The sequence below is a fragment of the Lynx canadensis genome, chromosome D3 (assembly GCF_007474595.2).
Source record: "Lynx canadensis isolate LIC74 chromosome D3, mLynCan4.pri.v2, whole genome shotgun sequence".
Classification (NCBI taxonomy): domain Eukaryota; kingdom Metazoa; phylum Chordata; class Mammalia; order Carnivora; family Felidae; genus Lynx; species Lynx canadensis.
Window position 1 is genome coordinate 13,751,779 of NC_044314.2, and position 288,358 is coordinate 14,040,136.

The following is a 288,358-nucleotide window of genomic DNA, read 5'->3' on the forward strand; positions in this document are numbered from 1 at the left end:
TATGAAAAGCTTCCTATTTACAATGAAGGTATTCTTTGATAAAACTGAATCATCTGGTATGCTACCTCCTGCAGTCACTTAATGGACCCAACTGTACCCTTTGAATGGGCCAGCTTTATGATTTTCCTAGGAAGTTTTGAGTTGAGGATAGTTTCTTGCTGCTGCTTTCCATGATCCAAGGCTTAGGACGAAATTCATGGAAACAAGCAATTAGAACCTGATCTCTCCAGGATCGAGAGACAGTGATGAATAAAAAGACATCTTGTCACTTTTTAAAGGCTCCCAATTGCTATGCTTTGCAGGATATGGAGGAGAGAGGTACACAGTCGAGGAGGAAAGAATCAGTCTCCAGAAGTATACTGAACATTTCTAAATTGTCAATATCAAGAATTAATTTCTTTTTTTTTTTTTATTTTTTTTTCAACGTTTATTTATTTTGGGACAGAGAGAGAGACAGAGCATGAACGGGGGGGAGGGGCAGAGAGAGAGGGAGACACAGAATCGGAAACAGGCTCCAGGCTCCGAGCCATCAGCCCAGAGCCCGACGCGGGCTCGAACTCCCGGACCGCGAGATCGTGACCTGGCTGAAGTCGGACGCTTAACCGACCTGCGCCACCCAGGCGCCCCAAGGGAGTCGGAGTCTTAACCGACTGAGCCACCCGGGTGCTGCCAGATGTCTCCGTTTACGTCACTTTGGACTTTGTTTCAAGCCTATGTCGTGCGAATTCTTGTCTTGGTCGAGGATAGTCTCCCAAAGTGTCTCTTTTTCTAGTCTGTTGTCATGAATGATCCCTGAATCCATGTGTATCCGCAGCTCAAGGATTCTTGCTTGTAGGGCTGTAGTTGACTTGTGAGTTTCAAAGTCTGATCACACTGTTTAAAAACAGTAGTAGCCTTCAGAGAACCCGGATACCGGCCTCTGAGGTCCATTTTCAGAGCCGTGTGGTGATCGCCAGCACCTGTCCGTGCCTGGCCCAGAGGGGTTATATTGTTCTTCAGCCGGAAGGAGGAGGGGAAGGCGCAGGGGGTCTGGGAATAGTTTGCCACATAGGCAGGTATGAACTTTTCCTGGTTCCCCAGGCATTTCGGATCCATACCGCATTCTCCACAGCCTCTCTGAAGCGGACCGTCACATTTTCTAACGCTGTCTGAAGAATCGTCCCGTGTTGGTTCCGAACCAAAAAGGTCAGTGCCTTCCCCCGGTCCTTTCCTCATCCGAAAAACATCTCAAACTTTCCGGTGCTCACAGGAGAGTATAAGCGGCGTCTAACGGGGCCGCGTCGTGGGCACTTGCACGCTTCTCACGGAGCAGAAGCAAGGCCCGAACAAGAGATTCCTTTCTCTGCTGGAAGTCTACGGTCTGTTGAGTTTCAGACAAAAAGATTCCCAGGTTGGAAGAGCGTCATCATCTCGGTCATTGGCATCATCGAGACGGTCCTCACGATAAACTCGGCAACAGTTCCATCCGTCTCTGTGGCGCGGCTGTCCTCGCCGGCAGTCATCTCTCGTCTTGCCGCTCTTCAAATTCTCTTTCTCTGTCATCGTTGGCATTTTACCGATCATGTGTCGCAGTGTGGACTTCCTTGGGTTCATCTTGTTTGAAACTCTCTGTTTCTTGAACCCACGCGTCTGTTTGCTTCCCTTGGTAAGGGAAGTTTCCATCTGGTATGTCTTCAGATGATGTTTCTGCCCCTTTCCCTCTCTCTCCTCCTTCTGGGTTTCCTATAATGTGAATGTTTGCTCGCTTTACATTGTCCAAGAGATCCCTTAACCTGTCGTCATCTACATTTTTCTTCTTTTTGTTCAGCTTTGCTGTTCTTTTTGCTGTTCCATGGCCCCGTCTTCCAGATCGTTGGTCTGTTCTGCATTGTCTAATCTGTTGATTCTCTCTAATGTATTTTTCATTTCAGTTACTAACTTCTTCAATCCCGACTGGTGTTTCTTATGTTTTCTGTCACTTCGTTGAAGTTCTCACTGAGCGCGTCCACTCTTCTCTCCATCCCGGCGAGCATTTTTGTGAACGTTACTTTGAATTCTTTGGGAGATTGTTTCTATCTGCATTTCATTCATTTCTTTTTTTCTGAGGTTTTGTCTTATTCTTTGGAGCATGTTTTAAGGTCCATTTTGCTTTTCTTTCTGTGTTCGTTTCTATGCGTTAGGTGGAACAGCTACTTTTCCTCAATTTTGAAAAAATTTTTTTAGAGAGAGAGCGCGCGCACAAGCAGGGGAGGGGCAGAGAGAGGGAGAGAGAGAATCCCAAGCGGGCTCCGCGCTCTCAGTGCACGGCCGGACCCGTGGAGCTCGAACTCACGCGTCATGAGAGCGTGACCTGAGCCGAAATCAGGAGTCTGACCCTTCACTGACTGAGCCACCCAGGCGCCCCTGCTTCTCCTAACCTTGGAGGAATGGTCTTGCGTACGGTGGTCCCCTGGGTGGACTGTGCCCGGTGACCTCGGCTGGCTGGCTGGAGCCGTCCCTGTCGTAGGCTGGGGGTCCTGGAGCACTCCGTTCTGGGGCTAACCCGGCGATGCGGCTCGAGCTGAGGCGGGCATCGGCCGGGGCTCCCAGGGGGGGAGGGGGGTGTTCCGCAGACGGGACTCCAGGTGAGTCCTCTGTCGTCCAAGTGGCCCGGGACTGGAGCGTCGCAGTGCGTTCTGCACCCGTGTCACCTTGGTGAGCCGCTCGTAGCGAGTGCTGTGCAGGGCTGTTCGGCGTGTGCCTCGGGTGGCCTCTTGCTGGGACAGCTGGGGCCGGTGAGGGCCAGGAGAAGCCTACGACTCCCTCAGGTGACGGGTCAGCGAGGGCACCCAGCCCCTGCTCCCGTCGGCACTAACACGGGGGACGTGGACCGTCAGTCGCGGCCCTCGACAGCCTCTCTGCCCCGGCCGCCACTGCGCGGGGTTCCAGGCCTGCTTCCTTTATATTTTCATTGCCCTTTTCAACTGTGGCTTTTTTTTTTTCTGTGCTTCACAGCAGACGAATCTGCTCATGGTCCCTCGGTAGTGTCCCCACTGCAGCTCCTGGTGTCGGGCTGGGGTTCCCTTCGCTACCGTGCCCCTCTCTCTCTCTCTCTCTCTCTCTCTCTCTCTTGCTGTTCTCTGTCTTTCGTGAAGCTGCTCAGTCGGCCCTCAGTTTGGCTCCAGGAGGAATTGCTCTATAAATAGCTGTAGATGTGATGCGTCAGGACCGGAGGTGCGTTCAGGTTCTTCCTGCGTCGCTGTGTTGGACTGGAGATCTTAAAGAGCCATTTTTAACCTCCCGAAACGTTCTAGGGAGAGGAATATTCAAGCAGTTCTAAAATGTGTCATAGACGATAAAACAAATAGAAGAGTGAATTTTGCGCGCAGGTTGTATCGCTGGCTTACCGCACGATTTCTAAATGGAAAGCTGCTGTTACTTATGGAGTTTTCTTTTTTCTTTTTTAAAAGATTTTTTTAATGTTTATTTTTGAGAGAGAGTATGAGCAGGGGAGGGACAGAGAGAGAGAGAGAGGGAGACACAGAATCCGAAGTCGGCTCCAGGCTCCAAGCTGTCAGCACAGAGCCCGACACGGGGCTCAAACTCACAAACTGTGAGATCGTGACCTGAGCCGAAGTGAGACGCTCAACCTTCCGAGCCATCCAGGTGCCCCTATGGAGTTTTCTTAAAGACCCAGAAAAGCCAATGACCTATTAAATGAGCTCACAGAGTCAACATCAAGGCACAACGTTTGGGAAAATGATCTTTGTTGACATTTCAACGTTTTTCAATAGAGAAGACTAGTAATTAGGGCAAAGTACAGTCTTTGGAATAAGACCCAAATAATGGTAATGACTAGAACTTCCTTATAATTTCAGGTGAAAGCCAGTTTTAATTCCATCTCTTTCAGAAGAGGAATGACCGGGGCGCCTGGGTGGCGCAGTCGGTTAAGCGTCCGACTTCAGCCAGGTCACGATCTCGCGGTCCGTGAGTTCGAGCCCCGCGTCAGGCTCTGGGCTGATGGCTCGGAGCCTGGAGCCTGTTTCCGATTCTGTGTCTCCCTCTCTCTCTGCCCCTCCCCCGTTCATGCTCTGTCTCTCTCTGTCCCAAAAATAAAAAAAAAACGTTGAAAAAAAAAAATTTAAAAATAAAAAAAAAAAAATAAAAAAAGAAGAGGAATGACCATTACCGTAGTCTGGTTGGTCATAAGCAGATAACAGAAAATTGCCTGCTACTCCCCTTTTGAACAGGATAGAATACGCTTTCTGATTTGGATAATTTTTTCTTTAAGTTTATTTATTTATTCCGAGAAAGAGCACGAGCGGGGGAAGAGCAGAGACAGACAGAATCCCAAGCAGGCTCCACGCGAACAGCATGGAACCCGATGCGGGGCTCGAGCCCACAAACCACAAGATCACGACCCAAGCTGATCGAGGGTCAGACACTTAACTGACTGAGCCACCCAGGCACCCCCATGTTTCTGATTTGGAATAAAATGAAGCGACTCATTAATCAGAGCCCAACAAGCAGGCAAGGGACAGCATGGCTTTCTACTCTAACCCACAGCCTAGAAAATGGAAGGTGGCCTCGGGGACCCCTTTGCCCATTTCCTCCTGTCAAATGTTCAACCTTAGTCTTCTACAAGGGACGGGACAACATGCAGGGTCTTTGGTCCATCTTCCCTCTGGCTCAGACACTCAGGACCCCACGTGGTTGGCCCGGCCATCACCACCCCCAAGCCCCACTGCATCTGAGGTCCTGTGAGCGTGTCCTGCGTCTGGACTGTTGAGTGAATGGGGGGTTGCGGTGACCGGGGACTTGCTTCCTGTTACTGGTCCAGAGCTCTGCCTGCCTCGCGTCGTTCGTGCTTTCACTCACTGATCAGGACAGCAGGTGTGCCCAAGTCAGTTGTTTTGGTTGCAGTTGTGTTTTGGCGTGGGATGGGGACAGCCTTTTACTGTCCTCTTTCACATATGCGGCGGTAAGAACCAGTTCACGAGAGACGGGTGACGAAAGTGACACTGAAAAGCTTGCACAGGTTAGTCTGCAGGAAATTTCTGTGGGAGGAACTAAAAGCAAAATGAGATTTAGTGGCAAGAAATGAGAAAAGCCGATTTTCTTTACTGTTCCCTCATCTCTGCCACCTGCGACCCCTCCAACAGACGTTTCTCTGAGAGCTTTTAATTTCAAAAGGTACTTCTGTGCTCCCAGTTCTTACCGGTGACCGCCATTGGTTCATTCACAACCGCGACAGTACTTCCGCTTGTATAAGGCTTTCCTCTCCACAAATTACTTTAAATACATTATCTGGTTCGATCCCTGGGAGGCGGGTGGGGCAGACGCCCCAACCCCACACTGAACAAAATTCTCTTTGTAGCGGGTGAACTCACGGTGCCGTCTGACCAGTGCTCACGTGGGAGTCCTCACAAACGAGAATGTTCCGTCGTTCCGTGCTGGGCCGTGCCGGCAGGGAGCGGAGTCTCGGATGTGGGCCCTGAAGACCTAACACACATCATGGATTTGTGTTTCTCTCATCCTGGGGAACGGGGAGCTCAGTGGATGTTGGAGCCTGACTTCCTCTCTCCCAGATTCATGCTGGGATTCTGGTTACACCTTTGGATTCGTCTGCGTCTCCTTTTCCCACCTTGCAAGGCCGACCTGCCCTGGTGCCATAGTAAGGTTTAATGCAGCTTCTCTGCCTATTGGGGGCTTGGGATTGCTTTCTGGCCCGCTCCTAAGAAAATGATAAGTAACTTTGTTTCTTCTGGAAGAGTGGAGGAAGGATAAAGAACCGAGTTAAGTAAGCCCATTTCTACCCAGAGTCTGATCTCACCAGCAGGTGGCGCTGTGACAAAAGCAATCAAGAGAAACCAGGTCAGATCAGGTGGGTGTCCGGGCTCCAGAGACAGGCCCCCGGCGGCGTCCCCTCTTCTGTAGCGAATAAGGCGCTCATGTGAAATCCCAGAGCTTTCCAAGTGTGCTCGGATCCCCCTGGGGCGGGGCAAAGCCTGAGGAAGGCAAGGCGTTGGTAGAAGGGTCTGGATTGATAGATCCTGAGCTGGTTTTGCTTCCTGTCTAGAACGGAGAGCTCTGCCTGGGCTTGGGCAGTCTAGTCCCTTGATGCCTGGGTCCCTTATTGGGCTAAGATGGGCGCATCCTTCTACGGCCTTGGTGGTTTTCAAAGAGCATGTGTACGTGCAGCCGGACGCAGGATGAAGCATGGCCATCGCCAAGACCAGGCTGGTCCACTGATCTGGACCCCAGTGAACGAACAGACTGCCCATCACCGAGTCTACAGGTTGAGAAATACTATTTGCCAGGTCCCACACAAGGGCAGACCTGAAAAGGAAGACAGGTGTGCCTGGGAAGCTGGTCCACGTGAGACAGAATGACCACCAGCACCTTCCACACACGGTGCACGAGACGCAGGGTGGGGTGAAGGGAGGCGCTATAGTCTCTAAATGGGGCCAGTAAGTCAGCTGGCAATACTGGGTTTCTTAGTGGATCCCACGGTGCCAACGTTGTTTCTGCTAGCGATGGAGAGTGAGGCAACCACTTCCTGACTTTCCCCGTTCACACGAAGGTCTATTAACCTGTTCCTGTGGGTCAAGGGGCCCCTGGGAGAATTGGAAATGAACTCGGCTTTGGGGGAGGAGTTTTCCGGGGATCTCTGCAGAGCCTCTGTCCACCCCCCTCTCTTAATGTCCACCCTAGGTGATAATAACAGGAAGTAGAAAGGCTTGAAGACCAGCTCTTTATATCATTAACCATAGGGCTGACTCCGGTAGCTCATTCAATGTGGGTTAACCTGCTGGGTGTTTTCCCTTCAAAAACAAACAGCACCAGTCAGAAGTATCTGATAGCCCTGAAGTCACATCCATTCATTCCAAACCCAAGCTGGCCGTGATCTTCTAGACCCACCTGGCTCCTGGGACAAAAGCAGATGGGTCCAATACTTGTAAATTTCATATTTATTATAACAAAAATTATGACATGTTCATTTGTGCATTCTGCTTTAATAGAACTCTCGGTATGTAAATGATCTAGTTGAAGGCTCTACAGTCATGCTGATTGTGGCAGCAGTAAGGGACACACCAAGTGTCTGCGGAGGGCAAGGGGGTGGGGACGGGAGAGGAAGAAAAACGGCTCAGAGGCCCCTGTGTGCAGGTTAGTTTCCAGTGGCCTGAGGTCCACCTGGTTGGAACAGAAGCCCCTTAGCTGCTCTCAGCCTCCACACCGAATGAGCCGGAGGCAGGTTAGGAGGGGGGCGAGGAAGAGAAAAGTCAGTCGTTCAGGCTTGTCCTTTCGCCAAAACTACAAAACGTCTGAAGCGTCACTATACAGCACTGAGCTATTTACAATAGAAATTTCTCAATCAACTGTTCTCTCAGAGAAAATTAGTGAATCCCAGTGACTTAAGTCACCTGACAGAGTAAAGCAACTCCTAGGAGTTAGTCTCCATATTCTACAAATGTCTATCATTTTCAAGACAAAAAAAAAAAAAAAGCCTTTTCCCCCAAAGAAATACAGAATTACAATATTAAATCATTTAGCACTGGCAACGCACCCTGCCCTCCAAACAAAACAAGAAAAAGCCATTTTAAAAAATATTACATTATCATTAACCGTTTCTCTGTAATATATTAAACCTTTTCTTTGTCTTTACACATCTGATACGTTAGGGGAAGAAGTTAAACGTAAAGCATCGCTAGAAGAAAAGTGGTGATTATTTAAAAAAAAATGACCAACAGAGGGAGAGCCCAGGACTAGGTGCCGAGACAGGGTGGGAAAGCGGGAGAGGGCGTGGAGTGAACCCCTGGTTTAACGTGAGCCTGGGAGACTCTTGCAACTCAGTCTTTCTGGGTTAGTTTATTTGTTCAAGAGCGCCTGGGGGGGCCGGGAGGGGGGGGGGTCATAGCGGCGTGTCACAGCAGTCTGGCAGCTGGTCCCCCGGGCCCGGCGGCTGCAGGGGCGGCGGCGGCTGTTGCTGCTGCTGCTTTATCATCTCCTTGACCTCCTCCTCCAGCTCCGGGGGGATGATGAACTGATCCTCGGGGTCCGGCTGGGCCGGCGCCGCGAAGTAGCCCCCGGGCTTGCGGAGAGGCGCGTCGGCGGCCACCTCGATCACGTTGTGGCTCCTCTCCTGGGGCGCCACGGAGCCGTTGGCCCGGCGGCGCCCCACGGTCCCCGCGGCGGCGGCGGCGGAGTCCGCCCTCCTGGGCGGCCCCGGCTCCTCCTCGTTGGCGCTGATGACGATGCCCTCGTCGCTGGCCTCGGCCGGCCCCTGCGGCGGGCGCCGCCTCTCCTTCTCCCGCGCCCGGCCGCAGTGGATGTCCACCTCCACCTCCACGCGGCTGCCGTTGGTGAACACGCCCTCGATGGGCTCCTCGTCGTCGCTGTCCAGGCCGTTGTCGGAGAAGGCGCTGGAGAAGGTGGCGCTGGACAGCTGGCGCTGGAACGCGTGGGCCAGGCCCACCGGGTGCAGCGCGCAGCGCGGCTCGCTGGCGTAGGCGGGGCTGCTCTCGGCCGGGGCGCCGGGCGGCGGCTCGTCCGAGGCCGTGGAGCCCACCTCGCTGCTCATCTCGGAGGTGGACAGCTCGCTGCTCATCTCGGAGGCCATGCCGCTGCTGGACGACGGCACGCCCAGCGCGTCGGCCGGCCGGTCCCGGGTCGCCATGCTCGCGGCCGACGGGAAGATGCCGGGGCTGGGCGGGGGCCCGGCCCCGCCGGCGCCCAGCTCGCAGCAGCAGAAGCCGTCCTCGGCGACGCTCAGCTGCACCACCACGGCGCTGAGGCTGTCGCGGCAGCCGTAGCTCTGCGCCAGGGTGCACAGCTTCTTGGCGGCCGCCAGGGCGTCGGGCACGTTGCGCACGGCCGCCACCGCCTCCTCGGCGGACAGGCTGTCCCACAGGCCCTTACTGCCCAGGATGAAGAACTCGTCCTGGGGGGTCAGGGGCACGGACTGCACGTGCGGGCGCGGCACCACGCTGGGGTGCAGGAAGGTGTACCCCAGGATGCGCGTGGACTCCGTCACTCCGTTCACCTTGCCGTCCTGGAAGGGGGGGGGGGTGCGAATCGACGTTAAGGAGACGGGGAGTGTCCGCCGGCCCTCCTCAAGGCCTCTCTGGGATGCGTCTCTTCCTCCGGAACGGCAAGCTTTCCCCACTGTCTACCGGGTTCTGGGGGTTTCATCAATAACGGGGGCATGGACACGTCCTGTGGGCAGGCTGGCTTCTGCAGCCCCGCACCGTTTTCCACACATGCAGTGTGCGCTCACCGTCCTGGGGTGAGGGGGTGGGGGGGAGCAGGACTCCCAGGGTGGAGACTCACGCCAGGGTGTCCCAAGAGGGGCCCTGTTACCACCGAGGCCGAATCATTCTGCGCTATGGGGCCCCCTGCCGGTACCTACTGCCTGCCAAAGGCATGAAAAGAACTCTCTTGGGACGCGACTAAATGTCCGGGGTGGGGGAGGTGCAGAGGAGCCCCTGGCTAGAAACCACTCAGAGGGAACAGGAGGTGTGAACCGAAATCACAATCAGCTACTTTTATGTTGACACTCACACTGGCCTTGGAAGATGCACAGGTGCATTACTATTCCTCCTTTACTGATGATGAGAGGCTCAGAAGGCCTAGCCCACGAGCAGCAGAGCCGGGGACTGACTTCAGGGGCAGCGCCCTCACGCTCCCCTGCACAGGGGCACTTGCAGGAATCAGCGGAGGGAGGCAAGGGCCCCAAGCACTGGGCACAGCCTCTGTCGCAGGCCATGGAGAACTGCTCTGCCACCCTGTACCTTAGGCCTTCAGACCTACCCCACAAAGGAGTTGCTCTGTGACACCGTGGATTCGGAACGTTGCTGGTTTCTGCCCTGACCCTGGCCCCCTCCTCCCCGACATCCCGAGGAAAACCGTGCCCTCCTCACCTCAGTGATGATGGCCTTGTGCCGCTTAATTCTCTTCAGTTCTTCTTCGCAGCTCATGACGTATGATCTGGACAGAGGCAACGGCTTCCCATTCCGACAGAGAACCGTTTGGCACTTCCCCACATTAGCAGAGGTCAAGGTGAAGGACCCTCCTGGGTCCATAGGGTCGTGCTTGATGTGACAGAGGACAGCAGCACCTCCAAGTTTCTGCCCAGCAGTTCCCAGCTTCCTGGAATGCAGAGAGAGGGAGTCAAACCCACGTACGACGTATCACACAGCAGTTCTGCTCCTTCAGCCGGGGCCGGGGGGAAACCTAGAACCTGGGGGTTCCACTTAGCCTCTGCCCCCAAAGCAAGCACTGCCCCGCTTCTCTCCCAGGAAAAGGGCCGTGGATTCGGACAACCCCTACCCCGGGGTGTCTGCTCACACTGGGGGCGTGGGGAGGGGGTATCACTTTGCCACCAGAGAGAGGAACCCTTGTCCCGCCTGCTGCTCCCTTCCTTACCACACCCTGAGGGACAGCAGGAAAAGGGCCTCTTTGCTCTCCGTCCACCTCTTTACATCCTCTCTGCTCCCAGCAGAGGAAACTGAAGAGACCACTAGACAGGTGTAACCATACGCCGATGCGTGTGCCCCAAAAGTACTTGGACTTCACAAGGACGTCTCCGGGACAAGCCTTTAATCCTGGGCCGTTCACGTTCTTGTCTTACGTGGGCCAGTATTATCTATTCCAGAATATTCACAGGAAGGCCTTTCTAGTAATTAAGCTCCAAAGTGCTCGTGATAAACCCTTTTATTCACGACCCCCCCCCCCCCCCGGCACTCCACAGACTGAGTCCACAAAGCACCTACGAGCTCCAACGAAGAGAGCCAAGAAATCCTACCACAAGCCCCGCAGAGGGCAAGGCCTCCTGGGCTCCTAACTTCTTGCTTCTGCACCAGCAAGAAGGTCTGGACAGACTCCTCTGTTTACGAGGGCAGACCCACCTTCAGCCCACATGGAGCGGCCGTACCAGCGATGGAAACCATACCAGGGCTGCCCACTTGAAGGCGTCAGGATGTCACGCGCAAAAACCCAGTTCCCCGAGGGCGGAAAAGATGACTGTGTGTGCCGTGTCCTATTGACGGGGAAGGGAAGCGGCATACAAACGACCCCGGAGATGGGCTGACAGTTTAGGTCTTTGAACTCCGGCCTGTGGACCCCCGGGACCAGCTGGGCTGCTTTCTCCCTTTCACAGGCACAGTGATCCCTCTTGGCAAAGCCAGAAGCCCGATGGTAGTTGTGAAAGGCACAGCTAGGAACCAGAGGTTAAGGTCCTAAGTTCTTACTTCCTATTCGGCGCTTGCCTGGCTATAAAATTATAAGCAGACGTCTTCCGGGTGGGGGTGCGAAGGGCGCACGTGCACACGTGCGTCTGTGTTTCTGATACACCCGTGCTTTTTTTTTCCTGGGACGCAATGGTAAAAACAGAGAAGGAGATAGATGTGCCTTGCGGTTGGAGCCTTCTGTGGAGTCCTTCTGCCCCTCTAACAGCCCTTACGAGAAGCTGGCTTCACTTCTCTGTACCTCAGTTTCCCATCAGTCAAGTAAGAACAGTCACACTAAGTGTCTCACTGGGTAAAGTGTATGTGATGCGAGGACCGGTACATATTAAGGGCTCGCTAATTGTTAGCCACCACCAGTATTTAGCTGCTAATGCTACATGCCCACTAGAATCTGCAAGTGAGCCTAGGAGCAAAGACCCCTCGCTGGAGCTGCCTCTACCAAGCTCTTTGGGAGGCGCTGTTTATGACTTAGGGTGACTTTAAAGGCTGCTCCACAGGGGCGCCTGGGTGGCTCCGTCGGTTGAGCGTCCGACTTCGGCTCGGGTCATGATCTCGCGGTTCGTGAGTTCGAGCCCCGCGTCGGGCTCTGTGCTGACCGCTCAGAGCCTGGAGCCTGCTTCGGATTCTGTGCCTCTCTCTCTCTCTCCTTCAAAAATAAGTAAACATTAAAAAGAATTTTTTTAAAGGTTGCTCCAAACCAGCGAGAGAAAAAGGAGAGGGAGAGAAAAGCTCATCCTTGTTCTCCTGACCTTCACACACTGGTTCCCGGTCCCGCACGAGTGTTTGCAGGACAGAATTAATAGGCAATTCCTTCACAACCTACAGAGCCATTAAAGTGACCTAAGAAGGCACAGTTCTTTGAAGGAGGGGACGCCTGTAACATTCATCCCTACGAGTTACGAAAAACATTCCAGTTTCTACGGTGACCAAAAGCTCTAAACTACATTCCTGTCATTGACTCGGCCTCCTACAAAGTTGTCTGAACATCAGTATGTCTCAGACGGAACACGGTGTGTCCCCGATGCTTACGCAAAAGCAAATCACCTGAATGCATCTTGAATACCCACATGTGACAACAGTGCTTTGAGACTGTCGGGCAAACGCTCACGAGAAGGGCAAGAAAACACATGGCAGGAACTGTGTTTCACCTTTGCATAACAATGAACGTATTGACCATGTATTCTTCTTCATTTTTGGTTTTCTGCAGCTCTTCGGCCAAAATGTCACTCATCGTACACTGGAGAAGGTAGGGCACCTCCACGTTCCGGTCCCCGTCAAACACCCCGTACAGGGCCTCCCGGTTGTCACAGAAGTTGTTCACCGACAGGGCTGCGACACACAACCTGCAAAGCAAGAGTGATCGGTCCTAAGGCTAAGACGTCTTAAGTCATCTTTCCTTGCCCAGCCCCACGCTGTTAACAGCCTTGTCTCCTCCTCCAGGACCTCAGACAGGTTAAGAATAAGTTAAGGTAAAGTCACCCCAGCTAATTCATTATCAACTAATTTTCTGTAAAGTGAAGAATGATAAACATTGATACTTCACACCTGGCTCCCCCCACCCCCCTATCTTCTGATTTTAGCTTTAAGTTTATTTTGAGAGAGAGACTGGGGGAGGGTCAGAGGGGGAGACAGAAAGAGAAGCCCCGCGCTGTTAGTGCAGGGCCCAACATGGGGTTCGATCTCATGGTTGGTGAGATCATGACCTGGGCTGAAATCAAGGGTCAGATGCTTAGTCGACTGAGCCACCCAGGTGCCCCTGATTTTATTTTTAAATGGCAGTGAAAGACCCGAGAAGAGGAAGTATGGGGGATAATACAAGATTCTGAATCCATGGGTTCGCACTCATTCCTAAAACATTTATTAAAGAGAACTTGCACACTGGGCAAAATGGAGTAGCAACTAAAACAATGGGACCTTTTCTTACGCTTTTAATCTTTTTCCAAACAACTTAAAAAGGCAGGGGGAAAAAAAATCCTCTGAAACAACAGTATTGAGACACTGGATGATAAGAAGTGCAGGTCAGAGAGCGAGCTTGAAGCCTGCCCAGCTGATCGCCTGGAGGAAGATTCTGGAGGGGGGGGGGTGGTTAGGGCCTCGGGCGGAGCCTGCTCTGGAGGCCTGCAGAGTCTCGCACCCAAATCCCATTGTTTCCAGGTAACTTAACCGTGGCCCACAGACTCTTCAAAATGAAACCCAGAGGGAAAAAGACTGGCGGACAAATAAAAATTCAGGGCATTAGTGAGTGCGGGGTAACCTCAAGCACAGGGAACCGAAGTCTTCAACAGAGCAGAGACAGGAAAAACTTTTGAAGAAGTTAATGGTTGAAAAGATTTCAAATCTGATGAAAACTGTAAACCTGTAGATACAAGAAACTCAACAAATAGCAAACAAAAGAAAATGAAAGGAAAGTGTAACAATTGCTGAAAATCAGGAATAAAGGCGGGCAAGTAGGGTGGAGGAACAAAGACCTTGATGACAGCAGACTTACAGAAACAACGCAAAGACAGCAGAACAACATTTTTAAAGTACTGCTTGAAAAAAGCTGTCAACCTGGATTTCTAAACCAGTGAAAATTGCTTTCAAAAGTTAAGGTGCAAGAAAGACCTTTTCAGATGCACAATTTCCCACAAAAAAGACTGGCAGTATAAGAAATACAAAAGGAATACATGAAGCAGAAGGAAATACCAGATGGAAATCTGAATCTACATAAAAGAATGAAGTGTACAAGACATGACAAATAGATGAGTAAATATAAAACTTATTTAAAGGTCGTTTTAGAAGAGTGGTTCTCAATGGGGGCAGTTACCCCCGGGGAGACATCTTTGATGGTCGCAGCTGGGAGCGACGGTGCTGTTGGCACTTAGCGGGTAGAGGCCAGGGGCGCTGCCAAACACCCTGTAAAGTGCACAGAAACACCTCCCTCCCCTGCCCACCAACTATCAAGAATTATCTGGCTCAAAACGTCAACAGTACCGAAGTTGAGAACCACTGCTTTAAAAATGACTATTTACAAATTATAACCATGTATTTTGGGGTTTATAACAGAAGTAAAACATGACAACAGCACAAAGACCAGGAGAAGGGAAATGGAAGCACACACTGAAAGGTTCTTATATGTGAAGTATTACAGTTTACCTTCAAATAAGAAGTTAAAGGTTTTACTACAAACACTAAACAAAATGGAATCATAAATAGTCCAAAAGAATGAAGAGAGATAAAGAAGAACAGAAGAGACAAACAGAAAACAATGAACAAATGATAAAGATCATTTAAAATGATCTGTAAAACTGATACGATTTAACCGTATCAATTTCATTAAATATAAAAGTGGTCTAAACACTATCCCAAAAGAAAGTCAGACTGGATTTAAAAAAAAGCAAGATCTAACTGAATTTTATAAAAAGACAAATAGGTTAAAAAGGTAAAAGACCTACTATGCTAACACCAATCAAAAGAAAGCTGGAGTAGTTACATTAATATCAAAGTATAATTCAGAACAAAGATTACAGAAATAGTCATTTCATAATGAAAAGGATCAGTGCCTTCATCACAAAGCTATGACATTTCAAATGTTTATGCACTTAATACAACTTTGAAATGCATGAAGCAAAACTGATAAAACTAGGAGACACAGACAAGCCCATAATTAGGGTCTCTCAGCCATTGACAGAACAAGTAGATAATCAGTATGGAGATTCAAGACCTCAACAACAGTGTCGACCAACTGGACCTAACGGACACCCTACCCCAACAACAGCAGAATACTCATTTTTTCAAATGCAGAGAATATTTACCAGTGTAGACCATATTCTAGGCCACTAACATGTCCCAATAAATTTAAAGGATTCAAGTCATTCAAAGTGCATTCTCGGGGCACCTGGGTGGCTCAGTAGGTTAAGCATCTGACTTTGGCTCAGGTCATGATCTCACAGTCCGTGAGTTCAAGCCCTGCGTCGGGCTCTGTTCTGATAGCTTGGAGCCTGGAGCCTGCCTCAGATTCTGTGTCTCCCTCTCTCTCTGTGCTCCTCCCCCGCTTATGCTCTGTCTCTCTCACTCTCAAAAATGAATAAATATTAAAACAACAACAACAACAACAACAAAGCAAAGTGCATTCTTCAATCACATTGGAGAATTGCTTAGAAGCAAATTTACAGCTCTAAATGCTTATATTAGATGTTCTAAGCTCAAATCAATGACCTAAGCTTCCATGTTAAGAAATTAGAAAAGTGAGAGCAAAACAAAAAGAAGATAAAAACAAGAAGTCAATGAACTAGAACACAAAAGCAATAGAGACAAATCAATGAAGCCAAAATCTGTTTTTTTTTTGAGAATATCAATAAAATTAATAAATCTTAAACCAAACTGATATATAAAAGGACAAATTACCAATATCAGGAGGAGAGAGCGAGTGCCATTACTACAGATCCTACAGATTTTAAAGGATAATATTAACAAGTTTATGACAATAAATTTGAAACCTAGATGAAAGAGATAAATTCCTCAAGAGACACAAATTACCAAAGTACATTCGTGAAGAAATAGATAATCCCATAGCAAAGAAACAGAATGTGTAGTTAAAAACCAAAGAAAATTCCAAGCACAGATGGCTTTTATTGGTAAATTCTACCAAACATTTAAGGAAGAAATACTAATTCCGTACAAACTGTTCAAGAAAACTAAAGGAGAAGAAACACTCCTCAATTCATTCTATGAGGCCAGCATTACCTGACACCAAAGTCAAAGACATCACAAGAAAACTACATGCTAATTAATATCCATCATGAATATAGACATGAGCAACAAATTACCAGAAAATTGAATCCAGCAGCATATAAAAAGGGTAATATGTCATGACCAAGTAGAATTTATCCTGGGAATGCAACGCTGATTCAACATTCAAAAATCAATGTAACTTACCATATCAACAGATGAAGGAACAAAAATATGATAATCTCAACTGAATGCGGGAAAAGCCCATGACAAAATCTGATACCCATTATAAAAACTCTTAGCAAACTATGATTAGAAGAGAATTTTCTTAACTTGATAAAGGGTGTTTGCAGGAATACATTCAGCTCTATTTAATGTGAAAGAATACATTCTCACCAAAATGGATGGATGATAAACACATGGAAAGATGATTAATATCATTAGTCATCATGAAAGGCAAAATTAAACCACAACGAGATATCACTGTTAGAATGGCCGACACTGCCACCACCACCTGATACCAGGAAGCACCGGTGAGGATGTGCAACTAGAATTCTCACACATTGCAGCTGGGAATACAAAAGGGTACAGCCATTATCAAAAGGAATTGGGCAGTCTTACAAAATTAAATATATAATCCTACTTGTAGGTATTTACACAAGAGAAAACATAACGTTCACACAAAAACCTATATGGAACTCTTTCTAGCATTTATACTTGTATTTGCTAAAAACCTGAGATATCCTAAATCTGTTTCAAATGGTGAATAAACTATGAATAAAAGGAGCATGGGGCATCACAGATGAATGAATATAAAATGCATTATGCTAGGTGAAAGAAACTAGACCGAGGGGGCTGTATTCTCTGTAATTCCATCTATACAACATTCTAGGAAAGACAAAACCAAGGCAACAAAAACAGGTCAAGAGGTGCCAAGGGCTGGGGTGAGCAGAAGGATGACAACACAGGGGCACAGGAGAATTCTGGGTGTGATGGACCGGCCCTGTACCCTGACTGTGGTGGTTACATAACGACGTTCATCAGCACCTGCAGAGCTATGCTCCTACCAGGGTGAAGTTTATTGAATATAGGTAACTTCCTACTCTCCAGATAATAACAAACATTTAAGCACCTGATACGAATGATGGCTAGACAGAGATCTGAACCTGAAAAGATAATCCCAGCTCTCAAGGAGTTAGGAGATGAATAGCAGTAATAACCATTATCCTTAAGCATAGCTCACACTTAAATAGGGTTTACCATATGGCAGACGTTGTTCCAAGTACTTCACACATGTGTGACCCGGGATCCTTACAATAACCCTATGAGTACAGGTAGGATTTAAAAAAATTTTTTTTAAATGTTTGTTTATTTTTGAGAGAGACAGAGACAGAATGCGAGTGGGTTAGGGGCAGAGAGAGAGGGAGACACAGGATCCAAAGCAGGCTCCAGGCTCTGAGCTGTCGGCACAGAGCCTGACGCGGGGCTTGAATTCACAAGCTGTGAGATCATGACCTGAGCTGAAGTCGGACGCTCAACTGACTGAGCCACCCAGGTGCCCTGGACAGGTAGGATTTCTAGTGCCACTTGATAGTTGAGGAAATTTAGCCGAAGAGGGTTGCATAACTGGCCAAGGTCACACAGCAGAAAAGTAGGAAGCCCAGGTTCAAAGCCAGGTAGCCTGGCTCTTAGCACTTTGTAATCCTTGCCTCCATTTGTTAATAAGTCATCCTAAGTAATATGGCTATTTGAAGCAAAGTAAAATTTAATACTCATTAATTCCATCTTCCTTCTGTAAGCTCCCCTTGCTACTCAGAATGGGGGTGCATACAAAAATCTTTCAAAAATAGAGTAGTGATTCTTTTCTACTGAGGTTTCCTGTTTGTTCTTTAGTCTGAGAAAGAATCTAAATTACCCAGTTGTAGCTCCTGCTTGGGTTTCCCCAAAGGATCTGAAATGACCTGATAGGGAGGCAACACTGCACCCCTTGGGGAGGGAGAAAAGAGGACAGACATCTGAGATTGGGAGGCAGGGACAGCTCCTCTCCTTCCTTCAAGATGGCAAGCAGCGAGCTCCTTGTTTACACGACCACTTTATCTTTTTTTTTTTTTTTTTAAGTTTGAGAGACAGTGTGCGCATGTATGCACACACATGTGGAGGAGGGGCAGAGAGGGAGAGTGTTAGAGAGAGAATCCAAGCAGGCTCCCCAGGGCCAGTGCAGAGCCTGACACAGGGCTCAAACACAGGAAACCGTGAAATCATGACCTGAGCTGAAATCAAGAGTCGGACATTTAACCGACTGAGCCACCCTGGTACCCCTACATGACCTCTTTACAATTAGAAAACAAAAACAAAAACAAAAACAAAAGGCTTGAGAGACTTCTGGCAAAACCAAAGGGTAAAAGAGCAAGGGCAAATGAAGGGAGGACCAGGGGTGACAAGGACTTCTGAGGTGCCGGTAACATTGTATTTTTTAATCTAGATGGTGGTCTGCAGATGTATTCACTTGAGGACCATTCCCAGAGTTGTATGCTTATTCACTTTTCTGCACCTATGTTATACTTCAATATAACAACATATTTAAAAGTAACACGGAAGGGGGAATTATGCAGGGAAAAAAACCCTAGTTGGTTCCTTTCTTCATTATAACATATGAGTAGATAGTTTTAATATCCAGAGATGTTTCAAAACCAATCTTTGGTTTCACACAGCGGTCTAGAATTAGAACACCTGATTATAACCAAGACATAAGGTCTTCTAAGTTAAAAAGATCTCCAGAAAGGAACTCTGGGTGCTTTAAAAGAATATACTAATTTCTCCTCCAAATACAACGATAATACAGTGCAAAATACACAGAACGAATACGACAACCAAAGCTCGGGCACAACCTTTATCGGGCAAATGGAACAGAGGCGTCGAGATGGGGACTCTGGACCGCACAAAGCCAGGGCACACCCTTAGGGAAAGATGAAAGGATCAATGTGTCAGATCCAGAACTTGAATTGATTCTACTTTCTATCTCAAAAAAGAAGAAAGCAGTCCGCATGGCAACCACAATTGTACCTTTTATTTTCCATGAAAGGTATTCAGCTAGTCAGTGGTTCCCATTCCTGGATGCACATTAAAATCACCTGGGGGAGATTTTAAAACATTCTGAAATACTGGGCTTGATTGAAGATTATTTTTTTTAAAGTTCCTTACCTGATTCTGATGTGAACCCAGGGTTGAATACTAATTTAGGTAGTACTGAATCGTGTTCCACTTGGTTCTTTCCCTGTTCCCAATATTTTGTGTTCTGATACCTTAGCTAATTATGACTATTCTAATTTATAGGATTGTTTCCTTTTCTGGTACTAATTATTAATACCTCTTCATAAAAAGCAAGCAAGCCTGAAGAGCTTGATTACAATTCTCAGGAAAATCAATATTTGCATGTAGGACAAGGAAGGAAAAGAAACTGAGACGGACAAATCCCGGTGGCCAGACCAGCAGGTGATGTCACAGGGAAGGAACATGAAACTCCTTCCAGGATAATTTAGATCGTAAAAACTAGCTTCTTAGAACCCTGACTAATCAATACCGGAAGTGACTGAGTACGGACAATCAAGGCTACTTCTCCTTTAATACTAGCCCCTGTTTTGCTTGGCAAACAGGCTTCAGAGAAAGATAAAGAGGCTTTTCAAAAGGGCAGGGATGCATTTCAATACTCACGTCTTCTCCAAACACTGGAGTCTCACACAGACATGATGTGTCAGTTACGCCGTATCCTAGCAACATCTCACAAAGAGAAGAGTATGTGATGCCAAGCAAGGCTTAACCTAGTGTTCCAATGTAAGTCATGAGGTGGCCTCGCTTTGGGGAATCCTGTTCAAGTAAACGTTACCCGAGGAAAGTGTGTGCTAGCACCGGGCATCTTCCCCCCTAAAGAAAGGAGGTGGGGGGCGGTGGTTCTCACTCCGGAGTTTCACCCACTTGTTTTTCACTCCTGAAGCTTCGGTGTAGCCGTGGCTCCACACAGCTGGGGCTCCGGATCCATCTCCTGCTGAAGGCTGATCAATCTTGAAACAGCGGATGTTACTAAGGAGAAGAGGAAGAGACGGGAATCGTTAGAATCAAATAATGTGTGAACTGCTCCCTTTGTCTGCTAAGCGCCAGGTACTTATCGCTCCTGTGTTTAACGGGTCTGAAATCTCTTACCGGCCAGATGAACTAGCTACTCAACAAAGCGAAAGCAAAGGAGCGTTATAAAGACAGAGACTGAAAACTCGTTTTCGTCAGCGTCCTAGGGTGGTTGTTAGAGACCTTCACACTTCGCCCTAGATGGCGGCTGTCTCCCAGGAGCGAGAAGGACCCCTCTCAACCTCGGCGTGAGAAAAGAAAACGTTACGTTGGGTGTGTTCTTACAACATGAACACCAGATTTGAAAAGTATGAAATCTAAGCCACAGTTATACTGTTTTTGAATGCTGTGAGCAAATTCTGCAACATTCCTCCTCAAATCCAGTTTCTGCCCATCTCGCCCCTTCAGAGGTTTCACAAATACTGAGGACTTGCCATCCCCGAAGCTTCCGGTTCTTTCCTCCTCGCACGGCCATTCATGCTAAGACTAATAACCATAAAATTATGAAAGGGGTATTTCAACAAATCACACATGAACTATGTGGATTTAAACTGGGAGAGAAGTCATCTCACTTGTCACAACTGGCCCAACAGGACCCAAGACTGAAATACTAAAAGCGTAAACTCTTGAATGGGGTTTTTAAAGTCCACCCTACTAGAAAGCATTCTGTGCCCCCAAACAGGAAATTCTGCAGATGTGAAATAGGTTTTTAAAAAGGCTGGCTACCACATGGTGAACTTAATCCCACTTATAAGTTGCTACTAGTTTTCTCCCTCTACTACTTAAGAGAAAAATCATGTGTGTCGTCTCTTAACACACTTTTGTCATGACCCCAAGAATTTATCTGTTGGCATTCATTAACTCCAAAATACAACCCTTCAACTTTAAGAAGGAAATCTATATCTAATTGCATTCACTTTGATTTTAGAAATAGCTGGTGGCGGTTTCTTTGAAATTTAAAAATATTTCGTGAAAGAAAAGTTTCTACTCTCAATTGGCAGCAAACATTCGCTCTTCCCTTTATCCTCAAAAGCCAAAAAAGCACCAACAGAAAATCCTGAAATGAGATTAATACCTTATTTTACAGCACGGCTATTTATCCTCTTTTCAGAAGTTGTCATTCCTACCAAGAAAAGAGGGGCATTGAATGAGTCTGCCGTTATCTGCTGTTCATGGGACCCTGCGAGCAGATTTCATCCATGCACAACGGTAAGCACATGCAAAGGGTTTCTTTTTTTTTTTTTTAATTTCTTTTTTTCAACGTTTATTTATTTTTGGGACAGAGAGAGACAGAGCATGAACGGGGGAGGGGCAGAGAGAGAGGGAGACACAGAATCGGAAACAGGCTCCAGGCTCCGAGCCATCAGCCCAGAGCCCGACGCGGGGCTCGAACTCCCGGACCGCGAGATCGTGACCTGGCTGAAGTCGGACGCTCAACCGACTGCGCCACCCAGGCGCCCCGCAAAGGGTTTCTTAATAAGGCATAACTAAGGGTTTCACTGCATCTCTGCTGCCTTTCTGAACCCCAGAGAAAAACTGAAGGCTCATTTCTAAAGACAGTTATGCTTTTTATTATAGAACACAGAGCCTTCAAAGAAATAATGCCACTTCCCGGCCTGAGTATGCTATTTTTTTCCCCTAGCCTGAGTATGAACAGAAAAAAAAAACAATCCTTGAACTACCCCCCGCCCCCCAAACGCTTCCCAGGGAAGCAGGGGTTTCTCGTTCTCTGCCCAGCTGATACAGTGTGGCTGAGCAGCTGTCCGAAACAACCTGAACGCTGACTCTTGCACATCTTCCGAGGAGTCTGAGAGAACATGCGAGCCGGAGCTCAGTCACAGTCACGCAGAAGCGTCAGCCTGTGCCCTTACCCTGTCTCACACAGAATAAACAGGCCATCCCTCCAACAGCACAAGAAATACAGTAGATACGGAAGCTCTTCCAAGTTATTAAGAAGCCACAGCCTCCCAGCTGTGAAACAGAAGGCATCATTTTTACATAAAAGTGTTATGTGGGCCCCTGGGTGGCTCAGGCGATTAAGTGTCCCACTCTTGATTTCAGCTCACGTCATGATCTCACAGTTCCTGGGGTGGAGCCCGTGTTAGGCTCTGCGCTGACAGCAGGGAGCCTGCTTGGGGTTTTCTCTCTCTCTGCCCCTCCACCCCCCCCATGAGAACTCTCTCTCGAAATAATTCTTTAAAAGAAAAACTGTGATTTCATTGTTCCTTTTTAAAATTTTTAAAATTTATTTTTTGTAGCTTATTTGAGAGTGAGCGAGCACGAGTGAGGAAGGGGCAGAGGGAGAGAGAGAGAATCCCAAGCAGACTCTGAGCTCTCAGCGCAAGGCCTGATGTGGGGCTTGATCCCACGAACTGCGAGGTCATGACCTAAGAAGCCGAAATGGAGTCTGACAACCGAGTCACCCAGGAGCCCATGTCTTTTTTTTTTTTTAAATCTTAGAACACACATCTGATGCTTTGTAGTAGCTCAGGCCAGTCTAGTAACATGTCCATTGCAGAGACTTTAACAAATAGATTTTTCTTACGGATAATAGTGGGGTAATCATAAATATGTGGTTTTGCATCTTTTTTCTAATTGCGTCATGAACATTTTCCCATGTCACGTTATATTCATCCTAAATATAATTAGATTGATGATCACCTCTGTGCCTAAAATGAATACCACATTTCTGATTATTTTTTAGAACGAATTTTGCCATAGAAAACCTTGATCTAAGTATATGAAGATTTTTAAAGGCTTGATACACAGAGTCCATAGCTTTTAAGAAAAGTTATGTTCAATTTACAGTACTCCAGCAGCACCAATTTGAGGGGGGAAGTATTAATATTTCCTTGATATACTAGTAAGTTTGAACATGACATTTTCATGCAACTATCTGTACTTCTTTCGTGAAATGTTAACCTCCTTCACTTATTTGCTGTTCGAGTACTTTTCTTATAAGAACATTTTCTAACAAGAATATTAATGCTTGTATTTTTCCTGTTTTTTTTTTTTTTTTTTTGCCACTGTTTCTTCTTAGTTTGTCATTTGCCTTTTAGATTTACTCTTGGTTTTTTTTTCTGGAAAGAGATTTCAAACTTTTGTGTATACAAAGTATTTTTAAATACTTAGAAATATCAAAACCATGGGGCGCCTGGGTGGCGCAGTCGGTTAAGCGTCCGACTTCAGCCAGGTCACGATCTCGCGGTCCGTGAGTTCGAGCCCCGCGTCGGGCTCTGGGCTGATGGCTCAGAGCCTGGAGCCTGTTTCCGGTTCTGTGTCTCCCTCTCTCTCTGCCCCTCCCCCATTCATGCTCTGTCTCTCTCTGTCCCAAAAATAAATAAACGTTGAAAAAAAAAAAAAAATTTTTTTAAAAAAAAAAAGAAATATCAAAACCAATTATATATATTGATTTCTACTTTTGCGATCCCACCCTCCCACCCCCACCTCCCACTTTTGGACAGAAAAAGATGTTTTCTGGCTTGTGAATCTATTCATGTGATTTTTTTCTTACTTTTAGAAATTATTTCATTTTATAGAGTTCTTTAATTTAGCTTTAATTTATTTTGGTGTGTAATACAAATTCAACTTAATTTTGATATAATTGTTTTATACAAAATTTCATATATTTATAAAAATACTCAAAAGCTAGCTGCGTTAAGATGAAAATACATTTTGATAATCCAGGTACTCTTAGTTCTAGAAGTCTCTTAGGACTTCCTCCTCATCATATGGAGGAGAAAGCTGAGGTCTGGACAGACTCAAGGATTTGGGCCAAGGCTCCACTAACTGAGAAAAAGTACAGAGCGCCTAGACCCCCTGCAGCTCTCCTAGGACACTCTGCTTAGGCAGTATTCCTCAATTATAGATTGAAATCAATTAAGTACCTGAAACAAACAGGCACTAACTAGGCCAATTCCATCCAGGAATCGCCTCGAGCGATATTCAGATTTTAGCTGGCAGTAAACACCTAGGATAATATTAATGACTGCTCTTTTAAAATTCTCCTCCTTTTCAGTTTTGTTCTAAGACAACGGAAGAGGACTTTTAGCAGGAGACAGCACAACAGGGCTTAAGCATAGAAGGCAAACACAATGACTAACGTGTGTCAGTGTCCAAGACTTAAGCTGGCTGCAAGAAAATTCAGAAAAGTTTAAAGGTAATGATGACCATCCATAATCCTATCATCCAGAGAATAACACTATTTTAACATTTTTATATCCTTGCAGGCATTTTCTAGGTGTACACATGCACACAAATTTATTTTGGAAAAAGTGGGAACATACCATACAAATATTTTGTAAATATTCTTCTCATTGAGCTTCATACGTAGGGATCTTTAACTCTACATCATTTTAAGTGTATTATTTTGAGAGAAGAGAGGGTGCACATGCATGCATGGATGGGGGAGGGGCAGAGAGGGGAGACACAGAATCTGAAGGGAGCTCCAGGCTCTGAGGTGTCAGCAGTCTGACGTGGGGCTCGAACCCATGAAGCGTGAGATCATGACCTGAGCCAAAATCAAGAGTCAGACGCTCAACTGACTGAGCCACCCAGGGACCCCTACAGCATTGTTTTTAATGGCTATATAATATTCAATTATGAAGCACAATTCTCTTGACAGACATTTAGAGTTGTGTGAGAAGAAATTTTTAAAGACGGTTTTTTTCTAATGAGGTTTCCTCCTTTAATGTTTCACCCAGTGAACTTCAACCTGCAATTCTTTATCGACATCAAGAATGACACCGTATCAATAAATTCTTTCCCCAAACACGGTAACTTAGCAGGATCTAACTATCCCACACTCCCAGTTTTGTTTAAACCATCTGGATTTTACCAGATTGTTAGTTTTTCCCACATCATGCATCTCTTTCAATCCTTTCCTAACATTTGCATTAAGCATCACACCATATCCTTAGTAACTGAGATGTAAGTTTATGTCTTAGTTATTCATGGCTCTCCTCCGCGTTTTTCTTTATATCCACACCTCCCCCCCCCCCCCCCCCCCCACTTTGTATTCATTATTCTCATTCTCTTTTTGCCTGGATACTTCCTCAAAGACTTTCTGAAAGGACACTTGAGTACCCAACTATTTGAAATTGTTTTTGGCCCTTCATTCTGATGAACTATGGCCTCACAAATCGCTCCAAATGTGTGTAGATACAGCTAAGAAGCCACCGGGCACTTCATACCGTTTAATGTTTTCACTAAGTTACAAATCGCATCGTCCGTGAACGTGGACAGGGCTGCAGGGCATCACGAAATACTTACTTCAGCAATTCCAGGGTTTTGTGATCAAGGGCAAGTCGGGGGTTTCCAGTCAGGTCTAGTTCTTGTAGTTTTGGAGGCAGGTTTTCTGGTAACGTGACTTCGCTTAGCTCATTACAGCTCAGGTCCACGCACTGAAACAAGAAGGGGAAACAGGAAGTGATGGCCTGGACAGGTGGTTCAGGTGGCTCTATGCTCCTACCCGTTGCCTGAGAATCAGTCTGCCATTCACTAGACTATGCTGGCCAAGTGCAGAAAAATAAGATTGTCTGCTACCCTCCCATAAACATTTAAAACAGATTCTGCTGTCTGCAGTTAAAATGTTCACTTTCTTTGGTTAACACAGAAAACCCGTGTTCTTTATTCTCCCCCTCGTTATCTTTTTAAGTTTACCTCTACATGTAAAACAACAAGCATTAGCTGAAAATCCCAAGGATAGTTTTTCCGATGGCTCACAAAATCTCCACACCTGTTATGGCCATAAGGGGTACAGTCAACATCGAAATGGAACTTCGAAGGGGCTTCCTTAAATCAAAATACCTGCAAGATGAGGAAGGCAGGGACGCCTTCAAAATGAGAAGATAATTCAAAAGAAGCTCAATAAGAAACTGGTAAAAGACTAGCTGTTGGGCCTGCCTGCCGCCTGCAAGGAAAAAGGCAGGAGTCAAATAAGGATCCCACCCTCCAGGCATCCAGCACCTAGATCTTCCACCAGCTCCTGCCTAAAACCACTCGAAAACAACGACAAAAAGGGTCAGCATGTTGATTAGGACAAAACTTGTGTCATCTGCGAATGGGGACAGTACCTCCTTTCTCACAAAACCGGGGTAAGCCCTACAAGAGGTGCTGCGTTTGTGTTCTGAGAGCAGGGAACCGGAGGAGAAGGTGGCTCACCATCTACAAGAGGCAAAAGGAGTAACTGGCAATTTTTCCGGATAAAAGAACATGTAATCCACTATTTGGCAGAAAGGGGTAGGAAGAATTCAATTATCCGGCTTGAGGCTGCACCTTCTTATGATTTCAGAAAATGCCTCAAGAGCCTGTTAAAAATCTTAAGATGGTTTGAAAGGCAAATTGTATCCAAGAATTTCAGAATCTTTAAAGCAGACAAAATCATCTTTTTTGGAAAAAATTTTAACTTAAATCTGTTATGGATTGGGGAGGGACAGAGACCGAATGAACACCTATATTTCTGGAGAAAAATATTCTCAACTGACTTCAAATAATGCAATGTTTCCACACAAATTGTTTTATATCCTTGCTCTCAAGCAGTAGCAATGATATAAAATTATACTGTAATTTTAATTACTTTGTATTATGAGAGTGTTGTAACCACTTTATAAAAAGTTGGACAAGTGGAAAAGCTTAGAAAACTTGCCTTTATATGTAGCGCCCTAACATAACCAGTGTTAGTATCCAATTTTTCTTATTAATATAAACAAAAAATTTTAAAAAACATAAATGTAGATACAATTTCATCACTTATTCCATATCTGGACTCCTAGCACCTTTAATGGCAGAAGACATATATTCATTGAGCCTAAACATCAATAGGGAGGTGGTCATCTTTTTGTTTTGTTTTTCTGTTTATAAATAATGGTTGCATCAATAGTCAACTGGACTGTAATGAAAAACCGCTAATACTGAGAATACTAAAGACGGGCTGTTCCATCAGGGTAGTCCGTGTACATCAGCACAGAGAAGGCAAATGCTGCCAGTGCGATGTGCTGGGCAGTGATGAAACACAAGCTTCAGGACTGGCCGGTGTGCGTAACTTAGAACGGGTGGTTGACAGAAACAAAAACACGGTCAGAGCATGAACTATGGGGAAAGACTGTAGACATCTCAGAACATTATGGAATTTTATGAAATTGATAGGCATCGTTTTCTAATTTCACCTAATGATTTAAACACTCATAGCTCTGCTGGTGTAAAATTGCTCGTTCTTTAAATTACCAAATTATAAAATGAGTTCAGTAGGGTGTTTATTTATGAAGACAATGTTGGCGTTGTCTTTATAAATAATCCTCTTAGAAGTGGTGCTTACCACCATCACGTCCCTCTGTCTCTCCCCCCTGCCCCTCCCCCCAAGGCCCTTAATTCACTGCAGCCAGTTCCTGTGCCCTGTCCCACAGTGTTGTCGCCTCTACAGGGAGGTCTGGGACCGCGGGGGTCCTGACTTTGCTCTTGTCTCATCTCCCTCCGGCCCACTCCCCACAGGGCTGTCAGGGGGACTGTGATGTGCTTAATCCCATCTGATCACACTCGGGCTTGTCTTTCAGTCGCTCCCTACTGCCTTCCAATCTGCCACCAGACTCCTCAGCATGTCAAATAAGGCCCTTCATCTCCACCTTTCAGCACCTGCTTCCCTGCACTCTATATTCAGCGGTGTCACAGTTAATTCCAGTTCCCGCGTGTGTCATGTTCTCACTTGTGCTCTGCACATACTGCTGTGACCGGGACTCTTCAGGCTTTCCTCGCCCCTTACCTGGCACAATCTGCCTCATTCTTGTCAGTCTCAACTCAACGTCAATTCCACTAGGACCCCTCGTTCAAAGTTTCCGCTTATTTATTCCTCCCATTAGACTACGAGCTCCTAGAGAACAGGGCCGGTGGCTTCTCCCCCATGTCCTTAGTGCAGCACAAAGAACAGATGCCCACAAATGCCTGGGAATTAGTAGACAATTATTTGTTGAACAAAGAAATGAACGAGTCTTCCGAGAAGATCCTCCAGTAATTCAATCCGCTAGGATGGAAACGGAGATACGCGTGCTGAGATTAAGTTCAGTCTGGAGTAAATAGCATAATGGCAGATAAGGAGAGAAATACCCTTTCATAGTTCTATACATTGGAGGAGGTTTGATCATGAAAATTACAGGGTGTTGGTTCCCAGCGCTGACCTACTGGCATTAACATAAACAGTCAGTGCTCTACTTACAAGCTCTATTCCTTATTCTTTTAATAGTCTTCAACAAACACTTGTTGACTGAGTGGTTGTAATGGCTACCACTAGGAAAACAGAAAATTTGGGGGTGAGACTGGAGAAAAAAAATAGTACTTGCGTATTCCATGACGTTTAATGTATGTTTCTCTATTGTTTAATGCATTAAAATTTTCTCGAAAATACATTATTAAATAGAATGTTAAATCAGTCTACAAAGTTACCTTTCCCTCTTTCAGGCCTATTTTAGGACATAGCTTACAAAAACTACTTGGCTATAATACAAAATTCTGGTAAGAATACTCAAAACAGAATTATCCAACCCTTGGAAAAAGTGAGATAACTCATAGTTGGAGGAACTCAAGATTTAGAGGGAAAGGGCCGCTAATACGTTTAGCTAAGAGCACAGGAAAATAATCAGTTCATCTTAAAGAGAACTGATCTGACATTTAAGTATAATTATCACCAAAGCTCTGATATCTTTATTATGTTTTCCTCACAAAACCTTACCAAAGACACGGGCGTATCACTTTTCACAGCAGCTTATTACCTATTATCCCCCCAGGAATCGCCTGGACTGCCCGGAAACAGCAGAGTCACCTGCTAACCCTGAGCGATTCTGCAACCGCTTGCTTCAGTCTTCAGACCACAGCCAGGCCACCAGCGCAGCCACGCGGCCCTCCAGTGCGCAAAGGGGCACTCCCAGTCACCTTTGCACTCCCGTGCCCTCACGGCGGGAAAAGCTGCTGATGTAATTATTTCTGTAATTGTTCAGAAATGTATATTGTTTAAACCGCCCCACCTTTTAGGGAGTTGCAGAAGACCTTTCATCTTTTATGAAGCCTTCCCTCTCTGTATTTACATACACTGTGATTTTCCTCCCAACAGGTTCACTAATTTTCATTACGAATTCCTAAGAAGCAAATAAATGCAAGTGTTCATCCAAAAGAGCCTTGATTTAGCACCTACCTGGTGGCAGACAATAAGCCAGACGTCAGAGATCTACAGAGACGGCATCACAGTCCCCACCCTGGGGAATTCCCAGGCCAGAGTGGGAAGTGATTCTCCCTCCGGCTGCGAATCAGTAATAGGTACAAGTGTGCACGGGTGTGACAGGTTAAGGCTTCCGAGAGGGCCTTCCGGGAGGGGATTTTTGTGAAGAATCGAAGATAACGAGGCAGAGAAAACAGGAGGGCATCCAGGGAGAGAGAATAGCACACGGCTTACCAGGACACGACCCACGAGTGACTGGCGTGGCCGGGGATGGCGGAGAGGCAGGCAGGGACCAGATGGTAAGCTAGAGACTGTGTCTCAGGTAGAAGTGGTCTCTACTACCTCCCTCTCTTTCAGTTAGGAGACACAGCCTTTTAGCTTAATAGTAAAATAAATATACACGTGTATTATTTCTCACTGTGTAACTTGTAGCCAGATTCTCTTGCAACACTTAAACTATATTTATTCCTGATGTTGTATAGACTAAGTGGTCATTACTGTAGGACGTTCATATATCTAAGTGAACTTGTTAACTAAATGAGCCAGTCAGAACCTGTCAAAGATACTCAGACTCCAAACCCAAAGCTGGAGTTCTATTTTTCTATATAGGGGCGCCTGGGTGGCTCAGTCGGTTGAGTGTCTGACTTCGGCTCAGGTCATGATCTCGTGGTTTGTGAGTTCAAGCCCCGCGTCGGGCTCTGTGCGGACAGCTCAGAGCCTGGAGCCTGCTTCAGATTCTGTGTCTCCCCCTCTCTCTGCCCCTTCCCTGCTCACGCTCTGTGTCTCTCTCTCTCTCTCTCTCTCTCTCAATAGAGAGACAAATGTGAAACAAATGTGAAAAAAAAAGTAAAATTATTTTTCTATATAAGATTGTATCTGTAATTATTCAGAAATGTATATTGTTTAAACCTCTGCACCTTTTAAGGAGTTGCAAGAGAAGACCTTTAATCTTGTATAAGTCTTCCTTCTCTATATTTACATATACCGTGATTTTTCTCAACTGGATTTTAGATTTAGAACACCTTTATTGGCAATAATTTGATAAAAATGACAATCAGGGTAAAAATTTCTTTTAAAAAATCCTCATTCCACCAAATAGTATTCCATTTCCCCAAACATGAATTCCCTTAAACACTGAAACTAAATTATTTGCAAACTTTGGCTTTAAGAAAATGCATCCTTTAGGGGCACCTGGGTGGCTCAGTCGGTTGAGCGTCTGACTTCGGCTCAGGTCATGATCTTGCGGTGAGTCTGAGCCCCACACTGGGCTCGCTGCTATCAGTGCAGAGCCCGCTTCAGATCCTCTGTCTCCCTTTCTCTGCCCTTCTTCGACTTGCGCTCTCCCCCAAAAATAAATTAAAAAAAAAAAAAGAAAGAAAGAAAATGCATTCTTTATATAAACTGAGCAATTCCTTTCTATCACTACTTCTTAAAATTGGTTGTGTGTGCCTTTGGAAGGATGCAGTGGTAGGTATATCACAAAGTTACAGGGCACCTGGCCCATGCTTCTGTGGGCTTCAGTTTTACTCAAAGATTATGGACAGAAAGGGCCTTTATGTTTACACGAAAACTAACAGAAATGGTAAAAAGTAGAATGCAAAATGAGGGTGTGATTTTAGATTGCAGAGGAGACTTGAGAGAAATTTGCTTGTGATTTCAGGCCACACCCCAGACTTCTGGGCCTATCAGCTCACTTCTCTTCAGCCTTAGGGGCAGAAGACTTTGAAGAACATGACGGTGACCACGTCACTGCCTACTTCCTGAGGACTCAGCCACGCGCGCTCCTTTCGTTCATCTGCATGTATCCATGCCCCACCGCATACGATGCACGCGGCGTTTGGTGGAAAGGACATGGCTCTGAAGTTAAAAGGATCTGCCGAAATAACTGTTTCAACTAGAGTTTAAAAACCATCAAACAAACTAGTCTGACTTAATTCGTTACTCCAATTTTGAAAGAGCATATGCAGTCCTGGCTTCCTGCTGTTCTGTCACGAGTGAGGCAGGGAGAAGAGTGGCACGAACGGCCACCCGTGGTCTATAGACGCTGCGTCATTCCTTTCCTTTGCCCTTGTCAGGAGCCCTGCCCCACACAGAAATGGACACAAGATTCCTGGCACGTCAGAAGATCCCCTACATAATTATTACTGACCCAGATTCTAGAACCCTAGTGACGACTGCTCCCAGTTTCTGGTTTTTAGATACACAGGACAAATGCCTCCATGACCTTTAAAGTCTTCGAGGTCAGCTACTCTACCCGGCTGACACCGAACTGGTCCCTGATCTGTCTTCATTTGCATTATCCTACTTTCCGAAGAATTAATCCCTTTTCTTTCATCCATTTGACCCAACAGTTCCCCATGTTCTTTGTGTCTTTATCACAGAACCGGTTCTCTCTCTCTCTCTCTCTCTCTCTCTCTCTCTCTCTCACCTCACCTTACAAACAACAGCAAACAGAGTTTGATTCCAAGGGATATTCAGCTTCCTGTAATCAGTGTTCTCAAGAGTGTAGCATATTAAAGATACTTCATGCTGCATTTCCCCGTGAAAAGAACACAGATCCTAGAGATGAGTTCACTCAACTTATCCAAGTAGCTTATTACTGCAGAGTACAGCATGGAAATAATCTGCAGAAAATTTCAAACATTTTAAAAGACACTGTTCGCCCAGTAATTAAAATCAAGATGCCACAGGAACATGTCAAATTTAAAAAAGAAATCGTTGACATGGTGTTTACACTACAAATTTCACTCACCATATGTATCACCTGTTTGTTTTATCTACTCAAACCACACTGCAAAAAGGGTTAGAATAAATCAACAACTGGAGGTTACTCAACTAAGAGCTTGGGGAACTGAGTGCTGTATTCATGGTCACTTTTGCTTTTTGGATTCATCAGCCACCAGTAGCCCAAGTGCAGACTTCGGCCTAGGACTAAGCAAGCAGAGGCTGGCTTATGTGGTGACTCTGGGATCATGTTTTCCTGTCTAGCCCACGGAGAGCTGATCTACATCCAGACAAAGCCTGTCTATTTTAGAACCAGAATAGAACACAACCTACTCCAGGAATACAGGACTGGAGGTAGGGAAGACTAATTTGAAAGAGATAAACAAAGGGGAAGACAATAAAACCAAGGAACAAAAGTGCTCTGGCACTGGGTCCACGTGGGCTCACTGGAAAATTCTGAAAGGATACTTTTTCCTACTACCAACTTATATGACCTTCCTGCCCAAGTACAGAAATTGATGCTGGAGGATGAGCAGATGTCACTGAATGTACCAACATGAGAAGAGGCCAGACCTAAATTTTATCCAAGATTAGAGGAGGGTGCATACAGCCTGTTTTAGGGGTACAAGAATAGTGGCTTAGTTCCTCAAGTTGAAAAAAAATATATTTTAGCATATATATTTTAGTAGGGGAACTTATTTACCCTTTTAAGTAGTAATTGGCTTTGAAGCTTCAGTAACAAAGCTGTGAATAAGCACTTTCCTTTAACGTCTTACAAGATGAGACTGTATGGAGAGAACAAGCTAGTTAAATATACCAGGGCCTGTCCCTCTTTAAATCATGTTACCTGCTCAGGTTTTATAACTGCAAGGATCTTAATTTATGATACACTTTATAATTATGGCACTTTACTTTCAAGAAGCAATAGGAATATAATCTAGGGTTATTAACTCAACAATGAAATTTTAGTATAGGCCGAGTGTTTCAACTGAGGATAAAAATTATCTCTTTTACATTAAAAACATGCTAATTTAGAGCGCAGTTCGCGGTGAAGAGGCGCACAGGTGTTTTATCACTTGAGATGCAGCAACTCTTTTTACCAAGAATTTTCTGGGTTTAAATGTGTGTACCTGCTTACACAGGTATTTAAAATATTCTCATGTGAGACAATGACATTTCAGCTCGAGTTCTAAAACAACAGATCTACTACTTTTTCGACACTAGCTGCCCAGGGCTGCAAAACGGATACTTCTATACATAAAGGATGCGAGATGGTGCCCACCGCCACTCCCATCCCAGAGCAAACCCCGACAACAAAACCTCTATCTGCTGGTAATGGAAGCGCTGCGTGGTAAAGACCGGATGTTGTTAACATACGGAGAACGCTAAGATATAGTAGCCGGGATAAAAAGAAAAATCAAAGAACAAAAGAAAGAAAACCATTAAAAAAGCAATACCAGAAGTAAAACCTTTAAAGGAGCGATAAAGTCAAACACAGAGCGAAGGCAACAGGGGAAGGCGTTAAACAGATTTACAAGGCACCGACCGACTTTAGAATCCAGGAAGGCAAGCAAGGGTCTTGGAGAGGATTCGGTTTCACAGAAGAAGAGTCAGATTTTGCAAAATCTAGTTAAAGCCTGAGAAGTTTAAATGTCTATCTGTATCTGTACTTTAAACCAGATACTTGGGGGAAAAAAAAAAGCCTAATCTACAATTTCGAGTAAGAAAACACTACAAGACAGGTGCAGAAAGTAAGACCAGCAAATGGGAGGTTGTTCTTGCGACTCTTCCCTTCTCGAGCTGGTGCCCCACCGGGCACGGTGCACAGAGACCAGTTTAATAGGTCCCTGTCCTAGCACAGCCCCCGTGTCCAGTAATGGGCAGGACAGGAGCCCTGGGAAGCTTAGCTGTCAACCTCGTGCCAGTGCTGGAGGCAAAGAAGTATTTGTTTACGTAACAAATTTCCAGATTTTGATGGTCATCAGCCAGAATAGCTGCTGCATATAATCACAGCTGAACCACATCAGGAGTGTATTAATTATAGCTAACATTACAGAGTTCTTCCTGTGTGCCACTCCTATTCCAAATGTTCACACGGAGTATTTCACTCATCCTCACAGCAATACTGTAAAGGAAGGACTAGTCTTCCCTCGGTTTACATATGAGGAAATGAAGCAGTTAAGGAACTTTTAGCTGGAATAAAATTCCAGGTCTGTTTCCTTTCAGAGCCCTGCCTCTTCACCCTTGTGAAAGGTACTATATGGAAAGCAGAAGTAAACTATGTCTGTGAGCTTACAACCAATGTTCTAAAATGCCAGTGATGTATGAAGTGATAGTGTGCTCTAGGTAAAATACATCACGGCCCAAAGCATGCACATACTTAGAAAATGACTTGTATATACCTCAACCATGTAAATGGATAAAAACCACTGTAGTGAAAGATTACGCATGCTACTTAAAGTGTCTTCAGTGGGGCGCCTGGGTGGCTCGGTCGGTTGAGCGTCTGACTTCAGCTCAGGTCATGGTCTCACGGTTCATGAGTTCGAGCTCCACGTCAGGCTCTGTGCTGAGAGCTCAGAGCCCAGAGCCTGCTTCGGATTCTGTGTCTCCCTCTCTCTCTCCGCCTCTCCCCTGCTTTCTGTCTCTCTCTCTCAAAAATAAACAAAGTGTCTTCAAACGTCTACATAATTTCTTAAATCTGATACATAAAGATCACAACAGCAAGTGCCTGGAGGGTGGCCAAGAAAGATGACTTCGGTTCCTTTTTAGGAGATTAAAATGTGCTCCAAGTCTATAACCACGGAGTTATTTCTTACTAAGCACAAAACTGACGATCAGAAACGCTAAGATACAAATGAAAAAGCACATGATATGTAAATAACTTCTTACTTTTGCACCAAAAATCATGAACAAGAAGTTGTTACGCGGCTTTCATTCTGGCAGGCTGGTTTCATCCTATGATCTACCCTGAGGCAGAAGTCACGAACTGCATACTGTTTCTGCCGCCAATTTACGGTCTTCATGGACACAAATCCCTTTGCTTTTCAGCACCTCACATCAGATGGGAATAACAGCTCTTCTGCGAGTTTCATTAAATTGAAATGAATGTTTGGGGATGGGAACGATGCTGGATCTATCAAGGGAATTAGTACTAACTGGGTGCTGTGCTGGTGGATACGATTTAATCGTGTGAGTCTGGGGGAGGAGCACGCAGTTTGTTAACTTTCTCAAACTGCTGTCAGGCATTTGAGCGACCTACTCTTTGAGCCTCATAACCACCCTGGAAATAAGGAGGACAAGTATCGTTAGATGGGAAAGAGTTAGGTGACTATATGGTTAGCCTCAATTCACACAGCTAGTTATGGACAGAGCCCAGAGTATCACTTTCCCAACTCCTGATCCTGTGTTTTTTATTTATCGCTGTTGGTTTTTCCCTCTGCTGACAAGGCAGCGTAGCCCAGTGGTTGGAAAAGATGGGGCAACGTCAACCGAGAGTCTTCAATCCAACAAAGGTGCAGACATCCTGAACTGATGAATTAGAGAAAGCAATTCTCTCCTGTGACCTGCATCTTGGAGGCTACGGAGTCAGACCACATACCTTGATTTCTGGGAGCTGCATCACTTCAGGAAAGACTTCAATGCAATTAGAATGTGCAATCACGGTGTGCATACGCCTGCAATTCATGACAGTGGTCGGGATGGCTTTCAGTTTATTCCCACTGACATCAATTTCTTCAAGTTCCTCCAGTTTTGCCATTTTACTAAAGAAAGGAAAATCCAAGGGGGAGCAGGTCGTAAAATAATCACAAGGCAATTAAAAAATAATAATACATAACAAGAATAAAAAGGGAATTTACTATGAACCTAAAGATTCTTTAAAGATTCACTGTATAATATAACTGTGTGTTAACTATACTGGAATTAAAAAATAAAAGATTCACTTGTAATCATCATTTTAACAAACAAGACCCGGGCGCCTGGGTGGCTCGGTCAGTTAAATGTCTCCATCTTGATTTTGGCTCAAGTCACGATCTCATGGTTGTGAGATCAGGCCCCGTGTCAGGCTCTGCACTGACAGCACGGAGCCTGCTTGGGATTCTCTCTCCCTGTCTCTCTGCCCCTCCCCTGCTTGTTCTCTCTTTCTCCCTAAAAAAATAAAAAATAAAAAAATCTTAAGACCATTTTCACTACTGGTTTTGAGTATCAAAGTAGTTTAACACCTCCTTTCCTAGTATAAAACAAAAACTATTAGCTTCAACTGTTCAAATTAGCAAAAAAAGAAAAATGGATGTCTCTTTCCTCTTAAAACTCTGTGTGTGAATTAAGTTATCCTGGCAACAATCGCTTTGCTATGTAGCTTAGTCTCAACGCCAATAAAAATCCTACTCAAGTGGGTAAGTTAGCATTAATCCACTGGAAGTGCTTTAAAAAAAGCTCAGTTTGAGGGGCACATGGGTGGCTCAGTGGGTTAAGCATCTGACTTCAGCTCAGGTCATGGTCTCACAGTTCATGAGTTCAAGCCCCACATCGGGCTCTGTGCTGACAGCCCAGAGCCTGGAACTTGCTTCAGATTCTGTGTCTCCCTCTCTCTCTGCACCTTCCCTGCTCACAGTCTGTGTCTCCCTGTCTCTCAACAATAAATGTTAAAAAAAAAAAAAAAAAAAAAAAGCTCAGTTTGAGAGAAAGACTTGTCTTTGTATTGGCTCTGAAAGGTCAGGGGAGGCAGCGTAGCCCAGGGCGTTTGCTCATATGAAGACATGCTTTCCCCAAAACCCCACTCCCCAGATTCCTGTGACATCATTTGTGATGACAAGATGGTGGGAGTACCATCTGGACCATCTCTGGACCTGGCAGGGCCCAAATTCAAACCGTGCCCAAAAGAAATTCCTTTCACCTCCTGTTAAATATCTGCCAAGGAGGACTCTTGCTAACCTTACTTTAATAACACATCCTAATATATTGAACACTTTTGTTTAAGAATGTCTTTTATTGTGGTGGCGTCCAAGTCCTGATTTCAGCTCAGGTCATGATCTTGCAGTTTGTGAGCTCAAGCCCCATGCTGGGCTCTGTGCTAACACAGCAGAGCCCATTGGGATTCTCTCTCTCCTATCTCTCTGCCCTTCCCTCTGTCTCGAAATAAATGAACATTAAAAAAAAAAAACAAAAAAAAAAACACAACGGTTAAAAGAATGTCTTTTATTGTTCAGTCTTAATCTATAGTTGATCTTAGTAATATTAACCAATAATTACAGTAACCAAATAAAGAAAATTTGTTAGGGTTTCTTGCCTTTTCTGCAAATGTGGAGGGAAAAAACCATGCACCTCTATAATCCTGTAACAGCATCTACCACTCCTCTGACCCTTTCTCTACTATTGGTGATGCTGGGCTCCAAAAACTGCAGGATTTCCAGTAAGTATAACTCAAACTTTGAATCATGTAGTTTACAATTGTTGGTATCTCCTCTGTTTGTTATGGTTTCATTTGTCATAATAAGCCTTCAAAAAAAATTTAGCAAGAAATCCTTTTATTTACTTTTCCTTCTGTCATCTCTCAAATATAAAATTTATCTTATTTATCTTGAAAATTAATATATTCCAAAGATACAGTAAGAACTAAGTTTTCATTTTATGACATCAGGTCTTTTAATATCCGGAACAGGAATCAGGATATGCTACAAACAACACTGTGTACACAGACTGTGAAGGGATTGAGCTCCGACTGCCTGAATTTGTGAGACTATTACTTGAATATGCTGTTATCATATTTGGAAAGAAATATGGAGAAATCCATGAGTAATGGGGCATGGAAAATGACCAAAAGTATAGAAATCGGGCCCAAGAAAGAACTTAAACAAGTTTCCATTCCTCCACTTACAAAGAAGGTGACCAATGGACTAGACCATTGGAGCCTGTTCTTTAGTTTGGGAAACCATTTATGGAGTGTCTGCCCCAGACCAGACCGCATATATACACGGGACTGAAGGTGACAAATCACAGTCCTGACTCTTGAGGAACTTGGGGTCTTTAGGGGGCACCTGTGCTATATCACAGTCCATAGGGAGACAGAAATTGTAGCAAAATGCATTTTTATGAGGTACATAAAAAATTCTCTGTATGTAGGGTGATTACAACTGGCATGGGTCACTGGAGGCTGCTATCAAAATCTGAGTTAGTGGTAGTTTCTCCTTCAGGGCTTATTTGCCTCTCAAATAGGATGAGGAGTCCTTTCAGAGATATTATTGTTAGGTGATTGGCATGTTTTCTTCCAAAAATATCATCTCCTCATTCCACAGTAAAATACTATGTACACAGTAAAAGTACATGGAAGTAAAAAAAAAAAAAAAAAAAGTACACAGAAGTAAAGTACATAGAAGAAAAAAGAAGGTTTAATCATTAATATCAAACGAGAGGAAACAATACAGAAATAAATATGTACAAGAACAACAAAAAAACCCCAGAGCAATGCTTTAAGTCCATGCATATTTGGCCTTCATCACTTAGTGAGGTTTCGATAGGCTCGTAGCCTTGAGGGCGGCAGAGGGAAGCCGTGCCACTATTTCTTGCTCTGCCCGGTGCTCAGCTGGAGCTAGCGGAATACCAGAAGGGGCTAGCGGTCGCCTCTGTGCTGGGCGTGTGTGTGTTCCAGGTCCTAACTTGTGAGATGGACAAACGCCAGTGACACGCACGTGGAGTATTTCCTTCGTGGCAGGCTGGGTGTGTAGATTCACCCCAAGTTAGACACCGTGCCACTGCCCCCCCAAATTACAAGTTCAGATTACAACAGAATTAAAAATGGAATATTCTGAGAGCCAGAAGTTATTTGTAATATGACATGGTGTCTCTGGTCGCATAGACAGGCCACCGCGGCTTTTTATACCACAGCACAAATACAAAGACCGGTAGCTAGTTAAGAACCGTCAGGTTCCTGGTTTACGTTCCAATTCCCACACACCGTATGAGGCTAATTAAACAGAATAATAATTTGGTTAAAAAGAACCAAAAGAAAAAACATGCCCACGAAATAACAATACCTTATTTCAAAATCCTAAGAATGCCATAGTGACTGGGTCCGTGGATACATTCACAGGAGAAAAGCGAACACACTTCCCTTTAGGGAAATGTTAATCACAGCTGACATGAAAGACAACTGTGAACTCAGGAGGGACCAGCTTTACTTTATCTGGGAAATAAACACTTTAGCTTTTGCCTTTCCACCTGTGAACCCACTTTCGGAAATGCACTGGAGAACACTTTGTGACCTTCGGTTACCTTGCTGGAAAACTCTGAAGTCGGTTATAGGCCACGTGAAGGACCTTTAGGTGGGGGTGTCCTGTCAACAAGGGCACACATCTATCTGTGAGGCTGTTATTTGTCAAATACAACTCCTGCAGGGTGCTGCTCGTCTCTTCCGACGGAGTGGCTGGTGGAAGGGTTTCCAGTTTGTTGGCAGACGCGTTCAGGAATCTCAGGCTACAAGGACAAAATGCAACAAAATCCCACTGATAAGCCAGAGCTCTGGTCCAGAATCCGCGACACATCTGGAAATCTTCTGACTGATAGCTGGCGTGTTCTAAACTGGGTTTAGAAGCAGGCATTTAAAAACAAACCCTGGCTTCCCTCGCCTGCATATGGATACGTGACCCCACGCTCTGTGACGAACACAGTAACTATCTATACGTGCTAGACACAGAAAGGTAAAAATCAATGTCTACGGAAGCACCAAGGTGAGAGGAGGGCATTCATTCTACAGCTGGTAGGGAGTGGAAGGGAAGGTGGCATGGGAAAGTTAATATTCTGTCTTCAGGAAGAGAAAAACAATTGCCTACTTTTAAATAAAAGAGCCCTTAGGGTAACAGGACAATCAGACATGAGGTCACAATACAACTAAATCACACGGTGAGTGTGATGCCCAAACCGCGTTTTGCAGACGCGTGTTCGCGACTGCGGCGTGTGCTCCATCCACTCTCAAGCTGTAGCCCCCGCAACATGGCGAGTGTTCAGCCCGTCGGACTCTCCCCTGTGGTTACCAAGGTCAAAGCTGCCTTGCCTCCCCACCTGGAAAAGCCTGTTAATGAACCACCTTTCTCTTGTTTCAAAACCACCTAGGTTTGAAACTTTCGGCATCCAATTCAGGACTATTCTGCCATATGTTAAGAAAAAAGAAGAAAATCTTCCTTAAAAAAAAAAGAATATGCAATATGAGGTATAGCAGTTTTTAATCCTGGATAAAAAGAAGGCTTTGTATTCAGGAGTCATCCCCAGGACTGTCATGCCAAGCTGTCAATCCACTAATACTCCCCAATCTTGCAACCCCCCCCCCACATACTTATACACACTGGCCAACTCCACTACTTGTCTAAGGAAAAGCAGTATCCCCAAAATAGAACATTTTCCATTAAAGAAACACGTATTCAGTTGACATTTAAAAAAAAAAAAAAAAGGGAAGCTAGAAAGGGCTGTACAGACCATAAATAGTCATGGGAAATTATAGTCGTGTGTGCCACACGGAAGAAAATAAAGGCCATTCATGCAGTTTCTGAAACTAGTTTTGAACTAGGAAGGAAACCAATTTCAGCACCATAGTTCTTTAAAGTATTTTTACGAGTCTGTTTCGTTAGGTCCCATTTATACCACCTGACTTAAATACCCTGTTAAGAATTTCTTCAGGATAGAAGTAGAAAAAATAAAAATGCATTGCCCTAAAATATCATGGACTGGGGTTGGGGGGGTTAAATTATATGACAATCTCATTAAAATATAACTCTCTAGGGAATATATCAGTTATGGACACAAGGGAAGAGAGAATTCATGAATGTTCACCTGTCTTCAGGCCAGAAAAAAGAGGGAACACTGTTGGGAAAGGAAAAAAGACAGACTAGTGAATGCTCACCTAGAAGGCTGTCAGAGGGGCTTTGAAACCCCTCCCACCATGTGAATGAGGAGGAGACGGTGATTTCCAAAAAGATTCGTCCTCTCATCTTGTTGAAATTTGCTGCAGTGAAGGAGCCAAATACTCTTTTATGGGAAAGTAAGGGGGAAAAAACCCCTTACATCCTACCCCTCCAGGAAATGAAACTAAGTTAAAACGACATGGGCTGGTTCCAAAGGATTTGATTTGAACTGAAAGGGCCTGGTTGAATCACCTTGTTAGCTAACGGCCAGAGAGCAGACAATCGGGCTAAAAAGTTTTTGATTAAATGGTCTTGGGAAAACTCAATTCAATACCCATCCTGTTACAAAAATTCCTAAAGCACTGAGTTTCGCCTCAAGTCAAGATGATGTGATAACCTCAAGCTCCTTCCCTTGTAGCTTTTGTGATCACTGTAGAAAACACGGTCTCGTGTGGCGAGAAAGGTTTCATCCCTATGATCCTCATTACCAGGCAACCCTCTTCTGCTAAAGAGAGAAAAGGCAGTAACATAGGACTGCCTTCCATTCACTTGTAAGGTGCTATGCTGAGGCCACAGCTCTTTCCTATTTTCTATTGCATTTGATGCTCCCATCAGCCCAGAGATGGCTCTCATATTTCACAGAAGACAGAAACTCAAGCTGAGAAAAGTCAAATTACTTGGCAATTGTTAAAAAGTAATTAATGGCAGAGCCAGAAATAAAACCCAGACCTCATTAATCTTCAGAGTCCGCAATTCCCTGACACGTCTCTCCAAATGTTAAAAAACAGTACTAATAACACATTTTCTGAGGACATTTTCATAGGCCCTCCTCGTGAAAAATGCTGGAGGTCGAGCAGGACACCTGCGGGCAGTGTGGCGACCAAATGCACACAGCACTTCAAGATAACTCAGATTCAAAAACCATTCTTAGCAGAAAGTACAGAAGTTGTGGAGAAAAAAGTCATGTACGGCTTCTGCCCTAAAGCATCTGGAAGGCTGCCCACAACAGCAGGGAGAGACAAATCCACTTCCTGCTTCTTGAGCAGTCGCTCTGTTCCTCCCTGACACGTTCTGTCCATCTGCTCTGGCTCATCTAGGTTCTATACTCTGTTTTGTTTTTGTTTGTTTTTCAGCAATTTCCAGCACACCCTTACATTTTACAGCCAAGTTCTGCCACTGAAGCCAAGCACGGGATTTGGTGGTGAAACCGATTCCCCTATTTGTAGGTGCACCAGGCTGCCTGCACTTTAACAATGTTTTTTTGGAGATCCGGCCCGGGACTTGTACTCTATTAAAAATCCAAAAGGTTGAGTCTGAGCCCAGCAACTTTCCTACTTTTAGACAAAGACTTGATTTCTGGCCCCCAAATGTCCCAGGAAGTGCGTAACCCTCTAAATTCCTTATCATCTGTCTGCACAACATAACACTTTTACCAACTTCATCGTCTTCATAAGGTTGGTAGCTCGTACAGGGCTTCCAAACTTTCATGATAGTAACCGAGAGTACAAAGGACATTTTACGTGACCACCCAACACAGATGCAGCACACACACGTGTAATTAAAAGTTTCATGAAACAATCACTACTTAGTCTCACTTTATCCTGCAGTGACATTTTCCATCCTACTTAATTTCTTAAAGTGCTGGGAGGAGCCCACTAAATTAATGCCATACTCCACTCTTCAATTCGAAAAACAAACCACAATTATTGTCTGGCGATACCACCTAACAGTGCTGATTCCAAGTGGAGAAAAAGCGCATGCAGTCTAACAGAACTATTGTTTCAAAAGGTAGGGAAATCTGCCTGGCTTGGGCACTAAAGGCCACGAGGCTACGAGGTAAAGGAACAAAAGGTATACAGATGAAAGAATTGTTGGACAAGAACACGAAAAGAATTAGTTTTAAAAATAAGTACAATTATAATTAACAGTGATGCAATGCTACCCGTTCATCTACAGACCTAAGCCCAACTTCATCCATTATCCCACTGACGTCCTCCACCTGGTCCAGGACCCAATCCGGGATTCCACCTTGCATTTCGTCATCGTGCTTCCTTAGCCTCCTGTAGTCAGTTTTATTTGTCTTCAACAACTTTAACATTTTTGGAAAGTACTAGACAATTATTTTGTAGAAGGTCTCTCAATTTACATTTGTTTGATATTTTATCATTACAACACGGTGGTACGTTTTTGGCAAAAACACAGAGTAGTGATGTTGCACCCTCCTATCAGAAGGTACACGATTCTCGAATTCAATGCCCAGATACACTGATTAAGTCAGTCAGGTTAAGGCTTCAAAAATCCGTGGAATTAAGGATTCTGATGATCAGCCACACTGAGACAACAGAACTGAGGTAAGGGCCAGGAATCTGCATGTTTAATAAGTTACCCAGGGCATTCTGAAGACACACTTTGAGAAACACTTTAATTTTATTCTCAAAACACCAGTACTTCACCAGTTAGCTCCCTTCACTTAAACAAAATAGTGTAGGCAACTTAGCTCTCAAAAATGCCAGAAATATCTGTCTTTGCCAAAAGGCACCAGTTGTCATGGTCAATTGATCACGCTCTCCAAATTCTCTGTTCCCATTTAGTCCCTTTGATATTTACACATGTTCTGAGTCACTAAAACTTATGGTCTGTAATGTGACTAATACTCTCAGGGTATTTAATAATTACCATGTACTTCATCCGCACATACACTCTCCCCACTGCCCCCCTGAAAGTACCTTGTACTGCTCCAACCACGGATAAAAACAGATCCTAATGTCCACCACAGCAGGAATCTACAACTATCCTTTAAAGGGTCAGCTGCGACTTTGCTAACTAGACCAGCCGAATTCAGGAGCAGCTCTCCTGTGATCAAAAGAGTATTCAGGTGTGAGATGGACGGGGAGGTGGCCATCACCAAGATTTCAGGAACAGAAGGGTGGTGGTCCCTCCTCCACTCGTTCCAGTGACCCAGGGGGACTGTCTACCCCACCCTGCCCAGTTGTTGATGAAAAACTGATTATCTGAAACTCTCCTGGGGGCTTCCATCAAGGGGATCTCCAACTCTAAGCAAAAAGAGGTAAGCTGGGAGATATTGGCCAGTGAGATCTGGATTAGAATACTGCCAGTTCACCCCACAGAACAAAATCCCGCCCTCATCATAAGACACAAAATCACAGCTTCTCAGCAACACAAGGTCCATAGCATCTCACATCTGTCTACAGTTTTCGACACAGCTGCCAGTGAAAAGCAAGTCAAAATAAACAAAACTCAAAGAGGCATACGGAGAGTAAACTCATAAGCTAACATTGCCGGTTCAAGCTATAAGAACTTTAATAAAATTGCTCTACAGTTTTCAGAGGAAGAGAGAGATATTACTAAAAGTCACCTAATTTAGGGGCGCCTGGGTGGCTCAGTTGGCTAAGCAGCCAACTTCAAGTCATGATCTCACAGTTCGTGAATTCCAGTCCCACATCAGGCTCTGTGCTGACCGCTCAGTGCCGGGAGCTGGTTTCCGATTCTGTGTCTCCCTCTCTCTCTGCCCCTCCCCAGCTCGCTCTCGCTCTCTCTCTCTCTCTCTCTCTCTCGCTCTCTCTCTCAAAAATAAATAAACATTAAAAAAAAGTCACCTAATTTAAAGCACATTCCCTTCTCTCATTTGGTTACCAGACACCCTCCCGCCACCAGGTGAAGAAGATGAATATACACCACTCTAAAGCTGTAACACTCAACAGACAATATCATGTAATTAAAACCATGACATTGGTTTTAGCAGACAAGATTCAGAGCTAAAGAAAAACTCACAAGAAAGAGAGTCAAAGTTCAGTCTTTGGCTCTGTGTCCAGTGACGCAGGCTTCTCTGACAGTTCTCTTACAGCTTCCAGGCACAGGTTCTACGTAGAGCACTAGCGAAACCACTTATAACTTACAATGACCTGTATCCAGGCCCTCTCCTCAGTTATATAACCAAACACAGAGTTGGCAAGAGTAATTTATTATCACAAAACGAAGAAAGAAACAAGGAGCATCTCATACTTGTAAGATTTGTATCACGGAGCAAACTGAAGAGAAGGATCGGAGCAAAGTCTCATTGCTACCAAACAGCCCTGCATCGCACGGCAGCCACAGGCTGTTTTGTTCTTCCACTCCAGGAGCTTCCATTGAAACCACCCGTATCAGTTCCCTCCCTCTTACCCTCTAAAACCCGCCTTTCATTATGGTTTATCGTGCCAAACCGTGGTTTTAGAGTCTGCACCTGACTGTTAGCCCCTTGAGGGCAACACCGACGTCAGGCACTTTCAATGCCCCGCGGCACCCAGCAGGTACCAGGACCGCAGGATGTTGGCCTGGACCGTGCAAACTAGAACCAAGCACAACTGAAGTCACCTGCAAGAAGCCAGTCACAGAGATTCTTTTCTCAAAAACCCACTTTCCTATTTTGAAGTTCGTGTTTTCTGGGCTGACCTCCTGCAACGGTCAGTTCTGGTTTATTCCTTCCCCCCAAACTCATCAAACCAAATATACAGTATCTCCACATTTTCCTGCATGTAAATTACGCCCCAGTCAATTAAAAAAAAATTAAGACAGACAAAACCTCCATTATTTAGACATTGGAAAGGGGAAGAAGTATTAACTCTTTAAGAAGTGGCAAACAGTTCGGTGAGAATCATTATAAAATGTTGTGTTTCTTGTCTTCCAACAAGTAACACAAGAACACTGTTCAAAACCAGCAGTCAGCAGCTTCACACTGTCCCTTTCATAAGCCAATCTGCCTGTGAGGACCAAAACTCTTAACTTTTCTTTCTGACTCAGAGTCATGACTAATAACACACTATGCTGGAGAGGTGGCTATTATGGTGGTTGGAAAACAAAGGCACTAAAATATGTCTTCTTGAAAAAATTCATTTCAGCCTTTTTTGGTCATTTGCTTTTCTCTCATAAAATAAAGGAGGATGCTTGCTCCTAGTAATTCTCCTGGCCTTTTACTCCAGGATGTTCCTGTGCCAGAAATACATTTCATGTGGCCTGCCCTCCTCCCAGGATGCACAGAGGCTGGTTAATCCCCTGACAGCAGCTCCTATTTTCCAAAATGCAGCTGGCTCTGGATAGACCCATCTATTCCGTCTATGGGAATTTCTGCCTAAATGCCTTTAGCTTACACTGTTAGCTCAGCCTACACTCTCCATGACAGCAATGTCCTCTTCCAGTGGCTCCTAATTTTCCATGTTGCTTTACTAGAAATATTCCAGTTCACACAATCCTTCCTCTTCCAAACTACAGATTCTGTTTGGGAACTGTCCAGAATACGCAATGTGCAGAAACCTAGATTCAGAGCGAGCCGCACAGGATCACAAAGTCACCAGTAAGCAGAATCACTGATGGAAGAATCTACATTACAGATGTCCCACTCAAATCCTTTTCTGAACACAAAAACATAGTCTCCTTGACTACACTTGGGAGCTCCCGCTCAGCGACATGTTTGCAGGTCTGCTCCAGCACCAAGGAGACTGAAGGACTGCTCACTGATTGCTTCTAGGGAATTAAAAATATCCAGAACTGTCCTTTTAAAATCAAATCCTCAAAAATGAATAAAGACTCACTATTATCTGTTGGAGAGTTCCAGCACTGTTTACCTACTCTATTAGCCATGAACTCATCAGACTTGGCCAGATCCAGAAATGATTTTATCTCACTCAAAGACTCCTAAATCTGAATCCATCTATCTGTTTCTGTAGATTCAGTATAGACGCCCAGGAGAACAAGTAGATTCTCATTACAAAACCGCACCCAAGTTTTGTCTCGTTAGCCTTATGAAAGAGGACACAAGGTTGTAACATAACTTAGAATTCTCCACAGGGAAAGAGATCAAATCCCACCGTATTCATGACAACAAAAACCATGTGTCTGCAGTTGCCCAAAGGCTGTGCGTTGCAAAGTTGACCCCTGAACAGCACAGGTTTGAACGGCATGGATCCACTCATACATGGATTTTTAAAAACGTAATACAGTACTATACATGTATTTTCTTTCTTATGATTTTCTTAATACCTCTTTTCTCCAGCTTACTTTATCATAAGAATACAGTATATAATACATACATAACATACAAAATGTTTGCTAACTGATTATTTACATTATCGGTCGGGCTCCTGGTCAACAGGTTTTTAGCAGTTAAGTTTTTAGGGGGTCAAACGTTACACACAGATTAAAAAAACATTTTTTTAATGTTTATTTTTGAAAGAGAGTGCAAGTGGGGGAAGGGCAGAGAGAGAGAGGGAGAAACAGAATCTGAAGCAGACTCTAGGCTCCAAGCTGTTAGCACAGAGCCCGATGAGAGGCTTGAGCCCACGAACCACGAGATCATGACCTGAACCGAAGTCAGATGGTCAACCGGCTGAGCCACCAGGCATCCCCCACACACAGATTTTTGACTGTGCCGGGGTGGGGGGGGGGGTGGCGCCCCCTGTTGTTCAAGGGTTAACTGTACTTTGATATGAACGCAAAAGTAAGAATAATTCTTTAAATGATCTTGAAACATTGCTCTTTTGTCGGGGGAATGATAGAGCACTGGTCAATTACAATTTAACAGTCCCATTTTCTCACAATTCCATTATTTCTCTATAACTATTCCAGTAGGAATTCATTATAACTTATATTAGGTACAAAGAACAAATGTTTTTTAAAATGAGGATAAAAGAACAAAAGGAAAAGGAAAGGAGAACTAGAAATGTTCTCTATCCTGATCTGGGCGATGATTACAGGGGCATATACACATATGAAAATTCACTGAGCAGTATGCTGAAGGGTTGTACTTTTTTTTTTTTTCACTATAAGCTATCTCTTGATTAAGAAGGGTTTTTTTTAGGGGCGCCAGGGTGGCTCAGTTGGTTAAGCATCCGACTTCGGCTCAGGTTATAATCTCATGGTTCATGAGTTTGAGCCCTGCATCGGGCTCTGTGCTGATGGCTCAGAGCCTAGAGCCTGCTTCCGATTCTGTGTCTCCCCTCCCCCAATCACTCTCTCTCTCTCCCTGTTGTTCAAAAAAATAAACATTAAAAAAAAAGTTGTTTTTTTTTTAAAGGACATAGAAGAAAAATGAAAATCCACAGGTGAAGGTAGTATTTAAAATTCCTCAAATTTTCTTTTGTTCATTAAATAAGTATTTGTTCAGCACCCTGTTTTATTCCCGACACACTGCAAGATGCTGAGGCTAACACCGTAATTAAGACACAGTCATTGGACACAGCGTTCGTGATCTAAGAGCGGGGACAGGCAAGTAAACAAGAAATTATAATACGGTGTGTGGTGAGTATTATGACAAGAATAAGCACAGGGAGTTGGTACACATGGTCAGGTATCTAATTCACTTTCGGAGAACCAGAGTTCTTTTTGCCCGTGAAAAATCTCACAGGTTGAAACACATCTCAGGTTTTTATTTTAAGGCTGAAAGACCCATCATTATTTTCTTTTTTAAAAGCACCACAAAATTAACTTTTTTGTTTTTCTCATGAGGTATACTAGAAGTTCAATCCTTTATGTCATCTCTAAGGTCACAGTCACTCACTAAAAATAAACATTAGCAGTGGTCACAGTGATGCAGGCCATCAGGCTAGGAGCTTTTTAGGACGGTGCACAAGGACTCTGAAGCAAACAAGATGTTCCCAAGTAAGTTACCACTCAGTTGACTTAAAGCTTTCTTTAAGGAAAGTGCTGCATGTGGCCACTCTTACTTAATGTTTAACCCCCTCCTCACATCAAAACAATTTCTTTACTTAGTGTAACACAACAAGCTACCTGGAAAAAGTCTGTTCAAAAGGAAATAATTTAAATGCAAGGGGAAAACTGTGGTAAAGGTAAGAACAACTGGTTAGAAAACAACGAGAACTGAGCAAACCCTAGGAAAACGATGGCCATTGCCCAGAGTCACAAGTACGTGAAAGCAAGACCAGAGAGGCCTGAGAGAATGTGGCTAAGACTGCCGCAGCTGCACAAGTCAGAGCAGCGGCAGACTTATCCTCGTGTTACGGCTACACCCCCACGACACGTGCTTGTGAACGACTCCAGGCCCTTCTCTCCGGAAAGCAGTCAAATTAATGAAGAACCTACAGGTTCTGGAGTCCAGGTTCTTGCCCCGACTCCACATGCTACCCAACAGAGACGTGGCTGGCAAAACCGTGCTCTTTGTAAATCTCGGGCAGATGAGCAGAAAACCCACACAAACGGTGTCCTGCCACGTAAGACGGGCCTGCTGGCGAGGGGACGCTCGCTCGGCGACTCAGATCAGCAACCGAAACACACCAGCAGCGTTACCTGTCGGCCTTCATCAGAAGGTTCGGCGGCAGCTCCAGGAGCTGGTTGTGCTGTACATCCAAGACCTCCACCGAGGTCCTTTCCAGCCTCTCAGGGAGCCTCGTCAGCTCGTTGTGTCCCGCCAGTAGCTTCCGGAGAGCGCCGTTACAAAATAAGCTGCGCAAAAGGGGACAAGACAGAAGGAAACTTACTGAGAGCTAATTCGGGACAAAGAATAAAAAATGAACAGGAGTCGAATACTTAAAACAAGCTCTCCGAAGAAACAAATTCATTCAGAGCAACTGCAAATTCACATTACCATAAGTTCAAACTTGGAGCTCTTACATTTCAGTGTTTTCCATACTGCATGAATAAATAAGTAAATAAGAAAACCTATGAGCAGGAATATTTAACAAAGCAGCTCTACTTAGTGAAAGTGAAGAAACAAGTTTCATAGGAGATACCGAAGAGAACAGTCTACCCTTGTTAGACTCACTGGGCGAGCTTTAAAAGGTTGTAGGCTTCCCACGGTAGGCCTTGTTTCTCGTATTGCCCTAGAACACGGGTGTTTTACCCACAACAGATTCTGAATAAATACAGTCGATCAATTTTTAACCATAGGATCCACATTAAATAAGGATTCTTCTATCCAATTAAACTTTTACAAATGCCAACAGATAAAATGTTACATTTTTCCTCATCTGCATTTCACAATCACAATTATTTCTCCGTTTCCTCACTCCCTTCTCTTTGGTTTAATCCTAGGCTGAACAGAGACCCTCTCCTAAAGAGAAGAAAACACACTTAATCCACTATTTTCTCTCGAGACTCAGAGAGCTGTTTGGAACCTTGGCTGTGTTTCTTCCATGGGTTATCAAAAACGGAAACAAATGTTGAATACTTTTTAATCAAGTACAAATCCATTTCATGACCAATTCAGACTTCTCCAACAGTGGTAGAGAACAAAACGGGCCCCAGGGTCAAACACAGAAGTGTGGGGCCTGTGGGAAAGAGAAGTTATCATTTGCATCCAGGATCATCTGGAGTGAGAATTCATTTACACTGCTGTCAAAGAGTGAGGCTGCCTCACCCCACCTCCTGTCTTCTAGCACTCTGACCTCACTCACGGACGGCCAGAGCTGTTACAATCACTCCACATTATGGTATAACTTTATTCACTTAGAATCAAGCTAGATCCTTCGCTCACAAAGATGCAACCAACCTGTCTCAATGCCGTGACAGCACAGGCTGCCACGAAAGGTGTGTGGCCTGCCCGACTTTGAAGATTTAGCTACCAGTGTAACAAGACAGGTTATCCAGGACTGCCATTCAGTCACAGCTACTACAGGGGGCAGTCTCTGTCATTTACCTGACACCAGTAATTCAGGACTTGGTTCACCATTTTTACTGTCTCACTGGGCCTGGGGTACAATTCAGGATTCTTAGAGGGTAGAATGTATAATTTATAACTACACACACACACACACACACACACTTACTTTACCCTTAAACAAATGAATATCTGAAGGACCGGTGAGAAAATCTTTATTTTGATTTTTCCAAATAAAGGAGATTTTATAACTACAGTATGAGTCTTAACTGCTAATTACTGGACTTAGCTAAATTCTTTTGGATACTATCTAAGCATTGTTTTCCTTTTAGTACATTTCCACTTTTTAAATATTAATTTGTCTGGTGAAGTTCTTCACATACATGGCTTAGATAAACAAAGCTTGAATATCAAAGCAACTTCGAATGAATTGCTGTCTTGCCTGAATATTAGATCAATGATAGGGCTGACAGAAAGTGTGCAAGTAAACACCACAAATAGGAAAACAATACGTATTCTTTTTGTCCCACATATTACACACATTACATACACACACACACACACACACACACACACACACACACACACACAGGCTGTTTAATTCCTTGACAATAGGGCATTTAGAATTTATTTTGAATAAACATCCATTTAGATCCCCCAAAAGCATGACTAATGCAGATCCAATCAAGGATGAATTAACTTCGGAGAAAACTGGATAAAATATCAGTTATCTTGTTTGTTTAATTGTTGGGTTTGTGTACAGAATGTTTTTTTGGAGCCTACCGTGAAACAGAGGCCTTAAATGCCAATGTGCTATCTGTTGGATTGGGCGGGTCGAAGTGGGGAAGAGAACAGAGAAAACAGAAGAAAGGTAACATTGCAACATTTTTCCAACAAAATTTCCCCCCATTAGTAATAGCCTATTATGATTTTTGCTGTTTGTCTTCTGAAAGGGTCTGTCTCTCACACGTATGCACACTGCTGTCCACAGGGCACACCATCAAAATCATCTTGATAATGGTGATGGGCTACACAGGGTCACCTACATGCTCAGTCAACACAAAACTCTAAAGCAGAAAGCATTTTCAAATAGAACTGAAATTCCAGGTATAACATATGGCCAAGGAACAAAGTAAAATTAACTGAGCTTTCCAGGGATTGAAATGTAACCCAGATTTCTTTTATGAGATCTATATTCTAACAGCATTAACCAACGGAAATCTAATGCAAGCCACAAATGTCATTTAAAATGTTCTAGTAGCGACAGTAAAAAAAGGTGAAAAGAAACAAATTCAGTCTTACATTTTATTTGTCCCACTATCTCCAAACTATTATTTTAACGTGTAACTAATATACAGTATTGAGATATTTTGCATCTGGTGTATATTTTACACGCAAGGATGAGGAACATTCTAAATCTCAATGGTCACATATGACTAGTGCATACCATACTGGACAGAAGAGATATACACTCATATAAAAGATAAATAGCATTTTCATCATCACAGAAAATTCTATAGGATAACACTGGAATAGCCTTCCTTTTGTTATTAATCCATGGCTAGTCACTAACAGTCAATACTATTTTGTACTAGAATTAGTTCACCTGAAGGTATCTGTATCAATGGCCTTAGACATCATTACATGGCTGTTTTACAAATCTTGCCATTAAAATGAAAATTTACGAAATTTACATTAAGAGAAAAGAGAAGGAAAGTCAAGTCCTTGGACCTTTCTTTCATACCAAGAAAAAGAGAATCTAGTTTGCTCTTTCTAGGTTTAATGATCTAATAATCTTTTTTTCCAAGGTTATGTTTGAGGAAAACCAAAAATTATTTGTGGGGAAGGCAAGCGTGTTAAGTCAACAGACAGAAGTGGAAGATTCTGAAAGAACTGAGATTACAGAAGTGAAGCAATCGTATTGTTGGCTGAGTTTTCAAACACAGCTTATTTAAAAACATCCCTAAGCACGGCCCCGCATGGCTCTGGAAAGCCTGGTTGACGAAGTCTCACTCTATCGTCCACTGCATGAAGAAAGTCTGTAATTCAAAGACATCATAGGAGATAAAAGATATTAAAAATAAAGCTTTAAAACAAATTCTTGTAGGAGTTCACAATAATAAGCTAAATTACTTAAAAACTGCTGATCTAATTTGAGACCCTCTCACTTGATCTGTAATACTCACCGTGCAGGAAGTTCGCATATTTGATTATGACTAATATCCAAAACTTCCAGCTTTCGGCTTTCGCATACCCACTCAGGCACGTTTTCTAAGCAGTTCCTAAATATAAGAATATACAATTTTGTTGTTGTTGTTGATTGGAATTTGGCCTAAAATATGGTTTGAAACTGTAAATAATTATGTAGAGTAAAACTTTAAATGAAATACCAAAGTATAGTGAGTATTAACCAAAAGGATATGTCTATTCACTTTATATTCACAAGATGAAGTGTGACAAGGAATAGGAAAAAAAGAAAAAGTAAAAAAGGACACAGCTACAGCATTTCTAAAGTCTTAAAAAAAAAAAAAAAAAAAAAAGAGGTATGTTTTTCGGAATTGCTATCCTAAAAAGTTTATAAGCCCATGCAAGTTTAGCAAGAAGATGTCTTATATTGGAAAAAACAAATGAACAAGTAAACATACACATTCTTTCAATTAAGTCAAATGGCATAAAATAGTTTTATTTTCCAATTTACTTTTTTTACACTTAACATTTTTTAAATGCTTCTCTACTCTCGTAGGTATCATGGGATCACAGATAAAAGGAAAGAAATGACAGCAGAGAAAAGGCACACTGACTCTTAAGAGTCAGAATTTTTATTTGAAAATATTAACTGAGGCATTACATGGTAATCATAATTACCAGTAACGAGTGAATTAAACTAATGCTGACTTTATTGTTAAATGAACCGATTACTTCTTAGACAAATCTACTACCATGAGTACCTCCCTAGTCATGGATTATTAGTAGCCTTTTCTCTTCTTTTTTAAATATGTGAAGTGACCAGGCACAAAGAATGTAAAGTGCTATGTACATTATGAGCAGGTGAACAATTCCATGAAAAGATGATGCTTGGGATGGGACTGTATTAGAGCAAAAGTGAAAACAGTTGGGATTATTAAAGGTGGTGGCCTTGTGTGTGACTTAAAAATAATGCTCTTTAATTTTTCAAGAATACTACCTTTTCAACTAAAATACAGAAAAGGTGGCATTGTTTTCTGCTCAGTGTTTGTATAGGTACACATGGTTCTGGCTTTGAAGGCCAGAAGACACAATTTGTTTATTTTACTATAGTTAACCCCTACGACATCTTCCCAGGATAGGAGAGTGAAAGTCCCTCTCGCTGTAAAGAACCTCATTATACAGCAATAAGACTCACAGAAGTGACAAACATAACCAGGGACTTTGCTCTGGAGGACCTAGTAAACACCATGAGGGGGGACAGCTCAGTTCCTGTACCTGACATGAATACAGAAGAGGAGGAAGTGAAAGACTCAGAGTTATGTCAGGGGAATCAGGTTCTCCAAGAGCAAGTCCGATAGTTGGGGAGGCGAATGAGGCAGAGCGTGTTATAGCGAAGGTCTGGACATGAGAGTTATAAAGCAAGACGAGCAGCATTTAAGGGGCAGAATTCAGGGAAAAGCAAGACAGGGTTTCCAATTCAGTCTCACTCAGGGGTTTTAATGGGAACCATTTGCTAATTACGTCCTGCAAACAAAGGGTAAATAGATTTACTCCGACTCTCTTACAATACATCTGTTCAAGATATTTATATACACTCATGCATGCAATCCCCACTCTAGTACCATTCTCATTTAAAAGTTAATGCAGCAGTCAAGATTGGTAGGAAAAAATAACAATTTAATCATGCAATAATCTGACTAAAAGTTTTATTAAACAAACCTGACATGAATTTAGTAGAAAAAATGCACATAGCACTACTCATAAAGTAGTTTATAATTACAAATTTATGATAAAATTGTAATTGTAATAAATCTGACACTTTCTTACATAATTCTGATTGAGAACCTTATTAAACTAACTAGGTTTGTGTATTTTCATGACGAAAGGCAAATTCTGCACCTGAGCAATTACATGGCAGCTGTATCGGATTTTATACACTAAAATGAATTAGCACTTGGTGAGCGGGTCATGTACTGTGGCTATTCAGAAAGTTTTCCTTTTTTCCTTTTTTCTTTTTTTTTAATGTTTATTTTTGAGAGAGAGAGACAGAGAGAAGGAGGGAGGGAGGCAAGGAGGATGAGTGGGGGAGGGTCAGAGAGAGGAGAGACAGAATACAAAGCAGGCTCTAGGCTCTGAGCTATCAGCACAGAGCCTGACGTGGGGCTTGAACTCACAGACGAGATCATGACCTGAGCTGAAGTCGAACACTTAACTGACTGGGCCACACAGGCTCCTCTATTCAGAAAATTTTGGATATTTCCTTTGGAATTATGTTAAAAGTAAATTTCAATTTTTGTGTGTTAAGATTATTAAAGTCTAATTTGTATACATACATGTTTTATGCCTTCTGGAAAAAGTCTACTATAATATTTGTGGGAACTGGGGTCAATATGACACATTGCAGTAGTGAATTTGTATAAAAGGTGAGATGGTCTGCCGTTTGCAAATGAGCTAAGTAAGCAGGCTGTATGGAAATCCTACCTTGGGAGGCTTAGTTGCTAAGATGTAGGTACACAGTAACAGAGGGAAGGAAAAAAAATCAAAGAAACACAGCACAATATTTAAAAAAAAAAATGAAATTAACATCATTTCAGCGAAAGACAGAAGATATGGTTAATATAGTTAAAGAACTTCTAGACCTTCCAGCCATAGAGCTTCAACTCACTAATCTTTCAGGCTCAAACGTGGTGGTCAAATTGGGTCCATGGGGACCTAATACCTTGATTCTTCTATTTTTTAGGTATACTTCACAAATATTATTTTAACTGACAGATATTTAGTAAAACTATTGAATTTAATTTGTAATACTTACAGTAAAAAGTTTTTAGGCATAAGCTCAGACAGGATCATCTAAATAGTTTTCAAGCAGCCTCTAGAGTGCTCTAGGACTTGGCTTCTTACCTTGAAACGTCCATGTAGGACAGATAATTTGGAACTGGGTAAACATCCAGTTGTACAAGTTCTAGGAGGCAGGAAAAAAAACCACAAAGACATTACCATTCAAGTCACACAGAGACTCTTTTTGTATACAGAACATCATTACTGCGCTTTATTCTCCATTGTTTACATTAGGAAGTACAATACATCCATTTGTTAAACTTGGAAACTACAGGAAAGTACAGAGAACTTCCAATTTAATCACAAGATCTTATTCAGAGAATGAAATAAACCACTCGTTCTATTTTCCTACCTTTTCCCCAGCCACTTACTGAGGTTGTCCTCTTGTTATGCATGCTGAATGTTTACCTAGAAGATTAACTTTTAACATTTAGATTTCCTTTCTGAAAACCAAATGCATCTGGCTTCTGCCTTCTGCATTCTACTGAAACAGCGCTCTTAAGGGTCACCAATGACTTCCTCTACTCAAATCGGAAAACCCTTCCTCCAAACTGTATGAAATGCGATACCACCATCTACCTAGGGCTTTGTTTCCCAGAGTAGTTTCTAGATGTCCTTCTGCTTCTCCAAACACTTACCGTGTCGTTCACAAGTTCAGCACCTGTCTGACACCAGCTGCGAGGGCTTTGTAAGTCTGCTGTTGGTGCCAGCTCCCTTCTCTTTCCCAGTTACCTTACTTCCACAGTTCCAGGTACCACCTCTAAACAGATGAGTTTCAAATCAACATCTGTAGTCTTGGCTGCAAGTTCCCATTTGCTCCCAGGAAAACCACTCCACTGACGGGGATCGGCAGGGTGGCGAGGACTCCACTCTTCTCCCATAGATACACTCTGTACTCTACTCTCATGGGAACAGTCTTACGGCATCCATCATGTGTCCCTCCTCTTAAGAATCTCCACGGGTTCTTACAGCTTACTGCACAAGCTTCAAAGCCATGCGTCCCATAATTACTTCTTACCATTTTCTAGCAGGCACCTAGGAGTTCAGAATTCCCTGTCTTCTCCCATCTGCCGAACAGACCACATTCAGATTCCTTCCTCTTCCACACCCACTTTGTGCCTTCTGGCTATCCAAATCCTATAACCATTCAGTGATGGAGACCTATCGCTATTTGAGGTCTAGCTGGTTTTTCCAGTGAGATGACAATATTTAACTCATTTAGAAAATAAAATCGCCTATCCTTTAGGACTCCTGCACAGCACGATGCATAGACCAGGTGCTTGATAAACGCTGTTCAACTTGGAGTACTAAATACTAGTTTTCACTCAGTTTTCTGATTGAGGGAATCAAAATCCTCCTGTTAGCAAATATATGTCCATATGATCTTTTCTTTTTTAGAAATGTCATGATTTCTAGATTCTGAAGAAGAGTGCTCATTAAATGAGTAAGACTCTTGACTTGTGGTGTCCCTGTGGGTATATAATTCAGGTCTCTCTTAAGATTAGCTCCTTTGTTAGTGGAACATGAAATCTGAGACCCTGAATAGAGTCCAGAATGGACCTTCCTTTCATTTTTACTCTCCAATATTAAATCACGGTTCCAGATTTACTATCCTAACAAGGTAGTCCAAGAAATAGTTTATTAAGGCCCGTTAAGCAGAGGAGCCAAATCAAAAGTGGAGTAAGTTACCTAAGTACTACAATATGACAAAAACAAATTCGAAACTATAAAATCTCCTGTTTTGATTCCTTTAAATACCATACCAGCATTCTGCTTTTATTATTTTTATCGCAGCAAAATTTGACACTTATTTTAGTAAATGGGCAAAGTAAAATCAAAGCGAGGCATCATCACATCAAAGCAATGATGTTGCTGAGTAAATTCTTGGAACCAAAAGAGAAACTTTGATGTGGTGTTATGTTACATACCGTTAGAAGAGGCATAGAGTGCTTTTAGGAAGTAGCCACAGATGTTTAATGTCACCAGCTGATTCCTTTCACAGTGCAAAACTTCAATGTTGTTGAAAATCATAGCATCGAGGTCACCAAGCTTATTGTCGCGCAGATCAAGCTGAGTGACGTGCTGGAGAAAGTCCACTTCGTCTGCTATTAGCTTCCTAATTATGTTCAGTCTTGAAGAGAAAGGCCACAAACAGAGACTCTAATTAACCGCCATGCTAGAAACAAATGGCCACACCCTGATACGGTGAGCTAAGGAGAAGGGATGCACGCCTCACTATGTTACAGTCTTCCATCATTTCTTACATCTCTGCATCTGGACTTCCTTAACTGGCTAGATTCTTTGGCTATTTTTAGCGACAACTCCAGGAAGGTCTTAATCTTGGCAATATATTCTGAAACACACTTTGGACCACTTAGGCTGGAAGAGAATCACACACATTGATTTTACCTTAATTCATTGCAAGAGGGAAAAAAAAAATCCACTTAATCATTTATTTCCACAGAATTTGATTGAAAGAACACAAGAAACACAACCCAGACCAACCCATTAGGCACATTACAACTAGAGTGAATGTTTAAGGAAGGAGAAAGGATTCGTGAGCACGGAGGTGAGCAGAATTTAAGGGAGAAGGCGGGAGGGGCGGGTGTGTGTGTGTGTGTGTGTGTGTGTGTGTGTGTGTGTAAATGAATGGGAGCCACATATGCACCAGAGATGAAAATGCAAACATCTGGATTTCTGGCTGGCTTAGACCGAGGACTGATTACCAAAACTATCTCCATCATTAAAATATTGCTTGAAAGAGCGAAGCACAGAAAATACTGACATTTGGCATCTAGGATTCGCTGAGAAATTAGAAAACAAAGGACGACAAATCTAGGACAGAGCAAGGCACAGGGGAAAACTGGCAGAACCTCCGCCAGGAGAACCAGCTAGCTCACGGACTGAGGTGGCCACAGATGAGATGCTCCCAAGAAGATACGGAAGTAGTAACGGGGACTAGGAATCAGTAGAATGACGACACACTTAACTTCAAATGGGAGAAAAAGAGACGGAAATCTCAATTCCTAGTCTGCTAGGCTACCCCCAACTCCTTTACCAACCAACAAACAAGAACCCTGCACTTCTCATAACAAAGTGCTGAAATAATGCACGTGGGCTACAACAGCATTAACAGGAGGGCTGGAGCTTAGGAAAAAGCTAAAGGCTCCTGGCTGTGAATTTCTGCCCTTTGAAAAAATAAAATAAAATGATGAAAACGGAATTATTACTAGCAATATCATAAAGTCACTGGAACACAAGGATGGGTGACAGACAGCAAAGAGCTGGGATTTGTCAATCTGTAAGCATAGCATATGGCCACTTTAAATGTCCCCAACAGGATTTGTTTTTTGCTTTTCTTTTTTTATTCCAGGTTGTAAGATTTAAAAACTGGCCTCAACCGAGCAATTTGCCTATTTCCAAATGCTCAGGAGATTACTAGACTATGGACACAGAATTTTTTAAAAGTCTCATTTTGGATACAACAGACTGTAGGAGTTGAAAAAAAAGGTCCCATGTTCTTCCTAATTTACACTGTAAGTAACTTTCTTAATGTGGCATCATCATCTTCATTTGAAAGAGCTCCCTCCTGTAATTTCATGTATTAACACTAAAATAATTAAAGGGTTTATTTAATGAGGAGGCAAAAGAAAATCTATAACGAGAGGGAAATGTTCAGTTAAAATTGCCAAGTCTTACCAGGATTCAAATATCAAAAGTTTCCAGGCTCACACAATAATATAATTATTTAGGATGAACTTTCAAAGAGGCAAAATGTGATTAAAATTTCCTTTCAATAATCCCCTCAGCTAACACAGCCATTTTATTTATTTCATAAACATTCACTGAGATTTACTTTGTGTAGATAGGTAGTGTGAAACAGCATCATATTCTAGTTCCTGTTTGCTGCTCATTACATAGGACCTTGAACAAGTCACTTTATAATTCTGGTTAAGCCTAATTCTAATCTGTAAAATGGGGATTGCACCTTACTTGTCCTATGAGGCAGCTGAGAAAGTCAAATGAATGTATGTGCCCATAGTTTGCAAACAGTGAAAGGTATGGTGGTGATTAGCATGGTGACCTATGGCTTGGGTCACTACGAGATGAATAAAACAAGGTGTCTGTCAAGAGATTTAGTACTTGAGCGAGGAAAATCATATGCTTTAAAATACAAAGACTATGGGGCGCCTGGGTGGCGCAGTCGGTTAAGCGTCCGACTTCAGCCAGGTCACGATCTCGTGGTCCGTGAGTTCGAGCCCCGCGTCAGGCTCTGGGCTGATGGCTCGGAGCCTGGAGCCTGTTTCCGATTCTGTGTCTCCCTCTCTCTCTGCCCCTCCCCTGTTCATGCTCTGTCTCTCTCTGTCCCAAAAATAAATAAAAAAACGTTGAAAAAAAAAAATTTTTAAATACAAAGACTGTAAGTATGTGATGAGTGCCATAACCGACGCATGAAACACACAGAATGGTCAGAAAAGATGCAACCCAGGATGAAGCACCTCATCTGAATGGCAAGGGGAGGCAGAACTTCACAGATGTAAGTGGGCAAAGAAAGCAGTGCATGAGTTAGGGCAGAATGGCCTCTGGACTGAAGAGAAGAGCGAGACAGGGAGAACTCCACACATGAGTGCGGGAGAGCGGGGCATTCAAGAGGCTGCAAGGACGGCTTAGTCAAAGTACCAACCAAGTGCTAACACTGGCTAACAAGGATAAAGCACAGCAGTGCTGCTTGGTTATCTGTGGTGAAGGAGCTCTGTTCTAGACACTTTTTTTCAAGTTCATTTATTTTGAGGGAGAGAATGCGGGCAAGAGTGAGCAGGGGAGGGGCAGAGAGAGGCCTGGAGGAAAGCAGTTACCTACGCACAACCGTTCAACATTTAGAGGGTCCCATGTCTGCTTCTGGTATTTAAACATCCTGTAACCGATCTCATCTAAAAAGATCCAATTAGAACTAGAAATCTAGGTGGCTCAATTTAAAAGGGCTTAAATTCTTTAAGACCGAAAGTTTTCTAAGTCTAAGTGACTCAGAGACAAATAATGTTGACAATTTAGAAAGAAAGTTAACAAGACAAAGTGTTCAGTGTCTCCTCCTGTCAATTCGAGAAAGTTTTCAACTTCAGATCCAGGATTACCATTTGTCCTCCTTCAATGAAGAACCGGTTCGCAAACTGCTAACCAACACTTCCCCAGGTGCAACAGGCTTGATTTCTTTAGTCTGAGGAAAGGGAAAAGGAAGCCATTCTTTGAGGGACTGGAAGAAACGGTTTCCAAGGTCAGACCGTATGAAGGAAGAAAAGGACCAAAGATGATGCTTCTTTACACTGACAAAAATCGACAGGTCTGAGTGAGGGCCTAGGGTTATCAACACAGAGGAAAGTGGGGAGTAAGGTGAGGAAAGAAACACCCTTGACAAATGAGGAGTCGGGAAGACGCCAAGAATGATAGCTGAGTTCCACGAGGAGGAAGGCGTCCTCAATCAGGTAAGATAACAACACATAAGACATTGGGAGTAGAAGGCATTTAACTTAATTCCTTCCCAAACCCTACGATTTAGCTTCTGTTACTAACTATAATTTAGAGATGAGAACACAGCTGCCCAGAGAGATTAAGTATCTTGCCCAAGATCTATCACGATGACTATGTGGTCATCGACCTCTGGACAATGGGGGGATTAGTTTGGCTGAAAAAAGTATCAAATTGGGCAAATTAGTATGAGACCTCTAAGCCGGATATGCTGCTTTACAGGAACTCAGTCCCATGACAGGCTTTTGTTTTTCCTTAAGAAAGAGAAATTTAGAATAGATCCCTCCTTGTATACCGGTTCTTTGTATATTAGACACTGAAACTGATCCTCACGTACTAAAGGACGATTGAATCTTTAATGTGGCAAGGACCATGCTGGTGGGTTTTGGTTGGAGTTGTGCACAATCAGGATTCAAAATGCAGGTTCCTTGCTCTTGCAAGGGGTGAGAGTGGAGGTTCTAGTCAAACTTGGGCCTAACGAGGGATTATGAGTTTTATATTTTTGTAAAGAACAATAAACTAAGGGCAGAGCCACCTGGACAGAAAAATGGGAAATTAAAATAAATAAGTTAAACAAATTAATTTAATGAATACATCATATTACATTAGGGAAGTCAAGGAAGGAAAAAAAAATAAGGAGATGCTCAATGGTATTAGCTGTCTCTCGCCACAGAAAAGGAGGACAAAGAGAAAAAACATCCACTTTGCTCTCCGTGACAGGGTCTTCATTCACCAGAAACTGCAAGCAACCAACCAGCTTGCTGGAGAATGTCACCCCCACGGCTCTGACCCGCTCCCAGATCTAAGCCAACTACTTATAAATAGGATAGATTTCTTAAAATTAGTTACCTCAGATCCACATGTTTAATGTGAGGCATTCTTCTTAAAGCCTGTAGCCGCAGGGTTTCCATACAGTTTCCAGACATACAAAGTTTATCCACAGCAGTCAATTTCTCCAAAACCTCTGGAATGTCAGTGAATTCATTAAAAGAAAGACCAAGATAACTGAGCTGGTGCATGTTCTCCAACTCAGGAGGAAGGGCCTGGAGAAAGTTTCCATCCAACAAAAATGTCTGTAGGCTGTTAAAGAAAATAGAATAAGGAAGAGAACGTGTAAATTTTACATGTTTATTATCAACATACCAGTTCCACAGGTATAGATCATATTATTAGAAAAAGAAAATGAACTAGATCTTTTGCAAAATGCATAAGGGCAGCACCTGAGACAGTAATATACCAGACAGAAAAGATCAGAGATAAGTATCTTAATCTTTTATTGAAAACCAAAATATGACCAATCTCCCTAACCTGGACAGGCACAAATAGGAACAACGTGAGCTACATGCAGTGCGAATCAGCCCAAATACCCATCTTTCGTTGTTATTTTAAATTCTTAGAACTCAACAGAAGTCAGAAAAAGAGAAAGTAAGCCCTTGTCCCACGAGTAGGCACACTCATCTGTGGGGCTCTTCAGTTCTAAACAAGGATATTTTAATATTTTACGACTCTAAAGAGTGTAAGAGCTAAGACATGAACTCTGCCCAACACCCTGCTCTCTGGATTTGGGGTCAAGACTTACACGCCCAACATAACTGGTTGGCTAATCTCACGTGCTGCAGCTCGATGCAGCTTCCCGGGGGTTTCCGAGGGATACAGTGTGGTGGGGCTTAAAGGACGCACTTGTGTAGGGGCGCCTGGGTGGCTCGGTCAGTTGAGCGTCCGACTTCAGCTCAGGTCATGATCTCACTGTTTCGTGGGTTTGAGCCCCATGTCGGGCTCTGTGCTGACAGCTCAGAGCCTGAAACCTGCTTCGGATTCTGTGTCTCCCTCTCTCTCTGCCCCTCCCCTGCTCTTGCTCTGTCTCTCTCTCTCAAAAATAAAGATTAAAAAAGAAAAAAGAAGTACACACTTGTGCATAACTCGGACAGCTGCTGGGACTGCTCGAAGGGCGTTGCAGGACACATTCAACTCAGTCAGGGTTGGAATACTGCAGACAGCTAATGGGAATTCCCCTAAGTGATTATTGGAAAGGTTAAGACTCTTCAACTTGGTGAACCTATCACAACGAAACAAAAGGAAAGAAAAGACAAATGTCACAGATGCATAACGTCACATAATTTTAGCACAGGTCATCTAATCCAATTCAACGGAGGAGGAAACATGCCCTCAGAGGTCAAGTGCACAGCAGAGCTGAGTGTACCTCTTCAGACTCTAAGGCCAGTGTTCCACCTAAAATATATACATTATATTTAAAAACAAATTTGGGGCGCCTGGGTGGCTCAGGTGGTTAAGTGTCTGACTTTGGCTCAGGTCATGATCTCGCGGTTGGTGGGTTCGAGCCCCACGTCGGGCTCTGTGCTGACAGCTAGGAGCCTGCAGCCTGCTTCCGATTCTGTGTCTCCCTCTCTCTCTGCCCCTCCCCTGCTTGTGCTCTGTCTCTCTGAAAAATAAATAAACATTAAAACAAAACCCAAAATAAAAACAAACTCGTCAGTCTAGAATGAGACTGAATGCGTGAAGAGGTGAGTTCTGCTGGAGTAAGTTTTCTAGCTCTTCCTGGGCCAGCTTCATTAACACACCAGTAAGTGATGATGGAGAGAGGGAAGGGACTTGCAGTCTTGCCTTTCTTAAGTTGTGTTATCCCACACAAGCAAAAAACCTTTCCGTTTCACTTCTCCCCAAATACACACCTGCAATAAAAAATTAATTTATCGAAACTACACACTCTCTCGGGAAACCTAGTTCCATAGTTCCCAATTTAAGGACCAATTACCATTCTTCAACCTCAGGCCAACACTGGATACCGCTAACCACACACCCCTTCCTGAAAAGCCCTTCTCATTTCACTTGCAGGACATTTTCCTCACCCGGTCTCTTCCAACACTCTCCAAATCCTTCCTCCTGGGTTGCCTTCTTTCTTCTTCTTCATCTCCTCTTCCCCACCCCAAGGGTAAATAGTGCTCACAGAGCTGTTGTCAGTTTCTTCCCTCTCTCTACCTTGCCCTCCTCAGAAATCATTTCACTGCTCTGGGAGGAGCTCTCTCTAACCCACCACAGCCATCTCCTGTCTCCTGAGCTACCCTGCCACATTTTCAGTGGAAACTCAACTGCCTGTCTGTCTCCCAGACCAGCACTTCTCCTATTCCATTTTTGTGAGTGGCTCTTTCATTTTCTCAATTGTCCAAGCAATTAAAGAACTCATCTTTAAGTTTTAACTTGTCCGTGTTTGAAACCTGTTGGCCCACTGCCAACCTCTCCATTTTTTTATTTGAGATGAGAATCAGATTAGTTATTGCAATTATGCCGATTACTCATAAAACCACCCAAGACTAAATATGGGGCAGCACGTACAATGCCTAGAACAGACACACACATCTTAAAAATAAATCCAGTTCAATCCAATCAGCATTTTAAGGAAATTGTCACGTGACTTATCTGCTGTATTCTATGATAAAAAATACTAAGCTTTGTCTTAGGTAGCAACATAAAGTTTATTCTAAACAGAAAAGTGACACAGGGCCTCTTTGACAGGTTAAAAGTGTTACGTTGATTTTTCTTTTATAATAGCTGTTTCCTTAAACGGCAGAGTATAGACCTAATAGTATGTCAATTAAAAAAAAAACAAACTTATCCTCTGATTAAATTATCCATGATCTATACTCTACAAGCTAGAATCACAGGTTCTATTGTTCTTAGTTCAGAGGTTCTCAATGGCTGGAGGACCCTGGAAGAGGGCCCTGAGACCCTTTCAAGAGATTCCCAAGGTCAGAAGTACCTTATAACAATACTAAGATGCTACTTGTCTTTTGCCATTCTCCTTTTCCAGTGGAGATTTCCAGACGGTACAGGTCTTTGTGATAGCGCACCTGACTGGATGCAGAAACAGGAGAATCCAACGGTCTTCTATTAAGCTAGACATTAAGATATTTACAACAATATAACACGATGACACTTTTCTACCTTTTTTCCCCTAAAATAGTTACTTTTCATAAAAAACACGTATGTTAACAAGAATGGGTTTATTATTTTTCTAAAGAATATATATTATTTCTCAGTTTAAGTCTGTAATGTTGTAAATATCAATAGATTTAATCCACATAAATAAAAACTCTTCAATTTTTGAGAGGGTAAAGGAGTCTTAAAATATGGTTGCCAGATAAAATACAGAACGCCCAGTTAAATAAGAACTTCAGATCAATAAGTGTTTAGTGTCACGTATGCCCCAAATATTTCACAGGGCATACTTATACTAAAAAAAAAAAAAAAAAAAAAAAAAAAAAAAAAAAAATTGTTGTTGTTGTTTTTCTGAAATTGAAGTTTAACTGGGGTGCCTTTTTTTTTCCCTTCTAAATCTGCCAACTCTATCCTGAAATAGATGAAAGTGCTGTTCTAGTCCAAACAAAAACAGTATCCTACTTTCTAGATATGATTCCTCATTTGGTAGAACTGGCCACAGTTTAAAAATACACATGCAATTAAACTGAACCTAAAAAAAAAAAAAAAAAAAAAAAAAAAAGTCCCTCTAGGAAGGAAAAAGACCCACTAGACATTATCCAACACAATGGAGTACAAAGGCTTTTCAGAAAGTAGGGATGAAGTGATTACAGTTCCAGTACTTATGACTTGGAAAAGTATTAGTCAATAACATGGGGGGGAAGGGTGGGGAGGTATATTCATCTTTACAAACAAATTTACTAGAACCACAGCACTTCTGACAACAAAGGAAAGCAGCAGTGAGTTGAATGAGTATAAGGCAGTTGACAAGCTTAAATGGAAAAAGAGAGAAACAAAAATAAAAAACTCCTAACAAGTACCCTCCATAGTCTTAGATATATATATTTGCATTTCAAAATTGGTGCCAGCTCTAACTACAAAGTGCAATTCTTCTTTGCATCAATTCAATGATAAAAACTACCAGACCTCATGATAAAGAGAACCGCCCTCAGTCCTGGGGGCCAAGCGCGCACCCCCCACCCCACCCTGCCCCAGAACAAGGAGTCTCCACATCCAATAAAACAGCAATAGTAATAGGTGACCACTGAGCACCTGAAATGGCTGGTCCCAGTGGAGATGTTCTCCAAGTATAAATACACTGAAAAGAACATAAACTAGTTAATAATTTTTAGAACAGATAGTAATTTTGAAATACTAGATTAGATAACATTATTAAAATTAATTTCAGGGAGCCTAGGTGGCTCAGACAGTTAAACTTCCGACTTCAGCTCAGGTCATGATCTCCTGATTCACGAGTTCGAGCCCCGCGTCAGCCTCTGTGCTGACAGCTCAGAATGTGTGGAATCCCAAGGGGTCTGAGGATTCTAAACTTGAATCTACGCTTGCAAGTCTGTTAAGGTAAGAGGAGAGAGCATATTTTATTTAACAGTTTATTAGCTTGATTATAATAAATATTTACATATATGGGATGGGCCTCCATTTATACTCTCGCCCTAGACCTGTACGTTTTAAGCACCGATTCTGATTTCCAAATATCTTAAATTTCTTTCCTTCCTTCTTATCACATTCCCCACATCCCTCATACTACTCTTGCTGCAGCCCATCCCCCAAATTCTTCCCAGAAAAGAACACAGTGTCCAGCAGACTTGTTTAGCAAACAAAGTGTGTATTGTTTCTGAGAACTCAAGTTCTTGATCCGAACACATTAAAATTCATTTGTTTTGGAAACTCTAACCCTTACTCTCCTTAGAGTTCCACTTTTTCTTTATAGATGTGGAAGGCAGTCAGATTACAGGCATCTGCCAATTCAAGAACCTCTTCAGAGAAAGATAAGAAGGCCCACCTAGAATTTACTTCCCTTAGGTCTTAAAACAGGGAAGAGACACTTAGAGGCAATGTTTAAGTTAAAAGAGAGAGAAATCAAAATGGGGAGTGGATGACCTTTCCTCCCTTCACCTTCATTCAAAGAGAATGTAGAAGAGGGATCAAGGTGACGACATAGTGTTAGGGAAGAAAAGACTAGAAAATCTCTATGTCTCCTACAAAATAAGATTTTTAGCTCTGTTATCAATTATCAAATGTGCACAGACCCAGATTTAAAAAAAAACAGGCTAGTTTTGGAAAGATACATACTTGGCAAAATACTTTAAATAATTTCATTTTAAAACTATTATCATTCTTAAACCTTAAAATTAAATCCTTAAAATGAAATTACATTATATCCATGCAGGTATACAGATATTTTCTCAAAGCTGTTCAATATAGGTATGCAGAGGAGAATCAGAACATCACAAATTTAAGATTAATAAAAATTGGGACGCCTGGGTGGCTCAGTTGGTTGAGCATCCATCTGACTCTTGGTTTCCGCTCAGGTCATGATCTCCTGATTCGTGAGTCTGAGCCCTGCATTGGGCTCTGTGTTGACAGCATGGAGCCTGCTCCGGATTTTCTCTCTCTCTCTCTCTCTCTCTGCCCCTCCTCTGCTTGCACTCTCTCTCACTCTCTCAAAATAAATAAAGATTTTTAAAAGATTAATAAAAATTACTTTAATAATGATTGTAAAAACTATAGTGTGGTTGGTTTAGCAGTTAATGAGGAATGATTTTTCTTGATATTTTAGAAACTAAAGGACAAGAAACTCTGTAGTTTGTTTTTTAAACACATCTGTTATATATATGTAACATACATACACACACACACACACACACACATAGTATATACACATACACAGTGCTGAGGCTACACAAAGTTACTTAGAGTGGATGTATCTTCTTCATGTCTCAGTTATCTAAAGTGAGACTAGAGGGGCCTCTGAGGTCATTTTCCTTCGTTTCCACACTGACAAAGAAAGTAGGCTCAGAGAAATCAGGTAAGTGTCACATACAACCTGAATACACAGCCTTTCAACATCAGCGCTACTACTTTTCATCTCTCTTGTTCTCCTTTTATCACATCTTATTAGAGACTTTAATACAAATAGACATCAATTACTAATAATCCTAAGTCACAAGTCAAAGAGTGGTCTCAGACCAGAGTTTGGAACACACTCCTTTTTCGGCCTCGCATCTCCCACTGAGGGTAGCATTGTCGGTAATGGAGGACATGGTTATTTTGAACACCATGTGCCGTTCCATTTAAACCAGTTCAGACACAGCCCAGGGCTCACAACTACCCAACAACCGCAAAGACGGACTTCACTCTGCAGAGCGAGCAATCTGCTTTACGGAAAGAGCTATAACTCATGTCCATCTGTTCTATAATAGAGCTCAAAGTAGGGGGATAAATCAAGTTAACATTTATCCTGACTCTAGTAAAGAGTAATTTTAGTTAATTCTTAAAGTTAGAGGTACAGGATTATAATATTACATTTAGCTAATGGCAATGGGCATTGTGGGCTTTTAGAACTCAGGTCTTACTTCACCCAGAGTTCCAAGGTACACTTTTGTTTTTTAGTACTGAGTGTCACAGAAAAGTATAATCAACAAAATACACTTGATAATCTACACAGACGGAAAGCTTTAATTCTGCTCGCAGAGCAAAACTGAAGTCCCTTTCAAACACGTATCCTAAAGGCCATGTAACAAAGTGCAAGAGGCACCCGGCTGGCTCAGTTGGAAGAGCGTGGGACTCTTGATCCCAGGGTGTTGCGTTCAAGCCCCATGGTGGGTGTAGAGATTACCAAAAATAAATAAATAAAACAAACTTAAAAAAAGGGTGGGGGCCTTGAAATGATGGAAGGTCACGCGTGGAAAGATGGCAGAATTCAGCTGACACTATCACTGCTCTGCCAAACTGATGATATTTTTTTAAAACAAAATTTCTTTTTGCCATTTATTCATTTTTGAAAGAGAGAGAGAGACAGAGCATGAGCAGGGGAGGAGGGGGCAGAGGGAGAAAGGGAGACACAGGATCCAAAGCAGGCTCCAGGCTCTGAGCCGTCAGCAAAGAGCCCAACGCGGGGCTCGAACTCACGAACTGCAAGATCACGACCCGAGCCTTTGAAGTCAGACGCTGAACCCACTGAGCCGCCCAGGTGCCCCGTGGTGATACTTCTTTCGTTTGCATCTCCTTGTGCGTTTACATTATAAAACCAAAAGTACAGTAACCAATGATCCTGTATCTAGACACAAAACGCGCTTTGCCATCAAGGGGTTTAATATATTAATGTTCCTGATTTTTCCTTGCTGTCTTCCATTTCCCACCGTAACTAACCAACAGCACAACGGGACAGCACCTGTCGTGACACTGCTCCCGAGGGAACGGGGGTGACTGCCCGCCTCGCCTCCATCTTCATCCAGACAGCAGCATGGTGCGTTAGTCTACACTCAGCCTGAAGTGATTCTTTTCCTCAGTCACCAACATTTCCAGATACAGAATCTTCCAAGCTGCTCCCTCAAACAAATGATTTCTCTCCACCAAAGGGAAGGGTGCTTAGTTTCAACTGAAAGGTTAAAAAGTACCACAACCACTTCCCTTCCCTTTGTTAGATAGATACGTAGGCCTTGGAAACAGATTGACCACAGCTCTGTAAGCTTATTTCATTTTGGCTTCTGAAAAGCTACCAGGGAGCAAGCGCTCCTGACAAAATTAAGTGGAGCCACGTTTTCCAAGGGCAGGAAGGAAAAAGCAAGTGTTGCACGATATCTAAGTTGAGAACAATAAACAAATACAAACGCTGCCAATTTTTACATCCCTCCCCCTCCTGAAACAGCATGATGCCTATTTGGAGGCATAATAATTAGCTTTAGATCCATCCAAATCTTAGTGATTTTCTTCTCAGGAACTAAGGATATATTGGGAAATTTTGACCATAAGATAAAATCACAGTACAGAGGAAGTACTCCTGTTTTAAAACATATTCCAACTGTGCTTAACTAGGAGGCACACACCGCACTCATGAAGAGGAAACCATACTTGTTTCGCTCAATGATTCTAACAGAGAAAAATCAATATTATTTTCTGGAGTTATTATTCACTACAAGTGGGTCAATTAGAAAAAAGGTTCCCTGGTGACTGGATTTCCGTTTCATGGTAACAGTCCATGTTTAGCTTGTTTTTTTCCCTGTGGGGGAACATGCTAATACACTTTGGAAATGATTAGGCTCCAATATTAAGTAATGAAGGACGCGCTTGAGAGCTGGAGTCGTGAGCCTCGCCCTGAGCCTCGCCCTGGGCTTGTCTCCTGCTTCCCATTAATTATGAAAAGTAGGCTCCCTAATGGCTCGGAGTATGGGACCTGGGGGTGGGGGTTGGGGGTGTGGGGGTTGCCAGTCCCTCAGCGCTCTGGAATACTCACTAGATGAGCTTGTAAGATGGTTGCTTTTATTTGATTACCAAAATTACACATGATCATTTTAACAAGTCGAACTAGAGAAGCATACAAAAGAACACACTGGCAGTCTCTCCTACTTCCTTCCAAATCCCATGCCCCGGAGATAACCAGGGTCAAGTTTGGTACACACGCTTCCAAAGCTTTTCCTCCTCATAAAACACATACATGAATAGGAAGTAACCTCCCTCCCTATTTTTTGAATGGGATAACACCACACGCATTTTTTCCGTGACTTGTTTTCTCATCTATACAAATCATCTTTTTGAGACAGTCAAGTCTCACTCTTTTGACAGAGTAGGAGTGCTCCAGTTTTTGTTTCTTTGTTTTTGTTTTGCTGTTAGGAAAAATTCAGCATTTCCATTTGTGCTTCAGTGCCTTCATTTTGCAGTATTTATGGGTGCCCAATGACTTATCCAAAATTCTGAAATCCAACAGGCTCTGAAAATTCAAAAATCGTTCTCGGATTCACGTGGTGACAAAAGCCGACCTGCGTGAATATTCGGGCAGGAATGCGTTCTCTTTAGAAACGTCAAGGTGTCTGTTTCTGGAGTCCCAACCCGACTGGAGGTTTCGTATAATAGGTAATATATGTGCCACATTACCTTCAATGATCTGAAACTCCCTGAAATCCGAAACACAAATGGCCTCAAGAGTTTGGGGTAAGGGGTTGTAAACCTGTATTTCTAAAAGTGTAACCGATGGGTCCGGGAGTAGGTAACATCTAGATTGTGATAGGTACTGGAAAATGACCAGACGGCTGAAGAAACGCGTACCCCCAACCCACCGCGTGGGAGAGGGCTTCCCTCCATGCTGCCTCCGCTAGCGTTTAACGTTAGCACCCTCTCCTGTTGCTAACCTGAGGGGCAAACAGGGGTGTCAGGCCCCTCCAACTTGTATTTCTCAGAGGAGTTTATCTTTCTGTGAGGTTCATCCGCTTTGAAATACGCTTTCACATCCTTTGCCCGTTTTTCCGTTGGGTCACTAGTCTTTAACTTGTCAGTTTGCAGGGAGTCCCTGAGTACTAACTGCCACGCGGAGTGTCATGTTTGTCACACGACACTCCCAGCCTCCTGTTTCATTTCCCCCCACTCCGTTGATGATGACGTGAACCATTCACTAATTTTCAGTTTTTATTTGCTCAAACTTGGCCAACTTTTCCTTGATGGAGTCCTTGCCTGAGAAGGTCCTCTTACCCCACCCCAAAGTGGTATAAAAGTTCTCCGATATTTCCCAATTTTATGTTGTACATTTAGATCTTTACCTCACCTTACATTTATTTTTACATGTCATGTTTGGTAGGGGGTCTAACATGTTTTTGTCCAGTAGCTAAGTATGCCAATATCATTTACTAAATAAATCACCCTCTTCAATATTCATTCAACTTAAATAAATTTCAAAGTGAACAAAAAGAGAAAGCCTATTTCTGTTCAAACAAAATAGCCAAAGAGAAAAGCTTAGGTAAAAACAAGTTACATTTACTTTTTGTATCTCCTTCTTTTCTCCCAAGAGAATTTATAAAATCAAATGCCTGCTTTGTTGTTCTTCTTAAGAGCCCACCTTGTAGTCTGGAATGCATAAAATGCTTCAATTAAACAGTTCATTTGACAGAGTAACTTTTCTCTTTTCTCTATAGAAGGACAAATCTTGGAAAGAATATCAAAGTACTTTTAACAAAAATGTGTACTGAATGCACTTTCTCTCAAGAAGCATTAGTTAAGGCAGCGAGTGCGAGAGACGTCAGTCAGCAACTTCTTAATTTATCTTCCACGGACTTTAAATTCCGACTCCTTTAGAGCAGAACTTTACCGTTGATGAACTTCGTCCTACAGCCATGTTTTAATATTTTTGCCCTAATCCAGGTACGACATAGGGCAACCAGTGCTGTCCTATTTATGCAAGAAAGCAAAACAATTTGCAAGACTTCAAAGGCTCCCTTTCCTGGATACAGAAGGAAAGAAAGAATATCTTTTGCCCCATGTTCCTCTCGGATTTGTCTGTGGCTGCAGTAGCATGAGAAACATTCGAGTCACTGGGCCTGCTTCAGAAGTGCTGGGAACACCTCCTCTTCAGAAAGCATGACTCAGCTCGTTTGAGCCCTCACACCCGCAAACTCTTCTGCCCTGGAATTGAACTCTCACTGGTGACTTCTCCGCTTCTTAGTGCAGTGACTTTTCCTGTTGTCCCTATCGAGTCACTGGACTCAGACCCAGGGAGTACCTGCCAGGCTTTCCTGGGAGGTTCAGCACACTTACAAATGTACAAATGCTAAGGTGCACACAACCAGCTTCTTAACACTTGAGCCAAAATAAACAGAAACCATCCCATCTTAATCCTAATCACCATAAATGACTCTCAGTTCAAGCTAAACAGGCTTATCACATTTCATATGATCAGAAAACAAACACATGCATATCCTGGATAAAAATGAAAATTTACAGCCACAAAAGTATTTGGGCAAAATTTTCTTAAGAATTGCCACAGAATAAGTATACTAAAGCTACAACTCACATAGTTTTTCCAAAACAATAATCGAGGAAATAGCACTCTGTGTTGGCAACAATTACATTGAACATATTGCTATCATGGCAAATTAAAGCATTCCCTAAAGAGAGACATTGCTATTTTAATCCTCCTTTAAAATAATTTGGGGTGCCTGAGTGGCTCAGTCAGTTAAGCGTCCTACTTCAGCTCAGGTCATGATCTCATGGTTCACGGGTTCGAGCCCTGTGTTGGGCTCTGCGCTGACAGCTCAGAGCCTGGAGCCCCGCTTCGGATTCTGCGTCTCCCTCTCGATCTCTCTGTCCTTACCCAGCTTCCCCCCCTCCCCCCAAAAATCAACAAACATTAAAATAATTATAAAATAATTCAAACAGGAGGCACTTATTGGTTACTTACTTCGTGCCAGACCTAGGCCAAGTTAACCTACGTAGTCAACAAGACAGAGCTCCTACCCACAGGCAGGGTGGGGGAGACGTGCAAGTGAAGGTTCCCATGAGTCAAGTACATTATCTAGGAAACCACTCCAAATCACAGGACAGTAATCATGCGGAAATAGCAGTCACTAGATCTACAGTAATCTATAGTAACCCTACACTAACTAAATTCTTGAAAACTGAGTCACAAGCAGCATAAGTCTGTCACTTTCTGTTTCTCTCATAAACTGGCGATATAATCACCGAAAACACAAACAAGAGGCAAGTTATTATGTTACAGTTAAACACACCTTTCCTATGAAATAATTTCTTTATTCAATTTATCCATGACAACATTTTGTTCATTTTCTTACTAACAGATCTGCCCACAGCCAATTCAACTGCAACATTATTCAAGAGATGTTTAATATTAAGCACTATCAAGTAGGACAAAGAACAAAAAACGTAAAACTATTTCTGCAAAAAGCAGAAAACATCGCTATTTCCACTTCTCAGAAGAAAGACAAAGAGAAGATCTACACAGTATACTTGGATAAAATCCCAGCTGAGTCATACAAGATACATAAAAATGAAAACCAGATAGCATCTCTATCAAAGATATCAGATTATCAAAGGAGAAAGTAAACATAAGCTAAGGTCATGAGAAGCTTAAGCTCACATCACAAGTAAACCAAGCATATCTGGTAGGTAACAGAAAAAAATCCATCACCCAAAAGTTTACAGGTACAGGAAAAGTCTGAACCATCCATTGACTAAATGTTGTCTGAGTTCTTATTATGCACAAAGGTGTGTGAAGCATACAAATGTGAATCACACATGGTTTTCACCCTCCAGGAACTTATGAATAGTTTGGGAGCAAAGCTGCTATAATACAAAGCACAAGATGAAAACTTACTGGGGCGAAAAATCCCGAGTATCTACAGAAAAGAAAACTCACTTTTATCAAAGGGACACAAGAGTTCAATGGGGAGATGGGGACTGGAAGAGAAGATGTTCAAAGAGAACAGGGTAGCAGGACAGTATCTCAAATGTCGCACGCATTGTTAAAGATGCAGTTCTCCTGCCTCTTATCACCAGAGGTCCTGACCCTGCAGGGATGGCATGAAAACCAGGCATCTCTGTTTCCTGTAAATACCCCATGTGATTCTGATGTAAGCATTTCGTAAATCACATTTTGAGAAACACTGATTTGGAGGGCAAAAACTAAAGGGTAGGCTTGGGAAACATGAAGCCAATGACAGCGTTAAACAGAAAGAACGGCTTGTAGAGGGTGCTCAAAGACTAAGCACAGAGCACCCCTCAAGTTCCAGATGAAGACACTGCTATTTACCTATGAAAAAAATCTGAATAAAGGAGTGAAACAGTCTATGCTAGGATGCATGGATTTGTCTATCATGTAAATCAGATATCCTCTGCTTCCCTTGTGCTTCCCCCGTGCGCGCGCGCGCGAACACACACACACACACACACACACACACACACACCCTGCACACCATCCTACCTCTCTACGTGGGGTGAAAAAAAGGCTGCATTCTGACAGACATCTTACAATCGGAAAAAAGAAAACTATTTGGAAAGTCAGACTTTCCCCGGGGTTCTCTTGTTAATTACACGTCCCAAAGACATCAGCAGAGAGAGATGGGTGTGCCCTCCTTTAGAGAAGCCACTGTGAAATATCCTGCCAGCTCTGGCACCAGCATCCTAACCCACCCGTGGGAAATGACAGCAGGCGTGCGACTCCTCCCATCCACGGCTCTGTTACCATGGAGAGCACGGTGAGTGGCATCAAAATTACAGGCACTCTTAGGAATAACAGCAACTCTCATGGGTCTTTCCTTTTCAAAAGTGACACAAGTGCGTGGTCAGAAGGGGCTCCAGAGTGAGCTGGAGAGAGTCGTGTGTGACCTGAGGCAGAGAAGGGAGGGAGAACGAGGGGCATGATTGGTTTCCTTCGGTGTTCTCACACTGGCAACCGAAGGTTTTTTTGTTTTTTGTTTTTCCAGAAGTCATCAGTAAGGACACTAATCATGTTCCCAAGGCGGGCACTTCATCATTAAAAACCACAAAATAAGCATCGGTTGGCTTCTCCCTGCACACTTATCATCATCCTAAGAGCTCTGCAGAGTGAAAAGTTGGTTTCCACTCGGAATAGCAAATACTACAAATATTGTGTTTAATATTAACAGCTTGCCTTGAGTTACAGCTTGCAGAGCAGAGCAAGGAGCTGACTAGAACAGAAGAATGGAATTGGCCAGAATACAATAGCCTCACTGGAATCAAGCCAAGGCTTCTGAAGATCCCTTCTTTCTTTTTATTTAAGTGGGGGAAAAAAAAAGTTAAACATCTTAAAGGATCCCAAGAAGTCAATAGGGGCAACTGTAATTTAATACAGTCTGGCTGATAAAGAAATCTTTTGTTTCTTTCTGAGCTCCCTCTTCTACGTGCGCCACGCGAGGGAAGAAGAAAATCGGCTATTATTTTCAGAAATGAGGTTGGGAGCCCACACCGAGGGGAACACCAAAGGCTACGCGGTATCAGTGCCCCAACCACCAAGTACAGGCTTCCCTTTGACGGGGAAGGAAAACGGGAGTCGTGTGAGATGGAAAGCTTCCCAAGAGGATCAAAATTCCATCTGTAAAGCAAAGCTGTGTACTCAAGGCACTTCCAGTGCTGGGAAGGGCATTCCACACAGTCTATGACATTCCTCACACCTCTGGCAAACCTCGCCACACCCCTGTAGTGGAAATCCTTCCCGAGGGTCCTCATCCCAGAGCCACATAGGTGCTAAGAGTTCTCTAATACACATCAGCCACCCCCTTTCTCCAGCACTTAGCTCTTGTTTGCTTGTAGTATATTTTGTATGACGGCACATCTTCAAAGAAGCTGCAACCGGGCTAAGGACTGCAGCTCCGGGTCTGGCAAATGGGCTACCAAAGGATTTTAGCACACCACTCCTGGTTCTGCTGTGAGTGAGTGAGTCATCACTACTCCCACAGAAAGTGAGTTTTCAGAAATTACTGATAAAAACAACATATTAAAATCTCTTTCTTTAAACACCTGGAAATGTGAACTTCTGGTGTGGGTAAGTAATTAAAAATGAGTAACTTTGTAGCTCTGGAATGCCAAGATCCCCAAAAGAACAGAGTAGGAAGTAAGGTCATTTGTTTTCCCCTCCGTGGGGATTGAAAATGTAGAAAATTGAGCTTTCCAAGAAGAAAGGTGCTTGATAAATTCCAGGCATAATTATGAGTTTTTCAACGCTCATTTCTTCATAACTTTCATTCTACTCTGCCCACACACTTGTATACCCAACTCAACTTCATTCCTTCTCCCCACGGTTCTCCCAGTTGAAAAGCCGCTGCTCGTTCTTGTCCCTCTTATTACACTTTTCAGCTAAAACACCATTCACATCTAAACAGAGATTAAATCACTTCTTTCCTCCAAGTCTTTAACTCACTCTCTCCTTGACCCAAAGGTAATTATAATCTTTACCTTAAGTTGCATTATACTGATTTTATAACACAGCCTATGGGACACAATTACACGCTTACTCCTAAATTCCTTGAAATTGATCTCTAGGTGCTATATGGTGTAACGTGATAGATCTACAACCATTCTAAATGATTACCCTCCCCTTCAAATAGTCATCCAAGCACTAAATACACCAAAAGGTGCCACTGTTCAAAGCATTTTTTTCAATGCTCTTTTCTGAAAGTTTTAAGATCATATTTCTCTGATTATCTTTGGTGGTTTGGTGGTGAGAGAACCAACAAATTCAACACATATTTATTAAGAGGCTTGTCATATGACATCATATATATATGATTTTATATATTATATCTCTGGCTAAATATGGGGGGACAGCAGAGAGGGAAGACAAAGATAAGGAAACTACCTCCATTCTCAAGGACTTTACATAGATGGCAATTTTTGAAGCTTTCAAATGTTTATTAGAAAAGGTATACTTGGTGAGTGCATTAAGTACAGAGAAAGCTAACAGTTCAGAAGAGGCAAAGGTCACGTGGAAAGGGGAAATAAAAGCTTCAAGAAACAAAAGTCACTACAAATGTGCTTTGAAGGGAAGGAGGATTCACTGGGTTGAGCCTGGGTTTGGCAGCTGAAAAGCAGAGGGAGCGGCACATTCCTTGCAAGGTGAATGTGAAGTATGTTTAGAGAATGGTGAATAGACCCATAGATTTTTTTTTTTTTTTTTTAGGAAGTCCAATATCATACTGTCCAACTAAAATCTTATGTTTCCTGGGGCATCTAGGTGGCTCAGTCAGTTAAGTGTCCAACTTTGGCTCAGGTCATGATCACATGGTTTGTGGGTTCAAGTCCCGCGTTGGGCTCTGCGCTGACAGCTCAGAGCCTGGAGCCTGCTTCGGATTCTGTGTCTCCCTCTCTCTCTGCCCCTCCCCCACTCATGCTCTGTCTCTGTCTCTCAAAAATGAATAAACATTAAAAAAAGTTTTTAAATAAATAAAATCTTATGTTTCCTTTTCCAACTTCAAATCCCTTCTAAAGAATCTCTTTCTCTCTCTCTTCTTTTCTTTCTTTCGAGACAGGAAGTGAGCACAGGAGAAGGGCAGGGGGAGGAGACAGAATCTCAAGCAGGCTCCGTGCCCAGAATGGAGCCCAATGTGGGGCTCGACCTCACAACCTTGAGATCATGACCTGAGCTGAAATCAAGAGTCAGATGTTTAAAATGAGTCATCCAGGCACCCCAAGAATCTCTTTCTTCGTAATCTTTCCTGAATCACCTCGCCAAGCAGGCTGTCCTCTCATCTTACCTTCAACCGAAGAGAAACACTTCGCTTCTACAAGCTGCTACAAATGCTTTTGCAAAGAAGTGGTGTATTCTTTTTTTTTTAAATGTTTATTTGGGGGGGGGAGGAGGGGGAGAGAGAGAGAGAGAGCGAGAGCGAGCACACAAATAGAGGAGGGCAGTGAGAGAGGGAGACACAGAATCCGAAGCAGGCTCCAGGCTCTGAGGGGTCAGCACAGAGCCCAACACAGGGCTCGAACTCACGAACGGTGAGATCATGACCTGAGCTGAAGTCAGATGCTTAACCCTGGAAGTGGTGTATTCTTAACACAGAGTTCAATGAATACAGATAAGTCCCACCACCATTCGCTCACATATTCATTTGTTTACCAAGTATGTATTTAATGGCCTACCTGGCAAAGGTCCTCCCTCTGAGGAAGAACAGATCCCTATTCTCTAGGAATTTGAAGCAAACAAGATAAATACAGAAAGCAGTTAAAAAGGTGACACGCTGAAGTCAGCTCTTACAAAAGTCTCAGTAAAGTCACTCAGGCAAAACTTAAATGCAACAACAAATGTCTAGAAGCCGAAGCAAACTGCTATTCCTACGCATTGCCTCTTCATGAGAGCAGGCTGTCTATTAACTATTGCATAAAATATTGTGAAACTGAGCACAGTAACAAAACAGCAACAAAGTTCACTATCCAAAGAAGAATGTTTGGGGGGGGGGGTCAGTGGTAAATTTGAGAGGTTTTGTTTGTTTGTTTGCCTATTTCAGGATCACATATGGTAAAAAGTATATTAATAAATTTGCAGACATGGGTACCTGGCTGGCTCAGTTGGTAGAGTACACACTGGGTGTGGAGATTTCTTAAAAATAAGATCTTAAAAAAATTTTTTGCAGACATACGTGGTTTACCAAGTATTTTGAAACCCCAACTTCCACTGAAATTAAAGTTAGTAATCCTCCTATAAAAAAACCAACTCCATTCCTAGAACTTGCTGGCCCTCTAGCCGTGTTAACTTTGTTTTTCTATACCAACTCACCTACAAACAGCAAGAGCTGGAAATCAGATTTACTTCCCTTATTTATGAATGGAAGTGACAGATAACCACCAGCTATTAACACAATTGAAACATTAGAATCAATTTGTACTTATATGAGTAATTCTTTTATAATTTGCCTAATTTCCAACATGTAGAATGAAGCAGTTGAAGTGTGTGTTTTAATTACCAACAATACGTCAAATACTTACTAAAACACAGGCTTATCCAAAAAAGTGGTAGGCAGAAGAAATTAGTAAATTAAAATGATCTAAGATGAAGACATTTAAGTCAACTGAAATGGCAAACTTTCCAAATATCATGGACAAAGCTACAGAAACATGCATACACAAGTTATTACTATCAAACTTTGCTTCTGAGTTTGCTCTCTACACGGCTCTTTGTAAACACCGCATTGGATATCAGCATAAAAGAACTCTCTATCATCCTTTACAAACTCTAGACTCTTCAGTGCAATATTACTACCCATTAAACTTTAACAAATGACCATTTTAAAAGAACTAAATTTGGGGCACCTCAGTGGCTCAGTTGGGTAAGCGTCTGACTCTTCAGCCTCAGGTCATGATCTCCTGGTTCGTAAGTTCAAGCTCTGCATCGGGTTCTGTGCTGACAATAGGGAGCCTGCTTGGGATTCTCTGTCTCCTTTCTCTGCCCCTCCCCCACTCGTTTGTGTTTTTTCTCTGTTTCTCTAAATAAATAAATAAATAAATAAATAACCAGCAAAAAAGTTGTCCTCTCCACTGACTTCACAAAGAAACATTGTATTTTAAAAAATTATCCATTGAGAGTAATAATAATGTTGGTAGTAATACCATCTGGGTCATCTAAATGGGGTTCTAGCTGATGTATGTGAAGTACTATCTATTAACAAAGTAGAGGTCAATAATGCATTATAATTAACAGTAACATACATAATCAGGAAATAAACCATTAAACTACCAAAAATTACTCTGATTTTGCCCCTCCTCTGTATTTTGAAAACTAACTTGAAGAGTTCCAATGCCAATAAAGGAAAAACAAACAGTGGTAGTTCCAAGAACAATGTTTTCCCTCTGAAACTGCTGGCCTATGTGTGTACATCAGCAAGCCATCTTTCCAGATTTAGAATACTACTGCAAATACCAACGTAAATGTTCTGTGAAAATAGCTCATTTGTTTCAGGCAAGAATTTCCAATAGGAAGAAAAATTAAGGGGGCACGTGGTTAAGAGAAAAAGTCTCAGAACTCTGACCTGTTATAAATGCATTGTACTTAAAGTAACTCCCTGGATATCTGCCCTAACTAACTCTGAGAATCTAAAAATTCATTCCTTGAGACTTAGACAGAAATGTAATAAGTTCCCCTCTGGTACCTCTCTCACATATCCACTGTGAAATATGAAATATCCACATATCTATAGCACAAATTTCCTAAACACACAAATAAAAATAAGCAACTACATATATGGCATATCTCAAATCTGCCATATTAACTGTATCAACATGGAACAGCTATATTAAAGCTTTCTGGAGAATAGATAGAAGTTTTAAAAATACATGATTTCAATTCCTAGCACAAAGTATGTGTGTGTTGGTGTGTGCCTGTATATACCATACTTACAAATTTATTACTTTGAGAACTCTGCAGTAAAATATTTCTTGGACAATGGGGTTAGGGGACAAACGGTTCAGAGTAGTATGTGATGGGGAAAAAATTGGTTTAAAGCCCATTTGTTTTCCAAAGGGCAACACAACAGCCGCTCACCAACTGCTCAGACCCCCTCTCACTCTATCTCCCCCAGGGCATAAAGCAACGGGAGGAAAAAGGAAACCTTTGTTGCAGTGTAAAACTGAAAAACCTTCCGCTTTAACCAAAGTCAAGGCTTTATACTGCTCCCTATAAAGTACGAGCTGATAATATGTAACTTCATATGTATTATTATTTTTTTAAATGCAAAGGAAAGAAGCTGGACATCACTACACACTACCCATTTGTATCAAGTACAAAAACAGGCAAAATCCATTTAGGCTGTTGAAAGCTTAGGGGCGCCTGGGTGGCTCAGTTGGTTGAATGTCCGACATCAGCCTAGGTCATGATCTCGCCATTCCTGAGCTCAAGCCCCGCGTCAGGTTCTGTGCTGATAGCTCAGAGCCTGGAGCCTGTTTCAGATTCTTTCTCTCCCTGTCTCTGCCCCTCTCCCACTCATGGTCTGTCTGTCTGTCTCTCTCTCTCTCTCTCTCTCTCTCCCCCCCCAAAAAAAAACATTAAAAAAAATTTTTTTTTGGTACAAATACAGACACTCAGATCAATGGAACAGAATAGAGAACCCAGAAATGGACCCACAAACGTATGGCCAACTAATCTTTGACAAAGCAGGAAAGAATATCCAATGGAATCAAGACAGTCTCTTCAGCAAGTGGTGCTGGGAAAACTGGACGGCGACACGCAGAAAAATGAACCTGGACCACTTTCTTACACCATACACAAAAATAAACTCAAAATGGATGAAAGACCTCAATGTAAGACAGGAAGCCATCAAAATCCTTGAGGAGAAAGCAGGCAAAAACCTCTTTGACCTTGGCCGCAGTAACTTCTTACTCAACACGTCTCCAGAGGCAAGGAAAACAAAAGCAAAAATGAACCACTGGGACCTCACCAAAATAAAAAGCTTCTGCACAGCAAAGGAAACAATCAGCAAAACTAAAAGGCAACTGACAGAATGGGAGAAGATATTTGCAAATGACATTTCAGATAAAGGGTTAGTATCCAAAGTCTGTAAAGAACTTATCAAACTCAACACCCAAAAAACAAATAATCCAGTGAAGAAATGGGCAAAAGACATGAATAGACATTTCTCCAAAGAAGACATCCTGGGGGCGCCTGGGTGGCTCAGTCGGTTAAGCGTCTGACTTCGGCTCAGGTCATGATCTCACGGTCCGTGAGTTTGAGCACCGTGTCGGGCTCTGTGCTGACAGCTCAGAGCCTGGAGCCCGTTTCAGATTCTGTGTCTCCCTCTCTCTCTGCCCCTCCCCTGTTCATGCTCTGTCTCTCTCTCTCTCAAAAATAAATAAACGTTAAAAAAAAAAATTAAAAAAAAAAAAAGAAGACATCCTGATGGCCAACAGACACATGAAAAAAATCACTCATCATCAGGGAAATACAAATCAAAATCACAATGAGATACCACCTCACACCAGAATGGCTAATATAAACAACTCAGGCAACAACAGATGTTGGCGAGGATGCAGAGAAAGAGGATCTCTTTCGTATTGCTGGTGGGACTGCAAACTGGTACAGCCAGTCTAGAAAATAGTATGGAGGCTCCTCAAAAAATTAAAAATAGAACTACCCTAGGACCCAGCAATTGCACTACTAGGTATTTATCCAAGGGATACAGGTATGCTGTTTCGAAGGGGCACATGCGCCCCAATGTTTATAGCTGCCATATCAACAACAGCCAAAGTATGGAAAGAGCCCAAATGTCCATCGATGGATGAATGGATAAAGAAGATGTAGTGTGTGTGTATTAATATATGCATTAATATATATACACACACATTAATATATATACACATACACACAATGGAGTATTACTCGGCCATCAAAAAGAATGAAATTTTGCCATTTGCAACTATGTGGATGGAATAGAGGGTATTATGCTAAGTAAAATTAGTCAGAGAAAGACAAATATATGACTTCCCTCATATGAGGACTTTAAGATACAAAACAGATGAACACAAGGGAAGGGAAGCAAAAATAACAGAAAAACAGGGAGGGGGGGCAAAACCTGAGAGACTCTTAAATATGGAGAACAAACACAGGGTTACTGGAGGGATTGTGGGAGGGGGGATGGGCTAAGTAGGCAAAGGGCATTAAGGAATCTAGTCCTGGAATCATTGTTGCACTAGATGCTAAACTTACTTGGATGTAAATTTAAAAAAATAAATGAATACTTCAAAAAAATAAAAATAAAAATTTTTAAAAGTCTAGATAGTGATTATCTTTAGGGTAATTAGAGGAGGGGCACAGGAGGGTTTCCCGGGTGCCAGGAATATTCTATTTCTGAATCTGTGTACTGGTTACATGGATGCGCTCGCTTCGTGAAAACGCACCAAAGCATACACTCATACTTGCGCCTTTTCCGTGTTTTTGTTCTACTTCTGCACAAAGACTTCGTAAGCTTCTATAAGGAGGAGTTAGACCCCACACCCCCTCCCTGTTTCCAGCAGAAGATAATTTATTCCCTGGAAGAAACTGGAGAGTCCCCAGCTCAGAGACCTCGGGCCTAATAGAAAACACTGTTCTGAAAACGGGGATCAATTAAAAATCCATACACTAAACCCTGTGATTCCAGCTCTCTTCCCCACTCTTCTTCGTGAATCTTGGCACACATTATGCACAGAGAAGACCAAAGGATTCCTCAGGAGTAAAACTGACGTGCCCGAGGGAAAACAGCTGCAGGTGCTGTCTTTGGAAGTTCCCCAAACTACAGCCTAACCCCTGAGAGCCATGGCAGGGAAGCTGTATGGCGGTGAAACCCTGCCCATATGTCATGGCACCCGATTCACATTTCGGTGACTCACCATTAAATAGGAACAGAGAGCAAAGGATCACCAGATAGTTACACTTATGGCGCAAAAGTCAGACACCTACACAAACAGGAAAAAAAGAAATCAAGGCAGTGTAAGAAGGAAATAAATACGTAAATAAATAAATTTCATGTCCTCAGAAACCGAAGAAATGCACCCAGGAAAAAAGGGACAGAATGCTATTAAAATGCATACAAATGAAAAAAAGAACAAGAAAGAGCTCTTGAAAAATAAAGACAGCAGAAATTCCAAAGAGTTAAGATGAAGCAGAGAACACCCATCAAGAAATTGGGCTTTAAGACAAAGGGAAAGGAAAATCAGAAGACAAACAAGGAAGTCCTCCCCCACCCCCCCAAACTAACAGGAATTCAGAGAAAGAAAAGAGAAAAACAAGGCAGTAGAGAAAATTAGCAAAACACCATAATGAGAACATTTTCCAGAACTGAAAGACACACCTTTTTTCAGATCAAGCATTTGTCAGAATGGCTGAAATTAATAGAGATATTAGGATAATAATTCCATAAAAGGAATATCCTAAAATCTTTTGGAGGTTGTCTAAAACCAACAAAACAGGCAAACAAAAAGGAAAGACAAAAGATCACGTACCAAGAGAAGAATCAGAATAGTGTAACACTTTTTAATAGCAACGGTAGAAGCTAGAAAATAACGGTGCACTGGCTTCAAAATTCTAGGGACACTTGTTTTCCTACCTACAAGCCAGCCAACTCAAGAGGGAGAAAATAGCATTTTCAGACATGGTCTAATACCATGTCCCCTTTCTCAGGAAGATACTCCATTAAAAAGAGGGAGTAGACCAAATCTTTCTTCAAGTTACTAGATGTCAGAAAACTACAGGTCCAACACAGGGGAGACAAAAAGGGAACTACCAGGAAAATGCCAGAAGGTCATCCCAGGACAACAGCTGTGCATCAGGCCTACAAGGCAAGTCCCCACCCTGACTCCAGGAGAGGTGTCCAAGAAAAAGGTGTCAAGAAGAATGTTAGAGTTCTGTCAGAAAACTTACAAAGGCTAGAGAAAAAGGAAAGCACACGAGCAAGGGGCTACACTCCAGGCAGCACAAGAAAGAAAGCAGAACCGTTGCGTTTGAGTCCTCAGCTGTGGACCACAGCTCCATGCTCACGATGAGGACAACCAAAGCTGACACCTCGTCATGGGTGAAGCAGCAGTTTGTGCACATGGCCTGACAATGAGAAAGGGTGAAATCTTCCCCTTCCATGTAATAAGTCAGCAGATAATGCCCAATAACAAAAAATGCTAAAATGGCAGTATATGCAGAGTATTTCAGAAGATGGAGGAAAACAGCAAAAAGAGCCAAAGACTCAGAAGTGGCCGCCTGAGGAGCAGGACTGGGGCATAAGGACAGGCTGTGGGTCCAAGCACCTATTTCTTATTACATAAGTCTTATCATAAGAACTCTATGTAAGTCTTATTATAAGTTTCTTACTACGATCTTTGAAAAAATCTGCATAGAACGTTACTTTGATGGAAAAAAAGTTTAAATTTTTAAAGTATGAAACAAAACCAAGGAATGTACGAAACAGCAGGCAAGAAAACTGGAGAGCGTGGGCTGCAGCAGGAAAATGACAGGAAGGCCACCGTTCTGCAAAGCCCCCGCCGTGTCCAGGTGAGAGGGAAGTCCTTCCTCTGACAGCCGGTGGAGAGGCTGTGTGCTGAGACACGGGGAGCACAGGAGAAGTAAGGGTAGAAGAGAAATGTATCGATGTAGCATCAACAGATAGAGAGGGCCAATCAGAAAACTCGGAAAGAGCTAATTAACAGGCAGGACAACGGCCCAAATATCTGTTCCCCTGCGTATTTATGTGTTTAGTCCACAAATGCTGGCTCCTTGGGAGTGTCACAGCCCCCCATGGAATTAGAAGCACTTTGATTTTGTGTTTAGGTTTTAATTTTGAAATTATTATGAAACACGCAAATAGAAAAATACAGAAAATAATAATGATCATTCAAGTATCCACTATTCAGCTTTTCCAAATATTAACATTTTTTGTCATAATTGCCCCTAATTTTTATTTTATTATTTTTTTAGATATAATTTATTGTCAAATTGGCTAATGTACAGTGTGCAAAGTGTGCTCTTGGTTTTTGGGGTAGATTCCCATGGTTCTTCGCTTACATACAACACCCAGTGCTCATCCCAACAAGTGCCCTCCTCAATGCCTGTCACCCATTTTCCCCTCTCCCCCACCCCCATCTAATTTTCTTTAAAGAAATAAATACTATGGGGACGCCTGGGTGGCTCAGTCGGTTAAGCATCTGAATTCAGCTCAGGTCATGAGTTTGAGCCCCGCATCGGGCTCTGTGCAGACAGCTCGGAGCCTGGAGCCTGCTTCAGATTCTGTGTCTCCCTCTCTCTCTCTGCTCCTCCCCCACTCTCACTCTGTTTCTTTCTCTCAAAAATAAACAAACATTACAAAAAATTGTTAAAAAAAAAAAAAAAAGAAATACTATGAATATCGTTGAAACTGTCTTCAGACCATTCCCTAACCCTACCCCCTAACTGCCTCACAGGACGTAACCATTAATCGGAATTTGACAGTTAACGTCTCCCTCCACTCATCTCTAAAACGAAACAATGGTTTGAATGAATTCTAACGCCTCTCTGTTGGCGTCTTAGGAGTTCTTGATGTTCTGTAATGAAAGTGCAGAAGCCTGCAGTGCTATGAAATACACAAAAATATTTCAAAATAATTTCAAACCTCAAAAACAGACTGAATCACGACGCAGTCGACGCTTTGGCAAAAATAAAAACCATAGTAACTTTATTATGATAATGTCAGTAAAAACGTTATTATCAATACTTAGGGCATATAAAAACCATAGTAACTTTATTATGATAATGTCAGTAAAAACGTTATTATCAATACTTAGGGCATATAAAAACCATAGTAACTTTATTATGATAATGTCAGTAAAAACGTTATTATCAATACTTAGGGCATATAAAAACCACAGGATTTCACTGTGGTTTCCTCTCATTGTGTCCGTTGGCTCCAGGGAACAATAAGGAGGTAGTTGAGCGAAACATCCTGGTGGGAGTCCTTACTGCCTAAATAACCAGGTCAGTACCGCACCTGCCTGCCACGTGTCACTGTATTCGGCTCTACCAGGCAATCACAGCAAAAATACTCTTTGAAATATTTGTAGACGGCACAGGGAATAGAGTCAATAATCCTGTAATAGTGCGCAGTTCGAAGAGTGACAGAGGGTAACTTGTGGTGACGTATATATTAGCGTATATAGTTTTGTAAGGTATATAGTTGTCGGACCACTACGTGGTACACCTGAAACAAAGAGACGTCAACTGTACTTCAGTTCAAGGCAAAGAATAGTCGGTAATGTTCTTTTTCCTTAAAAATGTCCTTCATGATGTCACAAAAAGTTATCTGCGCTGCATCTCGACCCTTGAGTGCACATCTCCTTTATCTTCTAGGTGGTAAAACAGGAAGCATGTAAAAGGCATCTCTGCTGTGTACCACAGTAGGATGCTTATCTCAAAGAAAACACGTGCATGATTATCTGAGCTGTGAGCCAAACGAGTTAATAACTCCTGGAATACCTTTGTTACATGGAAGGACAACTGACCAGCCCGCTACCCGGACCCGGGTGTTTGGCAGACAGTTTCTCTACAACACTCAAGTGAGAAGGTCATTTCAGGAGAAACAACTGACAGTATTTGTTGCCAAGGATAGCTGTCAAGCTTCCAAAATAAAAATCAAAATTTTGGAAGACTTGCTCCTACCGTGAACTTCATAGCTTCCTAATACTTAAAGATTTTTCTGATAAGATCAGTGGTGATATTAACACCTGGGAGGTCTTGAAATTGCACAATAAAATGTGTTAACGTTTGTAATATCTTCATTATCTAATGATCCAGAATTTTCCAAATGACCAACAATTAATACAGTAAAATGATACGTGGGCAAGGATTCAAAGTGCAAGAAAGACCAAAAGAACCTAATGTAAAAGAATTTTTTAAAGTTCAACGACAGGGTTTTGGATTCCATACCGGAACCAACATTTAAGAGATGACCACTTGTCAAGTTTTGGTATAGGATCAAAGAAGACTATTCACAATAATCTGAAAAGACAATTAGAATGCTCTTCTCTTTTCCAACTACATACCTGCACACACTTTATAATAAATATTTACTAGGTTATTCTTTCTGGATGTTAAAAACCACAAACACGTAATCACAGTGGTAAGTTACCATAGTTTAATCTGGGATCATTAGTAGTCATTTAGAAAAAATGAAAAATTCATTATTTATTTAAAAGTTACATTCTTCTGCAGTTATAGTCTCATTAATCTGCAATAAATATGTAAGTACCAGAGGCTTAATTTACCACAGAATAAAGAATGATCATTGCTCTAAAAAAGAAATGAATATAGTAAATTCTTAAACCTGCTTTAGGTATACTCAGATAAAGTCCCTTCTCCCCAGTTATAAAGGAGCAGACGCTTTTCATTTAGCATTTTACTTTTTTTTAATTAAAATTTTTTAAAACTCATTTTTGAGAGAGAGAGAAAGAGAGAGTGAGCGAGCAGGGGAGAGGCAGAGAGTGATGGAGACACAGAATCCAAAGGAGGCTCCAGGCTCTGAGCCGTCAGCCCAGAGCCCGACGCGGGGCTCGAACTCACGAACCGCGAGATCATGACCTGAGTCGAAGTCAGACGCTTAACTGACTGAGCCACCCAGGCGCCTCTAACATTTGACTCTTGAAAGCCAACACTAATCACCCAGAGGACATGGTGTTAGTGGATTTAAACCTTAATTCTTCAACTGCTAGGGAAATGTCTTTTCACAGGAAAAAAAAAAAAAAAAACAAAAACCTCAACTTTTATAAATTTCAAAAGAAATAATTTAATCTGACTGAACCTCTGCAGTTTGGAAGACACCAAATAACAAACTTGCCACAGACAGGTTAAGAAGCAGAAGTGTTTTTAAGAGAAATATTCTTCTTACACAGATCCATCCAGTTAATGAATATCATAAATCACTTGTTTCAAAGGCAGGGACCTTGAAAAAATTTTCAGAGTAAAACTCATAATGTCCTTGCTTTAATAAAGTCCTATTACCCCGCCCTCTGAAAGAGAAAAGTTATACACTGTGGGCTTTTGGGTCAGAATATTCCAGAAACAACCAGAGGCTGACATCCTCTCCCCTTTCTAATCATCTACCCATTTCGGTATGCTTACCTTTGCAGTTCATTGAGCCCCCTGGCAGTTGGCAGGCAGGGATTTTGCCTTAGGAAGTTTTGTTTTAAGTTGAGGTGCGTGAGGTCCTGGCTGTAGAAGAGGTTGGCAGGCAGGTGCTCCAGGCTACAGCACGAGAGGTCCACTGAGCTAATGCGCTGTGAAGCCACCTGGAGGGGATAAAACCCAGCCCGATTTTAATACCATCCATTTATCCCACAGATGCCCTCTCTGGACAGAAACACGATACCCCCCTGGGAACACAGACCTACGGCGCACGGGGCACGCGTAGCCCAACTATAAACGAGTATTTACTTAATACAGAATTGAGCCGAGTACTGTAAAGGCAGAAAACGGCATCCCTGCCTGGAAGGTACTCGCAGTAACCAAGTATAGGAGACAGGTTGCAAAGAGCACAGATTATCCTATCGGGTTCAGGGGTATCAGTCATCTCCTCCCACTGTAGGGGTTAAGTTCCTGAAAACATTCATGGTAAGAGAATTCAGAGCTAAATAATACAAGACTTTAGAGGAAATACAAGGTTAGGAGATAGACACTAAGATCCAGATGGAACCTATCAAAGCCCTTGTATACACTGAATTATAACAGCACAAATAAAGCGTCGATGGCCTCGTACACGTCTTTAATAACAACGGTAGCATATGATCAGACTCCACTGAGTACTTGCTCTCAACTTCTCTGGCTGAGTCTCCCACAGAGCTTCGTACATTCACTGTGCTTTGCTCCATGTAAGTCTTCCCGGTTAAATGACTCTTACTGTGGCCAGAGTCCCAGGTCTGCAGACCAACTAGCATGCAGGAGACGGAAAAGGTGCTGGATGCCCTGTATTTCTCAAACGCTTTGTCCAAAATTCCAGGTCACGTGGTGCCACTTTATGACTGGGCATGTGGCTTCAGCCCCACTTACACACACCTTGGCTGCTTCTCTCCTCGCAGAGGTCATGGGAGTATTATTCTAAGCTCTGGGTTCATTCTCCCGCCTGCTCTTTATGTTCACCACCGCTTTATGGCAGAAACTGCACTCCTCATCTGTGATCAGTCTGATGTCCTTTTCTGTTACCAAATCCAGCCTTCTGTTTCCCAATTACAGAAGGACGCAGAGCGTGGTCCTCAGGACTGGGACTCCCAGCTCCCCCACTTAGGAGCTGAGAGGACTTGAACAGATCACTGAGCCCTCCAAGCTCCAGTTTTCTCACCTGTGTAACAGACATCAGGACGACACCTTCATCTACGTGCCGGCGCAGAAACAGCATTCAGCCAACGGTGACTGCCAGGACCCTCACTAATATTATCCCTACTACCCGTTCCAAATAGAATGATTCGCAGCTTCTATCTACTGAAATCCAAGTTCTCCCGATGCTCAGAAGGTATTCAGAAGTAAGCCTGCATAAAACCTATTCTGCTGATGGCACATTTGAGGTTAGAAAGAAATTACGGAGCACACAGGAGAGCTGAGGGGAGACAGGGATGGGAAAGGCCTGGCAGGGCCCAACTCAAAGACTTGACAGAGGAGGTATGAGTTCGCATTTTAGCAATTACATCTTTCCTTGAGTTTTCACTATTAAATAAGAAAGAGAAGAAACTGTTTTCCACACATGCAAAAAAAAGAAAATCCCAGTCAGGGCCAAATCACCCATATATACCAAAAGATGTAAAAAGAGCCACGGGGCATGTAATGGTCCTAAAAGGCAGGGGCAAACGCACCACACAACCTGCTCGAAGGAAGTAAGGTACACACACGTAAGGGCCCGCCACGCCTCACATCTCCTGCGGTACGACAGCAAGGCAGACACAGTCTCTGCCCTGCATGAGCACACCTCCAGAGAAGGAGGGGGAAACGAAGGCACCACGTGATAACAGCTACAAGAGCTGTTAAGTGCAAGGGACAGGGCATGATCTAAGAAGTCAGGGAAAGGCTTCCTAGAGGACCTAATGTCCAAGCTCAAACTTGAAACTCTGTGTTTTTGTCTGCCCCAAATCCTTTCCCCACCTGCTCCTATGGCAATCCTTCCAACACGGGAGACTCTGACAGGAGCTGCAAACAAAGCATGCTGACCCCCAGGCCGCAGGGGGAGTAGGCATGAGCAATCAGGGTACCCCATCGACCGAGCCCACGGACTGATCCAACAGGTACTGTACTGACTGGCACGTGAGCCGAGGTAGGCTAACCAGAGGCCCTCTCTGGGATTTACATATTCTGCAGCTGGAAGAGAGAGAACACACACACAGACACCACTCCATATATTATGTACAAATAGTTATAGAGAGGTAACTTTTAACCACATAAACCATGCACTGATCACGTGCCAAATTACCAATAGTGATTGCTTCTATGTGGGTAGGGAGGAAAAAGGACATAACAATGGGAAGATAGGAGATTTGGCATTTATCTGAAATGATTATTTCCTTATAAGAGGGACAACAGACGATATGAAGGAAATATGGAAATATGTTAACAACTGGGGAAGACAAGTACACGGAAATTGTAATATTATCCGGTGTGCTCGGGGCGCGTGGGTGGCTCACTTGGTTAAGTGACCAACTTCGGCTCAGGTCATGATCTCACAGTTCATGGGTTCGAGTCCCACGTCGGGCTCTGTGCTGAATGCTTGCTCAGAGCCTGGAGCCTGCTTCGGATTCTGTGTCTCCTTCTATCTCTGCCCCTCCCCTGCTTGTGCTGTCTCATGCTCTCAAAAATAAGTAAGTGTAACGATATATATATATATCATCCTGTGTGCTCTTCTCTGTGCATGTGTATGTGTGTTTAATGTGAAATGTGAAAACAAAATGTAACTTCAATTAACATTTCAGTAAGAAGAAAACGGGTAAGAGCAGTCTTCTGGTTTTCCCGGCATTCAGTGTTCCACTAGGTGGTATCCCGGGGTCAGCAATTCCTCCTGTAACCAAAGGATCCCCTGAACCCCAAAGGGCTGAATGGTGGCCCCAAGAAGGATTTGGGGCAGAACGAAACACAGATTTCCCCATCCTAATCCCTGAAATCTGTAAATATTATCTCATATGGCAAGAGTGAATATTACCCTGTATGACGAAAGATGTGATCAGAATCTTGACAGGAGGAGCTTCTCCTGGATTATGCAGATGGGTCCTAAGCGTGATTATATGTGTCCTTGTGAGAGAGAGGTGGAGGGAGTTTTCAGAGAGAAGTCCATGTGACTCCGGGGGCAGAGACGGAGTAACAGGGGCCACGAGCTAAAGAATGCTTAGAGCCACCAGAAGCTGGAAGAGGCAAGGAATGGATTCTCCCCTAGCGCCTTCAAAATGAGTACAGTCCTGCCAACATCTTGATTGTGGACTTCTTGCTTCCAGAACTGCATAAATTTCTGTTGCTTTAAAGCCACCAAGGTTTGGTTAATTTGGAAACTAATACACCTTTCATAATTTTTTCCACAATACTTTTCATTTTCATTCATTCACCATGTTTACTGGATATCTACTATGTGCCAATTAACTGACCTAGGTAAGCACATGGCATGCCTTCAGTAAACAAAATGAAGATCCCTGCCTTCTTTAAACTTAGATCCTGTAAATAGGTAAATTATATGTTAAAAACTGGCAAATACTATGGAAAATAGAGCAAGGAAAAGGGGGTCAGGATTGTTGGAAAGGTGGTAGGTTATATTTAAATAGGTTGGTCAGGGGGCGCCTGGGTGGCTCAGTTGGTTAGGCGTCCGACTTCAGCTCAGGTCATGATCTCACGATTCGTGAGTTCGAGCCCCGCATCGGGCTCTGTGCTGACAGCTCAGAGCCTGGAGCCTCTTTCAGATTCTGTGTCTCCCTCTCTCTGACTCTCCCCCATTCATGCTCTGTCTCTCTCTCAAAAGTAAAATAAACGTTAAAAAAAAGAAAAAAACTTAAATAGGTTGGTCAGGGCAGGCCTCACTGGAAAGGTAATATTTAGACATGATGGACATGAAGAAGGTACCTGAAAGGATTTGTCTAGAGGAACACTCCAGGCAGAGGAAGCAGCAAGCGAAAAGGCCCTAGAAACTAGAAAGGGATGTGCCTGGCATGTTCGAGGAACAGCATGGAGACCAGTAAGGTAAGGGGAGAATGGCCTGCAATGAGATCAGAAAGGTAAGGCGGGGGGGCGGGGGGGCGGGGGGGGTGGGTAGTGGGCAGCAAATCCTTCAGGGACTTTCAGGGCACTGTAAACACTCGGGCTTTTAACGTGAGCAAACTGGGAGGTGTGGAAAGGTTCCGAAAAGTCCCTGTCTCTAGACTGGAAGCTCCCCAAGGGCAGGGACTCTTGCCTATTTTGTTCACTGATGCACCGATGCTCAGCACTTGGTGAGACCTCAGAGAAGTATGTGCCAGAAGAATGGCCACTAGACTTTATAGCCCTTCCTTCACCAGCAGCTCACATCTAACCCACCTCGTGGATTCTTGCACACGGAGACAGACTACTTTGAAGAGGACAAATTCCGTTTCGACTGAAGCATCACACTAAATACTCTTTGGGCAACTAAAGGTAACGATTAAATGTCAAGTGGGATTTGATTCCTTTCCTCATTCTGGACCACAAGCTGTTGCTGCTGGAAACAAGGGGGAAGAAACCGCAAGTACAAGGCTGCCACAAACACGAGCAGTCTGTGGGAGCCGTGGCAGGGCTGGGAACAGCTGTATCAAGAACAGAAATGATGCAGCCGGGCAGGGAGCTGCCGGGGTGACCACAAGAGCTATCACGAGTTGCACCTTTGCCTGGTCCCTGCAACAAAGGGGAAACATAAGTGTTTCCACCCAGACAAGCCTGGGCACATAAAGACCATGCCACCAACAGGTTCTGCTTGAACCCCAAATGAAAGAACTACCAGCTGAACTACCCACACACACAGCACCTGTTAAAACTAAGATCCTTCACAAGAAAGACCTAAATAAGTAACAAATCAAAAAGCCACCTGGATACACCTCGGAGCAAGTAGCCTTTTATTACTCTTTTTTTAATGTTTATTTTTGAGAGAGACAGAGAGAGACAGAGACAGAGACAGAGACAGAGACAGAGACCTCAGAGTGAGCAGGGGAGGGGCAGAGAGAGAGGGAGACACAGAATCCGAAGAGGCTCCCGGTTCCCAGCTGTCAGCACAGAGCCTGATGTGGGGCTCAAACTCACAAGCCATGAGATCATGACCTGAGCTGAAGTCGGACACTTAACTGACTGAGCCACCCAGGTGCCCCTACTCTTTTTTTAAAGTAGTGAAAACAATAATAACAGCGATCATTTGGGGGTGCTTCAGCTGTGAGAGGTACTCTTTTAGCTGCTGCAGACATCATATGTAATCTTTACAACAACTCAGTACAGTAATGGTTTATCCTCATTTCAAAGATTAAGGTAAAACTGAGGCACAGAGTGTGCCCGTGGTCACACAGGTAAAGCGGCAGCAGAACACGAGTCTGAATGGGGGCCTGTACTTAGGACGCTCCTGATAAAACAACAGCATAACTCCTTTGACCAAAGAGGATCACATGTCATCCCTAGGATAATCTTAAGCCTCAGGAATGGCAGTGACAGGAGACAGTCCTTTGGAAGAGAAGCAGAGACCATCTGCGGACCACAAGCAGCCTTTAGGGAAGGAAGGGGCGAAGCACACCATTCGTTGACATCACGGGCTCTGCCCACTCCTATCTACACAGCTTGTCCACCTGGGCAGCGGTGAGGCCACCTGGTGAGCACCTAACTGTATTTTAAAAGGCGACAGGAAAAGTTTAAAGGGTTACAGAAATTTGGAAAGAAAGTGAAAGAAACAGGCAGAAGCAGAAATTGCCTCAAAGCTTTGTTATGGAAAGGGTCCTCAAAGGAACTCACAATTAGAGTATAAAATCCTTTTGGCAAAAGCCACTGTACTTCTATTGCACCTCCTGACATCAAGACAGTGGAAGACACAAAGAGGAGACACAAGCAACGTGACACGACACCAGGCACAGTCTTCAAAATACTCAGGGCATAACAATTCTACCACTTCCTAGCCATGTGGCTCTGGGGTAAGTCACTTCACCTGTCTGTCCTTTGGTTCCCTCATCACGGAAGTGGAATAAATACCTGCCCTGACAAATTTAACGAGCTGCCGTAAATAACACCCCTTTTCTCATTTTAAAAAAATCAGGAGAGGCTCTGCAGACCTAGTATCCCCCGACCAACGTCCACAGCTACACGTGGCACAAACCTCGACGACGAAGAAAGGACTACGGCACGGTCAACTCTTCTCGCCGCAGCGAGCGGTTACACAGATGTGGCTCGATTAGACCAAGGCAGAAAATTACAGAAGGTGTGCGGCTCACGGACCGTCCACGAACTACACGTGAAGGGATCCAAGTTGTCAGGTTTTCGAACATTACTTCAATGTAACCGTGGATAGGGAAAACGGTGCTAGTCTGTATTAACGGCAAGACAATTTTCTAAGGATGATAGAGTCAGAGGGGCGCCTGGGAGGCTCAGGTGGTTAAGCAACTGGCTCTTGGTTTCGGCTCAGGTCACAATCTCATGGTCTGTGAGTCTGAGCCGCACACGAGGCTCCACGCTGACAGTGAGAGGTCTGCTTGGGATTCTCTCTCCCTCTCTCTGCCCCTCCCTCGCTTGTGTGCGCGTGCACACGCGTTCTCTCTCTCACTCAAAATAAATAAACTTAAAATAAAATGTTTTTTTTTAAAGATGAATTAAATGGGATTTGCCCCCACGACCCTACACACTCCAGAAGACACATTAAAAGTAAACTTGAAATCAACCACCTTCTCGGGTTGTCTTCTTTTCCACGTTACTTGTAAACATGTGTGGTGAAGAAAAAAAGTTAATTTGGCCCTCAAAACATTTCCCCCAAAGAACACTGCAGGGCAAACATAAAAACGGTAATATGCACAGCAAACTTTTCAGGCTACCTACTGGGCTTCCAGATATTTCTAACATGCTACTCAGCTCAACACCTTCCTCGGCTGTTTCTTGGCAAGTCTTTAGGACACTTCTGTCAAAATTAGTCCCTGCTCTGAGCTGAGTTGTATTTCTAAACTAACATCTCTCTCCTATCCTAACCTATCCTCGCTAAGCTTTTGCAATAATCATCCTCCCTTGCAATAGGACTGTCCTCTGCATTATTCCCATTATTCTTGATGTTCATGGAGTGGGCGAACACCTTTTACTAGCAAGGGAAAGTTCAGAAAAACAGTCATGGGAGTTTTTTCTGTTGTCGTTACCACTATACTTTAGTGGAGTACTATTTATCCTTATTATGTGCCAAACATGCTCAAAGTGAAGCAAAATGACCCTGAAAGGCTTGGTCAAAGCAGCTGAAATAGCAGAAGTAATTCTGCTGCTGTAAAGTAAAAGGCTGCTACAAACTGGCATAATAAGTCACGAATTGCTCTGGCCTGGCCGTCAGTGGCTGCAAAACCACGCCCTGGCTACAGGGATGGTCTCTGGGGAATTTACTACACTTCTATAAAAAATTCTTAACCTCTTAACTGACCTAGTTTTATTTAACCTTCACCCCCTTAAAAATGCTTTGGGAAGGCATGAGGTAGGAGAACATAAACTCAGACAGGCGTTTACCGGTCTTTATTAGCTAAGCATTCTAGCAACTTATTTTCACTTTCATCCTCATCAATAATTTTGTAACACTTTACATCGAACCAAAGTTTCCAATATTAATAAAATTCAAACTATCACTGCTCTACAACATGCGATTGATCATTTCTTTTAAAAACATTTTCTACAAATATATAAGAAATGCCTTAAATTGACCCGACCTTTTCCCAGTGACAGCTCTACTTGATCCTGTACTAACACTACCGTTTTACAAAATGCGTTTAACAGATGGAGAAAACTTTGGTACATTAATAAAATCTAACAGTTAATAATAAATAACGAGCCATTAACACTCACTAATAGGAGCATACCACGGTGCCAATTTTGTTAAAGCACTACTAAAACGCCAGGCTATCACAATATAGAAAAAAGGACACCAAGAAATGTGGAACAAGAGCTCTGCCTCAGCTCCCGCCCGCTCTCTGCCAGGGGAGTGGAGGAGACAGGGGCCGGGGAATCCTTCCCCATATGGTTATCATTTGCCGTTATGAACCAGGCACCACACCCGGTCCTGGAGGGACGCACTCTGTGTCTTCAAAAGCTTGGTCTCTTGAGACGCAGACACCTACACAACTGTCATTAGAGGAGGTATGCACGGTAGTGTGATGAGAGCACACAGAGCCGAAAATGCAAACCTCAGAGCTCCCGCCACAACCCCAACACCCACATTCCCCTCCCCTGACCAAATGGACAGGTCTCCCAGGCGCATGGGCGGAGACTCGCCCATCACCACCAAGAGCGGACAGAACCACGGCATCCGTCCGGGGAGCTCACGGCACGGCCTGCGCTACCTTTCTGGGAGCCAGAAGCAGCAGCCAAAGACTCTGAGGCTCTGAGGAGACGCACGGCCAGCCTCCCAGGACGCCCCCGTGTCACTCAGGCAGTTATCTCCCCTCCGCACACACAAACCCCATTGTGTTTCTGAGTAACAACAGAAAAACAGGGCTTGGCTTGGGTGGGGAGCAAATCTGAACTCAGAGTTCCTTCCTCATTTCCTTATTGGCAAACTAGGTGTAAACAGTCCCTTTAGAAAGAGGCCACCTGAGAAAGTGGCATCTCCCCAACCACGGGGAAAAGACAGCCAACCACAAAAATACTTAAATTCTAACTTTCTGGAAAAAGTAGTAACATAAATGCATACTTAAATGATTCTACTATCAGAAATTAGCTACCTGTTTTGTATTTTAAGTTCCAAGTCTAACATACAAGGCTCGGTATATTTAACATGGAGAGGTCAATGACATTTTTCTAATTACTCCACTATTCCCTACTTTATGAAATTATAAACCAGACCAGTGGGTAGAAGAATTTAACTCTTCAGAGTAGTTATAGGAAATTCAATACAAATATTGGGATATTCCAATCTAGGCAAATATGTAATGGAAACTAAACTCTTGAGTATTTTCTAAATACTCAAGTTCAAATGACTTAACTTCATAACATGACCAGGGGCGCCTGGGTGGCTCAGTCGGTTGGGTGTCCTACTTTAGCTCAGGTCACGATCTCACCGTTCCCGAGTTCAAGCCCCACGCCGGGCTCTGTGCTGACAGCTCCGAGCCTGGAGCCTGCTTCAGATTCTGTGTCTCCCTCTCTGCCCTACCCCTGCTTGCGCTCTGTTTCTGTCTCTTAAAAATAAAAAAAAAAATTAACAAGTGAGGAAAAAAAGGTTAAAAAATAATATAACATGACCAGTGAGAGAGATGTGGTTGATCATATATGGTAAATTCCTAATACAGCAATACTTGACAGGTTTTTTAAGAATCAGACAAGTAGCCTCCTCAATATCATATCAATTTAATCTGCCTTGGGTGATTCAGAAAGCATCTGAATCAAGATTTCTTAAATATCTCTTGATCATCACTTAAGAAGATCAACGATCAGTGCACAGAGCCTATGCTTGTGTCCCTAGCAGCACAAGCCATTCAACACACTGCCTGACAAACCACCTTTTATTCGACCACTGAGCTGTCTGGATTCTGCTGACAACTGTGTACGTGAAGTACTTCCCTTTGATATTTTCAACAAATTTCAGTTGTCATTTGAGTCTTGATTTGTTTTGTCCCCTCAGGCCACTGTAAAACATTGGGAGTACATTTAAAGAAAAAAGAGCAAGGGAGCAGAACTTCCTGCACAAAGCAGTGCTGGATATGTTACAGCTCAGTTCCCTCATCTGCAAAATGGGGATGTGACAGTAGATCAAGAGTTACTAGCTTTCACTGTAAAGCCCAACGACATCCTAGAGATGTAATGAGTAAAAGACCTCATAAGGCCACTCTAAAGCATCTAGAAGAGTACTTAGCACATAGAAACAGTTATCAAAATGTAAGTTGTTACTATTTGCATTATTGTGGTCACCACTAGATCAATTCAGTAGGCTAAATGATTTTTTTTTAATATTTTTTAAAGTTTATTTTCGAGTGAGAGAGAGCAAGCACAAGCATGCGAGCATGAGTGGGGGAGGGGCAGAGAGAGAGGGAGACACAGAATCCGAAGCAGGCTCCAGGCTCAGAGCTGTCAGCACAGAGCCCCATGCGGGCTTAAACCCACGAACTACAAGATCATGATCTGAGCCGAAGTCGGACACTTAACCGACTGAGCCACCCAGGCACCCCTAAATGATCTTATTAACAAAATAAATCAACCAGTTGGGTGGAGGGGAAACAAAAATTCTTTTTATTTTGGTGTTGACTTCATAAATGAATAGCTAATTCACATTGTACATAATGTCTAATGCAAGGAAAATATCACATACTCCGTGCTCATCAGCTGGTATCTGTAAGTATGTATATCAACAGATAACACCCACAAGGAAGCTAAAGAAGGGGCCGGAGAACCAAGTGAGAGAGGGACTTTTCTCATTTACCAGAGAGGTTCGTCCTAAAAACAGACTGCTAAGGGGTAGGGGAGGGCACAGAAATCATGATAACTTTAATATTCAGAGATTATCAAACAGGTGAGAGAGCAGATCTGGTGTTGTACCCAACAGCAAAACTGGATTACTGTGTTGGCAGCCACAGGAATAAAGACTTCAGCTCACTTTTAAGGAAGAACTGTCTGGTCAGACACTACAGGTCTCTGAAACACTATAGACGGTTTTTAGGAGGGAAGGAAGTCTGGGAATCCATAAGGTCCTTTTCTAATCTTAAATTCTAAGTCTCTGAACTAAGAGCACTTCACGATGACTACAATTTAAGGTAAAACTAAAGAACGCTTTCAAAGAAAATACCAAATAATGGTTAAGGTAATTATTCCAGAAAATGACAAGTAATATTGCCTTTTTTGGTGACTACCTTGCAAGTGCCCTTCCCAATCTTAAAATAATACGTTGTAACTTAAAAACACACCTGTTAGCTCCTCACTTGAAACCTGGAGTGTCTTTTATTGAAGGTAAGAACAATATACAGATAAAATCCACATGAGGAACATACCTCTTCTGTTTGCAGAGGTCCTGACCTAGAAGTAGAGCCTAGAAAAAAAGTGGGTGCCCAGCATAAAGAAAGGGTGGCATTCTCTTGTCCCTCCCTCCCAGTATCTCCCAGAGCAGGTGACAACTCCAACAGAGCTAGGAAAGAAAGCGGAAGGGGGTGAGAAGACATGAGCAGGCAAGATGGGAACACAGGATCAGTTTAAACTGCTCAATGTATAAGCCAGCAGCAAAAGTATGCCTCTTTTGTTGTTATGATATGGTCAGCGAACTAGGTATTTTTTGACTCGTACAAAACTGGATTATAAAACTTTGGAGAAAATAAAATTAAATGGCTTTGAACTGAAATGACTCAGAACTCAAGGGAAAAAACCCTCCTTTAGGAATATATTAACTGGGATTCAGAACCCATAGTTGCCACAGGAGAAAAAAGAATAGACAGGATCAGCAATGTGGAAATAAGACGAAGCATATTTATAACCACAAAGAGATAAGTTTAATATTTTTACTAACTTCATCACAGTATTATGTATTGCAAAATCAAAATTTAATGTAACCCAAAATATTTCACCCTCAGCTTAAATTCAAAGCAGAATTTCTAAGTTCCCCAATGTCATAAACTGCTGCTCATATCTATAATAAAGAAAGATTGAAAAATGTGAACTTTTATGTAACAAATCCATTACTATGTTGGAAAGTTAGTTATAATATTTAGTAACTCATAATCAATTTCCCCAGGAAATGACATGGAACTAGCAGGAAACAAGGCAGACTGACCAGCACTTTTTTTTTTACTTTATCTAGCTTCTGTTTCTTTCCCTTTTTCACACTGCTCAGACACCTGAGATATGGCTACATTTTCACATTTTACACAGGCGTGCCTTTGTACATACTTGATACCTCTCCTTGTTTTTGTTTTTTAATTTGAGAGAGAGAGAGAGAGAGAGAGAGAGAGAGAGAGAACGTTCAAGTGGGGGAGAGGGGAAGAGGGAGACAGAGAGACAGAATCCTAAGCCGGTTCTACATTCTGCAAGGAGCCTGACACCAGGCTTGATCCCACGACCCTGGGATCATGACCTGAGCCAAAATCAAGAGTTGGATGCTCAACCAACCGAGCCATGCAGATGCCCCATTTATACTTCTCCTTTATATGCCCTTCCCTTGGGTGGCTCAGTCGGTTAAGCGTCCAACTTCAGCTCAGGTCATGATTTCACGGTTTGTGAGTTCGAGCCCCGTGTTGGTCTCTGTGCTGACAGCTCAGAGCCTGGAGCCTGCTTCAGATTCAGTGTCTCCCTCTCTCTCTGCCCCTCCCCCACTCACACTCTGTGTCTCTCTCTCTCAAAGATAAACATCAAAAAAAAACTTTAATGCCCTTCCCTGTTGTCTTTGTGGTGAACTCCTATTCGTCCTTCAAAACTCAATTTGCCCATTACCTCCTTGAAGACTTCCTGTACCCAAATAGCTCATATATTGGATTTCCAAACTTTTCTCATCTCTTCACTACAGTTTGTATGAGAGCAATCTCCGTGGGATGCAGGGACATATTAGAAACTAAAACCCATGTCACTTGGTTTCACTTAAGATTCTACCACACATCTACTAAATTATTCTTGGTCAAATGGCCCTAAATGCTCTCTCTAAAAAATGGGCATGAAATATGAAGTGAGAGTTTCCAAAAACATGCCGTTAAGCCCTGGACTCCTTAGCAGAACCGTACTGAGAACAAAGCCTCTTACCATTATGATCCCAATGGAAGCAACTACAGTTACATCCCTGAAAGAAAGGTGGCAAATCATGAGGACAAAAAAGCAGCACATCCCCTAACCTACACTTCAGATGGTGTGTACAAGGTGACTAATCTTATAGGGCTCCTTGCAGCTAGGTCTCATGACACAAATCTCCATACTGGAAACCTTAATCCCATTACACTAGAGTAATCTGACTCAAGTAGTTAGTGAAGTATTCTTTGAGTGAAACCCAGACAATAAAACACTCCCTTTAAGCACGTGAAAGAAAAAGTTCATTTGTGATTCACCATATACGTTATTTTTATTTAAAGGGTGGTATTTACTCATCACTTCTTGTGATATTTAATTCAGCATGACGCGTGGCCCCGACTTGCCTACACCATTCATATTAAGAGTGAACGCAACATATCAAGGAACCAAAGGTTCACCACAGTGACTTAAAGAAAAGAAAAACAAGAGGCCTAGAATTAAAATACTATGGTTCATGGTGGAAGAAGGATAGGAGAGAGAGGCACTGCGATAGCCATAGTCACTGGCAACTGCTAGCCACTGACAAGGAGAGACACTTGGGGCCTTATGGGGCATGAATTTATAGCGATGGACCATATAACATACACATGCAACACAAGCGGTCACGGTTGATAATTGTGGAATCTGGGTCATAGGTATGTGGGTGTTACTCTACTATTGTCTCTACTTCTAAATATTTGACATTTTCCATAATAAAAAGTAAAAAAACACATTCATGAACACCACCAAATCAGTGATCTGAATCCCCCTTTTCAAAATCTTCCTTGAAATGGAGAAACAGACTTTAAGGTGGAACAGTGTTGCAGAAGTGACTAAGGCATAATTAAAAAGTTAGTATGCTTAGGCTGTAGATGTGTATAGAAACTAACTTTGAAAAGTCACAGGATTAATCAACATGTCTAAAACTAACGTGCTCCAAAAAGCGGGCCACAGAGATGGGCATCAAGGTCAGCATTTCTGCAATGTCACTCGTACATTTCACAGGAGCTCTTCCAAATTCCTATTCTTCCCTCAGCTACCTTCAGCCTTCTTCCCCACTCAGAAAACGTGCTGGCTACGTGAACCCATGCTGAGCAAGCAGAGCCCTTTTTTTACACTGCATACAACAGGATGTTACAACAGGATGTTGACTGAATTTTTAAAGCATGTTGTGCATTAATATTTTAGGGATGATTTACAATCAATATTGTCATCCTCCCAAAGGAGTCGTTTTCTTCATGGTATCTGCTGCTAACACCCATCCCAAATAAAAACTCTATTGGGACTGTCTTGGGTGTTATTTTTGCAAGCAATACAAAGTGCTAAGTTTTAAAAATATTAAGTATATAAGGGCCTATCTTGGTAGAACATTTCTAATTAATAATCTTTTACAAATGTTCCCCAAATGAAACAAATTAGAACAAAGATGAACATGTCTCTTTTAGCTAAGATCCAGAAGCATAAAGTGAAAATAAAGAATTTTCCTTTTAAATTAATTATCTAATTCATTTTAATTTAAAAATCATTGGAATTGGTTCTCTTTGTCCTCCTACTCAGACTGAGGTGAGGATGGTCATTAAAACTCAGAAACTTGGGGGTACGTGGGTGGCTCAGTCGGTTAAGCATCTGACTCTTGATGTTGGCTCAGGTCATAATGGGTACAGTTTCAATATCACAAGATGAGAAAAATTCTGGAAACGGATGGTGGGGATGGTTGCACAACAATGTGAATGTACTTACTACCACTGAGCTGTACACTTAGAAATGGTTAAGATGGGGGGCGCCTGGAGGGCTCGGTTAATTTTGGCTGAGGTCATGATCTCACGGTTGGTGGGATCAAGCCCCACATCAGGGTCTGTGCTGACTGCATGGACACTGCTTGGGATTCTCTCTCTTCCTCTCTCTGTCCCTCCTCTGCTGTCTCTCGAGAACTCTCTCTCAAAACAAATCAATAAACATTTTTAAAAAAATCAGAAACGTAGATATTTCTTTCTGTTCTCGGTTTGTTTTTCTTTCATATCCTTATCAAAATGAATCTCATTTAAACATCAGGATGTAAAGACAATCCATTCTGTGAAGGCTTTGTTTCTCAATAAGAAAGAAGAAAAGAAAAAAGAAAAGAAAAGAAAAGAAGAGAAGAGAAGAGAAGAGAAGAGAAGAGAAGAGAAGAGAAGAGAAGAGAAAAGAGAAAAGAAGAAAATCTCCATAGTAACCCTGAACATGACTAAGCTGTAGAACTTCCTAATACCTCCAGACATGAGCAAGAGCAGAGGACAGTGGAAGGGGAAGCTACAAGTAGAAGTGGCTAATGAGAGTCACCCTTGACCATGCCAAATTCCCCACAAGCACATATGCCCCAATGGATCGAGCTTCTCATCATCCTTCTTCCAGCAGCCCCAACCTACTCTCCCAGGATGCTGAATTAAAGCAGAAGATATGATCACAGGACTCTCCTCCACATTCGAAGCTTAAAGAAGAGCATGGCCCTGTCTTACATGCAATTCATATCCGAATAGGGGGTTCTCACACTGATTTCTTCTATAATATCTAACCTCTTCAACCAGCCCCTTACAACTGACTTCTCCTTCCATTCACTAACCCTAACAACTTCTAAAAACGTGTATCTGGTTTGTAAGACTAGAGAAAGGAAAGACATTGTATCTAAAATCTGCATTTACTAACATGTTCTGCCCTTTGTCCCTGACCCCTGACTTTTCAGGAAGAAATCTTTCTTTCCGATGTCTGCCATCCTCAATTGTGTTAACCCCAAAAAGCTCCTGTGGTTGTCAAGAACAGCAGAAGGTCCTTTGTTCAGATAAATCAAGCATATGTGTGTCTTTATCTCCTTAAAATATACATAAAAACAGATAATACTTTAAAAAGATTGTCTGGGGGCGCCTGGGTGGTTCAGTTAGTTAAGCGTTCAACTTCGGCTCAGGTCATGACCTCGCAGTTTGTGAATTTGAGCCCCACGTTGGGCTCTGTGCTGACAGCTCAGAGCCTAGCGCCTGCTTCGGATTCTGTGTGTCCCGTTCTCTCTGCGCCTCCCCCACTCACACTCTGTCTCTCTCAAAAATAAACATTAAAAAAAAATTTTTTTTTAATAAAAAGATTGTCTGGGGGCACCTGGGTGGCTGAGTTAAGCGCCCAACTCTTGGTCTCAGCTTGTGTCATCATCTCGCAGTTTGTGGGTTCGAGACCCATGTTATGCTCAGTGCTGACAGCATGGGGCCTGCTTGGGATTCTCTCTCTCTGCCCCTCCCCTGCTTGCTCACTCACCCTCTCACAAAAATCAATAAATAAACTTTAAAAAAAAAAAAAAAAAGATTGGCCAATCAATGGTAACAGCAGGAATGATGGCCATAAAATTATTTTATTTCTGTATTTAGTCAGTCACTCTCATACACACACACACACACACACACACACACACACAGTTAGAATTACTATGTGTCGGTATAAGTCTATCATGTCCACCTCTGACGTAAGCCCTAGGAGGTACTATTGCTAATCCCTTTATCAAATGAGAAAGCCTAAAATTTAGAAACTTACAGTGACAGAGTCCGTGAATGGTGGAACCCGTGTCTACCTTAGTTTGAAACCTAAATTCCTTACTCCCACACCATTTGACTTCTCCAAACATTGAGAGCCTTTCTGAAAGGAAAGGAGTTAAGGTTCTAATTCAAATTCATTCTAGTTAATACCAGTTAACTAGTAGTTAACACTAGTAACTTAGGGTAATTAAATTCCACCCCCCCCACCCTCCTGGAAGCACTCACAGACATTTGCGTGAGATATAAGCTGAGTCTTGTTGTGGATGGATATGCTTGTGAATTATCTTCTCTTGTAGCTACATTACATATCAAACACTTTCTAATGGCAATGTAGTAATCAGTGGAAGAGGAAAACTCACGCCAACACTTCACCCTGCCACCATCATGTTTCCTGGGCCACAATTCTCCCCCAACCCCCACCTCTCCTATGACAGTCCTGTGGGTGCATCTATTCATGGTTTGGATAATCAGAGACAGTACCTTATTAGAAATACACCATCCTATGAAGATGGCATGTCAGCCACCCAGCAACAGCAAAGAGTCAAACATACGACATTTACAATTGTCAGTTAGAAATCAACAATTTCCACACCTCTTTTAAGAGGCATTTCATAATCTACCCTCTTTCATTTCACTTCTTTGCTGTCTCTCTAGAAACAAACTCTTTGAGGTTAAAAACTGTATTTTGCCATTGCTTTAAAGGTGAATATATAGTCTAATTAGTGTTGTGGTTTCTGAATGAGTCTACAATTTACCTAGCAATTCAAATCAAGAACCTAGAAGGCATTTTTTATTCCAAAATTTTCCTCATGCTTTGTATGTAATTCTCAGTAATCCTGTCTCTCAATCTTCAAAACACATCCCAAAATGCATCTATCCACTTCTCTCCATCTCTCCTTTCACCTCTTACCTGGAAAATACCACAAGAGCCTCCTGCCAGTCAGACCCCACCCCTTGCTTCTCTTCTTGTCCTCCATAATCCATTCACTACACAGCAGCCAGTGTCAGATTATGTAACTTTCTGAAAGAGAAGTCTTTCAAATGGCTTGCCATTATGCCAATCATACAATCCAGAGTCTTTACCCTGTTTTGTAACCTAAAATCCCTGCCTTCCCTGACTTCATGTCCCTTTTTCAAGTCTTAGGACTTTCACACCATCTTTTCCAACTACCTGGAAAGCTCCTCCCACCAGGTCTTCAAATAATTGGATACTTCTTTTCATTGAAGTTCCAGTTTAGGGGCCCCTTGGAGGCTCAGTCAGTAAGAGTCCGACTCTTGATTTCAGCTCAGGTCATGATCTCACAGTTCATGGGATCACGCCCCGCGTGGGGCTCTGAGTTAACAGCATGGAGCCTGGTCAGGATTCTCTCTCTCCCTCTCTCTCTACCCCTCTCCTGCTCATGTGCACACACTCTCAAAATAAATAAATAAACATTAAAAAAAAGTTATTCTTCCTCCATCATTCTTTGTCACTATAACTTGTATTATAGCTCTGTGATTATTTGATGTTTTCTTTCTCGTCTGTTTGCTTATTTATCATGTTTCCCCAATGTAAGTGCTACCGAGAGAGAGGAATTAGACTTGTTCTTTGCTATATATCCCAGTGCATAAAACACATACTTGACATACAGAAGGTGCTTCATAAATGCTGGCTATCTTTAGAACAGTGACTTATCAGTTGGGTGGATGTTTAATATACAAGACTATTAAACTCAATACCTATTAATCTTTTTGTTATTATTGTTTTAATCAAAACAATTGTCATTGGTAACCTTGATAATTTACCTGTTTACTCACATCCTTATCCATGTTTAAGAATTTATACCTCTGACTTGTTCCAAAAAGAATGTAAAGCAGCTGACTATGACACTGCATTTGGTTTAAAAGGTCAAAGCATCTCCACATAGGACATTATAGGAAATACCTGACCAACACTCTTCAAAAGTGTCAAGGTCATATGAACCACAGAAAGACTGAAAAACTGCCACAGACCAGAGGAGAAAAAGGAGACATGACAATCAAATGAAATGTGGTACTCTGGACTAAATCCTGGGACAGGAGAATGAAAAATGCTAGTAAAAAACACTAATGAACGAGCCAGTAAAATCCAAATAAATTTTGAAGTTTAGATCAGAGTAACGTGTTAATGTTGGTTTCTTAGTTTTGACAACTCTGTCATGGTAACGTAAGATCTCTGGGAAACTGGGTGGGGCTACATGGAAACTCCCTGTACTATCTGTATAACTTTTCGCTAAACAGAAAATTATTCCAAAATAAAAAGTTTATTTGAAAAAATTAACATCTCAGGGTGCCTGGGTGGCTCAGGTCACGATCTCACAGTTCACGAGTTCAAGCCCCACATCTCGCTCACTGCTGCCAGCACAGAGCCTGCTCTCGACCCCCTGTCTCCACGCCGCCCCTCCCCCACGCGTGCACATGGGCTCTCTCTCAAAAATAAACATTTAAAATAAACACGTCAATCAATCAACATCTCCATACAGAAAAAAAATTCAATGTATTTTGACCACAGTTTGGCATTTTATTCCGAATAAAACAGAGTGTAGGCCGTTGACTTACTGCTTTGAACCCGTGTAACCATTTAAATATAAAAGCACAGTATTATTTAATATTTGTCTCCTCACATTTGCAACCACAAAAGTAATTTTAAAACGACCATGCAGATGTATTCATTGCCTCTAGTAGCACATTAATTCTACAGGCATGCCGAAAGAAGCGTCATCCCTCCCATTTTCTCTAGCAGGACGCTGCCCTATGCAATTAGAACCTCCACTGGCCAACCAGGTTGGGAGAATCTTCTGAGTCCCTATCAATCTACATTCTGCCCATTGCTTCTTCTCTAAAAGGAGGAAGCACTAATGTTCTTAAGTGCATTGCGTCATCAGAGAACATAGCTTTTACTTGACAATTCACATGTAGCCAGTATTTCAAGAAGTCTTTCTAGACATTATTCTCGAATTTTCTGTTAACTGTTGACAAAGTTATTCCCTATTCATTCACTTGATAAACAATTACATCATACAGCAGTTGGGATCACACTGAACTTGGATAGCAAACTGGATTATAAATTAAAAAATATGAAAGCAAATTCCAGTGTAATGTTTCTACACCCAAGAGAGGTTTCATCATTTCATAAACACACCCAAAACCAAGGCACAAAGTACTGCAACCCACCCATTTTACACATAATTCTATAAATGTGATGTAAAATCATCTTCACACAGAGTACCTGAAATACCAGCATTTATTCTGGTTTCCATTACACACACACACACACACACACACACACACACACACACACACACACGTATACTGTTTCATAGGTCATGGTGATCTCATTTAAGTAGGAGACTATTAAACAGTCAAGAAAATGACTATGTAAAAAGAAATTAAGCCATTTGAAAGGCAGAAGTTGGACAGGTGAAAGGGAGTGGCACAGATTAAACCACTTAAATGAAAAAATAGAGGAAGAGGGGAAATTTGTAACACTTCTCTGGGTATTTTGTGGTTTTGCAGTTGTCCGACCCTGGGCCAGTCCCTTAAATATTCTTAGTCTACGTTCTTTATCTATAACATTAAGATAGTAGTGCCAGTCTACCCACTGAGTTCTTTTTTTTTTTTTTAGGGATAAACAGAACCCAGCAAATGAAGCACAATTTAAAAATTTTTCAGTTGGCTACTTTTCAGCCAAAATGAGCTTTCAGAAAACTAAAAAAATTATTAAGTATAATACCATATTCTGGAACTGGGTAAAACAGAAAGCAACTCTAGCCAGCTAGAAGCTGAAAAATATTCTTGGGTAAGCACTTACCTTGGAGACTTGTCGAAGCCACCTTAAATACTCTGTGAATGTATCAAAACAAATGTAGTAAGTCTGGCTTTGGGGTCCAGAGGAGCTAAATGCTAAACAGTGCTGGTGCTTTTTCACTTCTTCTACCTATAAAAACAGAGACAAAAACACATCAGGAAAGCAGACCATTTACATAGTTCATTAACCATACCTTAGGTCAGTGAGCCTACACAGATTTGCATCTTTCCCTATATATGTTCCTCTTAATACTTAAAACACGTAAGTTCCTGAGTCTGACTAACCAACTTGAATTACAAGGAAATCGAAAATGGGGAGTTTTATCTTCTTTAGATTTCCCCACAGTAGTGAAATTCTCTTCTTCCTGTTTAGATTGGAACAGACGCCCTTTCTTATCTTTCTATATCCTCACAATAGGCTGCTGGGGTTCTTCCTTCCTTTGGGAGGAGTTTTACTTAAGACTTAAGGATTTTTACTGCAGAAGGATTTTTACTTTGAGCGACTTTTGTATTAGTCTGCATTACAACCTTTTTTAAAAAGAGGTCTTCAAGCGTGTTAAATAAGTTTTTAAAAATTTAACGTGAAATTGAGTTTAACATGAAAGAAAACTCTACCATAAGAACTTTCAAGTCCTAATAAGGCAGCGATACAGTCAAATCAAATTTCCACTCCCAGTAAATGCTTCCTAAGCAGGAAAAGTCCAGACAATAAAGTAACATGGTATTCCACAAGCTCCTATGCTGCAGTTACAAAACTGATCACAAGTCATAAAGAGTAAAGAATTTTCAAAAAGATCAGTATCACAGACTATGTTCTGGGACCAAAAGGCAATTAAAAGTTAGATGTCAATAATAAAAATTCCATTTAAAATCCAAGTGTACTGGGGTGCCTGGGTGGCTCAGTCGGTTAAGCGTCCGACTTCAGCTCAGGTCATGATCTCACAGTCTGTGAGTTCGAGCCCCGCGTCGGGCTCTGTGCTGACAGCTCAGAGCCTGGAGCCTGCTTTGGATTCTGTGTCTCCCTCTCTCTCTGCCCCTCCCCTCCTCATGCTCTGTCTTTCTCTGTCTCAAAAATAAATAAAGACATTAAAAAAAAATTAAAAAAAATAAAATAAAATCCAAGTGTACTTAGAAAACTAGTAACACATTTCCAAACAACTAAGTAAAAAAATAAAAAGAAAAAGAAAAATAATAGAAATTTAGATAGTCTTAGAACTGAACCATTAAAAAAATACATATCAAAATTTATGGAATGCAACAAAAGCAGTACATAGGGGAACATTTATAATTTTAAATACTCACATTAGAAAAGAAGGCAGAAAATTATTTTGATTGATACATGTCTCAAGAACTTAGGGGGAAAAATACCAAACCAAAAACTGAATAAATTCAAGCCAGAATAAAGGTGACATCAAAAAGCAGAAATTAATGTCATGAAAACCAAATATACAACAGAGAACATGAACATTAACAAAATACTGGTTCTTTGAAAAGGCTAATAACAAAGTAAATGTCAACAGATATTAGTTCATGATATCAGCTGAAGACAGACATAAATAATATTAATAATGAAAAGAGAGATAGGCCTACAGATTAAGCAGAGATTAAAAAGAACATTATAAACAATTCTGTGGCAAAATCTCAGAAAAATATATTTTACTAACACTAAATCAAGAAAGAAAAAAAAAACCGAAGGCCTACATAGTCCTATAATCATTTAAGAAACTGAATAAAACTTTTTCTCAAGAAATATCAGGCCCATATCATTTTATAGATGAATTCTATCAAAGTTCCAAGAAAGAGAACATTCCAAACTTGTGCAAACTCATCCACCCAACAAAAAATGAAGAAAAATACCACAAATTATTCTATAACCAAAAACAGATCAGAGTAGTAACAGAAAAAAAAAATTATAGGCGAGTCTCAGTTATGAACACTTATCTTGAACAAAATGTTGCACCACAATCCAGAAATACAGAAGGAAAAAAACTATATCAAAAACAAATTGGATTTACCTCAGGAAAGGCAAGATGATTTAACATTACTGGAACTATAAAATTGTTAATCACATTAACAAATTAAAGAAGAAAACCAGGGGCGCCTGGGTGGCTCAGTTGGTTAAGTGTCCGACTTTGGCTCAGATCATGATCTCACAGCTCGTGGGTTCGAGCCCCGTGTTGGGCTCTGTGCTGACAGCTCGGAGCCTAGAGCCAGCTTTGGACTCTGTGTCTCCCTCTCTCTCTGCCCCTAACCCACTAGCATCCTGTCTCTGTCTCTCTCAAAAATAAAATAAATAAACATTAAAAAAAGGAGGAGGAGGAGGAGGAGGAGGAGGAGGAGGAGAAGAAGAAGACCATATGATCATCCCCACAGCTGCAGAAAAAGCATTTGGTAACATTCACCACCCATTCATCATTCATGATAAAAACTCCCAGCAAACTAAGAACACAAATAACAACTCAAGCTGACAAAGTGTATTTATCAAACATCTAAGGCAAACTTCAGTGTTAATGATGATATACCACTCTCTTTAAGATCACTGAGAAGACAAGTATCTACTGTTTCTACTCAATACTATACTAGAGTCCTGGCCATTACAGTAAGACACAAATATGTATTAAAGAAGAAAAAAATTGTCATTATTTTAATATTACATGATTAGCTACATAGTACACTCCAAAGATTCTATAGACAGTATATTAGAATAAATAAGAAAATTTAGCCAAGTGGCTGAATATAAAATCAATACTCAAAAGTCAGCTGTATTTCTATACACTAAAGACAAAATATTTTTTAATGCGATTTAAGCTAATCAATATAGACAGAAATTAGACCAGTGATTTCTGGAGGATGAGGAAAAGAGTGGAAGGAAGGGGGATAAAAGGAGCACAAGGAAACTTTCAGGGGTGATATGATCATTCTTATTCACTGTGGTGATGGTTGAATGGGTGTGTTTAGCTAGCTATACTGTTACCAAATTATCATCAAAATGTGCAGTTTAATGTCTGTCGATTATACCTCCATAAAGTTTGGTGAAGATGCAGAGAAACAGGAACACTTGTACACTGATGTGAGTGTAAAATGGTACAACAACTTTGGAAAGCAATTTGACATCATCTTGTAGCATGTGCATATGCCCTATAGTCCAGTAACTGCACCCCTAAATGTGTATCTAAGAGCAGTATTTCTCAAGGAAGTAATTTATTTTAAGGATTTTGAATTAAACAGTTCATTGTACATTGGGCAGGACTGTCTAATATTTCATGTGACTTTTTTTTCACTGAGCCCCTGCCCTGTAAAGGCCGATAGTGTCCCCTTGCACCAAATATATTGGTATTAACCAAACACTCTACTTTCCATGTTTCCCAGACTTTCTGCAATCAAGGTGAAGTCATGTGACTAGTTCTGGCCAATAAGCCACGAGCAGAAGTGGCACGTGTCACTTCTGCATCCAAATATACAAAAGCCAGTTTATGACTCTCCAGTTACCTCTTCCCTTGCTTAAGCACCAAAGGAAGGTTGCATGTTCCAAATGTTATAAGGGAGCAGAGCAGGCTGGGTCCCTGTACAGTTATGTGAAAAAAGAAATCTCTACCAATCTACAGTGGACATTTAGTGGAATGAGAAAATTTAAGTCACTGACATCTGGGGGGGATTTGTCACCATAGCATAATTTAGCTTACATCAACTGATACGTTGACTGTTCAATCACTTCACAATCAAAACACTTGCACATATTATCCAATGTCCCCTTTGGGCACAGTACCTCTGAGAACTACTGTCCTAGAAAAACTACTTGTGTACCAGGAGGCATATCAACATAAGCCCATTTTGGCAGAATCATTTATAATGACAAAAAACTAGAAGCAACCCAATGTCCAACAGGAAAATTACTTAAGAAATTATGAGAATTTAGAACACTTACAGAGGGAAACGTTATACAGAAATGAAAACCACATACAGAAAGCAACATAGAATCTTATTATGAAGCATAATACTGAGTGAAAAAATTCAATCACAGAAGCCCACACATGGTATGATACCAATTTTATTCAGATCAAAAACAAGCAAAACATAGTTACATCATAAAACTTATTTTAAAAAAGAAAATGGTGAATACATATTCTAGGACAATGGGTGGAAACCTTTGGGGTTGGGGGATACCAGTGGGACAGATGTAAAGAGAACACAGGTAGAAAACATTGGCGTTTATATGGCTGTGATTCCTAAACTGAATAGCAGTAGGTAAATAGTTATTCAATTTATTATGCATCATAATTTAACAAATATTAAGTAAAATATTAAAATGTTACATCTAAAAACCGATGTTAAATTCTACAGGATAAATTAAATATAATGTAATACTTGCACAATGAATAGAAGCTTATCTATTAAATAATTTTCCCCAACAATGAAATTTTAAGAGTGCTTCATTTAGCTTTATATTTGGAATTCGACATTTGAAAATGTGAATTAATGATCATGCTCAAGTAGTGTTGTGTTTGATTTATCAGCAATTATTGCTAGGTTATGGCCAATCTATCTCACACTTCATTTCTAGCTCTGCTTCATAAATATTTTAAAAACAAAACCAAAAACCTTCCATTTACTCTTAGCTTTTCCTTCAACAGAATGAGCAGAATGAAAAAAGGAACAGATACACATTAATGAAAACTCAGACGGCAAAGAGTGAGTTATTTTTCCCTAACTCGGTCAACAGGTTTTAAAAGACTGTTTTTCGACATACTCAATTATTTTTAAAGGCATAGTACAAAACAGGTTTTACAAGGTTTGTCTGTGAGAAAAGGAAGCCATTTCAATTCATTCAATGGTAGAAGTCCATCCAATAATAGGCCTGGGAAACAAGACAAGTCTCTAGCCCTGAATGAAAATGCTAATTATAACTTGATCTTCTGAACCTTATCTGAACATTCCACTACTTTCCTGCCTCAGCTTCTCTGAGCACAATAATCTTTCTGGCCATCTCCTTCATATGTCAAAAGATTTTTCACCCTTCAAGTTCCACCATAATTGCTACCTCCTTCATCACAGAATTCCCCGATTCCCCCAGAACAAAATGTAATCTCTCTGCACTACTTTTTTGCATCTCCCTTAGAGCAGATTTTATTGTGTCCATCCTTCATCTCCGGATAGTAAATTATAAGCAATTCAAAGGCAGGGATGATGACTTATCCATCTTGGTATTTCTGGGGCACCAAGCAAAGTGGCTTCCCCACAGAGGTTATTTAATAAATAGTTATATTAAATTTGCCTAAGCAAACACCTAACATCACAGAGAAGAAATAGACTGTTGACCTAACAGGGCATCAAACATCTAATATGCATTTTTAATGATGACCTATTGGAGTAGTAATGATGACCAATTTTTCAGAATTCAATCCAAAGGACAAAATCTTCAGTAATAAGACACCAGTAATTCTTCAACGCTCAGACAAAAGTTAAGTAATGGCTTCAAAATAGATGAAATAGATCTAAATGTACCTTGCAGCCTGGCCAGAATCTTTTTTAAATGATCAAGTATTAGTCTTCTTAGGATTAGACTGTCTAATAGCAGAGGGGCAGGTAGGGAACTGACATGGGCTATTTACATAAGGAGAGACTACTTTAAATTATGAATGAAGAATGAATTTGCTACATAGCAAGTGAATAATAACGGCATTTACTACTGCACACATCTGATTTTACCTAATTCATTCCTAATCCCTGGAATAAACAGATCAAATATTTGCCAATTTTAAAAAGTTCACTTTAACAAAAGTGGTGTTTTATTTTCCCCTCTATTTATATCCTCCACGTTCTGCCGTCTTTCCCATGCCCATTCAGGGAAGAAAACAGTAAAGAAAATATTTGCTTAATATGCCCCCAGTTTTCACACACCCTTTTCTTCATCCAAATTTGCCTTCCCATTTATTAAAAGATTATCCTATCATTTAAAAATCAGGAAATACTAACATATAATTATGGTAATGATACATCTACCAACACTTGGGAATTAATAAATTGACATGGCAAAAAAAAGAATGTAACATTTTCCCAAGCAATTTGGTTCTATTTCATAAATGATAGGAATAAAATAATTAACATGCCCAAAGAAAAGCAGCTAGCAATGTTGGGAATAACTATCAGCCATATCACAGCTCTTCTCTGAAACAAGGTAACATTTCAATTTCAAAAATTATGAATGGCTAAACTGATAAACTAAAAAATGCTAACTTCACTGGTCACTAAACAAAAATAAACAGAGAAGTAGGGCAAAGTTGGATCAAAGATTCATGCAAGAGAGAAAGAGTCTAACCTTTGGTAAGAATGCTTGAATGATCCTTAAGCCCTGGACTTAAGGATCATTATTCTATCCTACACAAGATACACTCAAGATATCAAGAGATGTCTGCTAATAAATAATAACTTATCATCTGTAGCCTAAAATATAACACTGACTTTTAGTTGCTCTGTTTCAGGTCTGTAAATAAGATGCATGTACCAATAAAGTGATCGTCACCAGGGCCTCGCGTGAGCCGATGCATGGCCATTTTCCACAACTCCACCATCCAACAATGCCCACTGGTGGAGCAAAACAGGAACTGAATAAGACCTCAGATGAGTGAAAACCATGGACCCCGTATTACAGAAATGGCCCAAAGTGAGCTTAATAACACTGGGGAACCCGTTAGCATTTTGTTCATTTTGAACTTACTTTTCCACCAATGAGAGGCAGAACATGCATCTTTCCGGCCCAGCTGTCTTTCACAGATGACACCATCAGGCAGGTCCCACACAGGATGACTTGGCGTCTGGCCCATCGGTTCACCGGCAACTGCATTTTGCCTTTACGGACGTTATACATTCCTGAGAGCTGAATCCGTTCAGAGCCACCAGTGCTGTGGGGTTTTCCTGAAACAAACACGCAAACATCTGAGTCCAAAGAAGTGAGTTTTCAACTCGTTGGCATACCAGATAAACCACCTGGACCACAGAGAATAATTATGGGCAATGACCTAATTTATAATCGAGAGATTCTGAAATGTGCAGTAATACAATTATGGTAAGAACTACCACATCTACTCCACACGTGCATTTTAATTTTGGGCGAAGAAGAGCTTTTTCCTTAAAACCCAAGGAAACGACCATTTTAACTCCTCTGTTATAACCCAAGTGTTATTTTCTTCTATATCCTCCACCATTTTTGTTTACATTTAAAAAAGGGATGACTTCAAGATTTTTATAAATGGCTCGAGTTAATTTCAGTACACTTGGAAGAAAACATTACAGACCAAGATAGGAAAACAACCTTCAAGATTTGGCATTTAATGAAACTAATCTGTTGTAATGAAATTAACTGATGACATTCTTCCTTCTACACTGACTCAATGTACACGTACTATTAAGGAGATGGAAAATAAGTAACTTTTCTAATAAGAAAATACTACTTGGTGGCAATGGTTAAGTCCTCAAAGACAGACTTAATGCCAGTTCTATGAAGGTTGGTGAGTGGTGCCTCTTGTGCCTCAGGAAGACAGAGACACAGGGAGATGCACTGAGCCTCAGAGACAAAGAGGGCCCTGGGAAAGATCTTAAGAGTCTTTGTTTCCAAGCTGGAAATGAATCTGGCAGAATGACTTGCACACAAGTCCCATCAACTAGATGGGAGAATTCCTGTGACTCACGTGTCATGGCGTTATAAACAAGGAGAAAAACATTGCCAGTTGTAGACATTGAATGTATAGTATCAAAGAGGACCGAAACCCACTCTCAGAAATAAATTAATGAGAGACACGTGTCCTCGCATAGGACCCAAGCCAGAAGTGTTCTTTTACTTGGAAATTTGCCTAGTTGCCAAAGGCTAGCAGAAGAAACATATTCAAGAGACATTATATTCTTATGAATATTAAGTACTAACATAAATACCAAGTAGTTTTGGTAGATGTCTAATACCTACTGGAGAAGGAAACGAAAAGAGCACCAGCGCCAAAAATAGATCTCAAGAGATCCAGCGTGTTGGAACCATCCCAATACATATCTTTGGGCAGAAATAACAAAACCAGCAGGTTTGAATTTCACTTCCTCTTTCTCCCGGTACATCAGAATGTTTTATAAAATAGATACTGCACACTACATAATTTTGCTGGGGCCGGGCCAGCATGGAGTGTAACAGTGGTTCAGCTATTTAAACTTGGTGCCCAGCAAACAACTACACAGCTGCCACCCGCAAGGGAGCTGAGGACCCCGCTGAATTGTTCAGTCACCAGATGCTAATGCCCCACAAAGAGATAGGAAGCCCAGGAGACTTCACATCAGACACGACTTGCCAAAGGCTGCCAATGATGGATCAGACCACAGTCAGTCGCTTGTCCCCTTCTGTACTAGTTCATTTACACCCAGAAAGAAAACGCTCAGACTCCCAGGCTAAGAGCTCCTTTCTACATGACAGACATTTCCTGTCGGAAAGCAGCGCAAGATTACTAGATTTCGAAACTCCAATCTCCACAAATGTAATAAAGTAACACAGGCGAACGAGAGATCTGATCTAAATATGCATACGTGTGTGTGCATGGGCACACACACACACACACAAGCCTACATACAGACTAAAGAATGCAAAGGAGACATTTTATTTAGCCCCATCTGAGAATGGCTTCGAGGACACATGTTAACCTGTCACATTTATGTAGATCTGTGAGTAGAGATTAATGAAAAAGACAACAGGGGTACATAAAGACAGCCCTTCAATTCTCCCAACGCCACAAAAATCCTACAGAAAGTCCCAGAACAAATCACCAGATAGAGTGGACTATATATCCCAGAGAGATAGATAGATAGATAGATAGATATAAAGAGAGAGAGAGAGAGAGTATGGACACATCAACAGAGATAGGCTTTTTATTCTCTAGTTAGAAAAATTCCCAAAGTGCCTGAATAGTCTTGGAGCCTAATGGTAAGATCAGTCTGTCCTTGGAAAGCCCTAAACATCCCAGCCTGAATCAAACCCCTCCTTGTCTTGTTCTGAGTGAATTTCAATATCCTTGTTGTCTGCTCCCTCCCTGGGTGTTCCAGATCACACACGCCCTCGGGACTTGCTGTGTACCAAACAGGGCTCCGGGGAATATGGAGATGAATAAGACTCTACACCTAGGCAATCAGCCGCGTGCACCCTCCTTTGCGTCAGACTTCTTTATTCTATGACATAGGAATTATTTTCTCTCTCCCTGCCAACTCTCAAACTTCTCATTTCGGAGGAATTCCAACTGTCCCATGCTCCAATAAATGTTGACAACACCAAGTGACCAATGCCTGCCAATTCAAAGTTGGATCGGTCGTGAAAACTTTTACTTTAGAAATGTTACTCTAATTCCCTGCAGGTTTAAGGCATTTCTTACATGACGCAGGAGGAAAGATAGACAGCAAAAGCAAGTATTTCAAGCTGAGATAGAGACCTGACCACAGCAATGTTTGCTGCAGTCTACTTCAGTTTCGTCTATCGGCAGAGAATTTTACTAAATAAATGATTCAAAGTATTTATTCATTTAAGGGAAACTACAGTCTGTTCTGCTACAGTATGTGATTCATTAATACCAATGAGCTCATACGATTGTAAATAGAGGACTGGTGTCATTTTAACATGCTGTATTATGTTGGTTCATAAAGATTTACTCTAGGCAAAAGGAGCCAGATTGGTAGAATTCTAACTTTCAACGGCAAAGGGAAAAACCCACAGTAAATACACCGTCTCTGCACCCACAAGACAGCATTACTACTGTTCTGTCACTGTGCATTTTTAATATTCCTTAAGGCAACTCAACTTCCAGCCTGCCTGGGCTGCCTGGGTTAGCTCCTGCGGCCCATCGTTACTTTTGTTAGTATTTTGGTTATAAAGATGCATGAACTTAGAGTCCTACCCCCTTCCAACTGCATTTTCCTGTAAACTTTTATTTCTCATTTACAATTGTGGAGAACAGGAAAATTTTCAGGAACATCTACAGAGTAACAGAAACACCTGCTTTAACTCTAAGACCGTTGAAACAACAGAGAAATAAGTACAAATTTGGCTGTTGCCAATTACATGCCTTTGCGAAATATATAACCACGTCTATCATTGCAGTGGCTTAAAAAGACTCCATAAAATTCTTTTAAACTCTTCCCCTCAAGAGATGAGGCCTAACTCCACTCCTCTTGCATGTGGACAGTACTTAGTGACTGGCTTCTAACAAAGAGAATGTGGCAAACGTGAAGCGACTTCTGAAACCAGGTCGTAAAGGGCATATAATCTCCTCCTTGCTCTCTCTCTAGGATCACTCCCTCTGGAGAAACCAGCTGCCCTGTCACAAGGACACTCTGGAGACCCTATGAAAAGGCCAACAAGGTGAGGCACTGAAATTTCCGGCCAACAGCCAGCAAGGAAGTGAGGCCCCTTTTCACCAGCCGCATGACTGAGCCATATTGGAAGCAGATCCCCAGCTCCAGGCAAGCCCACGGAACTGCTGCCCCCAAATCATCTCGACGGCGGACCTCAGGATACTTGAGCCACAACCACCCAGCTAAGCTGCTCCTGAATTCCTGATTCCAAGAAACTAGAATAAATGTGTGGTATTTGAAGCCATGAAGTTTTGGGGCAATAACTAATACAACTTTACTAAGTCGGTGTCAGTTCTATTTACCCAAACATAGCATTACTTTAATAACCCACTTTCCCCTAAAATAATCCACAGAACTTTGTACAAATAGTAAAGGTCTACTGTAATCAGAAATATTAACAAACAAGAATAAGAATAGTATATAAAGCAATCACGACGTCCACAACTTAAGAGAACGGAAGTATTCGTGATGATACGGCACCAAAACCTAAGAGAGCCTGATCACTGCATAAAAATCAATGGAAGAATTTACCATGCCCCTAGAGCTGGAAATGGTCAGGAATAAGTGAAAACATTCAACCCTTACCTGACCTCCTCTACCTTTAGAGCTTAGACTGACGAAACTCTAAAGCATGTTTCTTATTGCATATAAATCCTTAAATCCTTCTTGACTACCTTCAGTGACAGAAAGACTGAATTAAATTACTTGCCTAGGGTCATTTCAAGAGCTGGCAGAAGGATTTCAACAACCCATAACAAGGTCTAGAGACCTGAGCACTGAACTGGCACCTGGGAATTTGGTCTCACAGCTGAAAGGCTAAACAGGCTCAGCGAGACGTGCTGGCAGGAGCTTTGAAACAGATTTAAGACTAGCTGCTTTTAGCTAATGGAAATGACAACCAGCTGCTAAATAGATTTGGGGAGGGTTAATTTGTGTATCAGATCAAAATATATAAAGTCAACTGCCCAATAAATCTTGCTTCTTACTGACAGCTACTCAATTCGATTAGGTTTATTTGTAGCCCCCAAATTACCATAGACCCTTCTCCCTGAGCAATCTCATGCCTTAAACCTTTCTCTAATCTCTAAATTCTTGAATACCACTGGAGCTTACAATTTCCCTTATAATACTAATTAAAACAGCACCTGGAAAATGTGAACTACCTCTTCATATTCTTATAGATGCTGTAAACACAGAGCCGATGTAATTTTTGAAAAAATCCACCAAAGCAAAATCGAAATAAAACTATAGTAAAATTAGCCATGAACTTAAAAAAATCCAAAAAGTCGAAGTAATGAAGATGATTACTACAACATACATTCTACGTAATACATAACAAGCGATACTAAATTCAAATGCCACAAGAAAATGCTGAATGAAGGAAGACAAGTTACAGCGGAGGGCCTCAAACTTCAGCATGCACCAAAATCACCTGGAAGGCTTGCTAAAAACAGATTGCAGGGCTCCATTACCCAGAGTTTCTGATTCAGTAATCCTAGGTGGGGGTGGGATATTCTGCTGATGCTGTGGGTCTAGGACCACCATGAGACCCACTGGGTTACAGCATTAGGTTAACAATGTTTTTTCAACCAGGTGATCGTCAGCATTTGCTTGATAAACCTTGACCAAGGAAGCAAGTCCATCAATTTGGGGAAAGGATGACAAAGGCAACCAGGAATGAATGAGAGGGCAGGTGCTGCCTTTATACCCGCTCGTCCCTCTTTCTTCCCTCACTTCCTGTCCTCACAAGCAACTTGATTCATCTCTCAGGCATCTTTAAAGTTCCCTCCATTCCATCATCAAAATTACTCCTTTGTTGTCAGAATACCTGATGCTCACGTCTCTTCTTGGGATGTATATTTAGAGAAGGTATTTTCTTCAAAGGTGGGTTTCATTACAATCTTGAATTCACAGAGTACATAACCCTTCCCTGCTTTATGTGTGTCTTCAGCTCCGTTCCAGGAGCCATACGTGGTTAGCTGGTGTAGCCTCCCCTTATTAACTTCACATTTGGCAAAGAAAACGCATTTGAGAAGTGTCATCAAATCAACCTTCACCTGTCAGGTCAGTGTCTTTGCCATCTGTTCCCTCCCTGAAATGGCAGTCTCATCTCTCTGTGCAGAATCAGACCATACCTTGAGAGCCTTTTCAACATTCTCCTGAGTTTTCTTTCTCATTGGATGAGCGATTTTTTTCCTTGGCTAGAAAAATCACTGTAACGGTTTCACAAACTTTTTGTTGTCCTTTCCATTATGGTGCATGGTAGACTTGTTCAGGTCCACAGGTTTGTTAAGCCTCAGCCACATCCAACATTCTCAAATTACCTACAACTTCTATTTTCTGGCTAAAAACCATCATTTTGGTAGACGGGAGAATTTTCATCACCTGCTTTCCCAGCTGGCTTTATTTTTGTCATCCTTCTCCACAAAGGATAATGTCATAAGGCAACAAGCATTCAAGCATGAAACACCACGAGTGAGGAGAAACAGCTGAACTTCTCAGAAACAACGGGCAACAGGCCTCATGGTATGCTTGATTCAAATTTAGGCCTCAGAATCATTACAAATTACTATTTATCATGAGGCTTTGGAAGCCTTGGGAGGATTAAATATTAAGTCTGAGAATGCCTAAGGTCTAGTATACCCATAACAGCTCGCAAAAGAAAAACCATACTCACTCCCTCCTTTAGATAAAATTGTGACTTGTGTCAGAGGTGATGCGTACTGCTGTGGGTGTGGAAATCAGGGTGATGTGGCTAGACAGCTCCATCACTCCAGCTAAGTTTGCCCTGTGAGAGGCTTTTCTTAGGAGGGTTGTGAAGTTCCAAAGAGGCGTGCATGCGTTCATAAGTAAATGCTAAAATAAGAATTCTAAACTCAAGCATGAATGATTTGGGGATAATCCACACCACTACCCCACTTTCCTAGTAAAAAAAAAAAAAAAAGACCCCACACATTTGTTCCCTTTGCTGGTAAGAACAGACTTTGGCCGAGATGACTTGAGAAGGTTACAAAGAACAATTTCCACACCATCACATTCAGACCCAATGTGATTCAAAACGCTTATCCCCAGCAGTTCTCTCTGGGAGGTGGGGTTAGGGTTGATGTTCCACTTTATAACACATGTCCGTAACGTTTAAGTTTTATAACAAAAACAAAGATTCCAAGAGGAAAGCAATTTCCTAATTCCTCTCTACTGCATTACGTAATAGTTAGCTACCTACCTTTTCCCCTACAAGGTTGTTCACACTAAAGACACTGAGTCCAGATTCAGATGTTCTAAAATGGACCTTAACACTTATCTTGTACAAACGTCGCCCCAGAAATGTCTGAAACTCACCCATTTCAAATAATGACCATCCTTCCAACTTATTAGGAATCTCAAGAAAAAAAATTGCAAAACCTCCCATAATTGGCCCATTCCTATAATTTACCTATAGGTAACTATGGGAAACCTGATGAGCTTTATTTTAAGCCTTCTCAGAGTAACACACAAAATCCACAAAGTCCTCACTTATTTTCTGTTACTATTTCAAATGCAGCCCAATCATCCAACATTTAGAAGAAAGGGTAGTAAAAAACAACAAAATAAACATAATTCTACTTTCTTCGTAGTATTACAAACAATTTTGGTGAATTTTTTCAATTTTTTATCTGCATATCATTTATATACTTATAACATACACACCATCTTATATCCTGCCTCTTCCAACTACACACTTTCCCAAGTTGTCAGTCGTTATATCTTAAAGACTTGCAAGATATGCTATAAATTATCTTTTGTTTCCTCATTTCATTACTGAGGACTGTTTCCAAATTTTCATTGTACAAATTGCTGAATCAAAGAGCCTGATTTTACCAGTTCTTCCTAGGCAGCAACTCTAAATCAGCTATAAATCAGCAAAATCAGCAAAATGAGCAAGAATAAGTATGCTTCCACTACTGAATATTTTCCCCCAAAGGAATGAGTGACCTTTACAGACATCCTAAGAACATATGAAAGAAACAAAAGCACAGTAAACCATACTATTAATAAAAATGAACCCACACCCACTCTCTATATGGAAATAGGTTTCAGATTGCTGATACCAGTAGATATATTTGAATACGACATGGGAAGTCTCTGTTTTTTAAAGAATGATTAAAAGAAAATAGACTACACAAGCAAAAGAAAGAGGAAAAAAACATCTAATTTTTCTGATGAAAACATTTGTTAACATTTGTACACAGGCAAATAGCATTCTGACTTTATCCAGCACTCTATATTGTTTTCCCAATCCCAAATAACTTTTTACCAAAGGGGTAAAGTCAGAGGGAGAGGTTACTCTGCACTGAGTCACTAACTGGCTGTGACTACGAGGAACAGCAAAACACTTAGCAATGGATTAAAAAATAATAATAATAAAATTCCCAGGCAACCACAATGAAAATAGTTGTAAATGACTGTCATGGATTTTATACTGTTTGTTATCATGAAAGCATATTTAATAAATCTTTCAGATCTAGGGTACTGATTTAATTCCTTGGTGACCAAATCACTTATTCACAAGTCCTTTAATCTTCAGAGGGTTCTAGAACCCTAGAACTCCAGTCTTCCTGGGCTTTACACTTCCTTCAACTCACCCCTTCCCGTGGCTTGTAAATTCCAGAGTAGGCCAAACACACAGTCTACGGTGGCTCTTTCCTAAGCACAGGTCCAAAGCCTAGCACAGTATCTGGAACAGACTAAGCACTCAACAAGTAACTCTTGCATCAATGAATATACACCTATGTTCGGGCCAAAGGAAAAACCACTTCTTAACATACACGGCTCAAATTACGAAAACTATGTAATCTATAGCTATATGTTTGGGGGAAAGACAGGATGGAAGAAAAAACAGGTGGCTCAAAACAAACTTTCTAGCTTCTAATAATTCTTAATTTATATTACAAAGGAAAACATTTGCCTGGAATTCTCAGCCAAATATTTCAAACTTTTTTTCTAGAAATATCAAGGGAGTTATTTTTTAAGTAAAGGAAGGGAGGTGTTAATAATGGCGTTTACAAGCCATCATTCCACAGCAGGAATGATGTCCATTGATCGCTTTTAGTGTCCCTGGAAACTAGAGAGCAAAATCTGTCTCCAAAACTTGCTGACAATAGGAAAAGAGTATTTGCTAGCTCATTCTTCAGACTATAGATAAAGTTACTAGAAGAACAAACACTTTTGAGGAACATGAACGGCCAGGTACTGTGGAACCTTCTAGCAGAAATTCAAGGGGCACCTGGCTGGCTCAGTCACGAGAAAGAGCATGCTGCACTTGAGTGCTGGGTTATGAGTCCAAACCCCACGGTATAGAGATTACTAAAAAATAATAATAGTAATAAACTTAAAAGAAAATTTAAAACCAGTTCTTCATTTTCATTGTGATTTATAGAAGTAACATCATATTGTAATGGAACATGATTCCAGGTCATACCTGTCAAATCTAAATTATCAAAGAGAAGTTTTCATTTCAGTAAGGCAACAAGATATAAAATGTCATCGTTCAAAACATGGGGGAGTTTGAGTGACTTAGAACACACACTGGGAAATCTAAATCCCACATCCAAAACAATAAGATAAAAGCTTCATGGTTACCAAATATATTAAAATGATTTTTAAAATATGGGTGCACCAAAACACTATTTTGTATACATTCATGGCACAATAACATATGCTATTTTGGTAGAAACTGATTGGGTGTTTCAACAATCCCATTTCATTATCCTAGAGCACACATAATAACTGCATTTGTCAGCCTCTCTTGGAATTCTGCTGGATTCTTGCAACTAGTCTGGCCAAGAAAATGTGGGCAGAAATATATAAGCCACTTCCGGGTCTGCCTATGCCATACATCCTCTTGCACAGGCTCCTCACCCACTGACCAGCTGAAGATGGTCCAGCAGAGTGCTCAGGAGGCTCAAGGGGGTGGTGAGCCACAAGATGGAAGGAGCCCAGGGTCCTGAGTCACTTGGAATGGAGCTGCCTGACCAGAATCATCAGCAATGGACTTGGTCATGAGAACAAAAGAAACTTGTACTGTGTTAAAGAGTAAGATTGGTATGGTTGGTTGTTGCAGTAGCTAAAATGTCTCTAACGCAGTTATATTCAAGTCAAAGTTTCACCCCAACTAGAACTGAAATAAATTGCTATCATATTGCATAAGCAAACTCCTAAAACTGGGAACACCAATATGCGTTAGTAGGTTGCTAAGCCTCCCATCCTTCTTACGACCTACAAGGGGAAAAGGGCTCTGATCATTGTGCTACCTGTCACAAGGGAGAGGGGCAAGGGTAAGTGATGCTGGCACGCTTCTTGCAGATAACATAATGGCAGCCAATTCTCCAGAAGAGGGGCTCCGAGCAGCAGCCTGCAAAGCAAGTAGAGTGGCTCTGAAAGTAGCAATGATCCATCTTTTGGTGAAAATTACTCTTGGAATCCTAAACTATTTGTATTAGTTATGGACCCACACGCCTAGGTCTGCCATAAGTTGGGTAGCTTCAAACAACAGAAACAGCTATAGACTCCAGAAGTCTGAAATCAAGGTGTCAGTGGGGATGATTCCTTCCAAAGGCTGGGAGGGAGAAGCTGTCCTATGCCTCTCTCCTCCATGCTGGTTACAGGTAATCCTTCACATTCCCTGCCTTGTGGCAGCATGATCTCAATCTTTGCCTCTGTCTTCCTATCACATTATTTGTGTGTCTCTGTGTGCATCTCTTCTTGGAAGGGCACCAGTCTTTGGACTTAGGGCCAACTTTAATCCAATATGACCTCAACTTAACTTATTACATCTGCAAAGAGGCTGACGTCACATTCTGAGGTTCTGCATGGACATGAAGTTTGGGAGGACACCTACTACACTCTTGATCCCTCATCTGAACAAGTCTAATTTTCTTTGGTTTTACAGTTCTTTTTCAAAACTTGATAATTAAATAGTTACAGTACTATGCTTGTTCGGTATGCCATCGTGCATTCTCCATACAACGCGGTGAGTATATTATTAAGTTTACGATAAAACTTAATCATGAAGTGCCCCCTAAGATCAAGCAATTAGTGTTAGATGAGCTCTAAACAGATTGCTAGGTACAACACGGCATTTTGACCTTTAAATGTTTAAGGCAAATGCCCCAGCTGACGAAAGTATTGTGTCTCTACTCACCGTATCTGGAAATTCAAACTACTAAAGATACATGAAGCATTCCATGGTTTTTGCCTGTAGTAGGGCAATAGCTTGGCTACAGACCAATAATTGGTCCATTAGTAGACTGTGCCAGTGTTAGCAGATCACTTCCCTCTAAGTCAAAAAAACTTCTTTCAAAGTTAAACAAACCTCATTGTTTATTTAACTGTCTTCAGGAGAAGCTCTTAGTACTCGAAGAAGACTTAAAAACCGTGAAGATTAACCTGCAGACTATCACAGTCTTACATATTTTTTCAACAATTTTACATATTTTTGGTACCTATTTAAAACTCTAAATGAAGCTAGCATCCATCAATTAAACAAACCAACGAGACGGTGAGCTAAAATGCCAACACATGTACAAACAATGTGCCCATTAGTTATAAAACACTGAACAGAGCAAACTTACTGAACATAAACACTCACTTAACCAACATTCAGGGTAAAAATTACCATCAAAAATAGTATACCTAACATTCAATTAGTTGTACGACATGCTAAGAAATGCCAATACAATTTTTAATCACTTACATGTATTCAAGGTCATCACTATAAATCATTCTAACTACCTGGGACTAGCAACTATATATATATGTCAAAGTAGAAGAGCCATTCATTCTCAATTTCCCTCTCTCCTTCATTATCTTCAATTCTTATCAGTTCTATCTCCCAAATATATCCCAATCCAATAGCTGTCATCTTTTGCTGAGTGAACAACAAACTCTCTTAGTTCCTTTGTTTCCATTCTCTAGGTCACTGTGGCAGCCATCCACAACCCCTGTTGTGGGTTGAAATGCATTTCCCAAAAAGATATATTCAAGTCCTAACCCCCAGCACCTGTGAATGCAACCTTATATGGAAATAGGGTCTTTGCAAATGCAGTCAAGTGAAGATAAGATCATACTGGATTAAGGTAGCTCGAACCCAGTGACCAGTGTCCCTATAAGAGGAAAATTTGGGGGCGCCTGGGTGGCTCAGTCAGGTAAGCATCAGACTCTTGATCTCAGCTCAGATCATGATCTCATGGTTCTTGAGACTGAGCTCCGCATTGGGTTCTGTGCTGACAGCAAAGAGCCTGCTTGGGGTTCTCTCTCTTCCATTCTCTCACTCGTTCTCTCTCTAAATAAATAAATAAATAAACTTAAAAATTAAAATAAGGGATGCTGCAGCCTCATCCTGAAAAAAAAAAAAGGAAAATTTGGACAGGCACACTCAGGGAAAATGGGCATGTGACAACAGACATAGAGACTGGAGTGACCCAGTTGCAAAGCCAAAGAACACCAAGGATTGCCAGCAAAACCAGGAGCCAGGAAAAACCAGGAAGAATCCTCCCCTAGAGGCTTCAGAGGGAGCACCTCTAGCCTCTAGACCTGCAAAATAAATTTGTCATTTTTTTAAAGATTAAAAAAAATTTTTTTAACGTTTTATTATTTTTGAGAGACAGAGACAGAATGCGAGTGGGGTAGAGGCACAGAGAGAGGGAGACACAGAATGTGAAACAGGCTCCAGGCTCTGAACTGTCAGCACAGAGTCCGACGCGGGGATTGAACTCACGAACCGTAAGATCATGACCTGAGCCGAAGCTGGATGCTTAACCGACTGAGCCACCCACGCACCCCTAAATTTCTGTCATTTTAAATCACCCAGCATGTGATAATATGTTACAGTGGCCCCCAGAAAACAGGTGTCAGCAGGGCTGTGCTCCCTCCAGATGTTCTGGGGGAGAATTTGTTCCTTGCCTTTTCCGGCTCAGGAGCTGTCAGCATCCCTTTGCTTCTAGCCACATCACTACAATCTCTGTCTGCAACTTCACCTTTTTCTCTATGTGTCTCAGATCTCCCTCTGCTCACTCTTGTAAGAAAACCTGTGATTGGATTTAGGGCTCTCCTAGATAATCCAGGATAATCATCCCATCACAAGATTTTTAGCTTAATCACAGCCGCAAAGACCCTTTGTCCAAATAAGGTAACACTCACAAGTTCTGGGGATTAGGACATGGTGGACATGTTCGGGGGCCATTACCACCTACCATACTAGGCATCAGAAACTCACAAATGTGTCTGGCAAGTGAATATACCTTTGTTAGAGAGGAGGAGGGGGGAAACCGAGGAAAGAAAACTGAAGAAATGAGGAAGGTCAGAGGGAGAGGGAATTGTATGTTACAAAGCACTTCTCCCAGTGGCACTCTACCCAGTCATCTCTACCAGGTAAGCTCCTATCTTTCAAGGCCCAATTCAAACGATGACTTCTCTGCAAAGCCCTCCCCCAGTCCCACTTCCCAAGGGCGGAGGGTCCCACACCACTATTTTCATATCTTTATCCCAACCTTCCCCCCACCTTACCCTCAATTGCTAGGACTACCAACTCCCCGAAGGCAGCAGCCATGACTTACTCATCTTTCAAGCTTCTATACTTGTCACAGTATATGAGGAGTAGGAAGAGGAAATAAAGCTAACAGTTATTTCACATAAGCTATCTCATTTAATAAAAAAGAAAGCACTTTAAAAAACTGTATTGAAAATGGTGGCGACGTCTGTCAACTTTATCATTACAGTTAAGAAAAGGCAAAAAGGGGGATTCTAGTTGGTGTCTGTAAAATGTGGAAGTCCCTGGAGTGGCCGTCAATACCATCTGGTACCATATGCCTTCGTAAGATAAATCGGTGAAGTCAGCACAGCAAGCAGCTCTTCGAGAGAGCATGCCAAGGTCATGCTTCTGCCAGGACCTGGCCCAACAGCATGAGAACAGGCCCGATAACCTAGACACTCCAACCAGCACATCCCAGGGCTTTGTCCTATGTTTGGGCTGGTTTTGTCCAGTTTTTCACCTACAAAAAAATATACAGCCTCTGACTCCACAGTCAAGGAGATAAGTAAAACTCAACCCAGACCAAAAGTGCGTGCTTTCATTCATGGCATGGTATTGATTTTTGGTGTCTCTCATGAATTTAGAAAGGAAAACAAAACAAAACAAAAAACAAAAAACCCTAATGTAGTATACAGAATAGAGTCCCCATAGTTTTAAATAAAGCCTAATGATAAATACATTGATATTACTTTAAAGAAAATATTAACATTGAAGTCTAAAATGAGAATTAAGGCAGGATTAAACAAAGTCAGATCCTGAATTCTAGACCTGGCTTTGCCACTAACTAGCTCTATGACTTGAGAGACGTCATTTTACCTCGCTAGGCCTTTATCTCTCAAATGGGGACAGAAAATGGGAAAATCAGATTAGGTCACTGGTTAACAAACTGTGTCCTCAATGGTCTTAAATCCCATCTTTCCCCCAATCCAACTCCTAATAAAGAGGGGAATGAACACACACACACACACACAGACACACACACACACAAACTGGATTACCTGATTATTAAGGGTCTTTCTTGGTACAAGGTCCTAGAGCTTTCTGTGATTTACACATTAACTATTCCTCAGATACCTTTTCCCGGCTGTATACAGGGTAGCTCCTTAATGCTCCCTATTTTTGTAAATAATGGTGATAGTGCCTTCAGTGTTATTATACCTGTTACTGGTGCTATTTTCTTCTGTAAGAGGTCAGAGGAATGCACGAGCTGTGTCTTTTGAATGTATTAATCATTCCCATGTGCAATCTGCTAAAATCAAGCAAATTTTTAAAGATCAGAAGAATGTTCCTTCCTACTCATCAAACTGTGGCATGATAATTAAGGATCATGGTTAGGAGTCAAAGTTAATGTTAGAAAGAAAAACATGACATTTTCACTTTTATAACCTTTCCGATGTTTACCCCTGTGTATGTCTTCAGAAATACCCAACTTCGGACAGAAAAAGATAGTCATAGTAGAGCTATTTTGAGCTTCTCTCAAATTAATGACTTTAAGTCCTTTGAAAATTTACATGGTGATGGGCTGGCTCAGTTGGTAGAGCACATGACTCTTGATCTCAGGGCTGTGAGTTCAAGCCCCACGTTGAGTGTGGAGCCTACTTAACAAAAAAAAAAGTTACATGGTTATAACTTAATTTCCACTGATAACACTTAGGCCTTGTCTCCCTAAAGGTAATCCCCTCCGGGAGAAAATAAAGAAAAGGAAGGAAAATTTAGTTATTTTTTTTGTTTGCGGCAACAAAGTTTTGTGTAAAAATGGAAAGGTGGTGGTTTCTAGCTTTCACGTAACATATATATTCTTAAAAATGCGAATTTAGTTACACTTATAATCCAGTCCTACTAAATTTCAATTCATATTAAATGGAGTTTTGTATGATCTACATAAGCATCTCTATACACTGTAGTGGGCATACAAGACATCAGGTTCCAGCCCTCAAAAACCTTACAGTCTAGTAAGATAACCAGGAAAGTACAATATACTTTGATAGAAACCACGACAGAAAAAGTACAACGTACTGGGGAATCACATGAGATACTGATTCCAAACAAACATGATTATTTTAGAAAAGTACTTAGCATTAGAGAACTATTAACAAGTTTGCATATAATTAGTGTGACGATTACATGATTACATGCATGGATGGAATCCAAAGAATGGGCTCATCACATCAGACTTGTAACTTCCCAAATGTGTATATCCAGCCCAGTCTTCCTGCCTCTAACTCTCACTTCCTTTGTCCAGCTGTCTACTCCATATATCCATCTGAATGTCTTCTCCCACTTCTCCAAGATTAATCTATCTTTGGGAAAGGCGATTCCATCCAGTAAGCATTCCGGGTAAAAACCCGTGGTGTATTCCTGGACTCTTCTCTCTTACACACCCCAGATCCAATCCAAGCTCCCACCTCCGCCCTATCTTTAAGATATATCCAGAACTCAAACCACGTATCAACCTCACTTCCATCTACACCAGATGTATTACCCTCATCTCTTTCAAGGATTTCTGCCATAGCCTGCGAGCTGGTCTTCCTGCTTCTGTCCTTGCTTCACACTAGTCTGCTATCAACACAGCACCTGGAATAATATTCCTCTGCTCAAAAGCCTTCAATGACTAAGGCTGCAAAAGCCCAAGTCCGTGATAGCCTAGCAATTTCTATTGACCTGGCCCTCTCCTAACTCTCTAAGACACACCAGCCTCTCACTTGCCCTGGCCATGCCCCCAGTCACACAGGCTTCCTTGTCTTAAGGCATCTGAACCCCCAAATATTATCTCTGGTTCTTTCTGTTCAGCCTTCCTCCCTCTACTCTAAAATCACTAACTTCTCACACTAACCATGTAAAAACTTCTATATTAATTCTGGGTTTCACATTTGGAATTTGGAGCCTTTCATATTAACAATTATAAGCAGTTTTAAATGGCATTTATTCTTAGCTTGGCTCTTAACACTAACAAAATTAATTCACTAATTACCAATGAGTAAAAATTAAAAATTATATCACATAGAATGACTCTGTAGATTACGTTACACGTGCTAGATGAAGCCTGGCAGCTATTAAATAGGAAAAAAAAGTTCCAAGCCAATAGAATCAATCGTAAGAGAACCCACATACACATACCTTACACGCAAGGTAAACAGAAATCTGAAAATGAATTAATAACTTATTTTCAGAGAAAGCATGAATTTTTTAAAAAATCTTTATTTTTGAGAGAGAGAAAGAGCACACAATGGGGGTAGGTGCAGAGAGAGAGGGAGACAGAGGATCTGAAGCAGGCTCTGTGCTGATAGCAGAGACCCATGTGGGGCTTGAAACTGAACCACAAGGTCATGACCTAAGGCAAAGTTGATGCTTAACCAACTGAGCCACCCAGGCACCCCATGGATTTCTTAAAATCACACCAAAATTTCTTTAAAATTTCTTAAAATGGATCACTACTAGAACCAGATATTTTCAAAGCTGTCTCAAGTCCAGTGAATTCTTTTTATGAAAACCTTACTAAGAATTATTTCGACTTCTTTATTTAACAGAATAGTTTTTAATCTAAGAAGACTACAGACAAGAATTTGGAAATTTGAGGGGAAAGGAGTTTTTCAGATTTGTTTTATTTGTTGTAATGGAATTCAGCCTACATAATTCTAATAAAACACATATTGTCTTAACATCTGTATTTAAATCAGAAAACCAATTCTTATCCATCCTTCAGGCCCTGCTTAAATATCTCACATTTCTGCCTTTTTTATCAAATTAATTTCTCTCTCATCTGTCTTCCCGTTACACTCTACATACACTTCATACTTAAAACATACTTCATACAATGTTAAAATTATTAACTTTCTTATCTTCTGTTAGTTCAGGAGCAAGAATCATGCCATTCACCTATATTATATTCTCAGAGGGCCTAGGTCAATGACAAACACACAGTAGACATTGTCTACACAAATTAACTGGAAATAAGAAAATAAGAAATCACTTCCAATGATGAGAAAAATTCAATTTACATGTTGTATTTTCTAATAAAAAACTGGATAGAAAAGAAAGAGGAAGAACATTTAGCTGATGGACTGTACATAGCTTGTCCTTCATACACAAAATGGCAAATTTAAACCTTTTTGTATTTTTAGGAGCAAAGAAAAACTAATTACTAGTTATGGATACAAAATTATAGACTGCAGTGATCAACGACAACCAAGTATAAACTAAGAGACTACAAATATGACCAAAAACCATGCATTTCTTATGCCAAAACCACCCTTCAATTTCCGTATTTATCATTGTTAATGGTGACAAACTCCTTTAGGGAGTGAAAAGCATTATTAACTTTTTAGCCGTATGACTACCTTTTTTACCCCAAGTTTAGAAGAAATAAATGTTTCTCATTCATCCAGCTCTTATCTATCGGCCTCTGCTTATTTACATCTTCAGTTTTATTTGAGGCCTTCAGTTTGTAGGTGCAAGTGGAAGGGGAGATGAATGTCTCCAGTCCCAACAGGAGGACAAAACACTTCTCACCTCTCCAAGTGAATGCAGGCCGGAGCCAAGCTAGCGTGTCATCATCGCACAACTGGACCCTCTTCACCACTCTGGACTCCCCCACTCCCTTCCTCGCACACCGCGGAGGAGGGAGGGAAGACACCACTGAATCAATTATTTCTGAATTCTCACCTCAGAGTTATCCAAAGATACAAATGCCTTGGCTCTAGGTTTGTTTGCAAACTATGTGTACAAAATGGTATCTTCTTGTTTATGCTTCTGCCCCAGAAATCATAAGCCTTAGAAGAACTAACTACTCAATACACACAATTGAAATAGACTTAAAATTTTAGCCTAGTCCCTTTATTTGGTGTCCTTGAGTTTCAGGGTAAATACAATTCATGGAAAATATAACTTCCAAGACAAACTAAGATGGATTATGATTAATAAGGACTCATCACCACCTCATATTTTGCCAATAATGTTATATTAGCATATATTTGTTGGCCAAAGATGTGAGAGTTTCCTTTTCAAATGATAAAAAAGAAAATTATTTTGTGGTTGCATACAATAATCCCTAAAGATTAACTTGAAAATGGAAAACCTAATTAATACATTCATCTTATAATAAACCAGATTTCATTATGAAAAGGAACAAGGGCAGCTTTTTGTGTGAAAAGGATTTGAAACTACAAGCTGACTACTTTTGGATAAATAACATACTGATTTGAATTAATTCCTGATGAACTGAGCATTTCTTGGCATTTCCCCAAACAGGTTCTGATTCTCTTTATCTTATCTCTTTTAGACAACACTTCAGTTCAGATAATCCCAAACAAATTTATAGGGAAAATAAAACTGTACTTAAGAGCTTTAGAGTTAAAGAATATAATCTCACACTAAGATCTGAGGGCAAAGTTCTGTTTAGATAAATAGGAAATTATGGATTTCAAAACAAATGTTAAACTAATCTGCAAAGATATAATTTCAACATTGTAAACAACATTTAGATAGTCTAACTACAGACAGAATTAGTGTATACATAATACAGGACAGAATTACTATTTATCATCTTTTTATTTCCCTACAGTATGTTTGCCTCAGAAGTATTATCATCTTTCAGAAGAAAGGGGTTCTCTCAAAATCTTGGAACCAATACAAATAACAACTATAAAAAAGAGTCAACTAACTAAATAATAAGCTATTTTGAAAGTATAATATATTTGCTCACCAGTCCCACTGCTATGATCATTTTATGTGTTATGCCTAAAAATGGGGAAAGCAGGGGAAAGGAAAAAGTATAAATATTAAATAATGGGAAGGCATAACATACAAGATTTCCTTTCCTTCTGAGTCTATCAATAAATTCACTTCGGAATTACTAAAAAAAAAAAAAACAAAAAAAAAAAAAAACAACAGTCTAGAAAGAAATAGAAAGGAGTCACGTAATAGAAATTACTGGTTTTCTTGATTGACTTACCTAAATTTTATCTACCAATCCTCCATTCATCTCTATAGGCATAGACACACCTAATGACTACCTCAAAAAGTGTAAGAGATACTTCTTGTGTTCAACAAAAAGACATGTCCTTCTGAGGGCAAAGATGTATAATAAAACTCTTGAGCTTGAGTTTTTGTTTTGTTTTCTCTATGGATAGATGAAGAAAAACAGATGGGCAGGCGAAAAAGCCATTTTGTTCGAAATTTAGGATATTATAGACTATCAGAAACAGGACAAACAGAACAATCACTATTTGTATTAAGAGAACATTTTTAACCCACTTAAAACTATTTGCAGAGGAGACTGAATTAGATAAAACATTTTGAAATACTTTATTTCCAATTATTTAAAACTTAACAAAAAAACAAAACACATGTCTAGCTATCCAAATGGATAAAAGAAAGGGGTGGGGGTGGGGGAATCTTGACCTCTATCTCACACTGTAAGTAGATATTAGCATAGGAGAATATCGACATTACCTTAACATAGACAAAGATTTCAGTAGGACACAAAAAGGGATCATTGTAAGGAAAAGGTAGACATGTTGGAATACATTAAAACTGAGAATGTCTGCCATCAAAAGACAACATTAAGAGTGAAAGAAGCAAGCCACAGAATGGGAAAAAAGGTATCTGCAACATATATGAGTAGCTAAGTAAGGACTCATAGTCAGAATATATAAAAAAAACAAACCTTTACAAATTAGTAAAAATAAGTGTTTTAAGGAGACAACCCAGTAAAAAACTGACCCTCCCCCCATCTTTCTCTCCCACATACACACATATATTTACAGAGCCAATAAAGATATGCAAGGTGCTCAATCCAGTTATTGGGAAATGCAATTTAGAATTACAACGATACAGGGGTGCCTGGGTGGCTCAGTCGGTTGAGCGTCCGACTTTGGCTCTGGTCATGATATCGCAGTTCATGAGTTCGAGCCCCGCGTCAGGCTCTGTGTTGACAGCTTGGAGCCTGGAGCCCGGTTCGGATTCTGTGTCTCCCTCTCTCTCTCTGTCCCTCCCCTGCTCACGCTCTGTCTCTCTCCCTCTCAAAAACAAATAAACATTAAAAAAAAAAAAAAGAAGAACTACAATGATACAATTCTATTTATACACAGTCCAAAACAGGCAAAATTAGCTGACATTGTTAGAAATCAGGAGAGTGGTTATTTTAAAGGCAGAGGGTAAAGGCAGTAACTAGTAACTTGGTGATTAAGATTTGTGCCGCTTTTTGAATGTGTATTTCAGTAAAAGATTTACTTTTTTAAAAAAGCAATTTGATTTCGAAAGCTAATGAGCAAATATTTAAATTAAAATTTCTATCTTGCCAAATTTGCAACGACGTGGATGGAGCTAGAGTGCATCATGCTAAACGAAGAAAGTCAGTCAGAAACAGGCAAATACCACATGATTTCACTCATATATGGAGTTTAAGAAACAAAACAGGTGAACATATGGAGGGTTGGGGCAAGGGAGGAAAAAAAAACATGAGAGACTCTTAAAGATAGAGAACTGATGGGGCGCCTGGGTGGCGCAGTCGGTTAAGCGTCCGACTTCAGCCAGGTCACGATCTCGCGGTCTGTGAGTTCGAGCCCCGCGTCGGGCTCTGGGCTGACGGCTCAGAGCCTGGAGCCTGTTTCCGATTCTGTGTCTCCCTCTCTCTCTGCCCCTCCCCCATTCATGCTCTGTCTCTCTCTGTCCCAAAAATATAATAAACGTTGAAAAAAAAAAAATTAAAAAAAAAAAAAAAGATAGAGAACTGAGGGTTGATGGGATGAGGCGGGTGGGCGAGGGGCTAGATGGGTGACGGGTAGGTATGAAGGAGGGCACTTGTGATGAGCACTGGGTGTCGTAATTGATGAATCACTGAATTCTACTCCTGAAACCGATGTTGCACTGTATGTTAACTAGCTAGAATTTAAATAAAAAATTGGAAGCGAAAGCAAACAGGTTGCTCAGGCCCTTCACAAATTTTCCAACAAAAAAAAAATTAATTTCTAGCATATACCAAGTGTTAACACCAATATGAACCCTTAATATATCCAGAGAGCATACTCTTCCAGCACTAAACGTTTTGAGATTATTTTTAAGTCTGACTTCATTTAAGAGAGACTATTTTAAGGCATAAAATACATAAAAACAAAAGTATAAGTGATTAAGGCATAGGCAGCATGCCTTCTTGATTTTCCAGGCTATTCTGCCAATTCATCTTCTGCACTCACCATACACCCAGCCCTCACTAGGCTCCCCTCCACACTTATCTGTCCACACTGCCCTGCCTTCATTCCCGCTATTCTCCCTGCCTGAGAGGACAGTCCCAAACTCCTACCCCAATTCAGTTTTTCATTTGAACTTTATCAGTCTGAACTCTCGCATCCAAAAGGCATAATTAGTAGGTTTCTACCTAGTTTATATTCGTCAGACAACCTGAAAAGCTGCCCAACTAAGTTCCAAGTGACTACAGAGGGCACAGTCTCATTCATTTCCACACTTGTAGTGCCTAGCAGCACAGTGGAAAAATGGAAGACAAGAGACATGTGTGCATTTAAAAAAAAAAAATTATAGAATAGACCAAATTCCTTTTAATTCAACCAGTATTTGAGTGTATCTTAGCTAAGATATTTAGCCCTAATTAGTAGATGAAAAGTGAAGTGATTTTGATTCAGCTGCATTTTGTAGTCTGTCTTGCTACCTCTCTCCACCGATTCCACATAGCGGTGAGATGTTCTAGAGCCACATCTACTGTAACCACAATGCCTAAACCAGCTTCGATCATCAAGATTCATAGTCATATTCTATTTGGGAGAGGGTTCATCCCCACTTGTTCAGGCTCCACTGTGCTCTTTCCCCTCCATGGCATTTAATCTACTCCCTTCCTCAATGCCACCCCCAACCCCCCCTCCGCCCAGCCCCTTAAGGAGACTTGGGGTTTGTTCTCATTTGCCTCCTGGGTTGGCTCTGCTGTTGTGCTGATCTGATTCAGCTCTTCAATGTGCCACTCTCCCTCTCTCCCTGGGCACGTAGTCTGTCCCTTCCCCAACCAGTGCTGAGTTTACCCTTCTTTTCTCTGGCCTCTCTTCCAACCAACAATGGGAAGAAGGGGTAGTTCACCTCCCCTCTGCTCCCTCCCCCAAACTTCCTCTGCCCCTGGGTGCTAGTGAACACACTGGCCCATGAAGGCAGGTAGTCGGGGGAATGAACGAAACGGAAGGTGAAAAGGAAAAGACGTGAAAGAAGATGGGGAGAGGGGAAAGAGAGCAAGTAAAAATATAAACGGTACAGACATTCAGCAAAACAACACAAAGGTAAGTGTTCCCGGAGACCAGGAATGACAGCTTCGTGGTACATGAATGTGGACATGACATGAAAGGTAAATATAAATGATGGGATGTGGGGAAGATAAGAAGTAGGTGAGAAAATGTGCTGAGATGCTAAAGGCTGATGAGACAGAAGGTAAATGCCTACGACTTGGTAAGAAAAAGGGGAAACTATGGACATAAAAACAAGCGGGACACCCACACAGCTCAGAGTATGGGCTGTGGGGTCAGGCTGTGGAAGTCCAAACCCCAGCTCTGTCCTTTAGGAGCCCGACAAACAAGTTCCTTAACAACCCCCTAGCGGTAGATCTGTTGTTGCCCGGCTTTGTTTCTAATGGTTTTGCCGGTGCCTTATCCACAGCACCTAGAACGATGCCTGGCACTCAAAACACAGTTCGTGAATCAATGAATGAATACCCTTAACCTCCCTGAGAATTTCCATAGATGTAAAAGGAAGATTATATGAAACCAGATTGTTGTGAGGGTAAGACTAATGTAAAGCGTTTAGAACAATGTCAGGCATCACAGAAAGCATTCAATAAAGTGAACTTTTTACTAGACATCAAGCTATCATAACTAGAGAGATCTGAGCACACCTGCAGAGAAGTATCCCTCCCCACAGTCAGCTGTGAGCAAAACGAGCAATAACATAATTTAGAAATAACTTATTTTACAAAGTATAGTGCTGACAATTTCTTAAATCTGGGTATAAAACTTACACAAATATTTTGAAATTTACTAAGCTCTTAAGTTTAGTAAATATGATCATCACTGATACAAGGCGTAATATGTTCTTTTACTAATTGTTCTAGAAACATGAGAACCAGAACACAGTCCTCCTGGCTCATTCAGCAGTTTTACAATAGACCGTACAGGCCATCCAACTCCAGGGACCTGGGATCCAATTTTTAACATAAACATTAAGATCACCCCAGTAGCTGATCCCAAACACTAAATTACCCAAGTCCTTTATAATTACTTTTTGACATGTCTGTCTCCACTGCAGCACTGACTAATTTTGGTAGTGCAGTTGTATGTTATATAAAAACAGTCCATGCTTGATGCATCTCTTTAGCTCCACCACACCTTCCACGTAAAACATGTCACCTTGGCGGGCTGCCTGGGTGGCTCAGTCGGTTTAAGCATCTGACTTCGGCTCATGTCATGATCTCACAGTTTGTGAGTTTGAGCCCCACGTCGGGCTCTGTGCTGACAGCTCGGAGCCTGGAGCCTGCTTCGGATTCTGTGTCTCCCTCTCTCTGCCCCTCCCCTGCTCACACTCTTTCTCTCTCTCTCAAAAATAAATAAACATTAAAAAAAAAAATGTCACCTTGGCAAACTCCCCATTAAGAATGAATTGCTCTGGATAATTACATTAGAAATTACCATTAATTCAACTCGCAACTTAATGTGCACAAATACCAAGAAGGGCTATTTCCAGCTAAGTGAAAGCAGACAGTAAAAAGAAACTTCATAAAATAAACTTCAGCTGAATTTCTCTCCGTTGGTACGTCTACCACCAGCAGTGACGAGAGCCTCACCCCTAAGGATTGAGGTTGCGAATGTTTACAAAAACTCACTAAGTCAGGCAAAGAATGTAGGTACCTTGAGAAGCCCGGTCAGCACCTAATACCTCCAAGGCACTCGAGAAAGTAAGTCCCTCACTCAATAAGTTATTATTAGGATCACAAGCAGTTAAGACAAACTCTCAATGCAATAAAACAAACAATGAGAACCAAGGCAAGTATCACAACTGAGATGGTCATTCCCCTCTTGTTCTATGACCCCCTGGAGGAGTGCCTCCACTCTTCAACCACCCTCACTTCACCTCCCTCGTGGGAGTCATCTTAACTGCATGTAATGGAAGACATTAAGGGTGAGAGTCTGTTTGCACTACGAGTAGATCAGCCCTAGAGGCAAAAAAAAAAAAAAAAAAAAGTTGAGACCACCATGTACCCTGTTATCTAACATAAATATCTTCAGAGCAAGTTTTAAAACATGAAGACTGCCCTTGCTACAAAGAATCAAACCACAAAATACAGAGCTGACCCAAATAAATTAACATTTATGCAACACAAAACCTAAAGCCTTCATGTATTTGCTCTGATTATGGTGGCAAAGGGCAGAATAAGCTATGTCAAAATTCCACAATGTGCGCTAAATAAACCATCACAGATTGTAACTGGTGGAATAAAATAGGGACTCAAATTCATCATGGTCTGTCTACAGCAAGCTGAAGAGCGGTAACAAGATTAGAGGAAGTGACAAGCATTGCAGTTAATTAACCACTTGGCTTGTTCCCTCATTTCCTTCAAGTCTCCTCAAACTACAGTAAAGGCCTGCCCTAACCACCCCACATGTATAATACCAGAGCCTGTCTCCTCCCAGTATGCTGGCACCCCCTTACCCTGTCCTATCACTTACTATATTACATAACTGACTTCTTTCTGCATTATGCCTCTTACCTTTTCTCTCCACTAGAATATACACTTTACGAGACACAGATCTTTGTTTTATTCTTGGTTGTATCCTGAGAACCTGCAGCAGAGAAGTTGTTCAATGCTTCCACATAGTGGCCCCAATAAAAAGTTATAACAGTGAGGGTGTGCCTGGGTGGCTCAGTCGGTCAAGCAGCCGACTCTTGGTTTCGGCTCAGGTCATGATCTCACGGTTCGGGAGTTCGAGCCCTACATTGGGCTCTGCGCTGAGGGCGCAGAGCCTGCTTGGGATTCTCTCCCTCTCTCTCTACTTCTCCCCTGCTCGCTCTCTCTCTCTCTCAAAAATAAATATCAAAAAAACAGTTGTAACAGTGAATCACTGGCTAATACTGAAGATCCGTTTTACTATGGGGGCGCCTGGGTGGCTCAGTAGGTTAAGTATCTGACTTTGGCTCAGGTCGTGATCTCGTGGCTCATGGGTTTGGGCCCCACACTGGGCTCTGTGCTGACAGCTCAGAGCCTGGAGCCTGCTTCAGATTCTGTCTCCATCTCTCTCTGCCCCTCCCCTGCTCACATACTCTCTCTCTCTAATATAAAAAACATTTTAAAAAGTTTTAAAATAAAAAAGATCTGTTTTACTATGATAAAAGTGTCTTAGTTACAAAAGAATATTCTTAAACAGACTAGAAAGTAAGAATTTTATTTATCAGTTCTCTTTAAGTATCTGAGGCTTTAACTGAAACAAATGAGTAAAGATCAAAGTTAACTACTGTTCAATAAGGTCAAATATCTCTATTTCACTTGGCCAACATTCATAGATCACTTGCCTACATACAGAATTCTAAGAAAGGACAATTTAGGCGTGGATTGCAAAAGAAACAGAAAATAGAATTTCTCTTCCCGAGCAATTAACAATCCAGATGACAATATGCAATCCAAAAACAAAACAGTAATCAACAGTTTTCTGAGACAACTGCAAATTCTTAACAAGTTCATTTCTATCTTCCAGCAGATGGCTGACCAAAACTGTGCTTTGTTGATGTTTTTAACAAATTTTCACAATGAATAATCATGTTCAAATGCTTTCTCTTCTCTTTGCCTATGGAGAGAGTCCCTGGCATATTCTATGTAAAGGCACCTGACTGTGCTCCAGGAAAGGAGCTGTACTTTTTCTATTCTGATAACCTTCAACTCTTCCCTATTTCAAATGTTCAAATAATTCCATCTATAAAGTTCAGCCAAGTTCATAAACTATCTGGCAAAACAGCAAAATACAAAGAGACCTGGGACCTTGGCAGGGAAAGGGATGAAGGTTAAAGCTATGTTTGAACGATTCCTTCCTTTCCTCTACTAGGTTCAAAGTCTTTCTTTTAGCTATTAATTCATTGTGGAAGCAATATAGCACCACGGTTCAAAAACATAACTTCTGGTGCCAGACAGCCTAGGTTTGGGTCCTAACTCCATCACTCTATTGACCTCAGTCTCAGTGTCCTCCCTGTAAAATGGTAAAAACAACAGTTACCTTCCTCATTAGTTTGTTGCCAATATACCTATAAAATGTAGACTGACACTTCACATTTCTATTACCATTAAGAGCCTCTGAACACTACCTGTAAGTCTTACAGACTTGGAATTTACTTTTAACAGTGTATTTCAACAAAACCCATTCTGATCAACAATTTTAGGTCTGTCCAGAAAGTAATCACAAGATATAACCTGCTTTATAAATTGTAGGCTCACAGGGGCACCTGGGTGGCTCAGTCGGTTAAGTGTCTGACTTTGGCTCAGGTCATGATCTCGCGGTGTGTGGGTTCGAGCCCCACGTCCGGCTCTGTGCTGACAGCTCAGAGCCTGGAGCCTGCTTTGGATTCTGTGTCTCCCTCTCTCTCTGTTCCTCCCCCACTCATGCTATATGTCTCTCTCTCTCAAAAATAAATAAAGCTTAAAAAATTTTTTTTTAAAAAGTAAATAAATAAATTGTGGGCTCACATAGGAAATAGGAAAAATGCTTCATGTATGAGAAGCTTGGTAACCTTTCAAAGAAGGACCAGTTTCAGCTCGTATAAGAAATTAACACACCTTCAGTGAAAGATGACACAGTATAACTGTATCTCCAGAACATTATTTTAACTGCTATGTATAGGACATCTGAGACCACTAACAGACTGGAAACAGAGAAACCTCCGGGCAGGCAATTACTACAATAATCTAGGCAACAGGGCAATACGGGGCAGTGAGGGGTTAGAGGGGGAACTTAGCAAGGAAGAGGCAGACAGGCCATACTAAAAGTCTGAGTAGGGAGGGGAAACAAGACACTGGCAGGAGAAGGGGATTCTATACCTTCCAGAGGAAGGGACGGAAGACAAACTTACATTCATTTCAGGAGATCACAGGGCTCAACTAAAAAAGCTCCTTTGAAGCAGAGGTCAGCAAACTAGTGCCCAATGGCCAAGTCTAGCCTGTGGCCTGTTTTTGTATGGTCAGTGAGCTAAGAGTGGTCCTTAAATTTTTAAAGTGGAATTTTAAAGAGTTGTAAGAAACAAATAAAACGAGTAAGAATATGCAGTAGATCTGTATGACCTGCAATGCCTGAAAGATTTCCTGTTCGGCCCTAAGCAGAAAAAATTTGCCAACCCCTGCCTGAAAGTAATATGATTTTTTTTTAAGGTTTATTTGTTTTTGAGAGAGAGAGAGAGAGAGCGCGCGAGCGAGCATGAGTGGGTCGGGGCAGAGAGAGAGGGAGACACAGAACCCGAAGCAGGCTCCAGGCTCCAAGCTCTTAGCACAGAGCCTGACACGGGGCCGAACCCATGAACCACGAGATCATGACCTGAGCTGAAGTCGGATGCTCAACCGACTGAGCCACCCAGGTGCCCCTATAAAGTCAGATTCCAAAATAAACTGGAACTGGTAGATAATGAAGAAGTTGGGGGGCTATGTAGTGTAAGGTCCCTGATTTCCATTTTCTCTACTCTGTTGTCAAGAGAAGCATTTTGTTTTCTACTCCACCCACTTAATCCCTAATGTGGTTTTATGTTAGTAAAATGAGGGATACTCATTAAGAAACTAATTCTCCCCAGCACCACAAACCCAGACCTACAGACTCCCCTTTCAATATTATTTTTAAAAAAACAAACCCAAAAACAAAACAAGGGCCAGTTTTGAGTACTTCATTCTTTTTTGTCATCAACAATAAAGCTAAATAAATAAATAAATAAAATCTAAGTGATTTGTGTAAAAAATTAGTACTTTAAATTGCTAATTGTAGATTAAAATGGTAATAATGAAACTATCCACAAAAACATATGCTTGTGTATTTATGACCTTTCTCCCAAAGTTCCAAAAGGCTTAAAGAGAGCCACTTTTATCCCCAGGATAAAAGTGCTGATTTAGAATTTCTTTAACAGGGGGTACCTGGGTGGCTCAGCTGGTTAAGCATCTCTCAATTTCAGCTCAGGTCATGATCTCACAGTCATGAGATCGAGCCCGTACTGGGCTCCTCACTGGGTATGGAGCCTGCATAAGATTCTCTCTCTCCCTCTGTCTCTGTCTCTCTCTCTCTCTCTCTCCCCCTCAGTCACAAGCATGCAAGCATGCTCTCAAAAAAAAATAAATAAATAAATAAAATAGAATTTCTTTAACAAAACCTATCTTTCAGGAAAGCAGATTAGTGAGTTATGGCAAAGGTCCCTATGCATGTGGATTGCAAAACAGAGACTCATCCATATCAGGAAACCAAACTTGTAAAACTTACATTTGATACAGGATTGGACACAAGAGAAACTAAGACCCAACAGTAGGCCAACAGGCCCCAAATTAAACTCATCATCTCATCTCCTAAAAACTGTTCCTCCTCATATATTTTCTCTCTGGCTTCCCCCATTTGTTACTCAAACCTTAAGCCAGCTAGTTTGTCTGGACACACTGGTTTTTTTCTCCGTATCGAATCTATCACTAGCCAAGTCTCCACTCTTAATCTCTCTACTCCATCCTTCCCTCCCTCCACTACCCCTGCCAACTGCTTCAAGTTCAGGCCCTCATTCTGTTTTCCTAGATGAAAGACTGTGACCCGTCTTACTTAATCCAGTATACCTCATCCCGCCACTCTGCTAACGTCATCAATTACTCTCCTGGCCGATGCCCTTTAATGATTCCCTTACAGCCTTTAGAGGACAGTAACAATAATTACATCACCACCACACCATCATCAACAACAGGAACTGGCATTTATTGAGCGCGCACTCTCAACACTCTCAAGCACTGACCTAATTTAATCATCATAACACTCCTATGAGCTAGGTACAATTATTAACTCCAATTTGCTGATGGGGCAATGGAAATCAAGAGAGTTGTCCCAGGTCACAGCAGGTTAGGAGTAGATAAAGCCAGGATCCAACCCAGAGCCATGCTGGACATCCAACACTGGACAGTGGTGCCTCATCTAAACTAGCAATGACAGAGCAAGTTCTTCAGGACCCTGTCCCTACGGACTTTTGCAAGCTTGTCTTTCTGCACATTCTAGGGTAACTTTCCATTCCACTAGTCACATGAGAGCCACCTGCAGGACCCCAAACACACTAACATGCTTGCACGTGTCACTGATGTCCCTCTGCTTAGAAAGTTCTTCCTTACCTCCTTCACCAGATTAACTTTCCTTCTCATCTTACAAAGCTTGGCCAAGACATCGCCTCAGGAACGCTCTCCAGGGCTTGTCTTGCACATCTCCTCATCCACAGTACTTAATGAATGAAGGTGATTTGCCATCAACACTATGTAGCAAGCAGATGTTAATATCTCTGTGTCATAGAGGAGAAATCTTAAAGCGCACCCACTTTCTTATATGTGCTCACTGCTGTTAGAAAGTCCCTTCAAAGTGTCTGAGAGCTGTATTTCTTTTTTTTTTTTTTTTAATTTTTTTTTTCAACGTTTATTTATTTTTGGGACAGAGAGAGACAGAGCATGAACGGGGGAGGAGCAGAGAGAGAGGGAGACACAGAATCGGAAACAGGCTCCAGGCTCTGAGCCATCAGCCCAGAGCCTGACGCGGGGCTCGAACTCCCGGACCGTGAGATCATGACCTGGCTGAAGTCGGACGCCTAACCGACTGCGCCACCCAGGCGCCCCAAGAGAGCTGTATTTCTTAATACACAAAATCCCGTCTACGTTATTAAAAAACTTTTTTTTTTTTTCAACGTTTATTTATTTTTGGGACAGAGAGAGACAGAGCATGAATGGGGGAGGGGCAGAGAGAGAGGGAGATACAGAATCGGAAACAGGCTCCAGGCTCTGAGCCATCAGCCCAGAGCCCGACGCGGGGCTCGAACTCACGGACCGCGAGATCGTGACCTGGCTGAAGTCGGACGCTTAACCGACTGCGCCACCCAGGCGCCCCTAAAAAACTTTTCACAACTGATTTTTCTATGTAAATATATAGGTGACTTGAAGGTCATGACAAGTACCCCCCTGCAATCTACATTCACCGGATAAATCTTATACAGATTTTCTAATCAAACTATGCTCTCATTTCTATTCCACAAGTAAATTTTATTCTTAAATGCAAAAGTGTTTCTTTGTGTGGCACAAATGTCAAATACGGGGGGAAAGCTACACTTTGGAAAGAGAGGTAAGGGAATAAAGGGAAATTTAAGAAGAAAACCCTTATTGGGGTTTTTACTAAAAAACAAATTCAAGCTCAGAGCTTGATAGTAAAAGGAAGACTTTTTTTTCTTGTAACTTGTTCATCAATGGGTGCTCCTTTGCATTAGGTTTGGGAAGCCAATATTTATAGAGGGCATTAGAATACATCAATAAAAAGGCAAGAGGCAGAAGAAAGTGAGAATAGAACAAAAGCAGTCGGTCAGAAAAGGGCAACAAAATCAGAATTTATTTTGCCAAGTGAAAAAGTGATGCCACTTGAAAAAATTATGAAAAGTCATTTATACTCAAAGGACATCAGCAATAAAGTAAACTGTTTCACGTCAGTGTTGTGGACCATATATGCGCTAACAAATACAGCTCTACTCTGACAATGAAAAATCATTAAATATTCAATAAATTATTCCTGAGAAAATACTTCTTTTCTAAACTGCCTTCAGGCTCCAGCACTTTTGAAAGACAGGAAACTCTCCAAGTCTACCCCCCTTGAGTGTAGTGTCTTATTTCTGCAGCATTAATTTGAAGTAAGGTTGCAGTCTGGAAAGACAGGTTTCATTTAATCACTCTGATTAGAAAAACGGGTGCTAAGTTTGTAATAACAAAATCTTCTCCCTCGCTCTAGGAATCTAAGCTGATTATATCCAGACTGAAGGAAAAAAAAGTTATTTTTATAATTCCTTTATTCAGAAAAAGAAAATGTCTCAATCCAAAAAAAGTAGTATACTCACTAACGTGCAGGGTAGTAACTTTTTTAAAAGATATTGATCCGGTGCCTGGGTGGCTCAGTCGGCTAACCATCCAACTTCGGCTCAGGTCATGATCTCACAGTTGGTGGGTTCGAGCCCCGTGTTGGTCTCTGTGCTGACAGCTCAGAGCCTGGAGCCTGCTTTGGATTCTGCGTGCGTGCGTGCGTGCGTGCGTGCGTGTGTGTGTGTGTGTCTGCCCCTCCCCCACTTGTGCTCTGTCACCATCTCTCAAAAACAAATAAAAATGTTAAAAAAAGATTTTTTTAAAGATACTGATCCGGGGCGCCTGGGTGGCGCAGTCGGTTAAGCGTCCGACTTCAGCCAGGTCATGATCTCGCGGTCCATGAGTTCGAGCCCCGCGTCAGGCTCTGGGCTGATGGCTCGGAGCCTGGAGCCTGTTTCCGATTCTGTGTCTCCCTCTCTCTCTGCCCCTCCCCCGTTCATGCTCTGTCTCTCTCTGTCCCAAAAATAAATAAAAAACGTTGAAAAAAAAAATTAAAAAAAAAAAAGATACTGATCCAAGTCACCGAAGACTTGACTTCCCTTAAGGTCACCTACTTAACCACTTGGATTAATGACAATATCCGCAGTGATTAATTAGCCATTTCAATAAAAAGCATCATTTTCTAAAGAGACAAAAGTCTTAACTAGTCCCTTCAGGCATTCCCTATTATCCTATTATAAATCCAGCCACAAAAAAAGTTCCAATGATAGGAGCTATATTATCTTGCTTTCCTAACAGAATTTCATAATGCTCTACTAATTTAGGATAATTACGTGAAGATCATGGAAGTAACACAGCAAGAACATTCAATGATGTACCAAAAGGACTGTCACACTGCTGGCAAGAAATTGTATTTCCCTTTAAAACTCAGTCAGGGGCAAAGCATAGCTATGTAGAAGCAAGAAGAGCCAAGCAAACGGCATCTGGCTGCTGGCTCAAGAGGTAGAACAGGTGACTCTTGATCTCAGGGCTGTAAGTTCAAACCCCATGTTGGGTGCAGAGCTCACTAAAAAAAAAAAAAAAAAAAAAAAAAAAAAGAAGAACCTCAAAGAGCCACACAAAACCACAAGAGAAACATGGTAGGAAACTCTTCAACTTGGATTGATAGCAATTATTAATACCTTTATATTTTAAAAATTATATTAAAATAAATATCATAGGGTAGAATGGAGATTTTACAGAACATTTCAACAGAAAACCCAGGACCTGACAGCAACGTGAGGCCAGCAAGCCTGCCTCGGCTTCTGTTCCCAACTCTCCAAGCTCACGAGGAGGTCTAACGACTGACTTTTTACTTGAAAGTAAAAACTATTTATCCGAACAAAGTTTGTTTTCAAGCAAATCAAATCATTCCACAAAACTCAAAAGAACTACAAACCAACCAATAATTTTTAAGCGCAACAACGAAAGCCTGCCTGTCACCACGTGTCTTGGGAACAGCTACGAAGAGGCTCTGAGAGCTCCAGGCTCTCAAGGCCAAAGGCAGCCAGGTCTCCAACCAGCTCCTCACCTCAGCACCAGGCAGACAAAACCAGTCTCCCTCCCTGCAGAATCAGCTACCTGTCCCGTTTCTGTGGTCGTCAGACAACATGCTCCCAGACTTAAGAACTGCAAAACCTGGGGTCACTTTTAAATCCTCCCTCCTCTTGCTATCCTTATCCAGCTGGCCACATCACCCCGCAGGCTCCACGGAATCTCTTGCACACCATCCCCTCCTCTCTGTTAGCCACATCTACACCCAGGCTACAGTTCTTGACCTTAACTCCCCACCAGCCCCTCAACTATGGCAACAGCCACCTAACTACTTTTCCCAGCCCCAGATTCTTCGCACCGCAAACCACCAGGTACTGTGGGTAACTTCTCCTGTCCCACTTAAAGCCCGGGACTTTCTCTGGAACATTTTAAATACTGGTAGTTGGTAACAATAATATCTTGGCTGTCCTAAACGTGGAGAACATGTGCCACTCTATATTCTAGATTACTGAGCTTTATAGATGTCCAAGAATTTATTCTTTTGGCAATAAGTTTATCTCAATACTTTGGAATGTACCATAATTTGTCCTGCCTTGTCAAAAGTCAAATAAACAGTGAATACTTTTTCTTGATGGTCTTGAGTCATCATTATTAAAGGATATGTAAGAGTATAATAAATGATATTCATAAAAATGTCCTCAGGGACTACTGAGGGCGCAGGCTGGCTGGCTCCCACTTTATGACTGCTACTTCTGAATTACCCCAAGTGCTTTTACTTAAATTCTGCAGTGTCTATTTGGGATGCACAGAGGCCTTTTTTGCAGGCTACCTGGCTTATGGTTACGTTTACAACTGATAACAGTGCCTGAGACCAAACAGGTAAGGTGTACCTATATATAACTTTCTTATTTATAAAGTCCTGCCTTTCCAAATTCTTTGGAAAAAACTATGAAGGCAGTGACTCTGTATTATGCAATATTTTTCCTCTTATTTCTAGCTACTAATATTATCATCTCATAGCTCATAAAATCACTAGCCTCATACAGAATTTACTAAAAAATTAGCTGGAAAATAAGTGCACTTACACATAAGATTACAACCACAATAAATGACATATGGAATACAATAAAGAGGAGAAAAAAACAGAGAATTTAGGTTGTTGCTAGGAAAAGCATTGGAGTTTGTACGTTATGTTTAGTTTTCTTGTATTTGTATATATGTATGTGCACATGCATTATATATAAACATAATTGACCTCAAGTGCAGCCTGGGACTACTTACCTTCATCAGTCAGAATTCCCTCAACCACAGAAGAAGAAACCTATGCTCCAAATGGGTATCAGGGATTTGAGGCATCAAAAGAACAGAAGCCAGACAGCAGGACCACAGTACCTAGAGACCAGACATCAGAGGCTCGGAAGGTCTGAGGCTGAGTAAAGAGACACTGATGAAGAGTAGAGGGTGTGGACCCCTCCTGGTGTTGGGCTTTCCTGCCGCACTTACACCTTTCACAGCAGGGAGCTGGATCCGATTTCACGCCTGCATAAAACCTTTTGTAAAACATCCTAAAAATTCTGGTAAAAGATCAGTATTTTATGAAATCCAAGATGTACTTGTATGTGCTTCAAAAACGAAGGCACTGTTTTGCTTTCACTCAAAAACAGCTTACTGTATTTGATGGATATATAACTACATGTGCGCACACACACACACACACACACACACACACACACACAGCCAATTCAGACTTTTCAAGCAGTGATTCTCTCAGAATAGCAATACCACCTACTAATATGGAAATGTTCACTGCTATGTTTGTTTCTATGAAAACAACGAACAAAAAGTCTTACATATATTCACTAACGAAAGAAATTGCACAGCATAGTTCGGACTCCTGAAGTATTTTTAGTTAATCTTCCTCTCCCACATGCCCACGTGTGTTCATCTGACGTGTTATCAGAGCAGCCCTCCCCGCCTGGTTTATTGCCTTGACACAAGTCTTGATGTGGCTTCGCTTAATTCAGCTTTATGGGCTTCCCTGCCACAACATCAACATCTCCAGTGATGGGAAATAAAGCCAGCCACCTCAATAGCTGGTTAAAGCTGCTTTTTCCTCTCTCCTTATTGGTTAACACCCAGATGGAAGGGTCTGGAAGAACTGGTTCCCTTTGCACAACACAGAAATAAACATAAAAATACAAATAGTAAAAAGGAATATAAAATATATGAAGTTTCTGCATACAAAGATGCTAACAGAAGGGGGGGGGAAGACATGTAAAATTTCAGATACTCCAGAAAAATCATTCTTTAGTGCACTGTGATTTTTCTGAAGGGCCAAATTCCCATTAGCTTGTACTTCACGAACACTTACAGTAACTACTGACTGCAAAAGGAAAGAGAGGGTGACAGTAGCCAAGATATGCTGGAAGTTTCTATATGACTATATCCCACATAAAGAATAATTGGGATTAACCATATTTCAAAAATTGAGAGCAATTTGCTAAGGAAGAAGAAGAAGAAGAAGAAAAAGAAGAAGAAGAAGAAGAAGAAGGAGAAGGAGAAGGAGGAGGAGGAGGAGGAGGAGGAGGAGAAGGAGAAGGAGAAGGAGAAGGAGAAGGAGAAGGAGAAGGAGAAGGAGAAGGAGAAGGAGAAGGAGAAGGAGAAGGAGAAGGAGAAGGAGAAGGAGAAGGAAGGAAGGAAGGAAGGAAGGAAGGAAGGAGAGCCACCCTGAGTAAATCGTCTTTTCTCTGGAATCCAGAATATCTTTCTCATAAATCTGTCTGTTTTAGGTTTATCCATCCAGGATCAAAAACAGAAGCTGTGCCTTATCATCGGCTTGGTACGGTTATTTTAAACTTAAGATTGGTGTTTTTAAACACATAAGATGTAACAAGCTTTAATTACAATTTACGGTGACACACCACAGTAGACTGAACGAGAACAGCCCCTAGGTTAAACAAAGCAAACAAACCTACCTACCTCTCACTACCCATCTACTTTTGAAGGCTCACTTGAATCACATAAAATGATGCTCTGTTATAAATAGCACACAAAGGGGAAAAGCTTTTACCTTTTGCCAGAAGGCAGGATTCCAATACGAAGGGAGAAGGGGAGGGGCTGATTTCATGTTAGGCTCACCGAGGTGATTACGGGAGGATTACACATCCACTGTGGGCCCTGCCTCGTCCTGGCCCTCTCCGACAAAAGTCATCCCTCCCTCTCCCCACTGTTCCAGTCCTCGCTTTCCCACCTCGGCTTCCTGCGCTCCCAGTATCCGGCTCATACAGGAAAACACAAGTGTGCCAAACTACACAACACCAAGGCAATGAAAGCTGACCCAGCTCCCAGAGACACTGCCTCAGGTTCTCTGGAGCAACGGATTCAAGGGAAGGAATTTAAAGCAAAGGAACATAAAAGGACCTCTAGGCTGAGCCCAGGAGACCACAGCCTTAAACAGAGAGAAAATGCGAATGGAATAACCTCTTCATTGGCAAGTTACTAGGATATCAAATAACATAAACTAGACATGTTCATGATGGGAGGGCAGTGAGTGAAGGCTGAGGGCTGGTATAACGAGAAACATTCTCCCAACAGCAGGAGACTTGAGAAAGACTCTGGACAGAGAAAATGCTCTCCTAACCAATCTCCTCTCAACCTACCCACCAGATTAACCACATTAAGCCTACATTCCTTCAATAGAATGCACCAGTGAAGCCCATAGCACTGTGAGGTCCCCACAGGATCACAGAACTTTTCTACCCCTACCTGCTCAGTGGCGGGCTCGAACCAAGCCTGTGGTGCTCATTGTAATTATATTCACATTTACATAGTCAGGGAAACAGGAATGCAAAAGGAAAAGTTATGTCTATGAAAACTAAGTTGATGGCTTCGTAGAGACTCGATAAAGGGAATCAGTTAATAAAATACTAAAATAGGCTTGTGGAGAAGAAACTGTAAATAGTGGGGGGAGGTGGTACCTGATAAAAATCTAGTCACCAGGTTCTGTGGCAAGAAGTCAAATAACAGTTCTGTTCCCGATTTAGTTCCTGGAACTACCTGTCAGCCTAGGATTATAACACTAGAAATTGTTACTCTTTGCTCCTCTCAGAGCCCTTCTTCAAAATGATGCTTTTAGGGGTAGCCCACACCCCCCCACACACACACCCCCAAGTCTAGCAGGAGGAAAATATAAAAAACCTTTAAACATTTTATGTTCTGCTTTAACCAACTTTTTCAATTAAGTGACCAAATACTAGTTACAACCTTATCTTTAAGAGGCTTTATACTAAATACACTTAAACCATCCATAGGCACAAGGACAAAAAAAAACAACAAAAAAAAATGCCACTACCTGTTCGTCACAACTGGCAATTATGCAACCTCTGGAAGAGGCCATTTAGTAGGAACAAGTCAGAATAGACTGTGAATCAAAAGGCCACCGGCACCATCTTCCAAAGTAATTCTAACAAAGGTGGCTGTGGGAAAAGTCAACATTTTATGCCTCTGCTTTGTAAATAGCATTCTTAAATTACAGATGACTGTTTTTCCCCTTAATATTGATGAAGAGAAATGTATGTTTAAATGAAAAGTTTGGCAAACAGAGAAGACAACAGTAAAGCTTATGGGAACAGTTAAATTTTTTTAATGACAGTAAAACGCACAACATAAAATCTGCCATCTTAACCATTTCTAAGGGCTCAGTTTTGTGACACTGAGTGCATTCACGTTGCTGTACAATTATTACCGCCATCCATCTGCAGAATTTCTTCATCTCAAACTAAAGCTCTATACCCATTACACACATCTCCACATTCTTCCCTCCCCCCGACCCCTGGGGGCCACCACTGTACTTTCTATGAATTTGATGATTCTAAGCGCCTCATATAAATGGAACCATACAGTATTTGTCCTTTTGTAACTGGCTTATTTGACTAAAAACAATGTGCTCGAGGTTCAATATATGGACTATATGGAATATTTCTCAGCCATAAGAAAAAAATGAAATTTTGCCATTTGCAACTTGGGTGGCGCTCAAGAGCATTATGCTAAGCGATCAGTCAGAGAAAGACAAATGCCGTATGATTTCACTCTTGCAGAATTTAAGAAACAAACAGATGGACATAGGTGAAGGGGGGGGGGTAAACCAGGAAACAGACTCTTAACTATAGAGAACTGAGGGTTGCTGAAGGGGAGGTGGGTCAAGGAAAATGGGTTAAATAGGTAATGGGTATTAAGGAGGGCACTTGTGTTGAGCACTGGGTATTATATGTAAGTGATGAATCACTACATTCTAATCTGAAACTAATATTACACTGTGCATTAACTGGAACTTAAACAAAAACTTGAAGAGAAAACTAAAAACTAAAACCAAAAACAATGTTCTTAAGGTTCAACCATGTTATAGCATGTGTCAAAATGTCCTTCTTTAAAAAAAAATTTTTTTAACGTTTATTATTGAGAGACAGAGACAGAGCATGAGCAGGGGAGGGGCAGAGAGAGGGGGAGACACAGAATCCGAAGCAGGCTCCAGGCTCCGAGCTGTCAGCACAGAGCCCGACGCGGGGCTCAAACTCACAAACTGCGAGATCGTGACCTGAGCTGAAGTCGGATGCCCAACCGACCGGGCCACCCAGGCGCCCCATAATTTCCTTTTTAAATGCTGAATAATATTCCAGTGTATGTTTATACTATATTTTGTTTATCTATTCATCCATCGATAGACATCTTTGGCTATTGTGAACAACGTCATTATGAACGTGGCTGTACGAACATCTCTTTGAGATCCTGCTTTCCATTCTTTTGGGCATATACTCAGAAGTAGAATTGCTGGATCATACGGTAATTTTATTTTTAATTTTCTGAGTAACTGCCATATTGTTTTCCATAGCAACTGTACCATTCTACATGCCCATCAACAGCACACATGGGTTCCAATTTTTCCATATCCTTGTCAACGCGTTTTTTTAGAGTAGCCATCTTAATGAGTCTGAAGTGGTATCTCATTATGTTTTGATTTTATTTCCCTAACGATTACTGATGTTGAGCATTTTTTTTCATGTGTTTATTGGCCATTTGTATATCTTCTTTGGAGAAATGTCTACTCAAGTCCTTTGCTCAGTGTTAATCAAGTTGTTTTGTTTTTGTTTTGTTTAGTAACTCTTATAAGCCTCCAGGTATTTCTTTCTCTTTCCTACGGCAGGCGCTTGCTCTCCCCTCACAGCTCACACCTAGATGTTCACCACGCAAGCCACTGTACTTCCCGCCCCCGACCACAGCACAAGTCTAGGAAGCCCCACCACAGACTGCATCAGAGTTTCGCAGTGCACAGTGGAAACATCTGTACGCGGTGGCCCTGCTTTCACCATCCACAGGCTAAATCTTAAATTGAAGTTTCCCTCCTACAGTGGCTCGCCACTGCCAGGCACTCACTGTATTTACCCCAAATGCTACCTTCTCTCTCACGTATCTCTACATCTGGCCCAAACTCTTCCCTTTTTTTTTTTCATCTGTTCCTCCAAATAAAATTCAAGTTTTTATTGAAACAGATCTTTTAACAAACACTATTTTGGCATTTCTCTGTAAGTAACCCCGTTCAATTACAGAGATATGGAATACTGTTAAAAAGAGAAAGGGGGGGGGGTGGAGAGATGGAGAGAGAGAGGCTTGCTTTGGAATCCTCCAGACCTTGGGATAAAATCCCAGCTCTATCATTTACTATAAATTGAGTAATATCTCTGAATCTCCGTTTTCTCATCCATAAAATGTGAATACTACTTTTTAAATCACAAGGTGGTTATGAGGATTAAGTGAATTAAAATGTACAAAGCCTGGCCCAGTGTACTTTAGTTTTCTTTCTGTTGTACTGGTATTTGTTTTCTTCTCTCTCTCATTTCTTGGTCTTTCTCTGTCTCTCTCAAATTGATGGCCTGATCTAAGACAGGAGGCAGGAGAAGGAGGAAGAGGAGGAGGAGGAGGAGGAGGAGGAGGAGGAGGAGGAGGAGGAGAGGAGGAGGAGGAGGAGGAGGAGGGTGATAAAAGATATACTTAGAACATAGTAATCTCCCCATAAGTATTTACCTATGATTACCTATAAACTATTATAGTTACTGATTAAGCACTTTTTATGGGCCAGGGACTAAGCTACGGATTGAAACTCTTGAGATAATATTCAATTCAAAGACTAACTTACCTAGTCCTCTAGACTCCCTGCTTACCACTCTTCACCCTGCACTGCCTGCTTCTGCCATGCCAAATGATGGCACGGCTTCCTTGTCTCTAAAATGTAAGTGTTAGACTGCACACTCCTTTCTAACTTAGGCTCCAAATCCATCATGAAGGGTTAACAATCCAGGGAAAAGTCATGCCAAAATCTTGGCAAAACAGCAGCGTACAGGGGACAGCTGAAGGCCTTTGGCATTTGGAAAATTAGTCTTAAGTGAGGCTCCTCCTGACCAGAAACAAGTTCCCCCTCCCTCGCCCATATATCACTGAAGTCTACATTCGTGGCATTTTCTTTTCCCCAAGGGAATATTCCTTATCTGTAAACAGTATTAAAATTTACAATCTAGGTAGGTCAGTTTTGCCCAACGCCATCTCTACTAGCCACACTGCGAAGTCAGAAACCAGGATTATTTTCCCTATCTCACTCCCAAAGTACTGCTTCGAGTTTCTGCTTCTATTCTAGCAAACAGAGCAACTGATTCGCCCCCTATAAACAGTACTCTCTCTTTTCCTGGATGATACTAAATATAATTTGTAAATTACATAAGAAATTGAATGTTGAGAACATTATCATTTAAGGCAACAAAACAGAGGAACACAGTAGGAATCTTAACACAGCTTCCTATTTTGCACAAATTCTCTCCGTCCTAATGATGGTTACAAACAGTCTTAAATGGCTCTTTATCTACTGACTGTGACATCACCGTTGGCAGCCACTGCATTATAATCGTTTGGGGGGAGAAGCAGTGCACGTCTTTGAGTTAGTACATGCTTCCTTTACTCCCTCCCTATCCTCTGAACACTGTATTTAGTGAACAATATAAACAATACATCAATTAGAGTCCTTTAAAATTGAGAATCAAACAGAAAAACATACCAATTATCTGGTTTCCCATGTTTTATAACAACATAATTTTGGAACTCTGATTTATTTGCCTCGAGTTATAAATAATGAGTTTTCAAATTATTCTCTCCTCCTCTAGCACTTATGTCATATTAATCTTTTTTCCACAAATATCTATATATTTTCTGACTTCATGACTCATTTTGCCCTGAGCAGGCCATGCTTTAATTTCTTGATTATGGCAACTACGTCAAAAAAGAAACCACAATTACTAAATTCCAAAAAAAGATCCCTATAATCTTCCGTTGATTTAAGTGTCAGCGAAAGTAGGTTTGTGCTCTGATCCAATTCACTCTGAAAAAGTCACATGGAGACTGAATGAAATGACAGGAAAGCGCAGATCCAACGATGTACCACATACTGAAGCAGGCTACATACCGTTCTGCAAACTAAATAAGGTATTTGGGGTGATGATTCCCTCATTTCTTTAGCACACAGACAAATGGGTGGCTTTAGAAGTCTGAATTTGCACCACTCACTCAAACGGCCTGCACTGGAACTATCCGAGTCCACAACCTTCTCTCCCTTCTAAATACGAGAACTTGCAGATAAGGGCCACGACGCCTGTGAGGACTTACAATTTCTACTACCTCATTCTAAGGCAGGAACTAAAAATTAGAATTCTGTTCCTGCTTTCTCTCTTAGAACTACCCTTCGGGGTGAGAATATTACACTAGAAACTTCAGTTTCTCTCTTTGACATGATGCTCTAGCAGTAGGTTTCTCAACCATGGAACTACTGACATCCTGGGGTGCATAATTCTTTCTTGAGAGGCTATTTTGCATACCGTAGGATGTTTAGCTGTCCACTGATGATAGATGCCGGGAGCCACTTCCCTAGTGTGATAACCAAAAATGCCTCCAGAGGTTGCCAAACGTCCCCTACGAGACGAAACTACCCAAATGAGAAACACTTCTTTAGAGACATCGTGCTGTCCGTCTGCTTCTATATAGAGTCTAGGCTGAGGAGAGAGTAGTCAAAGAATAAGAGGAGCTTCAAGACTCTTCCCATTGTCTCACATTTTAAAAATTAAAAGCCTTGAAGACTGGGATCCTGGATCTGAAGTTGCTGGTGCAGCACGGGGCCCCTTCTCCCTGTGGCCCGGATTCCACTCGCTGTCGGGCCCCGGAATGACAGAGCTAACCTAATCCGAGAAGTCTGCGTTTCCTAAAAAACAAGTATAAGTATTCCCTTTTTCTTTCCGTTATGGGCACTGTCATGCCTATCGTCACTCATTTTACCCTGTATGAAAGACGATTCAATTAGACTAAGACACAGGTTGTTAGGCTATGTTCTAGAACATAAATCTGTAGCTGCTCTGAGGGGAAAAAAAAATACGTCAAGAATAAAGCGCATAAGAAAAGCTTTCTCCAAGCTTCAAGTGTCCCCTTGATAATGGTGGTATTCATGGATCAGAAAAGATACTCATTTCATGCGTGCGGTACAATAGCTTCTTGTTGCAATAACCATTACAACCCAGCATTTATCTAAAGGCTTGTGGGGCGTAGCATCACAATCTAGTAACTACAGGTGACTCACCTTACCTTTATTTATTTATTTTTTTAACTCTGAAAACAACTTGATTCTAACACATCAAGTTTTACCATAAGTACCATTGGTGGGTACCATTTCCATCTTCGGGCAAGAATGATATTTCACGGTTCCCCAACCTACTTAAGAGATTCTCATAAACTTTCACCAAAGCTATTTGCTTATAAGAGCTGAAATGAACCCAAACCACGGTAAGCGTTTGAAACATTTTAAAAACAAATAAATTCATTTTACTCCAGCACAGATGCCAAAAAGCAGACCACTGGAAGTACAAAAAGCAAACAGCACTTTGCTCCAAAAACATCTGATCTTAATCTGTCAAAAATTACCACGCTGCTCTCTGCTATACCACCTTCAACAACACTAAAAGTACTTACCCTGTTTCTTCCCCTACTCTTAGCTATATCTTACTCAGGGATACATGATAAAATTAGTGAAGAACAGGACAAAAATCACATTGAAATTACCTTTATAAATCTCTGCATGTGTAAATTCTTTGACATATACAACATGTATAGTTTTTACAAAAGATGGAGTGAATGTAGCTGAATTCTTTTAAATTAAATTTGTATATATGCCTGCACAATAATAAAAGAGCTTTAAGCAAGAATATTTAAATGGCAGGGAGAACTCCATTATGCATTATTCAATGCTTCATACTAAACCATATCTTTGTGGGTGATAATATTGTGTGCCAGTCCTGGGTTAGTCTACCAATATTCAAATATCCTAATTCAATCAGGTAAAACTACTAACTGCATCTTGTTCCACACATCTAACATATATTTTTCATAATTCCATAAATGATAGTCTGTAAATGATGCTTCCGTTCTCTCTCCGTGATTTCTACTTGGTCCAGTATATTAGGCTTGTCACGTGCTCACAAATGCAAAAATCATGCTTAGAAGACAACTGTTCAGTCAGACTCATGTATTTGCTAAACTCCCACCCCCACCCCCACTGAGCCAGATGAATACTGATTCACCAAAAAGGAAGTAGGAAGCAAAGTGTTTGTGTAAATATGTAACAAAGACAAATCTCTTCTGTTTCTGAAAAGCATGAAATCATAAATATGGCTGAAAGCACATCATCACAACAGGCCTTGGAACAACAGAGAATTCATGGTCATGTCCCAAAAAAAGAATGTAGAACAACAACGAAGAGTCAGTGAACCCCCGACATTGCCACCAAGCATAATCTGTGACGGGACGAAGTGGCACTTTCTCACCAAACATTGTTAGAGGCCAAAACCATTTCTTAGGGGATCTCCACCCCAATCAACAGAACTCACAGTTGAAAATTTCCCCAATATATTCTAAGCTAACTAAAATCTGGTGACTATAGGTACTTTTTAAGAGACTATATAGTAAATCAGATTTTTTTTCATTGGGCTCTATGTCTAATGGACACCCAGTTTGAAAACTGGCACTTAAAATGCACAAGAAAACTCTGTCCCTTAAATCTGATAAATTAAAATCACACACATTTTGGAAGACATATTTAAAGATTAGAGTGGGTACTTTCATGAACAACAACAACAAAATCATCTCATCCCAGGTAGGGGGTGGAGCTACATGCCTGTAAACACACTGGGATATGTATTTATATACAGCCAGAAAGAGGAGCATAAAATCACCCTGGAATACGGTTGAGGATCACAGTCAGAGAAACAGGCTGCAACAGGTCCTCAGAGCAGGAAGGGCTTGATGTGGGCACCACAAACCAGAGTTAAGTGCCCAGGGATATAGAGCCAGGTTAGACAGGAACAAGACACGGCATTTCCAAACAAGTAAGAGAAGTGGGATCTGTGCAAACATAGTAGACAGCTAATGTCTACTGCCCATGGCTAGGCTCCTTCAGGCAGGTTGAGCGAGCAACTCACCTAAAGGCAAGACATGCATGGTTACCTGAGAGAAACGCCATCCACAACTACATGGGAGTTATGACCATTTATACAGACATATGACCTTTTATGAAACCACCAAACTATTGAGTCATACCTTATGTAATTAAGTCCTTACGAAAATCGTATAAGACAGATACTATCAACCCTGTTTTATAAATAAGGAAACTAAGATTCAGAAACGTTACATAATTTTCACAAGCTTAAATAGCCAGTAAGTGCTAGAACAAATCTCTGGGCCAAAGTATTTGATTCTAAAGCCAGTGTTGTCAAACAGACAAGAGTAAATTGCCCATCACCTCTCAATGCATGTTTTCCCATTTCAACACACACTCCAAAATGTTAAGTTACCAGCAGCATGCCACTGTTAAGGGTTCCGGCTGCATTTAACGATTTATTAGGTATCACACTTACCAGGAGGCTGGAAAGGTTTTGAGCTACCATATAATAACAGGGAATCAACCACAAGGCAAAGAGGGAAAACTGTTGAGATGCATCGCTCTACAATCAGAAGGAACCTAGACTTCTCTGGACCACGATGTCACCATTGAGTACAAACGATTTCACAAACTACAGCAAGGGTTTTCCAAGTGTGAGTTTTGGACACACAGCATTGGCATCACTTGGGAACTTGTTAGAAATGCAAGTCGTCATCCCCATCAAAACGTGGGATGGGGCAGCAATCTCTGTTTTAACATATCCTAGATCTAGCCCATTTTGATGCCCATGTTAAAGTCTGAGGACCAGTGAGCTACAGAACATAGACTGGAACATACAGTATTCTTAGTGTTTTTTTTTAAGTTTGTTTATTTACTTTGAGAGAGAGAGAGAGACAAGAGAGCATGCATGGTGGAGGGCCAGAGAGACAGGGAGAGAGAATCCCAAGCAGGCTCCATACTGTCAGGGTGAAGCCCAACGCAGGGCTCAAACCCATGAACTGTGAGATCATGACCTGAGCCGAAACCAAGAGTCGGATACTCAACAGACTGAGTCACCCAGGCGCTCCTCAGTATTTCTCAAAACTGTTACGTATCTAACATCAATGAAGAAGTGTATGAACTTTAAGTAAAACTAATGTTAAAGTAGGACACATTATGCCAAATTATAAAATTCTTAAGTGATTTCCAAAGAAAAAGACTGACAGCCTTTAGTGATAAGGCCAAAACTAGTATCCTAAAAACAAACCTTTATTATACATGCAAATACTAAATATTGTCACTTTTAAAATCAATACTTCCAATAAAGCATGTATAGTATTTCTTACCGCAGCTGCTACCATAAAAAAAAAAAAAAAAAAAAGTAAGGGAAATAAACCAGAGCACTTACTTCTGAATCTTTCAGACGTTTTCATGTTCTGCTAAATTAAACAAATTTGACTTTCCATTCTTGCAAAAGGTTACTGATATCTAGATAACTATCATATATATCACATACTCATACAACTTAAAAAATTCCCCAAAGTGAAAAAAATAACTGGTTCATGACTGGAATTACATAATTACACACTGTTAAAAGAGGACAGGCTTTTGTTGTTGTTGTTAAGTAAGCTCTACGCCCAATGTGGGGCTTGAACTCATGACCCCGAGATCAAGAGTCTCATGCTCTACTGAGCCAGCCAGGCGCCCCAAAAGAAGACAAACATTTAAGATCATTTCAGTCAACCCTATTATTTTATAAATTAGGGAACTTAGGGCCAAAAGACTCATGTGGAGAGCTGGCTACTGTCAGAACTAAAACCAGAGTCTGGGCCTCCTGACCTCCAGGCCAGAATCTTCTCAATCCACCACCCGGCCACATCCATAATTTAATTTAATAAAAAACCAGGGCACATGATTTAATGACATTTCAGCGATTTCCAAAAAGCCTCTAAAATATAAACTTCAAACTTTAAAAAAAAGAAACTTATTATTCAGCTATCTCTTTTAAAGAGTTGAGAGAAATCATGACCTGGCAAATGGAATAAAAGATAGGATCTTGTATCTGCATACTGGCCCCAGCCACGAGAGACAGGATCTGCTTGTAACCATAATTGAATTCTGAACTATGTAGTGAAAAGATGAATCAATTACTGAGTAATTTAAACAGACAATCTTATGAATTAGCCACATATTGTTTTTACCTTAACACTTTATTTCAGGGAGGAGAATTAAAAAGGAACACTCATCCCTCTGAATGCTTACAAAGTCCCCACCATGTGTCTCCCTCCATGCACGGGGATACAGCAGTGAGTGAACCAAACAGCAAGGCGCAGACTCTCCTGACAATTACCGACCAGTGAGAGGGATGGTGATGAGTACTAAGGAGATAGTAAAAATAGTGTAATCGAATAGGGTGACTGGGGATGAGGAAACACTGGCAAAGATCTCTCTGAGGGGATGACATTTGATCTGAGAACTGAAAAAGGCATCTGAAGGTCTGAAGGAAGGGGATTACAGGCAGAAGTGACTATAAGTACAAAGGCTGGAGGAGGGAACGAACTTGAAGGCTCAGAGGACAGTAGCTGAAGCCACGCTAATACGAGGAAGAGGGACAGGGGATAAGGCTGAGAGGCCAGCAGTAGCTTGTAGGGCTGAAAGGGTGTTTGCATTTCATTCTAAACGCAATGGGAAACCTTTGGAAGGTTTTTAATAGGAGCACAACAGGATCGGATTACTTAATGAATACAAAAGAATCATTACAAATTCTAAAGGCACCTTTGAATCTCTCACCACCACCCCCCCAACAACTCTCACTCCTGGAGGTAACGATACACAAGCCCACAGCTAACCTCATGGGACCACAGGAGGCAGAAGGTTTAATTTAAAATAGTTCCAAAGCATAGTTGGAGCAAACATTAAAGAATGACTTGAAATCTATACTGTATCATCAAGCTGTAAACACTAAATCAATATACTAACACACAGTTACTCTCCAGGTTAAATTACTCTATCTCCCGGATACTTAGTTGGTGTGTGATCTAGAATAACAGTCATAAAATAGTTTTATGAGATGCCTATTAGAGCGTTAATGCTACCTACATTAAAATAGAAATCATAGGGGCGCCTGGGTGGTTCAGTCGGTTAAGCGTCCGACTTCGGCTCAGGTCACGATCTCGCGGTCCGTGGGTTTGAGCCCCATGTCGGGCTCTGGGCTGATGGCTCAGAGCCTGGAGCCTGCTTCTGATTCTGTGTCTCCCTCTCTCTCTGCCCCTCCCCCATTCATGCTCTGTCTCTCTCTGTCTCAAAAATACATAAAAAAACGTTAAAAAAATAAATTAAAAAAAATAAAAGAGAAATCATACAAAGAGCAAACTCAATTTGAACACATGCTTCTACATCCCTAAAAATATGTAATCTTGCTGCCTAGAAACCTGTCTCAAACCAAAACAGCAAGGTTCTGATTGAATAGCCATGGTATACAACATGTCAAAAAAATTCAATGATGTTCTTATCATTCTCTTCAACACATCTTCCACTGACAATTCAACAAGTTACTTCCTAATTAAATTGAAGGCTATATTTAGTCTTCCAGAATATTCTCTTCAAATTAGGCCCTCTACATATAAAACGGAGTTTTAAAAAATAATATAGCATTAAAAAGTTATTGGCTACCTACTCTTTTCTTCAAGTTGATGATTTCCACTACTGTTCTTTTAATTCCTAAAAGGTCCAAAACCAGACCAAACCAAAAAAACAGGTTTGGCTTATATACACAAATACTTCCTATGTCACAATGGTCTAGGTCAGGAGCCAGGAAGAATATGAAAAGCAAGGCATTAAAAGGAGTACAGGCTAATAAAAGAAATAATGACAACAGAATGTTATCATGTCTAAGTCCTCCAAGTTCGGGATCATTCCTTTATATAGAAAACTGGCTGATTTGCTCTCTCTCTAAGCCCTATTCTATAATATGGACATTCCATCAGAAGATGTCACCTAGACATAGACGATTTTTGGGAAATGGATAATAATTGAGGATTTTTCAGCAGGGAGTACCATGAATAGATTGAGGTTAAGAATAATAACTTGCAGAATTACAGAATTGGATTGGAGAAGGAAGACACCATACATAAAACATCAATGAGAAAAATATTTCAATATGAAGTTCAAAGACAACAAAGGCTTGAACACAGGAAAAAAAGTTTAAGAGAGTCTTTACTTTAGGAGGGAAAAAAAAAGCCCTTTCTGAAGAAATTTATAACACATGATATCCAGTTATGGGGAGTTGAAGGCCATAAGACCAAAAACTGAGGTTTCCCAGAGAAGAAGGAATTCTGCCTCATAACTGTAATATAGAAACCCTGCCTGAATCTCCAGCCTGCCTTACAGATTTTGGACTCAAGACTATAATATCAACTCCTATCTGAATTTCCAGCCTGCTGGCCTGCCTCACAGACTTCACACTCAAGACTGTAACATCGACTCTTCCATTAGTTTTCACTGTGCTGGCCTGCCCTAAATATTTTGGACTTGTGAGCCCTTATAATCATGTGAACGAATTCCTTAAAATAAACCTTTTTCTATATCTATAGATATATATACAGCATCTATCTACATATCCATCCTATTAGTTCTCTTTCTCAGTGAACCCTGATACAGCTATGAATCCATTTATACAAAATTATAGAAAATGCAAACTAATCTATAGTGACTGAAGCAGAACACTGGTTCCCTAGGGCCAAGGGTAGAGGAAGGATGAAGTGATTACAAAGTGGCATGAGAAAACTTCTCAGGCTGATGGCAATATTTCCTATCTTGGTTATGGTGGTGGTTTTACAGGTATGTATATATCAAAATTGATCAAATTATATAATTTAAATGGGTACAATTTACCGTACACAAATCGTACCTCAATAAGTTACACCTACCACGGGCAACTGGGTGAATGACAGTGCCCCTAACTGAGATCAAGAATATAAGAGGTACATGCTGAAGTGGATTTAGCTTTAATCATGTTAAGCTATGGTTCTGTAGGGACGTCCTGTGGTAATGCCAAGAGAAGCAATGAGTTTAGGCTTCCAAAGATATAACCGAGCTGAATGCAGCTTTTAGGAGTTGGTTCCGGAGGAAGGTATTTTGTTTGAATTTTGCTTTTGCAATTCATTTGACATATTGTTTTGTTTTGCTTATACATGGAAAAAAAACATGAATGCTTTCATAGCCTGAGAGAATTAGCCCGTAACGTAGGTAGACTGGTGACAACAAATGAGAAGGGCAAGGTTTGTAAATAGTAGAACAACAACACAGGTGGACCTATACCTTAAATAGTCATCTCAATGGGTACTACAAATTCTCAAGACAATCTTCAAATTTACTGTGCACACGTGTATGTGGGGTGGAGGGCCTCTTTTAAAGGACAGGGTAGGGATCATTATGATATTAGCTCAGTCAAGGGCAAGGGAAGAGGTGATTTACTAAGTGACCTCTATGTCAAATGCTTTCACATTTATCATGGCATTTAAATATCACAACTTTGCAACATTTGTGGATGAAGAATGGGAGTTCAGAGAAGTCAAGTGACTTTCCCAAGGTCAAAAATCTTAGGTAAGGGAGTGCCTGGGTGGCTCAGTCAGTTGAGCATTTAACTCTTGATTTTGGCTCAGGTCATGATCCCAGGGTCCATGGCGAGCCCACTGAAAGCGCCAAGTAAATAAATGAATAATTCATTGATGTACAACAGCTCCAAGCTACACTACAGGTCTTGAAAGGCTTTGAGAACGTCCCACCTTCTACCTAACTCTGAGACTTGGACTGGCTAACACAAATGTCCCATTATATTTCTTGAGGTTTTCCAGCCAACTAAAATCTATGGAACATTAAAAAAAAAGTAGTGTGTGACACCTGAGAGTAGATGCAACTGAGCACTACCACAGAAACTAAACTGAAAGGACACTCTCAAACCTAGCAGCCCGAAGTTGCCAGTGTGACCAAATCCAGACCTTTTTGCTCATGTTGTTTCTGGCCTCCATTGCTTCTCCTCTGATTCCATGAAGTATCTGCTATTCCTACCATCCTGAGTGGCCCGCATCAAACCACCATGGTCCATTGGACCAAATTTTAGTTTTTGAGTTTCTTTTTCAAGCAGTTCTAACTATTTGTAAGGACTGTATTTCATGACTTATTCTTTCTTAGAGGTCTTCCAAATAACAAAGAAAAAACCTACCTATTCTTTTTTTTCTTTTACAATTTTTTTTAATGTTTATTTATTTTAAAGAGAGAGAATGGGAGAGATGCAGAGGGTGGGAGGGAGGGAGACAGAGAGAGAATCCCAAGCAGGATTCGTGCTATCAGCGCAGAGCCCAACACAGGGTTCTAACTCACGAACCATGAGATCATGACCTGAGCCAAAATCAAGAGTCGCATGCTTAACCGACTAAGCCTCCCAGGCACCCCCTTTACCTTTCCAAAAACAGAATAAAATTCATTTTATCTTGAAATTACCAGATGAGTTCAGCCGACTATTTTATAAATCTAAAATACATTATGGGATCTTAGTGATCTTATTTTTCCTGTATCTTGAAAGTTTGCTATTTGCAAGATGTTTTACCCTTACAAATTACCCTAAGATTATTTCATTATTACTAAACAATTATTCCCAACTTTGCACGAGAAGAAAAAAAGACTAAAATAAGAGAACAGAAGAATAGAGGGATCATCTAGAGAAGGATGATTTAACACTGAAATACATTGGGGGCTTCTGGGTGGCTCAGTCAGTTAAGTGTCCAACTCTTGGTTTCAGCTCAGGTCACAATCTCATTGTTTGTGGGTTCGAGCCCCACATCAGGCTCTGCGCTGATGGCACAGAACCTGCTTGGGATTCTCTCTTCCTCCCTCCCCCCGCCCCTCCAACACTCTCCCTCTCAAATAAATAAACAAAAAAATTTAAAAACACTGAAATACATTGTTACTACTGTGTCAACCTCCAGTTTTCTAATGTACTGCTCAAAGCATTGCATGATCTTTCAAGGAACTTCTAGACTGAAGATACTAAGTTGGTCATCTGCTTTTAGCTTTCATTAAACACAGCATAGAATTGAGAAATTATTATTGTCTGTCCATAATGGCAAAGAGAATAAAAATGACAAAGACATTTCACAATCAGACAAATCAGAGGAGGAATGCAGAGACAGATGACAGCAGTCTAGACTCCAATGACAACGATGAAATTAACCATGGAAGCAAAATTTCAGACTATAAGTCTTCAGTGGAATATAGTATAGATGGATTTTTCTCATATTCAAGAATTGATACACGAACAATAGATTATTAAGTACAAAAAGTATGGCATTCTCATCCGATAAGTCATTCAACAGGAAGGGGGCTACATCATGCAATATTTTCCAACAACGTGGACCACAGCATTTTGCTAAAAGGGCTTGTACCAGTATTCATTCATTTATTGTGATGTTTATGTGATAAAATTTACTCCATATGGTTCATCAGTAGATTGCAATTTGACATGTTGATGATGGGGGACTGAAAGGAAATACATGACATGAAAATGAAAAATATTCATTAGACTGACCATGCCAACTGACATTTACAAACCTGGGAATAAAAATGTTTTGCAATCACGGAGCAAAGATGATGGTTTTCTCTTCAACAAACCTATGAGTTGTCCAAGATTTCAAAAATTCTTTAGGCATGGTATTTGATGATGCAAGTGCAAGAACAGGAAGGAATGATAAGCTATTAGAGAAATATTTGAAATCTGGAATCAACACTTACAGCATGGGTATTTCCAGATTCCTGCATAACAGTTGAGGAGCAGTTGTTTTCAAAGAACGTTACCCATTTTGGACTTGGATTTGCTATGCTTAAATTGCTGTTAACGAGTCCTAATAGAGCCATTTCTCGCTATCCCTTCATCATTCTATAAAGTATTTGTAAATTGACTTAAAAACACAAAACAACTTTTAAGGAGACATTAAACCCAGATAATAAATGGGAATGGACTATTTTTCCTGGTACATGGAAGATAAAGCAGCTTTGAGACATTTTTGTGAAAGTTTAAAAGATGATTTTTAGAAAGATAGAATGTATACTTTTGAATCCTAGCATGATCAAACAAAAGTTTGTTTAAAATCATGGGTGTAGGGGCGCCTGGGTGGCGCAGTCGGTTAAGCGTCCGACTTCAGCCAGGTCACTATCTCGCGGTCCGTGAGTTCGAGCCCCGCGTCAGGCTCTGGGCTGATGGCTCGGAGCCTGGAGCCTGTTTCCGATTCTGTGTCTCCCTCTCTCTCTGCCCCTCCCCCGTTCACGCGCTGTCTCTCTCTGTCCCAAAAATAAATAAACGTTGAAAAAAAAAAAAAAATTAAAATCATGGGTGTTTATCTTCCCTCCCTACAGCAATCACAGCTAATTATTCTATTTATTTCAAAACCAAAAATCACTTTTTTCAACTTGTCAATAATTTTTACTTCTAACATGATAGGCTTCAAAATTTTGTAAAACAGCCTGGCAGAAACCAGGGATTACATGAAATCTCTGTAAACCCTTCCTACATCTAGATTTCTGACGCCTTAATACTGCAAATTCTCGTCAAGATTTATATCCAACATTCCACTGAAACCCAACCTACAACTTCAAATCACATGACTATCTTCTGTTTCTTTCAACTAGACAATCTCTAAAACTTTGTGTATAGAATGCTACGTGAATGACACGTTCTTAAGAGTTTTCTAGACATTGGAGTTATTCTTTTAAGACTCAGTCTTTACCATCATCCTTATTATTATTAGCAACCATTTTACACAATGATGTATTAAACTTTCAAAAGGTTATCTTCTATTCAGCCATGATGATCAATGAAGGTCGTAGACATCACTAATAGACTGCCATATCCACATCCACAAACTCTTCCCAGAGAACAGCATATAAACCATTTTCTTAACCTCTATAAAATAACTGTAATTCTGATACCTAAAGGCTTACTAAGATATATACTGTTTGCTGTTATCCTAATTAGGGCACAACTTTTAAATCCCTGTATTTGCGTTCGACAGTTTTGTATCCCCCTTTTCATAGCTAGATAATCATGTAATTTTCATCCCCACCCACATACTTACTTGCTACCGTCACTGCAAATGCCTACAGCAGCCTCGTTCTCAACAGTGTATTTCTAATATAGCCACATAATCAAGCTTACTAGAATCATATTCAAACATAATGAAATCTGAGCTAGGTAAAGTTTACGATCATCGATTTGGGATAGTCAGAGAAATTTTCTGCCTATTTTCCTATTTTTGCCTATATTCCAGACAGGTAAGGTTATTACAGAGCCTTTTGTCATTGTGCTGTTTCTGTGGCTTACAGAGTAACGTAATTATTAAACTCATATCTGAAAGAGTTCTAAAACACCCTTCTCCGTCCCCAGCCAATGGTATCATTGTTGTTTTCAATAGAGGCTCAAGTTGTACTTCCTGCCTTATAGGTCATGTCTGGTTCTGTTCAGGGATCTTCTCCATTGTGTTCAGTCTCTTTGGTTCCCAAGGTGCCTACCCACTGATTTAGGGCTTAAGGAAGGGGGCGGACAATGTTGTTTTCGTCATTTTTTTTTTTTAATTTTTTTTTTCAACGTTTATTTATTTTGGGACAGAGAGAGACAGAGCATGAACGGGGGAGGGGCAGAGAGAGAGGGAGACACAGAATCGGAAACAGGCTCCAGGCTCTGAGCCATCAGCCCAGAGCCTGACGCGGGGCTCGAACTCCCGGACCGCGAGATCGTGACCTGGCTGAAGTCGGACGCTTAACCGACTGCGCCACCCAGGCGCCCCGTTTTCGTCATTTTTGTTTTTGCTTTTCTTTATTCATAGTAGCTGAAATTTTTCATCCACGCTGTGGCTTCTTTGACTACTACACTGCAGTTCTCAGACTTTTAACTTCAGACTTCACTGGATAGTTGTTGTTGTTTTTTTCCCCAAAATTGAAATCAAACAGATTTGCAAAACACGGCTTCTCAGCAATGCCCCTTTTCCCAGATACAGAGGTGCCAGTGGGTTCTCATCTCTTTCCCAGGAGCCCTAAGAGGACTTGGGCCACACACCAGCTCTCTTTGCTACATTCTATGTGGTTAACTAGCATCTTTCATTCCAAGCCACTTTGTGGATGAAGAGGGCCAGATTTAAATGGGCTGCTCCCTGAACTGATTAGGTCCTTGCTATTGTATTCTATTAAACCACAAGGAGAAAGGGAGGAGGGGCACAATTTCTCTAACATAACAGCGATACACTCGATCTTCTCCCCAAACACATGTTACTACCAGATTCAAACAGCTGTTACCTACTTACCTACTTAGAAATGCAATTAAATACATTTTCAGAGAGAGTCCAGTCCCCGGATTCTAAAACTCTATGGCAGCAGCAATTCTCATGAGTCATTACATAGGATTTCATGCCTATGCCACAGGTGAGTCATGCTACAAAGCATTAAATCACTTCATCTAAAACCCTCAAAAACTAAACTGGGTTTTGCCATGTACAGGCTGTATCATTTCATATATGGAAGAAAGGATCAAACCCAACAGAAAAACTGCAAATGGTTTTATTTCTAGTCTTATACAGTAACAAGTGTAGTCTCCAAAATTCTAAGACTTTCTCAAGTGAGAGTAGGAATAGTATAGTTTTGCTCCCATATTCCAATACAAGCACATTTCCCACTGCTCATTAACTGAGAGATCGCCAAATAACACTGTGCTATTTTTGAAAAGCTGAGGCAATCTCCTTTGAAATTATTCAACTTTCCCCATTCCTGTTGGAAAATTAATTTTCTTGATCTGGTATTTCATCAGGCCCATATTCTGTGATACCATAATAGTATAATTTAGAGCCTGATAACCCAGTTAATATTCAAAGTGAGATCTTTTTCACTTGCCATTTGCACTCACCCCCCTCCCACCTCCCATAATCCAGGGACTTGGCAGGGGTGGCTGGCAGGAGCTAGGATTTAATCTGTGGACGGCAATTGTAAAAGCACAGGTCCCAGCTCATTACTACTTTCCATTCTAATGAATATTTATAAATATCTATACATTTGTAGACAGCTTATTTATCAAAAACTTCACTTTTTATATCCTTTATCCTTATAAAACAATTTTCAGGGGGCACCTGAGTGGTTCAGTCCATTAAGCATCCAATGCTTGATTTTGGCTCAGGTCATGATCTCCTGCTTCGAGACTGGGCCCCACATTGGGCTCTACACTGACATCGCAGAGTCAGCTGGGGATTCTCTCTCTCTCCCTCTCTCTACCCCTCCCCTGCTCATACTCTCTCTCTTAAAGTAAATAAACTTTTAAAGAAACTCTCAGAGTTAGTAATTAGTAACTTGATTTTAGAGATGGAGGCTTCCCCTTCTTTCCCAAGTTTAGAACCAGCGAGAAACAAAGTCAGACAGACAGGGTTAAAGTGTATATGTAATTCAGCTTTATTACTAATAAAGCCCAGGATGGAAAAGGCAGCTTAGGTCGGCTAGCCAAGTGGTCTTACTAATATTTCAACCCAGAATTAAGCCAGCTTACCTACCTGGTCACAGGTGCAGCTCAATGCCATAAGCCTTCCTGGAGAGGCCTGTGCCTGTAAAACTTATGGCATGAATAGGCAGGGCAGAACTCGGGCTCTCTGCAAAAATAATGAGCTGAACTAGACACACGCCCAGCTCCCTTTTCCACACTCCGGAAAAACAAGGCACTCCTCCTCCCCTAGGGAAGAGTAGGTGAGGGTTCCTAGTGAGGCCAGGAATATAATAGGACCCTAACGAATGCCCATCCCATACAAGCAAACACAAAGCCAGAAGAAAGGAGGTTCTCACCCAACCTGCAGCACCAAAGGGATGTTAAGCTGCCCCAAATCCAGAATGACATTCCCAAGTTCCCATACACTGTTCTGACTGAAACACTCTACCTCCCCACCCCATCTAAAACTTATTCATCTTGCATTATTAACATTATCTTCAATCTCCTTTTTCGTAGGAACTCTTATAAGTCATTTATCCATTTTGAGAGTATTTGCTTATTAAACATGAATTCACTCCCTATACCCACTTAGGGAGGCACATGTAAACTGTAATCAGTTGCAATATGCTAAAATGAAATAAAAAATGGATGGCTGTTAAATCACCTTTCATTCTTCCCTTAAGATGTTTCAAGGCACATAATAAAATTGCCTTATAGATCCAATGAAGGTTCCAATGTCAATGTCCACATCAACTATTACTAAAGCTCAATTTAAGCATAAATACAAGCTTTCATTATCTTCTTCCCACATCTAAATGAATCTATTTGTATATTCTCTATGATACAAGCACCACTTGAACAATGGGGCATGACATCAGACCTGAACCTTAAAGAAGCAACTCTGGTAGCAACGTGGGGAGGGAAAAATTAAAAGATCTGAAACCTAAAAGAGAATAGTGGCAATGAACGTGACTAGGCTATGCAAGAATGACAGAGGTACAATCAACAGGAACTGGGGGGAAAAAAGGGCTAGATCTGCAGAGAGGAAATGAAGGAGAAGACAGAATTTTAGATGACTTCAAGGTAACAATCCTGAATGACTCAGAGAATGTAATAGCATTAATCAAAATGCACAAACAGCAATTTGAGGGAAGGACACTTAGATGGAGAGATCCTTGAGAAATATTTACATTTAAAGGACAAGTGAAACAGAAGTTAATGAAGAAGCTAAAAATGGTCAATGACACTAGAAAAGAACAAGAATAGTAAAGTGTCATAGCAGCCATGGGAAGGGAAAAGCACCTTTTTTAATGTTTATTTATTTTTGAGAGGGGGGGGGGTGGGCAGAGATAAAGGGAAACACAGAATCCAAGGCAGGCTCCAGGCTCTGAGCTGTCAGCACAGAGCTGGACACGAGGCTTGAACCCACGAACCCTGAGATCATGACCTGAGCCAAAGTCGGCCACTTAACCGACTGAGACACCAGGCACCCCAGGAAAAGCATTTTAAAAGGATGAGATGATCTTCTGTGTCAAATATAGTCAGTAATTAAAGAAGACATGGGACAATGACATCTGTGGACGTGGCAAATAATAACGAAAGCTAACATTACCACGTATCAAGCACATTGTTCCAAGAGTTTCACAAGTACTAATTCGTTTAATCCTCCCAACAACCCTACAAGTATTATTACCACGCCCATTTTGTTGATCTTCAAGAAAATTACTTCCATAACAAGACAGAGGCAGAACTCAGATTGGATGAGGCTGAGAACATAGGAGACTTGAGAAGAAGAGTTATAAAGGATGTGCTTATTTAAAAACAAGCAAAAAATAGAGGGATAGAGGATAGACCAGCAGCTGAAGGTGAATTTTGTTTTGTTTTGAAGCTATTTGAAAGTTTAAATGTTTATGCACTGAAAGGACAGAATCTAGATCTACTCAGTTGGAAAAGCATCTCAGTGCCACTCATATTTGGAGGAAACAGAGGCGTGCTATCGAGAGTTGGGGGGGGGGCATGTAGGGAAGGACACGCAGAAGAGAAAAGCACAGAGCCCGCAGACAACAGTGTCGCAGTGCCAAGGCCTAGGTGACTCTGCAGAGTGAGAAAGGGTCAGATCTGAGGGGGGTTGGGGCAGAAAAGGCAGTCAGGTAGCAGCCTCCACCTTCCTTCTGCCAAAGAGCTTGGGTGAGGTGGGGAGAGCCGGTTCGGTACAGGCAGTAAGAGGCTGAACGGGCCATGCCCAGGACTTCCGGTGGGCAAGATGTGTGTAGCACCCCGAAGGGCAGAAGCCACGGCTGATATCCAGGGCCCCACTTACAATCTACATGGAAATCACTCGTGATCTTCCTCCTGAATTCCAGAGGAGGTGAGAGAGCACAGTTACAGGCCATTACACCGTAACGACTTGAGAAGCACACAGAGTTGTGGACAGAAAAGAATGCTCAGAGCAGTGGAGGAGGGTGGCAGGCAAGTTACTGCAACCACTTTGGTCCAACTGTGTCCACACAGGGTGGTGCTGCCCCAGGCAATGTGCGAGCACGTGCATATCCTGGAGGCAGAACCAACTGTTAGAGAACAAAAAATGAGTGACTAAGTCACAGCGGGAAAATTTCTGGATAGAAATTTTAATTGGCTTAGTGGAATCTTGGGCTGGTAGGTTTTGTGGATTTAGCTGCAAAGTGGTATTAAAGGGCATTAAAAAGTAACAGCTGTTTTAGATCATCTTATTTTACGATGTATATTTCCAGGGTAAAAACACTAAGAACTCCACCCCACAGACACCTCTCCCACAACCTTTATAGCAAAGTAAGAAACAGAGTTTCAGCATTTTCAAACACATTACAGATACACACCAGATACTTCCCTTGAGCAATGGATATCCTACTTGGATCAATTCTAAAGCCCAGTCACAAAATGGAAGAACTGCTCTAATGTTTAAATTTTGATTTCAAAGTATGAATCTACATGAAAGTCTTGTAACATCAAGAGAACAGAAATGATGTCTAGAAAGACACTTTTTTTTTAAAGCTACTAAAGAGTTACAGAAAGAATGTAAACTGAATGGAGAAGACCCAAGTCTTAGTTCAGGGTGAGCCCATCATTCCTTGTGCGACCCTCAATACCCAGTCCAGTCCGTCTCTTCCACTGTCAAAGAGTATGCTGGGCTAGACTCAAAGTACATCAAAGCCACCGCTTTGCAAACACAGATAATTAATTTTCCAGAATAAAGACAGGTGTCTATTTAGCTGGTCAGAATACTCTCATAGCATCTATAATTTATAAAGGGAAAATCAATATTAATTGCTATTAAAGATAATAAATGCTATCACTTAAGTAATCACACACTAAATGAAAACTATTAGATCTTTGTTAGATCTTAGATCATCCGATTATAAATAAAAAACAGAGTCCAGGGCACTTTTCTGTTTTCTCCATCTTTAAAAACATGCTTACAGAAATATAGATTCAGTATTTCTATTTCAAATTTGTAGAATGCCTATATTTTTTATATGTTGTTGATAGCCTCATATTCTCAATTCTCATATTCTTTTAGCACCTTGCTTTGAAAATTGTACTATTTAACAATCACCATACTTAGAATATTAAAAGAAATGCTGTACTGCTTTTAAAGTTTTAACTTAAGATTTATTCATCTCCAGAGAATCCAGAGATATGCAGCCCGTCCTCATGAAAAATGCCTTGGAATGGATGTCACTGTGCAAATTTCATCAACTTTTGCGAAGCAGACGACTAATAATAAAAAAAGACTACTTATCTTTTTTTATATTCAGCCTGCTTTTCCCATAATTCTGGATTTCTTACACGATTAAATGGTGTTACCTAGTTTACAATGTAAAAATTTTAAATAATACAAAACATATTACTGGAGGAGAATGGAAGTAGCAGAAGAAAAACAGAAGAGGGTAAGAGAACATTACACTGAGGGCCCCAACCACCCCATGAGGTGGGAATTATACCCATTACATACACCAGGAATCTGAAGCTTAGGGGGATGCTGTAAAACTTGTCTAAAACTTGTAAAACTTGTTACTTATGTCCAGGTAAGTAAATGGTAAAATTAGGATTCGGAACCAATTATATCTGGCTCCCAAAATCATGGTTTTTTTCCCCCACCAGTTCACAAGCCACAGTAAGCACAGAATCATCAGCAATAAAGGCAGAAAATCTACTGCCATAAAAATGGGGAAGCACCTGTAGCAAGAAATCTGCAGAACTGCAAGCTGAAAATGCCTATGGGGCCAGGCAATATAAACTGAAGGGGCCAGTGTAACTGGCCATCAGGAGATGATGTATATCCTCTAAAGAAAGCAGCTATGCTCCGCTACACGCAGGAATGTGTGCTTGGTTTTGCCAGACTCTCTGTTTCTTTTAGAGAGACACCAGCAATAATCTCATTTTTAAAATGAGGACAAATAATTTTTAAATATTAGACACTATGGGCGCGTCTGGATGGCTCAGTTGAGCGACTGACTTCAGTTCAGGTTATGATCTCACGGTTCGTGAGTTCGAGCCCTGTGTCAGGCTTTGTGCTGACAGCTCAGGGCCTGGAGCCTGCTTTGGATTCTGTGTCTTCCTTTCTCTCTGTTCCTCCCCCGCTCACACTCTCTCTCTCTCTCTCTCTCTTTCAAAAATAAAGATTAAAAAAAAAAATTTTTTTTTAATTAAACACTATGCTCCTCAAACACTGTAAATCCTGGGACCACTAGCACCCAGCCCCTGGAAATGCCAGACTGCAACTATCTGGAGGTGCTACTATCATTTTTAATAGAAACAGACAAGTATGAAACCCATGGCAAAAAGGTTCAGGTCTGGCAACAACTAGAAGACTATAAAGCTAGATGAATCATTGTATCTATTTAAGCTAAGCTGAATTTAGTTATTAACAATGTTTCATTCTCAGTTTGTACTGGTTTTATTTTCTTTGGTTTGGGTTTCAATCTCCCAAAGTTAAAGAGAGCTAAAGAGAAAGAGGGAAGAAGGACAAACTGTATAGTAACGATTTCAATGCCCAAGTAAAATCTACTCTCATTATCAGTCAAGTCACCAGTTATAGAAACTCTGTAACATCACCAATTCTGAACCAGTTAAGATCACTTTGGGTAGGATGGACAATCCCAGTCTCATCCCACCTTCTCAAGTTTCTAATATGTTTCAGAATTACACTGATGTTCCTAACACACATATAAGTATATACATAATAGGTTTGAAGCAACATCAAAAACATAATTAAACTGAAAGATAAAGCTGAAATTTCTAACACAGGAAAAATAACATCATTTTACTATTTAGATTTATATATTTGAGAGGCTAGACTGTTGACAACCTAAAATTCTAATGACCAGGCAGGGTAAAAGCATCAGAAAGAGTAGAGGAAATTTTTGAACAATTAATTGTATGGATTTCCCAATTATTTCACTATTTTGAAGGCTGTTCACTTTGAACACATGTACCTGAAATGGTTCGCTTTTTAAAACCAGATTGGGAAAATTACTAGTTCGACCCATCCTTTTTTTATAGACTCCAAAAGGAAAGTAGTCTGGGGGGGGGGGGGGGGTTAAGCCATAAAAGATCCAAGTAACCAACAAGTAGAAGTTGGGTCTGTACATAAGGGTAAAAGAAAGTGATCTCCAAAACCAGTATACATTTGTGGGTTTGCAAGCAAAGTATAGAATTAGTCCTTTTTAATCAGTTCTTGATCTGAGCCAACAATGCATAGTCAAGGGAAAGTAAGTATATCAGAAGATTACATTTCAAGGAAGATCTTGACATTAAAAATATTTCATATGTCCAAGAGATTTTCACAAAATCTTTGTGTAAGCCAAAGATACAAATGAGAACATAACCCGTGGAGCTAACTCTAATTCTTCCCATCTCTCTCTTCTCCATGCACTCTCACTCTGTTGCATTTTCAAAGAAATATGTTTGTAAATAAATTCAAAACATTTTAGTTGCAAACACAACAGAATCTCAAAGGGTAGAAAGTGGCCTAAGAACCAACAGTGCTTTTACTTTTCCAGGTGAATGGCAATTTTTTTAAGCTTTCAAAGAAAACATCTTCCCAACTTTTTTATTATTTGAGGTCTCAAAACAATTCGTTTTAGCTTTGCCTTTTTCAACAGCAATCTTCTTATGAAATGACATGCCCATTTGATAGACTCCACACCATTACAAGCACTCACACCTTTGATGTGAATTTCACATCTACTAAATCACTTTTCGGTCTTTATGTGACTGGGGGAAAAAAAAAGCAGTGGTAAGTTATCTTGAGAACTGTTTGCTACAACTTCTATAATTCCCACAAAATAGACTGACAAATTCTACTAATAAACATTCCCATATAAATCCTATTTTGACATATAAACATCACCGTTGCTTCTATAAATATATATATTTATGTGTGCATGTGTGTGTATGTATGTATATATACATACACATACATCAGACACAAATTTTCCTTTTTTCTTGGTTTAGAAAAATTTGGATTCAACAAGAGCCTCCATTCTGCACAGGGACTTAACCTTACAACCCTCCCATCACTGAAATCACCATGTGAAAAGAAGCTAATTTGCATTTGGTTTTCATGTGAAAATAATAAGGTTTCATTCTTAAAACTGAAGAATTTTCAGAAGTGAAGAGCTTGCTTTCTTTCCTTCTTTCCTTCCTTCCTTCCTTCCTTCTAAATCTCAGGGAAATAGTTCATGCTATTGGTAAGGGTTTTCCACATGCAAAGTCCAAGTATGGTCATTATCTCAAATTTTCTTTTCTGCAATGGGTTTACTGAGGAAAGTAATAAGCTTAACAAGATGCTTCATCTCTGCCTCAGACCAAGTCACCAAATAATACCTAGAAAGTTAAGGCTCTACTTCAGCAAAAAGAAACGAGATTTTCCCCCTTTGGTCAGTAATTATGGGCTTCTGTAACTACCCAAAAATGCACTGGGGAATAAAGATTTTGCTTTTATCTTTAAAAATAAAGAAAAAAGAAGTCTAATAGTCACTAGCCTAAAAGAAAAAACAAATGTATAGTTCTAACCTTCCCCTCACTTTTTTAAAACGAGAAATGCACACTATATTGAAGGGAAACGAAACGCTAAAGGAAAAGACTAAGGAGAAACTAACGTCATAATAGCAAGGTTGAGCACAAAAGGTTGCCCACTTACTTGCCACATAATCTTCATCAAGTTACTTGGCCTCCCTGTACCCATTTCCTCATCTTCAAAACGTCAGTTTCCTGGCCACGAATGAGGTATTCCACTCTTTTTTTCCCCCGTTTTTAAAAGCTATGTTATTAAAATATTGGATGCCAACGGTATGATTTACTTTGCTAAACATACCCTAAAAGTTAAAAAAAAAAAAAAAGAGTTTACCACTATAATCAAATAATTTTACCATCCAAAGTGTAATACATTTTCTTTGTATTTTTCAAATACTTAGAGAAAAAGGCATCTTACACATGCAGAAAACAGCTCAGTGGGTCAAAATGTGAGCTGTCCCCACCATTCCATAATCTGTAAGGATTTACTTAGAAGTGTCCACAATCTGGAACTTTCCATGGAGGAAAACTAGTTGAACATTTCTTTCAAACCCTAAACACAAAAACGAAACAGCCTTGCTCATAAAACAAATACCTTAAGGGTCCAGAGCCAAAAAGGCAAGATGAAAAGGCTTTTGCAGGAAATACTCAGAGGTGAGCTGTTCGTACAGGTCTGTAAGCAGGTAAAGGAGCAAGCCCGGAAGGAGGGCTCAAAGCTAAAATGCAAAGCTGGGGAAAAGCACCGGGCAGCCCAGCGCACAGATGCAGTCAGGTATTCTCCACCGACAGAGGAAGCGCGGGGCAGTCCCGCTACAGAACTAGAAGGAGAAACAGCAAACACAAAGCTATGAAGAGATGGAGCACGCCTCTAGCAGCCCCTTGCACGTTTTAGGCAACAGCACCCTTTCCGAGTGCCTCAGGTGCCACACAGAAGACTGAGGTTCAACTCTGTGGGAACAGAAGAGAAACAAAGGTTTCAGAAGTTAAATGCGGCCACCCCATACAAATGGGTCGCCCTATCACAAGTGTAGCCTGCACTAGAGAGATAAGAAATTGGAACACCACTTCTTCAAAACTTCAAAGAAACACCAAGCCTTATTTGAAACACGGCAGAACAAATCACTACAACATTACTAATACATCTTTAATAGAGAGCAGGAAATGAAATAAAAGCTAATTAAATTCACGCTTGAGTTTTATCTCATCCAAGCCAAAACCGAACTGTTGGAGAGATAAGAGAAGCAATGGCCCATTTCTGGTGTGTTTCGTGTAGGTTTCCTCTTGTTTAGGTAGGCGTTCTATTAAGGGATGGGAGACGATGCATCCGAGTCTTGTATTTCCTGTAATGCATTATCTGGCACTCACTGCAGCTTTATGCATACAGTGTTGACTTTTGTAAAAAACAAAACAGAAGGAAAACAGTCGTAGGCTGCATCTGCTGAACTATCTGAGGAAGAGGTCTTAAAGTCAAGGTTACCCCTTGTCCACTCAAGTCTCCCATTTGTGTACCATCTTTCACCCAGATCTCTCATCACCTCCAGGGACAAAAGACTCAACCGTATGTATACTAACTGCAAAGAATGTGGCACACGCTGTGGTAGCTCATTGCACATTCCCCTTCTTCGCTGAACCCCACTTTTGCTTGAGGATCCACTTCTGCTGACAGCCATGTGCTTCAGGGTAACGTTGACCCAGTCCTAGCTCCAACACGTAGACTGTGATTTCTAAACCAACCACGGTATCTGGTTTAGAATGGACATGTAGCAGTCTTCCCAATGAAACAAGAAATCCAGCTGGGAGATTCTGGGAAAGATCTCCTATGAAAAAGCACCAGTTTCTTCCTGGGCCTCTTCTTCTACAGACTGTCGTTTCCGGAAGTCCTATCAGGAACTGACTGAGAGCAAGCAAGGCAGAAGTGAGAGACAGACAGGACTTAGTTCCTTGATGATAGCACTGAACTCTGATCACACTACCTGGGGTCTGAACCCCATCAACTTTTGGATTCTCGGTGTTGTGAAATCCTAAATTCCCTTATGATTTAAGCTTGCTTAATTCAGGCTGCCCATTGCTTGCAGCAAAAAGGCATTCTGAGCGGTGTGGGCCTCCTCTTCTGGGCACATAGTAGGATTAACTTCTTGGCCCCCGTGTGGGCGGATGGGTCATGTCACTGCAGCCATGGGAGCTGAATCCCTCTAGAGCTCTCTTCTCCCTGTTGCATGGCCACTGGTTCCAGACCATGTTTGTTCCATCAGCCTGGATCCCTGAGTAATAATGATGTAGAGATCCCACCCCCAACCTTACACACTGCTAATCCACAACAAACACATATAATATGAGCAGGAATTAAACCTTTATTATTTTAAGCCACTAACTCATTTAGGAGTTACTTGTTAGTATAACATAAGCTAGTCTAATACATTTCATTTTTAAAAATAAAAAAAAAATTAAAAAGGAAACACTAATCTGAGTTCCCAGTGACTACAAATAGAAGGAAAAAAAATATTCTCACAAATCATGTTTCCATTTTCCCTACCCAGATGTAAAGAAGTGGCAAAAAAGAATTTGTTAAGGGAAAATAGGAAGACCGACTTTCAGAGAATATACCTTCTAAGAAAACCCAAGCAGTAAACGCCCACTTTAAACAAATAAAAGTAGTTACAAACTGTCTTGCCAGCACACTGTAAAGCAACGTTCTATATAAACTTTTCCTTCTTCATGCCCCATGGGGTCTTTGAAGGGAAAGGAGTTACCTACATAGAAGGCTGGTATTAGTTAAGAACCTGAAGAAAGGAAAAGAATGAGCCAATGAGCTAACAAAGCATGACAGGTCAGATTTTGGACATTCTCACTAGTGCAGTTTTCAGCTTTTCTAGATCTACACAGAATTAAAGGATTTATAATGATCATGTATCCAGAAGACAACAAAGAAAGGAATATAAAACATCTAAACCTTAATAGCCTTCAGAAAAAAAAAAAAATACTTGTTAGCTTGTTTCACTACGTCAGCTTTTTCAAAATGCTATTATCTATCTAACACAAAAACAAAACTTTGTCCAGTGTTAATTTCGAGAATATTCTGGGCCTAGTGACACATATGAGGGATCCAAGAAAGTCTACGTTTGGTGCTTTCTATCACACATTGTAAAAATTTAAATCTCAAGTTGCATTTTTCCTCTCTTGATTACTACTGGTGGAATTTGGTACACTGTGCATGGCATTCAGTTACCCTTCAGCAAATTAGAAGGGAAACGACTTCCATCACCCTTTGCTACAATAGCTGAGCTTTCCTGTCTTCTGACATCTGTCAGGGCCGAACTACTTTTGGACACTGTGGATCCAGAGTAGGTGATTCCACCACACCCCCCGCCCCAGGCACTAGGACCCTCTCTTAGCTTAAAGGCAAAACACAGCGTGCTCCTTCTCATCAGAAAGTCTTCTTTGACAGCCAAACACATTTTATTACACAAACACCTGGTAGGGAAAGAGTTCAGCACAGTTTAGAGGCAGCAGCCTGTGCACCTCTAGGAGCAGCCACATTTATAGACAGGACCCTGGCACAGGTTCCAGAGTGCACCCAATGTGCCCTACTGCTGCCCCAACGTTTCTATGCCTGACAACAGCCCCCTGGCCTCACGCACAGTCGGCGGGAGCGACAAGACAGGTGAGGGGGATGCCTGCTGCACCAGGATGAAAGGAATTCCACAGAACAGGGACAGCTGAGCAAGCAACTCGGCACAAGTGAGAGGCCAGTCTCTAGACTGAGTACGATGGGCATGCTCCCCCGGAGAAAGCCATTCGGAACAGCTGCAGTGGTTAGGACAGAACCGGGGGAGCCGGCTGGCTGAAGGGCTCGTTACAGGAAGGTAACAAAAAGCTTTTGCTTGGTTCCTTGGGAATCAAGAACAGGAGACAGCGCCCAGCTCCAGAAGAGTGGACTTGAAGAGAAACCAAAAGCAGTCACTTTCTCCGAGCAAAGTTGCAGAGAGAAAAAAACAGCCAAACTTTAACTTGAAGAAACTACTCTTTTACTCATCTAATTGTTTCAGTACACGATGCCATATGCCCAGTAAGGTGAAGTTCATCCAGACAGCTGGCAACGTGGGTATGGCGTGCCCTGTTTCAATGTTTATACTGCAATCAGTAACTAATGACCTTTGAAAGCCCCAACCCTTAGCACAGCCCCTGAACACAGCTACACACATTTCCTGACAGCAACCTGATCAAATTCTTGGTAGCAATGAAAAGAGGATTCACACCTCCATCAGGGAACAGGACTAGATGCCAACAAAGTGTGCCAAGAGCCCATGCAGCCTACAGAACACTGCATGGGTTCAATAAATATGGTTATTGTAATTACTATTCTTAAAACAAGCCCTCAGTTATTTTCCTCTAATCAAACTCTTCATACACACCACATTGTAGAAGACTTCTTATATGAATTAGATTCACTTGACTAATATTTGAAAAAGAGCCTATGAAAATGATAAAACATTTCAAATGAAAACATAAATACCTTAAGCAATTACACTTTAACATAAAACATAAATGTGTACTCATTTATCAATCTTTTGATGTAGAGCCAAGTATAAACTCATGGTTCTTACATAAACCACACTTAACAATGCACTCTCTAAAACATTCAGTTTCTGTTTCTTTAAAGTGGGAGCCATTCATTTGTTCAGCAAATGCTGAGAGCCTACTACAAGCCAAGCACTGTCCTGGAAATCAGTAAGGACTTTGGCTTTTCCTCTGAGACAGAAACCATTGGAGGGTTTTGAGAAGAGTGCCATGTACTGACTTTCATTTGATCAGGATCGTTCTGGTTGGGAGAGTGCAAGCAGGGAGACAGGGGGCTAGGAAGCTCATCATAAATCCAGGGCAGAGACGACCAGACTTCAACTAAGGAGCTCCAACTAAGGAGCGGTGGAGAGAAGTCAAACCCCGGACATATTTTGAAAATGGAGCCACTATAATATTCAACTCAACCGACACGGCAGACTTGCACAGGCAAACCAGAAAACAGCCTCCCAGCCTCAAACACTAGTGAGGAGCAGTCAATGCTGCAAAGTGTAGACAGTGACGTCAATTAAGAGAGCTTCCACCATAAAACAAACCTTGCTTCATCTAAGAATAAATTTGCCAAGCGGTTCCTCCTTAATTCCAAAACAATATCTATATGGGTCAGTTAAATTATAAGACATGCAGTCTCATCCCTAACAATGTCTTTTCTCTTCTTCAGTAAGAGATCAAGTCCAAATACACTACTGTGGTCAACAAGCTCAACAAATCCAAAATGGAGCTCACGGACTTCCTAACATCTCACAGTTTCTTTACAGTAATTATACCTATCTAAACATGCTATTGTAAGGATTAAATAAAAGTGCATTTTACTGAAATTTTATTGAAAGCAGCCAGGCCCCTTGTGTTTTCAGCATACGGAGGAAGTACTATGGCACACCGAACTCTAGCACTTACAGCCTCATCTCTGTGACTGGGGCCCCTGAGGTTGTGCAGTACACAGCCCATACGGCCATGCTCAGCAGTATATTGTGGGAAAAGCCCAGAGTTGCATGCTCACCTGACCACAAACCTACCTGTATGAACTTCAAGACGATTCTTGACCTTTCTGGGCTTCGGGTGTAAGTGGAAGCAGGTAGAATACCTTAACACCAGGCACCATCTCACAAACTTTCTTCTTTTATAGCCTTCATTTCCATAGGAGCTAGAATCCAGTCTCATTTTTTTTTTTCTCTTAAATCCTCATCATCTTGAAGGTTCTTTTTCTAAGCAGCTCTGAACTTGGTCCCCTTTATCCCCCTTTCCCATTGCCTCATTCTTTCTCAAATGAACTTAAACAGCCAATCTTCTAATTGGCCTCCTTGCTTCTATCCCTCTCATACTGCCCTAAAGTAATCTCTCTTTAAAAAAAAAAAAAAAAAAAAAAGTATTTTGAGAGAGAGAGAATGAGCAGGAGAGGGGCAGAGAGAGAGGGAGAGACAGAATCCCAAGAAGCCCCATGCTCAGCACAGAGATGCCTGACAGGGAGCTCAATCTCATGACCGTGGGATCATGACCTGAGCCCAAATCAAGAGTCAGACGCTTAACCCACTGAGCTGCCCAGATGCCCTTGCCCTAGAGTAAGCCTTCTACAATGAATACTGTGTCACTCACCTACAAGGTTCCTTCATGCCTACAAACGCAAGCCCACATGCTACATAACATAGCAGACAGGGTCCTTCACATCCCACTCCTACTTTGCCGACTCCAACCTGTCTCCTTCCATCCCCTCCAACACGGTCTTCAACCTCAGTCCAGTCGCATAACACTAACCACTTTTCCCAAACTCTGCACAGTCGTTCAGTGCTTCAGGGCCTTCATAAGCTTCCCCCTCCTCCAAAAATGACATCAGTATCCCTACTCTCTTCATCTGGCAAAATCCCACTATCTGCTTCACACATGAAACATAATTTCATCAGTTGAAGGTCATGTCTTCCATGAAAATGGCGTATCTGCCAAAGGAGATGTTCATTCCTTCTCGGCTGTTCCCACAGCATCTGGCACATACACCTATCAGAGCACGGCTACGATACCAACGTGAGGTTTTGGGCAGAAGGCGTCCAGTCTTTTACATGTTTGTATCCTCTCCACAGTGCCTAACAACACCTGGAATAAACAGAAGGTACATACATGTGGGAGAAAAAATAAAAACAAGTTCCAACTCTGTAGGCGGTTTTAGTTTAATGGAAGTACCTCAAGGACAGATGGTGGCTGCACTTGTGAGCACAGAACACATGAATTTGTCGAATCACTACGTTGTTCACCTGACACTAACAGAACATCGTGTGTCAACTCTCCTTCAGTAGAAAAAGAGCTGTTAAAAAATGTAAGTTACCTCACATGGCACTATTTTTCCAATTATCATTTTGTATTTTGGGGGGCATTTTTTTAAGGTCTTGGGAATCTCAGTGTTCTCCCTGTAAGAGCCTTTTCCTTCAAAGTTCTTGGTAGACAGGCATATTTTGTGGGATTACACCATAGTTCTTCATTTTCTCTTTGTAGGCATTTGCTAGATAAGGGCTTCTTAACTTCAACACTGTTGACATTTAGAGACAGATAATTCTTCGTTGTTGGGGGCTGTCCTGTGCATTATAGAAGGTTAGCAGCAACCTTGGCCTCTACTCACTAGATGCCACCAGTTTAAACCTCCTCCCACCCCCAAGTACTGGCAGCCAGTACTTCTCCAGAGATTGCCAAACATCCTCTGGGGGACACCTATATTCTGCTTGAGAACCACTGTTCTAGACAATTATTCTTGAAGGTGACAAAATCTTCCCACTTTACATTGGAAATTGAACAATTCACTGTGGTAAAAACTGTAACTTCAACGAAATGAAATAAAGAAAAATCTGGAAAAACCCCGGCATTAATATTAAAACATTCCACTCAAAATGGTAGAAACCATGCTCTCTTTCACTTCTATTTCCTAAGTGCCTGGCTCACGGGTGCTTACTAAGTTGAACTGATTTATAGACATCTTTAAAAGCAACTGAAAAAAATAACAATAAAGACAACTGTCCCATGAAAAAAATCTTTCAACAGGACCGCTTCAGGTTAAACAGAAAAAAAGTGTTAACTATGTCTTCCCACTTATGTCTTACTTTAATTTCTCCAAATTTAAAACAAAGGATGAGTGAAAAATGAAAATAAAAACAAAATCACCACTCCTACTGGGGTGTCTGCTCTGGGCAGTGGGGATACAACAATGGATAAAAGAGAGCTTTTGGTACCCCCCATCCCCATCATCAGACTGGAAAGCCAACAGAAAGCAGTAGTGGTAGGGTGCCCACTTAGTACCCCTAAAAGCCATACTTTATGAGGTTTAAGTCTAAGACTTAAGCACATATCCCAAAAGAAAACCATCACAGCATGAATAGCTATAAAGGATATACAAATTAGCGGAGATAAAATTTCTCACGAATTATAACATTAGCAAATACAAATAATGATAAAGAAAAAGGTAATGCAGAAAAGGGTAATTTAAACATTATGAACTTATCTCAAAAATTATTTTCCTAAGGCATGGAAACAAAAATGCTTGGGAATATACCACATGAAAATACAACCTGGCTCTCTTTCATAAATTATTTCAATACCTATACACTAGTATACTGGAAAATCTCTGGTATGACACTTATTTCAAATTTAACCAGAAACCTGTTTGTTATCAGCTTCCCATAGAGGGAAAAGACAACTTCCTAATTACATACTTAAACGTCATAAAACATTACTACACATCATCATTCCCACCTTACCACAAAATACAAAAATGAAAACTCTTGAATTATTTCTATGGAAACTAATGAATGTTCATTCAGTTCTTTGTCTTGATTCCATTCTATTACCTGGCTTCCTACACATCCAGTCAAGGACTCCACATGTCAGGACTTCTTCCTATCATATTAAATAGCTATTTTTCCTGTGTGTTCGATTTTTTTTTTTAAGAGAGAGAGAGAGAGCACACATGAGTGGGGAAGAGAGACAGAGGGAGAGAGAATTTTAAGTAGGCTCCATGCTCCATGAGGAGCCTAATTCGGAGCTTAATCCTATGATCCTGGGATCATGACTTGGGCTGAGATCAAGAGTCAGACACTCAACTGACTGAGCCAGCCACTAAGGCGCCCTGTGTTAACAATTTTTTAAAATGTGCTTCACAATACAAAACATAGCACAACATGGAACTACATTCTTCAATTTCCTTTACTTTCTATCCACCCATTCACTCCTGTTTTCTACTGACGATCTGACAGAGATCACGGGTTGTCGAGGGGTTATTTGATTTTGTTTCGTTTTTTAATTGCATGGCCAGCTTCAGTAAGGGTCTATTGAGACAGTGAGAGGTCAGAAACTTAAAATAATACCACATGCTCAAAAGGCCTGAAAGACACTAAATGTGTAACCAGAATAGAATCTAACCTTGACCACCCCATGAGAACTCCATTCCATTTACCAAGGTTTCTAGGCGAACAAAACTCAAGAAGATCGAACTTCCTTGGGCTACAGAACCATCATTAATCAAGGTAATATCCTGGCAATTCAAAACTGGTGCACTATTTACCCTCAAGAGTCCACCTACATTCATCGTTCCTCTATTTATTTCTCACCACCACCAGCATCCCAAAACAAACCAAACCAAAATTCAGGTCATTTCAGTTGCCTTCCTTGCGTGCATACTTATTTAGAAAATTGGAAACATAAGCAACAATTCAGCATCTATTAGTAAAAGGTCACATTTTAGAAACCAGACCTAAAGTAATACTTATTTTTAAAAATGCTGCAGAAGGAGGGGATATAAAGCAGCCCCTGGCCTCTTTATATTCCTGTTTAGATTTTAAGATGTTCACTTGAACTCCTCTCCTGTGTCTCTGTGTCAACTCCCCACTTGAGTGCTAATACAACCTTAAGAACTATTCTTTACCTCCCCCCGCCCCCAAAAAAGTCCTTTAAAACACATTCAGTTAAAAGAAGTAAATCCTTTGGAACAGACTGCCCTCTATTATTCCAATGCCTCCTACCCTCATCTGACCTGAAATGTTTTTTTCTGGGTGTTTTAGTACTATTTGTAAATAGATGCCAGAGGCAGACACAACTTTTCTGTGATTTACCAGGAGTTATCAATCCATTGAGTCACTTGAGAATTTCCTTTATAGCTATCTTCTTGAGTTTGCTTTTTGTTTGGGGTTTTGTTTTGTTTTGTTTTTAAGGAGCAGAGCAGGAAATGGAGGGGGAAAAAAGATCCACACAGTCCTTCGCCTCCCCCCATCTCTCCCCTCCCGCCCCCCTCCCCAGCCTTCATCCACCCTCAAATGAATGTGAGAACTTCCTGCAGTGAGAACACCATGAATAGGACCTGGCATCCAGACAGGAAAGATAGTACAGGACTATGAATGCTCTGAATAAAGCTTCTATGCAGCCACTAAATTAAAGGAATTCAGGAGCGACACAAAGGGCCTGGCTATTTAATGGATTCAGTCTTTTATTTTACAGTATAATTAGGCAGCACACAAATGAAAGCCTTTCCCAAGGAGCTGGACTGCACTAACAAGGCCAGATGACTGTCCCCTACTGCTCCCCCTTTCTCCCCTTGAGTTGATGTTGTTCTTGCTCTTAGACAAACATTTCAGGAGGAAGTTGGCTGGATATAATAATTTAATCCACCCTTTTAAGAAGTCCAAATTATCTCTTACCTAGAGGTCAAATTCTGAGGTAACTTCAAGCTTTACTACTTTATAGAGTCTCATACAAATACGTTATTATTTTTTTAATGTTTATTTATTTTTGAGAGAGATAGAGCACAAGCGGGGGAGAAGCAGAGAGGGAGGGAGACACAGAATCCGAAACAGGCTCCAGGCTCTGAGCTGTCAGCACAGAGCCCGATGCGGGGCTCAAACTCACAAACCATGAGATCATGACCTGAGCTGAAGTCGGACGCTCAACCGACTGAGCCACCCAGGCACCCCAAAAACATTATTTTAGAAGCAGTGGTCAGACAAGGAAAGTGGACTGCCTCCTTCCTCCCACAAACACACTCCATGCTTCATACTTAGTTTTAAAACAATAATAATAATAATAAAAGCAAACGTTTCCAGAACAATCCTGCCTATTAGGCTTATGAAACTCTTGTTACACATCTCGGAGGTGCAGCTGTTCTAAGAATCAACCCAAGATTCACTCTGGGTTATCTGCATCTGAGCTGCCATACTCAAAACCCAAATGGCAGTTAAGATGGTATTTAAAAGAAAAATGCAGCTCTCACCTTTCGCGTTGGGCACCTGAGGAATCGGGGGTACCCAAGAAATAGTATGTAAAGTAGACAGACACACAATCAACTCCACAGATTTGTCTCTTTTCCCCCCTCTACTGTACTTGAATCCTTTCATTTTCTCATTCTTTATATTCTTCTGCCCGGGCCTTCCACCCAAAATGGGGTGATTTGACACCTAAACCTCTAAAAGGAGGGTAGGGGAGAGAGCTTTTTTGAGATGCAGCAAAAAGTAAACGCATTAATGAATTGCAAAAGAGAGAAGAATTCCCAGCAGCTTCTGACAACCTAAGACATTCATCGTCACGACCAATGAAACTATAGAATCCAGTCTTTACACAACAGTGACAAGTGGCATAAGAAGCTGGAAATAAAGGAAAAAGAAGGAGGAGCATAAATATAAAGGACAAAACTTCAGTAGTTAGAAATCTAGAGACAATTTGAATCTCAGCAAAGCTCTTAAAAAACTATAAAAATATTAAGTGCTAGGTTTTCAAGACTGCAAAGGCTTTTTCCTCTATGCAAAAGGTAGTGGTTTTAGGAATGATCACAAAACAAGTACAGTGCGTGCATGTGTATGTAAGGAGGAAAGGGGTAGGGAGACAGGTAGAAAATGGATGAGAGTGGGGAGGGACAGAAATTATTCTAGATGTGCGTAAGACTATATAATAAGCTTCATGATGATATGAACTACTTCTGTCTCATTCACTACTACAGTCCCAGTGAACCCACATCTGCACAAGGGGCAATCGACAAATCATTTGCCAAAAGAAAAAAGCTGGAAGGTGGGTATTATGGGCTGAACTGTGTTCCCCCATAACTCACATGTTGACACTTTAAGCCCCCAGTACCTTAGAATGTGACTGTATTTGGAGATAGGACCTTTCAAATGGTGATTGAGTTAAAATGAGGCTTTGGAGCTGGGCCTTAATCCAATCTGACTGGTACCCTCATAAGAGGAAATTTGGGCAAAGGCACACCAGGGTTCCAAGTGCACAGAGGAGGGACCATGTGAGGACACAGCAAGAAGACAGCCATCTGCAGGCCAAGGAGAGGGGTCTCGGGAGAAACCAAACCTGCCGACCCCCTGATCCTGGACTTCTCCAAGAACTGTGAGGAAAAAAAACAAGATCACTGTAGGTTAAGGCATGCAGTCTATGGTATTTTGTCATGGCAGCCCTGGGAAGCTAATACAATGGGAAAGACAGAAACTGGGAAAGACGGAAACTGGAAGGAAAGAGTGAAGTTGAAAGGAAGAAGCTAAATAGTTAACCCAAATATTAAGTGTTACCTTGGAATTTCCAGAAACTTATTCTTTCTCCTATATACTTTTCCAAAGTGCAACAGATATTTTTTTGACAAGAAGTATGTACCATTTTTTACAACGGGCGGGGGGGGGGGGGGTAAGTCTGTCCTTTTTTTTGTAAACCCCAAACGTTTGGAGTTTGATCATATGAGGTTACAAAAACTTACGTATTTATAGAGAGTACCAGTATGCCTGTGGGTAAATCTAAGCATGTGCTAACTAAATAAAATAATGTCTAATTTCAGGAGTAAAAAATAAGAACAAAGATACCAGTCAAAAGTTAACACGAAGAACAAGAGAAAGGTTATCAGAGTTAAAGTAGTCTAAAGTCTTTGGGGCTTTTGTTTGTTGTAAAGAAATACTGCTTTGGGGGGGGGGGGGCGTCTGGGTGGCTCTGTTAAATGCCCAACTTTGGTTCAGGTCATGATCTCACAGTTCGTGAGTTCAAGCCCCCTGTCGGGCTCTCTGCTGTCAGCACAGAGCCTGCTTTGTATCCTCTGTCCTTCTCTTTCTCTGCCCCTCCCCCATACTCTCTCTCTCTCTCAAAAATAAACAAAAAAAGAAATACTGCCTTGGAATCATGATTAACTACAGACTTTTTAGGTCACATATTCAAGTTAAATATTTTAAGGTAACCACTAAAATAATGAAACACATATAAAACTTTCAGATAAACCAAAAGTAAAATGAGAACTAAAGAAAACCCTATCAAGGAAAAAGAATATCAAATCTAAATAGGAGAGGGAGCATAAAATTAAAAGCAAATAAATGGACTAAAATGTAAATAAACAGACTTAATTTAAGATTCTCAGGTTACATTTTAAGCCTGCTATATGATATTTAGAAGAAGGACAAGAATAGCAATACAGAAAGAATGTAAAGGAAAGCTAGTGTGATCACATTAACATCAAATAAAATGTCCTTTAAGGCAAAAGTCCTTTTCAGAAATAAAAAGTTACTAGATAATGAGAGAAAGATTAAAATTCTGATTTTAACAGCAATTTGTCAACAGTCTCAAAATATATAAAGGAAATATCAGCTAAATTAAAGGAGAAATTTAATGAATTCACAATCACTAAGATTTTAACGTACCGTCAATAGACTGAACGCTCAAAAACTAGTAAGGTTATGGAAGGTTTGAATGACGTACCTAACCAGCATGATCGAATGAACACAGATTTCAGTGCAGCACCCAGAAATTAGGATACACCTGCTTCTCAAGCAGACATGGAACAACTGTAAAAAGGCGCCAGGCCAGGGCGCCTGGGCAGCTCAGTTGGTTGCGCATCTCTTGATTTCAGGTCAGGTCATGATTTCACAGGTTTGTGAAGGGTTCCTGAGATCAAGCCCCGTGTGAGCCCCTGTCCCGTGTGGGGCTCCAGTGCTGGGCTAGGCATGGAGTTTGCTTAACATTCTCTCTCCCTCTCCGGCTCTCCCTCTGCCCCTCCCCATCTGCCCCTCTTTGGCTTTGCAGCTCTCCTGCCTGTGCTCACTCACTCTCTCAAACAAACAAACAAACAAACAAAAAAACACCAGGCCACAAAGTCAACCTCAATAAATCCCAAGATATCAGTATCATACAAGCACTGCCCATGGCATAATTGTCAATTATGCCATAAAGTTAACAACGAATAGCTCATGAAATTAAAAAAAAAAATCACATTAAAAAATATTTAGAACTGAACTGCATATCAATGGAAACTAAAGCAGTTCATTAAAATTTATGGGATGCCAATAAAGTGGTATTAAGGAAATATTTATGGTCTCCTATAGACCATGTGTGTATCTCCCCGCCCATTCATGTATTCAAACCTAATCCCCAGTGTAATGGAATTAAGAGATGGGGACTTTGGAGGTGGTCATATTATGTGGGTGGAGCCCTCGTGAATGGGATTAGTGCCCTAATAAAAGAGACCCAGAGAGCTCCCTCTCCCTTCTGATATATAAGGACACATGAATTCAAGTCTGTTACCGAGAAGAAAGTTCTCACCAGACCCTTGCCACGCTGGCACCCTTCTCTCAGATTTCTCGTTTCCAGAACTGTGAGAAATACACTTCTGTTCTTTACACACCCAGTCTATGGTACTTTGTTACAACAGCCCAAACTAAAAAAAATGGTCCTAGAAAAGGGCTGAAAATTAATTAGCTAAGCATCTGACTTTAGTTAGGAATAAAATGAAACTTCTAAAAAACCAATTGACAGAATTTAAAATAAGGGCATACATTAATTAAATATGGGGGAAGGAACAGAAGTTTCAGCAAAACCTAAAGCTGATTCTTTAAGAACACAAATAATAGTTACAAATCCATGGTTAGACCAACAATAAAGAGAAGGCACATACAAAGGAAACATTGCAAATCTGGCAGAGATTTCAGTAATGTTGGAAATACAGACATGGAAGATTTCCCACAAAAATATACAGTATCTTCCCAAAACTGAGCCAACAAGAATCAGAAAACCTGAATCTAGCTATAGCCATTAGATAAATTGAAACACCAGTCTTAAAAGCTATCAGGTCCAGAGGTTTAAGCAAGTTCTACCAGCATTCAGGGGATAAACTGGTAACTCCGATCTTATACAAACCATTCCAAAAAAAAATTTTTTTAAGAGATCACTCCCAATTCACCTTTTGAGGCCAGTATAACTTTGAAACCAAAGTAGAAAACAAAAACAAACAAACAAACAAAAAAAAAAACAGTTCAAAAAGAGAAGTTCAAGTTAATTTTACTTGTAAAACATAAATAAAACACTACTTAATAAAATATTAGCTAATAAAGTTCAAGGTAACTTCTAAAATTTCAAGAATTCATGGATCATTTAACATCAGAAAAAGCTAAATATATAATGCATCACATTCCATAGATAAAAGGGGGGAAAAAGAATATCATAAGATGTCTAGATACAGAAAATAATAAATTTTTCATGATTTAGAAAACTTCTCATAACACTCTTAACCATATAAAGGTTATCAACTAGTAATTTAATCAAATTAAATGGCAAAATGAATTCAAAATTCAAATTAAGTTACCACTTTCTTTCAACACCATATTGGAAGTCTTAGCCAGTGTGACAAGAAAAAGAAATTACATGTATAAGACCTGAAAGAAATAATACCACCACTGTTTGTAAGGTAAATGGTTGACCATACAAAATAATTCAATATTAAAACCAACAACAAAAAAAGCTCAGCAAGTTTGCTAGATTTAAGATCAAAACACAAAAACAAATTGCATTGCTATACACCAGCAATTTTTTTTTTTTTAATTTGAACCCACCACGCATAATAATATGAAAAGACATAATAGGGGCGCCTCGGTGACGCAGTCGGTTAAGCGCCCGACTTCAGCCAGGTCACGATCTGGCGGTCCGTGAGTTCGAGCCCCGCGTCGGGCTCTGGGCTGATGGCTTGGAGCCTGGAGCCTGTTTCCGATTCTGTGTCTCCCTCTCTCTCTGCCCCTCCCCGTTCATGCTCTGTCTCTCTCTGTCCCAAAAATAAATAAACGTTGAAAAAAAAAAATTTAAAAAAAAAAAAAAAGAAAAGACATAATAATGTGCAGGAATGAGTATCACAAAACAGGTGTCAGGTTGCTGAGATTGTAAGACATACACAGGTAACAGCATAAAAAAGAAAAACCACATGTGAATCAAATACAGCAAAATGTTAGATTCAACAAAGCTGAGTGACAGTAATACAGGTATTCCTTATATTTATTACTCCCAACTTGTCTTCAGGCTTAAAGTAGCTCACAACAATTTTATTTTAAACAAAACAGTGCCACAAAGCTAAAATTATTTGGGCAAAATCGAACGAAATTAATTGCTATTTAAAGCACATTGTTCAAGTAGTGTTCATCTTAACAATCTTCAAAGGCCGTTACAGGCAATATGTAGAAGAGAAAATCAAATTGCATAAATAAAACGTAACTATTTAACAGCCGGGGAGTGAATACTAACATCCGGGAAAATCCCAGTTTTTCTTCCAACTATCTTCCTCTACTTATTAACATATAACAATCCATTAAGCATGCATCAGTCTTCCCCTCAGAGGCCCAGAATGGAAGCCAGCAGTCAGCTGTCCAGATTTAACCCCTCTGACCCAGTCTATCTCTGACCCAGTCTATCTCTGACCTAGTCTATCTCTGACCCAGTCTATCTCTGACCCAGCTCACTTAAAATGAGCACCGTATTTCAGCTTCAAATCTTCAACATAGATCAGATCCTCTAAACTGTAAAGACTCATAATTTCCCTTTTATCTTTATGTAGAAAAGAAACCTTAGCTAACATTTACCAACTTTTTTAATACAGTAACTAAAAAGGGCAACAGTAACATTAAGAAATTTTCTTTTAATCAGAATTCCTCACAGCTTTGGTCCAGTGATGATCATCATTTCAATGTTGAAGTTGCTTCTAAAAATGTAAATAAAGCCTTTTGTTAGTACAGAGTGCTAGCATTGCTGTTGTTGCTACTATTAAAATCATCCAAACAAAACCCTCTACGTCCCTATAATGCCCCACATGCAGATACCAGATGTTTTCAATAGGAGTTTATCATTTCTCCCACAAATGCCACTGAAGGTCTTTAAAACGGAAACTCCTTACTTTGAACAGGACCATTTGTTCTTTCCAGGTCACAATTAAAAATGTGCAAAATGAGCCAGATTTCTCAGAGACATCTCAGTTTATTGATAGTTTAGGGTCACCCAAACTACCTCCTCTAACGTTATCACTGAGAAATATGAATTTAGACTGTGCTAGAACATGCTACTAGTAACATGTATTTATTTTTTTGTTTTGGGGGTTTTGTTTGTTTTCTACTCATGATAATTAAATATTCTCTTGGGGTCAAAGTGTACAGAACCTGACTTCACCCACACTCTTTTAAAAGGGCTGTCTGTCAATAAGCAAGGAAAAGTTCAGACAGGCTTAACATACCCCCCCAAAAAAGAAACCCTCTCAGTTCTAATTTTTTAAGTTTGCATTGTTACAACACAAATAAGATTAAACTCTAAAATATAAAAGCATTATTCTTTTTTTCTCTTTATTTTTTTTAAGTTTATTTATTTATTTTGAGGGAAAGAGCTGGGACGGCAGAGTGAGCAAGAACAAGAGAGAGAATCCCAAGCCGGGTCCATGATGTCAGTGCAGAGCCCAACACAGGGCTCAAACCCACAAACCCTGAGATCATGACCTGAGCTGAAACCAAGAGTCAGAATCTTAACCGACTGAGCCACCCAGGCACCCCTCTTTCTTTCTTAAGTAAGCCTTATGCCCAACGGGGCTTGAACTCACAGCCCCAAGATCAAGAGTCACATGCTCTACTGACTGAGCCAGCCAAAAGTATTTTTCAACTTTTGTTTTTGGTAATATCCAAATGCCAGCTATAAAAACGTTGTCAAATTATACCAGATACATTTCCTAAACTACCTTCAACTTCCTAAACTACCTTCACGGACAAACTACAGCTCTGTCCGTGCTGTACTCCTTACCTTCTCCACACTTGCTCCCTGCCCATGTTAAGACTGGACAAAAACCAAAGGAGGAATTAAACTCCAAATTCTTAAGGCAAAATAGGAAAGCCGAACTAGTGTGTTCTCTGAACACAAAGAAATTGAAATCTCTTGCTAAGAAATCTATCACCGATTTCATGTTATTAATGAGATAAATATCTGTACATCTGTCGAAGTTATTTCTAATATTGTACAGTGTGGGACACTGCACACACCATAATTACAGTCACGCTTGATAATACATGCCCAAGGAAGAAACCGAGGATACTAATAACATCAATGAAATGTGAAACACGGATGTGCATTGCTAGATTCTTTTCCCTTCCTGTGTTTTCTCTATGGGGTAGTTTTGGGTTTCTTTCCTCTGTCACGCATTCAATAAGAATTTATTGAGCACCTACTATATGCCAAGCATTCTGTTAGATTCTAAAACTGTAAACAGCAGTTTCCACAGGGGCATGAGAATAGATTCAGACAATGCACTGAACAAGTCTTATGATGGATACACAAAACACAATGGGAACATCAGCTGGCACTCTGACCATTATCTGAACAAACATCAATTGTTAGACAGTAAAATAGCCCAAACACCAGCTGAACAGTAAAATGTGTAGCAAAAAAATCAGAAGTAAACCACCATGTGTACAATTTAATACCACAGAGATGAAAGCAACGCCTGTTTCTCTAAGTTGGGGTTCACAAACCCACCAATCCACTGGGGCCAGGCAGGAAACCATGAGTGGAGCACGTGGGTTATGGTGGAAAGGACAGCACTCTCTGAAGTGAGCTGCCACCACTCATCTGCTATACCCGTGGACATTGCCATAGACATCTAGTATGCCCGCATCTCCGGACCAAAAAAGAAGAAAAGAAAGAGAGGAGAGGAGGGGAGGGGAGGGGAGGGGAGGGGAGGGGAGGGGGAGGGGAGGAGGAGGAGGAGGAGGAGGAGGAGGAGGAGGAGGAGGAGGAGGAGGAGGAGGAGGAGAGGAAGAAGAAATCTTGATATTTATGTAAAACTTTATAGTATTTAGCTGGTGGCAATTAATTTAAAAATATTTCAAACAGCAGCCACCAAACAAAACAGCTCTGTGAGTCAAATATGGCTCAACAGGCACTAGCTTAGCACCTTTTTTCTAAGTCCTCCAAAAGACCCCACTTCACTCTCTTGATCAAGCAAAACTCAAAAGGAGAAGAAAAAAATCAAAAGTATATACCCAAACTTTAAGTATACTCTTGTTAACGCCACAGAGAGGTAGTCACAAAAATCTAAACTGCGGGAAACTCTAGAGGACAAATAACCTGGTTTTTTCCATAATTAAATTGCAAGAGGAAGAGAGTGAGTGGGGGAGGCTTAAGGGGGGGAAGAAATTTAAAGTTAAAGAAATGTAAAAAACATAAAAACCAATCACAATGTATTGACCACATTTCAATCATAATTCAAACTAAAAATTTAAGACAGTTGGAAATTTGAGCACTGGGTATTTGTTGAAAGATAGGAATATTAATTTTTTAACAAAATTAGTGCCATGGTTGTTTTTAAAAGAGTGCTTATACTTTAGAGATACTTGTAGATGAAATGAGAAGATGCCTAGAATCTGCTTCAAAACAATCAGGGCAGAAGGAAGAGACTCCAGATGAAACAAGTAGGTAATTGCTAATGCTGGGCAAAAAGTACACAAAAGTTCATCACACTATCTTGCCTACTTTTTAAAATGTTTTTGAAATCTCCCTAACAACAAAAACCCTCAATTAAAAACCTGTTTTTACCTGTTTTCTGTTTTACTATCACTTGATCTCATCAAGTGGGAAAATAATGCAAAAGATAAAGATGACCAAGAGAAAAAAAAAATGGGAGAAAGTAATAGTTTCACTAACACCTATAAAGAAACTAATGAGCCTGCCCTTAATTGAAAATTTGACTTTGTGCACAAATGACCCCAGGACCTTTCTTCTCATTTATGGATAAAAAGTGTACCAAAAACCAAACAAACAAACAAAATCCTAAACAGGTAAAATCTCACTGAATGTCTTCCTGAAAGGACATAAATTTCTCAGTGCAGAGTCAGTGTAGCAGGGCAAGGAAGTGGGTGGCCACAGGGAAAGCTAGAAAGAGAAAGAAAGCACATGTAGGGAGGGTACACAAGAAAGCTGACAAACTGGCCGTTCTTGGTGTATCCTGATAGAAGACTTAAATATAGAAAAGACAGAGTCACTTTTATCCTCCCTTTATCCTTCCTACTGATAAGACAAAGGAAAGTTACAAAATGATAGTTATCATTTGACACCTATCCTAGAAAGAGAGCTAAATAACTTTTGAGAACCCAATGGAATGGTTTCCTATTATTCTTAAAATCAGTTCCAAAACACTAACTACAGTCTAAAAGGCCTTTGCAGCCAGATATAACCTACAGTGCATATCTACATATTTTGTATTTAAGTGGGAAGAAAAAACTATGATGACCAAAGCACTCAACTTACCAAAAGTTGACCCCAGACCACATGCACCCATGATCCGGCCTATTCTCCAGCCTTACCTATTGATACTCTCAATCCCACTCACTATACCACACTCACAGCGGTCCTTCCTCAAGGCCCTTAAATGTGCTGGGCTCTCCACCTCATGGCCTTCACATACACTGTTTCCCCATCTGGAACACTCTTCACCGTACCCTATACCCCAAACCCTCAAACCACTATTCATCCTTCAGGTCTCAGCTTAAACCTGAGTGAACCAGGATTCACTGCAAACAACAACAACAATAAAAACTATTTTTCCTTAGTGGCAAATACCACAAGGCACATACCAAGGCACATACCTTTCCTTAGTGGCACATACCACAAGGTATGTGTTTGACAAGTCTCCTCCTTGCTATGAAGTCACAAGAGCAAGGATCATGTCCATCTTGTTAAAGACAGGCATGTAGTGGGGCGCCTGGGTGGCGCAGTCGGTTAAGCGTCCGACTTCAGCCAGGTCACGATCTCGCGGTCCGGGAGTTCGAGCCCCGCGTCGGGCTCTGGGCTGATGGCTCAGAGCCTGGAGCCTGTTTCCGATTCTGTGTCTCCCTCTCTCTCTGCCCCTCGCCCGTTCATGCTCTGTCTCTCTCTGTCCCAAAAATAAATAAACGTTGAAAAAAAAAAATTAAAAAAAAAAAGACAGGCATGTAGTGGGCACAACTTTCAAGAATTATTTGCAAGGAGGAAAGGAGGGAGACTTCTCCCTGTACTGTCTTACTATGCTCTGTTTTGTGATCATCTGTGTCCTTGTGCAATCTGGCTTAAGTTTCTAAAAAGGCAGAGGATCTGTCCAATTCATTTTTCCCCAGCCTTCAAAGTACTTCATGCCTTGGGAAGCAAGCACTTTGCAACTGTTTGAATTGACTGAAAGAGAAAAAAAAAAAAAAAAAGTATCCCATAAAAAGTTTCTATTACAATGATCAGTGAATTTTGAACATAAATATACAACTGCCAACCCCCAAAATGGAAAATTCCCAAGCAAATAAAAAACCAACAAAAAAAACCCATAAAAACAACTCTACTGCCATTTCCACCAGGTTCTCCAAATCAAAAGCAATGGTTCTTCTTTCTCCCAATATTACTGCTGTTTGGTAATTCACCATGTTTGATATGAAGAGTTAACAATTATGATTCTCTCTCAAGAGTTTCTATTCTATTCTCAGGACATTTTTATTTTTTTATTAATTAGTTTAATGTTTATGAATTTTTAAAGAGAGACAGAGCATGAGGGCGGGGGTGGGGGGTGGGGGGTGACAGAAAGAGGAGACACAGAATCCCAAACAGGGTCCAGGTTCTGAGCTGTCAGCACAGAGCCTGTTGCGGGACTCGAACTCATGAACCACGAAATCATGACCTGAGCCAAAGTCGGACACTCAACCGACTGAGCCACCCAGGCACCCCAATATCTTCATTAAAAAATTATAGAAACCAACTTTGCAACCGGAATATAAAAATAACCAGATGACCTAGAGATTAAAGTAAATATCTGGGAATTATATTCTTAAGAACAACTGAACTGTTGGTTAACCACAATTTGAAATCTCAGCATCTAGCTCAAGACTGAACACAAAAAAGCAAGCAAAAGTTATGCTTGCTACAATTAACAAGAAGAAAAATGATAGTTTTGATATGGTTTCTTAACAATATTTATTACTTAACAATAATTGTCCCCTATACAATCTGGTTTATACCTATCCAGTCTTATCATTTATCATGTCTTCATGCTCACTTTATGTTCAGATTCAAGCCACAAGTCACTTTGACAATCTAGGAATGGAAAATGTGTCTTCAGAACCAGCTCTCATCTCTGCAAGTATAATCTTATAGGTGATGAGGAAGGAAAAAAAAAAAAAACCTATCTCAGAAGTTTTATTACGCCACAAGTGATTTTATGAGCAGAATGGAAATGGGGACATAACAGAAGATACAATCCCCGCTTTGTCATTTAGTACTTCCAACTTTTCTGAAGGTTTCTGACCATTATATCTATACACTTACCCTCTCTCCCACAACACACACACACGCATGCGCACACACACACACACACACACACACACACTCTTACAGATTGGGAGCAGGGGGAACCAAAACTGTGCAAAACAAACAAACCTGCCCGATACAAGCACTATCAAACTTGCAAAGCCAAGTTTGGTGATCATTTCCTGCACTTCTGGCTCACTAACACCCTCCCAACCCAGCCCAGTGCAGTGAGGTGCATATTACAAGAAATACCAAGACTTGGCTTTTTCCCCTACCTGCCAATTCATTAAGAACACTAAGGCCCAGCTTCCTGAACTCTCACTTAAATGAATCTTCATTCTTTACCCAGACTCAAAGAAATAGATGGCCCTCTACCACCCACAGCTAACTCTTCCATCGGTGTTCATGATATCACCCCTTTTATTTCCTTCAGGACTTTCCTTTATTCTTCCCTCTCCACTCATGCATCATCCTTAGCCTTCCCCAGTCTCTTTCCCTTTAGGATAGAAACTATGTTCAAGCCTCTTCCTTTGGAACCACTTCCCTTCTTTCTGCTGAGGCTTAACTTACATCGAGTAAAGCACGCAAACCATAATGGTACATTCAACACCAGGAACTAAAACTCAGAAAACTACAAAGAACGTTACCAACAGCAGATGGCTCAAGCCCCTGCCCATCAATATCCCCCTGAAAGGAAACAACTATTTATTATCACTTAGCACCAAAAATTCGTTTTGCCTGTTAACTGACCCTCATATAAATACAGTCATACAGTAGGTGTCTTTTATATCTGAAGTCTTTGACTCAACATAGTCCACTCCCAGGTTTTAACAGAGGCACTCCTCAGAGTTGCTTCCTCAGCCCTCTCCTCACCCCATCCACTGCCGAGCACTATAACTCAATCCAAACACGTCAATGAATGCCTACAACAGATGCTCCCTGAGCTCTCTCCACACATACCTGAATGTCCTCAGGCACCTTAAGTTTAACACATCCAGATCTAATCAATCCACCAACTCCCCCCTCCCCCAAGCCAATTCCTGCTCCCGTGTTGTGCCTGTTGGGTGATGGGATTACAGTCAAACCAGAAACCTCCAAGTGATCCTGACACACAAACCTTTTCCATCTTATGCACACTATATCCCTGACATGGGATACAGTGACCCACTTCCTGACATGGAAGACATACTCAAATTAGTTCTGGAATGAATAATAAATCCTGTACTACTCCTTCTCCCCCAAAATATAATCATTCAATAAGACCCAAGAATTCTACATTCTAAGCAATTCCCATTCCGCAGTTCTTCGTCTGCACTGACCTAGTCCAGATCTTTCTCATCTAGCTCCCAGGGAGCCCCTTGGTCGCCCTACCAGGAATGCCCTATCCCATCCACTCCTATTGCTAGTCTACTCTTCCCAATATTCAAAATCCTCTCCACCCACCCAACTGCAGCAGACCAGGTTAGTTTCCTATTTGGTAACCACACCGTGCAAACCTCAAAAGTGACGTATTCTGTATTGCAGTTATTTCTTTCTCCCCTCCTAGGCTGAACTCCTTGAGGCAACACCATTCTTCCTTTGGATCTCCAGCTGGTCACACAGTGTGTTAAAATGTTTAGGAAAGGCCCAGCTAAGGCAGGATCCACGTTTCTAGTTGCTCCCTCTCCAATCCATCCTCCAGCTAGCTGCCAGTTAACGACCTAGAATACAAACCTGTGTTACCCACACACACCCTTAAAGTGCTCAGTAGCTCCCACGGCTTATCAAGTCAAATCCTTAGCATGTGAGGCCGTTCATCATCTGGCCCCAACCTCCTTTTCAGTCTCACCTCCTACCACTTTAACCTCATCACCAAACACTTCACTACTGGACCTACGCACAGGGTGCCCTTTCATTCATGCTTTAGTTCCTGACACACCCTTGTCATGCAATGCTCATCCCCCATTCACAAAAGGAATCCTTCCCATGGAGCCTTTCCAAAGCATTCCACTTCCAAGGAGAGCTGTTTACAGGGTTTCTGTGTTCCCTTGGCCATATGTAAATGTCTTCATTAAGGTATTTCAAGTGTCATTACAATTGTTAATGTAATTTACACACACACACACCCCATATAGGAAAGTCTTACGTTCAAAAGGCATTCATCCTGAGAGCTTCATAAATTTAATATAAACATTCTTTTTAGACCTGTTCACTTTTGCCCACAGCCACAGCCAGCACTAGCATTTATTTTGATTGAATGTGAAAAAAGAGTTATAAGAAAACCAAGTAAATAATGTTTATATCACCTTCCTGAAAATTACTGCACATGCTGTAAGCAGCAGAAACCAAAGAAGTTCCACTGAACTCGGGGAGCTGGGTGGTGAGCCTGGTGCTTCAATCAGCTAAATGATGGCTTTAGTCACTCTCACATGTACTACCATTTCAAACTCATCCTCTGCAAAATCAGTCCTCATCTGGTAAATATTTGTAAATATTAACAGAAGACACACCTTCGTTCATTCTCACATCACCAACCCCTAACTCTAGCACGTGGTCCTTCAGCCTTACTGAACTAGTGATATGAACTACTGTCATGAATTGACACAATTCTCTCATCAAACTGCACACGCGACATCTTTGAGCTTCTTTCCCGAAACAGCCATTCAGCCACTGAGTCTGAGGATAACATCTTCGCACGACTCCTTTTCTCCCTCTGCTGCTCTCAGTATCTCTGTAAACCACACAAGCTCCCAATGACTTCCTTCCTGCAATACTAATCTCTCCCACTCCCAATTCATCCAATGCCAGCACTTTTTTTTTCTTTTTTTAGAGAGGGGAGTGGGGAGGAAGGGGGGGAAGGGGAGGGAGAGGGAGCAGTGAGAAACAGAGAATCCCAAGCAGAGGCAGGCTCCCCGCTCAGCAGAGAGCCCGACACCGGGCTCGAACCCACGACCCTGGGATCACGACCTGAGCTGAAATCAAGAGTCAGACACTCAACCAACCGAGCCACCCAGGTGCCCCCAATGCTAGCACTTCTTCGAGGTCTGAGGTGGGGCCTAAGATTCTGCATTTGTTTGTTTTTTTTTTTTTTTAAGTTTTTTTTTTCAACGTTTATTTATTTTTTGGGGGACAGAGAGAGACAGAGCATGAACGGGGGAGGGGCAGAGAGAGAGGGAGACACAGAATCGGAAACAGGCTCCAGGCTCCGAGCCATCGGCCCAGAGCCCGACGCGGGGCTCGAACTCCCGGACCGCGAGATCGTGACCTGGCTGAAGTCGGACGCTTAACCGACTGCGCCACCCAGGCGCCCCTCTTTTTCACCATCTAACTACTAACTGCACTGCGACATGCCAGACGAGGGGTCCATAAGAGACTGATGCCAGGAACAGTACACAACTCCTGGGACTAAATTAAAAGCCTGAGGATTTCTTTTTTTTATTTTTATTTATTTATTTATTTATTTTTATAATTTTTTTTTTCAACGTTTATTTATTTTTTTGGGGACAGAGAGAGACAGAGCATGAACGGGGGAGGGGCAGAGAGAGAGGGAGACACAGAATCGGAAACAGGCTCCAGGCTCCGAGCCATCAGCCCAGAGCCCGACGCGGGGCTCGAACTCCCGGACCGCGAGATCGTGACCTGGCTGAAGTCGGACGCTTAACCGACTGCGCCACCCAGGCGCCCCTCTTTTTCACCATCTAACTACTAACTGCACTGCGACATGCCAGACGAGGGGTCCATAAGAGACTGATGCCAGGAACAGTACACAACTCCTGGGACTAAATTAAAAGCCTGAGGATTTCTTTTTTTTATTTTTATTTATTTATTTATTTTTTTTTATAATTTTTTTTTCAACGTTTATTTATTTTTTGGGGGACAGAGAGAGACAGAGCATGAACGGGGGAGGGGCAGAGAGAGAGGGAGACACAGAATCGGAAACAGGCTCCAGGCTCCGAGCCGTCAGCCCAGAGCCCGACGCGGGGCTCGAACTCCCGGACCGCGAGATCGTGACCCGGCTGAAGTCGGACGCTTAACCGACTGCGCCACCCAGGCGCCCCTCCAATCCCTTTTTTTAAAAAAATCTGAATGTTTATTTTTGAGAGAGAGAGACAGAGTATGAGTGGGGGAGGGGCAGAGAGAGAGGGAGACACAGAATGCAAGGCAGGCTCCAGGCTCCGAGCTCTCAGCCCAGAGCCCGACGCGGGGCTCGAACTCCCGGACCGCGAGATCGTGACCCGGCTGAAGTCGGACGCTTAACCGACTGCGCCACCCAGGCGCCCCTCTTTTTCACCATCTAACTACTAACTGCACTGCGACATGCCAGACGAGGGGTCCATAAGAGACTGATGCCAGGAACAGTACACAACTCCTGGGACTAAATTAAAAGCCTGAGGATTTCTTTTTTTTATTTTTATTTATTTATTTTTTTTTTTTATAATTTTTTTTTTCAACGTTTATTTATTTTTTTGGGGACAGAGAGAGACAGAGCATGAACGGGGGAGGGGCAGAGAGAGAGGGAGACACAGAATCGGAAACAGGCTCCAGGCTCCGAGCCGTCGGCCCAGAGCCCGACGCGGGGCTCGAACTCCCGGACCGCGAGATCGTGACCCGGCTGAAGTCGGACGCTTAACCGACTGCGCCACCCAGGCGCCCCTCTTTTTCACCATCTAACTACTAACTGCACTGCGACATGCCAGACGAGGGGTCCATAAGAGACTGATGCCAGGAACAGTACACAACTCCTGGGACTAAATTAAAAGCCTGAGGATTTCTTTTTTTTATTTTTATTTATTTATTTATTTTTTTTTATAATTTTTTTTTTCAACGTTTATTTATGTTTGGGACAGAGAGAGACAGAGCATGAATGGGGGAGGGGCAGAGAGAGAGGGAGACACAGAATCGGAAACAGGCTCCAGGCTCCGAGCCGTCGGCCCAGAGCCCGACGCGGGGCTCGAACTCCCGGACCGCGAGATCGTGACCCGGCTGAAGTCGGACGCTTAACCGACTGCGCCACCCAGGCGCCCCTGAGATTCTGCATTTGTAACACACTCCTGGGAGATGCTGATGATGCTAGTCCATAGGTCACAGCTCGAGGAGCGAAGCTTCACTCAACACGATCCTGGAATAAAGTACCTAGTAGGCAGTCCACAAGCACAGGCCAGATGACCATCAATCAGGAAAGTACAGATTTCCAGACTAGGTAAGAAACTGGACCAGATGCCGGGGTCCCTTCCAATGCTCCAATTCTATGCGCTCCCCCCTCAGATATCCATGCAGTTGTCACCCAGTTTAGACCCGTGAAGTCTGGCAAAGCTATAGGCTAGCAGGGATTTCTTCAATTATCACATCACTAGATTCTGACTCAGTAACTATTCACAGACACCTCTGGTTAAGTCTACTCCAATATCACAAATGTTTCTACAAGTATAAAGATACCGTACAAAGGGGTACGCATAGTTGTGCTTATGAGAGTACCTTAAAGACAAATGAACAACACTACTTTCCTTTATCCACCAGCATTATTTGAAGGTTGAGGCGACTGGCGTTAATCTGTCAGTTTCTTAGAACCAGGAAGGCTAGCAATCATTTTTGTTCTGTTGCTCAGTTGTGGGGAAGGGGTGGAGGTGGGAGACCTTACACGTATCTCCAAAAGCAGGAAGCAATGACAGGTCCCAATTCTCTATTAGAAGCTGCACACCAGTTCAGGGTAGAAAACAAGCATTCTGACTGTACTAACTACAAGACAACCCCTACTTCTGGAAATGGACTTTTACGTGGTATCTTCAGAATGACATTATCCTCTGAAGTTCCAACATAATCTGTTTACAGAACTTTTGTCACCATGTATTAATAAGACAATACCAGTCAGACTGTGGTTAAAAACACTAAGTCCCTCTTACTGCTTTGGTTACAGAGCAAGGGATTTTGAGCACCTGCTTTATAATCACAAGGACCAGTAACTATTCTCCTTCCGATTACACTGATGGTAACGTAATGGTTCTGTTAATATCCCCCATAAAATCAGCTTGTCAGGTGTTGATATTACTCCAAAGAGGTAACTGAAGTCTCTGTAAACCTGTGTCACAGAGGGCAAAAAAGTGCTAATGACAGTGGAAAATACACATTGGCAGGTGATTAACCTCGATGTTGATGAGTATGAATTAGTATTTTCATTTGAATTAGAAACATGACTTATTTTAGACAGGATCTGAATAACTTTTTTTTTTTTTTTTTTTTTTTAACCACAGTCTTCGTCATAATTTAAAAACAAAACAGGTGTGCCTGGGTGGCTCTGTCGGTTAAGCGTCCGACTTCAGCTCAGGTCATGATCTTGCGGTCTGTGAGCTGGAACCCCACGTCAGGCTCTGTGCTGACAGCTCAGAGGCTGGAGCCTGCTTCGGATTCTGTGTGTGTCTCTCCCTCTGCCTCCCCTGCTCACGCTCTGTCTCTCTCTGTCGCAAAAATAAATACAACATTAAAAAAATTTTTTTCAATAAAAATAAAAACAAAACCAAAAGGCAACTGAAGACCTTTTTTTCAGTGATGCCATTCACATTACTACACGAGACAATATTCCACAGAGACATTTATTTCCCTTCTATTTAAAACAAAATTTATAACGGGCCGTTAGTAAAGACTTAACTTGCCATATGCATAGTACAAGCTTTCCAGCCATGGATTCAAGAGCTAATATGTTGCTTTTGCTTACATGAACACTTCAGAACTGTGTTTCCTCCTAGTCCACACAAGAAGTCTTTAAAAAAGTTCCTTCATCAGTGGAGACTGAGCACAGTGAAAAATAACATTCTCAGATTATGACCAACTCATCATCCTCCAAATTTTACATTAATGCAGTCTACTATGTGTCACTAAAGTAAAAGAAAGTAACTGCCTCCGGGGGCACCTGGCTGGCTCAGTTGGTAGAACATGCGATTCTTAATCTCAGGGTCGTGAGTTCAAGCCTCACGTTGGGTGTGGAACCTAGTTAAATAAATAAATAAATAAATAAATAAATAAATAAATAAATAAATAAATAAATTTTAAAGAATGAAAATTAAAAAGAAAAAACCGACTCCAAAAGATAATCACATTTCCCATAATTCCAATAAATCTGAGGAAAGCAAAACCCTCACAGGCCTTAAAATAAGAAATAAGAGAATGTCTTTCAAATGTACTGCAGGACCCCTGCACCAGGCTTCAGGGCAACATCAAGTATGTGCACATTTGCATTTCCTTTTCAGAAAAGCAAAATTCATATTTGCTTAACCCAGAATTTATATCCTCACAAACTCTGATACCAAATGGAGCCCAAATAATTCAAGTGGATAAAAAGGCCCAGATGCCTAGATGGAAAGGTACTTAGTAAATCTTAGAGGATAAACTCAGTCTGACTGGACTTTGAACTAGTAATTTATGGCTGCTCCTCAAACAATTCAGGATCCCAGAATTAAGACAACAGCCTGGTCCTTCGGGTCCTTCAAGACTTCGCTCAAGTGCCCTCTGGGGCCTCACACAGTGGAGTCAGGAGCCTTCCTCGTTCACTGCTACGACAGTCATCTGGGAACACTGCCTCCACCAGAACGCTTTTCACCTTTGTGTGGAAATGCTGGCGGGCTTGCTGTTTCCAGAAACATCCTCTCAAGATGGAAAGCATGTCAAGGGATCCTAGAAAATTCAAATCAGTCATCTTTGATTCCAAAGCACCTCTGACCTGGTAGATAATTACTGGATGGGTGGATGGACGGATGGACGGGTGAAAAGTGTATGGTCTGCCACTGTCACTGAGCACCAGGGTCCCCCATCTTCCTTAATGGGCCCTAATTAAGTCTAATTAACGTTTGTGGCAATTCACCGTTGCTAAAAATAGAACCACACTATATTTGTGTAGCTTATCACAGTTTACAAAGCACCTCCACATGTATCACCAAATCTGAACCTCACAAAGTTCTCTGAGACTGAGTTATTTTATCACTTTTCTCCTCCTCTTTCTCTAATGAGGCTTGAGGAGGTTAAGGGGCTCATTACTGGTTTCCCATCAAGTAAAGAAGCCCACAGCCAAACCCAGGTGGCTAGTCCCCAGTCAGCACTCCTCCCACCCAAGACTAGGGCTCGGTTCATAACAGCCGGTACCGCTGTGCCAGGCACTTTCACAGATTTCAGTTGATCTGCTCAACAACCTCATGGGACACGAAGGTATTGCCTCTTTCAACAGAGAAGGAAAGAAGCCAATGGAGCCCTAGGGGCAGCAGCAGATGCAGAACCCAAGTCCAGCCTTAACTATTTCAAAATCCGCGCTTCCTAAACAATGATATGCTCAAGCAGGCCCCAGAAGGTTATCAGGGACAAGTTGTCCACATTCAGCAAAACAAGGTGGGTACTAAGGAGTTGATTCCGGGGTCAGATGCCTGGACTTGAATATTGCCTGTGCTTTACTCACTGTACAAATCCAGACAAGTTACTAAACAGCTCTGTGACTCAGTTCCTCTATCTGTAATACTGAAGTAATAACACGGTCTACCTCGTAGGGTTGTTATGACAATTAAATTAGCTAATATATACAAAGGACTTAAAACACTGCCTAGTATGTAGTAAGGATATAAACGTTTCCTAAATAACAAAATATTATTCAATTTTGTGAACATTATATATAGTAGGATACAATTATGCTGAGGAAGTTTAATTCTTTGCACTTGTTTCTTCAAATTAAAAAAAAAATGCCATCTGGTTTGTCATTGTGGAAGAAATGTTACTTGTAAACACCTAAATAAGTTTGGCAACGGCATCATTATTTCAGTTAGTATTTTAGGGCAATGGGTCTGGAGATTTTCTCCTTAAATACTCATGGATTCAAGTCCGGAATCCACTCCAGCTAAGACAATTTTGAACTTGGGTAATACAGCTAAAAGCCTACAGAGAAGAATCTCACCTCTCCAACAAAGAGGGTCTGATAAGGCCACGAAATGCAACGGTAGTACAATTTTTGTCTTGTGGTCCCATGACTAAGAACTGGTCACTAGAGCATGAGAGCCTGCTCAGGTGGTAGATGTTCCAACTTGATTTGTCTAGGTTTGACATTTAGGACCCACTAAAACTATTTCATCTTTCCAGGGACTTCATTTACCTATAGCACTAACGTGCCAGGACTGCCATTAGGACACTGGTCCCGTTACACCATTTTCAGCTCAGAGTTATTTGACATTATGTCCTTGTCATCTCAATTCATGGCCACTGACAGAAACCCCTTCTCAGTCCAACTCAGGAAAACCTCAAAGCACCACTGGCAGAGCTGTTACTGATTTTGATAAACATGCTGGTCTTCCTTTTTCTGTATTCAAAAGATAAATCCTATGTGCTCCACAGTGACCTTCAGAGTAGTCCCCAGAAGTTATTCAGAAGGAAAAAAAAAAAAAAAAGGAATCTCTTCAGCATAAATAAGCAGCTGATGCTCCCTAATGCAATGTGTATATTGCAATATACATAATGTATACTATACAAATACTTACACACACATTTGTAGACACACATATATACATGTGTATCTATACATGTGTCTATACATCAGCATTTTATATTCCAGCTGACCCCACTCCCATCCCAGCTACTTCAGGATGACAAAGTATCCACAGGAAAAGAGAATCCTGACAGATCCATATTCCAGAAGCACATTGAGTCCTGGAAGTAATGGTCACAATCTGCTACTGGGAAATTAGGGAGTAAAAAAGAAATGTAGTGGAAATCAGATAAGCATCCTTCTCTTTCTCCCTATTTTCTTCAACAAATTCAAAATAGCTTCTAAACCTAAACTGTCCTATATCATAGATTCTAATCTCAGTTAAAAGACAAACTGAGGAAAAGTGGCATTTAAATCAGTGAAGAAATAACTCAACTATTCAATAAAAAGTATTGACACAATTTCTTCCCTACTTCCTATCTTTCTTAAACAGATTAAAATTTTCAGCAGAGAAAATAGAACTGTAAGATACCACAGGAAAATACAGGAAATTTCATTTTTTAATCCTAGGATAGGGAGTCTTTTTAAGCATGACACAGAACCCTAAATATCTAGAGGAAAAGACTGACATAAAAGTGTAACAGATAAAGAAAATATTAGTGACTTACAAAATAAAGCTAGTTTCCCTAAATATACCCCCCAAAACCAACCTATAGACCAGTAGGAAAAAGGCAAATATCAAACAAAAAGTGAGCAAAGGGATATAAATAAGCCATTCACAACATAAATACGTTACAATTAAGATGTGAAAAAAATGATCCACATAATTAAGAATGGCAAATTTCTTCAAATCAAGATTTTTTTCTCCCAAGTGTATTTACCCCACCCACCTACCCCTCCCTCCGGTCGGTAAATATGACTACCACCTCCCATGAACATCCTGCTTCAACATTCAATGCAGAACGCGTATGTGGGGCATGTATAAGAGAATGAGTGTCCTTCAATTACAGAATTTACTTCCTCCCATAAGGAGAGATCGTTAGTACATAAAACTGAATGTCAGCTGCCCCCGGCCATACCACCTCTCCAAGAGACCATCAAGAGAAATTTCTCCTGTTTCAGCATCTGGAGTACATATTTTACATGTCAGATGCAATGTATTTTTACCCTTTTGTACTTCTGCACTTTAAAAAGTTCCCTTCCTCATATTAAAAATGAACAGTCATCTTTGAGGAATTAATTGACTCAGTAGATTAACTTCCCTATAAGGAAAGCTAAAACTTTTGCTTAAGGTAAATGCTTAAATTAAAATAGAGCCTAATATAGAAGGAAATCTTTCTCATACCCCTAAAAATATTCACAAACTGTCTTTTTGCTAACAGGAGCAGGAATTTCTTTCTCTGTTCTTCTCCCTCTCCCCCTCTTTTAGGGAGAGAAAGGAGATATTCAAAACAGGAGATTTCTTGATAAAGACTTCCAAAACCAACAAACGACAAAAGCCCAAAGATTACTGAAGTCAGTTGTTTTGGTTTTTTTTATACGAGACAAAAGTAGAACTGAGTATGTGTACCTGAATAAGCTATGCTCTTTTCATTGTGAGAAGACATCTTTAAAAATTTTGTTGAAATAAAGAATATAACGAACACTGAATCTTTCCAATGAACATATTTAAATGAGAATTTTTCTTCAACATCTCTTTTTAAAATTTTTCCCAAATATTTTTTAAAAGTCAATGATTTCTTTTTACAGTTCCATTCTAACAATTTCAATTTCAAAGTACTAGACAAATCACCATTGGTTTTCTGATTTTCTAGTACTGGAAGTCCTCTCAGCCAACCATCTGTCAACTTTAAAGTTCTATCATTAAATCCCCCAAAGGGTAACATTCTAATTTCCCTCTAAGCAATTAAGATATCCAACAGCTCCATTAAAAGCCCCCCACCCTTATGTCTGTCAAAGTGATGGGCAACCTCTCAAAAGCACTGATGACAATGAAATGACACCAGAAACACCTTGAAGTCACAGAAAAACCACCAAATGTGGTAAGTACACTCCATTTTTCTTAACTTTCATTTTGAATACTAAATATAAGGAGGATCCAAAGATCATAAATTCGTAAGCAGGCAGTGCGGTGAGAAAAAGAACAATGGACAGATAATCCAAATCATGAGTGCTATTCCTAATTCTGAGAATGACTTACTTGATCAATGATCTTGGACCAGACACTTAACCTCTACGGACTTGTTTAGGATCTCTGTGGGATCCTAAAGTCTATCATCTAATCAAAATAACAACACAAAAATTCCATTTTCTTTAAGTGCTTTTTCTCCTGAGACTCTAGGCACAAAGAGACAGGCACACACCTCAGCAAAAATTAAAGCTAACAATCCGGTAAGTTTTGTACATCTGAATACCTCAAATACAGAGTTATCGTTACAGTAAACTTGATAAGCTGAATTATGATTATTATTGCTTTATATGCCAACTTAAGAAAAAACTCTAGGGGTGCCTGAGTGGCTCAGTCACTTAAGCATCCAACTTCAGCTTAGGTCATGAGCTCTCCATCTGTGGGTGCTGGGCGCTGACAGCTCGGAGCCCGGATGGAGCCTGCTTCGGAGTCTGTGTCTGCCTCTGCCCCTCCCCGACTCGTGCTCTGTCTCTGTCTCTCTCTCTCTCTCTCTCTCAAAAATAAAACATTAAAACAACAACAACAACAACTCTAACTTTTAAAAGGATGCATTTCTTTAAATCATCTCCAGCATGCTGAGTGAGGTCTAGGTTGGGAGGTAAGGCTGACGGGGAGAGAGAATGAACCAAACATTACCTATGCGGTCATTTGTCCGAATCTACACCAAAAAGGCGGTCTACTTTGGCTGTCAACCTCAGGCTATCTTGCGTACATGAGGTCCAAGTCGATTCCTTTCTCCCTGACAAAGTGCAGGAGATTTGACTCTTTTAAGCCCATGGGCAGGTCTTATAAAACAAAACAACTACAACTTTTAGCCTTCCTAATGGGAAGAAAAGGTTCTCGAATGGAGCCCCAGTATGTTAAGAGTTGAAAAAGATCTTATGCTTACTCCACTCCAACCTCATCATCAGGAAAGCAACACCCAGGATAGGTTAATAAAATGAATACCCAAAGTCAGACCAACTTTCAGACTAATTTCCTTAAACTATACACCTTCTTTTCTCAGAGTGTGAGATAAAACCATATAATTTTTTCCCAAAAGTTATTTTTGAAAAACAAACAAACAAGGATACTTTCACCCGACCCCAGGACACATCAGCCAAACTCAAGAACCATAATGTAGCACCCATTCAGGACGAAGACACCACCATACAAGCTCTCAAGATATAAGAATGGGAAAAAGACAGAACTCCTAAGGAATGTATTTCTCATCATTGACAAAATAAAAAACCAAACTGGTTCTGTGCATAAAATTTCATTCTTTGGACTACGTGACAGGAGTGAACGGACTGTAAAAATCAAAGTAATTATTGAATAGGCAATGAAAACAAGTACAGATCATACTATCGCTATATTCAAAAACATGCCTCATATTTGAAAAGAAAGCCCAAATATTCTAACATGTTGTTAACGGAGGGTATATGAAAAGATTCATTCTCTACTTTTTACCAAATGTATGAGTCGGTAGGAATAGCAAAAAATACAAAACTCTTCCTGCTTGAAAAGAATGCAGGGGAAAAAAAAACAAAGCTAAAAAGAAAAATCAACCAATTCAAATCATCTCAAACCTCAAAGTTCTACAAGACTTTTCACTCCTTATTTAAATGGTCTAAAGCAAAATTATTTCAAATTGTGCTCAGTCTTCAACTGAATGCTTTCATATAACTGGAAATGACACTAATTTCATTTGGGAAAGTATATGCCAAAAGTTCTGAATTTTGGGGTTTTTTTGCCAAAATACTGATATTTACAAACTTACAAAATGTGTACAACCTACAAACAGACTTTTCCACTCCTTTTCTAATAGCACCTCGAGTCTCCAAACTCAGAAGCTCCCGGACTTGTACCCGAACAAGATACTTTATCTTTAAACACATTTTACAATGTATTAAGGCAATCTCAAATGTAAAAATACAACAGGGAAACAACTGTTTCAGCAAGAACCTGGCTTTCTTGGAAGGTTATGCTTTGTTTCATTAAACATACTAAAAGGTACACCAGGCGTATGTTACACACGAGGTATACAACAAAACCATTCTACCTCCAAATCAAAGTGTAACACTTCAGTAATCCCATAACTGTCATCATGTTGGATTCTAAAGTGCGGTATCACTCAACCTAGAGGAGTTGCTATTTCATAGTTAGCCAAATATCCTAACGTTTTTTAATCCAAATATCACTAAAATCTATTCTTTCCAGATCTCTGAGCTTCAAATTTATCAAAATTTCCCAAAGCCTAGAGTTGAAGTCTCCTACAAATCAAAACACAACCAGTCACCACAGACTTAGGTTGTAAATACCTAATATGTCTAAAGAATCCACATGGTCAAATTTTTTGTTTTAATTATACTATCTTTAGAAAACCAAAGGTAAGTATAAAAAAGGGTTTGCCCCAGAAGCACAGGGACAGGAGGCCAGATTCAAAGGCCCTCATTACCAGGGCTGCACCAGATGCCTGGGATTAAAGAGGTGGAGTGGGTTTTAGAAGGTGGGATTCTTTTTTTTTTTTTTTAAAGGCTTCATTTTCCCAGACATTTTGGTAACTTCTCTTTTTCAAAATGTCAGGCATCTTTTTTAAAGGAAAAAGCTTTTCTCCTGAGCGGCTTCAAGATCTCCTGACTTTCACAGTACAACAATTAAACCCGTCTCCTGTCCAGATAAACTGAATTGTGTTCAACCCTGGCACGTAACAAAATCATTAAATCTAAGATGCCTCATTTGACAGATGTCTCATTAAGTTCATCTCAAAGTTGAGGTAAGAGATGCCTTTGAAAAGAAAGGGGAAAAAAAACACCTGTTAACTCTAAGAAAACTTGGGAGAGAGAACTGCTCTCTTAAAATCCACACAGAGCTTCACTCACGTGAAAGAGAAGATATTAATAGTATGTGGCACATCTAAAATCTGCTGCCATGGGAGAAATGCCTCCGCGTGTATGTGTGTTTAACGCATCCCTGGGGACCCAAACAGGATGGAAGGCTGAAGAATCAGGGCATGCACCACCAGCTGCTTAACAAAATTCCACAAATTCAATTCAACAAATGTTTAAACTAAAATGCCAAGTATTACACCAGGCTTGGATCATAAAGAATGTCAATGACTGTTATGTTACCAATAAATCAAATGCAGGACTCTTAAAAAAAAAAAAAAAAGAGCAAGAAACCAAAACACTTTACACTTTAAAAAATAATGACCTTGAGGTAACCAATCATTTAAGGTGGTTGATTTAACAATCTTATAGCAACAAAAAGATACAACTTTTAACCCGGAAACCTTACAAACTAACTTACACACATCTCCTCTCCCTGCATTATTTCACCCAGCACAAAAGACACACATTTTAGAAGTTTCAGAAGCAACAATGAAATTCAGGGAGAAGAGCTTACTCTCTAGCTCTGTATAATGTATGAATGATAAAAATAATCATAACAATAGCATAGTAACACCAGAAAAGCACTATCACTAAAGTACCAGTAATTCTATTCTAAAAAGACTTAAGCAAACCTTTTATGATGTATATTTTCAATACTTTACAAGTAAGGCTATGTTTTAAAGGAACTGAATCGTCACACCTCCACCCTGAAAAGTTATCCACTTTTCAGATGAAGTGTTAATTTTCTAGACCCAATGAAGATTTACTGTTTAACAAATAAGGCATGGTCAGATAAAAAAAAATAAAGTCATTAAGTAAACTTCATTTCCTAGCAACTTAAATGCAAGTATCATTGTTTGCAACCAGAATATTGACAACACTTTAGTATAGTACTCTTTCTGTATTGCGTATTAATTTGCCAGTCTTGGTACTCAGGGTGTTCAAAGGCAGCATGATAAAAAAATAAGACCATCAATATTTCATAAGGAATACCACTTTGGACTAGAGGATAAAATCACCTCATTACCAACAAAAATAGCATATTTTCTGCATGCTTCTAACCAACTGAAAAATTCAAGTGTAAATGAAATTCAGCATCGATTCATGGAAAGTGATATGAATTGCAAAACAGAATAGCCCAGCTCTCTACATACTCAGCTCTGCCAAGGACTGAAAAACCACAAGCAAGAGGCAAACCTCTCTGTGCACGTTTCTCTCTCTGAAAAGAGGATTGACATCGACTCCTCCCTAATAATGTTTTTGAAAGGACAAATAAGATAATTTATGTGAAAGCCCTTTAAAATTTGTGAAGATGATAAAACCCAACATATTAATAGATGTTCTCAAACCACAGTTACGAAGGAAAAGATAGCATGCAGTTTGTACCAAAAACAACAAATATAAAATGTAAATCTAAAACAACAAAATTAAAGTTAAACCCTTTGTTCTTAAAATTGAAAGGACTGTTCAAGCACACATTGGTGTCACATGTTCATAGCACGTTACTCAATACTGCTGTAATTATAGTAATAAGAGCCTGCTGGTCAATATTACAGCTTAATGCTGAACCACCCCTTCTCAGTTTCCATGCAGGAAACCATGTAAGGTTTGATCATTCCCAAAAGAGAAAAAGAGAAGAAATATGAGGGGTTAGGAGATTGTTCTCCTGAGCAATCCCAAAAGTCCCATAAAAACATCTTGTCCAAGATTTCACTAGGCACAGTGGGTGTGCTCTCCATTCTGCCAACACCCTTTCCCACTATTACAATTGGAACTGAAATAGCTAAACCACTAAATCTAAAAGGTGGCAGAACAGAGTCAAAAAATATATAGTTTAACACTGCCCTTGGCCAATCACTCAGACTCCCTGGGGAGTCCAAAACACAAAGCTCATTAATGTTTTGAAGTCCATAACTTACGTCAAGCCACATAAATTTTTAAACTTTTTAACCTAAAATTACTCTCTTCCAAGGAAAATTTAAGATAGTTAACTTTAAGAGGAAATTAAATGTTAACATACTTAAAATACTTAAGACCAGTAACTTCATATACAGCCACTTAAATTTTGTCATATTTTAAGTCAGCAGCTTAAAGAATGCTTGAAAGATACAATTTTCAAACTAAGTTTTCATTAACAACTCTGTAATTAGATAGCACCTTTCGTCCAACACCTTATACCTCATTAAAGACTTCCATTTTACTTTACCCAAATAAGTATTAAATATTCAAAGCAACTGCGAATGCCTTTCAAAGACTTTTAAGAATAACTTGAGTCAAGTTATAAATACTAAAATTCCATTGAAAGGTGACCTTCAAAAGAATGAAAGTTCTCGGTTGAACAAGAACTTCTCAAAAAAAAAAAAAGTAGCTAACTAGATAGCAGATAATGAGTTCAATTTAAATACAGGACAGTATTCAAAATGCTTCAAAGGCAACTTCCTAATCTATCCTTAACTCCAACTACACACCTAAACAAAAAGACACACAGCAAGAAATTTAAAAGTCATACCTAGAATTATAAAAACAAATGTGGCATGCGACACCTTTATCTAAAATAAACTTTAATTCTCTTTTTCCTAAGGATAAGAAATACTACCAAAATGTAACACATTCTCGTTGGGTGTCCTACTACATTCATTCGACTGCCAGGGTAATTTCTAGGAATCTCCTCCAGCGAGGCACAAACCCTCATTTGCCTGTGAAGTCCTGACGGTGTTCCCATAATAAGTAAGACCACCTTATAACAAGGCCCTTTTGTTCATCAATAACTAAGCTTCCTTGCAAAAGTTCAAGTACCATCAGCGCAATTTAGTTCTGTGGCAAATGCATATCAACAGAGACATTTTATGTATTGCCTAGGATTTAAAATAGGCTCAACTCTGTGTAAAAAACAAACAACCAGACACCTCTATAACAAGCATCTTGCTTCTGGGACACCTGTACACTGGCTTCACATTCAAGGGCAGGTTGGATACCGCGTGTGACGCCCCCGTTTTATTAGCCATTTTGACAAGCACATACACAGAAGTATATATGTACTTATGTTGTGCACACAGAAATGAAGCAAGTTAAGAAACAACTGCTGCTTTTCATAAACAAAAAAGATCAAAATGCCCACACCAGAAATTTGACTTAACCAGAAGGAAAATGTGTCACTTTTAGATTGATAAGCTTAAAAAAAAACAAAAACCACTGTATATCAGTCACTTAGAATATTTTAGACACACTTGAAGAGGTAATTGAGGGAATCAAAGATTTAAATTTCATGACTAGGACACCCAAAACCTTTCCCATAGACATTTATCATGATCAACACAAGGACAAGAGACGCAGAGCTTTTTATGTATAAAATGTTCAATACTGTTTATTCTACATATCCCCTCCTCTCTATATACTTCATTCCACGTAATTGGTTTGGTGATAAGGGCATTTATCATTCTCATGTTAGCATTCTCATTCCAAGTGTGATTACCATTTAATGCTTTTGTAAAAATAACAGTATCTTACAAAACACATGAGCTCCAGGAGATAAGGATGCACTTGCTGTTCCTACATTAAAAAAAAAAAAAAAAAAAAAATCACTGATTTTCTAGGCCATAAACTTTTAAAGCCATGTCTTTCAGTTGAGATGTTATCTTCAGATACCACAAATGCTATGATATCATGATATGGTTTTCTTTAGAAGACAAAAATCCATCAGAAATCCACTTGAGTTATATGAAAACTTCAGTGAAACTTAAAAAGACACCTCACCCGGAATGCTCCTGGTCTTGCATATTTCAGTGTGGGAGTAAAGATTTATTCATTGACTCAACTGCCACTAAGACACCAGTTGGACCAAAAAACATTAAATGAGAAAGAATGGGAACAGATTAATCAAGTTACAAATAGGGTTACTTTTCCACCAGCACCTATACACTAGAATTGCAAAGCTGGGGAAGAGTTAAGTCTTCTAATTCTATTATGCTAACTTTATTTTAAATAAAATTTCTCATCACTAAGAACATAATTGGAAAGGAAGAGAAAGAAAACATGCAAAGATGCAAACAAATATAAACCTCAAATATAACACCCAGGATGTATAGCTCCCTAGTTTGGTATCTGCCAAGTCTTTAATCAAAAGAGAAACATTAGTCACCCCTAGTAAGAATTAGATCTAACACGTCAGTCGTATCTCCAAAAGCTGGAAAAAAATAAAGAGAAAAGTAAAGAAGTTTTAAGCTGGAACTGAAAAAAAAAAAAAGGAAAGAAAAAGAATCAATGAATGAGGAAGATTTTAGATCACATCTCAAGATATGGTAACCACTTCAAATATTATTGTGATCCCTGCGGCCACACAGTCATGGTCAGATCTAGCTAGAAAGGCTGTAAGTCAGAAATGAGAAAAAGAAACGATACATCACTTTTGATGGGAGACTCAAACTTGCAGGTGAAACCGAAATAAAGCAAAAAAAAGCTCTGGGGAAAAAGTCTCACGAAGAGGGGTCCTATCTGCCAGCGAGGACTAAGTGGGCAAATAAGCATGACAGCATGACAGCTGAACCGGATGACGAGAAAGGAGCTCCTGGGAGTTATGCGAGAATGGCAAACGGGGACAACTGCACAAAGAGTGACCTAGAGCATTTCTGTTGCTCAGGTCCCCCCCCCCTCCGTCGGTATTGTGTGCACGAGACCGTTTACCTGCAATCCCAAACCGCCTCCAACCCAACGTGCCCAGGAGGGGAGGCCTGAAGGAAGCGCCCTCCCTGTTAACATGAAGTCCTATCGCCGTTCTCAGAAGTACCTGCCACCCGTACTTCCTGGTGGCTGTGCCACCTTTTCCACATCGCTTCCCAACCTCTGAGCCCTCAAGACTGACGGCAAGTCTCGGGTATTAAAACTGCTCGATATACTACTACACAGATGGTCCGTGAAAGCTGTAAAGAAGCAACAAAGACTCCCGAGGACCCGCGTTTACTCCTGGTTGGCACTCAACTCCTCGGGATCTGGAAGTGTTTACAGCCCGCACGTCAAAACACAGGTGATTCCCTTACCTGCATAGAAGCGGATGAGGCAGCCAATCTCCGAGTCCATGCCTTCCTCCTGCACCCTCCACAACTCCCCAAATCCCAGTTGGAAGAGGTAGTCATTTTGGATCTGCAATGGCTTCTCGTCCGCCTCCAGGCGCCGGGTGGTCTCTCCGTGGAGCTGCACGTACAGGGTGGGCGGCGGAGGCGCTTTCTCCGGGGCCGCCCCGTTCCCACCCGGGGTCGACTGGGGGCGGCCGAGGGCGGAGGCTGCAGCCGCCTTTTCCTCCCTCGGCCGGTCCCGGGCGGCCCCTCCCGGGCCATCGGCCGCCCTCGGCGCTTTCGGCTGCAGCGGAGGCGGAGAGGCCGTCGGGGAAGGCGGCCGGCCGCCCGCTCCGGGCCGGGCCGGCGCAGAGCGGCCGGGCAGGCGGGGCTGGCCCGGAGCCCCCGACGGGGCCGGATCAGCCTCGAGCTCCTCGGACGACGACGACGAGCCGCTGCCGCTGCTGTAGGGGTCCAGCCGGTCGGACACGCTCTCGGCGCTGGGGCTCAGGCTGAAGCTTTCCGTGTCGGAGGTCGGGCCCGCGGCTGCGCCGTCCAGGGACTGCGGGGCGCCCGGCTCCCCCGGGCTGGAGTCAGACGGCGCGGGGCTGGCGCGGGAGGAACGGCGTGCCCACCCGCCCGGGCCGCCCCGCAGCTGCAGGTCCGCGGGAGGCGCGCGCGGCGGGCCCCCGACGGCAGCCAGCCCGCTCCTCCCCGGCGGCGGCCCAAAGTCCCGGGGTTCGGCAGGCGCGAGCCGGGGGCCGACGTCGGGGAGCCGCTCCGCGCCGGCCGCGGGTCCGGGCCCCTTGCCTAGCACCTTCACCACGCCGCCGCCTTTGTGGCCCACCTGCAGCAGGCGGGCGGCCACCTCGCCGGCCGTGGTGTCCAGCGTGCAGAGCACCGGGCGCAGGTAGGTCGAGGCCAGGTGGCGGTCGAAGACATGCACGCAGCCCCGCTGGAGCTGGTGCCTCACCCAGTCCCGGTCCGACGGCTGCAGCTGCAGCATCTGCCGGTGCTTCAGGAGCAGCGTCTTCCTGTCCAGGCTCCGGGTGCACAGGGACGCCGAGGCCGAACAGGAGGCAGAGAGGCCGGCGGCGCCGGGGCAGTGCGAGGCGGCAGCGGCCGCCGACGACGGCGACGAGGAGGACGACGAGGCGGCGGCGGCCGCGGACAGATTCCTCTTCAGCCGCCCTCTCCTCAGCAGGAGGGAGTTGGCGCCGCTGCCGGCCCCGGGCACCAGGGCAGCCCCGCCGGCGGTGGGCTGGGGCGCGCCGCGCCGCCGCCGGCGACCCGTGCCTCCCGCCCGGCCCGGCGGTGGCCCCGGCTGCGCCTCGCCGGGGGCCTCTTCCCGCGCCCCGCCGGTCGGGGCTGCCGAGGTCTGCGCGGGCTCCGGGCTCCGGCCGCCCCCGGCCGCTGCCGCCAGAGCCGCCAAAGCCGCCGCCGCCGCGGGAGCCGGAGCTCGGTCCTCCCTGCTGGTCTCTGGGAGTCGCTGCGCCGTAGCCGCGGCGGCGGGCTCCATTGCAGTGGGGCTTCGCGCTTCCCCCCCAGCTCCGGAGGCAGCGGGAGGAGAGGGAGGCGATGAGGCGAAGGTGGGAGACGGCGGCGCGGGGAGAAGGGAGAAGCCAATGGCGTTCCGCGCGGCCGTTCCAGGGGATTATGTGGCAATTCGGAGCATTCCGTCGGTGTCTCGGTGTTCCATTCCGCGCGCCCGCCCGCCTAGCCGCCACCGCCCCCCCACACACGCCCTCCCCGCCCGGGTCGCGGGCTCTGGAGCGCAGGCCCCGCCCGCTCCCCCCACTTTGCCGGGGCGAACCAGCCGCGTAGCTGGGCTCATTGAATATTAATCACGCGCCGGGAGCGGGAAGGCGGGCGGCGGGCAGGGCGGGAGCTCCACGAGGGCCTCATGAATATGCATCATTAGCATGACGGCATTCCTGGGAGAAGTGGAGAGAGCTGGAGGACGGCGGAGGGGCGGGGCTTCAGGGTAAACAAACGTGACGCGTGCGTACGGGGGCGGGGCGGGGGCGGGGGCAGTATCCCGGGAGGTGCCTGCGATGCCTGGGAGAGGGGCCGGCTGGGGAGAGAGAGAGAGAGAGAGAGAGAGAGAGAGAGGAGACACTCACACACAGACGCGCGCTGCACTTTGGGAGTTGTAGTTCTAGTGCTGGAACGAACATGCCGAAGGAAACAGGGCGAACCACAGGCCCCAGAGTTCCTTATTTTATGCCCCTCCTTCAGCCAGCCGCCGGCTATGGGCAGTGGGTATTGTGCCCTCTGCTGTTAAACTCTGTGCCCGGGAATGTTCTTGTTCATTAATTTGTGCCCAACCCGCCCATTCCCGCTCCCCAGAAGACTTTCGTTTTCCCTGCTAATTTAAAGTGAGGGCTTTGAGGGACGCTAACCGGTACGAAGGTCCCAGTTCCTTGGTTCTCACCTCCACCCATTGTATGAGATGCAAAAACACGCCCACAGCACCACAGGATAACTGGCCATAAAAGTGGCCAACCTCACTTTCCCCACTTTTTCAAGTCCAGGGGAAGACAAAGTCCAATGGGCAATTGTTGAATACGCGTTTTCGAAATCGTGCAACCTGGAGCCTATCCTCTTCCACAGCCATATGCGGGAAGGAAAAGGCAAAGGGCTGCTGTCTTGTTTTTTCCCATTGACCTTAAAGTTTGAAGTAACTTAACGACAACGCAAAGCAGTGGAAAGTAGAAGACATGGACTGGAGACGTGGGATATGAGATCGGTCCTGTGTGTTCCCTCTTACGTCTTACGTTGGTTTTTCTTAAAACATTAAGAAAAAAAAACCGTTTTCTGCTCCTACAATGTTTAGTTGTGGTCTGAAAAGTTTCATTTTCTCATCGATTTAAACAATATTGTAGGCTAGACTAGAACAGGTTGCTATTCAAAAGAATTTAGTAAACATTTGTAATTGAATTACCATTCCCCCAGATTTATTTTTATAAATTTTCACATGTGAGACTTGTCAGCTGCCTCTATCCAGGGCCTCCCTTAACTTCAATAAGGTTAGTAAACCTGGAGGGACATTACGGGATGGGGGCAAACAAGCAAGGAGAGAAAAGAGAGAGATCAGGGGCACCTGTCTGGGTCAGTCAAGGGAGCATGAGACTCTTGATCTCTGGGCTGTGAGTTTGAGCCCCATCTTGGGTATAGAGATTATTTAAAAATTTAAAAAAAAAAATCTTTTAAAAAAATCAGCTGGAACTTGTTGCTGAAATAATAGAAATTGGTAAGGGCAAGTAAAGCCATACTTAGGTTATCTACACTGTTTCACTGAAGAGGAATGGAGGAAGCTACCAGGATGAAAATAAATATTTCTCTTGATGCTGGAAAGTCTTGAGAATGACTTTCTATATCTTTCTTTTGAAGTCTTACCCCTTGGCCTCATGAAACTAATTTTTATTGCATTTCATTTCAATCAACAGAACCAAGTTCCATGTTTTTAAAAATAGGGGGAATGCACATTCTCCCAAAAGAGATAAGATAGTCATGTCAATTAATTTAATAAAAACTATAAACATATGATATATTAGTCACTGTTAAGCAACCAAAAAAATCAGACACTGCCCTTGCCTTCACAGAGCATATAGATTACAAAGAAAGTCAACAAGTGAGAGTGATCTAGAAAAGGGAAAAATACAAGGTGCCATGGGAAAAGACAAAAAATACAACAAGGGGAACTGACCTTGTCCAGGAAGTCAGACAAAGAGACTACCATTGGATGAATTTTTTTGTAACGAAACTGGGTACTTGCTGAAGGATCTGTCTCTGAAAGAAAGCAAAGAGGCAGAAAAAAGGTAATGATACTGAAGATAAATTTCAACTACACTAATCCATATGTTGCCTTGAGTAGCTCCTAACACAAACTGTTCTAGAAATGAAAAGAATGGTATTTTAATTTATCTTTTATTTAATATGATTAAAAAACAAAAGGCATGTTAAATTTCAATGCTAAAACATAGACTGTTTACACAGTCTTCAGTCTTTATATTCATTAGTTCCTTAGCGGATCTCCTACAAACCTGTTTAATTTTTGCTACTGAAGAAATGTATATTAACTCCCATATAGCTAGCTGCTTTCTAGAGGTATATTTGTTTAGCTAGTATAACAAACTCAGGAAACATTTATTCTAATCATAAATACAGTCACTATTAGCCTAACGTCCATTTGCACCCTAAGAAATTGTAGTACTGTACTTAATCTAGCTCTGGTTCCTGTCATTCAGCTTTATGCAATCACTGCCTTTTTATCCTCTAGGAATTTTGTTTAATCTTTGAAGGTATTTATAACCAAAACACCTCCTTTTCAAGGGGCAAAATTTTAAAGAAAAGGCATAGCTCAGAGAATTTAGTGTCCAAAGTACTGGAGGTGGGAGGGGTTGGGAGTCATCATACACTCCTGCCCTACAGCTGTGAGGAATTACCGATTTGGGAAGAGGAGGGAAATAATGAATAAGGTTAATGTTAAAGTATCTCAGCATAAAGAAAAAAGGATATACATTCCAGCCTACAAAACAAAACAAAAAATCCTGTGTTGGGGGATAGGGCAGGGAAGAGAAAGAAGGTAGAATATAATTCTTACATAGATAAACGATTTCCTGCATAGTGTCTATTGTCTGAAAGATGCCATATTCCATTGTACCCAGCATAATAAAAATCAGAGGTGAGGGAAGAACAGAAGAATAAGCGTTCACAGTGTGATCCATCCCTTGTTCCACCTCCAAACCTTCAATAAAGTTACTAAACTTGGGGGTGAGAGGAGAGACAGAAAGAAAATGGGAGTTCATAATGAGTAGACAGTCCCCTTAACCACTAGATCAACTGGAACCTCATAGTTGAAATAATAGACAAGGGCAATGAATAGATAAGGGCAATGAAACTTGTGCTTAGAACTTGGTAGTATCATGGAACATTATCCAGACCGTCTGAGCCAACCCACACTATATGATTTCTTCGAATAAGAAAAGCATTTCAGTAAAGGACAAATGTTTTCCAGACACCCATGAAATAGCAGCTTCTCCTACTAAAAGTACAGTGGAGAATAGGCCAGTATCCTGAAACCGCATAACTCATGAATGCCCCCTACCCTTTTTAAGGTGTGCCAAATTACAATCTAATACCACATTTCTGACAAGCCACACTTTGCAAAGAATCACATCTTAAAATGCTAAAAGATAATCCTGAAAAGAAACAACAGATGTAAAAGTTGCAAACCCTGATGCCAACTTGTTAAAATATTTTCACAGCTAAGTATAGAAAAAGAGAACATAATTTTCAATTTACAGCCACAGTTTATTTTATGCTGTGTGATTTATAACTGACTTGCTGTGCTTTGCATCTAGGTTAATCCTGTTTGCATCCTTAGATCCAAGATAAAAGAAACCATCTTTGGAATTTTTTTCTAATATAAGCAGTTGGAATTTTAATGGAAGCATGAATTGATAGCTGGGATGGTTTCAGTCTGAATTGTTAAGGGCTCAGCTGTGTCCAGAAATAAACTCAGAAAGATGCAATATACAATGTAATACATTTAGTTAGTACATTATGAACAAGGGATCTAATTATAGTTTCACATTCTTATATCCCTTGAGCTACTAGTGGTTTACCATGCCTAAATTGCTCACTATTTACTCATTCTATTTTACTATGAGGGACCCATTTAGCAAATTACTGCTCTAGTGCACTAAATGGGCCCCAGGTGGCTAAACTGAATTCGTATGTTCCCTGCTCACTGGCAGGAAGATACCTTCTGTTCTCTCTAAAGCCTTACCCCTCCCTCACAAAATTTACCATTTGAACTCTATCAAGAACTTAGATTGTCACTGTCATCTTAAGCAGTCCACTTTACAAATACACTTGATAGATTTTCAGATTTTAGTGCACCGTTTTAAGTCCTGCGATTCTTTGTCATTTTCTTATATCTCACATCCTGCCTCACAGAAATAAACAAATGTGTTATATTACAGCACAACAAGGAAGTGTTAGACCAAGAAATAGAGACCTTGTAAGCCCCCCCCTTCCAGGAACAATGTAAATCATTGGAATGTAAATCATTGTAATCAATGTAAATCATTGTGAATACATTGGAATATTCATTCAATGTAAATCACCTGGGACACTTCTGGAACAGATTTATTGAAATCGTATGTGTAGGTACCATTTACCCTGAGTAACTAGTTAGACAAAAATACCTGCCCTAAGGAAGCTTATATAAAAGCATTATCATTCTTTTTAAATCTTTAGCTAAAATTGACTTACTCTTTTTTTTTTTTTAATGTTTATTTATTTTTGAGAGAGTGCATGCCCACAAGCAGGGGAAGGTTGGGGAGTGGAGTGGGGACAGAAGATCTGAAGCAGGCTCCAGGTGTTGACAGCAGAGAGCCTCATGCAGGGCTGGAACTCAGGAACCATGAGTTCAGGTCAGGAACCATGACCTGAGCCAAAGTTGGACGCTTAAACAACTGAGCCACCCGGCTGCCTCTACCTACTCTTTTCTTTTATATAAACAGTTCTTGTTTCAGGCAAATGGGAAATACGGAAATCTACATAGATTAGTTACATATTAGTGTATAAATATTTCTTCCCAAAGCATTCTTTGTTCTTTATCTTACATAGGAATTCATTATACAATTGTTTAAATAGTGGGCCTTTATAATATTTACACATTTAAAATATATTAATTTTAAAAATCGATTTACACTCAGCTTTTTAGAAACTCATTTTGGATTCTAGTCTGTCCCATATGCCTAAGATCTCTTTCCATCAAGATTCCTGTCTAACAAAAAAAAAAAAAAAAAAGAAAAGAAAAGAAAAAAAAGTCTTTCCAAAATCATCCCAAAGCATTTCCCCTAAATCTTCCATGACTAAAAATAGAAAAGTAGTCTCCAGATAATGATTTCCCTATATTTATAGTCATTAATTATACCCTAAAAAAGTAGCATGGGTATTCTCTTTTGTTGTCCCAAAACAGAGTGATTATGGAACACACAATCAATTCCTAGAAATCTTACCCTTTTCCCCTTACTTCCCATCACACCCACCAGTCTGGACTCCTAGATATAGTTGTTTCTTAGGGCTGTCATAACAAAGTACCTTGAACTAGATGGCATAAAACAACAAGTTTATTCTATCACAGTTCTAGAGTCTGGAAGTCCAAAGTCAAGGTGTCAGCAGGACCAAGCTTGCTCTGAAGGCTCGGGGGGCCTCCTTTCTTGCCTCCCGGTTCCAGCTTCTCCCGGTTACAGCCCTGCTTGGCTTGGAGGTGCATCCTCCAATCTCTGTTTTCTGGCACCTGTCATTGCATGGCCTTCTCCCTGTGTCTCTGCGTCCAAACTCCTCTTCTTATAAGGGTAACAGTCATTGGACCAGGGCCCATTATGGTCTCATCCTAACTTTGAGTGCATCTGCAAAGACCCTATTTCGAAATATGGTCACCCTCTCACGAACCAAGTAGTTACCAATTTGGGGTGGGGACACTCTAGTTCACTAGGTGTTTTGTAGTGCTCCCTAGGAGCCACAGTCTGAAATTTATCAGACTTCTAAATTTCAGGGATTCGTAAAATCCCACCACCCCCAAAAATTGATGACCAAACTAGGGATTTCAACCTTTTACTCATTCATTTAAATATTCACTGAGTCTCCTACATCAGGCACTAAGCTAGGTCTGAGTACATAACAGTGAATAAAAGAGTTGTAAGCATTGCCCTAGAAAATATTTTTAAACTATAAATACCATAAAAATACTATTAAAGAAAGTGCATTTTAACACAGAGAAAAACATAGGAATGACAAGCCTTTGGTAATCAGACTAGCCTTTGGTAATCACAGCACTAGAGCTTGCAAAGAGTTCTCTCTAGTGCTTTTCCATTCTGCAGCCCATAATATGTGGTTAGGTAAGTGCAGAGCTATCACCTTCCAGAATTCAACAATTTACAACCATCTGTTGCCATGTAGATCAAAATACTACAAAATGTAACCACTGCACCAGTACCATATAATGCGTGTGATCTTACCATACCTCGGTGGTAACCATGGGGTGCCAGGAAAATCAAGCAGACATGCTCAGTGGGGTGTATGAGTAAGTTTGGATATAATGATGGTGACAATGGCAGAGTAACATTCTCAGCCGTCTACCCATTCCATAATTGAAAGGTAGCTACATGTAACATTTTAGAGGAGTTCAATAATGTCTAAGGTTGGAAGTCGGAAGTCCTCATTCTAGTCCCTATACAAACTAGTTAAGTATGACCTAAGGAAGACCTCCAACCTCAAGGAGGTTTCAGTTACTGATTTATGAAATGAAGGGACTGGACTAGACAGTGTCTCTAAAGTCTCTTCTGGCTCAAAAAAATATATATTTCTGATTCTGGCTAAAAACAAAATTGTCTAATTTGGAACATTGGCAAATGTTTTTGTTAGTCAAAAAGCAGAGAGCTTCACATTTAGATGCTATTAATTTGTGTGTGTGTGGGGGGGAGCCTTTTAAGACTTATTCTTGCCATTTTAAAAAAGTTTTAATGCATTTAAAATAACAGCAGGTTTATTCTGACATTTAAGAAAACTGCTGGGCTGTCAGTCCTTTGAAATCGGAATTTGTCATCAGTAGGAACCAGTCTATGACAACAAGATCCATGGCTTCGGATTCCCAAACTCCAGGGTCTTTATCAGTTTTTTTCTTTTATAGTCACAGTTGGGTAGAAATCTCAGCACAAAGTAAGGTCAGGGCACAGAATGTCAGTCCCAGTGAGCACATGTATAGCAGGAGACACTGACAAGGATATTGACAGCAGCTGCAGTTAGTGACTCCAGAACCTGGGTCCATCAACAGTAGAACGGATGAATCAGTGGTAGTATAGTCTACACTGAAAAAGCCACACAGCAACAAAAGTGAATAAATGATCACAATGCTAAGCAATATGAATGAATCGTAGCATGTTGATTAAAGAAGCCAGGCATGGCAGAATGCTTACCATATGACTCCATTTATATCAAGTTCAAGAATAAGCTAAACAAATCTATATCTTTTTAGGGATGCAGTTTATGTGGTAAAACTTAAACAAAAGGAAAAGGCAGTAATAGCACAAAACCACTAGGCAGGAGCAATGGGAAGGGGCCTAGGGTGACTTCTGAGGCTGATAGTGTTCTGTCTTGGGTTATCTAGGTCCCTCTTTTTAGAAAATGTGTTCAGTTGTACTTTTGTGTTTTATATACTATCCTATTTATATTATACTTCATAACAAAGGTGTTTTTTTCCAAAAAAAAAAAAATCAACTGTGAGGTTTTTGTTATAATCTGAATTTCTACATTTTGTCCACAATTAAGAGTTTAAACTTATGTTAAGTTTCCCATCACTTACTTCATTTAAAATGTTATTTATAAGGGCATCTGGATGGCTCAGGTCATGATCTCCTAGTTGGTGAGTTCAAGCCCCACGTCGGGCTCTGTGCTGACAGCTCAGAGCCTGGAGCCTGCTTGGGATTCTGTGTCTCCCTCTCTCTCTGCCCCTCCCCTGCTCATGCTGTCTTCTCTGTCTCCCAAAAATAAATAAGCATTAAAAAAATTTTAAATAATAAAATAAAATGTTATTTATAATTTAAAACAATCGATAAGCTATAAACCTAATTTAAGAGCCCTAAATATTAATTCTAAGAGTTCATTATAGAAAGTCTGGACAATACTGAAAACTGTAAGGATGCAAAGGAGAACAAAACAATCCAATGACTCCTAGTTATTTTCACATATTTCCCCTCAGATTTTTAAATGCATTTTAATGTAGTAGAGATCATAATGTAGCTACAATTTTTTTATCCTGCTTTTCTCATTCAAAACTATCCCATAAATACTTTTCCATCTTACTAAAAGAAAAAAAAAACTCACCACAATTTTTAATTTCTAAATAAAAAATGCATCATTTTGGAGAACCATAATTTATTTAAGAGCTCTGTGAAAAGTGAATTAATGATTGGGTTCAGGACACTACTGGCCCTCAGTGTTTTATGCTATTTTTTGTACCGTTCTTCCTTGTGGAAATAAGAATATGGTGATAGCCTATTTCACCATAGTCATCGTTTCTGATCTCCCCATCTTTCTATCACAATTTAGCAGCATTTCATTTTTTTTTAAGTTTATTTATTTATTTTGAGAGAGAGAGACAGCATGAGCTGGGAAGGGGGTTGGGGTGCAGAGAGACAGGAGAGAGAGAATCCAAGCAGGCTCCGTGCTGCCAGCTGAGGAGCCCGACACAGGGCTTGAACCCATGAACTGTAAGATCATGACCTGAGCTGAAACCAAGAGTCCAATGACCACGCGTAACCACTGAGCCACCCAGATGCCTCGCTATTGTTTCTTTCTCAAAATTGCCCCTCACTCCTCTGTATTGTTACGTTAAAAATGAGTACTTAAAGGGGCGCCTGGGTGGCGCAGTCGGTTAAGCGTCCGACTTCAGCCAGGTCATGATCTCGCGGTCCGGGGAGCCCCGCGTCGGGCTCTGGGCTGATGGCTCAGAGCCTGGAGCCTGTTTCCGATTCAGTGTCTCCCTCTCTCTCTGCCCCTCCCCCGTTCATGCTCTGTCTCTCTCTGTCCCAAAAATAAATAAAAACGTTGAAAAAAAAATTAAAAAAAAAAATGAGTACTTAAACAAAACAAAACAAACAAAAAAAAACCCCCGTACTGGACCCAGGTGGCGGGGCCAACCTGATTGGCAGAGCCAATCACTTTGAACGTGATTAAAAAATGAGCCCCAGGAGGGGCACCCAGGTGGCTCAGTCAATTAAGCATCTGACTTAGCAGCAAGGGGGAGCCCTGACACCCCCCTCTTCCCACCCCTCCCCAACCACCATACTTTCTTTTGACAGTCAAATGAAACACTCCTAGAAATCCCAGGAGTGTTTGGGTATTTGGTTTTTTTTGGGTTTCTCCCCCAAGCGCCACCCCCTCCCCCACCATATTTTGGTTTAAAGTAAGTAATGCAAAGATAAACCGTCCAGAACTGGCCTCTCTGGAGTTTGGAGGAAACAGGACCAGAGGGTAAGTTACCTTCATCTTCTCCCATCCAGGCACAACCCCAGCCTGACCATGTAGCTCATGCCAGGCTCCTGGAACAACCAAACTATCTCTCTTACTTCTCCTCATTGATTCGTTCACTGCTTCCCTTCCCCAAATACACAGATTCCGTTTGGCAAATACCCAGATTCACTACCTCTCTTGCACAAGAGGTAAAACTTCGTTAGGCCCTGAAATGAGCGACAAAGTTGGCAGGGAGTTAAGTGTAAGAGAGCGGAGCTGAAACAGGAAAAAACAGGCTCAAGCCCCACCTATGCTCCTGAGATTCCCATGGACGTGGCTGTTTTGACAAGCCCAGGTAAGGAGGTAGGGCTTTGGAGAAGGACACAGACCTCCACGGTGCCACCCACTGAGGCCCTCAGTCCTCACTCCGGGCAAACACATCTGGCCAATGGCATCCAGTTCAGAACCAAAGAGGACCGGAGGGTCTTTCGTTCTACACCTGGGGACACAGGTGTCAAACGCACACCCAGCATCTGGAGTCCAGTCCTGACAACCATCAACTCCCAGAGCAGCTCGCCAGCTGGGCGGGGCTCCTGCAAAGCCCATCCAATTTGCAGTCAGGTAAAGCAGTCAGCGTAGGCAGCAGGTGGTAACTCCAGCACGCGTTTATTAATAGTATCTTTACCAGGTCCCTGACCAGAAGGTGACCAGGACAACCTTAATGATTCCCTCCGCTGAACTAAACTTGAGACAGGCTTCTTTCTGACTGCAGGCCCCCAGCCTCCCTTTATTTAGAGCTCTTCTTTTTTTCCTTTTTTTTTTTTTTTTTTAATGTTTTATTTCTGAGACAGAGAGAGACAGAGCATGAGCAGGGGAGGGGCAGAGAGAGAGGGAGACACAGAATCAGAAGCAGGCTCCAGGCTCTGAGCGGTCAGCACAGAGCCCGACGCGGGGCTCGAACTCACAAACCGTGAGATCATGACCTGAGCCGAAGTCGGTCGCTCAACCAACTGAGCCACCCAGGGGCCCCAATTTAGAGTTCTTCTTTAGAACATTCAAAACTGTTGCTTCTCTACCCCTCTAAGATGTATGTCAATCTTTTCTTAAACCCTCCTGTGAGTTTTTCAACCCAGAAATGTTTTTCTCAAGGATCTGTGAGTCATCTCTTTGAAATGTCATTGAAGGAGAGAGTGGAGTTATCTCTTAGTCTCTATGGGAAGGAAAGAGCCTAATTTCAGTGGGGGTGGAGGTGGGGAGTGGGGGGCTTGCTCCAAGTTGCAAAACGACCTCCTATGGTAAAAAAGGTAAGAAATTTATTGTTCCTTTGGAAAATTCCATTTGCAAATACAGGTGGCCTAACATCCTCCAGTACTCTCTCATTTGCTCATCTCAGCCCTTAAAAACTCTTCTGTCCCCTCCTTTAGTGGAGGTGAGCTCAGGCTGAACTTCTTTTATATTACTTGTTTTATATTACCTTATTAATAGAGCCTTAAATAAAGTCTTCCTTGTCTCTTTAACTTTGGCTCATTTTTGTTTTGGAACAGAAAATCTAGTCTCTGACTTTTCCCCAACTTCTTTTTTTTTTTTTTTTTAATTTTTTTTCAACGTTTATTTATTTTTTTTGGGACAGAGAGAGACAGAGCATGAACGGGGGAGGGGCAGAGAGAGAGGGAGACACAGAATCGGAAACAGGCTCCAGGCTCTGAGCCATCAGCCCAGAGCCCGACGTGGGGCTCGAACTCCTGGACTGCGAGATCGTGACCTGGCTGAAGTCGGACGCTTAACCGACTGCGCCACCCAGGCGCCCCTACTTTTCCCCAACTTCTAAACAAGTTACAATTTTTGCACAGTGGCCTCATGCTTGTGAATAAGAATTTCCCTGGAACCTAGACTCAAACCTGCAACAGTGGGCAGTTAAGAGAGAGGACTTGAGAAGAAAGGCTTTCCTTCCCTAGAACATCTCCCTTAGCTTCTCCAGTTACCTAGACGGAGTTGCAGTGACTATATTCAGATAAAGTAATAGATGGGAGGACCAAGGTCTTTGAGAAAGACAGAGAGAGCTCATTATTCTTAGGCTATAATTAAAATGCTATGGGGCACCATACCAAAAATTTAATCTGAGATGGATCTTAGATCTAAATATGAAAGTTAAAATAACAAAACTTCTGAAAATGACCTTGTGATAGGCAAAGCTTTTAAAACACAAAAGAACGTCTGCTCGTCCAAAGGCATCATCAAGAGAGTGAGAGTACAAACCACAGACCTTGGGGAGACAAAGGATTTATATTCAGAATGTAAAAGGAACTCCTACAAATCAGTACGAAAGAGACAATCTGTTCAAAAATAGCAGGCTAAACAACAAACCGCTTAAGTAGGCACTTAACAAAAGAAGATAAGCAAAAAGTCAACTAGCATGTGAAAAGGTGCCCCCCAGGATTACTCATCTGGAAAACGTGAATCAAAACTACATACTTTAGAATGGCTGAAATCGGGGTTCCTCGGTAGCTCAGTCAGTTGAGTGTCTGACTCTTGATGTCAGTTCAGGTCACCTTCCCAGGGTTGTGGGATCGAGCCCTGCATCAGGCTCAATGCTGCGTGTGCCCCTCCCCTGCTTGTGCGTGCTCTCTCTCTCTCTCAAAATAAATAAATAAACTTTTTTAAAAAATGGCTAAAATTAAGAGACAATGCCAGCGATAGAAAGATTGTAAAGCAACTACAATTTTTCCCGTAGGTAGATCTGTGTGATATGAGTACTTTATGGATAATCCTTTAATAAAAGGTTTTGTCTTTAAGACATGGGAAAGTTGGATTTACTTAACACTGTAATTACATACGACTCTGGGCTCTGGGTGGGTGAGATAGGAGACAGGTGGAGCGTTGGGTAAGGTAGGCAGACCCAGGGAAAAACAAAACTGGGTGGAATATCTGGAGACAACGCCCAAATAGGCAGCAAAATCTGAAGAGAAAGCCGAATGGTATTCACCTTGCAATTTTGTCCATGAATCTTAATTTCCACATTTTTTTCTGAAAGAGAAATTTTCTGTACAAAAGCACATGGACCAGGACTTGTTTCTCCTTGTGTTTTTCTCAAATGTTTATTTATTTATTTTGACACACACACAGAGAGACAGTGTGAGTCAGGGAAGGTCAGAGAGAGAGGGACAGGGAAAGAGAGAATCCCAAGCAGGCTCCATGCCACGTGAAACCCGAGGCACAGAGGCTCGATCTCACAACCATGAGATCATGACCTGAACTGAAATCAAGAGCCAGATGCCCAACCAACTGAGCCACCGGGGTGCCCCTATTTCTCCTTGTTTGAGCACCATGTGAACCTACAGATCTGGACTCAAAATGAATTGTATTTATTGACTTTGGGCAATACAATACGATTCTCTAAATTGTGACAACAGCAGCTATATTGATTAACTCATTCTGGGAAGTTTGATACCAGGCACTGTGATAAGTATGAAGAATACAGCGATGACCACATCATCCGTATGGATCTTACAACTTTGGAAGGGAAAATGCCCAGCTAGCAACAAGCACTGCTCCTGTAAAACTATATGCCCAGCTCTCCAACAGGAATCAACTTCCAACTGGAATTCAGTTCTGTCCTTTAGAATAATGCCAGCTGGTAAGTGAGAGAGGAATTGAGGCGGGGAAGGCAGGAGGGAAGGAGGACACAAGGAAGTAGGTGCTTCCTTCACTGGATTGGAGTACGATATAGTTTTTAAAATTGAAAAATAGGAAAAACTCAAAATCTGACAATTAGAAGAGGGCTTTCTGCGCCCAGAATACTGCAAAGAACGAAAAATTCTTTCCTAATTATGCCTTTTCCGTGTTATGAAAGTTGACACTTTCATATTAACATACATCATCTAGAATTATGACCTGCTTTTCCTCTGGTGCTTGAACGTGTAAAAACCTAACTGTGAAATCAATTCACGTTATATCTGAATCGGGCAAAGTGCACTGAAGGATAATAGCATGGAAAATCTCATATTTTCCCCTCCTCAAATGTAAGTACATAAATACTATTAATCAGATATGATTGATGAGATTTATAATTAATAGTGATACCAAAACACAGGGAGAAAAAGGAAATGTTAGTGTGTTTACATTTTTTGAAAAAGGTTGGAGACTCATAATCTAGCATTTTAAAAGACTCAGGGACAGAGAACCACTAGAATTTCAAAAATAAGTATCAGAGTATTTTAGGGTATTTGAGTATACATCAGTTCTATTTTAAATTAACTATTGTTTCAAAATGAACATAATTTCTATGTAGGACTGAACACAAACAAGCCTGATTTTTTTCATTAATATTAGGAGGGAGCAGGCATTTTCGGATGAAAAAATCTCAAGCCCACTGCAAAAAAAAATGGAAGAAGGAAAAAATAACTAACAAAGCTCTAGCTGTTGTTCTTTTGTGTACATAGTAAGTCAGCTTGCATTAAATTTATATCTAAAGTCAATTAAATTATAGAACTTTTTTTCCAATTACAGTTCATTTTCTAATCCATCTAACTTTTTTTTTTCAGGCTGGACTATAGACAAAGAATAATATGTACTCCAAAAATAATGCCTTGCATCCTTATAGCACATTTCTGTTGACAAAGTGTTTTCATGTACATCGTCTCACCTGATTCTCCCAACATATCTGGGAAATAGATAAGTGACATCACCAGGACATAGGCAGTTCTGATTTGGCTCTTTCACTCACAAACTTTGAGGACAAAGTCTCTGCAAATAAAGAGTCATTGAAATTTGTAGAAATAGCCTGTACTAAGGTGTAAATATATTGCTACGGAAACCCCAAAACTACCCCAGCTCAATAATCCAGGTGATTAAGGTATACGGCCGCCTCGCCAACTGTGTAGTAATGTAATTGTCTAAAAGAAGGATGTTTCGGCAGAAGGGTGTTATCATCTGAAGGGAGCCAAAGAATAAGAATTGACCCACATTGTCTGGGAAAACAATGTTCTCTTCAGTAACGGAGGTAAACACCAGTTGTTTCGGCAGCATCTGGTGAAGACCCCTGATCAGCTGAGAGAGGAAGGTCAGCCGAGAGAGGAAGGGAGTGAAGAAGCCTACCCAGAGGAGAAATGAGCTGATGCTGAGTCCTGGGAGACTAGACTGGCCATGCCAGAGGGAAGGGGCCCAGCAGAGCTTATAGCTGATTGACTGTGTGATACTTACCTCTCTGGATTTCACTCTCTCATCCATAAAAGTCTGTGATCCCTTGGTTCCATTCATCATGCTGGGTGACCAAGTTCACTAACAGAAAATCTGAAATCCTCCTGCTTGTGGCCAAAATAAAGTTTGGCCCCTTTGTGACTTCTCGGCAAAAGCCATCAAGGGCACCTCAGTGCACTTGTACCCATTAGTAGGTACACGATGTCTTCTCTTTCCAATGTGCAAATACAGAAGTGCAATGCTTTCTCTATGCCCATTTCAAAGAGTGACAAAAGTCCAAGTCATTCAAGGACAGTACAAAAGTCAGCAAACTGGCCAGGTAGTCCGGGTGTATAAGACAAATACATCATCTACACTGACTATGTGCAGCATGATTTAACAATACAGTGCAGCTGTCTAACAGTACAACCACCCGCATGTACATTTGCCCCAGAAACTGGTCACCACATGCTCAACCTGGGCGGAAACCATGAAAAGACCAAGAAGAAATGGAAGAGGACAAATATAAGGAAGAAACTATTGAGAGAAAAAAAAAAGTCACAAAATTACCTTATATACAACATAGTAAAAACAAGATCAATTTCTGGCACAAGAAAGCAGACTAAAAATACTCATTTAATACTCATCTCTCAAGAAATCCCACTAAAATGGTAGTGGCCTTTAAATAATGATGATAGATAAATAATAGAAAGATAGAGAAATAGATAGACAGATAGGTAGGGACAGATAGGAAGAAGCAAAGCAATAAAACAAAATTTTGGAAGCTGAACACCTAAGGGATGCGTGGTAACTGAGTTAGCAGAACTAAGAAACTGAACCCTAAACCAGCAGTGGGGAAATCTGAGAAGCACCATACTTTGCAATGAAGAACTTTCTAAAAACACAAGAGCTGGTGACACCAGGCTCTCCTTGGAAGGAATAAATGTTGGATTTAAAAAGAAGACACTGCCAGTCTATTCAGGAAGCAGTGATAGCATTTAGATCTCCTGTGCGCTTCACCAGGAGTGGGACTAATTGTTCTTCAGAGTTTATTCCCTGGAAATAGTAGATAAAATGGAGTTCTGGGATGTGGAACAAGCTTAGTAGCACGATTGAAGTGGGGATTAGGGTGAAGTTTTACACGTCCTCCCAGTCCTGTTCCTCCGTGCAGCCTCCAGACCCCAAACCATCACATACAGTGGGACATGGTCAGCCCTGCACAGGGCACCTGGCTGAAGGAGTGAGTGAGCCTGAAATCCAGCTCCTGCTTTGCTCACCGGCCGCGTGCCCTGGTGCAGGGCTGTGCCCAGAGGCAGGTGCACCTCTTCCTCGTTCTGCAGAAGGTACTATCTAATCAACAAGCCCTGCTTCTGCAGAGCTGACTCTCAGAGAAGCTGCCTTTTCTTGATTCTCACAAAGCCCCTGCCCGGGACTCTGGCAGCCGAACTTACCATCTTCGTGAAAGATCTTCGCAGGGGCGACTGGCAAACGTCCCCCAGCATACCCACCGACTCCCAGCCAGGTTGCTCTGCAGCTAAGTCCACCGTGGAGGAGCTGTGTGCACACAGGTGGAGGAAGACACAGCAGAGAATCAAACCCGAGGGAAAACTTTCGCAAGAAAACGGAAGCAAGCTGAAAAGAGCAACTCGAAGGAAACAGACTTTTTAAAAAGGACTCCTGGGTGTCATCAGAGAAGAGAAAATATTGCCTGTGTGAACCAAGAACAAGAAGGCATAAAAAAGAAACAGCAAACAAGAGAGAGATTTTTACATTAAAATAGGACAAAGGAAATGAAAATTTCGAAAGAAAGCTTGGGAGAAAAGTGGAGGAAATAGAAAAAAAAAAAAAACAGAAGAAAATTAGAGAAGGGTTAATATCCAAATACCAGAGAATAGAAATCATAAAGGACAATTTTCTAGAATCAAAGAGCATCAATTTCTAGATTTCTGGGGTCCATCCAGTACCCAGCATGGTAGATTGAAAAAATAGATCTAGATCAAGGTGCATCATCATGAGATTTCAAGACATTAAGTACAAAGGAAAAAAAAAAAACAAAACTCCTAAAGGTTCTATAGTGTGGGAAAAGTTATGTTCAAAGTCTGAGGAAACAGAATTGCTTCAGACTTCTCAGGAGCAAAGCAGCAGACAGTAGAGTAATGTCTTCATATTTCCGAAGGGAAATGACTCCCATCTTAGCATTAGTCAAATGACTAATTATAACTCAGGATAGATAGGAATGAAGGAAGGAAGCAACGAATGAATGAACGAATGAACAAGGGCAAAACAGAGTCATGATACTTTCTCAGATATGCAAAGTCCTGCAAACTTTATCTACCATTTTCTCTTTCTCAGGAACCTCCTGAAGAATGCGCTATAGTGAAATGAAGAGATGTATGTACCAAGAAATAGGGAAGTTAGAGGATCTGGAAAACATAAGACCCCAGCTCAGGGGAGGGGAAGAAGATCCCCAGGTTGATGGTCAAGGGAAACTCCATACCAGCAGCTGTACCAAAAGTCCCGGAGGGCAGCCTGTCCAGGGTGAAGAAGTTCAGAAGGCTCCTCCGGAGATAAAATTAGTAAATTTCCTGGTGGGTTTCAACACAATGAGAAGATACTTGCTCTCCCGGGAAAGAGTTTGGGTAATTCATGGTAATTAAGACAACCAAGTGAATGAAAAACCAAGACAATTCTTTTTTTTTTTTTTTAATGTTTATTTATTTTTGAGCAGGGAGGGCAGAGAGAAGGGGACAGAGGATGTGAAGTAGGCTCTGTGCTGACAGCTGAGAGCCCTACAGGGGGCTCAAACTCATGACCCTGGAGATTATGACCTGAGCTCAAGTCAGGCACTTAACCAACTGAGCCACCCAGGCGTCCCCAAACCAAGACAACTATTAACTTCAGGGGAAACAAAGTTTTAAGAGATAGGACAAGTCAGGGTGCCTGGGTGGCTCAGTCAGTTGGGCATCTGACTCTTGGTTTCATGACCTCAAGGTTTGTGGGTTCAAGCCCCACATCAGGCTCTGTGCTTATAGTGCAGAGCCTTCTTGGGATTCTCTCTCTCTCTCTCTCTCTCTCTCTCTCTCAAAAATAAATAAACATTTTAAAATAAGATAGGGTGATGGGGCGCCTGGGTGGCTCAGTCAGTTGAGCGTCCGACTTTGTCTCAGGTCATGATCTCACGGCTTGTGAGTTCGAGTCCCATGTCAGGCTCTGTGATGACAGCTCAGAGCCTGGAGCCTGCTTTGAATTCTGTGTCCCTCTCTTGCTCTGCCCCTCCCCTGCTCATGCTCTGTCTCTCTCTCTCTCTCTCTCTCTCTCTCTCTCTCTCTACCAAGAATAAATAAAACATTAAAAAAAAAAAGATAGGATGAGTAGTCTTAAAAATATGACATTACTCAGCAATATGACATCGTCAAAAAAATTGTTGAAAATTGATCTAACCAAAATTGTGATTTCAGTCTTCAGGGAGGATGCCTGGACAGAGAGTGTAAGCGTGTGATACTAATGGTAACATTTATAATGCCTCCAATGGAAAAATGCAAGAAGTAGCAACTTAGGTTATTTTTTGATAAGGAAGAAATACCAAAATAAATAGTTAAAATGTTTGAAAGCATTTGTCTTTTAGGAAGAAGGAAATGGGGGATCAGGGAACTGCCAGTTTATGAAGTAAAACTATTTGGCTGTTTATGAATAACACTGATGAAAACAAAAATTAAATTTTTAAAAATCAGAAGGACCAGAGGCACCTGGGTGGCTCAGTAGGTTAGGCGTCTGACTTCCACTCAGGCCATGATCTTGCGGTTCGTGGGTTCAAGCCCTGCATTGGGCTTTGTGCTACCAGCTCAGAGCCTGGAGCCTGTTTTGGATTCTGTGTCTCCCTTTCCCCCTGCCCCTTCTCCACTTGTGCTGCCTCTCTCTCTCTGTCTCAAAAATAAAGGAACATTAAAAAAAAATTGTTTTAATAAAAATATCAGAGGGACCATATTTTTTGTTGGACGGAGGGAAGAGGAGAAATAAATTGGGTTTAAAATCAAGTATCATTTGCAGCAGAGGCAAGATGTTCAGGCCATCAAAAACAAGAGATGGGAGCTTGGGAGGCAGGATGAGGTTCGCAATAGAGATTTTGTAATTATTTAGACTAGAAGAGAATGAGCTCTATAGGAAAAATGGTGCTGCGCAATAAAAGAGAGGTCTTGAAGATAAACATGTCCTAAGTGCCGTTTAGAGTGTCAGGAGAGAAAAAAAGGCTCCATTATGAGAGCAGCAGAGAAAACCAAGGAAAATAGGAGTTTCAATGGGGAGGGAAAGGGAATGATTAAGGTCAAGTACTCAGAGGGTCAAAGAGGCCCAGACCATTAGAATAAACAATGAAAAATTTCTAAAGAGGGTATTGTAATCTAAGGATTAAGTTCACACCCTATAATAAGCCTTAAATTAAAAAAGGTGTTGGGTTTTGGAATGACCTTGTATTTTTCCAGGACACCGTACAATGACTGTGACCCTGTTTTCAGTAAATACACAGTTGTCTTTCATGGTGCCGTCGCACAAACCCTGCATTAATAAGAAAGTGGATCTTAGGGCATATTGTCATTACCATTCCCATACAAAGCTCTGTCCCTGGTTGTTGTGTTTTTTTGTTTTTTTTTTTTTTCCACACAAGGGCTGGCATTGTCTGTGTCAGAGATGAGCATTTGGACTAAAGTTCATGGCTTGGCTAGGATCTTCCTTTTGGCTGCATTTCCCGGGTGATCAGCTGCCTGTCATTGGCTGCGGCGTTACTGACACCCCAAACAAGAAGGAAGCACGAGAAAACAAACAAAATGGCGTGTCAAAGGCTACATTCAAAATACCAAATATTATGTTAAATCTCAAGAAAGATTTGACTATTTCATTTTGCTGAGTGAAATTGAGTGCTTGGCTTCAAGACTAAAAGTACAATTGGTAGCAAATGTTCCCTAACCTCTCATAAACATTTTCTCTTTCTAGTATAAATTTCCTACACACGTCCACACTCTCCAAACAGAGGCAAGACGAACAGAAAGTCTAGTTTTGTACTTTTCAAAAGCCCACCACGACACTGAAATTTCCCATGTGCGTGTGTCTATTTTCCCACATTGCTGCCTTCCAGACATCGCCACCTCAGACACATCGGAGGGACGAATGGTTAAAAGAACGGTGTTGATTTGGAATCCAAAAAGCTCACACAAGTCCATTAACAGAACCCCAAGCAGCCTGGTTAGCAAACACTTTTGTGCAGGTGTATTTAGCAGTTTCCCACCGAAGCGACAACCAGGTTACTCTTCGGGGGGCAGAGCAGGATTTCCCGAGCCTGCAGGGTCAGAAGTTGGGGAGTGCCCCACAGTGCCACTCTTACTTACATGGCTGCTTTCCCACACAGATCACAGAAACTTCTGTAAAGCAGTAAAGGGCTAAAATGTATGCGTATTTGGGGGAGGGGACGTGGCTGGTCCTGACTCGTGGGAAAGCAGTGTACTCAGATGTCCTCTGCTTCTCTTTCTGGGATGCAGTCAGGCTGAGGTCTGTCTTTGGTTTGGTGGTCCCGTTGGATGTTGGAGCCTTTTTAACAAGGAGAAACATGAATCCCAGAGTCAACACCTTCTAAATTAGCAGCACGAGGGTTGATTAGCAATACCTGATATGTTCCTTCCAGCCAGGCCGGAGGTGAAATGCATATTTTAAATATGCAAACTGAGGAGTGATGAAATTGACACCGCTCAATTAGAGATGTACAAACATTTAGGGGCACCAGGGTGACTCAGTTGGGTGTCCGACTTCGGCTCAGGTCGTGACCTTGTGGCTGGTGAGTCCAAACCCCACATCGGGTTCACTGCTGTCAGCAGAGAAGCTGTCACTGCAGAGTCTGCTTCAGATCCTCTGTCCCCTTCTCTCTCTCTCTCTCTGCCCCTCCCCTGCTTGCGCCTCTCTTTCAAAAAGAAATAAACATTAAAAAAAAAAAAAAAGAGGGGCGCCTGGGTGGCGCAGTCGGTTAAGCATCCGACTTCAGCCAGGTCACGATCTCGCGGTCCGTGAGTTCGAGCCCCGCGTCGGGCTCTGGGCTGATGGCTCGGAGCCTGGAGCCTGTTTCCGATTCTGTGTCTCCCTCTCTCTCTGCCCCTCCCCCGTTCATGCTCTGTCTCTCTCTGTCCCAAAAATAAATAAACGTTGAAAAAAAAAAAAATTAAAAAAAATAAAAAAATAAAAAAAAAATAAAAAAAAAGAAATTTGCAAACATCTATGATGCCTGATAAACAGTCCTGGGGATAGAAGGACGATTCACCTGTGGGCAATGTATTCGTACGTAATACTGTCTCACACTTCTTTTTGCGCATTAAAATGTCTTTCAAACGAAAAGTACAATGATGAGGTTTAAATGTTACGTGAACATCTGAAGTCCGTTAACTTAGATCAATCACAGGGCCACTTTGGAAATAAAAGACATAAGAGACTGGCCTAGAACCTAAGCCATGTTCCTCCAGTGTTTATGGAAGGGCTTCTGAGATGACCAGGGGTGAGGACAGACTACAGGACAAGAGGTTTATTTCCAACCCAACTAGCTAACCTTGCTCTGCAGGTGTCCTGGTTTACCAAGTGTTCTCCTTAGGAAAAGTTACTTGCTGGAGTTTATCTGACACAAGCCCTAAAATGCTGTCCCTTCAATGATGGAAAATGTTAGATCCTTCGTCAGGTGACCTGTTAAGCAGAAAAGAACTCAGTTGGAGATGACAGTCACACCAAACCCAGAGAGAGAACTTTCTTAATGTGCCGTCTTAGAGCTAGGAGGGCAAGGGACGCAAGGGGGCGGGGGGAGAGCTGGAATTTCCACGCGCCTTTCAGCAGGTCCTCAGTGGGTAAGAAATCATGCCTCCTTTAGCCTCACTAAATTCCCAGGAGATAGGCAGATTCCAAAATCCTCATCTTAGTCTATCAGGCCACAAGCGATCTTGCTCCTGGCTACCTCTCCGGCTCCCCACCTTGTCATCCTTTGCTGGCCCATTCTCCCCAGCCACACAGCTCTCTCCACTGTCCTTTGAAGCCACCGAACAAGCTCCAGTTCTAGATGGCTGCACTGCTGTGATGTCTCCCCCACTGGGGGCTACTCCCCTGGATGAATGGCAACATGCCTCTCCTTCACTCATGTAGGCCTGCCCCCGAATGACCCGTCCCTATTCAAATAGCACCTCTTCACTCTTATCCCTTCACCCTGCTTTATTTTCCTTCATAGCATTTGCAGTACATTGAACCATGTTCCCCAAAGTCATGTCTACCGAGAACTTCAGACAGGGGCCTTATTTGGAAATAGGGTCTTTGCAGATGTAATTAACTAAGACAAGGTCATAACGCACTAGAATGAACCCTAATCTAATGTGACTGGTGTCCTTACAAGAAGAGGACAGGACACATATAGGGAGGCATAGGGAGAATGCCGAGTGACTACGGAAGCAGAGATTGGAATAGTGCAGCTCTGAGCTGAGGAACACCGAGGATGTAAGCAACCACCAGAAACTGGGAAGAGGCAAGAAAGGTTCTTCCCTGGAGCCTTGCCAGCATATTGATGTCAGACTTCCAGCCTCCAGAACTGCGAGAGAATCAATTTCCGTCATTTTAAGCCACCTAGTTGGTAGTATTTTCTTTGTTACATCAATCCAAGAAAACTAATACAGCTAAAATCAGAAAACACAAGAAATAACAAGTATTGGCAAGGATATGGAGAAAAAGGAGCCCTCTTGCACTCTTGCTGGGAATGCAAACTGGTACAGTCACTGTGGAAGACACTACGGAGGTTCCTCAAAAAATTAAAAAAAAAAAACTACCCTATGATCTAGGAATCACGCTATTGGGTATTTACCCCCCAAAATACAAAAATATTATTTCGGGGCGCCTGGGTGGCGCAGTCGGTTAAGCGTCCGACTTCAGCCAGGTCACGATCTCGTGGTCCGTGAGTTCGAGCCCCGCATCGGGCTCTGGGCTGATGGCTCAGAGCCTGGAGCCTGTTTCTGATTCTGTGTCTCCCTCTCTCTCTGCCCCTCCCCCGTTCATGCTCTGTCTCTCTCTGTCCCAAAAATAAAATAAACGTTGAAAAAAAAAAAAAATTTAAAAAAAAAAAATATTATTTCAAAGGGATACATGCACCCCTATGTTTATTGCAGCATTATTTACAAAGGCCAAACTCCGGAAGAGCCCATGTGTCCATTGATAGATAAATGGATAAGGATGTGGTATGTATACATATACATACACATACACAATGGAATATTATTCAGCCCTAAAAAAGGATGAAATCTTGCCACGTGCAATGACACAGTTGGAGCTCTAGAGAGTATAATACTAAGCAAAATAAGTCAATGGGAGAAAGACAAATACCATATGATTTCACTCATATGTGGAATTTAAGAAAGAAAACAAATGAGCAAAGGAAGAAAAAAGAGAGAGAGACAAACCAAGAAATAGACTCTTAAGTATAGAGAACAAACTAATGGTTACCAGAAGGGAGGTGGGGTGGGGCAATAGGGTACGAGGATTAAAGAGTCCACTTATCATGATGAAAAAGTAAAATAAAATGACAAAAAAAGAGAAGAAAATGACTACAGCGTAAGTCACACCTGACATAGCGCCTATTGGTTGGCTCGTCATCTTTGTCTTCTCCCCCTGGGACACATAGTCCTTAAGACAAGGCTCTTGTTGTTGCTGTTGTTCACTGTTGTGTTGCTATGACTTGCACAGTGCCTGGCACATTAGCAGGACACAGATGTTTGTTGAATGACTGAGTGAAGAATGAATATTCCCATTTTGCGGAAGAGGAAACTGAGGTTCGGAAAGATTCCACGGAGTTCAAGTTCACCTAGCTAATAAGTAGCACAATTGGGTTTTAAGCCTGTCTTACTCTAAAAATCATAACCTTTTAACCGCACTATGCAGGCTCTTATTACATTGTCACCTTCTCTTTTAAAACCTACTAGGAGGGGGCCTGGGTGGCTCAGTGGTTTAAGCAACTGACTTCGGCTCAGGTCATGATCTTGTGGTTCATGAGTTTGAGCCCCGCGTGGGGCTCCGTGCTGACAGCTCGGAGCCTGGAGCCTGCTTCGGATTCTGTGTCTCCTTTCCTCTCTGCTCCTCCCCTGCTCTCTCTCTCTCTCTCTAAAATAAATAAGCATTAAAAAATTTTTTTTAAATAAAAAATAAAACCTACTAGGAAATACAGCCATCCTTTCAGCTATTTAGAGTCTGAAATGAAAGTTCCAACAAACAATTGGAATACATATGGAAGTTAATTCTTTGGGTGTTTGTGATTACACTTAGCTTTGACAGACATCAAACTGCCTTTTTTTTAATGTGGGTTACCATGATCATGCCTCTCTCTCTTTTACTGAAAGCATACTAAGTTTTATCAGAATCAGATTAACTTTTCTACAACCAATAGCGTTCTTCTGACCACATAAATTTGGAAGCCCTTTCGCCTAGATGCCTTTTGTTTATTTGTGCACAGCTGCTCTGTGGGATAAATATTAGCTCCATTAATGCTGAGCAAATACTCATTTTGTATAAAGAATTTTACTTTACATTGTTCATAGGAGTATATTTCTCTTAGTCTTCCTAACAGTACATTTTTGTCTTCTTAAATCCAAGTCAAAGAATATAAGGTAGACTTTCTCCAAAGTGAAATGTATAATGACCTTGAAGTCTTAGTTGCAATATACAAAGCACAAAATATCTTTACCAAATATGGCAGAGAGAGAGAGAGAGTAGGAGAGAGAGAGAGAGAAAAAGTTGTTTTTAAGTGATCTATCGGGTTTTGTTTTGTTTGTTTTTAGAATTAAGGGAACTGTTTTTATTTTTTTAATGTTTATTTTTAAGGGAGAAAGAGAACGTAAGTGAGGGAGGGGGCAGCTCGGGGTGGGGGGCAGAGGACCCAAAGTGGACTCTGTGCTGATAGCAAAGAGCCCCACTCAGGGCTCAAACTCACGAACCATGAGATCATGACCTGAGCCGAAGTTGGACGCTTAACCAGCTGAGCCCCCCGGACGCCCATAAGTGATCTATTTCTTTTTTAAATTTTTTTTTTCAACGTTTTTTATTTATTTTTGGGACAGAGAGAGACAGAGCATGAACGGGGGAGGGGCAGAGAGAGAGGGAGACACAGAATCGGAAACAGGCTCCAGGCTCTGAGCCATCAGCCCAGAGCCCGACGCGGGGCTCGAACTCACGGACCACGAGATCGTGACCTGGCTGAAGTCGGACGCTTAACCGACTGCGCCACCCAGGCGCCCCTATAAGTGATCTATTTCTAATGAGGGCATCGGAACTGGGAAATTATTGTCCTTTTGACAATTTCTTTTTTGCTTTTTTTCCCCCCTCCATTTCTTTTTTGCTTTTTTGTGACTTATGATTTGATTTCTAAGGGGAAGCAACTTGAAGCCCTTACCATTCTTCTTGCTGTGTTTTGGGGACACCGATCTTCCCCAGTTACTAGTCAGTGTGTTTCCCCTGGAAGCAAAATATGGAAAACATGCTTTTAAAGCTCATTTTACCATCTCACCCCGCAGCTTGGCAAAGATTTGGCAAAATAATAATGTCCAGATTGAGTAAGGATGGCAAGAAGGAGGCACACCCAGTCATTAGAGCAAAGTGGTCAAGTGCATGGGTCAAGTGCAAAGTGGTCAAGACAGCTGGTTCAAATCTCAGCTCCCACATTTACTGCCATGTGCCTTTGGATTGGGAGATGGAGAACAAGAAATGGATAGATGTGCATCTAATTACTGCTTTCACTAAGCTGTCACCCCACCTTTCCTCTATCGTGGAAGCTGCTAATAGTCACGAATTGTTGGATGAGAACTAGAAACCAGTAACAAAATATACTTAGAACAGAAAGTATTAGGGGAAAAAAAAAAAGCTTGGGGATGAATTTACATTGAAACCATTTTGCCAGGTTATTTCAGTAGGTGCTATGAACATATCGATATGTCTTATTTGTAGAAAAGTAGACGATTAAGTTCACATGCATACCTTTGTGTATTCAGATATGTCAATTCATTCAGAGTGATATTTAATTTTAGCATAAATTCAAAGAGGTTGAAAGGTGCTTAATTAGGAATTGTGAAGATCTACCTTGATTAGATGTCCTTATGTACTATCTTCCATTTTTCCATGTTCTCTGAAATGAAGTAGAAATCAACATTGCAAACTAGGAGTTGTAGCATCTTTGCTTTTGGGGGGACAGGATATAAGAACTGTGTGACAGCTCATCATTAAGCAAATTAATAATGTCCTAATAAATGTAACTGGGGCACATTGTGGCTGGATACATTTTTATGCAGCCTGTGTTGGAAACAGACTTTCTTAAGAGAAGCAGGAGGGCCTTGTCATTAATAAATGCTTCTCAGGGCGCCTGGGTGGCTCAGTCGGTTGAGCGTCCGACTTCAGCTCAGGTCATGATCTCACGGTCCGTGAGTTTGAGCCCCACGTCAGGCTCTGTGCTGACAGCTCAGAGCCTGGAGCCCGTTTTGGATTCGGTGTCTCCCTCTCTCTCTGACCCTCCCCCGTTCATGCTCTGTCTCTCTCTGTCTCAAAAATAAATAAACGCTAATAAAAAAAAACATTAAAAAAAAATAAATGCTTCTCTTTACTTTCTTTCCTTTGGCTACAACTAATTTGAATTTAAAAAATCTCATTTTTAGAGCACTGGATTAAAGAAACACATTTTTGAGGAGATAATAATTCCCTTCCCCTACCCCACTCTGAAGCAGACCATAAAAATCTCTATTTGTGCATGAGAGCAGCTCCACGTTAAGATGGACGTGCCTCTTGATGGTCCACTCGGCTGACAAGCCAGATGTGGTGAGGGTCTGGGCATGGTGAGATATGTTCCCAAATGCGATGCTTGTGAGTCTTCTCAAGCCATAGAGGTCTGGGCGATCCCAGAGCATTACCTCGGGGAAGGAACTTGGCAGCAAAGTAGAAGAGCCTACAGCAACCAGGACCACACATCCCAGGGGAAAGAACGGGAAAGAATGAATGACTGACATGCTTTGGGTCTCTAATGTATTCTGAGAATGGTCAGGGAAGTCTCTCTTGTTTTCTTTAGAAACCAACTGCCTGATTATAGGAAATCTCTTCTACGATGCCATTTTATTGCACTTAGAAAAAACCCTCAGCTATTCTCAATTTGCATGACACCATTAGAACGACAGCAAAGCGAGAATAAAGAGGGATCGATAAGTAGTAACATAAGCATCCTACACAGCAGCCAACATTGTCACAAGGGAAAACAAATAGTATAATACATTATTTCCCCCTCTTAACTGTGGCCCAGCAAGTACTCTAAAAAGAATGCAAATTTATAAATAGGGCCTTCCACCCACCTCCCAATGCATGTATTATCTTAATGATTTAATATTTATGTAGTACCTTTCCCTGGAACAGTTTGCATGAAAGAGCATTTCCCAACTTCCCCATATGAAGTGGGTAGGACAGACCAGAAAGACACGGAATCTCTAATCTTGAACATGACCACATAGTCACAACATGGCCTCTTGTGGAAAATGGCTCATTGGCGGAGGTGCATAAACATTCTTAGCACAAAAGGCCAAATATCAGATCTGGAAGGACCACTTCCTAAGTGACAGTCTGGTTCATGGGGGGAAAATCCAAATATCAGATCTGGAAGGATCACTTACTAAGTGACAGTCTGGTCCATGGGGAGAAAATCCACTACTTTCATTTTCTGGAAGGTCATCTCCAGGGTTGAGTATATATTTTGGCTTGTGGTGTGCTGGTACATTTTTAAAAATGTGCAAATACCTATGTTTTTGAAAACATGCACATGGTACCAGATTCAAAAATATAAGTGTTTTCAGGGAAGAGTCCTTATCCCATTGCTACTCCCCAGGGTAAAGCACTGTTACCCATTTCTTGTGTTAACCTTCTAGAAAAATTCCTATGTACATGCAGACAAATGCATGCTGTCCTGAACCTTGTTTGGGATTGGATTTTTTTTTTTTTCACTTACTCTTTATCTTGGATATGGTTCCACACTGGTACATAAAACAGGCTTTGATATATTTGTTTAACACGCTGTTGAAGAACATCCTACAAATAAATGATTTGATTTTTACCTTAAGGTCACAGGGAGATTTAAAAACAAAACAAAACACCTATATTGAGGGGCGCCTGGGTGGCTCAGGCGGTTAAGTGTCTGACTCTTAATTTCATCTCAGGACATGATCTCGGTGTTCATGAGATTGAGCCCTGTTTCCAGCTCTGCACCAACAGTGTGGAGGCTGCTTGGGATTCTCTCTCTTCCTCTCTCTCTATGTCCCTCCCTTGTTTGCTCTGTCACTTACTCTCGAAATAAACAAATAAACATTAAAAAAAAAAAGTCTAGGGGCGCCTGGGTAGCTCAGTCGGTTGAGCGTCCGACTTCAGCTCAGGTCATGATCTCACGGTCCGTGAGTTCGAGCCCCGCGTCGGGCTCTGTGCTGACAGCTCAGAGCCTGGAGCCTGTTTCAGATTCTGTGTCTCCCTCTCTCTGACCCTCCCCCGTTCATGATCTGTCTCTCTCTGTCTCAAAAATAAATAAACATTAAAAAAATTTTTTTAAAATCTACTCAGATACAATTTATATACTACAAAATTTATCCATTTTAAGTGTATGATGAAATGAGCTTTAAAAAAATTTTTTTTAAGTTTATTTATTTATTTTGAGAAAGAGCATCCAAGTGGGGAAGGGGCAGAGAGAGAGAGAGGGAGAGAGAGAATCCAGTGCAGAGCCCACGGTGGGGCTCAAACCCACAAACCATGAGATATGACCTGAGCTAAAGTTGGATGCTCAACCAACTGAGCCACCCAGGCACCCCCGATTAAATAATCTTTAGTGCATTTACGGACTTGTGCGACCATCAGTACAAGCCAGCTTTCGAACACTTTCATCCCTTCAAGAAGATCCCTCCTGCCTGTTGACCCCTCATTCCTAACCCCAGACCCAGGAAACCACTAATCTACTTTCTGTCTCTAGGGGTTTACCTTTTCTGGACGTTTCATATAAATGGAATCATACACTGTGTGCTCTTTGTAACTGGCTTCTTCCACTTAGTATAATGTGTTCAAGGTTTATCCATGTTATGCCATTTATTGGTAGTTTATTCCTTTTTATGCCTTAATATTATTCTATAATATAATATAATATATATTATATATAATAATATAATATATAATAATATAATAATAATATAATAGAATAATAGAATAATAGAATATTCTATTCTAAACACCTGGTGTTTATCCATTCACAGGTGACAGACATTTCGAGTGTTTCCAGTTTGAGCCATCATGACTGGTGCTGCTATTGACATGCATGTGTGAACATACGTTTTCATTTCTCCTGTGTAGATGTCTAGCAATGGAATGGCTGGGTCATATGGCAGGCCCACGCCTATCTTTTTAAATAACTGCCAAACTATTTTACCAAATGGCTGCGCCATTTTATATTTTCACCAGCAACAAACAAATGAGGAGTCAGTGGAATCTTCAACTTGGCTACTAGAAGTAGGCTTTGCCTTTAAACTGTAGGTTGGCTTAGAGCCTCTTATGGGTTGAACTGTGTCCCTCCCCCCACTCCTCCCAAAAAGATGTTTAAGTCCTAACCTCTGGTGCCTGTGAACATGACCTTATTCAGAAATAGGGTCTTTGCAGATGGGTAAGTTGAGGTCATTAGAGAGAGCTCTAGTCCAATATGACTGTGTCCTTATAAAAAGGGGAAATTAGACACAGAGACAGATACTCAGAGAAGGAAGACAGTGTGAAGAGACAGGGAGAACATCGTTTATAAGCCAAGGAACACCTGAAGCTCTCAGAAGCAAGGAGAGAGTCCTGGAACAGAGCCTCCCTCACAGCCCTCAGAGGGAACCAACCCTCCTTGATCTTGGACTTCTAGCCTCCAGAACTGTGAGACAATAAATTTTCTGTTATTTAAGTCACCCTAGTTGGTGGCATTTTGCCATGGCAGCCCCAGCAAACTTACATAGGTCATCAACTCTCCGGCTGTAAAATGAGATACAGTGTGTTTAAACAATCTACTCTTATCAGAGCAGTGAATAAATTGTATCTTCTTAGGAATAACTAGGGAAAAAATAACAGTGAAACAGTTCTCTAGAGACCATCCCATTTGCCCAGTAACTACAGAACTGTCTGATTTATGGCCAGCCTTAGTATAGAAATTGTCTCTTTCCAGAGCTTGAACAATGCTGGGGCCCTAGTGTAATTCTCCTACAGGGGCCTCTCGAGGAAAGCATGTTTGTGACGGCAGGCTGTGATTAGCCCACTTAACAAAGGGAAAAGGAAAGGTTTGAGTCACTTTAGTTTTTAGGATACTTTACTAATTTTACCATGGAAACCAAAAGTCTCACTTTTTCCCCCTTCCTTTTGCTGTCCATTTATATAGGTAACACTATGAAGGAAAACACTTATTTTTTTTCCCACGATGGGCCTGAGCATCCTCTGGTACGAGAGGTACATTCCATGTGTCCCTCCAAATCCATCGCCCACCTTTCTCCAGCCTGCTCTGTGCCCCGAGAAGCTGACCCATGAGATCAGTGTAAGTGGCCCCCACCTCGCTGCCTTCTGTCAGGGTCCATTAATTGGAACACTGGTGGGGGGGGGGCGGGGTGCAGAGGACAGGTGAGTGTGAGGTCAGGCCCTCATTCTCCAGCTCCCTCTGTCTCTGGCCACTGCAGGGTGGCCCTGTGCCCACCAGAGGCCTCAGCTCTGCCCCCGTCTGCCCTCTGTTTGGGTTCTAGAAACTGCTCCTCCCCCACACCTCAGGGTTCCTAAGGGGACGTAACACCTATATCTTGCGACTTAACAGATCAACACAAACTCAGTGGCTTAAAATAACAGGGATTCAGTCTGTCACGTTGTCTTAGTGCATTCGGGCTGCTATAACAAGGTGCCACAGCCTGGGCACGTACAAACAGCAAATTTGTCTCAGTGTTCTAGAGGCCAGGAAGTCTGCGATCAGGGTGCCAGCCCAGTGGGGTGCAGATGACTGCCTTCTCGCTGTGTCCTCACACAGCAGAAAGAGGGCAAGATAGCTGCCTGGGTTTCTTTTGTGAGGGCACTAATCCCATTCTTTTTTTTTTTTTTTAATTTTTTTTTTCAACGTTTTTTTTTTATTTTTGGGACAGAGAGAGACAGAGCGTGAACAGGGGAGGGGCAGAGAGAGAGGGAGACACAGAATCGGAAACAGGCTCCAGGCTCTGAGCCATCAGCCCAGAGCCCGACGCGGGGCTCGAACTCACGGACCGCGAGATCGTGACCTGGCTGAAGTCGGACGCTTAACCGACTGCGCCACCCAGGCGCCCCACTAATCCCATTCTTGAGGGCTCCACCATCATGACCCAATCACCTTGTGAATGTCCCACCTCCTACTCTGTCCTAACCGCCCCTGCCCCCTAACATTGGGGGTTAGGATTTCAACTTAGGAATTTTGGTCGGGGTGGGGGGTGGGGAGAGTTGTCACAAACATTTAGGCTGTAAAGCAGCCCAGCCAGGGTGCCTAAGGGGAGCGTGGCTTAGCTGGGTGCTCTCTTCAGGGTTTCACAAGGCAGCAATTTAGGTGTGGGCCAGACTGCACTCTTTCTTGGAATTTAGTGGGTTTTTTTTTTCTTTAAGTTTATTTATTTTTGAGAGAGACAGAGACAGAGTGTGAGCGGGGGAGGGGCAGAGAGAGCGGGAAACACAGAATCCGAAGCAGGCTCCAGGCTCCAAGCTCTCAGCAGAGAGCCCGACACGGGGCTGGAACTCACAAACCTGAGCTGAAGTCGGATGCTTAACTGACTGAGCCACCCAGGCATCCCACTTAGTGTTCCCTTCTAAGCTCATGTGGTTATTGGCAGAATTCAGTTTCTGGCCATTGTCGGGCTGGGGTCTTGCTTTCGTACTGGCTGTGAGCCTAGGGCTGCTCTCAGCTCTTAGAGGTCGCCCGTACTTCCCTGCCATGTGGCCCTTTGGTGGCAGGGCGGCTCACTTCCTCAGGACCAGCAGGGAGATCTCTCCTCCTGTCTACCGTGATGTAGGAGTCTTCCACCGTGACTTAACCACGGGAGTGACATCCATCACATCTGTGGTATCCCGTCGGCTACAAGCAAATCATGGGGTCCACCCACACTCAAGGGCAGGAGATTTGACAAGGCTGTGACGCATTGGAGGTCATCCTAGAATTCCACTGGGTAGTCAATTCACTCTTCCTTCCCTGGAGTTGTTTTCCTGAAACTCTGCCTATGCCTTTGTAAATGTTCCCTCAGCTAAATTCTCCTCAAATTACCCCATCAGAAAGTTCCATCTGTTCCTTCCAGGACCCTTATGAGACAATCCCTCTGCAAGCGGCCTGTTTTGGTAATGTGCTTTCCTGAGTCTTCTGCGAGCCCCGGGGCCAGCTGCTGGCTGGGCTTGAGGGAGCCGAGCTGGAGCTAATGTGCTCAGCATCGCACAGGACAGGACGGCCGTGGTTTCCACTTGGCTGCGGCGGGGGACAATGACGGGGGGAGCGTATGGCTCTGTAGTCAATGGGGAGCTGAGGAGATGAGATGCCCAGTGGTATGCAACTAAGCCCTCTCACAGTCCATAAAACTTACATGGCTCACTCCTGCCTCAGGTGGTATCTTCCCTTGAGGGGACGGAGGGAGAACAGAGTCCTGTGCTTCCCATAGTGCTTGGAACACTATTGTTGATCAACACGAATGTTGATCGTCTTGAAATTTTTAACTTTCATCCCCCCCCCCCCAATTATATCATTTTCACACTTTTTAAGAAATTTTTCTCGTTAAAAAGTTCTCATGTTTCTAGACCACTGGGCACGACGGGTAGGGAGGCCTTCCCGGAAGCTTGGAAACTTGCCCTGTTACTTAGCACCCCACGTTTGAGATTATTCCATTAGCTGCCACCCACAATAACCCCATGATCTGTCTTCATAGGATTCCGAGGCCAGAGAAATAAAACTAGAATATAAGCAGCCTGAATAAGGCGACGGGTCACGTCTTGCCCATTTTTGTATTTGAGAGATGAGGAAGCATTACCTTCAAGTCCAGTCTGCTGAACTGCTTCCGGATGACAAAGTCCTGGGAGTCACCAAGGCCATTCACAGACATAGCATGGAACAGTGGTCTTCAAAACATGGTCTCCAGACCAGCAGCACTGACATCACCTAGGGCACTTATGAGAAATGCTTCCTTGGGCCCCACAGACCTACTGAATCAGAAACCCTGCAGGCGGGACCCAAAAATCTGTGGTTTAACAAGCCGTCCAGGTGATACGGAGAGGTGCTCCCAGGGCTGGAGGCAGGAAGATAAAGGACTTAGTCACTTTCACCTGTCCAAGGGCAGCACTCTTTAAAAACAGGGGGACAAAGAGAGTTAGTCTCATTCCTCCAGTAGCCGAGAAGCAGTGGTGTGCTACCATCCGCTTAAAATCAGCTCTCCGAGGGGCGCCTGGGTGGCGCAGTCGGTTAAGCGTCCGACTTCAGCCAGGTCACGATCTCGCGGTCCGTGAGTTCGAGCCCCGCGTCCGGCTCTGGGCTGATGGCTCGGAGCCTGGAGCCTGTTTCCGATTCTGTGTCTCCCTCTCTCTCTGCCCCTCCCCCATTCATGCTCTGTCTCTCTCTGTCCCAAAAAAATAAATAAACGTTGAAAAAAAAATTTTTAAATCAGCTCTCCGGGATGTAGAGTGTGGGGGGCACAAGTCTTGCTTTGCAGTATTTGCCAGTTTCCATGGTGTAAATACCGTCACTGCAGCCGATTTCTGGCCACCGACGTGAGGTCTCGGGACGTGGGATCTTGTAATCCGGCACAAGCACCCTCTACTACTTGGTCAGACTAGGGATGGGACCTGTGACGCGGCCCTTGATAAAGCCAGTCAAGCTCCCTCGGGTTGTTTATCAGGTTGAAAAAGTTTCTTAGATCAGGGTTTCTCTCTCAGTCTTAGCGCAGTTGGCATTCAAGCCTGGAAAGTTCTTTGCCCCGTGCGTTGTACCGTGAGCAGTATCCCTGGCCTCTACTCGTCAGATGCTAGGAGAAGCATTCCATCTTAAGACTCACTGCCTTAGACTGACCTTAGCCCTTCCCAATTCTTTTTTTTTTTTTTTAATTGTTTACTTATTTTTGAGACAGAGAGCACACACATGCGGGACGGGGAGAGAGAGAGAGAGAGAGAGAGAGAGAGAGAATCCCAAGCAGGCTCCATTTCACAAACCACGAGATCACGACCTGAGCCGCAACCAAGAGCCAAACGCTTAACCAACGGAGCCACCCAGGTGCCCCAACCCTTCCCAGTTCTTTAGGGCATCTTTTCATTGACATCCACCCTTTGGGCTATTCGAGTTCCCTACGACTACGGATCTGGCAGCTTTCTTTCCTCTGCTAACTCTACCCAGACGTGGACAGGACTTTATGATCCGTGTGCCAGATGTGGCTTCGTATTCACTCTGCTTGTTGTTATTATTATTATTGCCCTGCCCTGTGCCCCCGATCCTTGTTTTGCGATCAGCAACTTTCGGGTGATGCAATGTATCACGATGGCATATTCCCAGCATCTCTACAACCTGTTTTACCTGTTGCCTTTTCTTTGTTCATCCAGGTTGTCCCTGGATGATTTGACATCACTCTTCCTCCTCACCAGACTAGGGAGTAAAATGATTTATTTGTCTCTAATCTCCCTCTCCTTCTCCACTCCCTGCTTTAAAAAGTAACAAATGAGTCTTATCTCCACATAGTGTGAAAGCCCTTCCGGTTTGTGAGACATTCAATCGTACTTGCCAGGCACATCTGCCCTATGCAAATAGACCTAAATGAACAAAAATCAGGAAGATTTTCCCAGCCCCTAGCATTTGAAAAATCACTGTTAGCCGGTTCAACAGCAAGAGTGAGGGAGGCAAGTAAACTTGGTGCCCTCTCAGTGACAGAGATACCATCAGCACTTGGAAAAGTAAGGGTCCTTGCTCGGGGCTACCTGGAACACCAGACAGAAGGCGCAAGCCTCTGGAAGGTGCTCCCTGTGGGCTATTAGGCAATGCCACGTCTTCTCCACACCCAGACTTCTCCAGTCGGGTCCTTCGAGGTGAGTGTCGGAATTTAACAGTTTCAGTTCAGCAGCTCCAGATATTGAAAGACTCCTCATCCAAGGATGGTCCAAGGTATAGGAAACTATTTTCAAAAGGTCTTTTTTTTAAATGATTTTTTTCAACTATGTACTTTAGAAACTGGAAGTTGAAACAGATGACCTCTGATAATCCTTCCCAATTTAGAATTTCTAGACTTCATAGGCACTTAAAAAATTTTTTTTAATGTTTATTTATTTTTGAGAGAGAGAGAGAGAGAGAGAGGGAGACCATAAGTGAGGCAGCGGCATAGAGGGAGACCCAGATCCAAAGCAGGCTCCGGGCTCCGAACTGTCAGCACAGAGCCTGATGCGGGGCTCGAACCCATGAACTGTGAGATCGTGACCTGAGCTGAAGTCGGATGGTTAACCGACTGAGCCATCCAGGTGCCCCCAAATGCTACTCTTAAAAAATATTTTAGGGGCGCCTGGGTGGCGCAGTCGGTTAAGCGTCCAACTTCAGCCAGGTCACGATCTCGCGGTCCGTGAGTTCGAGCCCCGCGTCGGGCTCTGGGCTGATGGCTCGGAGCCTGGAGCCTGTTTCCGATTCTGTGTCTCCCTCTCTCTCTCTGCCCCTCCCCCGTTCATGCTCTGTCTCTCTCTGTCCCCCAAAAAAATAAATAAACGTTGAAAAACAATATTTTAAATGTCATGACTAAAAAAAAAAAATCAGATTAACCAACAGTGTGATGTTTTCTTTTTGAAGTATTTCTCACGTTGTCTCTAGTTATTGCCTCTGATTTCTCTTTTGCCGATGCTTTGCCACAGAAAGGGAGGATAATCTGTATGTCATTACTCATTCATTCATTCATTCATTCTACTAATTTTGAGGACCAAAACAATGTAGGAGGAACGGAGCCAGGTGACGGGTACACAAAGAGAGTCCAACCCCCTTTCCAAGAGAAAGACATGGAAATAGATCACTACAGAAGGGGGTTTGGATGCAACCACAGGAAAGGGACCGACATGTAGCAGGACCTCAGAGTAGGGACCTTGAGGATGGGGTCAAGGAAGGCTTTGAGGACGACTTGAGTAGGAGTTACAGAGCAGAAGAAGGAGGGAGGCACAGAGGGAAGAAGCATCATGGCGAATGCACGGAGAGAGCTGTAGTCCAGATTTGCTCTAACAAAGTCAGAGGCAGGACGGGCCGGAGATGAGACGTGCAGATCAAAGAAGGGGCTATGGCAGAAGAAAAGAATTAGAGGATGATAAGACTGAGGAGGAGACACTGGTGAGGATTCAGACATAGGGGTCCAAGAGAGAATGACGCCCGCCTGGACGGGGACATTGGGAATGAGGATGGAGAAAACTGGACCACCTTGAGAAATACTGAGTGACTGTCTGGGTGTTGATGGTACGGGACAGGAAGGAGTTTAGAATGACACTCAGGTTTCTGGCCTAGTGACAAGTGGTGTTCCCCTCTGTGATCAAGAACGTAGGAGAGGGCCTCCTGGGTGGCTCAGTCGGTTGAGCATCTGACTTCAGCTCAGGTCATGATCCCGCTGGTTTGCAGGTTTGAGCCCCACGTCACTGTGCTGACAGTTCGGAGCCTGGAGCCTGCTTCTGATTCTGTGTCTCCCTCTCTCTCTGCCCCTGCTTCCACTCTGTCTCTCTCTGTCTCTCAAAAATAAATAAACATTAGAAAAAAAAAAGAACATAGGAGGAAGATATAGTTTAGGCTCTGTTTTAGCATTTGTGAAATGTGGATTAATCTAGCCCTCAAATAGGCAATAGGATAGCTGAGTCCTCTTCAAGGGGGGGGGGACAAAAGTGCTAGAGAAAGAGATTTGGGAGTTATCCGTGCGTAGACAATGTCGAAACAATGAGTGTGGGTGAGGTCACCTAGAGAGAGTGTAGCAAGGACTGTGGGTGAAGGATTAAGCCCTGGAGGACCCCTGGAGTTTAAGGACTGAGTGGAGAGAGTCAAGCCTACAAAAGAGAAGGAATCATCATAAAAGTCAGGAATCACAAATGAGCAAGTGTCACGGAAGTCAAGGGGGGCAAGTGTCAAGGAAGGAGGGATAGGTTAACAAGGAACAATAACCGGGCAAGAAGAGGAGTGAGACGCTGCTGAGAGCGATTGGGAAGTCACGTGCGGTCTTCAGGGAGCAGAGCTTTCATAGAAACCAGAACATGGGCATTTAAGGGGTGACAGGAAGTTGAAGCGGAGAGAGAGAATGTAGACAACTCTTTAGAGAAGGCAAATTGGACGGAGATGCTTTGCTTTCTAGATGGGTGAGAATGGAATTGTTTTTCACCTAAGGGAAGATACCAGAGGAGAGGAGAATCTTGAGGAAAAATTAGAGAAATGAAATGACTGAGCAAAATCCAGTACATGGTTGACTGACATCACAAAAGAGGCAGAAGCACGTAAAGAGGAAAAGTTGCTCGTAGATGCCCGGGGTAAGGGATGCGGGGCCAGGCAAGTGGCGGACAGACCTGAAAGCCTGGGAAGGAGGAGGCTTGGGAGGAACCACATTTTGGTGGCCCCTCGATAAGTGAAGCATAGAATTATCATAGGACAAAGCAATGCCACTCCTACGTCTATGCCCAGAAGAACTGAAAGCAACTACTTACTGTACCTGAATGTTCACAGCCGCATTGCTCATGATAGTAAATAGGCAGAAGCAACATAAGTGTTCCTCAATGAACGAATGCATAAATAAACTGAGGGACGGCCATGCAATGGAATATTATCCAGCCAGTAAAAACCAAGTACTGATACATGGCATGCCTGGGTGGCTCAGTCGGTTAAGTGTCCGACCCTTGATTTCGGCTCAGGTCAGGATCTCACGGTTCATGAGTTCGAGCCCTGCGTTGGTGTCTTCGCTGACAGTGTGGAACCTGCTTGGGATTCTTTCTTTCTCTCCCTCTCTCTGCCCCTCCTGACTCATGCTTTCTCTCTCTCAAAATAAATAAATAAACTTAAAAAAAAACAACAAAAACAAAAATGAATAAACCTCAAGAACATTATGCCAAGTGAAAGAGGCCAGACACAAAAGGTCACTTATAATATGATTTCATGTATATGAAAGATCTGGAAGAGGTAAATCCATACAGCCAGAAAGAAGATCAGTGGTTGCCCAGGGCTAGGAGGACATGGAAATCGGGAGTGACTTCTTCATGGGTACGGGGTTTTACTTTTGGGATGATGGAACGATTTGGAACTAGATAGAAGGAATTGTTGCACAACATTGTGAGCATGCAAAATGCCAGTAATTGTTCACTTTAAAATGGATAATTTCGTGTTATGGGAATTTCATTCAATGAAAAAAGTGTCCCAGGTGCCAAAAGAAGAGAGGATCAAAACATGGGTGGAAAAGTTGACCTTGAACCAAAAATAGAAGACAGGATGGATTTTATTTATTTATTTACTTGAGAGAGAGAGAGAGAGCTCACAAGTGGGGCAGAGAGACAAAGGTAGAAAGAAAGAGAGACAGAGGCACAGAGAGAGAATTTTAAGCAGGCTCCATGCTCTGTGTGGAACCTGACCCAGGGCTCGATCCCACAACCCTGGGATAATGACCTGAGCCAAAATCAAGAGTCAGTCGCTCAACCGACTGAGCCACCAGGGGCCCCAGCAGGTTGGATTTTAGATGTAGAGCTTTATATAGTTGGAAGGGTAAGAAGAAGAGGGAAACAAGCTTCGGTAACAGCCTCTATTTTCTTAGTAAATGAATAAAAGGAGAATTTGTCTTCCTTTGGGAAGCCAACCAATTATCACTAGTAGAGCTGGTGTTGTGAGGATGGAAGGGTGGCCTGGACCAGAATAATGACTTATCACTGAGCATCCTAATCTTGGAAGGAGGGGCTGTGGAGCCCTCGATTTGACTGGCTCCCGACACGGAGATCATTCAAATGCGATTGTTTTTCCTCGCTTGTTTTGAGGTCAGAATAAGAAAAATCCCGCAAGTAGATTTTGCTTACTCTAGGACACTAGAAGGTACTACAGTCTCCCAACATTCCAGCTGCAGGGCCCTGACGGTTGTGTTGATCCTTGGTCCCTGACCTAGCTTCTGGTCATCACAAATCTTCCAGAATTTAACATGGCTGCTGTTTTATTATTATTATTTTTTTTAATTTTTTAAATGCTTATTTATTTTTGAGACACAGAGAGACAGAGCACGAGCAGGGGAGGGGCAGAGAGAGAGGAAGACACAGAATCTGAAGCAGGCTCCAGGCTCTGAGCTGTCAATGCAGAGCCTGAAACAGGGCTCGAACCTACGAACCGCGACATCATGACCTGGGCTGAAGTCGGACACATAACTGACTGAGCCACCCGGGCTCCCCTTAACGTGGCTGCTCTCTTATCAGAGTCTCTCTGATAATAAATAGCAGGGATACTTTGTGGCCAGGAGGCAGGTTGGGTTGTAAGACCTGTTTAATTTCTTCCAAGAAAAAACACAATACAAAAAATAAAAGAAAACAATCTCTGATCACTGGCAAGAGGAAAAACCAGCCCTCTGCATAGAAATGTTTACCTTCTACAATTGCAGGAGATCCAACAAATTCATGGGCTCAGATCATCATCATTATTACATTGGGTCACCTCACGTAATTTTTAGAATGAGTGAAGGAAATAGATGAGTAATTGAATGAATGAATGATTATTATGGTTATAATGATTATAATTAATTAAGGCATAATAATGCCCAGCTCTTATTCTGGGTCAAGCTGCCAAATGCTTCATCCCCAAAAAGATCCCTAATTTGGAATCTGGTAAAACACAGAAGGCTTTCATTAAAAATGACTGATCACATTAACTCAGAAGATGAGTCTTCTAATGTCACCCTGGAGAAAAAGGGCCTCTATACAAGATCTGTAAGTTAATAGTAAAACTAGGTGCCCAACAGCTAGAGAGAAAGCAGAACTTTTTCAGGAAATCGGACTCATTTGGACATAGTGTCTTACAAATCGTTCTCAGCTGGCCTGTCATTTGACTTCTGTCCACCCTTGGTTCAATAAGCATAGAAACTCAGGTTCCCATGACAGGAGCCCTTAGATGGGGAGTGTGTGTTGTTCCAGGAAGTCTCTTTGATTAAACGGCAATTTTTACTCCCTTGTACTTAAGTGGCACGGGTTTGGGTGGAGTCCTATGTATAAAGTGTGCCCAGCCATTCCCACTTTACAAACACTCAGCTTACAACTGGCCTTTGCATCCGCCCCTGGAGATACCTCTTCACCTCCAGGCCTCATACCTCCAGGGAGGGACACCGCCGCTGCCCCCAAACCCCCCCTTCTGGGCTGGGCTGCTCCCCACCCAGGCCCCGGAGTGTTGCAGTTACTGTGGCAACAGTGAGAAATATTCTGGTATTTGTGGGTTAGCCCTTCTGCACCTACTCACCATGACTCACGTTATTTCCATGGGAAAATGCTTTCTGAGGTCTGAGCCCACAATTTGCGACTCGCATTTGAATACTTCTATTACCCTTCTAATGCCTCTTCTTGGAATTTTGTGTAAATGAATGTTCCTAATCATCAAAATGAACCAGCGACGTAGCTGAGCTCAGGGCTACAAAGCTCTATAAATCTTAAAAACACAGCTCATCCGTGTTTCTCTAGGTAAATTAGTAAGTTACCTTACTATTACTATCTCAGGCCAGAAGCTTTAGTTTTCTCAACCACGCAGGGGGATGTTGAGGATCAAATGAGAGAATGTGAAAGTGCTTTTGAATTTATAGATGATCATGTACCTTCGACATTTTTATTCTTACGCAGTCATACAAACGAAGACTCTGGAGTAGGACTTCTTTGGTTCAAATCCTGGCTTTGAACCATTCATTCTATTTGAACTCTTCCAGCCACATGACTTGTACAAGATGCTTAATTGCTCTGTGCCTTATTATCCTGCCTGGGGTCATAATCGACCGTCACTGCAGGCAATGACGGTTGTGAGGATGAAAATGCGAGAAGTTCTGGGCACATACGAAGCGTTGTGCAAGTGTCAGCTACCCTACTCCGTATCTGCAACTTTTCCAGCAGCGGCATCTGTGAGAGGCAACGCGGTCTAACGGAAAGACAATGGCCTGGAAAGACAATGGGCTGGGAGTCTGATAGTGCTGAGTAGAGTGAATGGTTCTTATTATTGTAACCATCTGCAGCTGCTTTATTGGTCATTCAAGAGGAAACTGGGTAACTATTTGAGATATTTGTTTATTTAGATTTAGGCATCTCTAGATAAAACTGCGAAGTAGATTAATGCTTTTCTTTCTAACTTGCAATTCTTTTAATAATCCGTATGGGTATGGATGTGATCTAAAAGCCTGAGATTTCTTAGCGTAGACTCGCCCAGGTTTGTCTTCTCAGCTACCGCTGTCAACTTCCCGTTAACTCTGCAGATTGAATGCATCTCTCCTCCCCCTCCAAACCCACTAAGGCAGCAACAAAGGAATAAGATAGGAGGAAGTGAATGGGAGAGGGAATGCAAAGAATATCAACACGTTTTTGGAAGATGTAAAGAGGTTGGACAAAGGGCGTCTACTTTTGTTTTAGTTTTCTCCATTCTGCCAAAAGTCTACACCCAGAGAAGCCAACAAACATACACTGAAACCGTCATGGATCCTCAAGAGGCTGAGGGTTTGGAAGCAAAAGACATCTCTGAATCCAGGGGTCAGGATGGGGCTAAAACCACGAGGAGTCGCTCATAAGTCTATATGAGAAGGAGCTGGACTCAGACCTTCCTCCTTGCCCCACACAGTCAGGGGCTATTTATTGCCCCTTTATCATCCAGCAGATGATAGATCTGCTCTTGTCTGAAGGTGAACCCGAGATATTGTGATCCAGGGGACAGGAAGCATAGCACAGGGCAAGAATACAAAGCCTTACTGAAAAGAGTAGGGCTCCCAGAGATCCTATTGGACAGACCACCTGCACCCACTTGCCCGCCTCCCAACACCACAGTGCGGCGCTGCTTTCTCTGTAGGGACACCGTATTGCGGACTCTAGGGAGCCATCATTCCGTATACTGAGCGTGAATGGTGCTCCCTGGAGCTGTGCGGTGAAGTGGCCCTGGGGGAATTGGCTGGTTTCTGCCAACCCTTTTCCTATTTCAGGCCTTGCAGTGGTGTGCCTCGCGGAAGAAGAGGGGCAAAATCTCTCACGCTGTGACAGCAGCTGGCACCTCATTGGACAGAACTGTGTCACATGACTGCATCTCCCGGTGAGGGTGGCTGGGAAACTCCAGTTAGGCACTGGCCGTCTTGTGTAGAGATACTCTGCTAGTAATAAAGAAGAAAAGATGTCCTAGGTAGGCAATTAGCAATATTAACTACAGAAAGAAACATTTTCTCTAGAATTTAAAGACATGACTTCATAGATTTAAAGAGTCCGCTGAGCACCTAGAATGAAAACACACACACACACACACACACACACACACACACACACACACCAAGCTATGTAACATTGTAAAAGGAAAACATGAGGGGTTAAAAAAAAACAAAACTCTTAGAAGCTTTCAGAGAAAACAAGCAGGTAATGCATGGGGACCAGAATAAGAAGCATCGGTCCCCATAGCAATCCTGGAAGTGGGCCCTTTAAATGGCTTGGTCAAGATGTTTGTTGATATTTACATCCACCATGGGAGCTGTTGTTCTGTCACTGATCACAGGAAAACCAGAAGGCACTGCTCAAGAAATAGCAGCGTCTCTTTCAAGGTAGCATTTATTTTAAGAAGTTAAGTAGCTATTCCCACAGACAACAATTTGACATGTGTAGCTGTCATTTGCACCTCACTCTGTGGTGTGAGTGTTTGTGTATATCAAATAACTGTTCTCCTAAATTCATCTTGCTCTTTTTTATTTCGAATTCTCTCGCAGATAGGAGACCTGTGGCAATCGCTCTTTGTGTTGGCTCCCTTAGCAGCAACAGGACTTTGCAAAGGGCTGGTGACAGTGGTTTGATATGGGCATCATCGGATGTTTCAAAATGAAAGGCAGGTCAGCCCAGGAATGGCATTTATTTGTTGTTTCTTACAAGTCATGGAATCGGCGTAAAGTTTGGGGAGGTTTATTCTGCGAAAGGTGAAATACATGATGTTATTGCTAATTCCTTTGTGAATTCAGGTCAAAAGGTCATCATTAAAAATAAAATGATTTGTTTTTGCAGGTAAAATGTAAATACAAGTTTTGGAGGAGCACTGCACCATAGGAAAAATAATGCACTTACTCTTAATATTAAAAAACCAAATGGTCTTGGCAATGATTTCTTGGATATGACAGCAAAAGCACAGGGAACAAAATCAAAAATAGATAAGCGGCATGACAGTAAACTGAAACGCTTCTGCGTAGCAAAATGGAAACCGTTCACAGAGCGAAAACGCAACCTACAGAACGGGAGAATACATGTGCAAACCATATACAGGGGTTAAGATCCAAAACATATAAGGAACTCCTGAAATTCAATGGAAGAAAATAACCCAATTAAAAATGGGCAAAGGACTTGAATAGACATTTCTCTAATAGAAAGCATATGAATGGTCAACAGGTATATGAAAAGATGGTCAGCATCACTAATCATCAGAGAAATGCAAATCAAAACCACGATGAGCTATCACCTCGCACCTGTTTTAATGGCCATTATAAAGCAAACAGAAAATAACCAGAGTTAGCAAGGATGTAGAGAAACCAGAAGCCTTGTGCACTATTGGTGGAAATGTCAAGTCGTGCAGCCACTAGGGACATAGGATAGAAGTTCCTCCAAAAATTAAAAATAGAACTACCATATGATCCAGAGATCCCATTTCTGGGTATTTATCCAAAAGAATTGAAAAGAGGATCTCAAAGAGATATTTGCATACCCATATTCACTGCAACATTATTCATAATAGCCAAGAGGTGGAAACCCAAATGTCCATTAACAGACACGTGGATAAATATGTAGTACACACTCACAATGGAATATTATTCAGCCCTATAAAAAAGAAGGAGGGGCGCCTGGGTGGCTCCGTCGGTTAAGCATCCGACTTCGGCTCAGATCATGATCTCACGGTCTGTGAGTTCGAGCCCCACGTCGGGCTCTGTGCTGACAGCTCGGAGCCTGGAGCCTGCTTCGAATTCTGTGTCTCCCTCTCTCTGACCCTCCCCCATTCATGCTCTGTCTCTGTCTCAAAACTAAATAAACATTAAAAAAAAATTTTTAAAGAAGGAAATCCTGCCATACATGGCAATATGGAGGACATGATGCTAAGTGGAATAAGCCAGTTACCGAAGGACAAACACTGCAAGATTCCACTCATGTAAGGTACCTAAAGTAGCCAGGCTCACAGAGGTACAGAATATGATAGTGGTTACTAGGAGCTAAGGTGGAGTCGGAGGGAAATGAGTTGTTATTCAATGGATACAGTTTCAGTCGCGCAAACACAAAGCTCTAGCCATCTCCTGCATAACAGTGTTCATGTAGTTAACAACATTGCACACTTAAAGAAAATAGATTTCATGTTATGAGTTTGGGGTTGTTGTTTTTTTTTTTTCAGCCACTGTTTTAAAGAAAAGCCAAATGGAGCAAAAATTTCTTTGAAATTGTTCATGATACACATAATTTGTAATTGCATCTGATCAAGCTGTGATAGTCTTTCATTCAACCAAGTGGTGGTACTTCCTCCTGGGACTTCCTTATTGTCTCCTCACTGAATCTCCAAATCTACCTGACTTTGTCTGACCTCTAAGCATGGCAGTGCCTTGTTTCACCCTGGTCCCTTTTCTCTTTACCTGCAGTCACTCCCCAGGTAATATTAATCAGTTCCATAGTTTAAATACCATGTATATGCTGATAGATCGCAAATCTCTAGGCCTGAAATGATCCATTCGAATTCCTAACTTGAATATCTGATCGATTGCTTAAATGCAACCTGTCCAAAACGAAATTCCATTTCCCCTGACTGAAACCCACCTGTCCCTAGTCTTTTTCCATCTCAGTGACGAGGATCTTCACCCATGTGGTTCCCCTTTTCCTCCACCCACCACATGCCATCTGTTAGCAAGTGCTGTCACTTCCTCTCCAAAACAGATCCTGAATTTGCACCTTTCTTCCATACCCATCACTCCTCCCCCAGTCCCAGCTATTACCATCTCCTTCCCGGACCTCAACAAGTCCTTCCTGACCTGCCTCCCTGCTTCCTACTCTTATCCCTTCTTCTTGCAAAACCATTCTCCTTGCAAAAACTAGGAGATCGTCTAAAAACAGAAAGCCAGGGGCGCCTGGGTGGCGCAGTCGGTTAAGCGTCCGACTTCAACCAGGTCACGATCTCGCGGTCCGTGAGTTCGAGCCCCGCGTCAGGCTCCGGGCTGATGGCTCGGAGCCTGGAGCCTGTTTCCGATTCTGTGTCTCCCTCTCACTCTGCCCCTCCCCCGTTCATGCTCTGTCTCTCTCTGTCCCAAAAATAAATAAACATTGAAAAAAAAAAAATTTAAAAAAAAAAAAAAAAAACAGAAAGCCAGGCTTGGGACTCCTCTGTGTTTGAAGATTCTCCAGTGAGAGGATACCTTTTGTTCTCTACTCTGGTCTGACTTCTGCCAATTCCTAGAACATGTCAAGGTCTTTCTTACCCGAGGGACTTTGCACCAAATTGTTCCTTTTGTCTGGGATATTCTTCCCTCAGATCCACATGTAGCTGGTCCCCAGCTCCTCAGAGGGGGTTTCTCTAACCAGTCTATCCAGTGTCGCTGTCTACCATATTACTCCATTATATTTTCTTACTTGTATCCACCACCACTGAAAAGCACTGCTTCGTTAAATAAGTTTACTTTGGTCTGTATTCCCCACCAGAATTGGAGTGCCACAAGAATAAGGTGGCCAGATTCAGCAAATAAAAATACAGAGCTCCCAGTTCGATGCAAATTTTAGATCAACAAGAAATAATTTTTAGTATAAGTATGTCCCATGCGATATTTGGGAGATACTTATACTAAAAAAAATTGTGTTCATCACTTATCTGAAATTCACATTTTAACTGGGGCTCCTGTACGTTTATCTGCAGCTCTACCAAGAGCAGGAACCTCGACTGCCTTCCCATCCAGGCACGTCTAGTGATATCTGATATATGCCAAGCACCCCATAAAATATTCATAAAATGACACAGTGATTGAAACGAGTGAAAGAAAGCAAAGGTATCAATTTGCCTGATGCTCGATCTAAAGACTGGTTTTAGTTATGGTGACAGTTAATTTTATGTGTCAGCTTGCCTGGCCCAGAGGGCTGGTAAAACATTATTTCTAGGTGTGTCGGTGAGGGGGTTTCTGGAAGAGATTAGCATTTGAATCGGTGAACGGAATAAAGTAGATCGCCCTCCCCACCACGGCGGGCATCCTCCAACCAATCCACCGAGGGTCCCCACTGAACAAAAAGGTGGGGAGGAAGGGCAAATGTGGCCTCTCTGCTTGAGCTGAGACACCCATCTCCGCCTGCCCTCAGACACTGCTGCACCTGGCTCTTGGGCTTCGGGACTCAGATCAGGACTTACCCATCGGCCCCCAGACTATCAGGCCTTTGGATTCTGACCGAATTCCAACACAGCTTTCTTGATTCTCCAACTTTCAGCTGGCAGGTCGTGGGCCTTCTCAGTCTCCGTAACTGCTGAGGCAATTTCTACAATGAATCGTCTCATAGATACATCTCCATATGTAGCCTATTGGTTCTGTTTTCCTGGAAAACCCTAATACAGTTAATTAGTCTGTAACCCAGTGGTCCTTGTATCAGGGTCACCCAGGAGCTGGTTGAAACAGGTTGCTGAGGGGCGCCTGGGTGGCGCAGTCGGTTGAGCGTCCGACTTCAGCCAGGTCACGATCTCGCGGTCCGTGAGTTCGAGCCCCGCGTCGGGCTCTGGGCGGATGGCTCGGAGCCCGGAGCCTGTTTCCGGTTCTGTGTCTCCCTCTCTCTCTGGCCCTCCCCCGTTCATGCTCTGTCCCTCTCTCTGTCCCAAAAATAAATAAACGTTGAAAAAAAAAATTTTTTTAAAAAAAGAAACAGGTTGCTGAGCCCTGGCTGCCGAGACCCTGATGCCGTAGTAGGCTTGGAGTGGGGCCCGAGAGTATGCATTTCTAGCACATTCCCAGATGAGGCCGTTGCTGGTAGTCCAGGGCCCCGGCCAGGCTTTGAGAACCACCGGTTTAGCTCAAAGCTGAGGTCTCTGACTTGCTTATTCAACAGACAACCTTTACTTCAACTCAAATCGGAGGATACAGAAAAGAACACTGGCGTATGTGGTTCTAATCCATCCGGAAACAAAACACAGACTGATCCTCATCTGTAAAGCGGGATTACCTTTGACCTCATGCTGTGTACAGTGGACTCAATGTTGTTGTTGTTGTTGTTGTTGTTGTTGTTGTTTTTTCAACGTTTATTTATTTTTGGGACAGCGAGAGACAGAGCATGAACGGGGGAGGGGCAGAGAGAGAGGGAGACACAGAGTCGGAAACAGGCTCCAGGCTCCGAGCCATCAGCCCAGAGCCCGACGCGGGGCTCGAACTCACGGACCGCGAGATCGTGGCCTGGCTGAAGTCGGACGCTTAACCGACTGCGCCACCCAGGCGCCCCTGTTGTTGTTGTTTTTAAAGACCCCAAGGCTGAGGAGTAAATCTCTAGTCACATAAGAACGTATTTTAGGATGCGACACATACCTTTAGTGAAAACATACAACTGTCGGAGCGTCTCAGTCAGGGCAGGAAGCCGAAGAGTCAGTCACGTGACGGTGTCTTAAAATGTGGCCAAACAGAGAGAAGTCTCCTGAGGCCCCATTTATGTTTTCCAAGTTAATTAAATTTATTTCATCGGTTGTTTCAAAGCTAGTCCTCTCTCCAGGACCGGTAGCCCCTGACAACAGACAAAGAGGACAAAGGCACAGCTCCACCAGGTGGCCATGTAAATTGTGTATCAGTACAATTTACAGATGTTCAGGGACTCCTTAGACCCCTTCATTTCCATAAGATGACTCCTCGCCCCTCTTCCTGAGCAACTTTACCCGTTTACCTTGGAGACAGTTTTTTCTCATCTCATTTTCTCTTGGTCCCATGTGGCCATAATAGCACCTTGCAATAAATTTTAATGTGCTTACAATTATGAGTTAAGAGACCGCATCCGAGGAGGCCTATATTGCAGCACCGCAAATACACCTCGCAGATTCCAGCTACAACTCCAGCCGCCCCTCCCCCTCCTATGTTCCCCCTGTCCCAGGTTTTCAAGCGAGAATCCATCTCCTAGCGCCAACTCCCATTCTTCTGCCGGTTCTACTCCTGCATAGCCTGGACCCTCCATTCTTGTCTTCACTCCCACCCCCCACCCCGCCCCGGTTCAGGCCCTCGTAACTCTTCCCAGCGTTCCCTGCTCCCACTCTCTGCCAGTCCATCCTGAGCACACGTTTTTATTCGTTGATCCACTCAGGATCATTGACTCAGTACTCACTCCGTGTCAGGTTGTGCTAAACACAACGAATGGGGAACAAGATAATGTCCCCCCCTTCTTTTCAAAGCAGTTGTCTGGTCATCTCATCCTTCAGAGCCAGCCCGAACGGGGACATGGCCTGAACTCCAAGCATTTGGATCCTGCCTGAGCTTTCTCCTCTTGGGGAGTGCTCTGCGCCTCTCTTTGTTGAAGTTCTTCCCCACATAATTCTCTCTCCTGCACTGTCCCCTATCATGTTAAACACATCATAGTCGTTCATACTGGTATTGTTGTCGCATGTGTCGGGTCTGCTTCTTGGCTTCACATGCTACTTATCGTCTGGAAGTTTCCCAAGAAATTATTCCTCTAGGATTCCTTTGCGGCGGTAGGAGAGGCAAAACTTTACCGCTACTCGGCTTAGGTTTTCAGCTGGGACTCTTCAACAAAAAGATTAACAAAAGGAAAACAGTTGACTGACGTGTGCATCACACATCATACGACAGAAACCAAGAGGAAAAGTAACTCAAAATGGCGGCTTAGAATTCCAGCTCACGCGGCATCTTCCACAAAGAACAATAACACATTTCTGGAGCTAAGACGAGACAAAGAGGTTTGGGCCTGGGTAGTAAACTGTGGAGCAGTAACTAGGAAGATAAGGGTGAGCTTAACAAGGTTTGTGCGTACAGATTCTCAGTCCCAGTTCCCCATCTCTGGTGATAAGAATGTCTTCTCCCTCCGGGGACAGAAAGGACACCTTTCACACAGGAGTTTAACCCCTGCTTTCAAGAAGAGAAGGAGGGTCAGGGTGCTTTTCTTACAGCTGCTATCCCTCAATGGCCTTTAACTCAAAATAATCAACATGCCAAAGTAGAATATTTTGGGGTGACATGCTCTGAATGCCTTGGGATCGAGCCCTGTGTTGGCTCCACGCTGAGCAATGAACCTGCTTGAGATTCTCTCTCTCTCTAAAGTAAAAAAAAAAAAAAAAAAAATAATAATAATAATAAGGCACATGGAATGCTGGTAAGTCCTCCCCCCAAAGACATCCAGCAAACAATTAAATCTGTCTTCTACTCCCTCGTGTTGGAAAACCCAATACGACAAGTGGCACTTAAGCAGCATTATAGTCAACCGTGTCACAAAATTGACTCGAGCCAAAAAATTCTGAGACCAGCAATCTGTTGTCTTTCTCTTTTGACTCTCCTTATAGTTGTTCTAATGTTGCATTTTATCTATTTTTGCTTATTACAAAACCTTTATTATAACAACATAAAAGGGGAAAGAAAAAAATCCCCACCTCAATTCTAGCGTCTGAATACATCCGTTCTGATTTTCTGTATTCCTTCTCAGGCTCCAGGCTCTGCTCTTCAGTCATTAGTGTGTTTGTTTATATGTATATATAATATATAATATATAATATATATATTATATATTACATATTTTATACATATATATATACATATATATATTCTTAATCATAGGACATGAGCAATTTTGCATTCTGTTGTTACCAATGAGTATTATATTATCAAGTTTCTCCTACGGTGTTACCTAATTACAACTTCCAATTGCAGCGTAAAGTTCGACTGGATAACATGCTCGAATTTATATAGCTATTCTACTAATACTGAATAATTGATGATGTGTCCCTTTTTCCATATGCATCCTTCCTCATAGATTCCACCGCAAAAAAAAAAAAAAAAAAACATCTTGAAGCAAAAATACTTCAAAATCAGCTAAACATTTCTTGGGATCAATTTCCCCAGCAGTGAGGGGTATTACTGTATGAGACAAAATTTTTTATGATTTTTTATTTTTTTAATGATTTTTATGATTTTTATGATATTATTACGATATTATGAACATTTTTATGATTCTTGACACCACAGCTAAACTGCTGAAGGGACGTTATCAGTTTATGTGGTAAATTTGTACAATACATGGTCAGGATGCCCCCACACCTCACATCAACACGGGAAACGGTCCATTAAGCTGGTGTGCTCGGATAGGACTTTCTGAGCGCCACACCCCACATATGAACTGAAGAGTGTTATGTTCATACCCACTTACGGTCTGCCAAAACACAGGCACAATTTATGCAAAGCTATAGCAATGTGACCTCCGTTCCTAGACAACTTCCAAACTAACTGTATAGTTATTTCTTTCCCTTGAAGAGTGACATTGCTGGGTGTTCTATGTGTAGATCTCTATTGCAACTACCCAGGTCCCAAGCAGCGGGGAGGGAGGCATGTGACAGAAAGGAGGGGATCCATACTGAGAGTCCACGGAAACGCAAAGCCATGGGATTTTCCACAATTGGCAAGAATTCAGGGAAACTCAATATGCAACAAAGTGCTAACCTCTGGGCTGCCATTGTTCCACCTCTTAAATATTTTCTTTGAAAATCAGATCTGGCTCAAAAAGCATTGGGGTAGGTAACTGACAAGGAACAATCTAACATTTTGCAATCTCTCCATGGGGGCAAAGAGCTACTTGAGGCTTCTACCTGTTACTCCTCCCTGTCTGTACGTTTCCCACCCCAGTCCCCACCCCAGCCCTGCAGCTGGGTCTCTAAGAGCAGCTTAGACACTATGGTGTCTCCTTCACGGTAAACATTCAGCTCGTTAACCCTCTTTCTATTTCACAGGCATGTGTGAAGGTGGAATCAATCATATGAAGCCTTTTAAAAACTGGAAACAAAGCATTAGGGTTCAAGGATAAATATTTGTTGGTATGAATTAACATGAGCATTTCCAATAAAAGCAAGAAAAAGAGATACTATTGCTAAAAGTAAGAAATCGGGGGGAAATATTGCTGATGTAGAGGCCAATTTAAAAATCAAGTCGGACATGGTTTTGCAAGACAAGTCATAAATATATCAAGTTGGTATTAAAAGTGTTGCATTCTGGGTCAGTCCAAGTAAATAGCATTTTTTTGGCTTCCTGAGAAATTCGAAATCTTAGCGAAATATGGTGAAAAAATCTGCTTTTTTGACATAGTCTTCTCTCCCACCAGATAGATACGTATGAAATTTTAGCTGATGTATGTTAACACGCCGTTGCTGAGATAGACACCAAGGCAATAACTGGGGGCCCATTAGTAGGTAATATTCTAATATTTATCCCATAAACAACCCTTGAAAGCTTGCAATGCTCAGCTTGCTGTGGTTGGCACTTTGGAAGATTAGATAAGAAAAAGAAACCCTATCATTTCCATTTATAAGTATAACTTTTTCTCATAAGGAAGGAATTGATGTTTGGGTGACGTGTGCAAATTGCTTGTTGCTATACTCAGGGCTGAGGGAGACCTGGAATTGAACCAACTAATGAATCAATGGTTATTATTGTTCTAAACCCCTACTTGCCAATTCTGAGATATTAAAATGGAGATGCAGGGAACATCACAAACTGTCATTTGCCTATTTGATGTGATTTCTGGGGCACCAGGATAGCTCCTTTGAGCAACAAACTCTCTTGCGTACTGTTCCCTAAAACCCTGAGGTGCATGACTCCTTTGCTTTTGGACCCTGACCTCCTTGAAAATGATGGAGGCAACTAGTTGAGCTGGTAGTTGTTGACAGTCACACCTGTTGGTATGACTTGGTTTCAGATTTTGTCTCGCGAGGGGTTTGTTTAGGCAAAGAGCTTAAGACCCAAAATAGGGAGGTGAGACTTCTGACAGGTTGGGGAACTCCAGGGAAGGCTCTGGCTCGCACCACAAATTTGGTCTAGGATCAGCATTGTACAAAACATCAACAACAAATATTAAGCACACACATGCACACGCACACACACACACACACACACACACAAACAACACGGAGCGCCTGGGTGGTTCATTTGGTTGGGTGTCCAACTCTTGCTTTTGGTTCGGGGCATGATCTCAGCGTCATCGGATCGAGCCTCCGGTATACTCTGAGCATGGAGCCTGCTTGAGATTCTCTCTCTATCTCTTTCTATCCCTCTCCGCCACGTTCTCGCTCTGTCAAATAGATGAAAAAAACCACAACAGGTCTGTGAACGGGTCTCCAAGAGAAACATTTGGACCCATCCTGAGAGTACGTTGCACTAAGGTGGAACTTTGACAATCTAGAATAAATCGGGCCTGGAAGAGATCGATGGGCACAAGAGGGAGCCCCCTGAAGTACTTAAGTGCCATCCCAGCTGCCAACGGGCAGTATTAAATAGATGGGACTGCTTTGTGGGAAGCCAGCTGCCATGTTACTTGAGCGTATGGCCTTTGTCAGCGCCTGCCACTTCCACTGCATGATCTTAAAGAGACAAGATAGTGGCTTTCATTCTCCAAACTTGCTTTTGTACAACATAGTTTGGGACTGAATATGCAGATTCTTAATCACCCTGTCCGCCTCGGATGTGGTGACTCAGGTGGAACGTTCCCAGCCACGTAAACCATGGCTCTGCCCACCGCCGGTCAAGGAGCGGTGCCCGGCTTTGCTCCCCGGAGGATCTGTTCCAAGACCCTTAATCTGCAAAGCCCTCTGTTACAGCAGCCTAAGGAATTCTTCTTAGGAGTGAAGTCTTGTAAAACAGCCAAAAACTCCCTTACATTCTTTCTTGAGAGGCCCCCTATTATGTGGGGAAATGCCAGCTCCACCCTGGAGACGGCTTCCTGCTTGGCAGTTCAGAAAGAAAGCAGAACAGTGAGCTTTCCGAGCCCATTATTCACCTCTGAAAGGTAATCAAAGGGAATGCCTTTCCTCCTATTATCCTATTGTTCAATTTTATGGAGGACTGCCTCTGAATACAGATGTTGTCGAAGAAGCCAAGAACCTAAGGTAAACAAAAATTTCCAAATAGTACTTGTTCACATTATCTTATCCCCGTGGTTAGCTCTGCCGAGTTCCTGAAGGGTAGGGGGCCATCGCGACTGGAGCCTCCATGTAACTCGATTCACTTCTACAGCTCCACATTGATCTGTGGGACACCCAAGAAGGCCATGAGGGCACCAGCTTTCAATGTCATATAAATGGAATCATATGATGTGTCTTCTTTTATGTCTGGCTTCTTTACTCAAGATCACATCTGTGAGAATTTATCATGTTGTTGTTCGAAGCCGTAATTGATCATTTAAATGTCTGGCTAGCCTTCCATTAGGGGGAATATACCACCATTTATTTGTACATGGGGCTCGTGGTGGACATTTGGGCTGTTGGCAGTTTGGACCACATGTTAGTTTCTTATCGCCACTGTAACAAATTAGCACAGATTTAGTGGCTTAAAGTAACAAAATTGTTATCTTATTGTTCTGGAGGTCAGAAGTCTAAAATGGGTCCACAGGGCTGTGTTCCTTTTGGACCCTTTTGGAAAGAATCCATTTCTGTCTTTCACAGCTTCTCCAGGCCACTTGTGTTCTTCGGCTCACGGTCCCTTTCTCCATCTTCAAAGCCAGTAACAGCATCTTTTCGCCTCTCTGACATCTGCTTCCATCCCTGCCTCTTCTCTCTGACTTTGACTCTCCTGAGTCCTTCTTAGAAGGATCTTTGTGATTGCATTGGGCCCACCTAAATAATGCAGAATAATCTCCCATCTCAACACCTTTATCACATCTGCAAAGTCCCCTTTGCCATGCAAGGTGACATATTTCGTTTCCAGAGATTAGATTGCATCTATACGTCTTTGGTGTGCACAATTCTGCATTTCTCTTGGCTGTATGCCTAATGGGATTGCTGAGTGACAGGGTATAAAAACATTCAGTTTTAGATTCTGTGAAGACAGTTTTCCAAAGTGGTACTAAGTTACATTTCTACCAGCCCAGCAGTAGCATATGAGAGTTTGGGGTGACCCACATCTTCTCCAACATCTTCTCCAACACTTAATAATGATATTTAACCGTTACAACTATATAAAGGTATCTCATTGTGGTTTTAATTTGCATATCTTTAATGACCACTGAGGCTGAACAGCTTTTCATATATTTATTGGCCATTTGGATATTCTGTCTTGTGAAATGCCTAGGGCTTCTTTCTTTCTTTCTTTCTTTCTTTCTTTCTTTCTTTCTTTTTGGAGTTTTTGGCCCATTTTTCTATTGGGTTGTCTTTTCCTTATTGATTTGTAGGAAGTCTTTATATGTTCTGTATCCAAGCCCTTTGCCACTTATATTTGTGATAAATGACTTCTTCCCCCTGTGTGGTTTGCTTTAATGGTATCCTTTAAATGCATAGACATCCCTGATTTTCAGGTAGTCCGATATCCTCAAGGAAATCTCAAGAAATGCTATTAAATATTTTGAAAAAAATGAAAACAAAAACACAACATATCAAAATATATGAAGAGAAGCCAAATCAATGCTTAGAGGAAAACTTATAGTACTAACTTGGGGCACTATTCATTTTATCACTCGTAGATTTATTTTCTATCCTACTAATTTCTGCTTTTTTATTTTTTTCCTTCCTTTTACTGTTAGATTTGACTTTCTGATTGCTTTTCTAAATTATTTAGATAGATTCTTAGATCATTGGTCATTGGTTTTTCAGCTTCTAAAATTTTTTCTAATATAGGCATTTAAAGTTACAAATATCTGGGGTGCCTGGGTGGCTCTGTCGGTTAAGCATCTGACTTTAGCTCATATGATCTCACGGTTTGTGGGTTGGAGCTCTGCATTGGGCTGTGTGCTGACAGCTCAGAGCCTGGAGCCTGCTTCAGATTCTGTGTCTCTCTCTCTCTCTCTGCCCTTCCCCTAGTCATGCTCTGTCTCTCAAAAAAGGAATAAACATTTAAAAAAAATTAAAGCTACAAATATCTTCTACACTTGGCTTTAACTGCATCCCTCAAGTTTTGAAATGTGGAAATTTAATTATGGCTTAATAAAAATATTTTATAGTTTCCATTGTGATTTCTTTTTTGACCCATGGGTATTGTCAGTGCCGAATTTCCAAACATATGGAGATTTTCTCCTCCACTCCTATTCCTTATATTTGGCCTGCTTTCACTGTGATCAGAGAAAACACCCTAACATTGGCACTGCAAATGCTCAATATCTTGGTGGTTCCCCAATGCCTCAAAAAATGTTCCTGTATTTAGTCCATTGTTTTCAGAAATAAATGTGATACAAAATAACCTATTCTGCTATTTCCAGAAGCATGATTACCACCAGTGATCATTAGTTAATTATGGTGCCACCACACCCAGAGATCACCAGGAAGGAAGGAAGGAAGGAAGGAAGGAAGGAAGGAAGGAAGGAAGGAAATAAATAGCCATCACTTCATATGTGGTCGAGTTAAGTATCTCAATCTCAGAATTCCATCTTATCTTCTCCAAAGCCCATGTCATGCCACTTATCACTGCTCTCAAAGTCACCCCTGACAGACGCCACATTTTCTGTCTGATATTATTTCTCCTATATCTTTCTTTTATTGATTTATTTTGAGAGGTGGGGGGAGGCAGAAGGAGAGAGAGAATCCCAAGCAGGCTCCGTGCTGTCGCTGCAGAGCCTGACGCGGGGCTCGATCCCACAACCGTGAGATCATGATCTGAGCCAAAAGGAAGAGTCCGACGCTTAACCGACTGAGCCATGCAGGCGCCCCTCTCCTGTATCTTACCGTGGTCCCCCCACCACACTCTTTTGATACTCTTCTCTCTCCGGATGGCAAATACCAAATGTTGCACTCCCTATAATGTTCCTTTGTTACGTTATTCTTGGCCTCTCTTCACATTTCTTTGAAATGTCTGTCCTTTAATTATTTTCGTCCTACATGTAAGAAAATAGATACGTAAGTCTTAAAGTAAAAAGGAAGGTCATCTCTGTGTCACTGACATTGTCTCAAACACCAGCAGTGGCACAGGCCACATTCGTGGGAATTGTGAGCTGGTGTGCAAGCCAGGGGCTTCACCTCACCTGGAGGGTGGTGGGGGCAGGTCAGAGGGTTCATAGCGACCCATGGGGATGTCATCAAAAGGAATTATATGTCTAACAGCATCACATGGCATGGTACATACAATACTTTACATTTTGAGTTTCTCATTCCCATTTCAAACTCTTGGAAATAGCACACGGTTCTAGAAGCATTTGTTTTATTTAATTATAATTTTTAAAATGAAAATACTCTCTACAGCCCTCCTCCAAAGCTGGCAATTGCAGACCGCCCTCCAAGATGGGGAGCGCCCTTAGCTGGAGACAGAAATAACCGTACTATTCGTATCCATGGGCTCCGCAGTCGGGCAGATATCTGAGTGCAACCTGGGGCGAGGGCAGCCGACAGCAATCGCTGCATTCCCCAGACCAGAAGGCAAAGCAAACACACGACAAAATCACAACGGAACTCTCCTCTTTGGGGAAGAGGAGTTGGTGAAGTGGTTTCGGCATGACAGGTTTGTTCTTTCTTTCTGAGACTGTTGTGCAGGGTAACGCTGACCATGCCAGGCAGACTAACATCTCGTTGAGTTGTCAAGCCATGAGGAGAAGGCCACTCCGCCAAGCCCTTGCCGCTCCCATTCTAGGACTCGATCCCTCTGCTGTAGTCTGAGGCTGTTTCCTCTTCGTTCCTTACTGGAGGTGGATTAGGTGGTCACCACGTCTATAAAATAACCCCCGAGGTTCTAGACACCACAATTATTAACCTGTTCCTCAGCCCCTCCCTCCAATAATCACTGTCATTTTAGCCTTTCCTCATGGTCCTAAATGACCTGGACTCTAACCCTACCCTCTCTGACTCTTCTCTGAATCTGTCTCACCCTAAAGACAACAGAAGGGTGCAGATGACAGGATACGTATACATAGAAAACCCTAAAGACTCCACCAGAAAACTACTACAAGTACCAAACGAATTCAGTAAAGTTGCAGGATACAATAATATACAGAAATCTGTTGTGTTTCTATCAACTCAACGAAGTAGCAGGAAGAGAAATTAAGAAACCAATTCCATTTACAGTGGCACCAAAAAGGATATAAAGTATTAGGAATAAACTTAACCAACAGGGTGAAAGGCCTATGCTCTGAAAAACTATAAAACACTAATGAAATAAATGGCAGATGACATAAAACAAGTGGAAAGATAGTTCATACTCATGGATCGGAAGAATGCGTACTGTTCCGATGTCCCATATCATCCCAAGCATACAGATTCAATGCAATCCCTAGCAAAATATCAACAGCATTTTTTCCCAGAACTAGAACAAAGAGTCCTAAAATTTGTATGGAACCACAAAAGACCTTGAAGAGCCAAAGCAATCTTGAGAAACAAGAACACAGCTGCAAGTATCCTAATCTCGGATTTCACGATATACTACAAAGCTATAATATCAAAACAATATGGTGCCTGTACCAAGATAGACACATAGATTGATAGGACAGAATAAAGAACTCAGAAAATGGTCTCACACTTATATCATCAATCTATGATGAAGTAGGCAATGACATATAATGGGGAAAACCAGTCTCTTTAATAAATGGTGTTGGGAAAACTGGACAGACACGTGCAAAAGAATGAAACGAGACCACTTTCTTAAACCATACACAAAATAAACTCAAAATGCATTAAAGACCTAAATGTGAGATCTGAAACTATTAAATTCCTAGAAGAAAACATAGGCAGTCATCTCTTTGACATCAGCTTTAGCAATATTCTTCTGGCTCTGTCTCCTCAGGCACGGGAAACAAAAGTAAAAACAAACTATTGGGACTACATCAAAATAAAAAGCTTATGCACAGCAGAGGAAATCACCAGCAAAATGAAAATGCAATCTAGTAAATGGGAGAAGGAGTTTATAAATAACATATTCTATAAGGGGTTAACATCCGAAAAACATAAAGAACTTATACGACTCAACACTAAAAAAGCAAATAATTTGATTTAAAAAAGGGCAGAGCACCTCAATAGACATTTTTACAAAGAAAACATACAGATGGCCAACAGACTATGAAACGATGCTCAGCACTAATCATCAAAGGAAGCAAATCAAAACCTCAACGAGATACCTGTCAGAGTGGCTAGAATCAAAAAGATAACAAGTGTTAATGAGGATGTGGAGGAAGAACTGTTGGTTGGAATGTAAATTGGTGCCTTCACGGTGGGAAACAGTATGGAGCTTCCTCAAAATATTAAAAATAGAACCATACGATCCAGTAATTCCACTACTGGGTGTTTATGCAAACAAAATGAAAACATTCATTTGAAGAGATATATGCACCCCTATGTTTATAGCAGCATTATTTACAATAGCTAATAGACGAACACATAAAAATGTAATACACACACACACACACACACACACACACACACATACGTGCATGCACAATGGAATATTACTCCGCCATAGAAAAGAATGAGGTCTTGCCATTTGTGACAACATGGATGGACCTAGAGGGTATTATGCTAAGTGAAATAAGTCAGACAGAGAAAAACAAACACCATGTGATTTCACTTATATGTGGAATCTAAAAAACAAAACAAACGAACAAACAAAAAGTAGAAACAGACCCATAAAAGCAGAGAACAAAGTGAGGGTTGCCAGAGGGGAGGCGGGTGGGGGATGGACAAAATGGGTAAAGGGGAATTGGCGGTGCAGGCTTCCAGTTATGGAATGAATGAGTCACAGGGATGAAAGGCACAGCATAGGGAATGTGGTCAATGGCATCTTAATAGCGTCGTATGGTGACAGGTAGTAGCTATGCTTGTGGTGAGTGTAGCCTAATGTACAGAGTTGTTGAATCACTGTTATACACGAAACTAAGGCAACACTGTGTGTCAACTATACTTCCATTTTCAAAACCTGTTTAAAACCCATTAAAAAAAAGAAGCGAAATCAGTTCTGAATGTCACAGGACAACAGAGGAAGGGAGTGTCTCACCCCGGAATTACGCACGCTGTGACAGATAGGGCTACTGTTCTGTGTCTTCAGAAGTGACGTATCACAGTGAAGAAGATACAGATCCTACTGGATAAGATCCCTGACAAGGCGCAGCTGACACAATGATGTCATTCCCAGGGGAGGAAGACAAACATCCCAGGGTTTGAGACCAACTCCCCAGGGAGATGAAGCCAACAGACCAGGAGGGCACTTGCCAGCAAAAAGCTGTCAACCAATTGAGGCAAACATGAGTGAGGCCTTTTGTTCGAGGAGATTATAACCCTGGGAGAGCTGAGAAGCATCATATATATGTCATGCATCACGGAACTACCATAGAGCAAGGCATATACAGTAAATACGTGCAGTGGTGTCTTACACCTTGTGATGCTTACGCTTCACAAGCAGTAAGGAAACGTATCAGCTGATAACAAGCAACCATTTCCTTGGCCCCCTTGCCTTACGTGAATCTGAAGTCACGTGCTCAGAGTAGAGAGGTGGTAAATTATTCAGGTCCTGTTAGGGTCTTCAAGGGCTCCCAAGAGATGACATTCTTCTTCCCTGTCTGATTGATGAACCAGTTGAGAAAGAAAGCAAGAGAGATGGCAGGGGTGGGCTCTAATATCACCTTTATTAATCTGATACTGAAGACGTAGCTTCTATCTGTGAGCAAATAGGCTTTCCAATACTGAACTCCTGTCACAGCAGCCCAGACCACGCTAGCCTCCCACACTGGCCTTGCCCTGCCCCAGCTCACCCCCTAATTCGTGTCTGGACAGCAGGCTGGCTCCCAAAGAGGAAAACAGAGAGGGTCTGAGCCAGTCACATTGGTTTGTTCTTCGCCGATTTCCTATCGACCAAGTCACTCCATCTTCTCTGAGCTGAGGGGTGTTACATAAAAAGAGCCCCCTCCTTCTGAAAGAATATAGGGAATAAGGGTACCTCGAAAATATAACCCTGGTGCCTCACCTCCCTTATTGGCTGCACTTGGGGTCCCTCACCAGTCCACATCCAAATGCTTTTGGCAAAACACCTCTTCAGCAGGTAATAATAAGGTGTGAGTGTCCATGTGTCTCCATGTGTGGGTTTGTATGTGTGCATGTGTGTGTGGACATGTGTGTGTGTGGGTCTGCCTGAGGTGCAAGTGTGTGCCCATGTGCATATTATTCACTGTGAGCTTGCATGTGAGCAGTGCATGTGAATGTACACCCATGAGCGAATGTGTGTGCAAATGTAGGTGTGCATCCTACGCATATGCATTAGCGTGTGCATGCATGGGTGTATGTGTGTGTGCCTGAACGTGCATTTACACAGGTGTGCCTATAGCACAGGTGTGCGTGTATGTCTGTATCAAGCTCTGGGGCCAGACACTCAGGTGCATATTTAGACAGACTCGCTTCAACAAACGTTCCTTGAGTACCTACAATGACCAATGCCTTTGACAACCAAGAAGAGGAGTATCATGTGTCTCTAGATGCAAAAAAGATTATAAGCTGGTAGAAAAGATAGACACATAAGCAACCATACTCAGCACGAGATCAAAGATGCTAAATGCCATAACAGCTCAAAGAAGAGGAGAGTCATTCTGACATGTGGGATGGTGGGGATATTTGAGCACAGTTTGAGAGAAGATGGGAGATGCCAAAGGGCATTCCAGGCAAAGGCATGGCAGGAACTCAGGTCAAAGGTGGAAATAGACGGCCTGTTTAACAAGGAGACATTTGTTGTGGCAGGCCAGAAATAATCTGAGAGCTACTATATCGGGTCAGACCAGGGATAACATCTGGCCTTTCTCCACCTTATTTTGCAGGGTATGTGCTGATGAGAGATGGGCGAAGGTCAAGTCATGGAGGATTTTGACTGTTGTACTAAGCAACATGAACTTCCCTTCTTAAGGCAAAGGGAAGCTGCTTTGTTGGAGTGGAGATGGGGATTGGAAAGAGTCGTGTTGGAAATCTCGGGGGTAAGAACTTATTGCATTGGCTTAGCTGAGAGATAATGAGGACCAAACTAGGTGATAGAGAGGAGGGGTCATAGAGGGGAAATTTTTACAGATACACTCAAAAGTATTCTATTAGGGTGTAGAGGTTTTCAGACCTGGCAGCTGGCTATACAATGGTGTCGGCAACAGGAGGAGGAAGAGAATGATGGGGTAGGAAAGATGAAGTTAATTTTGAACTACTGTGTCTGCCCTGATAAACTACCAAAGGTAGGCTTGGTAATCCCAAAACTTACACAGATGTCGACTCTTGGGAATTGTGTCCTCCTGCTGGTGAAGCCACCAAGGAATGAATGTTTTCTGTTGCCACCCTGCTCCTTCTACCTGAGAAAATCATTCACTTCTGGAGGAAGCCCATACCTTTCCCATCCAGAACCTTGGATCTGTAATGAATTTATCTCTACAGCTCTAACTCAAGAAGAGTCTCAGTTTGGGTCTTCAGTGGAGTTCTGAAGAAGCACAGTTCCTAGAACACAGGAGATACTGTTCTTGCTCTGGTCTGCTCTGCTCAATGCCTAGCAAGCCACATCTGGACACTACAGTAGGCATGTCCGGTGGTTCATGACCTGACATGGGGATGAGGGGACATAACTCACATTGGCTGTGAATAGGCACATTTGTGTGTCCAAGGGAAAGTCAAGTTCCAGTAGAGGACAGGCTGTAGGGTGGCTCCAGTCGATGGATAAGGATCTGCTGGCGCAGATGCAGAAGTGGAACCGAGGACCGTCAACGTGCCACATCGACCAAGATGGGTGGGAAGAAGGTCTTTAGCTTCAGAATTCAGCAGAACTGGGGCTAAAGATAGGATGGAGTTGGAAAGGCAAACACAAGAGTAACCGAGGTGGATTCTAAGAACGAGGAATGGCCAGAAATGGGTCAGATCCCAGCAGTGGGTGGATTTCCTAGTTTGGGGACCTGAGAAGCGAAAGGGACTGAAAAGTCAAAGATCCAATACACAGTCACGCACGGCTGAGGGGCTGCCGTCTGAGACAGCCAAGTGGACACTGGGGCTCGCTGGCCTGGAGCAGAGACGGTGGCTGTTAACTGAATCAGAAGCCCCTGAAAGGCAGAGAAGGCACATGTGACATCTTGGTCAGTAGGCAATCAATAGATATTGGTTGAGTGATTGCTTAAACAAGCTTTTCAAGAGTCTAGCCTCTAAATTGCTACCTAATAGCTTCGGAATGGCGTTGATTTCCTAGTTTCTCTCTCTCTTTTTCCCCTGGCAGCTGTTACTGCCTCAGCAAACTGAAGCTGTTGCTATTTCAGCATCATTGCTAAGAAGGGCATCAGAGCATCTTTATGTCAGGCTGAGCTCACTCATCCAGATTAATTCCTTAGATGTTCAGCATAATTTCTGGTAAAGTCACCTTTCGGTCGGAAAATACAGATAACTCACGTTATCTGTGAGCCTTCTATCTTGTTCGAAAACCGAAATTCTCGTCCCTTCCAATTTTCGTGGTAATTCAAGAAATTGCTAGAAGAAGAGCCGTGGACTTAGGGAAGATAGGTAAAGCCAGCACTCTGCTCCTTGCTATCCTGTGAATGCCCCACCGTCTCAGCAGTTTCTGATTCGGTTCCATAGGGATTACAGACACATGGTGATTACTGTATTTCCTAAGCTTCCCACTGGTCTCAAGAAGTGACCGATTTTCACTTTTATTTATAGAAACCTCAAGAATTATCTCCAAATGCTCAGAGTCCAAGAAGATACCCAGAATTTGTTTGAGAGGACATATGAGGTCATCTCAACCCTTCGTGTGTCACTTGGGTAAACGAAAGCTCAGAAAAGTGAGTCTTGCCTAAGGCCCACCCCAGTGGAATGCTGGCACTTTGAACTGAGCTCCCCAGGTCCTACTGTGTCCCACCTCTTCATTAGCTGCAATACTTGCCCTGGATCCGGATATTAAAAAATAAATGCAGAAAAGGAAGGGATTAAAAATATAGCAAAAAAGCAATCCAACCAAAAAAATCAGGGGGAATCGTCTTTAACAAAAAAAAATTAGCCTTATGGTATTTGCTCCCCAGACCAGGTAATCATTCTGCTAAACGCACACAGGCAGCAACAAGACGAAGCACTCTCAAGATGTCTAAAGATGTATTTCTCAAAAGGTTTGTTATATTCTCTTTTTCTTTAAAAAAATTTTTTTTAATGTGTTCATTTTTGAGACAGAGAGAGACAGAGCATGAGCAGGGGAGGGGCAGACAGAGAGGGAGACACAGAATCGGAAGCAGGCTCCAGGCTCTGAGCTGTCAGCACAGAGCCCGACACGGGGCTCGAACTCACCGACTGTGAGATCATGACCTGAGCCGAAGTCGGACGCTCAACTGACTGAGCCACCCAGGCGCCCCTATATTCTCTTTTTCTACACAAAAAATGAGAAGTGATGAGCTAGGAATGACAACCCCCAGCACCCAGCATTATGGAAATGCAGGTATATAAGTTTCGAGCTTCATGTTTCTGTGTTTATCCCCCAGAACAAAGGAAAAGTACAGGCGTTGTGCTGATAATGGAAATGGAAGCTTCCCCCCCCCCCACCCCACCCTGGTTATCTTGCTGGGGTATAAGACCACGTGTGCCATAAAACTCACTCCCATCTGGCTGGGTTTTGAAACTTCTCTGGGACTCAGTTTCTACAGTTGAGCAGTTAATTCTCCTGAACACTCAGGAACTGTCGAAATAAAGGAGACTCCGAAGAGAGTCATTCGTGACCTCATGCCTGTGTGAGTTTTGCTGAGGCGGACATCTTGGGTTACCGGGAGAGAAAATCTACCAAAAATCTCTTGGGTGAACACTTCAACCAGATAATTTCACTCTGAAAATAACCACTCAGTGCATTTTAGAAGGTATGGTAAGTGGTGTTGCCTCAGATATTAATATTGTTATAACTCTGGATATTATGCTTTTTCCTCAGATCCAGGGCTTTACTACATTTCACTAATTCCATTAGGCCACACCTATAACATTTGAACTCTGGTAAAAAAAAAAAAACAGGGGGAAAAAACCCAACATTGTTTGGTATTATTGAAAAAGCATCAAAAACTGTAAAATATCCATGAATTAACCTAACCAAAAAAAAAAAAAATCACATGAAATTATGGATAATGACAGTAATGAAGGATGTAAAAGACTACCTAAATAAACAGAGATACGTGCCAATGGGACAGCTTAGCACAGAACAGATGTTAATTTCCCCTAAATTAATCTCCAAATCCATGAAATTTTAATCAAAATCTCAAGATGATCGCTTTATTGAGATAGAACTGGTACATAACATTAAGTAAGCTTAAGGGGTACGATGTGATGATTTGATACATGTACATATACATTGTGAGATGTTTACCACAATAAGCTGGGCCAACACATCCTTCGCCTCAGATGATTACCATCTTGTTGTTCTTGTTACGGTGAGGACATTAATAGTCCATTCTCTTAGTAACTTGTGAGTATACAATACGGTACTGTTAGCTATAGTCACCATGCCGTACCTTCGATCCCCAGAACCGGACGAATTCAAGATGATTTTTTTAATTGGGATTTTTTTTTTTTTAATTTATAAAGGATAGAAATCCACAAAGAGTCAAGGGAATTCTGAGAAAGAAAAGCAAAAAAGTACTAGCTCTATCGGATAGTAACCCATATTACAAGCATCAACATAGGAAAGGCAAATAGAACAGGAAGTTTGGGGACAGAACTACATATATGTGGGGAATCAGTGTATGACAGGGCTTCCATCACAGATCGGAGGGAAGAAGACAGATGATATAATAACGGATCTTGGAAAATGTGGTTCATTCTGGAAAAAAATAGATTTAAATTAAAAATGTTTTAATTTAAATGTATTTTTAATAATTATATAATATGCACTTATATTAATGTGTGATAAGTCCAAATATGTAATTACAAGTGAAATATTTAAAAATTTAGACAACTTATTCAACTACATTAAAAATCACAATCTAAAGAAAGAAACACCAAATAGTTTTAAGCCTATAAAGCTACTAAGAGGAAATAGAGGAAGATATCTTTATAAGCTTAGAGTAACAAGGTAGATTGGGAATAATAAAACAAAAGACAGAGCACAGAGGATTTCTAGGGCAGTGACACTACTCTGTATGATACTATAAGGTGGTCACATGTCATGATACATTTGTCCAAACCCACAGAATATACAACACCAAGAGTGAACCCTCAGGCGAACTATGGGCTCTGGGTGACAATGATGTGACAATGAAAGTTTACTGATTATAACAAGGGGGATGTTGAGAGTGAGGGAGGCTATGCATGCTGGGGGTGGGGGGCTAGGTGGGAAATCTCTGTACCTTCTGCTCAATTTTTCTGTGAACCAAAACTGCTTATTTTTTAAATTATTTTTTAAGGTTTATTTATTTATTTATGTAAGGTTTATTTATTTATTTCAGAGCATGAGTGGGGGAGGGGCAGAGAGAGTGGGAGACACAGAATCCTAAGCAGTCCAGGCTATCAGCACAGAGCCCAACGCGGGGCTTAAACTCACGAACCGTGAGATCATGACCTGAGCCGAAGTCGGTCACTCAACCGACTGAGCCCCCCAGGCGCCCCTAAAACTGCTTCTTAAAACGTATGAACACACCTATTTTGCAGCTACTCCCATCAGGAGGGGGGTGGAGTCTTTTTTCCCCACTCCTTGAATCTGGACTTGGCCATGTGACTTGCTTTGGCCCACGGGGTGTGAGCAATATGAAGAAGCAGAGGCCGGAACAGCACGCGATGAGTGTGTGCGCTGGGGCCTACCTTCCCCTGCTTCTGGAGACCCTGAGGCCACCATGTGAAGAAGCTTGGGCTAGCTGCCAGGAGCCTGAGAGGCCATGTGGAGCGAGAAGCCCAGCCACCCCAGCGATGTCCCCATCGTGGAAGGCCACCACCCTTGACTATCCAGCCCCAGGAAGCAGGCCTGGTCCAGAAGACCCATCCCTTCCCCAACCCACAGCAATTAATCATCGTTGATTTAGGCCACTATGCTTTGGAGCGGTTCGTTTGATAGCAAAAACTAGCTGGTTTGAGCAGGGGCACAAAAAGTACAAACTTCAAAGGAAAAAAATAGAGGGATTTAAGGACATCAAAAGTAAAGCTCACCCTTTAAACCAAGACCCTAGACAAAGGTAGCACACAGGAGATGTGCTGGAAAGAAGGAGAGTTTGCAAAACTGGGACAAAAGCTTAAAATCCAGAATATCTAAGAAACTCTTGCAAGTCAGCAAGAAGAAAATAGAAAAGTGGGCAAAACTATGAAAAAGAAATTCACAGAAGTGAAACTGGAATGGCCAACAAATACGTGAGGAGCCCCTCAAACTCCTCAGTGGTCAGAGAAAGGCAGACTTGTGTTGAAAACAAGACATTACCTTCCAACCATTAGACTAGCAAGAACTGAAAAGCTGTCAAACGGCAGGTGCTGCTAGGGATGTGGGGAAATGGAACCCCTTGCGGCACCACAGATGGGCAGGAGTCACCTGCTGCCACCATTTTGGGAGGTCAGTTGGGCGG

General features: G+C 42.1%; 1 protein-coding gene and 1 pseudogene across 1 annotated transcript; both read right to left on the reverse strand.

Moving 5' to 3' along the window:
• Positions 1 to 683: 683 nt before the first annotated feature.
• LOC115527993 lies at positions 684 to 1,502 on the reverse strand (annotated as a pseudogene).
• A 5,412-nt stretch (positions 1,503 to 6,914) lies between these two features.
• Positions 6,915 to 222,022, reverse strand: PHLPP1 (PH domain and leucine rich repeat protein phosphatase 1). The gene is made up of 17 exons (XM_030336622.1): positions 220,283 to 222,022; positions 115,745 to 115,941; positions 109,034 to 109,159; positions 88,862 to 89,028; positions 62,915 to 63,061; positions 61,855 to 62,085; positions 57,411 to 57,613; positions 55,546 to 55,606; positions 52,644 to 52,739; positions 49,149 to 49,304; positions 39,229 to 39,429; positions 35,558 to 35,720; positions 25,305 to 25,435; positions 19,887 to 19,991; positions 12,353 to 12,547; positions 9,879 to 10,107; positions 6,915 to 9,010 (listed from the first exon to the last, which is right to left on the reverse strand). Exons 1-17 carry the CDS (start codon positions 221,814 to 221,816, stop codon positions 7,871 to 7,873), a joined length of 5,082 nt encoding a protein of 1,693 aa, XP_030192482.1. The 5' UTR covers positions 221,817 to 222,022; the 3' UTR covers positions 6,915 to 7,870.
• Positions 222,023 to 288,358: the final 66,336 nt, after the last annotated feature.

Excerpts from the sequence above, each read along its gene's own strand:
- PHLPP1 (XM_030336622.1), bottom strand. The coding sequence starts at position 221,816 with ATGGAGCCCGCCGCCGCGGCTACGGCGCAGCGACTCCCAGAGACCAGC. Across the intron at positions 115,942-220,282 it reads CCTCATCCGCTTCTATGCAG|GAAAACCCCACAGCACTGGT; the intron begins GTAAGGGAATCA and ends TGTTTGTTTCAG. Across the intron at positions 9,011-9,878 it reads ACAAGGCCATCATCACTGAG|GACGGCAAGGTGAACGGAGT; the intron begins GTGAGGAGGGCA and ends CCCCCCTTCCAG.